This window comes from Erinaceus europaeus, chromosome 10, assembly GCF_950295315.1.
Source record: "Erinaceus europaeus chromosome 10, mEriEur2.1, whole genome shotgun sequence".
Lineage (NCBI taxonomy): Eukaryota > Metazoa > Chordata > Mammalia > Eulipotyphla > Erinaceidae > Erinaceus > Erinaceus europaeus.
In genome coordinates, this window is record NC_080171.1 from 109812030 (window position 1) to 110078379 (window position 266350).

General features: G+C 38.4%; 1 protein-coding gene across 1 annotated transcript; it reads right to left on the reverse strand.

Annotated features, from left to right (window-relative positions):
• Positions 1 to 19023: 19023 nt before the first annotated feature.
• LOC103128953 (contactin-associated protein-like 3) lies at positions 19024 to 199237 on the reverse strand. The gene is made up of 24 exons (XM_016184982.2): positions 199015 to 199237; positions 168515 to 168625; positions 157002 to 157195; positions 123609 to 123756; positions 112387 to 112590; positions 111289 to 111473; positions 107158 to 107301; positions 104300 to 104561; positions 94767 to 94913; positions 86717 to 86888; positions 80750 to 80856; positions 76713 to 76832; positions 58809 to 59006; positions 54412 to 54568; positions 46746 to 46873; positions 42374 to 42544; positions 40290 to 40508; positions 37584 to 37823; positions 35673 to 35903; positions 33123 to 33256; positions 31188 to 31275; positions 23046 to 23276; positions 22711 to 22782; positions 19024 to 19593 (listed from the first exon to the last, which is right to left on the reverse strand). Exons 1-24 carry the CDS (start codon positions 199097 to 199099, stop codon positions 19400 to 19402), a joined length of 3942 nt encoding a protein of 1313 aa, XP_016040468.2. The 5' UTR covers positions 199100 to 199237; the 3' UTR covers positions 19024 to 19399.
• Between the last annotated feature and the right edge of the window lie 67113 nt (positions 199238 to 266350).

Sequence of the window (266350 nt, forward strand, 5' to 3'; positions counted from 1 at the left end):
TCTAAGAGAGACTAGAATACTTTTCATTATATGGGGTTCTGGGGATCAAGTCAGGAACCCTGTGCTTGCACGTGTGCTATTTACCTAAGCCACCTCACCAATTTCAAATGGAGCTTATTTTAAACATGTTATTGTCTTTGTCTAACAATTAATGAATCAGGCAGGATCCCATCTACCAGGTAGAAAGGGATTTTTGAGGAGGTATATACAATGAAGACTTGTACAGCTACAAGGGGGAGAAAATGTGGATGCTAATCTAAGCCATAGAGAAGAATGGTTGTTACATGATTACTTTAGGGGATAGCAGGATCCTGGCCTACAAAGACTACCTAACTAACATCTACCAGATGGTTCCATTTCTCTGTAAGAGTTCATTTCTATAGGATCCCAAACTGTCATGAATCTAAATCTACACTTGGTGATAAGGAGCTTAGTATAGACAACATTGGGGTCTGTTTTCTTCTTTTCAGCAGAAACAAAAAATTGTTCTAGAAATAGGATGGATATAAGGGAGTATTCATATAACTGTGAATGTGTTAGTGAGACCATACATGAAGTGAGTCAAGGTTTTAGACATGGAAAATTAAGTTTTTTTGGGGGGGGGCTCCATAAAACAAACAGTAGAAAGTTAGGAATAGGTCCCAAGACCTTTCATATCTGAGACTATAAGGTCCCAGGTTCAATCCCCAACCTGTCTCAGAATCTGACAGTGCAATGATGGTTCCTAGAGGTTAAGGAGTGAGAATAGGAAGAACAGTATGATAAGTCAATCTTTGTTGTATGTACATTTGTCAAGGCATTCTGCTAAACACCTGAAACTTTCATAGTGTTATAAAGCAATGTTACCTCATAAAAAAAATTAAACAACTTGTTGCTACTTAATTTGAATCTTGCTTAAAATATCTGTGACAACATAGATTATAGTTCCATGAAGACGTGGTGAAAAACAACTTATTGAGCTCATCCTGATTCCTTTCAAGTTCTTTAGTTAGAAGCATTGATAAAAAAAAATAATAACAAGGTGACTTAACAGTAAAGAATATCTAGTTGGGATCAAAGAAGTGTTATTCAGAAGGCATGGTTTTTGATGGAATTTCAGTTAAAAACATCTTAAGTAGACATTTTTTTATGGAGCAAGAAGTAGGGATGAAGTGATTGAAAATCAAGTGATAGGGTCGTAGTGTAAAAGTTCACATTGAATAGGCCTTGCAAATTGAACATTAACTTTCTTATTGATTTATTGAAGTATTGACAGTTTCAATCCCAAAGGTAGTTACTTTGAAATGGCTGCTCCAGCTCTATTTCAAAATGACTCCACTTATGTCAACTTTTTATAATTAAGGTCCCATAACACTTAAAAAAAAAAAAAGCCTGATACTTTTAAAAAATGTTTTGCCAAGCAATATTTATAATTATCCTTGCATTATCTCAAGCAGAATATTAATTCATCTACAGCCTGGGGAGAAATATTAGAGTAGAAAATAAGACATTGGCATATTAAAGTAAGCTCTTGTAAATCCCAATTACCAACTTTTGATTGTTCTAGCTAGTCTTTCCATTGCTTCTGCACTATTTATAATGACAATTCCAGAGTTCAGATACATGTTTGTCACTGTCTTGGGAAATGTCTGTTGTTTTTCTTTGCATTTACTAGGTTGTTTAATTACTAAAATTTCTCATACAGAATTCTTAGTAATAATAAAGAGATGCAGGCACAGCAAGGGGACACAAGAAAGAGATAAATATTTTAAAATTTTTTATTTGTAAAAAGGAAACATTAATTAACTAGGTACACGACTGCCTGGCCCTGAGGTTGCAATTTTCTAGTATAGCACAAAATAGACATGGTGGCGAGCAGGGTTAAAACTGGCTATAGCCAAAACCTGGAAGCAAATCAAGTGTCCAACAACAGATGAGTGGCTGAGCAAGTTGTGGAATATATACACAATGGAATACTAGTCAGCTATAAAAAATGGTGACTTAACTGTTTTCAGCCTATCTCAGATGGACCTTGAAAAAAATCATGTTAAGTGAAATAAGTCAGAAACAGAAGGATGAATATGGGATGATCTCACTCTCAGGCAGAAGTTGAAAAACAAGATCAGAAGAGAAAACACAAGTAGAACCTGAACTGGAGTTGGCGTATTGCAAAGTAAAAGACTCTGGGCTGGGTGGAGGGGAGAATACAGGTCAAAAAAGGATGAGAGAGGATCTAGTGGGGGTTGTATTGTTATATAGAAAACTGGGAAATGTTATGTATGTACAAACTATTGTAGTTACTGTTGAATGCAAAACATTAATTCCCCAATAAATAAATTTTAAAAAATGGCTATGGGAAAATATAGTCAGGAGTAGGATGGTAGTGCACCGGGTTAAGCGCACATAGTACTGAGCGCAAGGACCTGTGAAAGGATCTGGGTTCCAGCCTCGGGCTTCCCCCCTGCAGGGCGGGTGCTGCTTCACAAGTAGTGAAGCAGGTCTGCAGGTATCTTATCTTTCGTTCTCTTCTATCTCCTGCTCCCCCTCTCAATTTCTCTGTGTCCTAACAAACAAAATGGGGGAAAAATGGCCACCTGAAGAGATGGATTCACAGTGCAAGCAATGAGTCCCATAACCCTGGAGGCAAAAACAAACAAACAACAACAAAAAAAGGTGGTTGAGGGAATTTAGTCCTCCAAGCTCCCTTACCAGAGTTGTTATTGAGAGTTTGTGAAGGGAATGGTTTAGGAATACATTTTCCCAGGAGTCAGGTGGTAGCGCAGCAGGTTAAGTGCACTTGGCACAAAGCGCAAGGACCGGTACAAAGGATCCCTGTTCGAGCCCGGCTCCCCATTTGTAAGGGAGTCGCTTCACAGGCAGTGAAGCAGGTCTGTAGGTGTCTCTCTCTCTCTCTTCCTCTCCTCTCTCCATTTCTCTCTGTCCTATCTAACAGTAATGACATCATCAACAACAACAATAACTCAAACAACAAGGGCAACAAGAGGGAAAATAAATAAATAAATAAATAAATAAATAAATATAAAGCCTTAAGTTTTACAACTGAAGTATCACCTCTTCAGAATTCTTACTCCTGAAAATCCAAACGTTGGGCTGGAGAAATAGTTCTCTTGTATGCTTTGTCATGTGCATGACCCAGGTTTGAGTTCAGCCCCTACTGTACTAAAGGAAACTCTGGTGCTGCTACAGTCCTTTTAATACATTCTCTCTCTGCTTGTCTCTCTCTAGTCTATATTAATATATTAATACTAGTTCACCATTCCATTCTCATCATCAACAAAGTTCCTGGACATTACCATAAAAAAAATAAAATTACAGTTAAGATTGTGGTTTTTTTTTTTTTTCCCAGAAGTTCTTGAATAATTCAGTGATGCTTTAAAACAAAGTGTCAGGGGCTGGTTGGTAGTGCACTGGGTTAAGTGCACATAGTATAAAGACTGGTTCAAGCATCCTGGTTGGAGCCCAGGGCTCCCCACCAGCAGGGGGGTGGCTTCATAAGTGGTGAAGCAGGTCTGCAGGTGTCAATCTTTCTCTCCCCCTCTCTGTCTTCCACTCCTCTTTCGATTTCTCTCTGTTCTATCCAAGAACAATAACAGTAGAAACAATAATAACAGCAACAAAAAGGACAGTGGAAAAAAAAGATGGCTGCCAGGAGCAGTGGATTCCTGGTGTTGTCACTGAGCCCCAGAGATAACCATGGAGGCAAAAAAAAAAAAAAAAGTATTATCTATATATCCTTGGTGTAAATTTTGGACAGAGAAGTCTCAGCTATGTCATATTCATCACTTCACTGCATAAGCCACCACTACTCATTCACTCTGAATCCTAGATACACAAACCAGCAAAATCGTTCACCTGGGAAGTCACCCGTTTTGTTATGAGCAGGACCTAGATTTGAGCCTTCCTCTCCTCACTGGAGGAAGTGTCAGCACTGTGGTGTCTCTCCCCTTGTCACTCTGCTTCTGCCTTTCCTTTTCTATTTGAAAAAGTCAGTTTGGAACAGTGAAGTCATAGACAATAAGAACAACAAATAAATTGTTTACTTGAACATAATGAAGGTATGTTCACTGGGAACCAGCTGGGTGATGTGTATAATTTATTTATTGGATAAATAGGGGGCTTTTTCTCAACACAACACCAACCAATATTCTGAATACCTTTATGGTTATTCAGCTGTAATGCACATTTAACTGTTAAGACTATTGCATTTTCTCTTATATAATAATACTGTGGTTCCTTGAATACCTTAACACTCAAATGGTCATTCACCATCTTCTGAAACAAAATGTATTGTTGCTGTCTTGTGATTTTATTTAGTTCATTGTTACAAAATTGACACACTCAAAATCTGGGATTCTGTACTGCCGAGTTGCCCCAAAAGTAGAGAAACATCACAGCACAGCACTGAATCTTTCTCCAGTTTGGTGAGGGGGATTGTAATTCCTGTGTATTACTCAAATCCCTTTTGTTAGCACTTATCTAGAGTTGTCATGAGAACATCCGTTATTGGATGACTGGTAATAATATTATTCAATATAATTAATGGTATTCATAAAATATCATTAATCCATATTGCATTTAGTGGGCACACTATAAATAATTTCGAAGAATGATTAATATTGGGGGACTTAACTAGAAATTGTGGTTATTTTAATACTTATTCTCCAAGAGTAGAGAAACTACTTAATTTGATAGAATGCAGATCATCCATGAAACAATGAAGTAGGTCAACTTGTAATTAAAATGGTGAATTGAATGCACACTACAATTCATGACCCAGTCTGAGTACTAACAAGGACAATCTTACTGTTTAGAAACACATGTGTTCTTTCTACTTCCAAATCTGAATTTATTATTTAGACACGGTTTCTCAACACCAGCAATGCAAATGTATATGAATAATCTGCTTGTTGGTTAACAAGTTCTAAGTTTCTTTTTGAAGTTTAGTTAGTGGTGGGACTTTAAATTATATTATAAAGAGTGAGTATACCAACAGAAATACATAAAGAGTGAGTATACCAACAGAAATAATATGCATTTAATCAAAGTTTATCATAATTCATCAAAAAATATAATCATGAAGTATCTGATATTTCAAAAGTTGTTTAGGACTATATATATACTTTTCTTTTTATCCAGAGTACTTCTCGACTCTAGTTTATAGAGATACCCAGGACTGAACTTAGGACCTTCAGCCTCAGGTATAAAAATCTGTTGCATAAGACACTGTGGTATGCACCAAACCCCCCCCAACATACATTTTTTAATTTTTAATTAATTGAAAGTGAATCTCATATTTTGAGTTTTGGAATGAAAATATAGATTAACCTTGAAATAATCAACTTCATATCTTTGGAGACAAACTTTGTATAATGTAGTAAGAAAAAGTTGCTCTTTATCCACTGAAAATAGGAAATGTAGCTTACCAAATCAAGTAATTTAAGGTGATATGTGACTTAATGACAAAGTTATATTATGTGACTATTAAGTAAATTGATAAAGAAGTTATTTGGGAGAATAATAAAATCTGTGCCACATCAAGCAATATATATCTCTTGAAGTATATTAATTGTAACTTTCCAAAAAGGAGAAAGTTGTGATACCCATAAAGATAACATAATCATGTGTTCAATGTTTTTTTAGTCATTAAATGAAAGCATCAGGGAGAATTTACAAAAGGCAAAACCATTATTATTATTGTTATTGTTATTGTTATTATTATTTTCCAGAACACTGCTCAGCTCTGGTTCATGGTGGTGCAGGGGATTGAACCTGGGAATTATTTGAGCCTCGATCATGAGAGTCTCTTTGCAAAAAAATATTTTTTAAAAAATTTTTTATTCCTTTTTGTTGCCCTTACTGTTTTATTGTTGTAGTTATTAATGTCATTGTTGTTGGATAGGACAGAGAGAAATGGAGAGAGAAGGGGAAGACAGAGAGGGGGAGAGAAAGATAAACACCTGCAGACCTGCTTCACCGCCTGTGAAGCAACTCCCCTGCAGGTGGGGAGCCGGGGGGTTCAAACCTGTATCCTTACGCCGGTCTTTGGGCTTTGCGCCACTTGTGCTTAACCCACTGCACTACCGCCTGACTCCCTCAAAACCATTATTTTTTTAATGTAGAGGCTTGTCTTTCCAGCTAGGAATTATTTCCACATCTCTAAGGAGGAACTACTTTTACTTTGCTTTTTGTACAGTATGTTTGATACTGTTAACTATGGGTTGCCCATATAGAGAGACAGACATCTTCCCTTCAAATTTCACACCACAGAATGTCTCCCAAAAGATCTTCACATGCCAGACATCAGACAAGAAACTAATCACCAAAATATATAAAGAGCTCAGCAAACTTAGCCGCAAAAAAGCAAATGACCCCATCCAAAAATGGGCAGAGGAAATGAACAAAACACTCACCACAGAGGAGATCCAAAAGGCTAACAAACATATGAAAAACTGCTCTAGGTCACTGATTGTCAGAGAAATGCAAATTAAGACAACACTAAGATACCACCTCACTCCTGTAAGAATGGCATACATCAAAAAGGACAGCAGCAACAAATGCTGGAGAGGATGTGGGGACAGAGGAACCCTTTTACATTGCTGGTGGGAATGTAAATTGGTACAGCCTCTGTGGAGAGCAGTCTGGAAAACTCTCAGAAGGCTAGACATGGACCTTCCATATGACCCAATAATTCCTCTCCTGGGGTTATACCCCAAGGACTCCATAACACCCAACCAAAAAGAGGTGTGTACTCCTATGTTCATAGCAGCACAATTCATAATAGCTAAAACCTGGAAGCAACCCAGGTGCCCAACAACAGATGAATGGCTGAGAAAGCTGTGGTATATATACACAATGGAATACTATGCAGCTATCAAGAACAATGAACCCACCTTCTCTGACCCATCTTGGACAGAGCTAGAAGGAATTATGTTAAGTGAACTGAGTCAGAAAGTTAAAGATGAGTATGGGATGATCCCACTCATCAACAGAAGCTGACTTAGAAGATCTGAAAGGGAAACTAAAAGCAGGACCTGATCAAATTGTAAGTAGGGCACCAAAGAAAAAACCCAGTGGTGAGGGGTAGACATGTAGCTTTCTGGGCCAGTGGGGGGTGGGAATGGGCGGGAGGGATGGGTCACGGTCCTTTGGTGATGGGAATGGTGTTTATGTACACTCCTAGCAAAATGTAGACATATAAATCAGTAGTTAATTAATATGAGAGGGGGAAATCAATTGTATGTCTCAAAGGTTCTCAGGAGACAAACTGAATCTTTTTAATAGATAGGCTACGTATTTGATATGCGGACTCTCTCAAAAGCCTAGACCAAGTAGATTGGAGGCTTCCAATAGCACAGCTATGTACAAGATACTGGGTACTGTACAGCAAACCATAACAAAGGGACTTTTCAAAGTTAACCCAATTAACAAATAATGTGATGATAATATTAACTATTGATTGTCTTTTTGAACCCTAAGACAGCAGGAACCTCACATCCTCACTATAGAGCCCCTACTTCCCCCAGTCCTGGCACCCATGGATAGGGCTCACTTTCCCGTATGCTTCTCCCAATCCATACCAAATAATATTGCATCCGCCGATCACAACCTAACCAAAGCAACGATTGCCATCTCAACATGCTTCACCTCAGAGTGTATCCAGAGACTTCACGTGTGGAATGACAACCCTTCAGCTTCATTGCTCGGGTGAGACCTTTCCTTTTATAGTACACTCTAATTTCATCTCGGGTGGTTCACTTTCTAACAAAGTCCCATAGCCTAGACGTACACCAGTTTCTGTGAGAGAGAGCGTATGCGCACACGTGTCCATAAACTACTGCAGAATATATACCTGAAAGCAGGATTACACTGGAGTTTGCAGTTCCAGATGCCACCAGGATGCTGGCTAGGCTTCCCTGGATTGAAGACCCCACCAATGTGTCCTGGAGCTCAGCTTCCCCAGAGACACACCTTACTAGGGAAAGAGAGAGGCAGACTGGGAGTATGGACCGACCAGTCAACGCCCATGTTCAGCGGGGAAGCAATTACAGAAGCCAGACCCTCTACCTTCTGCAACCCTCAACGACCCTGGGTCCATGCTCCCAGAGGGCTAGAGAATGGGAAGGCTATCATGGGAGAGGGTGGGTTATGGGGATTGGGTGGTGGGAATTGTGTGGAGTTGTACCCCTCCTACCTTATGCTTTTGTTCACTAATCCTTTCTTAAATTAAAAATTTAAATAAAAAAAAAAAAAAAAAAGAATGTCTCCCAAGTAAACCTTCTTAGAAACTATGTGGAATTCCTTCCCTCTGTCATGCTGATTATTTTACAGACCACATTTGAAATGTAAATTTCCCACCAATGATTCTGCGATAGTTGTAGGAAAGAAAGCAGTTTCCTATATGTAGACCAGTTTCTGTATGTATGTTCATGTGAAAAAAAAAGCAATTGATGTAATTTTGAAAACGTTGGACAGGAAATGTTCTTGTACTGTGAATGGACAGCTTTGTATTACAAAGTATCTGACCTATTCTGTCTTTCCTCCAGCCAGTACAGGACACAGAGAGACCTTAAGATACCCTCAACTGGTGGTGCCGGAAGATGGCAGACTGAGAAGCTGCTAGTGGCTTGAGCTCTGATCACATCTTCTGGAAACGGTTCCAGATGCCACCAGGATGCTGGCCAGGCTTCCCTGGATTGAAGACCCCACCAATGTGTCCTGGAGCTCCGCTTCCCCAGAGACACACCCTACTAGGGAAAGAGAGAGGCAGACTGGGAGTATGGACCGACCAGTCAACGCCCATGTTCAGTGGGGAAGCAATTACAGAAGACAGACCTTCTGCAACCCACAATGATCCTGGGTCCATGCTCCCAGAGGGATAGAGAATGGGAAAGCTATCAGGGGAGGGGGTGGGATATGGAGATTGGGTGGTGGGAATTGTGTGGAGTTGTACCCCTCCAACCTTATGGTTTTGTTAATTAATCCTTTCTTAAATAAAAATAAAAAATAAAAATTAAAAAAAAAGATACCCTCAACTTAGAAAGGGATATCATTTACATTTGGTGGAAGCACTTTCAGAATCATTAGCATAAGGATGTTGGAAAATCATTCAGAATGGAGCATGGTAAGAAAAAGATGTGAACTATTTTGAAAGTAGATGAATGAAGACAGAAATAATAATTGGAGGTTCTCAACTTCTTGATCTGCTTTCTTGTTTTTTCTCCATATTTCTATTCATCTTACCAGAATTCCTTTGCCTTTATATTTTGGCTGCAGTGTTTCTTTTATGTGGTTATAACCAATTTATGAGCAAAGGAAGTCCTCCAGGTCATGTCTAAGGTCCTTCACACTGGATACTCAAAGAATATTTTAGCCTCCTGGAGCTTTTAGTCATAATGGTAGGTCATGTATTTTTGAAAGAATGAGATTATTATTATTATTATTTTTAAACCACAGCTTCTGTGTTGCCTTGAATGCAAAGTTAAAGTTTTATATATTTTCATACTTTCTCAGATTATATGTATCTACTTATTACCCCTACTGCAATGAATTATAGTTGTCTTTTCCTGTTTCTAGTCACAGTTCCTCATGGATTGACTTCCACTAAATGCAGATGATTAAAATGTGTGCTGGAGGGTATAAATTAATGAATTCAATTGCACAAGGCTTGCTTTCCTGCTTCCAAAAAAATTTTGAAGAGTACATGACACACTGATAAAGTAAACCCGGAGAAACTCTAATATATAATTTGTGTTAGATCAGATAACAGATGATATTAAGTAACAGGTGCCAAAAGTATAATGGAATGAAACCTGACAGAAGAAATGTACTTTTCCTATTAATTAGGAAGATGTCACTCTTTTCAGTGTTAGTCCAGCTCATTTCATTTAAGACTACCAAATGTCAGAAACTAGGAGAATCATGGCAACTTCCCTAATAACCAAAAAAAAAAAAAAAGTAGAAGCAAGCTAAAATGTCCATTGACTGGCAAATGGAAAAATAAATGTGCTTGACATGTAATGACTTACTACCCAGCCCGTCCAGAGCTAGTGAGACTCAAGGTTTAAGCTATAGCTCTTGAGTGGTGAAGCAGAGCTGCAGGTGTCTCTCTCCCTCTCTGCTACCTCCATCCCTCTCTATTTTGTCATCTACCAAATTTAGAGTCCTTATTGACACCTGGGGTTTAGTTAACGCACTCGAGTAACACAGAACTCGGGAAAGTGCTGTATTTATAGTTTCATTATAATCGGATAAAAAGCGACACATCCAGACCAGCCAAAGACACATGAGATGTAATTAAGAGACGAGCATAAGGTGTCTGTGTCCTTATTGATGCATTATACTGAATACAAAGTCAACATCTGGTAACACACACATGGAATACCGATATGTTCCTATTTTGCTTTCATGGCCAGAAATTTTACTGGTGTTTTATACATAGGCATGATTGACTCACTGCTTATTTATTTGAAATCATTCTCTGGCCCACTTGCTTCCTGGTGTCAGACTGATATCACCTGGCTTGCTAGAGTGCTAGTCTCACTAGAAAAGCCAACACCTACTCTAAGACTGTCAATGTGTCTAGTTCTAACTGGAGTGATGAAAATCTGGCAGAGGTATTCTAGGGAATCCACAATGAAATTGACTCCTATCACTTAGGACATTCTAAAGATATGGAGGTTATCTTTAAAGAACTGGGAAATCCAGAACCCTGCCCCACTAGGGAAAGAGAGAGGCAGGCTGGAGTATGGATCGACCTGTCAATACCCATGTTCAGAGGGGAAGCAATTACAGAAGCCAGACCTTCCATCTTCTGCATCCCAAAATGACCTTGGGTCCACACTCACAGAGGTTTAAAGAATAGGAAAGCTATCAAGGGAGGGGATACGGTACGGAGTTCTGGTGGTGGGAATTCTGTGGACTTGTACCCCTCTTATCCTATGGTTTTGTCAGTGTTTCCTTTTTTATAAATAATAAAAACGAACTGGGATCTTAATAAAGATTAAATTCTTTATTACACAGGCATAAAAGGAAATGAAGTACTTATTCATGTTACAACATGGATACATCTTAACATGTGGCTTGGGGAGATAGCATAATGATTATGCAAAAAGGTTTACATGCTTGAGGCTCTGATATCCTAGGTTCTGTCCTGAGCACTACTGTAAGCCAGAATTTTAGCAGTACTCTGGTTAAATTGAGAAAGAACAAAAATAGAGAAAATAAGATCCAGAGGTAAGCTGGACTTTAATATTAAAGATGTACTTGGGACTGTGGAGACAGCATAATGTTTACACAAAAGACTTTTGTGCCTGGGACTCTGAGGTCCCAGGTTTAATTCCCAGCACCACCATAAGCCAGAGCTGAGCAGTGCTCTGATTTCTCTCCTCCCTCTCTGTATCTTTCTCTCTATACTTCTCTCTCTCTCTCTCTCTCATTAAAATACAGTGAACAAAACACTTAAAGTACATTAAAAATTTTTCAAAAATATGTTTGGAGGGGGCAATATGTTATGCACAAGAATCCAAGTTCAGGTTCAAGCTTCTGGTCCCCACCTGCAGTGAAGCTATGCTGCAGGTGTCTCTTTTCTTAATCTCTCTCTCTCTTTTTCCCTTTCCTCTAAATTTCATACACACACACACACACACACACACACACACACACACACACACACACACACACACGTTAGAGACAGAGAGAAATTGAGAGAGGAGGGAGAGATAGAGAAGGAAAGAGATAGAGAGACACCTGCAGCTCTGCTTCACCACTTGTGAGGCTTTCCCCCTGCAGGTGGGGACCACGGGCTTGAACTTGGGTCCTTGTGCACTGTAATGTGTGCGATGAACCAAGTGCACCACTGCCCAGTCCCTCCTCTAAATTTCTTTCTGTCTCTATAAATAAATAAAATATTTTTTAAAAGATGTACTCAGAGATTCAGCCCCATGGACAAGTGAAGATAAAAGAAAAAATAAATAAATAAACAGGACTTAAATTAAAAAGTTTCTACACATTGAAAGACAAGCGCTCAAGGATAAACAACTGACAGAAGATATTTACACATCACACATCTGACAAGTGACTATGAAGAACTTACATTGCTCAACAAAAAGAAAAGGAATCACCATAAAAAATGGGCAAAATAAAACACCTAGAATTGCCAAAACCATCTTGAGGAAAAGAAACAGAAATGGAGGCATCACACTCCCAGACCTTAAACTATATTATAAAGCCATCATCATCAAAACAGCATGGTACTGGAACAAAAATAGGCACACAGACCAGTGGAACAGAATTGAAAGCCCAGAAGTAAATCCCAACACCTATGGGCATCTAATCTTTGATAAGGGGGCCCAAAGGATTAAATGGAAGAAGGAGGCTCTCTTCAATAAATGGTGCTGGGAAAACTGGGTTGAAACATGCAGAAGAATGAAATTGAACTACTTTATCTCACCAGAAACAAAAATCAACTCCAAATGGATCAAAGACCTAGATGTCAGACCAGAAACAATCAAATACTTAGAGGAAAACATTGGTAAAACACTTTCCCATCTACACCTCAAGGATATCTTCGATGAATCAAACCCAATTGCAAGGAAGACCAAAGCAGAAACAAACCAATGGGACTACATCAAATTGAAAAGCTTCTGCACATCCAAAGAAACTATTAAACAAACAGAGAGACCCCTCACAGAATGGGAGAAGATCTTTACATGCCAGACATCAGACAAGAAACTAATCACCAAAATATATAAAGAGCTCAGCAAACTTAGCCACAAAAAAGCAAATGACCCCATCCAAAAATGGGCAGAGGAAATGAACAAAACACTCACCACAGAGGAGATCCAAAAGGCTAACAAACATATGAAAAACTGCTCTAGGTCACTGATTGTCAGAGAAATGCAAATTAAGACAACACTAAGATACCACCTCACTCCTGTAAGAATGGCATACATCAAAAAGGACAGCAGCAACAAATGCTGGAGAGGATGTGGGGACAGAGGAACCCTTTTACATTGCTGGTGGGAATGTAAATTGGTACAGCCTCTGTGGAGAGCAGTCTGGAAAACCCTCAGAAGGCTAGACATGGACCTTCCATATGACCCAATAATTCCTCTCCTGGGGTTATACCCCAAGGACTCCATAACACCCAACCAAAAAGAGGTGTGTACTCCTATGTTCATAGCAGCACAATTCATAATAGCTAAAACCTGGAAGCAACCCAGGTGCCCAACAACAGATGAATGGCTGAGAAAGCTGTGGTATATATACACAATGGAATACTATGCAGCTATCAAGAACAATGAACTCACCTTCTCTGACCCATCTTGGACAGAGCTAGAAGGAATTATGTTAAGTGGACTAAGTCAGAAAGTGAAAGATGAGTATGGGATGATCCCACTCATCAACAGAAGCTGACTTAGAAGATTTGAAAGGGAAACTAAAAGCAGGACCTGATCAAATTGTAAGTAGGGCACCAAAGTAAAAACCCAGTGGTGAGGAGTAGACATGTAGCTTCCTGGGCCAGTGGGGGGTGGGAATGGGCGGGAGGGATGGGTCACGGTCCTTTGGTGATGGGAATGGTGTTTATGTACACTCCTAGCAAAATGTAGTCATATAAATCAGTAGTTAATTAATATGAGAGGGGGAAATCAATTGTATGTCTCAAAGGTTCTCAAAAGACAAACTGAATCTTTTTAATAGATAGGCTACGTATTTGATATGCGGACTCTCTCAAAAGCCTAGACCAAGTAGATTAGAAGCTTCCAATAGCACAGCTATATACAAGATACTGGGTACTGTACAGCAAACCATAACAAAGGGACTTTTCAAAGTTAACCCAATTAACAAATAATGTGTGGGTAATATTAACTATTGATTGTCTTTTTGAACCCTAAGACAGCAGGAACCTCACATCTTCACTATAGAGCCCCTACTTCCCCCAGTCCTGGCACCCTTGGATAGGGCTCACTTTCCCGTATGCTTCTCCCATTCCATACCAAATAATATTGCATCCGCCGATCACAACCTAACCAAAGCAACGATTGCCATCTCAACATGCTTCACCTCAGAGTGTATCCAGAGACTTCACGTGTGGAGTGACAACCCTTCAGCTTCATTACTCGGGTGAGACCTTTCCTTTTATAGTACACTCTAATTTCATCTCAGGTAGTTCACTTTCTAACAAAGTCCCATAACCTAGACATATACCAGTTTCTGTGAGAGAGAGCGTATGTGCACACGTATCCATAAACTACTGCAAAATATATACCTGAAAGCAGCATTACACTAGAGTTTGCAGTGAGTACCTCCCCAACACTTCCTCTCCACTATTCCAATCTTGGGATCCATGTTTGCTCAACAAATTGATTGGCTTTGTATGTTAACTCTCTTTTCAATCACCAGGTTCCAGATGCCACCAGGATGCTGGCTAGGCTTCCCTGGATTGAGGACCCCACCAATGTGTCCTGGAGCTCAGCTTCCCCAGAGACACACCTGACTAGGGAAAGAGAGAGGCAGACTGGGAGTATGGACCGACCAGTCAACACCCATGTTCAGCAGGGAAGCAATTACAGAAGCCAGACCTTCTACCTTCTGCAACCCTCAACGACCCTGGGTCCATGCTCCCAGAGGGCTAGAGAATGGGAAGGCTATCATGGGAGAGGGTGGGTTATGGGGATTGGGTGGTGGGAATTGTGTGGAGTTGTACCCCTCCTACCTTATGCCTTTGTTCACTAATCCTTTCTTAAATTAAAAATTTAAATAAATAAAAAAAAAAAAAAAAAAAAAAAAAAAAAAACAAAGGAAAACAAAATTAAAAAAAAAAAAAAAAAAAAAATGGGCAAAATATGTGAGTAGATAGTTTTCTGAAGAGATACCCATGACCCACAGACCTATGAGGAAATGCTACATTTCAGGTATCTTTAGAGACATGCACATTAAAATTACGTTGAGATTCTACCTCATGAAAATGGCCTATGTCAACAAAATAGAAAATGGCTAAGTGTTGACCACAATATGGAGAAAAAGGAATTCTACTACACTGTTTGTTGGGAATGCTAACTGGAGAACAGTATGAAGAATCTTTAAACACATAAAAATTAAACTACCTTATGATCCAGCAATACCATTCTTGGGTATTTATTCAGAAGACATGAAAACACTGCATAGTTCACAACAGTCCAAACAAGGAAGCAACCTAACTGTCTATGGACAGATGACTGGATAAATAAGTAGGGGGCAGGGGTCTGGGCAGTGATGCACCTGGTTAAGCAAACACATCATCATGCACAAGGACTCAGGTTTGAGGCCCTGTTTCTTACCTGCAGAGGGGGAAGCTTCATGAGTAGTGAAGCTGTATTGCAGGTGTCTGTCACTCTTTATCCACCCCTACCCTCTTACTTTCTCTCTGTTTTAACAAATAAAAAAAAGAAAAGAAGTTATGGGACACATACTCAGTAAAGTGCTACTCAACAATTAAAAGTGATAATATTCAGGAAAGCAATGGATGGAACCAGAAGTGATTATGCTTTGTTAGTAAGTGAAACTGGATGTTTCACTCATATGTGGAGTATAGATATTTGAAGCACATGAACTTTCAACAAAAAATAGCAACCCATCTCTAAAACCTTGTGAGAATTATTACTCGGGTGAGACCTTTCCTTTCATAGTATAGTCTAATTTCATCTCAGGTGGTTCACTTTCTAACAAAGTCCCAAAACCTAGATATACACCAGTTTCTGTGAGAGAGAGCATATGTTCACACATATCTATAAACTACTGCAAAATATATACCTGAAAGCAGAAGGACATTAGAGTTTGCAGTCAGTACCCCCCTAACACTTCCTCTCCACTATTCCAAGCTTTGGGTCCATGATTGCTCAACAATTTGTTTGGCTTTGTATGTTAACTCTCTTTTCAGTCACCAGGTTCCAGATGCCATCAGGATGCCGGCCAGGCTTCCCTGGACTGAAGACCCCACCAATGTGTCCTGGAGCTCCGCTTCCCCAGAGACACACCCTACTAGGGAAAGAGAGAGGCAGACTGGGAGTATGGACCGACCAGTCAACGCCCATGTTCAGCGGGGAAGCAATTACAGAAGCCAGACCTTCTACCTTCTGCAACCCACAATGACCCTGGGTCCATGCTCCCAGAGGGATGCAGAGTGGGAAAGCTATCAGGGGAGGGTGTGGGATATGGAGATTGGGTGGTGGGAATTGTGTGGAGTTGTACCCCTCCTACCCTATAGTTTTGTTAATTTATCCTTTCTTAAATAAAAAAAATAAAATAATAAGAATTAAATAAAAATTAAAAACATGATGCTAAGGAAAACAATATAGTTATCAAAAGGCAGCTATTATAGAATTCAATTTGTCTGATTTCATAAAATGAAAATCCATAAGGAACAATAGTCAGTTAGGAACTGCCAAGGGTGAAGAAAGGAATGAATGGGGAGAGTCACTGATGTGCTTATTGTTTCCTTGAGGGATTCATGGAAGGTTCTAGATTAGATAATGGTAATGTTTACACAACTCTGTACACACTAAAACGGTACTCTTTTCTTTGATGGCACAGGGACTTTTGTGATGAGTTGGTAAGATATGTACACACACATCTGAAACAATATTCCTAAACTCTTGTAATGTTGTAAATGAATGCTAAATTAATTAAATTTGGGGGAAATGGAATTGTATTCTTTTTAAATAAATATTTATTTATTCCCTTTTGTTGCCCCTGTTATTTTATTGTTGTAGTTATTATTATTGTTGTTGTTATTGATGTCATTGTTGGATAGGACAGAGAGAAATGGAGAGAGGAGAGGAAGACAGAGAGGAGGAGAGAAAGACAGACACCTGCAGACCTGCTTCACCGCCTGTGAAGCGACTCCCCTGCAGGTGGGGAGCCAGGGGCTCGAACTGGTACCCTTACTCTGGTCCTTGCGCTTTGTGCCACGTGCGCTTAACCCGCTGCGCTACCGCCCGACCCCCCGGAATTGTATTCTTTACACAGGTACATTTCCACATCACTTATACTATTTACTTAATGGGGAAATATGTCTTGGGGAAAAGAAAAACAAAATGTTTGTTATACAGTAGTGTGTTGCTTTAAAAAAGCAAGAAGTATTTAAAAATGAATACTGTCAATAAGTAAGTCTGGAACAACAATGGAGTCAAATTATAAAAATTTGAGCAACCAAAAGAGACTACTAACTTGCATAGCATACTACTTGGAACAAGCAGTAATTGTAAAGAACCATAAAGTAGAACCTTGATGCAAAGGGTATTTACAGGGCAAAAAAACAAACAAACAAACAAAAAACACAAACCACTAGAGAATGTATATATTTTCACCTTTTAAAATATTTTACAGAAAAAACAAAGTAATTTCATAGTCTAAGTTTATTCAACTTCTCTTAAAATATTCTCCTAATTTCATTCAAAAAAGTTGTATTTAGTAAGCAAGTAAAGTTTACAAACCAGTATGATAAAACAGTGGGTGATGCAGCACTGCAGTTTGGCTCAGATATTTTGCTTTCTCTATAGAGCACAGAGCAAGCAAAGTACAGTGAATTTAATTATGTATAAATATGTGAATTTCCAGCAACTAAGGCGATGAATTCCTTTGCGATGTAAGATAATTATTGATTCAAGCTGCAGTATACTTTTTTTGTTTATACTCAGCTATGCATTAAGTATATTCTTTCCTTTTCTTTGAAGTCTTACCAGTTTGCATAATTTTTGTAGGGAAATATGTGTATCACTCATCAAGGTAAGATCTTTATATTTATTTATTTATTTATTTATTTATTTATTTTTAAACAGAGCATTGCACAGCTCTGGCTTCCAGTGGTGCTAAGGTTTGAACCTGGAAACTTGAAAGTCATTTGCATAATAATTATACTATCTCCTTTGCCCTATTAACACCTGTTTTCAGCCTGAAGTTATCAGGAATCCTATCTATGTCCAGCTCCTGACTCAATATGTTAGGTAACTAATATGCATTCTCTTAAGTTATTAAATTTGTGACAGTTTGTTACAACTCATAGAAAACTAGAATGAAACCACAAGGGAAAAAAAAAGATTTTTAAAGATATTTAGTACAGAGGCTATCTTAATTCTATACAAAAATAACACAGGAAAAGAAGTGCACATTCAAAGGTCTACAGTGACAAATGGCCCTGTGTGTTCAAAACACATAAATCAAATCAGTACCAGACAGGCATGTGGAAGATGGGATGGAAGGCGTGGCTTCTTCTTCTTTTTTTAAACAATTAGTTATGGAGTATACATTATGAGACAATACAATTATCTAGTGACCGCCGTAATCATTAACTGCAATGATACTTGTAATGGATATTATTTTCTCTCTTACTATGAAATCATTGAAACATTTTTCTATTTCATAAATTTTATAAAATTTTCTATTTTATAAATTTTCTATTCCATAACTGATCTCAATACTAGAATTCCATAGCCAATACTTATTTTCATCACTAAGATGTATCCACCCTGAATATATATATATATATATATATATATATATATATATAGAGAGAGAGAGAGAGAGAGAGAGAGAGAGAGAGGAAGTAAAAACAACCAGCCATTGGGAGTATAGATCAACCTGTCAACACCCATGTTCAGCAGGGAAGCAATTACAGAAGTCAGACCTTCCACCTTCTGCACCCCATAATGACCTTGGGTCCATACTCCCAGAGAGATAAAGAATAGGAAAGCTATCAGGGGAGGGGATGGGATATGGAGTTCTGATGGTAGGAACTGTGTGGAGTTGTACCCCTCTTATCCTATGGTTTTGTCAATGTTTCCTTTTTATAAATAAAACATTAAAAAAATAAAAACTTCAGCCAAAAAAATGTCTTCACCAGGTCTCTGATATCATTTTCAACATTGGACTGGTTCACAGGAGGATGGAAACCCAGTTGCAGGTCATCTCAGAAGCACTTTCTGATGTATAAATGTCAGCAGAAGGGTAACATTTGATAGTCTTACACATTTTTAAAAACACAAAACATTTAGAAATCAACTTAGATGTTTATAAACTTCGGTGTTGAATTTTTTTTTTTTAAAGAGAGGTGAGTCACAGCTCAAATCCTTGCTCTTGTCTCATATAAAACCCAAAGCTATTATGCAAAATACATTTCAATTTGGGAAAGATTAGGTCAGAACTGTGAGAAAGTGCCATTGTGATTAATGACATACTGCAGTCCCTGTGTCATGGATCATGAAGAAGCACAGAGCAGAGCCTCCCAGGATGGCACCTGAGGCTGGGTATGATGTGTTCCAGTTCTCAGCATTGCACACCCATTGCCTGTCCCAGGAGAAGAGAGAGTCCTTGCTGAACAAGGAAGTCAGTCATCATAGCAATGGCAGTAAATGACTGCTGCTTATCAGAAGAAATACTCTTTCTGGCTTTCACTGACTCCACTTTGCATGTTGAGTTCACTTTTCAGAGCGGTCTCAGCATTGTCTTCATTTGGGGGGGTATCCGAGTTATTTTTTTTGTATAGCCATCGCTGTTGATAAATGCGTATCGCTATGGCAGTGATGCAAAGCAAGATAAATATCACAACTGCTATCACACCTAGAGAGAGCAGGGAAAATATAAGAATCAGAATCTGAACTGTAGAAGTCAGCCTCGCTAGAATGTCCTCTAGTGTTGCTGATATCATATACGTGCATGTCCATCTCTAACTATAGATGACCATATATAAGATATCATACGTTAAATATACGCAGTGATCAGACATTTTGAAAGCAATGGCTATTATAACATTAAGTTTATTTATAAGTCCACATAGCCTTCAGATACAGCATTTCTTGCCTTCATATTAAACACATCTCATGAGTAAATTGCAGTTAATGCCTTATTATTTTTGACATATTTCGTGTCTCATTTAGGGGTAAATGATAGAGCTGTTTTATTTTTTTTCTATTTAATGAAAGAAATTTGTTTTAATAGGAGCTATCATAGCCAGTTTCAGTGTCAGGGATTATAGTGTAGCTCTCCATAACAAAGATAAGGACACTTGATTATACAATCACTGTCACCGTTATGCTGAGATGCCCAGGATCTTATGTATGTGGTGGATCACATTAATCTAGTTTTCTGTGTGTTTTCTGCCATTTGATAGGTGCCGAGATCATTTCTCTCTTCACCTACGAGCTGAAAAGACTGAGGTAGTTTGAATAAAGTATCAGATACCTTCCAAAACCTTCCTACCAACAACTCCAGTGTAACTATATTTTTGATAAATGTCTACATCTACCTGCCTCTGCTAACCACCCATTTGCCCATCTATCTGTTCATCTGCAGTGCAGATCCTTAGTAAGAAATTCTATGATCTATGGTTTGTCAGGCTTAATTTTTTTTTTTGATGGGGGAGAGGGATGGGTGAAGTTCTTTCTACACTTTCCCTTTGCTTGCAAGAGAAGGAAATAATAACACAAAGTGCAGAATATAAAGAAATCTGCCCGTTAAGATCACCCTTAGCATGAGTGCAGTCTGTGAGCAATTAGGCAAAGAGATGAGCAAGTCTGCCATGAACAATACACTGAAGATCAATATGCTTAGTAGCTAATAAATCACACAGCAGACTGTCACTACACAGACTGAAGGCAGATTACAAGTCACCTGCAACAGCGAAAATAAACTGTTACATCTCTGAGACCTCCTGCACTCTTGATTCTCCACCACATCTGGCAAGAGACAAGTAGAGTTTCTCAAGGGAAACTGAGGGACTGGGTGGTGGCTCCCCCTGTACCATGCACACAAGCTGTTGGTGGCCCTGCCCTACAGGGGAGATTAATCATGAGTAGGCAGTGGTGCAAATTACAGAGTGCAAGGATCCCAATTCAATCTCCTGGTCCCTACCTGCAGCGAGAAAGCTTCATCAGTAGTGTATCTCCTTCTCTCTATCTCTCACTTCTACACACATACAAAAAAAAATATCAAAAGGGAAAAATGGCTTTTGAGAGTGGTACAGTTGCTGTGTGGGTACTGAACCCCAGCTGTAACCCTGATGGAATAATAATGACAATTTTAATAAATAAGTATTCCTTTCTAGGTTTGTATTCTAAGTGACTTTTAAGGGTTTTAGTTGATCTTAAGTTTTTTTTATTAAAAAAAGGACTGTATGCTGTACTTATACAGAGCAAAAATACACAATGAAACAGGAATGCAAATATTAACAACCTTACATAGAATTGATGAGCACTTTAATATTTTAAATATTTTATTTATTAATTTAATTTTGGAAACAGAAAGAAGTTTAGTGGGAAAGGGGAGATAGAGAGGGAGATAGAAGCTACTGAAACTTCTTCACTCTTCTCCACCTCCCAGCCCTGCCGCAGATTGGGAACAGGGGCTTGAACTTGGGTCCTTGCACACTGTAATGGAAACACTCCATCAGGTGCTCCACCACTTGGCCCCCTTAGTCAGCACTTTAAAACGCATGAGTGCTTTTCTAATTGTCTGGAAAAAATTGGTGGCTCAGTGAAAGCAGGCAAAATGAAGAAATTCAATCAGACAAAATGTGCACAGTGCCTGATCAATGTATCCCAGTCAAAAAATCCAGTTTGAGACTCACTCAAATTTGGGACCCTCGTTGGGGGGCAGCAATAAAGGAGTGGGGGCATCTTACTTCCTTCTTACCCATCAGTTTGCAATATACTCATATTTCAAAAATGTAATTTAAGGAGTAATAATGATCTCTGATTAAGCAGAAAGAAAATATGTTTTGCCAGACCTGGAAAATAATTGCTAGAGAATATATTAGTTTATTGGAAGATATTTAAGAAGCATTGACTTTTACTTCTTCACATATATGTACACACACATATCCTAAAATAAGATTGTCAGAGAATTATGTTTTTGTATCTCATATTCATGAAAATGGCAATTAAACTAGTTTATGCTTCTTTCAATAGATATTGTGGGTTATTTTTGGCAACACTGGGACCTCTAGCTTGGGAGACTCCAACTTTGTTCATTCTTTTTATTGCATGTGTGTGTGTGTACATATATGAAGAGAGAGATGGGGTGAAAGAGAGAGAAAGAGAAAAAGGGAGAGTGAGGGAGAGGGAAAGAAAAACACAGAACTAAAGTTTCAACTGTTTCAATGGTGCTGCTTCCATTTGGTGTGAAATTCCAACAAGAGGAGGCTTGAACATGGTAAAATATAGCATGTTTGTTTGTTTATTTTATTTTACCAGCGCATTGCTCAGCTCTGGTTTATGGTAGTGGTTTATGGGGAATTGAACCTGGGACCTTAGAGCCTCAGGCAAGAGAATCTGTTAGCATAACTATTATGTATTTTCCCCACCCAAGATATAACTCTTCTAGTTCTTTGACCCTAATGTTATTTTTATATGTTTTGGCCTAAAGGATTAAGAAAAATTAAATTAAGTTTTAATTAATTAAAAATACAGTTCTTTTTCCTATAAGTAAAAGCAAGTGCAATATATCAATATCCTGGGGGAAAAAACGAAACACGAATGACTATTTTCAAATGAGAACATTAAAACCACGTTTCAGTGAAACCAAGAATTCCTTCGGAGGAAGTGAGTTCGGTAAAGAAGAGGAAACCACCAGCAAATCTCTATGGCAGGCTATTGCCTTCCCAAATCAGCGCGGATTCTCACAGCTATTTTATTTATGCTGATACATAAGCAAGAATGGGGTCATCTTCGGTCTGGTTACCTCCTATGACCGCGGAGTCACTTCTGTCCGCATTAACTAAAGGCTCTCCCTCATCTGCGTGTCCAGAACGACCTACAGCAGAGAAAGGGAGAATGACAGAGGCAAGTGGAAAAGAAGACTTTTGAGGAAAAGCACAAACATTTGAGAGTGTAAGCAGACAATTGCAATGGCAGAACCGAACCGGTAACAAAACCAGAGAACCAGCAGGTGAAAGATCAAAGGAAATTGAAGCCACCACGGGACTAGAGAGTGGGTTCCGACCTCACCGCCCTCCACCCAGCCCCCCATCCCACCTCCCCAGGCCAGGGGCTTGGCTGAAGCAGAGCTACACACACCTGCCCCACCCGCGAGTGGGCGGGTCGCCTCAGGTGTAGGGACTCCGCGCCCCGCCCGCTCCATGCAGCCGGAGACAGCGGCCACGTGTCCGCGGACAGTGACCTGGGCGGAGCCCCTGGGGCGCAGAGCCGCCTTGAGCGGAGCCACTGGGCCAAAGCGCACCGCCGAGAGGCAACCGGTGAAGCCACGCGCCCCAGCCCTCAACGTGTCTGCATCTGCGCCACGAGACTCTAGAAAAGAAAAAAAAAGCAAACAAACAGGACATTCCATGAGGATACAGGCACACAGAGCTAGGGAACAGCTGTAACCCATGCAATGAAGCTCTATCCCAATTACTTGTTTTTTTTTCCTAAGACAGTCAAACCCAGCACCTGTCGACCTGATTAATGACCAGCAGGAGCTAATCTGCATAGGAACAAAATGTAGCTGCTTAGATGGTCATGGCGACTTCATCATTATTATTTTTAATGACCATTAAAATATTTTATTTCTTAATTTTTTTAACCAGAGCACTGCTCAGCTCTGGCTTATGGTGGTGTGGGGGAATTGAACCTGGGACTTAGGAGCCTCAGACATGAGAAGTCTCTTTGTATAACCATTATGTTATCTATCCCCGCCCTAAAATTTTACTTTTTTATTTTTCTACCAGAACACTGCTCAACTCTGATCATTAAAATATTTTAAAAGGTGTATGATAATCTAGGTAGCTGCAGTGAAATGTCTCCTAGATCAGGGGACAACACTGCTCTCTGGCCCCATCCCCAGTTGACTTTCTTTGCTCTTTAATCTGTTGTCAGACTAATCACAGAGGCCTTTCCCAAACTGAGTCACCAGAACTTGAGCCCTGAGAACACCTTCCTTCCCTCCCTACCACAGAAGCAACCTCAGTCCTCGTATTACTTTGTGTTTTGCATTTCTTGTTACGTTCCACCTATTCTTGAGATCATCCAGTATTCATCCTTCTTTCTCTCTCTCTGTGTAGCTTATCTCACTTAATATGATTTCTTCAAACTCAGTCCAAGATGAGACAAGAGGTGACTCCATCATTCTTTTTTAAGATTTTATTTATTAATTAATTAATGAGAAAAAATAGGAAAAGAGAGAAAGAACCAGACATCTCTCTGGTACATGTGCTGCTGGGGATTGAACTCTGGGCCTCATGCTTGAGAGTCCAATGCTTAATCCACTGCACCGCCTCTGGGACCACAATGACTCCAACATTCTTTTTTTTTTTTTTTTGACAGTATGTTAGCATCTTTATTTTTAAATGTTTAAAAAATATTTAATTTCCCTTTTGTTGCCCTTGTTGTTCAATTGTTGTAGTTATTATTGTTGTTATTGATGTCGTTGTAGTTGGATAGGACAGAAAGAAATGGAGAGAGGAGGGGAAGACAGAGGGGGAGAGAAAGATAGACACCTGCAGACCTGATTCACTATCTGTAAAGCGACTCCCTTGCAGGTGGGGAGCCGGGGCTCCAAGCAGGATCCTTACGCCTCCTTGAGCTTTGCGCCACGTGCACTTAACCCACTGAGCTACCGCCCGACTTCCATGTTAGCATTTTTTAACATTCTTTTTTTTTTAAAAAAAGATTCTATTTATTTATTAATGAGAAAGACAGGAGGAGAGAGAAAGAAACAGACATCACTCTGGCACATGTGCTGCCAGGGATCAAACTCAGGACCTCATGCTTGAGAGCCCAAAGCCATATCACTGTGCCACATCCTGGACCACGACTCCATCATTCTTAACAGCTGAGTAGTTCCATATATATATATATATATATATATATATATATATATATATATATATATATATATTAACTTCCTTAGCCACTCATTACTGTTGGATACCTGGGTTGCTTCCAGGTTTGGTCTGTTTAATGCAACCCCCACCAATTAAATTATTTTTAAAAGGTGACCTCAATCCCCTTTCAATAAATGGATGCTTGCTTCCCTCCAGTGTCCTACCCCCTGCTTTCACAAGCTGACACAGTTTGATTATTATTACAAGACTAAAGAACTAAGATTGACATAGGAAAGCAGGACATCAGTTCATTCATTTCAGTCACTATGTGGCACATTGCGCTGGCATGGTGGACCACATCTGTATCAGAAGATTTGGAACCTGGCAGAGTATATTTAGATAGGCTTGTTGACTCTTCTTTTTTTCTAATAACAACAAAACAGTTACTGAGAAGTTACAGATGGCTTCCACAAGCAAGGCATTTAGTTAAGCAATTTATATCCATTATTTTAAAATTCTCACAATATAACTAAATGAATGTTTTTATTCCTACTTAAAATGAGAATTATAAGACTTTGCTGAACTGGGGCTAGCTGGTGGCTCACCAGGTAAAACACACATTATCATGCTCAAGGACCTAGAGTAAAGCTCTGGTTCCCACCTTCGGGGGAAAAGTTCCACCAGTGTTGGGACACTGCTGCCAGGTACCTTTTCTTTTATCTCCCTCTCTCTCTGTCTCTGTCCTCTGCCCCTCATTCTATTAAAACAAACAAACAAAAAAACAAACAAACAAAACTATCATAAATGTACCAGCACCAAGTTCCAGTGATTACCTTAGTCGCAAAATAAATAAAACTAAACTAAAGTAACATACTAGTGAACAGAAATCACTCAAATTGCAATGATCTAGACTGATTGTCTCAGGATTTTATTCCACTTACTCTACAACATCTGCTTAATTTACTCTGAGAAGTACACTGAGTGGTAGGTAGATGGGCGTTATTATACTATTCTACTTTAATGAAAGAATATATAATCCATAGACTATGCACATATTCTTTCTTAGTTATGTAATAGTTTTTAAGCAGCCTTGTTAATCTTAGCTCAAATATTCTGTTTCCATGGTGTAATTTAACTCTCAATTTTCATTTTGTTGAATCTGAGTATTTGAGGGCACTTTTTTTTTTTGTCTTCCAGTCCTAGCAGTGTAGATAATAATAGATCATTTGGATTGAATATGTGTTGTCCAGTGCTTGAGTCTAGCAATTAGGTATTGAATTATACATAAGATAAAGTACTTGGTTGTATGTTGGATAGCACATAATATATCATAAAATGAAGGGCTCTTATTCACATAAAGGAGAGTGAGGACTTAGAGCAGTAGCTAATATCTTGCATCTTGCCACATAACTAGAAGACAGTTGGGGTGGTCATTTTGAATGATGATAAATGAACTGAGTCCAGGTTGCTTCCACGCTGTCAGCCAGTCTCCTTTGATGCACTGTGATAGAAGGTCTTTGGATTCTCCTATAACAGGTGGGAAGTTCTTAATGGGAAGTTCTTGCATGATTTACTCTTGTTTCTCTTTAGCACTTGGTCAGTGTCTGTTACAGGGGGTGCATGCAATATATGTCTTGTAATCAAGACACAGACTTAGTCCTATTACCACCCTTTTCAAAGTAGTTTGGCTGAAACCATTTTTTAAAATGTGTTAATATCAAGGTATAGCCCAAATATAGTAGACCAATCAGGTCATAAAAATTATTTGTATTGACTTAAGCCAAAGTTGCACTTCCATATTGAAAAGTGCACAATGCATTTTCCAAGGTGGGAAAAAGAATGCATATGCATCTTATGCCACTGAATTCAGCAAGATTTTACCATATGACTAGGTATTTATACATGGAGGTATAACCAAGATAACTGAAAATATATGTTCACTCACAGACCATGTACACAAATTGTTATAGCAGTATTACTACTACTAATAAAAAAGTAATCAAACTTCAAAAAGAAACTTAGAATTTGTTAATAAACAAGCAGATTATTCATATAACCAAAAAGTGGGGACAACCCCAACATGTCAAGTAAGGAAAAGATAAACAAAAAGCACTGTAAAATGAAATACTAGTCAGAATATGTATTAAAGTACTGATATATATGTTATGACATGGGTGAGCTTTGACAATCTGATGCTAAATGAAAGAAGACAAATACAAAAGACCATGTATGTGATGCCTTTCATGTTTAATTCTCAGAATAAGTAAGTATATAGAAACAGAAAGTAGTTTGACAAGAGGCTCTAGAGTGGTAAGAACAGAAGTAAGCACTAATGTGTTCAAAGTTTCCTTTGTATGATAAAAAAGATTCTGCAGTTAGATTTTGGAAATGGTTTTCCATCTCCCTAACATTATAAAATGCCACTCAATTCTACACTTTGTATTTTTTTATTATTGTATACTTTAAAAGTGAAAATTATAGTATCTGACCTCTGTCTTTGTAATAGTAATAGTCCTTTCTTTATCTGCTGGTCTGCTTTACTGTAAGTTAATGAAAGGAAATGTGACTTATACTCTACAAATCTGAAGACAAAACTACTATCTTCTAGCACTTAGTGAGTAATCTGAAAGAGTAGTAGAATTAAAACAGATATTATCCTAAAATAAAGTCATACAAAACATGGAAACTTTTATTAGCACTTGATAAATATGTATACCTTTAGGCACAGATGAAATAAATATTTATAATTTTATTATATTCTATTGCTTCAGGCTATAGACTTTATTGCTGAATTTTTACTTTAACTTTTATGACCTAAGGAAAATACTATTGGATACATCACTCTTGTCTAAAAATTAACATCTTCAATTCCATGATATTGTCCTTTATACATTACCTTATAAAAAAGAAAAATTTAATAAAATATATTATTCTATGTTTTATTAAAGTAACTCCCTTCATATAGTGAAATTTACTTATTACCCCAATTTCCAGAGTCCACTGTGTATTTCCTTATAAATAATCAACTTTAAGTTAAGCTGTCTTTGAAAAATATTCCATTATCTTTTTCACACATGCTGATGAAAACTTTCTACCTTGTGTCAAACAAACATTTCGGAACTTGACCTACTTGATGGAAGGATACTGTGTGTATGCCTGTTCTTTTATTAACTGACTATATCTTGCATTAAGGTTGGGTAAAGTACACACAAACATCTGTTCTGCCACTGAAAGAGAGATCAGCAGGAGCTCACAGATTTGAAATACAACTCCAGAGTATCTATCTGATCAATACTTGAGATGATCAATTAATTATTCTGTTTCAACAAAGAAATCGATAGTGAGTTCAACCAGCTGAGCTGGCATTTTATCCCATATTTTTTTAAAGGTGATTTTTAAAATATTTATTTATTCCCTTTAGTTGCCCTTGTTGTTTTTGTTGTTGTAGTTATTATTGTTGTTGTTATTGATGTCATTTGTTTTTGGATAGGACAGAGAGAAATGGAGAGAGGAGGGGAAGACAGAGGGGGAGAGAAAGATACCTGAAGACCTGCTTCACCGCCTGTGAAGGGACACCCCTGCAGGTGGGGAGCCTAGAGCTTGAACCGGGATCCTTATGCTGGTTCTTGCCCTTTGTGCTACCTGCGCTTAACCCTCTGCGCTACCACCCGACTCCCCCATATTTTTTTTTCTAAAGCCCAATGTAATCTAGGAATTTCATAACCTCCTGTTTATAAATGTATACTCTTAAAGTTGGGAGGACGAGTTTATTTCTTTCAATTTTTCCCCAGCTCTTTGTAGAAGTAAATCCCTTTGCTTTAAATAGATTATAAAATATACTATACCATGAATATGTATTAATAAGAGACACATCTGTGTTAAAGGTGTTAATTAGAGGTGTTATATTAGAGACTAATATACTCATCTCTACAATAAGCTGCTCTCTAGAAATATGCCCTTACACTCAACAAGAATCAACTGTTTTCCTTTTAGTCTCTGTTTCTAAACATGGGGAGTGGAACTAGAACACTGACCACAGACAGGGACTTCAGTACATTCTGGTTAACTTATCAGATGCTCAGCAAACAGGAGACACTCCAAACTGTGAACAATTTTGATGGTAAAAGAATGAAAAGGCAGGGTTTTTGATGATAAAAAAAGATAATCAATAAACAAAATGACAAACATCATAAAAAACAAGACATGTTAACATTCTCAGAAAGAATAAAAAGATACCACTTTAAGGGAGTTGGGCAGTAGTGCAGTGGGTTAAGTGCTCATGGCGCAAAGCGCAAGGACCTGTTGGGATCCTGTGTCAAGCCCCTGGCTCCCCACCTGCAGGGGAGTCACTTCTCAGGTGGTGAAACAGGTCTTCAGATGTCTCTCTGTCTCTCTATCTCCCCTTCTCTCTCAATTTCTCTCTGTCTCTATCCAATAAATAAATAAATAAATAAAAATTTTTAAAAACTGAAAAAAAAAGATACCATTTTAGACAACTTCTAGTTGTATTCCACACACTGTCTATCCGCATTGCATTTTTTTCATGGTTTAAGTGTAAAAAAGTGACGTGATCCATTAAAAAAAAAACGTGATAAGTTATCTTAAACCTTAAGGTTGTTACTTATTTCAGAAAGAAGTCTGTAGAACTAACAGAAAAAAATTACTTATACAAATTGACTACCTTAAGGGTTTTCTTCAGAATCTTGTGACAATGTATACTATGAATCTGCAAATGGGTTATCAAGGTCGGGCTCTTTACACTGCAGAAACACCACTTCAACCTCCAGTGTTATACACTACACTATTTAAACTAGATTTTGACAGCAAAGACTTCATCTGTACCTCACTCAATGGACTTAATGTGCATCTTTAATGGATGCAATTTAGAGTTTTCAGTTAGGCTGCATGATCTAAAGGTTATGCATTTGATTTTACCAGTCACAAGAGTAACTTGAGACAACACTAAGGTTTGTAACATTTCTTTTGTTTGAAAAATAAGAAGCCGGGGCCAGAAGGTAGCTCACAAGGTAGAGTACACACTTTTCCAAACCAGAGAGACCTCAGGCACCACATAGGAGCACTGTGCAAAGGAAAAGCTTCATGGGTGGTGTGTGGTATCCTCTCTCTCTTCTCTCTCTCCTCTCTCTCTCTCTCTCTCTCTCTCTCTCTTCATCTCACTCTCTCTCTCCCCCCCTCTATATGGGAAAGAAAAAAAAGAGAGAGTTGTCAGAAATTGTGAAATAACACAGGTGCAAAGCCCCAGTGATTGCCCTGGGGGCATAATCTCATTACATACCAAATTTTTGAGAGACATAGTACAGTTAATAGTTACTGGGCTCCTTGATATATTTTTAACATTCACTTATGCATCTTCTCTAGCATTATCAAGTTTAATATATATATATATATATATATATATATATATATATATATATATATATATATAATTTGTGCATGTATATATTCAAAAGTGACCAAAAGTAACAATGCATATATGGCTGAAAAGGTAATAAAATTCTATCAGTTATTTAGGAAAAAATAGGCAGGTGAGCATCAAGTATCTGGTTAGGAATAATAACCAACTATAAGAACAAATACTCCAATAACATTTAAATATTGATAAAATGTACAGCTCATACGCAATAAAACGTAAGAAAATATTCTTTTCAATTTTAATTCAAATGACAAAGGGAAAAATAAAAGATTTAAGAATTAAAGCCTAAAGAGCAGAATATGCTTTCACTTTTGTGCTTCTGTGGAGAGTAACTGGCAGCCATAAAGATTATCTGTGGTATATTTAGACTAATTTTTCAAGAGACCTAGGACATGTCACCTCAACCTCCAGGTATACATGGGTCCTGTCACAGGATACATGGGCCCTGTCACATGACAAGATGAATATATTCACTTGCTAAGAGAAAATAAATTTTCTTTGCTTTTATTTAATATTTTATTGGGGAAAATGTTGATTTACAAGATGGCTGTCACAGGTGTACAATTTCCTATCTCCCTGGGGTAGGAGGCAGGCATGCAAACACAGATTTATCATTAAATCATCGACGCTTTTGACCCCTGACTAATATTTAATTTGTGAGCTTTGGTATCTATTTTATTTCATTTCTCCTGAGGGGTTGGAAAAATAGCAACTTTGATTATGCTTGATTACCAAGTGAGAGGGTAAGCCTGGAGGGTGTTCTCAAGGACTGTCCTCATCTGGCAGAGGTACACTTTCATGATTACACATACTCTCAGACAGGAGCACAGATTCTATTGATTGTCACTCAGCAGGAAGTCGTGAATATGACAAGGAGATTCTCCCACCATGACAAATGCTTCTGGTGTTTGTAATCAAACACTTCTGATCTCAGTCACGGGATGTAAACACCATTCCACTCACCTAAAATTGTCCCCAGTGTAAGGGATTTGACAGCATTGAATTCTGTTCCTGAAGACAAGATGACTTGTGTCCTTGCATTCTGGTTAACCTATTAGATGTTCAACAAGGAGAAAATATTCAAAATGCTGGGCAGTTTTGATGGCAAGGAAACGAAAATCAAAGGGAAGCCAGGAAAAATGATAAAAAAAAAAAAAAGCCAAATGTCTGTTCTAGTAGTAGAGACTTTTATGAATTCTTTTTACAAAACATTGTTATTCCACCTCTACTGTTGGTCAAATTTTCCTCTCTTTCTTCATGGTTGAAGTATCTATAATTGGTGCAATCCACAAAGGAATGTAACACACTATTTCAATCCTCAAGGCTTCTACTTATTTCAAAGAAAAGTTTGTAACATCAACAGAAGAAAATATTATTCATACAGACTGAATATATACAGGTTCTTCTTCAAAACTCTCTGATGATGCATAATTTAAACACTCTGATGTTTTAAAAAAATGTATTCACATTTTAAGCAAGATCTACTTTCTTCCTTGTGTTTACATTTCTGCAGCATTTGTTCTTTGGCAGCACAATTGGAGAGGGAAGGGTTCCCTTTGGACTATCACCACTAATTATTATGATAAGCTACACAGCATTTCCCTACCAAGGATAATGATGACAGCTTGGTATTTTAAATGTTCAAATGTTAATAATAACTTTGATAGTCCTTTGTTAACTAAGCAAGCATTGGTGGACCACATGAAACACCTTAACTATATTCTCTATCCTAGCAAGACTTATGGAAGCACTGTGCTGAATGTGTTTTCCTTAGATGAGGACGGATTATTAAATGTTGCATAGGCTCATATAGTCTGTGAGTCAATTTGTATTACTATTGTTATGACATCTGCTGTGCAACTCAGGCATCCAAGTTCGACATCCTCGAGGAAACACTCACGAAAGACATGTCTCTGATATCTGATTACTGTAAAAAATGGCGACTAATCCCTAGCACTGCAAAAACGGTATCATCTGTTTTCCATCTACACCATGCCTCGGCCTCGCGTGAGCTTAATGTGCAGCTTGGCGATACGAGAATCCTGCATGAAGCCCAGCCAGTCTATCTTGGCGTTACTCTCGATCGCACTCTGTCATTTCACAAACATCTCATAAAAACTGCAGCAAAGGTGGGCGCGAGGAATAACATCATTGCAAGACTGGCCAGCTCCTCATGGGGTGCGAGCGCTTCCACACTATGATCATCATCTCTGGCATTATGCTATTCCACTGCAGAATACTGTGCCCCAGTATGGTTCCGTAGCCCCCATGTCCACTTGGTCGATTCCAAATTATATTCCTCCATGAGGATAATTTCTGGAACCATCCCTTCCACCCCGGTTCCATGGCTGCCAGTTCTTAGCAACATCGCCCCGGCAGATATTCGTCGGGATGCGGCATCATCTAAGTTCATTTCCCACGTCTACGCTCGACCGGACCTGCCAATATACGCGGATATCTTCGCCCACCCTGTCCAACGCTTGACGTCTCGTCACCCAATCTGGTCCTCTATGCCTACACTGAACTTCTCTGTTCCAGACTCTTGGAAACAGAGTTGACAGTCAGCTGAGGTAAAGAACAAACACCTCATCACAGACCCCTGCAAGCGTCAACCCGGCTTTGACCTAGCACGTTATGATTGGGCCCTCCTCAATCGCTATCGAACAGGCCATGGCCGGTGCGCCGCTATGTTCCATCGCTGGGGAGCCAGAGACGACCCGAACTGCCCCTGCGGCTCCAGACAGACTATGACTCACATAGTCAATGACTGCCACCTCTCCAGATTCAAAGGAGGTCTCGAAACTTTACATCAGGCTCAACCTGACGCTGTTGACTGGCTACGGAAGAAGGGCAAACGCTAGAAGAAGACTATTGTTACTGCTGAATTTACTACCTTACCTCTATAAAGACCACGGCCGCTTCTCTGATAATCGTCACCTGGTGAAATTGACCATCAGCCATGTTTTTAAAACCAAGATTAAAGACATCCGGCTCCTGGTGTCTATCTAATTTATATCTGAGCTGCAAACTTCCTAAAGAATGGAAAAATGGCATTTTAACCTAAGTATAATTTTATAATAACCATCAGTGTAACTTTTAAAGCACATTTTCCCTTTGTTCATTCCATATAATTTATACCCATTGAGTATTTACTTGGCTAGCCCTAATAGAAATAATAACAGAAAAAAAGAAAAAAAAAAACTGAAAGTTGGAAATTCTTGCATTTGAGTAAGAATCACAACAACCAAGCTACTGAGATTTGGCTCCCAGGCACAAGTAGACTGACGCCCTCCATAACAAAGCCAAACCAACCAACCAAACAAACAAACAAAAATAGGCAGGGAAGACAAAAACTTAAAATATAGGGCTTAAAATATAACCAATTACTATTTGACAAATTTCCACCAATCAGAACTTAGTGATTGAAAACCTAATTTGCATCAAGTGAACCTGAATGTGACCTAACGTTCTTCTGTGTGTATGTTTTCCTCCCTCCAGATTGCAGGCCTCAAGCTCAGAATAACCATGTTCTTTCTACATTTGCTGTCAGACCAATCTGTAACACTAGAACTATAACATGTGAGCTAGAACTCAGTCAGATTTCAATTTCTGGTTTTTGTGCCAAAATCATATAATGTGTACCGTTCTTGAATTTAGACTCCAATTACACTTTATTTTGGTCATCATCAGGCCCTCACTACTTCACAGCTCTTGGCTGACTTTTTTCAGACAGAGGGAAAAAGGAAAGGAAAGGAAAGGAGAGGAGAGGAGAGGAGAGGAGAGGAGAGGAGAGGAGAGGAGAGGAGGAGGGGGAGGGGGAGGGGAGGGGAGGGGGAGGGGAAGGGGAGAGAGGGAGGGGAGGGGGAAGGGAAAGGGGGAGGGGGAAGGGAAAGGGGGAGGGGAGGGGAGGGGAAAGGGAAAGGGGAGGGAAGGGGAGGGGAAGGGGAGGGGAGAGGAGGGGAGGGGAGAGGAGAGGAGGGGAGGGGAGGGGAGGGGAGAGGAGGGGAGGGGAGGGGAGAGGAGGGGAGGGGAGGGGAGGGGAGGGGAGGGGAAGGGAGGGGAGGAGAGGGGAGGGGAGGGGAGAGGAGAGGAGGGGAGGGGAGGGGAGGGGAAGGGAGGGGAGGAGAGGGGAAGGGAGGGGAGGAGAGGAGAGGAAAGGAGGGAAGGGGAGGGGAGGGGAGAGGGAAAAAGATCACAGCACTGAAGCTTCCTCCAGTATGGTGAGGCCCAGGTTACAACCTGGGTTATACAGCCCATGACAAAGCAGGTATGCAATCCAGATGAGCTCTTTTGAAGGCCTGCCAATTAAACTTTTAAAGTAAAGACCAGATTATCTTTCTCAGTTTTTCCATTTTCCTTAACTAAAGGAAAACCTCTCAGTTAAACATATGAAAACTTGTAAGTCAGCTATAAATTATTTGATATTCATCTTACTAAACAGTGAAATTACAAGTAATCTGTTAAAGTTCAGTTTCTATCATGCTTTTCAATGTGGCTTCTTTTAATGCATTTTCTGTATTACTGACAATGCATGATTTTTGTACCACCAGGTTATTCTTTTATAATTTTTCTGCTATAATCAAGAAACAGAAGAATTGAATCACTGAATACAATATGCCCACTAGCATCCTTCACCCCTCAGCTCTTCTACCACTTGTAAAAGACCCTGTATGTCAGAGATTGTAGAAAGCATCCTAGACTTTTATTTTCTACCCCATGTTCCGAGAAACAAAGCTTGGTGGCTCTCCAGCTTGGAGTGCTGGAAAGTTCTCAAGGCCAGAGGTTAGCTAACCTTCACATTTTTTTTAATATATAGATACAACAATATCTCTATAAATTGATGGGTAAAATAAAAAGAATAACCATATTCATATGATGTTAATGGGTATTTTCCTTTATGTTATTTAATGTACTTCTTTGCTTAGAGGGAGGATGAAATGGTTTGTTTTTTTTTTTTATCATATACAAGAAATATCTAAAAAAAAAAGAGAGAAAAGAAAAAAAAGAAATATCTTAGGTTATTTATGCATAAAAGAATGGCCTGGTGCTACAGAGATCTCAAAGATGTAGTGCCCAAGCCTTTAATGCCTGAGGCACCAGAAGTTACAGATTCAATACCTGGTCCCACCATATGACTCTGGTCTTTGTTATGAAAATAAATAACTAAAATAAATCTTTAAAACAAAAGAAGGCCTCCTAGCAACAACAAGAATAATTTCCTATCAAATACATAAATTTTATGGAAGAAGGCCCTCTCAATCTAATAATTAAGTGTTCACTTCAGTGATAAACATCTGAGGCTATAATGAAAAATAAAACCACTAAACAAAGAGTTGCAGGGTACACACCTGTGTTTCCTCGTTTTCAGCTAAACACTGTAAAAGTACAGTTCATTTTGGTGCTAATTTTCTAATTCAATATATTCATTCTCACAAAAGAGACACTTACCATTTGGGGCTAGAATAACAGAAAGGTATTCCTCAGAGAGAGAGTTCACATAGAGCAGTAAACTGGGAGTCCCTGTGGTCCGAAAGCTCACTGTGGCCATCTCTCTGGTCAATGTTAGATCCTCACTGAGTAATGCTGCAAAGGAGCTGAAGTTCTTAGTGAAACTGTGATTGTAATACTCTTGAAAACTGTAGATAATCGATGAGCCAGTTGCAAAGTATGCAGAAATTTCTAGAATGACACACGGTTGTGTAGTGTTTGTTATGTATAAATGCAAAAATCTTGTGCTTTTTGTATGTTTAAAGAATATCTTTAATAGTTCAATCTTGCAAGCAAGAAAATAATAATGACACACTTTTCTGGTCCCTCCCCTTTTTTTTTTTTTTACTTAAAATTTTTCAACATTTTTTGGGGAAAAAAAAGATACAGGCTTTATGGAAAAAATTGGAGTTATCTCAGAAGTTTAAGATCAGAATTAATATATTACTGGGGGCCAGGCGGTGGCACACCCTGGTTAAGCACACACATTACAGTGCACAAGGACTCAGGATCAAGCCCCTGGTCCCCACTTGCAGGAGGGAAGCTTCATGAATGGTAAAAAACAAACTTTTAGATTTCATGTGTCTCTCTGTGTATTTCCCTATCTCCCCACCCCTCTCAATTTCTCTCTGTTTCTATCCAATAATAAATAAAAAATATTTAAAAAATTAATATATGATTCAGAAATCCCATGGTTAGGTATTAATCTGAAGAATATAAAAACACAGATGCAATAGTATGTATGCATCCAATATTCATTGCACCATCATTACAATAGCTAAGAGCTGGAAATAACTATGTTCTACATACAGCTGGGTGGCTAAAGGATATATATATATATATTGCGAGGGGGGGAGGAGGATGTAATGCCACTTGTCTGTTAAAAATCTGAGTTCCTATTATTTATAACAACAGAACCTTGAGAATATTTTACTAAGGGGACTAAGTCAAATGGACGAAGAGAAATACTATGTGATTTTTCCCATATGTGGTTAAGAAAGCAAAATAAATTAACCAAGAAAAAACAAACTTTTAGATTGCAAGAACAAAATAGTGGTTGTCAGAGGGAGGGGGGAAGTGGGTGAATAAATTGGACAAATGGAATCAACTATAAGGTTGGTACAGTGGGAAACAGAATTCTGGTGGCAAATCTAACACAGTATATACAGATGTTGGTTTATTAATTTGTACCCTTGAAGTCTACATAATGTTGCAAACCAGTGTAACTTCAGTAAAGACAACACCATTAAAAACATACAAAATACAGAGACTGGGGTGGTGGTTTCTCAGGTAGAAGGGTCTGTGTGCATTTGATCCTCAGAACGGCATACCAGAGTAGTATTCTGTTTTCTCACTCTCAACAATACCAAACAAAGGTGTACAATGTAGATAAAAAGGTAACTAATCCCTCATATCAACCTGAATTTAGCAATCATTAACAGTTTATTATTATACCCCAAATGCTTCATCTTTGAATCTCACACAAAGATCTGTCTCAATGTATGGTCTGAAAATAGTGTTCTCTTCAGATGCTGCACTGAGCAGCTTCTGATATATCCTTTGAGGACTGGTACCAGACAGGATAGTCAGGGGAAACAGGGTAAGGTAGGGCAGGGTAGGGTAGGGTAGGGTAGGGTAGGGTAGGGTAGGGTAGGGTAGGGTAGGGTAGGGTAGGGTAGGGTAGAGCCAGGTGGGGTGGGCTAGGACAGAATTATGTCTCCTCCCAAGTTAAACAGAGGAATGTAAGGACAGAACAATTCTATTTCAAACCACCACAGAGATTGTGTATCCTTCCCTGCACTATCATATATCAGAAGTGTTCTTATTATAGTGTGTATCCTTTCTGGGAACCCATTCCCAGGTCACACTCACCATCCAAGCAGAAAGGCCCATCATAGGCCGAGGAGGCACAGTCGCATGTGATCCCTCTGTGCTTCTCTCTGCATTGCCCTCCATTGTGGCACAGTTGCCCATAGCTGCTGCAGTGCCCTGGGCACCCTGGGTCTACTCCTGGCGTCATCATGGCTCTTTCTTCCAGGTCCAGGGCCAGTCCATTCAACCGCAGGGACCGAATGCACCCCAGGAAACCTCTTTGTCTAGTCGCTGTTCCACCTACAAGCGAAAGACCACAAATGCCCAGGCATGCCCAGAGACTTAATGCACTTTCGTTTCCATGGTAAAAATGAGGTAATCTGTCAAACTTTTATTAACAAATCTGATTTTAAAAACATGGTCTATAATCAAATGTTAGGAAGTGAGTAATGATGTCAATGACAAAATTTACAAACTAAAAATGTAAATACCTACTCTGAAATACTTCTTCAAATTATATCTTTGCACTCATATCTTCATAAAGAACAAAAGAGAAACCATCAATATTTTGAATATTTTAAACTTATATATAATCACATCCATAATAAAAGCTACATAATTGAAAAAATCTTTGCAATATGAACTTTACAAATGTATTTATTGATATACATAACAATTACTACATTGTTGAAAAGTTTTGTAACATATATGAAAAAATATAACATAAATTTGTTCTTTAACATACAAGTTTGTAATAAATACCTGTTAATATTAAATATGTTCTTGTATAATTATTTTTAAATATGCATTTAAAAATTTGCATACACATAAAACAAACTTTTACTTGAAACCTCTCCAAAAAATAAAATTTATAAAAAGAATTACAGAAAGGCAAAGAAAGTAAGGAAAGAAGGGGTGAAATAGAAATTGACCCTGCCTTCCCCTATTCTGACAACTCTGGGGTAACATAGCCGAACAACATATATCTCTAATTTCATCGTGTCATGTATGACTCTCAGAAAATGGTTCTCACATAGGGGAACAGGAGTCACCTGGAGAATTTCCTGAAAACAAGAGATTCCGGTTATTATTCTTTGGGTGCTGACTTAAGGGGCCTACGGGGTGCTCCTCCAATCTAAATTTTCAACTCCTTTCTTAGATTTCAGAAACAAAGTGGGGCTATAAAGTCTAGATAGATTTTTTTTTTTTTTAGGAAAGCTTTGCTTCTAAAGATGTCAGAATAAGTACCTAGAATTACATATTGGAAAATAAAGTTGTCTAATTTGATCTGCAGTGGTGATTTGAAGCAAGGCTTTCGCGTCAATAAGAAATAACTGCCTAGGGGTCAGGAGGTGGCTCAGCAAGTGCAGTGTGTACAGATTACCATGTGTGAGGATCCAGATTCAAGCCCCTGGTCACCACATGGGAAGGTCTGGAGGGGGAGAGCTTCCTGTACAGTGGAACACTGTTGTGGTTTCTCTCCTTCTCTCACTGTCTTTCTCTGTCTCTCATCCTCTAAAAGAAAAAGAAAAGAAAAAAAAATGGTCAAGGGCAGTGATAAAGTTGAGGAAGCACTAAGCCCCAGTGACAATCCTGGTGTTAAAAAACAAAACAAAACAAAACAAAACAAAACAAAACAAAAAAAACAGGGTAGGGAGAGAAAAAGAACAGCTTGAAGAGTTTTATGATGCTAAAGTGTTGTACACAACACACACCTCCACTCAGACACACTAGATTGCCCTAAGTGCTGCGAGTATCCTGCAGCAAAGAGACTGTGTGCTAATTTGTGATTTATATCTGTTTCAACTGAACTATATCCTTACTTGCTATAAAAACACCAAGAAACAACCAAGGGAGAGATAGTTCATTAATCTGCTTAGTTTCAAAATCAAAATAGAATTCTCGGAAAAGGATTGCAGTCAAAATAATTTCCCCTTTAAGGAAAACTAACAATAATAAAACAATGAACAAGAAAAGTAGAGGAAAGATGTCCACTTCCAATAGTTTAAATCTTTAAACAGAATGGACAGCAAGAGTGAAGGAGTCAGTCTAGGTAATAAATATGAAACCAGGTGCCTGACTAGTGAAAGTCAAGCAGTTGTGTCTGGTGAAATAGTGCCCTGTGGTCTGTTTTTGAGGGAACATTGTGAGTGAGGTTCTGTCTCAATTACAAAGCAGGTTTCCTAACTCCACAAAAAAACTGAAATGGCGTCAATTATTTTATAAAGAAGATAGGTAGGAACTAACTAAAATAAAAAACAAACAAACAAAAAAGCTTCTACGTGCAAGCTTTGGAATTAGTTCAAGAATTCAGATTTCTGTTTTAGCTGGATTTGTGGCCGAACAATTCGATCTCTGTATCTTTTCATGATTTCACTTGCAATCAGGGTACAACAGTCTGTGCTAAAAGATACCACACACAAAATGGAGGTATGGGCACACATAAGGTGTCTTAAGTAGTAGAAGCAGTTCACAACTGTTATTATTACTGCTTGTAGTTTTTTTATCTTTATTTATTTATTGGATAGAGACAGCCTGAAATCAAGAGGAAGGGGGGGGAGGGAGGAGAGACAGAGAGACACCCGCAGTACTGCTTCACCACTCGTAAAGCTTTCCCCTTGCAGGTGAGGACCAGGGGCTTGAACCTGGGTCCTTGTGCACCGCAACACGCATGCTTAACCAGGTGTGCCACCACCCGACCCCTACGACTTGTAGTTTTGACTTTCTCTTGGTCCAGCACAGATCTTTCAGTCTGCCAGCACTCACCCACAAATAGCTGACTGTTGAGCTGTAAACGGGCATGCCCATCAGCAGGGGCTGACTGCGTCTCCAGAGGAAGTTGATCCACTTGAAGAGATGCTTCTTTAATGTTCCTCTCTGCCCTCACATGGTGCCACTGATTGTCATTAAAGGGAGTAGGGGACTTCACCGTGACCTCACAAGGTCCATTTCCCACATCAAAAGAAAAGGTCACTTCTCTAGGAGCTGGGAATGTCAGATAAGAGAGTTGTGTAAAGGCCTTGGATATATTTGAGAGAAGCAGCGTGACATGCTCATTATGAGAGGCGACCTTGACACTCTTGAGTTGCCAAAAAGACCAAAATAAATCTGTATCCCAGATGAAAAGGGACAAAGTTCTTCTCATGAGACATATTTCTCATCATCTGGCTACTCATTTTGTTAAGTAAGCCCTAAAGAGCAGAGAAATTTACCTCTAGAAATAAAATTAGCAGCTTGCCAGGCAATTAATGTGGTTATTTAAAAGTGGTTCTAAATCTCTTTTCTTTAAGCTTCATATAGTATTAAAAACCATGTGCAAATTATGATGATGAGGCTTTCATCTTTGCATACAGAAATATGAATAGTAAGTTAAATCTATAGTTGTATAGTGTACTAAGTAGTTATTTGACCAGTTTGGTCTACTGGCCTGATTATCCTCAGAGTTAAAGCAATATAGAATCGTCATGTGTTGTGGTGTTTCCTGAATCCTTCTTTTCTATTAAAAGTGATTATTTGGGAGCCGGTGGTAGCGCAGTGGGTTAAGCATACATGGCGCAAAGCACAAGGGCTGGCATAAGGATCCTGGTTCGAGCCCCTGGCTCTCCACCCGAAGGAGGTCGCCTCGCAAGCAGAAAAGCAGGTCAGCAGGTGTCTATCTTTCTCTCCTCCTCTCTGTCTTCCCCTCCTCTTTCCATTTCTCTCTGTCCTATCCAACAACAACAGAAACGATAACAATAACAACTACAACAAGGGCAACAAAATGGGAAAAAAATAGCTTCCAGGAGCAGTGGATTCATAGTATATGCACTGAACCCCAGCAATAACCCTGGAGGCAAAAATAAAAATAAATAAATAAATAAATAAAAGTGTTTATTTAAAAATCATAGAATTCCAGCAAGCATGGAAGGGTATCTACTTTGTCATGTGCATGACCCAGGTTTGAGCCTGGTCCCCTCTGCACTGGGGGAAGTTTTATTGCTATGATGTATATCTTTTTTTTTTTTGTCTCCAGGGTTATTGCTGGGGCTCACTGCCTGCACTATGAATCCACTGATCCTGGAGGCCATCATTTCTCCATTGTTGTTGTTGCTGTTATTGCTATGATATTTATCCCTCTGTCTCTATTTTTTTCTTTCTGTCTGTCTTTTTCTTCATCCCAAGTCTATTTTCTATTTTCTTTTTTTAAAAAAAATATTTATTTTATTTATTTATTCCCTTTTGTTGCCCTTGTTGTTTTATTGTTGTAGTTCTTGTTGGATAGGACAGAGAGAAATGGAGAGAGGAGGGGAAGACAGAGAGGAGGAGAGAAAGATAGACACCTGCAGACCTGCCTCACCGCCTGTGAAGCGACTCCCCTGCAGGTGGGGAGCCGGGGTTCAAACCGGGATCCTTATGCCGGTCCTTGTGCTTTGCGCCACCTGCGCTTAACTCGCTGCGCTACAGCCCGACTCCCTTTCTATTTTCTAAGATATAAAAAAATAAGAGTTAGGGAGAGAGAGGGAAGAAACCACAGCATAAAAATTTCCTCCAGTGCGGTGGGGCTAGGCTGGAACCTGATCACATGTTTGACAAAGCATGTGTGTCACTGAGGTGAGCTATCTTGCTGCCCCTTTGTTTCTCACATTCAATGAGAAAAAGTTGGCTCAGAGCCATGAAATGAAGCCTCGGTGATAACAAAATAAGTAAACATACTAAAATAACATCATAGAATTTTAGTATTTAATAAAGAAATATAGCTAACAAAAGAAGTATGGTAGTACATCAAGAATGAAGTCCTAAAGGTTTTATTGCTAAATTACTAAGCAGTCATCAACTCTCCCCTGATGGTTCTGTCCAGAGTAGGCACTCACCACGGAGCTCCAGCCTGATAAAGTCTGTGATTCCCAGGTTCTCTACAAATACCCCAGAAGGAGCTATTGTCTTGAAAAAGAAAGACACATCAGCACTAAGCTCTCCACGAAATGTTGGGAAATGAAGGTAAGATGTTTCAGTATTGAAGGAAGCTAAATTCCAGAATGAACCTATTTACAAAAAGGTAGAGAGAAAACACAGTGAACACAATAATGAAGCAAAACCAAAATTCCATTTGATATTTCTAGCGCTGTTGTCATTAAACGTACTGTACAGTTTTCACTGTGAGCTTCATTTGAACACAAAGTCAAAGTAAGACTGAGCAATGATATTTTAAAAAAAGATTCTTGCCTTTCAATTTTACGTTATTATTATTTTATTTTTATAGAAGAACTGATGTTTTACAAGACTGTTCTGGATATGGATGCAACTGAAGGGGAGAAGAATCACGATGGAAATTATCTGTTTTTCCAAAAAAAATAAATTTATTTTAAAGTTATCATGGAGCAAAATTGACTTCTGGAGAATATATAGCCACATGAATTTTAACACACGTTAAAATCAGGAAGAAGGTCAGTTTCATCATCCAAAACCTCCCTGGTTTCAGATTCCTCCTCTGAGGAATCTGAAATCCCTGGCAAATCATAAGCCAGTGTCTGTTCTTAAAGTGTGGATTTTTCTAAATACCATACAAATGGATTCAAACAGTCTGTAACTGCTGACTGGTTCCTTGAGACTGACTGGATACTGACTTCTTTGGCACAAAGCTTTTAAAATTCACTCTAGTTGCTGCAAGCACTGGTGCTGTTCTTTTTATTGACCTGTAGTATTCCTTTATAAAGGTGTGCTGTAGCTTACTTGTTCACATATAATAAACCCATTGTCATTTTTCTAGCCAACAACAACAAATAAAGTTTCTATAATCATTTATATACACAGGGTTTCAGTTCTCTAATGCAAAACTCTGAGGTCCTATTCAACTCTTGTGTTTTACCTTAAGTGAAACAGGGTCAGCAAAATAGCTCATCTTGAAGTACTCTTGTTTTGCAATACATATGGCCCAGATTCAAGTGTAGCCTTGACTGCCCTGAGAAAAGGTTTATAGCTTTGGGGGTTTCTCCCTCTGTCTCTGTCTCTCTATATCTGAAAATGTGATCCCGGAGCAGTGAAGTCCCAGCCACAGTAACAGCAAAAAAATGAAACAGTTAAGATAGTTTTTCAGAGTGGTTGGACATTTTATATTCCCAACTATAATGTATGAAGAATCTAGTTGTTATTAATATTATTAATACATGTTTTTATCTGACTGTCAGGGACTTGCTCAGGCTTCCCATCTTGACACCTCCTCCACACCCGCAAACTTCATTTATTGTTTTTCTTCCAGATAGCAGGTGAGAGACCAAGTGAAAGAGAGACAGGCAGTCAGAGACACCACAGCACCTCTCTTGAAGCTACTCTCTTGCACAGTATTTCCATGTGGCCCCAAAGAGTAGTACTGGCTTTAGTAATGCAACTTGATGTGCACAAGTATATCACGGTGACTTTAATTTGCTTTCCCTAACACATGGTATTAACATGATTTCATATCCTTTTTTTTTTTTTTACATGCTTTATGGTGAAGTTTCTGTTCAATTTGGAAAAAGATGATACCTTTCCTATGCTGGTCTTACAGTCCATCCATGGACACAGTACATCTCTCTCTATATAGACAGATGACAGATGATAGGTATCAATAGATAGATCTGATAGGACAGAAATAAATAGAGTTCGGGAAGGAGACAGATTCCTGCAGACCTGTTTCACAACTCTACAGGTAGGGACCAGGGGGCTTGAACCTGGGTCCTTCTGCACAGTAATGTGTATGTTCAACCAGGAGCATACACCACCTGAGCCCCTCAATTTATTTATTTATTTTCATTGTTAAGGGCTTAGTAAGTCTTTTAAATCATATCTTCTGGCAATGACTGCTTTTAGTTTTCCTTCATCAGCAAATCTATTTTACCTTGAATCCTGAAAGGTATTTTTGAGAAGTATAGTGTTCCAGATTGACAATTGCTTTCAGCACTTGTAATGAAGTTTGCCATTTATTCTGACCCTCATGCTTCTGATGAACTATTCATTTTCAACTGAATTGGTATTCTCCCACAGAAATTTTTTTTTTCTTGCTGTAGTGTGTAGTAATTCTACTGTGGTATATTTGGAACTGAATTTTTTTTTAGTGTATCATGATTAAGCATTGTTCAAATTCAGTTACTGCCCGACTCCCTTAATCATTATTTAAAAAATAATTAAACCATAGACTTTGCTGGAAATTCAATTATAGGAGTGCTATATTTATTGTTATTGACTCGTAAGTCATTCACGTTCAGTTTTACTCATATGTTTCTTTCATTAACTTTGGATAATGACTGCATTTACTCTGCTGATACTTCTTAGATTTGTCAATTCATCAATCCACTGAGTTGTTTACTACATCTATCTACATCTATCCTACTTTACTTTTCAGTTCAACAGCTTGCATTTAGTTTTTGTTCATTAATTCCATTTCTTAGCTGACAATTTCTTTCCACTTGTTTCAGAAGTGTCTGATTGATTAGTTTATGTGCAACTGCTGCTTTAAATTCTTGCTTTAAAAAAAAAAACTTATGGGAGTCAGGCGGTAGCACAGCAGGTTAAGTGCAGGTAGCACAAAGCACAAGGACCAGTGTAAGGATCCCAGTTCAAGCCCCTGGCTCCCCACCTGCAAGGGAGTCACTTCACAGGCGGTGAAGCAGATCTGTAGGTGTCTTTCTCTCCCCCTCTCTGTCTTCCCCTCCTCTCTCCATTTCTCTCTGTCCTATCCAACAACGATGACATCTGTGACAACAACAATAACTACAAAAATAAAAAACAAGGGCAACAAAAGGGAAAATAAATAAATAAAATATTTTTAAAAAGCTTTAAAAAATCTGTAAAAAAAAAAAACAACTTATATTTCAAACTGCTTATAAACAATTTATGCCCAAGGTCTGAATTCAATCAGTTTACAAATTTGATACATTAAGTACTTAGGCTAAAGAGATATATACTCAGATTAAAATATAGGAAGTTACAGAACTTGGAATAGTCAATATATTTTCCCCTGTTATTGAATTAACAGTGACTTATAAGACCACAAGGTAATAAGAGTACTATTTCACACCTCTCCCACTACCCGAGGACTATTCCCCACCCCAATGCTCATATGGTGAACCTGAAGCCCATATGGTGAACCTGAAAGCCCCCTCCTACCCAGAGCCCTTTACTTAGTTCTAATTCAACAAACTCAGTCGAAGTACTGCATTGCTTCCTCTTTCTGTTCTTATTTCTCAACTTCTGTCTATAAGTGAGATCATCCTATATTCATCCTTCACTTTCAGTCATCTCTTTTCCTTCAAGCTCCATCCAAGATAAGGTGAAGAAGGTGTATTCATTATTCTTAATAGCTAAGTAGTATTCCATTGTGCATATATGCCACAATTTTCTAAGCCAATCATCTGTTGTTTAAATTCTTTTTTTTTTTTTTGCTTCCAGGGTTATTGCTGGGGCTCAGTGCCTGCACTACGAATCCACTACTCCTGGAGGTTATCTTTCCCATTTTGTTGCCCTCATTGTTGTTATTTTTATTGTTGACATTGTTGTTCTTGTTGCTAGATAGGACAGAGAGAAATTGAGAGAGGAGGGGAAGGCAGAGAGAGGGAGAGAAAGATAGACACCTGCAGACCTGCTTCACTGCTTGTGAAGACCCCCCCCCCCGGCAGGTGGGGAGCCGGGGGATCGAACTGGGATCCTTATGCTGGTCCTTATTCTTGGCACCATGTATGTTTAACCTGCTGCACTACCACTGTCCCTCCAATTTTTATTATTTTTATAATAGCCAGAAACTGAGAGGAAGGGGGAACTAGAGAGAGACAGACAGACAGACAGACAGCTGAAACGTTGCTTTACCACTTGTGAAGCTTTCCCCATGCAGGTAAGGACCAGGGACTTGAACCCAGTTTCTTGGTCATTGTATTGTAACATGTGTGCTCAACCAGGTGTGTCACTTTCCAGTCTCTGTTATTTAAATTCTTTACCTGTCTTTAGTTGTGTCATACTGGGATATAATATTTCAGATGATTCCATGAGTTTTTAAAATAGTAGCTTGATTTAAACATCGCATAAGAGACACATTCCAAAGAAAATAGTATTTTTTTAGTTCCAATTAAGGTTTACATTTATTGTATAAGAGAATACATTTTAAATAAATAAAATAATCAGGTTAGACAATGTCTTTAAAACACATGTGGTTACATTCCTCACAGACGACTGGCATGCATTCTCCTCAGGACAGTTTCTTAGACGGTTACTTACTGTCTCCCTGGCAGAGCAGAGGACCCAGGGAATATGCTGCTTGAGAATGTGGTCGGTCTGCGTCTGTCGTCACAATCTGAGTCACTGGAAGATGCTCTTTATGGGAAAGAATAATCGTGTCCCTGGCCCTAGAAATCAGGTAAAACCACTGAACATTACTCAGACCATAGACAAGTGATAATCTTTTGTTGTAGTTCAAGAAGGATGGAGCTAAATTTATAAATATGTTACAGCAGGGAAATCAAATAGACCATCTGAGCACTTACAAAGGTAATAAAGTATTTAAAAATGTTATCAGAGGATCAGAGATCAGGTTCATTGATGTGACCACAGAAGAAAGTGAGCAGGTCTTGAGCTACGGTTATGGGTGTTAGTGTGGGATTCCATTTTTAATGCATTTAAGCATCTCACTGTTCTCCCCAAATTTGCCACTGCTGTAATAATTAAATGCAGAAATTACACATTCAAGCAAAAGTACTGTTATCCTCATAAAACAAATAAAGACACTTGACTGACAGGAGGATTTAGGTTTCCAATTTTAGGATTCTCTTTCTAAAGTTTCAGAAATTCCTATTGTGACTGATAAACATTTATTTACTTGTTGATGCCATAAATTTAAGAACAACAGGAAAAAAAATAGTGCTGACTCAAAATCAAGATAGTATGAAATGAGGGCCAGGTGGTGGTGCACCTGGTTCAGTGCACATACTACAGTGTGCAAGGGCCCAGGTTCAAGCCCCTGGTCCCCACCTGCAGGGGGAGAGCTTCACAAGTGGTGAAGCAGGGCTACAGGTGTCTCTGTCTCTCTCCATCTCTATCTTCCCTTCCCCTCTCAATTTCTGGCTATCTCTATCCAATAATAAATAAATAATTTTTTTTAAAAAGATAGTATGATACGAAGGTGGGTGGTGGTCCACCTAGTAAAGTGCACACATTATAGTTCACAAGAATCCCTGCTCCAAGTCTCTCTCTCTCTCTCTCTCCCCCTTCCCTCTTAGTTTCTCTCTGACTTCATTTAAAAGAAATAAATTGATAGAGTGATAGTTTGACCTCGTAAAATTAATAAGGGCCGGATGGTGGTCTACCTGGTTGAGTTCACACATCTCAGTGCACAGACTCAGGTTCAAGTCTCCAATCCCCACCAGCAGGGGGAAAGTTTCATGAATGGTGAAGCAGTGCTGCACCTCTCTCTCTCTCTCTCTCTCTCTCTCTCTCTCTCTCTCTCTCTCCCTCTCCCTCTCCCTCTCCCTCTCCCTCTCCCTTCATTTTCCTTCCCTTTCAATTTCTTTCGGTCTCTAGTCAAAAGGAACAAATTAATTAAAAAATAATATGAAATGAAAAAATTTAAGGTCTGTGAAAGTACTTTGTCAAAGATTGTTACAATGCATTGGTTACAATGCACTGATTCAATAAACATTTATTTCACATTTTCTATATTTCAAGCCTGTGTGTTGTTCAGTGGAGAAGCAATTACAGAAGCCAGACCTCCCCCCTTCTGCACTCCATAAAAATCTGTGTTCCATACTCCCAGAGGGATAAAGAATAGGGAACCTTCCAATGGAAGGAGGGGAGGGTATATGAAACTCTGGTGGTGGGAATTGTATGGAATTGTACCCCTCCTATCCTGTAGTCTTGCCAATCATTATTAAATTGCTAATAAAAGAAAAGAAGTAAACATGGCTTTATCTGGTAAAAATCTTTGCAACTCTTGTTAGTGGAAGCACAAGAGATGATCACAAGCACTTGAATTTATTGGGACAGAGTAGTGAGCATGTTAACAGGTGCTACTGGACTATAGAAAGAGTCAGTCTAGAAATTACTTTTGCTGTAAATGTGGGAATAATGCATGGAATAAATTCCTATTGTTAAATATTAATAAATTATACAAATAAGTACTTTAATATTCATAGTTGCTACTTTGGTAAAATACCCTGGAGGAAAAAGTTTAGGACATTATTAATTCATTAAGGATTCTTGATTTTAAAGAAACATTTAAACATCTACACTTTTTAATGTAGTACAAAGCTATATTTTAGCTCTTATCACTGAGAATGCACAATATCTGAAAAAATTAAGAAAAATCATAATGCATGTTTTGGCTACTAAAGAATTGATAAAGTCTTTTTTCATTTCCTTGCTTGCAAATTCCCTTCCTGAAACTAAGGGAACTTCAAACACTTATTTAACAGCTGTTTACTAGCATAGATGACTCCCAACTGCCCACATTCTATTCAGGAAATTAAGCATTGCTTTGGTTACCTCACTCACTCAAACTGTTTACCTTATAAATATATCTTAGGTTTCTACTTGCTTCTATTTTTTTCAAAAATGGAAAACATGGGGGTATTTTATTTAACTCCTCGATCATTTCGATGATTCAATAAGAGAACATATAAATATCTTTCGTTTTCAGTTAGTTTCTAATATTCTAGAAATTATTTCTCATTATTTGTGGCTTTTCAGTAGGCCTTACCTACTTTGAACTTTTGGAAAAACTGCAAGGGAAAATATTAGTCATTTTCCCATTTAAAAATTCTTTAGAAGAGAAAGGAACTGGTCACGTTGCAGTTCTCCAGAATGACAGATTTTGAAAACTCTCAGGCTATTTGCTTTTGCTATTGTGTCTACTCATCCCTTTAACAAGTCCAGGTTGCATTAATTACCAGGCACTGTAACACATCTTCATACAAAGAAGGACTCCTCTCCCACCTAATTTCTATCTTCGATTTATTTGAGCAACTCACACTCCATTACTTTTCTATATAAACTTTAGAACCAGCTTGTCACCATTCAAAAGAATAAGCAAATGTTTTACATTTGCTGGGACTTGAAAGGGATCAAAATTATTTGAGGGAAGATATTTAATGTTCCTATTTATTGCTATGGTGTGATGTATTTATTTAGGTCTCCTTATAATCTTATAGTAAACTTCTATGATGTCTTTGTCATAAAAGTCTTGCATTATTTTTGTTATCTTTATTCTAAGGTATTATATTCTTTATAAAAAAATTTTAAGCAAAGTTTTTTTTTAATTATCTTTATTTATTTACTGGCTAAAGACAGTCAGAAATCAAGAGGGGAGGGGAGATAGAGACGGAGAGAGACAGAGAGACACCTGCAGCCCTGCTTCACCACTCGTAAAGCTTTCCCCCCCTGCAGGTGGGGACAGGGGGCTCGAACCTGGGTCCTTGTGCACTGTAACATGTGCACTCAACCAGGTGCACCACCTCCTGGCCCCTATACTCTTTTTTGATGATTTTGCAAGTGGATTCTACAGTACTTTCTTATAATATAGGTTCTTCATAGGGAAAAGTTATTCTAAGCTACAGTACCTGTACTAACCTTCTCATTAATGTAAAATTATTTTTCATACACTTGTGGGTTTTCTTTGTGGATACACACATTACCCATGTATAATGTAATGTTTATTCCCTTGTTTCCAACCTCCAGTTTTAAATTGCTTCATAATTTTTGCTTTTATTATTCATTTTTAACGTAAATAAATTTTAATTAGAGAAACTTCTCTTCATATGATAATTATTGTAAAATTTTTCATTTTGCTTTATGGGCTGTTAGGAAAGCATGCTTACAAACTAATATGCCTAACAAATTAATATGTTGATCTTATTTAAAGATACTCTATATCCTTATTTATTTGTGTCTGCTTGACATTCTAAGTACAACAGATGATTGAAGTTCTTCCTCTCATGACAGATTTGTGAATTTCTTTACTCTAACAATTTCTTTATATATACATATTTTTAAATTTGTTTATTTTGGGTAGAGGCAGAGAGAAATTGAGAGAGAAGGGGGAGATGGAGGTGGAAAGAGAGAGAGAGAGAGGAGGAGAGACAAAGAGAGAGAGAGAAAGAGAGACCTGCAATACTGCTTGACCTTTCTTGAAGCTTTCCCTCTGCAGCAGGGCCTGAAGGCTTGAACCTGGGTCCTAGCACCCTGTGTACATTGCATACGTTGGACCATGTGCGCTACCACCTGGCCCCTGCCAATTTCTTTCGATATACATTTTGTGGGGCTTTTTTACCCCTGCAGTTTTTCTGGGACTTGATACCTGTAAGATTCCATTGTTCCTGACAGATTTCTTAGATCGATGTGAAAAATAGAATGGAGAGAGACAAAGAGAAAATAGGAGACACCACAGCACTGCTCTACCTCTTGTGAAGATTTCTCTTTGCACAGTTCTCCCTATTAGTAGCCAGGGGCTTTAATCTGGGTTTTCACATATGGTAAGACAGATAAGCTACCTCCCAACCCCAAATTCTAATATTTTTTATTAAAACCATACAAGTTCAGGTGAAATTAATATAATTTACAACATAATTAATATAATTTTATTCTTGTAGTAATCTTTTCATAGTAAGACTAAAACTTCCTTCACGCATCTATGCCTGGTAAAAAGAAATTAGCATTTTGTATTTATTTATTTATTATTTATTTAAATATTTTCCAGAGCACTGCTCAACTCTGACTGATGGTGGTGTGGGGGACTGAACGTGGGACTTTGGAGCCAGACCTGAGCGTCTGTTTGCATAACCATTATGCTATCTACCCCCACCAAAATATTTAGTTATTTAGCATTTTGTGTCTAGTATTCTTGGATGCACAGAGAGATACATTTATTTTTAATTATATACATCATATCTGGCTTAATGTGTTAACTTTACCACATTAATTGTACATGATTGGTCAAACATGCATTTCCTATTTGTTCCTTTCTTTTTAAATATTACGTTTCCTACTTTCTTTAGGATTAACTGAGGTGTTTTTTTTTTTTATTGTCACACTCTATTTCTAATTGTTTTGAGATTTCATTTGAAATTTTAATGTGTGCACTCTAAGAAATTTAATGGTAAGAAATATTTACAAGATATGTCACAAGTTTTATCCTCTGATTTCTCTTCTGATCATAACTCAGTTTCTAAAATAAAATATTTTAATTGTTAATCTTTGTTTTAGCTCCTTTAAAAATTATAATATAATCATTCTTTGTCACTCGAATCCTTTTTTTTTTTTTCATTTCAGTTCCACTCACATGTATTAGCGTATGTTATTTATCTGTGCTTTTCTGTGGAATGACAGACTAAATCCAGAATGGCACATATCAGACATATGCACTCTACCTATATCTTGGTCATATCCTTGCCCCAATTTATTATTATTATTTTATGAAAGAGAGAGACATACCTAAGCACCACTCCATTATCTATGCAATTCGACTTAGTTTGTCTTCACTACTCTCTTAAAGGGTACTCAGAGGAACCAGACGGGCGATAGCACACCGGGTTAAGCATACATAGTGCAAAGCAGAGGGACTGGTGCAAGAATTCCAGTTCAAGCCTCCGGCTCCCCAGATGCAGGAGGGTCGTTTCATAAGCGGTGAAGTAGGTCTGCAGGTGTCTATCTTTCTTTCCCCCTCTCTGCCTTCCACTTCTTTCTTGACTTCTCTCTGTCCTATCCAACAACAACAGTAGCAGCAACAACAATGAGGAAAAGATGGTCTCCAGGAGCAGTGGATTTATTGTGCAGGCACTGAGCCCCAGCAATAACCCTGGGGGCAAAAAAAAAGCACTCCGAATCTCAATATTTGTACGGTACATATTCCATATATTCTGCAATGAAAACTCCGACTGGGCTCTTTACATTTTTTTTCTTTTATTGCCAGGACTTCATTTCCCTCTCTCTTTAAATTTTTTTAATTAACTTTATTTATTCATTGGATAGAGACAGTCAGAAATTGAGAGGAAGGAGGCGATAGTGAGGAAGAGAGACAGTGAGACACCTGTAACACTACCACTTAGGAAACTTTGCCCCTGCAGGTGGAGATTGGGGGCTTAAACCTGGGTCCTTGAACACTGTAACATGTGCTCAACCAGGTGTGCCACCACTCAGCAACCCAGGACTTCATTTCTCTGGGTCAACTTTTTCAGATAGAAGGAAAGAGACAGGGACAGAAAGACAGGACAGGGTAAAGTCACCATAGCACCAAAGCTTCCCCCAGTGCTGTGAAGGCCAGACTCAAGCCTGAGTTGTATCTGTGTCCGAGCAGGAACCCTTCCAGGTAAGTTATCTCAATGGTCTTCTCACCTAACTTTAACTTGGACTTTTCCAAATTTCTTTTCTCAATATTTCTTTTTGGGTCCAAAAATCTTCCTTGTGAAAGTTTTTTTTTTTTTTTAATTTTGAAAACTATTCTTTAGATTCATTTTGTAGAATTTTCTGACAATAAATTTCTTCAGTGTCTATCTGTCTGGATTTTCATTTTATCTCACATTTGAAAATGCCAGCTTGGAATTTGACACTTGCTTTATTTCCATACTGTGAGGCAAGTCTCCCACTGTCTGTAGCTTTGTTTTCCATGCTGTTGAGGGAAGGTCAGATAGCTAGCTAATTATATTTGGTTTTAAGAGTATACCTTTTATCCTAATTCTTTACTAGTCTCCTTAGTATTCTTTGATTTCCCCAGGATATCTAGATATAAATTTTTATTTGTCTTTCCGGTATACTAGTATTTTCTCAGATTTGGAAAATTTGCAGCTATTCAAATATTGTCTCTTCAGTCTTTGAAGATAGCTGTGTTCACCACTGTACCATTAGTGTGGTTTCACTCTTCTCTTGAAAATCCATACATCTGTTCACCTTCTCCCCACCACTCCCTGCCACTGCTTTCCTAGCTTCCATTTTGTTCCTTCAACATTCTTCCTTCGCACTCATTTTTTCAATTCACCAGTTTTCTGATGATTTGTTTGACTTTTCAATCTGCACTTTGTTCTGCTATGTCACAGTCATCTCTGTTAATGGCATCTGCGTGCTTTCTCATGTATCAGTTCTTCAAACTGTTCAAAGTTAACTTTGTTGTATGTCTTTAATGTATCCATTATCTGAATTGTTTTGGCAACTAATCTATTTGTGGTTTCTTTCCTTCCTTCTGTCATTTTCCTCCAGTGTGGAGCACTGGATTGTGAGCTCATGTTTGGTGACAGTTTATCTGTGGGGATCAGGTAGGTTATGCAAAGGGGGAAGAATATGTAATTTCAAAGAGCCATTAGTTTTGCCAGTCTATGGACATGTTACCTTAACTCAAGGACCGTCGAGGTAACCTAGGTTTTGCAACTTCAGACTAGTCATCATGTGAAGCATGTGTTTTCATGGATCTGCTATTTTTTCACTAAAGTACAAACAGGAAGACGCGTCCTCATTCTCCTTTCTCTGGGTTTATGGTGTTTTGAGGCCTCCAGTTCTATGGAGTGTTGTGCTTCATATATTCCTTTTTATGAAATCAAGACGATTTGTTTCCTTTCTCTCTATGTGGTTACTGAAAAACCCAAGTAGAAGTTAGAGAACAACTCTGAGTCATCCAGGCCACAGGAAGAGGTCTGACATGTTAATCTCAGTGACTCAAAAACATTCAGTAGTTCTCTTTTGTCTTATCAGCAAATTAAAATGGACAACATTAATCATTCACAAGTAAACAGGAATTTTAGGCTTCAAATGAATTACATTATACATATCAATGCTTATATTTTTAACTTGACGAGGGGTATGTTAATCTATTCTCCTTTGTACTGTCCTTGTAATGTCTGCCTAAGGCACATATCTTGAGCAATAAAAAGAAATTACAGTTTGTATAGGGAAATTATATGGAAATCACCATTCATTCCGGTCAGCATCACAGTTGCAGTAATATTGAGAATCAATGCAGTTTCCCTCTAATCCACAAGTGCATTTTTGAGCATCAGGCAAAGAGCCTCCCCAGTAAGTGTGTGTTTCATTGGTTCTTCCAACCCACCAGCTCACTGGGGTCCCATCTGAAAGACAAGAAGGAGAAAGGTGACATCTACTTTGCCCCCTACCACCTGCCTCCCACCAAAGTTCCTTTAATTCTCCTCTAGTGAAAACAAAGACTATTTGAGAACTGAATATATGATATGTAATATATTTCAAAAAGAATTCCCACTGCTTAAAATATATTTTAATAGCAAGAATTACATTACCATCATACTGTTTTCTTCTATTAGAAAATATGCAAGTAGTCCCTAATCCATTTAGACATAATATTTACATATTTCTCTTAAGGACTCCTATTACATATTTTTATCTGGAAAGGATATGCAAAAAGGGGATCTGTAAACAAAATAAAAAACAAGATAATTTACACACTGATCTAAATTATTTCTGTGATCCTAAAGAAAGATTATAAAGACATAATGTTAAGGGGGCCCGGTGGTAGCTCAGCGGGTTAAGGGCATATGGCACAAAGCCCAAGGACCCGCGTAAGGTTCCCCTTTCCAGCCCCCAGCCCCACCTGCAGGGAGGTCACTTCACAGGCGGTGAAGCAGGTCTGTAGGAGTCTATCTTTCTCTCCACTTCTCTGTCTTCCCCTCCTCTCTCGATTTCTCTGTCCTATCCAACAACAATGACAGCAATAACAACAACAATAATAATAACAACAACGATAAAACAACAAGGGCAACAAAAGGGAAAAAATAGCCTCCAAGAGCAGTGGATTTGTAGTGCAGGCACCAAGCCCCAGCAATAACCCTGGAGGCAAAAACAAAACAAAACAAACAAACAAACAAACAAAGATACAATGTTAATGCAAAATGTGGATAGCTTAATATTTATTAATCATCTGGAAACACAGTTATTTCTGATCACCTCTAAAACTTTCCTTAAATATTTATCTTTTTGCTTATACAAAATGGGTTGGCTCTGTATTTGGAAACTAATGAACAGGCACGGATCTGCCTTTTCTAAGCCTGAGGTGACTCAAGCCCAGATCATTTCTGATACAACTAAAGCTTAGCTCTTAAACACAACCTCTTCCTCAATGAAGCCCACAGTTAATTGACAGAACCAGAGGTTGGTTCAGCTCTGCAGAAGTACATGTTTCAGCCAAAAACACTGTTGAGTCCCCTGTAGGGAATCACAGCACACCTGGGAGAGTCTGATTAGAAAAGACAGGGAGCATGCAGGTAGGTAGAGGGCAAACACTCCACAATAAAAAGATCATCAGGGCAGGAGAGGAAATAGAAGTGTCATCAAATGCACTGCCCCGCAAAGATGTCTGTCTGTTTTAGTGTGTACTTTCAAGCCTTTAGGTTGCCTCCAACAGGCCCCCACTGTGAAGCTGGAACACATCCCAGCTTCTCCCTAACTTATAGCCTCTGCTGCTCATTATGGCTCCCTGTTGGATGATACTTCTGCTTCTGCTGACAAGCTCTCAGCTTGTAAACACATAGACTACATTCAATACCACCCACTGAAGGCCTAGTGGGTGAGATATGTGCCCAGGAATCAATATCAATGGTCTCTCTTTTAAATGTGCAAAACTTATCTCTAGGGGGCAGATGATTTTTTTAGCTTAACAGATATTTAGCAGGCATTTTTCAAATTACCATTAAAAAAATGTGATTACTCAACACTCAGTCTCTCAGAGACTGAACATCAAGGGAATCATTATACCCAAATGCACATTTGTATGTTTACATTAGAAATGTTTATTTTGTTCTATAAAAATAAGAACTCCCAAGTGTTTTTAAAGGTATAGAACACATTTGGCTGGAGTCAATATTGATTAGACTAATCTAAAACAGTTACATAAGAAATCATTAAGAATAGCACGGTGAAGAATTAGAGTTTTTATTTTTTTTAAAAAAAGGAAAAATCACTAATGATTATGGGTCATGACTACATTTATTCAGTTCTTTTAGTTCATGGTTCATAGTCCTATGGAGTCACAACAAAACCCTCCATGACCTTGGAATTCACAAACTGAATATTGTTTTTTAGAGAATGTTAATGCTTATTGTCACAAATTCCCTCTTGAGTTATCCACAATCATAACTGTAACACACACACACACACACACACACACACAAAACTTGAAGATACTGAAAGAAAATGCTAGCTGACACCAGTAAAATACTTGTTCTAACCTTCTCCAATCACCTTGCAAAACCCAAACTCATGGCTGTAACACTGAGGTTCTGAACTTTCTTCTGATCAACATAACTATAGTCCTCTAATAATTATGGTGAATTTAAGCAGTGAGAACTTATTGAGACAAAACAAAATATCAACTGTAATCTTCTAATCTACTCTCTCTCTCTCTCTCTCTCTCTCTCTCTATATATATATATATATATATATATATTAATTGACTTCCCACACTGCAGTCATCTTGCATTATTGCAACTTTGTAAGCACTATTTTTTTTTAAATTCCTTTCCCACAAGGTTAACATCCTTATCCTGAATGCTCATTCATAATGAAAAAAAAATCAATGTAAAAATGTTCATGTGTAGTAGGCTCTGCTACTAGCATAGCTCCACTCTATAGCAAGTATATAAAGAGTGCCTGTAACTTATACACAGCTATTGAATCCTTTATTTTGGTGCACTTAGCATGCTTAAAAATCATTTTCTATCTTCCTCTCTTTACCCTCAGTCCCAATTAAATACTTGTTTTCATTGGTCTTGTGGATCTTTTATATGTTAGTATATTTTTATATCTAAATATATTGTTATATTTAAAGGAGGTCAATTGAGTAATCAGTAGGTAAGCATTGGTTCAAATGTAGGAATTCTTTTTTTTTCTTTTATCTGGATAGAGTTGGGTTCAGTATTAGAGCATATACTAGTATTTATTAATTGACTTTCTTACTCAATGGTGGTTTGGCTTCATGCCTCTGTTGATGGTTGGTTCCAACCTAATGTTTTTTAAGTGCACGAACTCATTCTTCTGGAGAAAGATTACTTATTCTTCTGGGAATATACAACTTTAGTTCACTGATCTATTTGACAGCAATCAACTAACAATAGTCACCAGACTATCTAGTACTAACCATAAATTCAATAACCTGGATAAATATAAATATATATATACACATATATACATATATATATGTATATATGTGTATATATATATGTATGTATGTATATATATATATATATATGCTGTTAAGCCCCAGTGAGGTCACTGTCTTATCTCTAAAGAGTTAGAAATGCAAAATTACTTTCCAAATCCTACAGCTGCTGAGTCACAGACAGGGAACTGGAACCCTTAGAACTCTGCCTTTAGTCTCTTTGGTTTCTCCTTTCCTGGAATGTCTGATATGAAGAGGAACTGGCCAACTTCTAGAAAAACAAGGAGTTTCATGAAGGATTGGACATTCTGAACAAATGAGATAGTTCAACGGAAGAAAAATGAAAACAAAAGCACAATTTTCAAAACTAGACTAAATATGAAAAAAAATAAATTACTAACAATTGTGTTGTGTTCTGTCCTGATGAGGTGTACAGTTCCCAAACTGTTTTCTACCTTATAATTACCTAAGACAAGTTGGATTTGATTTGTGAGAAAAAAACAAAACTTTTTCCAGTTAATCACCTCCAGATAACTATAGCATGCTATTGCTAGCAATATTTTCTAAGACAAAACCTAATTTATGTGTCGCTGTTTTACATAGTGAATAAACAGCGTCCCAAGAATCTCATAAGAAGTGTTGACTGGGGAGTCGGGCTGTAGCGCAGCGGGTTAAGCGCAGGTGGCGCAAAGCACAAGGACCGGCATAAGGATCCTGGTTCGAACCCCGGCTCCCCACCTGCAGGGGAGTCACTTCACAGGCGGTGAAGCAGGTCTGCAGGTGTCTTTCTCTCCCCCTCTGTCTTCCCCTCCTCTCTCCGTTTCTCTCTGTCCTATCCAACAACGATGACAACAACAATAATAACTACAACAATAAGACAACAAGGGCAACAAAAGGGAATAAATAAATTAAATTAAATATAAAAAAAATTAAAAAAAAAAAAAGAAGTGTTGAGTGCTCAGTTACCCAATGAATTTTGCAAAGAAAATTCTGATCATTCAGAGCTTTGAGCAAAGAGCAAAAGAGATTGACTTTGCTCCTAACTCCAGGAAAAAGCATAGCAGTAAATTACCAGATTTTGACCCAGAAGTTATGGACACAAAGCTCCCATACATATGTGGTGGTCCCTACTTCTTCAAGGGAACCATAGTTTATAATGCTTGATAACTCTGACCACTCACCTTGGCGTGTTGAGAACCGTGATTTCTTGCAGTGAAAAGACAACTCCTGTTGACAATGTTCTGCATGGTCAATTATGGCTTGGAGTTGGTCCATGTTGGCTGTGTACTTAAAAAACACAGGGTGGGGAATTTGTCCCCTGAAGCTTTTAACTTTAGTGACACGAGAGCCATCATGCTGCACAGAGGTCCATGTGGTATCTTGTGGATAGAAATGATATTGGAAGGGAGGAAGGAGATCGTGACTGAATTGGAATTATTTAAATAAGTATTAAAGTCAGAGGCATCTTGTATCTGAATTAAAGATTTTTTTTTTTTAAAAAATTTTTATTTACTTATTGGATAACGATAGCCAGAAATTGAAGGAATGGGGAAGAGTGAAAGGGAGAGAAACAGAAAGACATCTGCAGCACTGCTTCAACACTTGTGAAGATTTCCAACTGCAGGTGGGGACCAGAGGCTTGAACCTGGGTCCATGAGCATTGTAACATGTGCACTCAGTCAGGTGCGTGTACCACCATCTGGCCTCTGAATTAAAGATTTCTATAACTATCATATCATTTTGAGATTGAAATCAACATGAAATTCTTAAAGTTTTAATATTAGAGATTCTCTATACCAAGATTTGCATTTACATGAGTTCATAGTATTTTTTTTTTTTTGGTGAAATGTATTTGACTGTATTGCCCACAATGTCAAAGGGAAAATTTTATCTCATGGGCAGAGAAGATAGCATAATGATTATGCAAACAGACTATCATGTCTGAAGCTCTAAGGTTCAATCCCTCACACCACCATAAGCTAAAACTTACCAGTGCTCTGGTAAAATAAATAAAATTCTATGTTAAATATTCAAACATGCAACACTTAGGCTGTAAAATTTATTTTTCCCTCTATTAGTACAAGAACAATGGCAAACTTTAAATCTGAGTATCCTCATCTTTTGAGAGAATCTATTTTCATCTGATTGAATTTTTTCTCTGACAAACTATGTTCAAAGAATATACTTGTAGACCAAGAATCTCATATTATCATTAAAAATAACAGCAAAGCATTTTTTTTTTTACAAGACTTGAAACCTCTATATAGCTACTCTTGACAATAACTGTCTGCTGGCAAATTCTGGCCTTTAACTGTTAGATTGACAACCTACATATCTGTAAGAATATTTACCATACATTTTATTTTGACTGTCCTTTTCATTTATTTTTAGACCTCACTATGACTTTGTTGAGGAAATGTTGGTTTATGGTATTATTGTCACAAGGGTGCATTTTTTATATTTTACCTAGACAGGTGTCAGGACATCTTATCCCATACCAAGCCATCAGTTTGCTCTATCAGGGAACCCCTTAGTCCCCAAATGCTCCTCCTTTCCTCTATCTGAGTCTTGGGAACTACAGTCCCACAATTAACTGAAACTCCATTATGTTTGTAACAGAAGAAAACATCTTGACTTTCTTACATTCTCTTTTTTAAAAATTTCTTTATTACCTTTATTGGATAAAGACAGTCAGAAATCAAGAGGGAAGGGAGAGATGGAGGGGAAGAGACAGTGAGACACTTGCAGAACTGCTTCAACACTTGCAAAGCTTTCTCTCTGCAGGTGGGGGGCTTGAACCTGGGTCCTTGTGCACTGTAGCATGTGCACTTAACCAAGTGTGCCACCACCTGGCCCCCTTTTACCTTCTCTAAAATACAGCTTATACCATGCAGGTATGGAATCTCACATAGTATAAATGGCCCAGGACCTAGGGAATAGAACTCTTACCAGAAATTGCTGAAACTCAACTCTAACACCAAGTCACAAACTTTCTAAATTATGGAGCTGAGAAATAGTCAGGTAGAATTCAATTTTATTGTTTTAATAATTTATACATGAATAAGAATTAAAGATCAAAAGGTTATAAGGAAAACATTGAGGAGTTCCCACTGGTTGTTACTTTATTTTGTCATAAGAGTTAGGGCCTAAGAAAAATTTACTGGACCCACTGGGGTTCACAGACCCAAAGTTTATCCAATAAACCTAGAAATCAGGAGTTCTAAAGGGTCCTGGAGAGACCCTTTACTGAGGCCGGGACATGCTGCACCTGGTTAAGTGCACGTTACACTGCTTAAAGACCTGGTTTCAAGCCCCCAATCCCCACCTGCAGGAGGAAAAGCTTTAAAGGTGATGATGCAGTGTTGTGGGTGTCTCTCCTTCTCTTTCCCTCTCTTTCTCAATTTCTGGCTGTCTCTATCCAATAGATAAATAGATAATTAAAAATTTTAAAAAAGTAAAAAAAAGAAAGACACTTTCTATCTCTTCTATAGACTCAAAGTCTATAGAAAGCACCATCAGAAAATATGCAAAAACTGACGAGTAACATGCTGTGAATCAGCATGACTAGCGCTGTTTTACATTCCATCAGGAAAAGAGACTTTTAATAAATCACATCTGTCTCTGCTCACCAAACAGGGTTGTGAGGGTTTACACAGCACCTCAAATTCCATAGCTCCCCTTTCCTCCTGCCGTAGTCACATTTTCACTAGACCATTTTTGTGGAACATTACAGAGATGGGCTTGGAATTATTTTTTTGTAATTACCTAGTTTCATTTACTCTCTAGTTTCTTCCACCAACAAAACAAAACAAGCAGACAAACAAAAACAGGGATAAAAGAAATCACATAGATGGGGCAGGCTTGGGAGTTCATCAATTATAATGTCATTTTGTCATTTATTTTCATGCTTTATGGCACAAAGAAATATGACTTGCCTGAATAGTTCATATAGGCTAGTGGTCAGTGTGATAGATTTATGGTCTCGCCTGGTTAAAATGTAATAGAAATCTTTTTCAAGTGAAAAGAAGGAAAAAGGTTGAAAAGCATCTCTAAAACTGACCTTGTGGGGGGGAAAAAAAAAAAAGCAAAAGCTCTTTAGAAGATTACAACTAATGAAGATATTATGCTTATCAATATTCCACAATATATTATTTTCATAGATTTTTTTAAATGACTAGCTGGAAGGGACCTCTGAGGTCATTCATGATAGCCTTCATTTTCAAGGATGAAGAGATTGATGGAGGAATTGAAGTGATGCGTGTGCTAAAAAAAAAATAAAATAAAAAGCACAGTTAACTACTGTAATTTAAAGCATGAATCGGATCTGAGGAAATTAATTGTATTCACGGGGAAATTTAAACAGGGTGTTAGAACTATTTTAAATTTGATCACACCAAAATGTGTTTGTCTGGCTCAGTGAAGCTTTCATCTGCACACAAGATGTTCCAAGTGCATCTTTTGTTCAGGCAAACGAACTTATAGTCAAGTTAAGTGGATGGTTTACTTCTGTAAAACAGGACGGAAATAATAACACTGACTCACCATCTCACATGACATTACCAAGTGTCCATATATTTTCCAAATATATCCACTTTGCAATTTGTGTTACTACACTTTCTAGTACATTTCTCTGAACTATGCAGGGGAATCTTTAATTGCAAAATAGGTGATTGCACGGAAAAAGTAGCAATTTTTAAAAAAATTTTATACAGCAAAACTTTAAATCCAAAGCATATCTACTCTACTAATTTTCATCTGCCTGGAGAAAAAAAGAAGGAAAAAAGGATTTCATTGAGAGAAATATAATACTTTTATAGTTGGTAGGCCCTTTATTGGGATTTGGAAATTGGTCTCAAGGAAGATGAAGGCACAAATCCTTTTTCTCACAAATGCCTAAAATGAAGTGCAGTTCATTTCTAAAGACTACTTTTTTGGAAACAAAGCCAGTCCCCAGCATTTATTTTGGTGAAAGGAATCTCAGACCCATACAAAAGATATCTAGGAATGTATCTAGAAGTATCAACATGGTGTGTTTTTTGTTTGTTTGTTTGCTTGCTTGCCTGCTTGCTTACTTGCTTAGTTTTGTTTTTGTCATGGGGCTTCACCACTCTGATACCACAGCATTGAAAACTGTGGGGGGCTGGGTTCAAATCCCGGTTCGAGCCCCGGCTCCCCACCTGCAGGGGACTGGCTTCACAGGTGGTGAAGCAAGTCTGCAGGTGTCTATCTTTCTTTCCCCTTCTCTGTCTTCTCCTCCTCTCTCCATTCTCTCTGTCCTATGCATCAACAATGACATCAATAACAATAACAATAACCACAATGATAAAACAACAAGGGCAACAAAAGGGGAAAAAAAGAGCCTCCAGGAGCAGTGGATTCATAGCACAGGCACCGAGCCCCAGCAATAAGCCTGGATCCAAAAAAAAAAAAAAAAGATAAAGAGCTGTCACTATGAGATACAAGGATGTATTCCTATAAGAATGTTTCAGTAGGGGGCCAGGCAGTTGGTTCACCTGCTTGAGAGCACACGTCATAGTGTACAAGGACCCAGGTTCAAGCCCCAAGTCCCCACCCACATGGGGAAAGCTCCACAGTGGTGAAGCAGTGTTGCAGGAGTGCCTTTCTCTCCCCCTCCAATTTTTATCTGTCCTACCAAAGATACAAATAAATAAGAATTTTTAAATGAATACATCAGTAAAACACTACAGTACCTTATTATCAAGGATATATTTAGATACTCAACTCCATGGGCATATAAAATGAAAACAAGGGCAAATAAAGGGAATTACATCAAACTAGAATGATTTTACACGTTGAAAGCATGCCACATAAGGATAAACGAGCAGCCCAGTAAATGGGAGGAAATATTTGCATGTCACATATCTGACAAGCAGTTGATATCAGACATTTACAATGAAATCATACAGCTCAACAAAGGGAGAAAAACATGCAGAGTGGGCCAAAGAATTAGACATTTTTCTCAAGAAGAGATAACAGATGGCCCATACACATCTGAAGAAATGTTCCACATCACTTATCATTAGAGAAATGCAAATCAAAACTACACTGAGATTCCACCTCAAACCTGTGAACGTGGCCGAGATCAGTAAGACAGGAAAAGAGGGGGTGCAAGAGAGGCTGTGGTGAAAAGGGGACTTTGCTACCCTGTTGGTGCAGCCCCGCTGGAAAAATTGTACGGAGAGTCCTTAAACAAATAACAATGGATGGGGGCAGTGTGGTGCTGCACCTGGTTAAGTGCTCGTGTTACCATGCTCAAGGACTCCTGTTCAAGCCCCTGGTCCTCACCTTCAAAGGGAAAGCTTCTTAAGTGGTGAAGTAGGGTTACAGGTGTCTTTCTGGCTCTCTCTCCCTCTTGATCCCTTTTCCCTCTCATTTTCTCTCTGTTATAGCAAATAAATAAATATAAATAAAATGGATCCAAAATATCACTATTAGGCATTTATCCAAAGGATATGCAAGCATTAATTTAATGGGATATATACACCACTATGTTCATAGCTGTAATTTTCACAATAGCCAGAGTGGAAGCAACCTAAATGCCAATTGACGGATGACTGGATCAAGAAGTTATGGGATATATACTCCATGGAATACTACTCTGCTATCAAAAAAGATGGCAGTGTGGGAGAAAGTGGACAGAACTGGAGGTGATTATGCTTAGTTAAATAAGAGGTGAAAGACATCTGTCATATGGGTTCACTCTTACATAGAATACAGAAAATTGAAACACATCATGAACCTGGGAAAAAATAATAATTAAAATTTGAAAACCCATAGCAAAACAAATTGTCTCTACAAGCTTGTGAGAACGATGGTGATTATCTCTGGGAGGTTGGGGACATAGAAGCTGTGCAGTAAAATCTTACAAATTGATAAACCAGTATACATCAGAAATTTAAACACTGGATTAAGAGAGGGAACGAGTGAGAGAAGGGGAGGGGAGGGGAGAGAGAGAGAGCAGCTCTTTACAACTTTTCCATTCTGTATAGGCTTCTTTCCTTGAAAATTCACAAGGTGGTTTCTCCACATAAGTGGCCACATTGAATGCAGTTTTGTTTTTTGTATTTTAGCCTTAAGAATATAGACATCTGATATTTGACATGGAAATACACTCAACACAATTTATAGTCTTTTCAGGTAATGCATTTGTGAGTGTGCCCGGCACAGCCCAAGTGTACATTTTCATGACATCATCCATTATATCTTATACAAGATATAAACAATTTCCTCAGAAAGAACATTAAGAATATGCTTAAGAAATTACCTGTAAGTATAACACAGTTCCTAGTCGGTAGTGTTATCAATTATAATCTATAGTCTTAGAAAAAGAAAAAAATATCTGAGCCTATACTTCTACATTTTGGAGATAAAAACCCCAGACTAGGTAGCATTCAATGACTGAAATCTACTGTTTCAGCCATTTTCCAAAGCTAACGCAGTACACTTTCCAGGCTTGGCCACTGTGTGAGTGTTTATCTTCATTATTCATTCACCTTGACCAGTAGCAGGGCTGGCAAGCTGCATGACTGATGAAAGATCAAGGAAATGGACTTTCCCAGAGCATTTTTTTTTCTTTCCCAGTTGGACTTAGTGACAGCATTAGCTATGCCAGTTTAGAAACTATCTTTAGAAGTTACAGGAGACCAATCAGAATATTTTCCCTCAGAGAGCATAGGTGGGATTCTTTCCAAACAAAAACCTGGAGTAAAAAGGATACAGAATCCCAGGGTCATTGTATTTGACAATCATCAAAGAGAAGCTCTTCTTTCTTCTTTTTTTAATCCTAACATTTCAACGTGTTATAGAATTTTCCTTATGAAATGCTATCTTCAAACAAAACTTGCCACACATGAAGAGTATGCAGCAGTGCCGTTCTTACAGCCAGTCTGTTTTCAAGTGCAAAGCACAGCATCCACACAATGAAAATCTATGTGGCAGCAGCCAGGATTTTCTTGTGAGATAAATTGCCCAACCCATACTTGATTTTTTTTTTAATCACAAACATTCAAAGAGCTTTGTTATCTACTTGAAACAGCAAATGTGAGATTTATAATACTGGTAATATGTGCAGACAGTTAAATTAACATCTGTCTCTCTCCTGAGTCTAAAGGTCTGTGAGAGCAATTCGTTTCTCTTATGTTCCTCAAATAGAGGCTTTTATTTCTTTTCCATAGTGTAGTGCCTGGGAATTTGTGGTTTCAAGTGAGCAAAACAATTGAATGCACTCATGAATTAAGTGAATGAATGAAAAAGTTGCTGTTTGGTTAAACAGACAGACAAGAATTCTTAGAAAGGAAAAGAGAGGTCAAAGAAATAGAAAACCTATCCCAATATGCAAATATAAAAACAGAACAGTATGGCTCTATTAGCACTTATTCCATTGGGGAGTATTTTTATCTTACTTTTTATGTGGCATAAGGAAATGATGCCAGTGTGTTGATACTAGCGCTGAGCAGGCTTTCTGGAGGGAAAGAGTGTGGCAGAATAAAAACAGAGACACAGAAAGAAGGGAAACATCACAAAACCGTTGTACCATATAGATCTTGGGCTTGAACCCACAACCTTAAGTAAGGCAAAACAAATTATGTGCTGTACTGAATGAGCCATTTTCTGATCTTGAGGATTATTTCTTTTCTTTCTTTCTTTCTTCTTCTTCTTTTTTTTTTTTTTTGTCTCCAGGGGTATCGCTGGGGCTCAGTGGTTGCACTACAAATCCATTGCTCTTGGAGGCCATTTTTCCCATTTCTCTGCCCTTGTTGTTGCCTTTGTTGTAGTTGTTATTGTTATTGTTGTTATAGCTGTTGTTGTTGTTGGATAGGACAGAGAGAAATCGAGAGGAGGGAAAGACAGAGAGGAAAGAAAGACACTGCAGACTTGCTTCACCGCTCGTGAAGCAATTTCCCTGCCATGTGGGGAGCCAGGGGCTGGAACCGGGGTCCTTGAGCTAAGCGCCATGTGTGCTTAATCCGCTGCGCTGCCGCCCAGCCCCCTGGAATATTTCATAAATAATGTGAGCTGTATATAAAGAAATCAAGACGTCTTCTTTTTGTTACATCATGATGCTGGAGGTCTGACAATTTCAGACAAGAAGTTAAGTTCCCTTGAGGTACAGTAGCAGAGTGTAGAGCTTACAAACAAGAAGTCCTGAATTCAGTCTGGTTACCGCATATGCCAGGGTAATACTCTTTTGCTCTCTCTCATAAATAAATGAATAAATAAATAAATATTCTAAAAATAAATACAGTTATGGAGTTAGGTGGTGGCACACCTGGCTAAGCGCACACATTACAGTGTGCAAGGACCCAGGTTCAAGCCCCTGGTCCCCACCTGCAGGGGGAAAGCTTCATGAGTGATACATCAGGGCTGCAAGTGTCTCTCTTCCTCTCTATCTCCCCCTCCTCTCAATTTCTGTCTGTCTCTATCCAATAATGAATAAATAAATTTTTAAAAAATTAATAAAATAGTTACTCTGTACATGTTATGCATCCTGGCTTCTGCTTTTCTCTCTTATATGAAACACTACCTCATATGAAGTAATAAAATAAGCCTTTTAGAAATAAAAAATTAATATTATTTATTATTTTAAAATATATTTATTTATTTGTTCCATTTCATTGCCCTTGTTGTTTTATTGTTGTAGTCATTATTATTATTGATGCCATCATCATTGTTGGATAGGACAGAGAGAAATAGAGGAGGGGAAGACAGAGAGGAGGAGAGAAAGTCACCTGCAGACCTGTTTCACCACTTGTGAAACGATTCCCTTGCAGGTAGGGTGTGGCGGGGGGGGGGGGGGGTGTGGGGGGGAGGAGGTTGCACTTTGCACCATGTGCTCTTAACTCACTGCGCTACTGCCTGACTCCCCAGTATTCTTTATTATTAAAAAAACAAGTACTCAAGAACAATGGACCCATCTTCTCTGACCCATCTTGGACAGAGCTAGAAGGAATTATGTTAAGTGAACTAAGTCAGAAAGATAAAGATGAGTATGGGATGATCCCACTCATCAACAGAAGTTGAGTAAGAAGATCAGAAAGGGAAACTAAAAGCAGAACCTGACCAAATTGTAAGTAGGGCACCAAAGTAAAAACCCAGTGGTGAGGAGTAGACATGCAGCTTCCTGGGACAGTGGGGGGTGGGAGTGGGTGGGAGGGATGGGTCACAGTCTTTTGGTGGTGGGAATGGTGTTTATGTACACTCCTAGCAAAATGTAGACATATAAATCACTAGTTAATTAATATGAGAGGAGGAAAATCAGTTGTATGTCTCAAAGTTTCTCAAAACACAAACTGAATCTTTTTAATATATAGGCTGTGTATTTGATATGCGGACTCTCTCAAAAGCCTAGACCAAGTAGATTAGAAGCATCCAATAGCACAGCTATATACAAGATACTGGATACTGTACAGCAAACCATAACAAAAGGACTTTTCAAAGTTAACCCAATTAACAAATAATGTGATGATAACATTAACTATCGATTGTCTTTTTGAACCCTAAGACAGCAGGAACCTCACATCTCCACTATAGAGCCCCTACTTCCCCCAGTCCTGGAACCCTTGGATAGGGCCCACTTTCCCGTATGCCTCTCCCAATCCATACCAAATAATATTGCATCTGCCGATCACAACCTAACCAACGCAACGATTGCCACCTCAACATGCTGCACCTCAGACTGTGTCCAGAGACTTCACGTGTGGAATGACAACCCTTCAGCTTCATTACTCGGGTGAGACCTTTCCTTTTATAGTACACTCTAATTTCATCTCAGGTAGTTCACTTTCTAACAAAGTCCCATAACCTAGATATACACCAGTTTCTGTGAGAGAGAGCTTATGTGCACACGTATCCATAAACTACTGCAAAATATGTACCTGAAAACAGAAGTACACTAGAGTTTGCAGTGAGTACCTCCCTAACACTTCCTCTCCACTATTCCAAGCTTGGGATCCATGATTGCTCAACAAATTGTTTGGCTTCGTATGTTAACTTTCTTTTCAATCACCAGGTTCCAGATGCCACCAGGATGCTGGCCAGGCTTCCGTGGATTGAAGATCCCACCAATGTGTCCTGGAGCTCAGCTTCCCCAGAGACACACCTTACTAGGGAAAGAGAGAGGCAGACTGGGAGTATGGACCGACCAGTCAACGCCCAGGTTCAGCGGGGAAGCAATTACAGAAGCCAGACCTTCTACCTTCTGCAACCCTCAATGACCCTGGGTCCATGCTCCCAGAGGGCTAGAGAATGGGAAAGCTATCATGGGAGGGGGTGGGTTATGGAGATTGGGTGGTGGGAATTGTGTGGAGTTGTACCCCTCCTACCTTATGTTTTTGTTCATTAATCCTTTCTTAAATAAAAAATTTTAAAAAAAAGTTAAAAAAAAGAAAAAAAAAACAAGTACTAACACTTGGGGGGAAAAGTCTCTCCCAAAATTAAATAATAACTTTGATAACAGTCTTCAAAAATAACTTACTGTTATCAACTAAGATGAAATTGTATTGTATTATTTGGAACGAAATGGATGGAATTGGATGTGCTTATCCTAGGTGAAATGAGTATGAAAGGACAATTGCCAGATGTTTTTGCTCATATGTGCACTACAGATGACTAAACCAAATAAACTTAAATTTTCTCTCAGAGTCTGTGAGAACTATGTTGGTTGGTGGAGGGGAGGAGGGCGTAGAGGTGCATGACCTTGGTGGAGTGTGAGGCTGAAGCAGGCTAGCTCCTAGGGAAATAGAGGAAAAAGAACCTTATTACTATTAAAAACAGAGAAGATTGTCATAAAGGAATAGAAGGACAGAGAGGAGATCAATTGCTTTACTTGAGTTTGGGTCTTTCACAAAGCTTTTTTTTTTTTTTTGACTTCAGGGTTATTGCTGGGGTTTGCTGCCAGCACTAGTAGTCCACTGCTCATAGGGGACATTTCCCCTACCCCCAATTTTATTGGATAGGGCAGAGAGAAATTGAGAGAGAAGGGGAGGTAGAGAGGGAGAAAGAAAGACACTTGCAGACCTGCTTCACTGCCTGGGTAGCGTCCCTCCTGCATGTGGTGAGCCAGAGGCTCGAACCTGGATCCTTCAGGGTCCTGTACTTAGTACTATGTGTGCTTAAATGGGTGTGACACAGCTCAGTACCATTCCACTTCTTCCTCCTTCTCCTCCTACTCCTCCTTGTTATCTTCCTCCACCTCCTTTTCCTCCTCCTTCTGCTCCTCTTCCTCCTATTCTTCTTTTTTAAAAAATAACTGGACTGGGCATTGTTAAATTAAAGATGTTTATAAAAATGCATAGCTCTGGGGCATGTAGAAGCAGATTACTTCCTCACCTGCATTAAGAACTACAAACAAGGGAGTCAGGCGGTAGCATAGCGGTTTAAGCGCATGTGGTACAAAGCACAAGGACCAGCCTAAGGATCCTGGTTTGAGCCCCCAGCTCCCCACCTGGAGGGGAGTCGCTTCACAGGTGGTGAAGCAGGTCTGCAGGTGTCTATCTTTCTCTCCCCCTCTCTGTCTTCCCCTCCTCTCTCCATTTCTCTCTGTCCTATCCAACAACCACGACATCAATAACAACAACAATAAAACAACAGGACAATAAAAGGGAATAAATATTTTTAAAAAGGACTATAAACAAAAAGGTAATCACTTCTCTTTTCTATTTCATATCATCCATGCCCACAGGCACTAGTATTATTCATTTCTTTTTTTTAAATATTTATTTATTTATTCCCTTTTGTTGCCATTGTTGTTGTAGCCTTGTTGTGGTCATTGTTGTTGTTGATGTCGTTCGTTGTTGGATAGGACAGAGAGAAATGGAGACAGTAGGGGAAGACAGAGATGGGGAGAGAAAGATAGACACACTTGCAGACCTGCTTCACCACTTGTGAAGTGACTCCCCTGCAGGTGGGGAGCGGGGGGCTTGAACCGGGATCCTTACGCCAGTCCTTGAACTTGGCGCCATGTGCGCTTAACCCTCTGCGCTACCACGCGACTCCCGTGTTATTCATTTCTAATTTGCATCCATTGTCTATCTGTTTTCCCATAACACTCATGATAGAGACTATGAGTTAACATAAAAAGACAAGTATGAAGAGACAAGAAGGCTGACTTAGAACTGCCTCATATACTTTCACCTGTGCCTGTATACCTTCACCTGTGCAAATCACAAAGACAGAGCTGAATCTGTGCAAATAAGACAGGCCGACACTGGATGGGGTGGAGAAGGTTTGAATAAGGACTTTAATAAACCCAGAAGCCTTTTAGCTCAAGGCAGACTTACTTTCTGCCCATCCTTTCTGTGTTATCTCCTTAAGTATTCTACTGAAGCCCCTTTTCTGTAGCCCTTCCCCTTCCCTGTCCTCCCCACTTCCTTTCCAAACTAAACACATTTTCTATTTTTTTTTTCCTCCTCCAGGGTTATTGCTGGGCTCGGTGCCTGCACCATGAATCCACTGCTCCTGGAGGCCATTTTTTCCCCCTTTTGTTGCCCTTGTTGTAGCTTCGTTGTGGTTATTATTATTGCCCTTGTTGATGCAATTCGTTGTTGGATAGGACAGAGAGAAATGGAGAGAGGAGGGGAAGACAGAGAGGGGGAGAGAAAGATAGAAACCTGCAGACCTGCTTCACCACCTGTGAAGTGACTCCCCTGCAGGTGGGGAGCTGGGGGCTCGAACTGGGGGCTCGAACCGGGATCCTTACGCCGGTCCCTGCGCTTTGCGCCACATGTGCTTAACCCACTGCGCCACCGCCCGACCCCCACATTTTCTATTTCTTATGAAGATTTGGCTCAGACTTTTTCTCAATTTCCAAGACCAAGTCCACACCCTGCCTTTATTTCTTGCTAAAACTTGGAGTTCTCTGGGACTTCATTCTCAGGATGTTGAAATTACACTCCTAAAGTTTTATAATATTGTAAAACACTGCTAAGCCACTAATAAAAATTTTATTGTGCTTTTAAGAACATGGGGCTGGATGGTGGCACACTCAGCTGAGCACATATGTTAACATATAGAAAGACTTGAGTTCAAGTCCTTAATCTCTACCTGCAGGGGCAGGGGAAACTTCATGACCAATGGAGTACTGCTATAGCTATCTCTTTTCACTCTTCCTCTTTATCTCCCCTTCCCCTCTCAATTTGTCTTTGTCCTATCAAATAAAAGAAAAGAGAGAAAGAGAGGGAGAGAGACAGTGGCTTCTAGGAGTGGTGGATTGGTCATGCAGACATTGAGCCCCACAGATAGCCCTGGTGTCAATAAAATAAAATTAACTAATTAACTTAAAATGATACACTTTACATATATTTTCACCCTCTCAAAATTTTATTTATATAAGTCAACACTGAGGGGAAAGTGTGAGAGGCCCCAAAGATGCCCTAAGCTACTGTGGGTTCTGGGCAGAATAGATTTCTCAGGAGCCCACTGGTTGGGATTAAATAGGTTTTTTTTTTTTTTTTTTCTATTTTTTACCAGAGCACTGTTCAGCTCTCGCTTATGATGGTGCAGAGGATTGAACCTGTGACCTCAGGACCTCACACTTAAGAGTCTGTTTGCATGACCATTATGCTATCTCCCTTGCTTGGTTTAAATAGTTTTAAATCACAACCCAAAATATATCTGTTAAACACTTATATTGTGGAGGATGAAATAACATAATTTTTACTAGGCTTAACAATAATAGATTTCTTTTGTTTATATTGCCAACATGTTCTTCATATTCTAGTAAGTGATCAGTACATAGGCTGCCAAGTTTTACACTTCACTGCTGGGACTCCAGGAATCCTTTTCACCATCTCAAGAATCTTCCATCTCCATTAATAACATCTATATCCTTATTTTCAGGGCTCAGAATGAAAGAAAAAGGGTCCTTTTAAATGGCTCTCCTCATTTATATTCAATTGGTTTTTAACCCAATATATCCTCCTCCACTCCAATCTTGTTCTAAGTTGCCACTGTCCATATTTCACTTAATGATACAACTTCCTATTTTTATTGTTTGCCAAAGGGTCCAGTATGTGATTAGAGACCTAGCCCACATTGCAGTTGTAAATCCTAGACCTGCCCCTTCCCTAATCTATGACCTAATAGAAGACCAATCCCCTCATTCCTCCACCTACGTCTGTCCAACACACCAAGCAACTATGGTCTCAGGTCTCTCTGCTTGGAGGCTATTCCTGAGGGCAGATTTTTTTCATGTCATTAACCTAAATAAACACAGCACTTAAAGTGAGCTCTTTCCTGATCTCCTGGTCTAATTTTGTGATCCAGCATCCTCTGAGAGGGGCCCTATTGACTTGTTTTCATCTGCTTCACCATACCAACCAAACTAAAGTTTGCAGTTGATTAGAAACCCTACAGGTAACATAAATAATTGATTAATTTATATGTCATATGTATTGTATAATCCAGTATGACAAGAAAAATAAAGGCAAATGTTATTAAGAAAAATGTAAGGAAAAGAAGCTACATTTACAGTACTGTGTTTAACACAGGCTTTTAAACTGAGTACAAGAAAATCTTCTTAAAGAAGAGTATGAATCTACCATTGAAATTCAAATATGTTGTTCAAGTGTCAACTATGTATCAAGTTTCATCACTAGTTAACTGATATAAAAAAAGCTGAGTCTCAACTTTCTTTTTAAAAGTTTTTTTTATTATCTTTATTTATTGGATAGAGACAGCCAGAAATCAAAAGGGAGAGAGAAAGAGATACCTGCAGCACTGCTTCACCACTCGCAAAGCTTTCCCCCTGCAGGTAAGGACTAGAGGCTTGACCCTGAACCCAGGTCCTTGTGCATTGTAATATGTGCACTCAATCAGGTAAGCTACCATCAGTCCCTTTTTAATTTTGTTTTTAAACCAGAGCACTGCTCAGTTCTGGTTTATGGTGGTACAGGGGGTTCGTACTTTGAAGCATCAGGCATGAGAGTCTCTTTACATAACCATTATGCTATCTCCCCTACCCAAGTTTTAACTTTCTATTTGCATTCTGATGAATACTTTCTTATCACTTGGTAGTGTCAAGATCCTCTCAATCTGATTAACAGCGATGAGAATGAATCAAAATACATTCATTGTTGTATTAAATTAGTATCCCTCTATATGATTAAGCAGTACAGCAAAATATTTTTAAACCATTTAAGATTTCAATGTGTGTGTGGCGGGGGGAGCTTTATAAATATGCACAATTAAAGTTTTATGGAGAAACCTGAACCACACATTCAATTTTGATGATTAAAATGCTCTTGTTTTATTATAACCACAAACTGCATATAGTCAGGCAGTTAGCAGGAAATGTATTTCTTTATAAACTTGGCCTCAACCATCCAAACTTGCCAAGAGTTAAGTATCAACAAAACCAGCTCCAGTCACTGAAACCTTAACCATCTTGGACAATTTCATTTGAGATCACTCCCGTCTTTCTATGGATCTTGGACTTTTTTCAATGTACAGGAAACTTTGCTCAAAACGAAAAATTATGATAGTCTTTAATATGCCTTAGACTTCTAAGGTAAGTACACAACCAATTGATAAAAGGGAGATGTGTTATCAGAATACCGGCATCTTTGTTTCTTTGTTTTGGGCATTTGTTTGAGATATGGTGTTAAAAGATGCAAATAAAATTAAATAATTTAAAGGCTAAACTTCACCACTAGAGAACAGAGCAGTTAAAGATCCTCTTAGATATTTCACATTTTCTTTCTTTTTCATATTTTTTTTCTTTTTCTTTTGCCACAAGGGTTATTACTGGGGCTTTGTGCTGGCACTATGAATCCACTGCTTCCAGTGGTCATCCCCACCCTTTTTTTCCCTATTGTTCTTTTGTATTTTTTTGGATAGGCCAGAGAGAGGCGGGGAGGGGGAAGATGAGGAGGGTGAGGAAGAGATAGATACCTACAGAACTGCTTCATTACTCATGAATAATTGTCCTTGCAGATAGGGAGTGGGTGCTCGAACCCTGGTCCTTGTACATGGTACTATGTGCGTTTAACCAGGTGTGTCACTGCAGGGCCCCATCACATATTTTCTTACTACATCTTTCAGTGAAAATAAGACTCTTTACTTATTATCACACTGCAAACTTTTGTTAGTATTTTTGATAAAATTATTTCCAGAAATTTTACATCCAGTCTAATCTCCTGAGAGCTCTCATTCTCTCTGTCCATATTAGTAGCTTTTGAGCAGGAGACCTATTTGACCAATTTCAGAGGAAAGCAATTATTGGTCATTGCCAGAATGTTCAGATATAATGTGATAGGAGGTTTAAAACCTGCATCAAGATTTTTTTTAAAAGTTTTTATTTATAAAAAGGAAACACTGACAAAAACCATAGGATCAGGATTTTAAAGCTACGTACTAACCATGTTAACCATAAACATTTCCTTTCCTTTTTTTTTTTTTTTTTGCCTCCAGGGTTATTGCTAGGACTCGGTGATGGCACTGCGAAACCACTGCTCCTGGAGGCTATTTTTCCCCCCATGTTTTGTTGCCCTTGTTGTTATTAATGCCATTGTTGTTGGATAGGACAGAGAGAAATGGAGAGAGGAAGGGAAGACAGAGAAGGGGAGAGAAAGACAGACACCTACAGACCTGCTTCACCATTTGTGCTGGCACTATGAATCCACTGCTTCCAGTGGCCATCCCCACCCTTTTTTTCCCTATTGTTCTTTTGCAGGTGCCAAAGGCTCCAACTGGGATCCTTCCGTTGGTCCTTGTGTCTTGCGCCACCTGCACTTAATCCACTGCGCTATCGCCCGGCCCCCAACATCTCCTTTCTTATAGATATTGAAATCTCATAAAGCTGCACAGAAATTTAATACCAGAAAGGATGTAATATAAACTATAGTTACCTGAGGACCACCTACAGTTGATTTTATCTGAATCTATTCTCAGAATTTACAGTCAGATTTTCTAGTGCTGAAAAATACACGTTACATCTACACTGACACAGTGATAACAAAGTTTCATGAAGGTGGTCCCCTTCCTGTTAGAAAAGTTTAACTGAGAAAATAGGGGAAGTTAGGGCTACTGACACTTACATGGATATAGAAGAGGAATAATAAATAAATAAATATCCATTCCATCAGAACCACTGTGACTATAGTGGTGTTTTAGTCTTCTTAGATCTTGTATACTTGCAAACAGATATTAAAAGTTTCAAATAATTAAATGACTTTTTATGACATACATTTTATCTATGATATGCATTCAGGTATTTTTATGGAATATAAACTATTATTTATATTTACTTTCACATAATCATTATTGTTAAAAAGTATGTATGCTTTAGAAACATTGATTCTCACCTAGATAAATTCATGTGATTACAGATCTCTAAAAATACAAATGAACACTTTCATAAATTTAAGAAATCAATACTGTAAGTCTTGACATTTACTGACATGGCCTTAGAAATAACACTTCTCCTTTTTTCTTTTTTTTTTCTTTTTGGTTTCAGATGAATAAGCAAAATTTATAATTAATTTTCTACAAAGAGAGAACAGTTCCCCCAAATACTGACATAAATTAAATTATACCTTCTTCTCACCAACCCCCATCCAATTCTTCTACCTTTCTCCCTCTCTCTCTCTCTCTCTCTCTCTTTTCCAACCAGACCACTGCTCAGCTCTATCTTATGGGGCACCCAGGACCTTGGAGCCTCAGGTATGAAAGTTTTTAGATAACCACTAGGCAATCACTTCACTCCCCTCAATTATTTTTTTAAAGAGTTTATTTATTTTATTTTTGAGAGAGATGCAGAAAGAGAAAGACACAGAGACAAACACCAGAGCACTGCACAGCTCTGGCTTATTGCGGTGCGGGGGATTGAACCTGGGACTCTGGAGCCGCAGGCATGAGAGTCTCTTTGCATAACCATTATGCTATCTACCCCCGCCCTCCCTTCAATTATTTGATGGCATTCTGTTTAATGCTCTGAGTAATAATATTGTAACCACAACCCTACAATGTGTAAATATAGAGACGCTGCTAGAGGAATTCTCCTCTCTCCATCTTGGCTCTTAACTTTGGTTATAAGAATTTTAATGTCTTGAAAAAGCTTATGAACATACCTGTCATGTTGCAATATACAAGAGATGGATCCAGAGGTCCACTGCCATCGGAATCAATATAGTAGAGGCCTGAAGAGTTTCCTCTGTGCTTGTAGGCTTCACAAGACTGTTCATAGAGTGCTGCAAAGAGGAGGAGTTTAAGAGAGGGGCTGTTACACTGTTGTTGATTACATGACACTTCTCCTCAGTAACACTTATTCTACATCTCTGCTGCACCATCTCTAGGAGTATATTCCCTTTTACACTCAGCATGGATGTTTGGGAGCTCAGAACAAAACATTTTAAGAGTTATCTCTGTGGGATGTATGGACCTGAGTCTTGGATGTAGTTGAAAGACAATATTCATTTCACTACTTTTGTCCAGGGCTTCATCACTCCAGGTAAGAGAGAACCAGAGCAGGGGAAGAGATGTCACAGCACTGAAACTTCCTGCAATGCCTAGTAAGTACTAACATATGGTGTTCTGGGGGTTTGACCCTGGGTCATGCCCATGACAAAGTGTGTGCTCTCCTCATTGAGGTATCTTGGTGCCCCCTGGAAAGATATTTTTCATAACTGTGTTAAGTTGACTAGCCTAGTTCTAGTTTCCCCTTGTCATATCTAAGCATATGAAGTCTATCGGATAAATGTGCCTAAATGAGCTCTTAATTTCTAATAATCATGTTGATTTTAAAATTACTCTGTAATTGTAACCGTCCTTTATTTAATAGTTTACATTTGAAATTTATTTTAACAAGATGCATTTTATATATCAGCAACTCTTCTTCGTTTATTTCTTAAAAGATTGTTTTAGAAATAAACTTCCTTAAGTGATTTCTGAATGACAATTTAATAAATTGAAATTCAAAGTAATATATATATATATATATATATATATATATATATATATATATGTCTTGCCTTGTAACTTTAATTTATCCTCATCCATAATTGAACTTTTATCTGCAAACTAAATTTTCTGTGTACAAGTAATTAACATCTACAGATCATGAATTTAATTAATAATCAGAGCAACTTGATGAGAAATCAACTGCAAAACAACTCCCATGTGAATTACCTTTTGCCTTATTAGAAAAAACTCTTCAAAAACTTGAAAAATCAGCTGATGGCTGCCAAGAAAGACATGCAGAATGTATTCTGACAAAGGGCTGGTTTGGATTTTTTTTTCTGCCAGGGTTATCACTGGGGCTGGGTGCCAGCACTACGAATCCACTGCTACTGGTGGCCATTTTTCTGTTTTATTGAATAGGACAGAGAGAAATGGAGAGAGGAGGGTAGGCTAGAGAGGGAGAGAGAAAGACAGACACCTGCAGACCTGCTTCACCGCTTGCAAAGCATCCTCCCTGCAGGTGAGGAGCCGGGGTTTTGAACCGGGATCCTCACGCGGATCCTTGAGTTTAGTTCCAAGTGCACTTAACCAGGTGCACCACCACTTGGCCCCAGGTTTGGATCTTTAATCTAACCCTAACAATTAGATTTGCACCCATACCAAGACTCAAATGGGAGGAAAGTATAAGACTGTATATAAAGTGTAGTGATCCAAAAGTGGGGCACAGGGATATGAGGATGCCTGGCATTCTTCATTCTGCACTGGCTCTCAACATTACTATCTTCAGTAACTAGGAACAACCTTGGGAGGATTAGAAGAATTATTTTTCCATTCTAACAGACTAAGACAATTTAGGGAATGTTTGATGGTCCAGGGATTTATAAAATAAAACACTCTTCTATTAAGTATGGTCATGCATTCGTGTGTCAAATCAGACTCTCCTAAGTCAGTAGCATAGATATCTTCATCTACACATATGTGCATATCAACAACATAGATTGCTTTCCCACCAAGCTTATATTTTAGCCAGTACTGTTCACCCTTTTGAATACATTAACATGTTCATAACTGCCTAGACCAGTATCCAGAGGGATGTTGACAATAGTAATACAAATAAGACTGGCAACTTGATCATTATGTTTGTATTGAGGTTGGAATTACCCAGGGAACAATGCAGAGGAAGAGTTCATGAATCTGAGCAAATGTGGTTGACATGTGAGTGAGTGCACACTAGCATTGACTGTGTCGTCAGACTTCAGTATATGTTCTGTCAAAAGATAATGACCCCACGACCACGTATGGTTGACTTGGTAATATCTCATTTTAATTTTCTTTGGTTACATTATCACAATATAGTCAATTTAATTACTAGGTCAACTTGTTGACTCCCAAGTGAAAGACGTTTTATCGATAACCTATCTATATTACTCTGTTAGTTTTATAACTTACTTGGGATGATGTTTAGATCACAGCTACTGACAGAAAATGAACAATAACCCCTTCATCATCAACATTCAGCGAGTGTCTAAGTATAAGACACAGTGCTAGGTGTGAAGAGGATGCTGTAAGAGACCACCCTTCATGTTATGCCTGTGGTCCATCTTGTAGCCTCTGGTCTTCAAACAAATACCTGTCCTGCAAATTCTGAACTGTGTCCATAACAGAGAATAGAGATTGAAATATTAAGGCTGCTATGTGTTCACCCGATAGAAGGAACTTGCTAATTTTTTTGTTTTGTTTTGTTTTGTTTTTACCAGGGCTCTGGCTTATGGTGATGTGGGGGCTTGAACCTGGCACATTGGAGTCTCAAGCATGAGAGTCTGTTTGCACAACCATTATGCTATCTACCTTCTGCAGAAGGAACTGTGAATGATGGGATAGGTGGGTTTGAATGTCATTCTATTTCTCTAAAGACTCAAAGGATCCAGGCTCAAACCCCTATTTTCCCACCTTCAGGGTGGGGAGGAAGCTTCATGAGCAGTGAAGTAGGTCTGCAGGTATCTATCTTTTCTCACCCTTTCTATCTCCCCCACCCCTTTCAACTTTTCCCTGTCCTATCAAAACAAATTAGAAAGAAAATAATAATGGAAAAAATAAAGAAAGAGAGAGAGAGAAAAGAAGGAAGGAAAAAAGGAAGGGGGGAGGGAGGAAGGAAGGAAGAAAAAAGGAAAGAAAGAGCTATTTGGAGCAGTGGATTCTTAGTGCTAGCACCCAGACCCAGCAATACCCCTGAGAGAAAGAGAGAGAGAGAGAGAGAAAAAAAAAAGAGAGAGAGACAGAAAAAGAGGGAGGGAGTGAGGGAGGGAGAAAGAGAGAGAGAATATTGCAGACAGAATTCAAAAATGTCAGTAGTGATACCAAAAACCCAGGAAAAAATGTAACAAAAAAGTCAGTGATTAGAAAGTCATGAGTTTGAATAGCAACACTGAAAGTCTTGGCCTAAAGCTACCTAAACTTTGATTAACCTTCTTTCTTCAAGAGTAAAATGCAAATGATAATACTTACCTCCTAGTACTGTTTTCAAGATGAAAGGGATTAAAACATGCAGAGAGTTAAGAGTAGTGCAGGAAAACAGTAAATGCCAGTATACTAGCCTTCTTCATCAAAGGAACATTAAGCTTGCAAGGAACCCAAACATCATTTACTCGGCTCTCCTATTTTTATTTTATAAATGTTGGCGTTGTGGTAGTTCATCCTCTGCATTGGCAAACAAAACTTGAAAAATAAAACTGGGTCTGGTTTAACAAAACAAAATAATATATAATATAATGCATTCTAGATTACACTATATTTTCTTCTATACAGACTGTCTTTTAAATGCTGTCATCCTATGTGATATTCTATACTCTGTACACTTCCATATCACCAATAGGAATTACAACTGATTACAAACAAAAATAAGTTGTAAAACTATAAAAATAATCGGTCTGTAAGGTACTTTATGGTTTCTGTTGATGCTTTCAAGCATATGGTTACACAGACACAAAATCAAGAGAAGGAGCAGACAGGGAGGTGACCCAGTGGTCAAGTGTAGGACTTACATTGTGAGAATTCAAGTTCATTTCCCAGCCCAATATATGCCAGAATGCTGCTCTGATTCTCAACTTCTCACTTAAGTAGATAAATAAACACTTAAAAAGAAATAAGGGGAAAGAGAGCTACATAGAAATCAGAACACAGAGGAGAATACATGAAGTGTAAGGCTTACAGGAATGACAGGTTGCACCTGTGTAGCCAGTGTGTGAGCAGTCACAGGAGAAGGTGTCCCACGACTGGGAACATTCACCTCCATGTTCACAATAGCTGGGCAAGCACCTAAAAGAAAACAAACACACTGCTACTTCCACCATTTGATCATGGTCAGTGTCTGTCAATATTACCATGTTTCTGTGAAGACAGTGACAGTAATAAGAACAGAGATCATAAAAATCAAAGATTTAAATATGAACAAAGTTTTTAGAACTGTTCTCAAGATTCCTTTTCCTCCTCTTTCTCTTTTAATAGTGACAGAGATGGAGAGAATAAGGGAAAGAGAGAGAGACAGAGACAGAAATAGATCATAGCATCAAAATTTCCTTCAACATGGTGTGGGGGTCAGACTCCAAGCCTGGATCACATACAAGGCAAAGCAGCCACTATCCAAGTGAGCTATTTCCTGGGATCCTCTCAAGATTTCTTAATAGCATACCAACTGTAAGTCTGATAAATCCATTAAAATGCTTACCCATTCTCATATTTTTAGAACAGATACATTTCATACATTCCATTATATCTGAAAATAAGTTTGCTTCATTACAAACTCAGCAAGATTAACTTCATATATAGCCAGAGACATAATTTGCAGTGGTCACACCCAGAATATATACCCATTTCACAACCATGTGCTTATAGTGTGACATGTAATCCTCCCATCAAGAGGCATAGCCTGCCTCTCCACCTTGAACCTGGGTAGGTCTGAGTGGCTTGTTTAGATCAATGGGACACTAGCAAAGTTATCAACAGAGACTAGACAAGCCCTTCAGCAGCAAGCTTCCTCTTCTTGCTAATATTGAATAATAATACAGGGACTACTTCCTAAGAGTAAGTCATTCCTACCAGTTTAGCCAGTAGCTGGCAAACCCAGAAAAAAGTGAAAAGACTGAAACAGGAGTGTCTAGCTCTCCATGTAGATACCACTATGGGAGAGTTCAGTGGCAACTGTAAAACAGTAAGATAAATAACATGTTGAACCACTAAATTTTGGAGTAGCTTATTAAAAAGCCAGAGTTAATTGATATATGTATCTAACATTACAATATGGTGCCTTCTTGACTGACTATACAAATGGGAATTTTAAAACATAAGGATGACAAGAAAAATGAGAAAATCTGTATCTAAAAAAATCTGTATCTATGTACTGTCACAGGATTAGAGATTTTGACAACCATCTAGATTAGACTGATGAAGACTTTCAACATTAAACTACGAGATCACTAGAACTGAAGAGTTAAAGTTTTCTAATTAATTGAATAAACCACAAAACCACTGAGGTAAACCAAAGCAGCTCGTATGCAGCACAGAGATTGTGACATTTCACTTATTTAAACTCAATATGAGATTTAAATGTTTGCTTATGAGATTAAAAATTTACCCTTCAACTAATTTTGCTATCTAATTATATGTAACAATATTTGGATGTTAATGAATATTCCTGATTATCACAGTGCTCACTTTAAGAAGATATTAACAAATGAAATTCAATAAAATAAGAAAAGGAAATAGAAGTTCATATACCTGGATGGAAGAAATAAGATTGCCTTATGTTTATATATTTTCTTACAGATAACATGATCTAGGTAGAAGTTCCCAGACGTCTGACAGAAATCTGAAACTCATAAAAGATTATAGAGAAACTGTAGGGGTACTTTTTTTGTATATGAGTAGTAAACAGTTGGAACTAAAACTGAAAAGCACAGTATTATTTACACTAATATCAAAAGATATACAGGTACAAATCTAAAATAATGGACAAGCTCTCTATGATGAAAACAATAGAAACCAGACAGTGGCACAGCTGGTTAAGTGTTCATATCACAGTGCAAAAAGACTCAGATTCAAGTTTCTGGTCCCCACCTGCAGGGGGAAAGCTTCAGGAGTGTTGAAGCAGGGCTGCAGGTATCTCTTTGTCTTTGACCCTCTCTACCTTCCCCTCCACTCTCAATTTCTCCCTGTCTCTACCCAATAATGAATAAAGAAAAATATTTTTAAATGAAAACTATAAAATGCTAATCAACTATATCAAAGAAGATCTAGATAAGTGATATTCTAGGTTGATGGATAGAGATATTCAATATTAAGGTGCCAATCCTTCTCAAGTTGCTCCACAGATTCATGGTAACTACAATGAAAATACCACACATTTATTTTGCGGATATGGCAAAGATTAATCCAAAATTATGTCAAAACACAAAATATTCAGGACAGCCAAAAAAAAAAAAAAACTCTCAAGGATAAAAAAGTAAGAGGGCACTACCCACTTCAAGACTTAAAGTCACAGAGATCCTGTGTGATGTTAGCAAAATAACACACAAGCCATTGCCCTAGAATAGGGAGTTCAGAAATAATCAGCTATCTTTGGCAAAGGGGCAAAGACAATTTGCTAGAGAAATGACAGTATTTTATTTTTTATTAATTTTTATTTCTAAAATGGAAATATTGATAAGACTATAGGATAAGAGGGGTACATTTCCACACAATTTCCACCCCCAGAACTCTATATCCAATACCCTCCCTTTTAGGACAGTCTTTTCAATTAATACTGCTAGAACGATCTAATGTCCATGTGAAAACATTAACAATAACAATAATGGCATAAACTTTACATTTACATCTTAACAAAAACTAAATCAGACCTAAATATAAAATGAAAAACTTGTAGAGCCAGCGAAATGGGATAATGGTCATGCAAAATGCTTTTATGCCAGAGGCTCTGCAGTCCCAGGTTCAATTCCAGTACCACCATAAGCCAGAACTGAGTAGCCCTTTATCTGCCTATTCCTCCCCCCCAGTAAATATTTTTAAATACAAAACACTTAAGCTCATTCTTGTCCAAATACACAAAGACATATACTGTAAGAGTCCACAAGAAAGTCTAAACTAAGCGAGAAGCTGACAAAATTTTAAAACTAGTATAAGCAAGAGGTTCATATGAATTAGATTATTCCTCAGAAGATAGTGTAATGAAGATACTAGAAGTGGTCTCCCCAGTGTGCTGATTTTCATATCAGAAAGGGTAAAACAAATGCTATCATGTGCACAGTGAGAAAAATAAAACATGAAAGATAAAATACCTGACGTTTGTTATCACCTTCTGTTCTAATGCTGCACAAATCAGGCTCCCAGATACCTAGGATTCTGTAACCATCACCAAAAAACTATGATGACTTTCTTTTAAAAAAAAAAAGGTGAAATATAAGCACCCATAAGATTTGAAAGCAGACCAATCTATTTTTGTTAAAATTAGGATATATTTATGCATTAAAATTCTTCCTGGGTATCCTTGTTTTTTTTTTAATTTCTTCCAAAATGTCAGAATAGTTTTTCAATCACAAGGTTATACATTTTGAAAGGGTACTAGGACTCAGTTTGTGCTGATGAGCTCATATATAGAATAAACTGTTGCACTGCTATTTCTAGATAGGCTTCCAAAATGAATGGGCAGGAAGGAGTGTATTTTACCTTGTTTGACCATCACAACAGTAAATGTAATATACAGGATAAGATGCTAAAGAGATAAATGAAAAGTCATACATTTAGTTCCAGAAAAACTCCAAAAACTCCTTTTTTTTTCTTCCTCTTTCCTTCTTCCCTCCCTTCCTTCCTCCTGCTCCTCCTTCTTTTCCTCCACCCCCTCCTCTCCTCCTCCTTCTCCTCCTTTTTTAAGTAGAGGTCACAGAGATAGACCACAGCAGCACTCAAGCTTCTTTCAGTGTGGTGGGTGCTGGGGCTTGAATTTGGATAGTGTGTGTGGCAAAGCAGCACAACACGAAGTGAGCTGTTCTGTCAGCCCTCCTTTGATTTCTTCTTTTACCTGTTAGTTCTACTCTATTTAAATTGCTCTCTATAATTATACTGAACCTTCTAAATTTGTCTATGATCCCTTAGCCAAAGGTGTTATCAAAGTCACATTCGGGAACTTAAATATACAACAAAGAGCTAGGGTTGAAGCAATAATCTGAGCTACCACCCCTGCACACGCTCAGTTCACTCCAGCACATATCACTGTGACTGTGACTGTGACTGTGACCGCTCTGGAACTGTCAGGTTTGCTATGAAGCTCAGTTGTTATTTCCGCTTCCCCAGAGACCCACCCTACTAGGGAAAGGGAGAGGCAGACTGGGAGTATGGACCGACCAGTCAACGCCCATGTTCAGCGGGGAAGCAATTACAGAAGCCAGACCTTCCACCTTCTACAACCCACAATGACCCTGGGTCCATGCTCCCAGAGGGATGCAGAGTGGGAAAGCTATCAGGGGAGGGGGTGGGATATGGAGATTGGGTGGTGGGAATTGTGTGGAGTTGTACCCCTCCTACCCTATGGTTTTGTTAATTTATCCTAAAAAAAAAAGGTAAATATATATATATAACTTTTGCATTTGTATTCATTTATTTTTACCAGAACACTGCTCAACTCTGACTTAATGGTGGTACTGGTGGTTGAATGTGGACTTCAGAACCCCAGGCATGAAAGCCTTTTACATAACTACTTTGCTATTTTTCTGGTCCCAAAAGATAACTCAATATCCTAAATGTCTCCATATATTCGTATATAGTTCTGATAATCTTTCTATGAAAAAAATATTTTTAAACTGTATTTGTTTTGTTTGATGGAACAGAGAGAAATTGAGAGGAAGGGGGAAATAGGGAGGGAGAGACAGAAAGACACACCTACAGTCCTGACTCACCATTCATGAGCATTCCCCCTGCAGGTGGGAATCAGGGGCTTGAACCTGTGTCCTTATGCATGGTCATACATGCACTTAACCAGGTGTGCCACCACCTGAACCTAAACAATTTTTTCTATATAATATCTTTATATGTATATACATATAATAAATTTTAAAAGACTTACACAAAGGGACAGCAAAATTCCTAATGTGAGATAAATACTGTGTACATCACACCATACGTGAAATTTTCTGTGACTTTTTTTTTCAATCTTTATTTATTTGATAGAGACAGAAATTGAGAGGAAGGGGGAGATAGAGAGAGAAGGAGACAGAGAGCCACCTGCAGCCCTGCTTCACCGCTTGTGAAGCTTTCCCCCTGCAGGGGGCACTAGGGACTTGAACTCAGGTCCTTGCCCACTGTAACATGTGCACTCAACCAGGTGCACCACCACCCAGCCCCTCTGTGACTTTTTGGACAGACATTTCCATACTTATGCTTATCAAAATTAATGCTGATAATCAATAGTAGCAGTAGCATTTTTTTTATGAATTAAGTAGCTTGGAGGCAAACAAAAGGAAAATTCATGAGTGTGTCCTCTAAGAAACTATTAACAATAGGAAGTGAGAGATAGCTCACTTTCAGAGCACCTTTCTAAGTTCATAAACCTTACTGTGCACAAGACCCTAGTTTGGGACCTTGGCACCACACAGGACTGTGGGTGGCACTAGGGGAACTCCACGAATAATGAGCAGTGCTGTGGTGGCTCCTCCCCCTCCTCCTCCTCCCCCTCCTCTTCCTCCTTCTTCTTCCTTCTCCCCCTCCTCCTCCTCCCCTTCTCCTCCTCCTCCTTCTCCTTCTTCTCTCTCTCTCTCTCATCTCTATATCTTCTACCCTAAAATGAAGAATGAAAACATTACTACCAACAACTTTTTACTACCAGCCATTCACACTTACACACACCCTGAAATTTGCTGCTCAGCACTGCAACAAGAAAGAAAATATTATTATTGAGATAGTCATTGTATTATTTTCAGTGTAAATATAATTTTCCCCATGGAATGGATATCAGGAATAGAGAAGGATCAAAGAGAATGTACATTTTTTTCCAACTGTTCATTTAGTTTCATCTGCTATCAAAAATTTGAAGGATGACAGAAATAGCAAGGAGGTTTATGCAACCAACCTTGATGCCTGAGTCTCAGAAGGCCATGTTCAATTCCCAGAATCACCACAAGCCAGAGCTTACCTGTCTGTGAGGCCACAGGTATCTATCTGGAGGTCACGGAAACTCCCCAGCACCCCCTGCTGTACTGCAATGAGGTCCACGACCTTGTCACCAATGGAGATGAGCCTCAGGCAACCCTGAAATCCCTCCTGGAAACCTTCACATCCAAAGTCAGAACTGATGTCAGGACAGCCTGAAGGAAACACAGACACATGCAGGAGCAAACAAAGTTAGGACAAAAGTATTGCAAAATAGTTTTCAAAGGAGAAGTGGCTCCCTCTCTTGTTTGCAGACATCTGGAGATTGTACTTCTATCTTGTTTGAAGGTCTGTATTCGCAGATGAATAAAAGTTGTTGGTAGTAATAAAGTACAAAAACAAAATGGGAACTATGCTTATGGAAAGATAAAATGTGAAATTTGACAAATCAGTAGACTTCACATTTAATATAAACAAAGCTTGATTTTTTAAAGCACACGTGAGAGATCACTTTATAAATTTTATCTTTGTATTATTTATTTTTTATTAGTGCTTTAATATTGATTTACAAAACTGTAAGGTAATAGGGCTATAGTTCCATATGGTTCCCACCACTAGAGTTCTGCTTTCTATCCCCTCCAGTGGAAACTGCAGTAGTTCTCTCAAGGTCACCAATATGGGCTGATTCTGTAAGTGTGTGTGTGTCCACTTTTTCAATGGTCCTGCCTTTATTTCTATTCTAAGTGAGCCCTCCCCCTATTACTACTTCTGGGTCTTTGTCAGGGCTCCTTGAGGGGGACCGAGGCAGGAGCGAGTTTGCTAAAGGGTCTTCCAGCATATCGTGACAGCAGACTATACACAAACCTCTTTAAGGTCACATTGTGGGGAATGGGACATCTTTATTGACACAGTTACAAGTTTATAAAGGGGAGGCTGTGCCAGGGAAGTAGCTGGCTGGCCAATGAAGTCAATATCCCCTTATAAGGTGATGCAGGAATAGGAACAGGGAAAAAGAAATATAAGGAAGGCGAAGCCCACCAGAAGGGAGGAACGGTGGGTGATGTGGCGAGACTGATAGGAAGGTTGTTACCCCAAGTACTCTTGCCACATCTCGCTCGACCACAAGGATGGCATACCAAGGAGAGACTGAGACGAGCTTCTGGGGGGGGTCATCTACCCATGCTCAAACACACATCAGACCCGCAGGTCTCTCCCCCCCCCCTTTTCTCAATCAGATAAGAGAAACAGTGCCTCCTTTCTTCTGGAGTTTTCCCTTTCAGTGATAGTATAAAAACAAGATTTCTGGAGGCAAATGCTTTGGGTCTTGATGGAATAGGGGGACAGAGCTCTCTGGTTTACTTCCCCTAACATTTACCTCTCTTATTATAATAACTTAGTTATTTATAACTTAATTTAAAGTGAAAATGGACCTGAAGAAAACTCCAGGACACATTGGTGGGGTTGTCTGTCCAGGGAAGTCTGGCATCATGCTAGCATCTGAAACCTGGTGGCTGAAAAGAGTACTAACATATAAAGCCAAACAAATTGTTGACTAAACATGAACCTAAAGGCTGGAATACTGCAGATGAAGAGTTGGGAGGGGGGCTCTGTTTTATAGATAAATAGCTAGTAGGCATATTTTAGTTATATTTCAAAGGGCCTGTGGCTATACTAGGTTTTTTTGTTTGTTTGTTTTTTCCCTGAGCCTGAAATCTGATATGCAGGTGGATCCAAGTTATTGTCTGGAGAGATGATGTCATGGATGGAAAAAGGACCAGAAAGCTGGATCAGGGAAGAGAGTAGCTCCCAAATATGGGAAAGGTGCATAAATATTGTTGATCGTAAACCCCATCGATTTGATGTGATCTGGGGCCCATATTCAGCTAAGGAGCCTATGTGACCTCTGCATCCCTGTAGATCTGAGCTCACGTTCTGTGGTCTTGAGTAGGAACGTTCCAAGCTGCCCCAATATCAGGACCCATCTTCCTAAGGTGTAGCATAGAATATGTTGTCCAGCCTCCCTCCGGATATCTTTTCTTTTATCAGTGTTGTAGTTTCCAGCATACATTTCAAGACATTTCCAGATTTTTATCATCTTGGTTAAACCTACTCCTAGGTTTATTCTTTTATCTGCAACTGTGTGTGGAATTGTGTTCTTAATTTCTCTTTCTGATAGCTCATTATTAGTGTGTAGGAATGAATTAGGTGTTTTTCTCTATATTGATTTTGTATCCTATAATCTTACTGAATTTGATTATTAGATCTAACAGTTTATTTGATGGTTCAGGATCATTAGAGTTTTCTATAAGCAGTTTCATGTAATATACAAATAGTGACACTTTTATTTCTTCCTTTCCAATTTGATGCATTTTATTATGTCTTCTTGCTTAATTACTCTGGCTAGGAGTTTTAATATTAAGTTGAATAAAATCAACAAAGCATCCTAGTCTTATTCTGACCTTGGAGAAATAACTTACATTTACATCAATTCCAAAAAAAAAAAAAAAAACCTTAGCTTGCTAGATAAACTATTTTATTCTTGTCATTTTGTACTTAATAATTACTTAAATATTGTCAAATTCTAATATTTATAGCCTTGGGTTTGAGTTTGCTATTGAATAGTTCTGATTTTAAAGATAATAATTTTATTTATTAAAACCAATCTTAAAAATCAAATTGAAGAAGTAATTTTATAGCGTAGATTTTACTCATTATAGTTGTGAGGAGTTTTGTGCATCTCTCTTTGCACTTTTTGTCATCAAATCACTGATACACTTCCAAAGGCCAGAAGCTAAGGATTCAGCTTCTTTTCATTCCTGAGTAACAACGCATTTTTTTAAAAGGGAACTAACTGAATAGTCTGCTTTAGCATACGCTTCTTTAGTAAAAAAGGATAACATTGAATAGATTATTTTTAAAAAATGCATCGGGGTGGGGATGGGTGATGGGGATGGGACACATTCTTTTGGTGGTGGGAGTGGTGTTTGTATACAATCCTATTAAAGTGTAAACATATAAACCACTATTTAATTAATATGAGAGGCAAAAAATTGATGATACGTCTAGAACTTCTTAAAACACAGACTGAGTCTTTTTAATACATAGGCTGTCTTTGATATGTTGTCTCTCCCAAAAGCCTAGACCAGGGAGAACAGAAGCAACTGGTAGCACAGATATATAAGATGCTGGGTATTATACCCCAAACCCTATCAAAGGGACTTTCCAAAGTTAACCCTATCACCAAATAATGTGACGATAACAATAACTATCCATTGTCTTCTTGAACCCTAAGACAACAGGAACCTCACATTTCCACTATAGAGCCTATATTTCCCCCAGTCCTGGAACCTTAGGGTGGGGCCCACTTTTCTGCATGCTGCTCTCAATTCAAATCAAATAATATTGCATCCGCAGACCACAACCTAATCAAAGCAAAGAGTGCCACCCCAGCATGCTTCACTTCAGACTGTGACCAGAGACTTCAGGTGTGGAATGACAACCCTTCAGCTTCATCACTCGGGTGAGACCTTTCCTTTCATAGTACTCTCTAATTCCATTCCAGGTGTTCCACTCCCCAATAAAGTCCCCAAACCTAGATATAGTCCAGGTCCCCTGAGATAGAGCATAGGTTCACCCGTGCCCATAAACTAGGGGAAAAAATATATATCTGATTTGTTTGGCTTTGTATATTAACTCTCTTTTCAGCCACCAGGTTCTGGTTGCCAGCAAGATGCTGACCAGACTTCCCTGGACAGACGACCCCATCAATGTGTACTGGAGCTCCACTTCCTCAGAGCCCCACCCTACTAGGGAAAGGGAGAGGCAGACTGGGAGTATGGATTGACCAGTCAAAGCCCATGTTCAGCGGGGAAGCAATTACAGAAGCCAGACCTTCCACCCTCTGCAACCCACAACGACCCTCGATCCATACTCCCAGAGAGATAGAGAATGGGAAGGCTATCAGGGGAGGGGGTGGGATATGGAGACTGGGTGGTGGGAATTGTGTGGAACAGTACTCCTCTTATCCTATGGTTTTGTTAATGTCTCCTTTCTTAAATAAAAAAGAAGAAGAAGAAGAAGGAGAAGGAGAAGGGGAAGGGGAAGGGGAAGGGGAAGGGGAAGGGGAAGGGGAAGGGGAAGGGGAAGGAATGAAATAGAAAGCACTGGATTCACTGTGAAGGCACTGAGCCCCAACAATAACCCTGTAGAAAACAACAACAACAACAAAACGAAAACACAACTTCGTAAGTACAAGTCTGTTGAAAACCAATTCCATTTCCACTGATGCAAAATCTGCTTTTCTTTGAATGCAAGGAATATATAGCCTTTAGTAACATCAGCTACTTTATGGGCTTTTTGTTTATTTAGCCTGGTGAAAGTATAACATGAACTTGATTTTGTTATTACTTTGTCCTCTTTATTTTTACTTATTTTGTAGAAGCAAGATCTTGTGTATGCAATCTCAACACTCTTGGGTCATTTTTTCATATTTTTATGACATTATATAGAAGCAGAGAGACGAGGAGGGGAGAGACAGAGACAGAGACTACAGTACAGGCACTCCCCTCTCCCCATACTGTGTTACTCCCATGAGGAATTTTAGCTAGAACCTGGGCCACATGTGTGGCTAATCATATGTTCTACTGGGTGAATAATTCCTTGGCCTTTGCATACATTTTTGTAAATAGTATATATTCTTTTTCAAAGACAAAAAAAGATTTCATCATGGAAAAATATACCATTGGCTTAGTTTGAATTAGGAAATCAAATGGGTATTTACAGCTATGCATAGAAAAAGTACTCTAAATTATACATTTAGAAAAAAAGAGAAAAAAATAGTACTGTGATTGCAAGTGTTCCAACTATTTTTTTGCCACTGTGCACTAACATACAATTACAACAGGAAAAATGAAAGCTTTAATGAAGAAAATTCATTACTTATGAGATGTTGAGCTTTGTTATTCCACTGATCTGAGGATCAATATTTTTCACTGGAAACTATATTAACAAGTCTGTTTCTCTGTACATTAATATGGTTTTATAAAAAATAGATAAAATGGATGTGTGGCTTCCAGAGACAGGGCTACAGAGCAGCAGCAGCTGTGTTTCTCTCCTCTCCTCTCCCAGCTCAACTAGGAATACCAAAGGAGACCACCTGGGACCACAACAAGACAGGACTAGAACAACTTCAGGAACCCAACAAATCATGGGTGAATGCAAACATATGTGGCTCGTGGACAGAGAGAAGCCTAGGGAGAGATTAAGTGGCTGGTAACAGTCTGGCAGTTTACCAGTTGGGATACCACCTCCATTTTGTTTCACCAACAGAAAGACACCTAAAGGGAGGAAATCAAGGAAGAAACCAAAATGTTTTGAGAGTTCAATAAAATGAAGACACAAGTCATCAAAATATTTGGGACACAGCTAAGGCAGTACTGAGAGGGAAGTTCATAGCCATACAAGCACACATTAGGAAACAAGAAAAAGCACAAATACACAGCCTGACTGCACATCTTAAAGACCTAGAAGAAGAAGAACAAAGGAACCCTAAAGCAACCAGAAGGACAGAAATAACGAAAGTTAGGGCAGAAATAAATAACACTGAAAAGAAAAAGACCATACAAAAGATCAATGAAAGTAAATGTTGGTTCTTTGAAAGAGTGAACAAAACCGACAAACCTTTAACCAGATTAACAAAACAAAAAAGGCAGAAGAACCAAATAAATCAGATCATAAATGAAAGAGGAGATATCACAACAGACACTGCAGAAATTCAGAAAATCATGCCAGACTTCTATGAACAACTATATGCCACCAAGCTAGAGAACCTTGAGGAAATGGGCGTTTTCTTAGATACCTACAAACTTCCAAAACTAAGTAAAGAGGAACTAGATAACATGAACAGGCCCATCACAGCTAATGAAATTGAAACAGTTATCAAAAACCTTCCCCAAAATAAAAGTCTTGGACCAGATGGTTTTACAAATGAATTCTACAAAAACCTTCAAAGAAGAACAATTACTTCTGCTTTTAAAAGTCTTTCAGAAGATTGAAGACACTGGAATACTCCCTTCTAGCTTCTATGAAGCTAACATCACTTTGGTACCAAAAGCAGACAGGGACACAACTGAAAAAGAGAACTACAGACCAATGTCTCTGATGAACATAGATGCTAAAATACTGAACAAAATTCCAGCCAACCAGATATAAACATCAGTATATTAAAAAGATTGTTCACTATGACCAAGTGAGGTTTATCCCAGGCAAGCAATGTTGGTTTAATATATGTAAATCAATTAACATGATCCACCACATCAATAAAAGTAAGACCAGAACCACATGGTCATATCAACAGATACACAGAAAGCTTTTGACAAAATACAACATCCCTTTATGATCAAAACACTATAAAAATGGGAATAGATGGAAAATTCCTCAAGATAGTTGAGTCTATATATAGCAAACCTTCAGCCAACATCATACTCAATGGTGAAAAACTGGAAGTATTTCTCCTCAGATCAGATACTAGATAAGGCTGCCCACTATCACCATTATTGTTCAACATAGTGTTGGAAGTTCTTGCCATAGCAATCAGGCAGGAGTAAGGGATTAAAGGGATACAGAAGAAGAAGAAGTAAAACTCTCCCTATTTGCAGATGACATGATAGTATACATAGAAAATCCTACAGAATACAGCAAGAAGCTTTTGGAAATCATCAGGCAATACAGTAAGGTGTCAGGCTACAAAGTTAACATTCGAAAATCAATGGCATTCCTGTATGCAAACACTAAGTTAGAAGAAGTTAAAATCCAGAAATCAATCCTTTTACTATAGCAACAAAACAATAAAATATCTAGGAGTAAACCTAACCAAAGAAGTGAAAGACTTGTACTGAAAATTATAAGTCACTATTCAAGGAAATTGAAAAAGACACAAAGAAGTGGAAAGATATTCCATGTTCATGGATTGGAAGAATTAACATCATCAAAATGAATATACTACTCAGAGCTATATACAAATTTAATGCTATCCCTATCAAGATCCCAACCACATTTTTAGGAGAATAGAAAAAATGCTACAAATGTTTATCTGGAACCAGAAAAAGACCTAGAATTTCCAAAACTATCTTGAGAAGAAAGAACAGAACTGGAGGGTCCCAGATCTCAAATTGTAATATAGGGATATTGTCATCAAAACTGCTTGGTACTGGAACACAAATAGATACACTGACCAGTGGAATAGACTTGAGAGCCTAGAAGTAAACCCTCACACCTATGGACATCTAATCTTTCACAAAGGTGCCCAGACTATTAAATGGGAAAAGCAGAGTCTCTTCAATAAATGGTGTTGGAAAAAATGGGTTGAAACATACAGAAGAATGAAACTGAACCACTATATATTTCACAAAATACAAAAGTAAATTCCAAGTGGATCAAGAACTTGGATGTTAGACCAGAAACTATCAGATACTTAGAGGGAAATATTGGCAGAACTCTTTTCCGCATAAATTCTAAAGACATCTTCAGTGAAACGAATCCAACTACAAAGAAGACTAAGGCAAGCATAAACCTATGGAACTATATCAAAATAAAAAGCTTCTGCAAAGCAAAAGAAACCACTAACCAAACCAAGTGACCCCTCACAGAATAGGAAAAGATCTTTACATGCCATACATCAGACAAGAGGCTAATAACCAAAATAAATTAAGTGCTGCCAAACTCAACAACAAGAAAACAAACAAAAAAAAAACATTCAAAAATGGGGAGAGGACATGGACAGAATATTCACCACAAAAGGCATCTTTATGGGTACACTTAGTCTCTAACATTTTGGAAGATTCCTAGGTGACTTCAACAGGTAGCTGTAGTGAAGAATGAGTGTCAAAATTAAGCCTGATTACATGCATGCTTTAAAAAGGTCACTTAGTAGAGAACACTCTAGGTCATGCATGATCTTTTGTCTACTCAGTGACGAAAACAGAATGAGAACAAAAACTTAATACGGTCATTTTAAATTGTCACCTCCATTTGAATAGAAGTTGAAAACATATACATGATTTAATTGTCATAACAGCCTTGTTCCCTTTACTTACCCCCCAAATAATAGGTGTCAATAGAACGAATCTGTCCATGAAGGGAATGAGTCATAGAGGCTGTATCACTGTCTACCATCACGTTCAGGTGAATCCCTTTGACTGATACAGATACAGAATGCCACTGCCCATCATTCAGTGCAGCACCTAGAGGCAAACAAACAGGTTAAAATAGTTTCCCAAACCCTACAAATGCCTCTAAACAGTGCAGTGTTTGAGTACAATATGATATATATCTGCCACCTGCCAAAGACACCAGGAGCCCACTTGACCTTGAACTACCTGCCACAGTCATTTGACTGACTTTCACCAAGATTGACTGGCTGGCTGAGTTCTGAAAGAAAAAAAAAAAAAAAAGGCTTCCAGGTCTGATAGATTCATAGTGCAGGCACCTAAGTTTCAGCAAAAGCCCTCTTGACAATATAGAAGAAGAATTTTCTTGTGCTTTCTATAAAGATAAGTGTGGCTTTTGGTTATTTATACCAAAAAGCTATTATGTTCAGCAGGCACTATTCTAGACTGTACATAGCTTCCCATGGTTGTATTTCACTTCTTCATAATTCAAGTGAGTTAGAAAGGTAAAGACTGAGGAGAAGTGGTTTTCAGCCACTAAGTTTCAGGTGCTACTATGATTCTATCTTGACCTCTTCAGGTGATCTCATCAATATGTCATCTCTCCAGAGCCCTACCCTGTCAGGGAAAGAAGATAGAAACAGGCTGGGGGTTTGGATTGACCTGCCAACATCACTGTTCAATGGAGAAGCAACTACAGAAACCAGAACTCCTTCCTTTTGCACCCCAAAACTAACTTTGGCCAATGAACCCAGAGAGGAAATTTTTTTTTAAATAACAGTGATTTAATATTGACTTATAAAATTATCAGATAACGGGTATAATTCTGTACCATTCCTACCACCAGTGTTCTGTTTCCCCTTTCCCTCCACTGGAATCTGTAGTAGTTCTCCCAAGGTCACAGATATGGATTCATTATTATTCTATAACTTTCTATCTTTATATATATATATATTTGCCCTTTTTTCTATGGTCCTGCCTTCTCTTCATTTCTAAGTCACACTTACACCCGTTACTACTTCTGAATGCCCCTCTTTTATTCTTCTTCTCTTTCTAGGTTTTGATGGAATTAAGAGTTTAGAGTCCTTTGATCAACTTCCTGTAACATTTTTCCCCTTCTGAGAGTATGGACAAAATTATTTATGGGGTGCAGAAGGTGGGGGTTCTGGCTTCTGTAATTGTTTCTTCACTGGACATGGGCATCGGCAGGTCTCTTTTTCTTTCTTTAGTGAGGTAGAGCTCTGGAGAGGTGAGGTCCTGGGGCACAATGGTGAGGTCTTCTGTCCAGGGAAGTCAGATGCTATTTCTTTTATCAGAGAGGGAGGAAGAAAAAAAGGAAGGACACATGGAAACAGTAATAGGTGTAGGTGTGACTTAGAAAGAAAGTGAAGGCAGGAATGTAGAATAAAAATGGGCAAAATAAAATTATACATACACATATAGTCAGCCAATATCTATGGCCTTAGGAGATCTATGGCAGTTTCCACTAACAAAGGAATGAGAATACAGAACTTTGGTGGTGGGAATGATGTGGAATCATATTCCTATTATCTTATAATTAGATAAATGACTATTAAATCACTAATAATAACAGTAAATAATTTCAGTTAATGAAAGCATTACAGGGCAGTGCAATGGTGCACCTGGTTGAGCACCCATGTTACTATCTGTGCTCAAGGACCAAAGTTCAAGTCCCTGGTCCCCTTCTACAAGAGGGATGTTGATGTTGGTGTTGATGTGGTGAAGCAGTGCTGTATCTCTTTCTTTTTCTCCCTCTCTCTGTCCGTCTGTCTCTCTCTTCCTCTCTACCTCCTCCTTCCCTCTGAATTTCTATCCTAAATTAAAAAAAAAATAAAACAAGGGCATTATACTAAAGTGTATGTGCTCATAGATAAGTGCTGCATACAGTAGTGAATAATTTTAAGAAATAATTTTAAAAGTTAACTTTCTAGATGAAGGAAACATGCTAGTTTTAATTTTATATTATTTTTACATTTCTGTATATTTCAAATGTAATATGTATACTTCAATTGTATGCTTAAAATTAGCATTACTCCCTTCAAAAGCAGTCACTGTGATTATAATTCATGATAAGTATCTATTTCTTTCTTTAAATTAATTGGAAATGGTCATAAGGTTGTATCTTTGACTGCCAATTGTCTGCAACTAGTCTTCCCTATAGACGTACCAGGTGAGACTGACACAATAAAAATTCCACTCTGTGATACAAGAGACAAATCAGTGAAGGGGTAGGTTTGAAAATCATTATAGATCTCTGTCATGTGCTATTTATTTTATGTATAGTACAACAAAAATGATAGTCTCCCTTCTGGTTTCCTGTTTGTAAAAATATCTTGGTCAGTGATTCATGAAAGACAATGAGAAAAGTTGAGCACTGGATTATGAAGAACTTAGACTAGACACTTTAAACACTAGACCCTGAGAATTGTGAAAGAATTTCTACAGTTTAAAATTAGAAGCAACAACTACCAAAGTAAAATCTCAGGATGCTTCTTCTAGCCTTGTCATCAAGTATTTCTCATAAAGATTACATAGCACATCCATCGTATAATGTTTAATATCAATAGCTACCTCCAACTAAAATTGCACATCAAAGCCAATGTTCACTTTGATGATTTAAATATCCTGTCTCTTTCTCACCTCCTTGTTTCTCATTCTCCCTTACCCTTTTGTTCTCACTCTCTTCTCTCAGCTCCCCTCTGCCCTTCCCTGCTTATTTAGCTTACAGCTCTGTCATGGGAGAATATGCAGAAAGTACACAAGAATAGCTCCTAAGATTTGCACTAGATGTCATTTGTCTATATGAATTTCAGTAAAATTCATCATTCCAATTAAAAATAAAATGCTTCATTTATGCTCATTTTCTGTGTCTATCCATTATAATTCTAATCTTTTTTTTTCTTTGCTGTGGTTTCAGTTTTTCACACTTCTGATGAAAGGATGGCCTGTTTCCCAGGCAACACTACTGTCAAAGAATGGCTAGAGAATGGAGAGTAGACTTTATGTTTTTATTGTGCTATTATTAGGATAATGCTAATTTTCCCACAACCTTCCAGATCCCTGAAAAATTGCCTCACTTTGGGATAGGACAAATGGCTGTGTGAGTAATTGTGGATCCATAAAAAGAGTTAGTCAGTTAGTTATTAATGATTAACAGCATTGGAAAAACAACTTATATGCCCAATATCATCAGACTCTCAACTTAAACTTGTCACACTTTACAAATAAAGAATAGGTTTTGCAGAAGAATAAGGAGAGGTTTATCAAAACCATCAGCTGGCACAGGGCAGAAGTACTATCTTGTAACAAAAGTCCTCCTGTAGGCTTATATCTAATAATTTAATAGTCTAAAGCCAGAAAATGATAACCATAGTAGCACAAACAGATTATAAAAGAGTGGGACTGGGTCTTTTCAGACATAAAATATACCTTACAGATAGACAGACACTCCATTCTCCTTCTTGTACCTTTCTTTCTGTTTTTGTGACCCCTCCTCCCTTGGCTCAGCCCCTCAAATATATCCACTGGACTCTACATTTTGGTATATTTCTTAGTCTTTACAGAAATATACTCAACTAGCTATTAGAAAAAGTTACCTAAAGCCTAGGAATAGTTCAAAAGTCTTCCTATCTTTTAAAAACCAGAATTGCGCACAGTTTAACACTCTCTTAAGGATTAGAATTACAACCAAAATATGACTGAAGTTTAACTTAAGCTGTACAATTTTGTGTAGTTTAAGTACATAGTTTGATACCTGATACAAGGTTTAAAATGAACAGAGTAATGTCTAATATGCCATGTTGCAAACAAATGTGCTGTTATTCAGAGTTTGTTGCTCCACTTAGAGCACAGGCAAAGTACAATTAATATAATTCCTAAAGGCTTTTGGAATAGTAAATAAGCTCTGATTACAACTAATCCAACAAGACAGTGAGCAGGTCTTTTGTAGTTTTGTGACCAAGCACTGACTTCTTTCTTGATATGCAAGCTAACATAGTACAAAATACTCAAATTTACTAAAAACAAGGTACAGATTAAGTGCAGTAACTATTAAAAGCTTACTGTCGAGAGTGTGGATGGTAGCACAGTGGGTTAAGTGCACATGTCGCAAAGGGCAAGGGCCAGCGTAAGGATCCTGGTTCGAGCCCTCAGCTCCCCACCTGCAGGGGAGTTGCTTCACAGATGGTGAAGCAGGTCTGCAGGTATCTATCTTTCTCTTCCCCTCTGTCTTCCCCTCCTCTCAACGACGACATCATCAACAACAACAACAATAACAACAACAAGGGCAACAAAAGGGAAAATTAAAAAAAAGTTTACTGTCATTTTCAAGGAAACAGAACAAAAATGCCAAGATTTATACAGAATCATAAAAAGACCCTAGATAGCAGAAGCAATCACAAGAAGAAAAGAGAGAGAGAGAGAGAGAAATGGGGGCATTAAATTAGCTAATTTCAAACTATTATTACAAAATTATTCAAATTATTATTACAAAATAATAATAATTAAAACTGTATGGCAATGAAATAAAAGACATATGGATAAAAGAAACAGGATTAAGATCCCAAAAGAAGCCCACACATATATTGACACAATTGATGATATGGTAACCATGACCATACAGTAGTTAAAGGAAAAACTCTTTAACAAGTGATGGTTGAAAGACTGTACTGAACTGTACTTACTGTTGAATGTAAAACATTAATTCCCCAATTAAAAAATATTACTAAAAAAAAAAGCTATTATGAATAGACAAGCAAGGTAAACTTGCTATGTCAATTCTACTCATTGGTAAACAAAAACACCCTTTTCAAATTAAACACGCACACATATATAAGGCATACATGATTTTTAAAAAAAGTTAAGTCTTGTGGTCTGGGAGGTGGCACAGTGGATAAAGCATTGGACTCTCAAGCATGAGGTCCTATGTTCAGTCCCCGGCAGCATATGTACAGAGTGATGTCTGGTTCCTTCTCTCCTCCTCTCTTTCTCATAAATAAATAAATAAAAATCTTTAAAAAAAAAGAAAGAAAGAAAGACTGTACTGCTACATACAAAAATTGAAACTGAATTGCTCTCTAACCCCATACATGAAGCAAAATTCAAACTGGATCAAGAATCAGTATGTAAGACCTGCAAACATAAAGCATACAGTAGATAGCAAAGGTGAAACATCTCATGGCATAGGCACTACACATATCCTTGGGGAGTCAACCCAAGGCAAGGGAAATAAAGACAAAAAATAATAACTGTGACTACACGAGATCAAAAAGCCTTGATACCTAAAGGCTGGAATATTGCAGATGAAGATTTGGGATCTCTTTTTTGAATAGCTAGTAGGCCTATTTTAGCTATATTCCAAAGGGCCCATGACTATACTAGTTTTTTTCCTGAGCCTGACCTCTGATATGTAGGTAGACACAAGTTATTGTCTGAGGAGATGATGCCATGGCTGGAAAAAGGGCTAGAAAGCTGGATCAAGAAAGAGAGTAGCTCCCAAATATGGGAAAGGTGTATAAATATTGTTGGTTGTCCTAAGACAGCAGGAACCTCACATCTTCACTATAGAGCCCCTACTTCCCCCAGTCCTGGAACCCTTGGATAGGGCCCACTTTCCCATATGCATCTCCCAATCCAAACCAAATAATATTGCATCCGCCAATCACAACCTAACCAAAGCAATGATTGCCACCTCAACATGCTTCACCTCAGGCTGTATCCAGAGACTTCACGTGTGGAATGACAACCCTTCAGCTTCATTACTCGGGTGAGAACTTTCCTTTTATAGTACACTCTAACTTCATCTCAGGTAGTTCACTTTCTAACAAAGTCCCATAACCTAGATATACACCAGTTTCTGTGAGAGAGAGCTTATGTGCACACGTATCCATAAACTACTGCAAAACATATACCTGAAAGCAGAAGTACACTAGAGTTTGCAGTGAGTACCTCCCTAACACTTCCTCTCCACTATTCCAAGCTTGAGATCCATGATTGCTCAACAAATTGTTCGGCTTCATATGTTAACTCTCTTTTCAATCACCAGGTTCCAGATGCCACCAGGATGCTGGCCAGGCTTCCCTGGATTGAAGACCCCACCAATGTGTCCTGGAGCTCAGCTTCCCCAGAGACACACCTTACTAGGGAAAGAGAGAGGCAGACTGGGAGTATGGACTGACCAGTCAACGCCCATGTTCAGCGGGGAAGCAATTACAGAAGCCAGACCTTCTACCTTCTGCAACCCTCAACGACCCTGGGTCCATGCTCCCAGAGGGCTAGAGAATGGGAAAGTTATCATGGGAGGGGGTGGGTTATGGGAATTGGGTGGTGGGAATTGTGTGGAGTTGTACCCCTCCTACCTTATGTTTTTGTTCATTAATCCTTTCTTAAATAAAAAATTTAAAAAATATATTGTTGGTTGTAACCATATTAATCCCTGCTTCCCCAGAGCCCTGCCCCACTAAGGAAAGAAAAAGACAAGTTGGGAGTATGGATCGACCTGCCAACACACGTGTTCAATAGAGAAGCAATTACAGAAGTCAAACCTTGCACCTTCTGCACCCCATAATGACCCTGGATCCATACTCCCAGAGGGATAAAGAATAGGAAAGCGATCAGGGGTAGGGGATGGGATATGGAGTTCTGGTGGTGGGAACTGTGTGGAGTTGTACCCCTCTTATCCTATGGTTTTTGTCAGTGTTTCCTCCAATAAATCCCTCTCTCCATTGTTACTGGTCATCTCTATCAGGAACAACACAATAGACCCCTTTGTGGGCTCCTATAGGACCTTGCCCTCAGTGTAGATCAACAACAGCAGAGAATGTTCCATCCTCTGAAGGGAGACTGGGCAAGGTACTCTGTGATCCACCCGAGGAAGACGGGTCTTGAAAATGGGGGAGCTTGGAACGTCCCTACCCATGACCACAGAATGAGCTTAGATATACAGGGATGCAGAGGTTACATAGGCTCCTAAGCTGAATATGGGCTCCAGATCACATCAAATCGATGGGGTTACAGTCAACAATACATTTCCCATATTTGAGAGCTACTCTCTTTCCTGATCCAGCTTTCTGGTCCTTTTTCCAGCCATGACAGCATTTCCCCAGAAAATAACTTGTATCCACCTGCATATCAGATTTCAAGCTCAGAAAAAAAAAAAAAAACTAGTATAGTAATGGGCCCTTTGGAATATACCTAGAATATGCCTAGTATCTACAAAACAGAGATGCCCCAACTCCTCATCTGAACTATTCTAGCCTGAAAGTCCATGATTAGTCAACAATTTGTTTGGCTTTATATGTTAACTCTTTTTCAGCCACCAGGTTCCAGATGCTAGCATGATGCCAACCAGACTTCCCTGGACAGACAACCCTACCAATGTGTCCTAGAGCCCTGCTTCCCCAAAGCCAAACCCACTATGGAAAGAGAGAGGCAGGCTGGGAGTATGGATCAACCTGTTCAGCAGGGAAGCAGTTACAGAAGCCAGACCTTCCACCTTCTGCATCCCAAAATGACCTTGGGTCCATACTCCCAGAGGGATAAAGAATAGGAAAGCTATCAGAAGGGGTTGGGGTATGGAGATATGGTAGTGGGGATTGTGTGGAGTTTTACTACTCTTATGGTTTTTGTCCCTGTTTCCTTTTTATAAATAAAATTTAAATTTTTTTTTAAAAATGCAAAAACTTTTTTAAAGCCTTGCTACATCAAAAATTAGACCAAAAGATAGCTTACTGAGTAGGGGAATACATCACCTATATCTAAGGGCTTAACATCAGAAGTATATCAAGAAGTTATGAAACTCAACAATAAAACAAATAACCCAGTTTAAACAGTGGGTAGAAGACTTGAAGAAATACTTCTTCCTCAAAAGAAAAAGCATAGATATAGCCAAAGGGCACGTGTAATGATGCTAAACACTATTCATTATTACAGAAATGCAAAGTGCAAACAAAATTCCATGCCACATCGTATCTGTGAAAATGATCTCCATCAAAATAATAATAAAAAATAAAATAACAAATGCCATCTTTTCATGATTTAAAAGAACCAAAATAAGCAATAATGAAAAATGTTGTCAAAGACAGAGAAATAGGAACTCTCATTCACTGTTGGTGGGAATATAAACTAATGCAACCATTTAGTAAAATAATAAGGAGTTTCTTCTAGAAGTTAAAAATAGTGCTACTATATAGTTCATTAACCCCCACATCTGATAATTATCTTCAGAATATAAAAGCATTAATTAAAAAATTATATCAATTTTAATATTTATAGCAGCACTACTCATAATAGCTAAGGTGTGGGAACAACTAAAGCAGCCACTACCAGGTAAGTTGATAAAGTAGATTTGACATATAAATCAGAATATATATCAGATATTGATCAGATATTAAAAGATCACATTTTGTCAATTGCAGGAAAATGGAAAAAACTTGAGTATACTCTGCAAAGCAAGTCAGGAAGAGACAAATACTATACAATATTATCTGCATGTGCCATATAAGGAAATAAAATTAATGAAAGGACAAAATAAGAAAAAAAGTGAACTAGTGACAACAAAGAGATTACCCAAGAAGATGCAGGTAATATGTTGAATCTGAATGGACATCAGAGGTCAACAAGAAAACTCTGCATACTGGAGGCCAGGATATCTATCTATCTATCTATCTATCTATCTATCTATCTATCTATCTATCTATCTCTCTATCTACTATCTATCTACCTACCTACCTACCTATCATTTAGTTTTACCAGAGTCCTGCTCAGTTTTAATTTATGGTAGTGCTGGGGATTAAATCTGTGACCTTGTATATTTCAGACACAAAACTCTTTTGACATGATGACTCTCCCCAGCCTCAACCAAAGCAGAGGTTACATAGGCTCCTATGCTGAATACGGGCCCCAGATCAAATCTATGGGGTTTACAGTCAACAATATTTATAGACTTTTCCTATATTTGGGAGCTACTCTCTTCCCTGATCCAGCTTTCTAGCCCTTTTTCCAGCTATGACATCTCCCCAGACAATAATTTGGGTCCACCTGCATATCAGATGTCAAGCTCAGGCGAAAACTAGTATAGTCATGGCCCTTTGGAATATAACTAAATAGGCCTACTAGTAGCTATCTTCAAAACAGAGACCCCAAATCTTCATCTGCAATATTCCAGCCTTTAGGTTCATGATTAGTCAACAATTTGTTTGGCTCTGTATGTTAACTCCTTTTCAGCCATCAGGTTCAAGATGTTATCATGATGCCAACCAGATCTCCCTGGGCAGATGACCCCACCAATGTGTCCTAGAGCCCCACTTCCCCACTCTCATTAAAATAAATAAAATTAAATTTTAAAAAAGAAACTACCAATTTTAGGTATACAGATAAGGGTGGTACTGTCATGACAAATGCCTAATATTGCCTCTCCCCCCTGCCCCGAGCACTTTACCTACCTGCTGTGATGTCTTTCATGGGTTGTCCAGGTTGAGAGAGACTCAGCTTGAGTTTTCCATCACTTAGAGCCAGGCTGATAGTGCCTGACCCACGTTCAAAATGCCTGGTCACCAAGAGCCCTACTCTGTTCCATGTTCGAAACTGAAAAGTGATAGACACTAAACTCTTTTCAGAAGTGCCTGGTAGAGCCAAGTAACTCTTGGGACTCAGAAAAGTTACAGGGACAGGTTCAGGGTGTGAACAAGAGAAGGTGACATTTCCCTGTGGATACAATGAAAGAGACTATTAGGAAGACTCACAGTGGACATTGGACATTTCATTAGCAGCAGATTTTCCAGGACTTATGTAGTTGCTTATCAATTTTCTGGCAACTAGGCTTTTACAATTACACTTCCTCATCAAATGTAAATTAATATTTACCTTTTATTTCCCTCAAACCAAAGCTCTGATAAAGCCAGTCAATCACATGTCTGCACCTTTTAGTAAATCTCCATCATTATTTCTCAGCATTAGCACAGGTATTTCTAGCCAGTCCTTTTCTGAAACATGAACTAGGCATGGGAAACAATAATTCCCTCCCTTCACAATAACAGGTGATTTTATCCAACTAAATTTAGCGCCAATGATCACTTTCTCCAGGGACATGTCTGTACTTGATTTTATTAAGCAAACATGCTTCTAAGTTAGTCACTTAGGTGACACCTACATCTTAACTCTTCATAGGAGGAGTGTTTCTGTGTCTCAAAGATGGGCTAACCACCTCTCAGAAGTTCCTGCAGACTGTATGACCCAGGGAGGGCGGGTCTCTGCTTTAAGTTTCTTACCAAGATAGCAGGCATTTTTAATTTTTACTTAATTTTATTTTGAAAACATTTTTATAACACTAGATTCTCTCTACTGCTCCAAGAGCAAGCTTATCTTAATCACATGAGAAGAATTTAATATAATTGCAGTTTTCCCCCTGGGATTTCATTTTTCATAAATTTCATATGGAAGAATACACACCCCTGAATTACCCTAGAATTTGAAAAAGCATAAAATTACTTAAAATATATTTCTGTTTATTTATTTTGGATAGAGACACAGACATTGGGATGAAAGGGAGAGAGACAGAGAGAGAGATACAAGCGATACTGCTTCACTGCTAGTGAAGCTTCCCCTCTGCTGGTAGAGCAAAAGATTTGAACCTGAGTCTTTGTGCACTGCAAAGTATGCACTCTGTCCAGTGTGCCATTGCTCAGACTCCGGTATAAGATTTCTATCAAGATATTCTAGTGTGAGGACCTGGTGGTGGCACACCTGGTTGCACACACGTGTTATAATGTGCAAGGGCCCAGGTTCAAGACCCCGGTCCCCGCCTGCAAGGGGAAAGCTTCATGAGTAGTGAAGCAGTGCTGTCGGCATCTCTCTGTCTATCTCTCTGTCTGTCTCTCTCTCTCTCTCTCTCTAGCTCCCCATTACTCTCAATTTCTGGCTGCCTCTATCCAATAAATAAATAAAGATAATAAAAAATAATAAAAACGACATTCTAGTACTGGAACTTTATCCCATGAAAATAAAATATCTGACTATTTTAATAATAAAGTAGCTGAAAAAATAAGTATCATAAGAAAATAAAGTATCTGAATACACATCTATAGTGCTCTGCGGTAGTTTTTATTTTGTTTTTGTTGTTGTTTAGACTGAATTTTTATTTATTTTTCACATAATTATTTAATATTGATTTACAAAGTGATCAGGCAATAGGGGTATAATTCCACACTGTTCCTACCACCAGAGTCTGTGTCCCCTTTCCCTCAATTAGAACCTGCAATAGTTCTCCCAAGGTCACAGATATGGATTCACTATTATTTCTATAACTATCTATATTTATATATATTTGCCCTCTTTTCTACAATCCTGCCTTCTCTTCCTTTCTAAGTCACAGCTACACCCTTTACTATTTCTGAATATTCTTCTATTTCCCCTCTTCTCTCTCTGGGTCCTGATGGAATTGGGGTTCAGAGTCCTCTGGTCATCTTCCCCTAATATTTCTCCCCTCTGGTAGTATGGACCAGAATTCTTTATGGGTTACAGAAAATGGGAGCTTTGGCTTCTGTAATTGCTTCTCCGATGGACATGGGCATTGGCAGGTCAACCCATATCCCCAGCCTACTGGGGTAGAGCTCTCTGGAGGGGTGAGGTTCCAGGACAATTTGTAATGGAAAATTATAAAATTTTTCTGATACAAGACTGTATACAGCAACTGAAAAAAAAAGTTTCACAAGACATTTCCGAGTCAGAAAATGCAAAGAGAGAAAAGCTTATATTAAATGATTCTAATTTTGCAAATGGATGCCAAATCTGGATGTGTAGGGACTAATCAACAGTGTGTCTCTGATGGGCGAGTTGCTAGTGATCTGCACACAGTTCTATTATCACAGACCAGATAAAGAAGAGCACATACTAGCTTAGTAACACAATGGTTTGGTGGCAGGGGTGCATCCATGCAGACAGAAGATGGAAAGAAGAGAAGACCGATAAAATAATAAAGACATGGCATTAAGAAGTACAAATGTTGCATTTGTTAAAAGGGTTGGGAGTACAATATGTTCTATCCTAGAAATAAATGCTTAAAACTTAAAAAGAAAAATAGAGAATAATAAAGATGTAAGTCATTGAAACAAAATGAACACCTTTTCAAACTTGAACACCTTTGCAATAGGCATGTCTCTGTCTATACATAAAAATTAAGTCAAGCATAAACTAAAACGTGTGTGTTTTGCGAATGCTACATTTCCAGAAGAGGTATGTTAATAACTGTGCTAGTCAAATTATAGTCCTCTATTCTTCCACACTTGCATATGGACTTACTTACCATTCTGAGGATCTGTGGCTTGTTTTTCTTGGACAAGTCAATGATATCCACTCCATTATAGTAGAGATTTTCTAAACAACCATGAAAGTTTTTATGTGGGAGCACCACTGATTTTTTATGCCCAGAAATTCCTCCAAAACTGATCTTAGAAAGAAAAAAAAATGACAGAAATTATATTGTCTAATGGTTTTCTGATTACTTTGCTCAAATATTTGTGATTAGTAGATACAGTGAAAATTGTCTCGAATTTATTTGATATTAACATATTAAATTTCAATTGATATTTTACGTGCGGATTTATATACCTCTTTATTGACTTTGAATAACTGAGTTAAATACTCCTTTTTTAATTTGTTTCTCCTGTGGTTGTATCATTTCTGTTGATGTAGAATATTGTACCTTGGAGGCCGGGTGGTAGTGCACCAGGGTAAGTGCACATAGCATGAAGTGTAGGGACCCGCACGAGGATCCCAGTTCGAGCCCCAGGCTCGTCACCTGCAGGGAGGGGTCACTTTACAAGCAGTGAAGTAGATCTGCAAGTGTCTCTCTTCCTTTCTCCCTCCCTATCAGAAAAATTTTTTAAAAACATGGCCACAAGAGCAGTGGATTCATAGTGTCAGCATCAAGCCCCAGTGATAACCCTGGAGGCAAAAATATAAGTAAAACTTTAAAAAACTAGGATATTGTATCTTTATTTACGTGAAAAATCTTGATCAGTAGGACATTATAGCCTGCTGTGATGACATTCTACTTAGTGATTTTTTCTAGTGCTCATATTTTATTTTATTTTATTTTATTTTTATATTACAGAATTACATGTCAACAGGGGTTTGAGTCCACATCATTCCCACCACCAGAGTTCTGAATCTTTAGTCTCCCCACTGCAATCTACCACAGTTCCCCTACGGTTATAGACATGGGCCAACCATCTTCTCTACAACTATCTGTCCACGTTTATACATAGTTGCCCCTTCTTTTTCTGATTCAATCCTCTCTTCCCCGCTAAGCCACTCATGACATCATAACTACCTCCATATGTCCCTTCTCTCTATCTGGGTGGATTTTTATAGTACTGTTTTTGGTCAAGATTCTGATGAGTTAGAGTAACATAAACATTGATGAACTCATTCAAGACCAGGATCGTCAGCTGGTCTCTGCTAATGCCATTTGTAGCAAATGAATATGGAGATGTTCTAGATTTTTCAATCAATGTTCTGACTAAATACTGTATTTCAGAATACGATAGATAGATATATATCAGTAGCATGTTGCAACTAACCTGAGGTCATTAAAAATTCCAAGAAACTGTATTTTGAGTTGTGTGAGCCATATGTCTCTTGTCACTTAACAATTCAGACTGCATTATATAAATGACTTCTCCATGCTATCCCAGCTCACTATACCTGTTTAGAATTTCCATAAAACAAATATAAATCTCCAGTTGGTAGTCAAGTACTAAATTTATAGCAGAACTGTTCAAATGATAAAATCTTAAAAACACTGCTGCTATGTTGAGAGCTCTTCACCTACAGATTTTTCCAAATTTATTTTATTTATTTATTTATTTGCTTTGCCCCCGGGATTACTGCTGGGACTCAGTGCAAGCACTATATAAACTCACTGCTTTTGGAGGCTATTTTTTCTATTTTATTGGGTAGGACAGAGACAAATTGAGAGAGGAGAGGAAGAGAGAGAGGGAAAGAGAGACACCTGCAGACCTGCTTCACCACTCGTGAAAGTGCCAGAGTATGCCAGAGTATGCCTGTAGTGCCAGAGCTCAGGCTGGGAGTATGGACCGACCTGCCAACTCCCATGTTCAGCTGGGAAGCAATTACAGAAGCCAGACCTTCCACCTTCTGCATCCCACAATGACCCTGGGTCCATACTCCCAGAGGGATCAAGAATAGGAAAGCTATCAGGGGAGGGGATGGGATACGGAGGTCTGGTGGTGGGAACTGTGTGGAACTGTATCCCTCTTATCCTATGGTTTTGTCAGTGTTTCCTTTTTATAAGTAAAAGCAAAAAGGAGTCCGGCGGTAACCCAGCTGGGTAAGTGCACTTGGTGCAAAGCGCAAGACTGGCATAAAGATTCCGGTTTGAGCCCTCGGCTCCCTACCTGCAGGGGAGTTGCTTCACAAGCGGTGAAGTATGTCTGCAGGTGTCTTTCTCTCCCCCTCTTTGTCTTCCCCCCCTCTCCATTTCTCTCTATCCTATCTAACAACAATGACATTAATAACAGCAACAACAATAACTACAACAATAAAAAACAACAAGGGCAGCCTAAGACAGCAGGAACCTCACATCTTCACTATAGAGCCCCTACTTCCCCCAGTCCTGGCACCCATGGATAGGGCTCACTTTCCCGTATGCTTCTCCCAATCCATACCAAATAATATTGCATCCGTCGATCACAACCTAACCAAAGCAACGATTGCCATCTCAACATGCTTCACCTCAGAGTGTATCCAGAGACTTCACGTGTGGAATGACAACCCTTCAGCTTCATTACTCGGGTGAGACCTTTCCTTTTATAGTACACTCTAATTTCATCTCAGGTAGTTCACTTTCTAACAAAGTCCCATAACCTAGACATACACCAGTTTCTGTGAGAGAGAGCTTATGTGCACACGTATCCATAAACTACTGCAAAATATATACCTGAAAGCAGGATTACACTAGAGTTTGCAGTGAGTACCTCCCCAACACTTCCTCTCCACTATTCCAATCTTGGGATCCATGTTTGCTCAACAAATTGTTTGGCTTTGTATGTTAACTCTCTTTTCAATCACCAGGTTCCAGATGCCACCAGGATGCTGGCTAGGCTTCCCTGGATTGAAGACCCCACCAATGTGTCCTGGAGCTCAGCTTCCCCAGAGACACACCTTACTAGGGAAAGAGAGAGGCAGACTGGGAGTATGGACCGACCAGTCAACGCCCATGTTCAGCGGGGAAGCAATTACAGAAGCCAGACCCTCTACCTTCTGCAACCCTCAACGACCCTGGGTCCATGCTCCCAGAGGGCTAGAGAATGGGAAGGCTATCATGGGAGAGGGTGGGTTATGGGGATTGGGTGGTGGGAATTGTGTGGAGTTGTACCCCTCCTACCTTATGCTTTTGTTCACTAATCCTTTCTTAAATTAAAAATTTTAATAAAAAAAAATAAAAAAAAAAAAAAAAAAAAAAAAAAACAACAAGGGCAGCAAAAGGGAGTAAATAAATAAATAAATATTAAAGAAAATAAAGTGCCATAGCTGCAGGTGGGGACAGAGGCTCAAACCCACATCCTAGCATGAGTCCTTGCGCTTAGTACTGTGTGTGCGTAACTGGGTGCACCATTGCCCAGATTTTCCAAATTTAATGACAACTTACTCTCATGTACAGATTAACATCTGTAAAGGATGAAGTATCTCAATAGAATGTGCCTATATTAAACCTCTGCACAACTACTGTACACAAGAAATGCATGGCCATAATTCTGAGTTGCTAGGAAATGATATTTTTATATACAGCAGTTTTTTTTTCTTCTCTAGATGGTTGTATTGTATTTTTCACTTAATGTAGAACTAATATATAACATCAAATTAGTTTCAGGTGATCAACATAACAATTCTATATATATATGGAATAATAAAATGATCACAGCAAGTGTTACAGCAACCCAACACCACACATAGTAAAAACTTTATATGTATGTGATGAATACTTTTTAAAAAATATTTATTTATTTATTCCCCTTTTGTTGCCCTTGTTTTTTTATTGTTGTAGTTATTATTGTTGTCGTTGTTGGATAGGACAGAGAGAAATGGAGAGAGGAGGGGAAGACAGATGGGGAGAGAAAGATAGACACCTGCAGACCTGCTTCACCGCCTGTGAAGCGGCTTCCCTGCAGGTGGGGAGCCAAGGCTTGAACCCCCATCCTTACACCAGTCCTGGAGCTTTGCTCCACCTGCGCTTAACCCACTGCGCTACAGCCCGACTCCCGTGATGAATACTTTTAAGTAACGTTTGAATACTCTTTTTAAAAAAAGAAGGGGTGGGGTGGTATTATTTCCATGTAGTAATATTTTATTTACAAGGTTAACTCGCATCTAGAAAACTGGTTCTGGAATAGTTTTAAAGTAATTTTCACACCTCGTAAGCAAGATCCAAAAATCTAGGCGTGTCCATTGTCTGGAAATGATGTGTGTGCCTGTCGACGGTGAAGTTGACTTGGGAGCTGAGGAGCTCAATAAGGACAGAGTGCCAGTGCTGGTCATCCAGCAGGCTACCCAGGCTCAGGGTCCCTTGGGCACCAGAGGAGGACAGGTTAGCACTGCCTAAGAAGGGAGCAAAGACAAACAAAACATTCCATCCAGCTCAACACCACAATATCTGTTATTATTATCTGAAATCTAGTATTTTTAACAATTATGCTTTTCTTCTATCTTAAAAACTGGCTAGTTGATTTTAATCTTGAACACAATTTTCATTAGAAATTAAGTAATGTCTTCTATCATATTTGTCTTTGCTATTATTATTATTCATTGTATTTTCAATTATCTTGAGGATATTTATTCCTAGGGCTTCACTCATGATGCTATTTTTTTAAAAATGCACATATCCACACTTGTTTTTAAAATATTACCTGGTAATTTATTGATATCTAATAATAATTCTACAATAATTAGGCTATAAAACTTTTTTTAGATAAAAGTTTATTTAAGATATAAATATGTTGCTTGTGCATAAGTTCAATTATATGGTGACCATGTATCAATTCAACTGGATAGTTCTGGGTTACAACCATTGCTCCAGAGTAATTGATTTTTTAATATCTTTATTGGGGGATTAATATTTTACAAAATTCGACAGTAAATACAATAGTTTGTACATGCATAACATTTCTCAGTTTTCCACAAAACAATACAACACCCAGTAGGTTCCAGAGTAATTATTATAGGATCTTCTTTCTTTCTCTTAAGTGTTCTAGCTTCAGGATAAACTAGCTACTTATCTGGAAAAAATTAAACATAAAGGACACATTGATCTAAATAATCATATTTTCTTTTTTAATATTTTATATATTAATGAGAAACATAGGGGAGAGAGAGAGAGAACCAGACATCACTCTGGTACATGTGTAGGGGATTGAACTTGGGACTTCATGCTTCAGAGTCCAATGTTTTATCCACCGTGCCACTTCCCAGACCACAATAATCACATTTTTAATATAACACATTACAGCTTTACCTGAATTAAGATGTAAGATGAGTCTTCCATTAACTAACTCCAAGGTGATGCTTTTGCCATTTTGTCCTTCTCTGTAGAGTAGAATCCCATCAGCCTGCCTGGTTTTAAATTTCAAAGAAATGACATCTTTTGAGGAGTTCATGGATTTCTCATTAAATGTGTATAGCAAGGAACTTTTTCCATCAAAATTAACCATCTTAGATCCTACAATAAAAGATATTAAAATGACCTAAATATAACATATATTTATTAGTTAAATGAAATGGCTAAGTTGGCAAACACATATGCATACATAGTATATCTCTGATTTGCTTAGTGTGAGAAAATACAGTACTGTTAATTTCCTCCAGAGATATTGGAAGGTAATACATGAGTGCAACAGTTTGGCTTCTCTGACATTTTCCCCAAAATGCATGAGATAAAGTATCAGTGTCACCCCACATAAATGTCTTAATTGTGAGCAAGTAATTTGAGTTTTAACAACTTTCAAAAAGCAGTCACTTTATTATATTTTTCTCTAATTCTAAGTCTCATATACAAATGTACATATAATTTACCAAATGTTATTGTATCCTCATAAAAGAGGGTCTTTACTAAGCAGAAGAGGAACAGTAATTCTATGCTGTGCCTATAGACTACTCTGAAGGTCATTTGACAGGCATACAGGCCAACTGTAATGCTACCCTTTCTCTCAACTTTCTTTTTGTGTTTTATTAGTGATTTAATAATGATCCACAAGATTGTAGGACAAAAGGGATACAATTCCACACAATTCCTACTACCTGAGTTTCACATCCCATCTCCATTGGAAGCTTCCCTATTTTTATCCCTCTGGGAGTATGGAGCAAAGATCTCTATGAGGTGCAGAAGATGGGAGGTCTGGTTTCTGTAATTGCTTCTTCTCTGGACATGTGCTACATTTGATGAACAATCCATACCCCCGTCTCTTAACTTTCTAATAGTGCCTTCTCTTTCCAACACAAGTTCATTTGCATTCAGTTAAAAAAGATCTTGAAAAAGCAATTTTAGCATTAATGTAAAAAGTCATTCAAAAGCAACTGAAGATAGAGTAGTAACCAAATCAATTTATATTATCCAGAAGAAAAGCTTATATTTTTTCACATTTCAGTAGTAAAATGCAAAGATGTAATTGTTTTTGGAAAATATTTGTGTAATAAACATAAGTGTACAAAAAGTCTGAAATTATGGAACTTAAGTCTTTCAAGCTAACAATATTATAGTGCTTACTTTGCCTAAATTTTGGCTCCTCAAATTAAAAAAAAATTGTATCTCAGGTCTCTGAGAGTTGGCACAGTGGCAGAGTATAAGATTTGTAACTATAATGCCTCAAGTTCAATCCCCAGTACCATATATACCAGAGTGATGTTCTGTTTTTCTCTCTCAAAAATAAATAATTCTCAAAAAATTAGTTAATTTATACTTGCTTTAATTTTTATTTAGTTCAGTTAAACTGTCTATACTTGAATGTTTACGTTCTCAACTCAAAATATTATTTATCATTCCTCTTATGGTTATTTTTTTAATTTGTATATTGATTCATGTGTGTAGTAGAAAATATGTAAGTAATTCTGTCTCCAAATTGTGTAAGTGAAATATTATCCTTCATTGAATAATTAATATGCATAATTAAAAACAATTCTGTCAAACGCAAAATAAGTCCTTAGCCTGGCTGACTGTCTATAAATTCCATGATAGTAGCAAACTAAAGCCCAGACATTTTGCCACCCTTTTTTGATTTAAAATAGGTGGGAATTGTGTGGAGTTGTACTCCTCCTACCCTATGGTTTTGTTAATTTATCCTTTCTTAAATAAAAAATAAATTAAAAAAAAGAAAGTCCTATCTTCCACAGGAAATAGCAAATTTAATTATTTTGTTGACCTGTCTATGGCACAATTTAATATGCTTCACTTCAGGTGACTTTGGTCTTTGTTTTTAAAGTGTTATTTATTTATTAGTGAGAGAGAGAGAGAGAGAGAAAGAGAGAGAGAACCAGAGTAATGCAATGCCAGAACTTAAATTCAGGGCGTCATGCTGGAGAGAATTCAACAATTCATCCACTGTGTGATCTACCAGACCACTATGCATACCCGTGAAAATTTATTTCATAGGTAAGAATCTATCAATGGTTTTATTCCTGGTTATGCGGTTCTTTATATAAAATAAGGGGTAAGTTTTAATATAGTTTCACATTGGTTCAAATTCTGCTTTGATAAGATTTTGTTTTGACAGGAGTCGAAGGTAGCACAGCGGGTTAAGCGCGTGTGGTGCAAAGCACAAGGACCAGCGCTAAGGATCCCAGTTTGAGCCCCTGACTCCCCACCTGCAGGGGAGCCACTTCACAGGCCATGAAGCAGGTCTGCAGGTGTCTTTCTCTCCTCCTCTCTGTCTTCCCCTTCTCTTTCTCTTTCCATTTCTCTCTGTCCTATCCAACAATGACATCAATGACAATAATAAAAATAACTATAACAGCAATAAAAAACAAGGGCAGCAAAAGGGAAAATAAGGACATCTTTCAAAAATTTTTTGTTTTGACTTGATTAAGATTCATTATCAAAAGATTATTTCCCCGTATCATCTTCTTGAACTAATGCCCTGCACTCCATGGGTACATATCCATTTTTAGTTAACACTGAAGCAGCACCTACTATATGTCACACACAGTGCTAGGTGCAGGCATAGAACAGGGACTGGGACAGATACACTTCAGCCTTTCCTGATCTGACAAGTGCTCTCAGAATTTCTCACTTGTATGAGGAAAGAACTCATTTCAACTTAGCATCCTCAAGTCACAATAAGGGTTGCTAAGGAAACTAGGATGCTCAGGAAAGAGCAGAGTAGTTGGAATAGGAATGAAATATGTTCTCCTGCTAAGTTATCAGCCTGGTCCATGGAGAGGGGGAGGGCAGAAAAATAAGCAAAGTCCAATAAGGACCTAACAGAACTCAAGTCAACAAAGCAGTGAAGGAGGGGCAGCAGGTGGAAAAATGACCCATTGGAATTTGTTGGAGAGATGTAGAAGTGTCTGTGGTGAGGGAGAGATGCAATGCTTTTTATGGAGGTGAAAATTCTACTTCAAAACACTTACAGATTTGTCAGTCAATGTAACCCCAAAGAAGAAATCAAAACTAATTTTTTTAAATAATTAAAAAGAAGGTCTCTTGCTTGATGAAAGTGTTTTGAAAGCAAGAATGCAAAAAACAAGATACTCTAGATCGCACCAATTATACAATACCCTTCACATAAGATTTGTAAATAGGCATTAGGAAGTAGTCAATCATGGTTAGAAAAATGAGCTGCATTGTTAATCCAGAAACCTTTCAGCTAAACCCATGTGATAAATAAAAATACACATTATGATAAAAGATTATTACAGCAGGAAAATTTAGATTGAAAACTCAATTATAGGTCTCATTAAAGAGAATCAATTTTCTAAAATATCACACAAATGTTAATGTACCAACTCAAATGTTTAAAAACAAAATTGGCAGGTTCATAAATATGATTTTTAAAAGACTTAGTGCTAAATTCTTAAACATTATTTGCAAAGGCAGCAGATTTTTCAAAAAAAAAAAATAGGATTGGCAGACCAGGTGATGGTGCACCTGGTTGAGAGTACATGCTACAATACACAAGGACCCAGGTTCAAGCCCCGGGCCCCCACCTACAGGGAGAAAGTTTCATGAATGGTGAAGCAGTGTTGAAGGTGTCTCTCTGTCTCTCTATTCCTCTCTACCTCTCCATTCCTCTCAATTTCTGGCTGTCTCTACCCAATAAATAAATAAAGAGAGAAAATTTTAAAAAGATTTAAAAAGTATGATTAGACATAAATATCATATTCTAGACAAAAGAGACAAACATCTGAGTCCCCCAATTTCCTGAATCAGTCTTAGAGGTTTTTCAGTTTCCAAGCCAAGGAGAAAGTGAGGTAAAATTTAGGAAACAGAGTTCAGTCTCATATCCACAAAGAAGTATGGAGAGAAGAAAGATGGACAGAAAAAAAGAATAGTAATTTGCAACACACGCTTCTTGAGCATTCAGCAAAGTATTGATCAGTAAATGCAAGCCCATTGAAGCTTGTCAAAAATATTACAAGAAAATGTTAGCTGGAACCAGCACCCACACATATACAACAATTGCAGGTGCGCCCGTCCAACCAGCAATCCAGCACTCATTAGCACTAGACAGAGTTTCAGAAGCATTCTATTTCAGTGGCAGGAAATAACTAAATAGTGCTACTGGAATGGCAAATGAAACAGTGCAGAAGAGACTAGAAAAGTTGAAGGTGCTGAAATTAGAATATTCTAAGATTAGGTACAAATAACCTAAAAAATAAATAAGACATCAATTAGGTGTATGACAAATAAATAAATAGTCTGAAATATGTTATTGATTTCTTATTTATTTTTTAGAGTCCTTTGAGGACATTAAAAAGAGAAGTTAAAAAAATCATAGAAAGGATGGCTTAAACTTTCTAAATCTGTACACTGTGATCCTAAAGATCTAAATAACCCATAAACAAATGAACAAATAAATAAACAAAGAAAAGGAATTAAAAAGAAATAAAACCAAATCACATCAGAAGTAAATTAAGGGGAGTGAAAGGGGGGCAGGGAGAGGTTTTACAAGCAGAAGAGCACAGATACTGATGAGTGAAGACTTCTTTCCTGGAAAATATACAAATGAGAAAATAAAAGATATATATGTTAAAAGTATTCCAAGCTCTGGTGGAGGGATCTGTGTGGTATGCCTCTTATCCTATGGTCTTGTCAATATTTCCATTTTATAAATAATTTTTTTTAAATATTCCAATCTAGATTTCATACTTTCAAAAATGAAGGCAAAATATGGATGTTTTCTTCAGCTCTACAAAAGCTGAAAAAAATTACCAGAAAATGCACAACGTAAGAAATACTAAAGAAAGTATTTGAGGCAAAAAAGAAAGTAATCCATGGAGATCTTAATCAATACAAATGAGTTAAAAAACACCAGAATTTACATATTTATATCTATATATCTAATGTGCATTTTTTAAATAATTGTACCATAACTGAAGATTAATAATAAACTGGGAAAATGAGGAGCTTGGAAAATCCTATCTACCAAAGCAACTATGATACTGAAAAAAAATTTTGTCAAAAGCAACCATTTTGGTAGTCTACAAACTGATCAAAGACATAACAGAAATCTAGAAACATTTATTCAAAAAACATCAACTGGACTTCAGTAGAGAGAGTGGGGAATCTATGTTGCTTTAGTCAGGGTTGCTCTAGCCTTACCAGCTTACTCTGAGCTCCTTGGCATTGACCTTCTGCCCGTGCTAGAGGGCAAAGTACATGGAAATTCTATCCCAAATGGCACTGACAACTACAGCTATCTCAGCGACAAGAAATTAGCAAATTCCAACATAGGGGTCAGTCTGAGATTTCAGTACTAATTAAACCAAACCTCTGATGCAATGAGATTAGTGATAAACACTGGTTTCTCTGAATAAGAGACATTTAAGTAGTGACTCAGGTGGCAAGATGCATATAGACAGGCAAAAAAAAAAAAAGTTTTCGAAGCAGGTAAACCACATGTGAAAAGCAGAAGAGGGGTTGTTGACCCAAGAAACCAATTAAAAAAAATAGGCAAGTGGATTGTAGGACAGGGATTGGCAGAGTGTGAGATAAATATCAGTCATGGGAAGAGAGAGAGAGCGTCATGGTGATGCAAAAAGACTCCGATGCCTGAGGCTACAAAGCCCCAGGTTCAATCCCCTGTACCAACATAAGCCAGAACGGAGCAGTGCTCAGGTTAAAATAAAATAAGAGACTATCAATCATATAGTGCTTGACAAACCTATGAAAATTATGTTGGAAGCAAAGGAATGCTACTAAAGCTTATAAACAGGCAAACGATTATACTAAAGATGCATTTTTCCCAAGTAATTTAGCTGCAGTGTGGAAACTATAGTGTACTAATGAGTATAAACATGGAGGTCTAAATTAAGAAAGTGATTGCTATAAACCAAGTGAGTCTAGATTTGCATTGTGTGGGTGAACTGAGCTAGAAAGAATTCAAATGATTTTGGATAGGATTTGGAAATGGAGTATTTAAAATGTGGTATTCCTTGGAGGGACAGGAACACAGATGTGTCAAGGGTGACTCTTATGCTCCTTAGATAAAGTTCTTGATGAATAACTGAATCATGAACTGAGACAAGGGATACTGGAAAAAGAATGGGTGATGGTGGTGATGGGTAGTAAGCCTGCTCAGGAAGCAATCTGGGACTTGAGGAATTATATGTATTTGTCTGAGAACAATGTCACTGAGAGAGACCATCTCTCTCTCTCTCTCTTTTTATGGGTTCTATTGTCCAATTCTGTGATTCTTTAGATACCACAGGTCATTACGAGCTTCACATTCTGATAACAAATGATAAGAAACCCACCAAATTTATTATTATATGTCTAAATTAACTTAGTTGCAATAACTCAACCCAATGTTGCTTGTCCTGCTATACTTTATTAGATATGCACTTACATGTTTCTCAAGTGAAATCCTGTGTAAGTACCGTGTGCTAACCGACTGTGTCACTGGGGCTCCATCTCAAGTGAAATTCTTAACTGCACTCCTTTAGGTGAAATTACTTGCTAATATCTTTAACTTGGGAAGTGGTTAAAATAAATCAGTGAGCACTTGTGTAACAAATTCAGTGCAAATTAAATGAAATAGGATAAAATTAAAGTCCACTTGATGCAAAGTTATGACATTGTCCTACTTCATATGCTAAAGTTGATAATTATGGGATATATACTCATGAAAATACTGCTCAGCTACAAGAAACAATGAAATTTTCTACTTGATACCAGCTGGGTAGAACTTGAATAAATCATGTTAAATGAAATAAGACAGAACAAGTAAGTCAAATACTGGTGATGGCACTCATATGTGGGACTTAGTAAACAAAGAAAAGGAAATCATAGAGTAAGACTTTATGACTATGGTCTATTGCAAAAGATCCAAGAACCTTCAAGGGAGGCCCTTATAAACAGGTTGAGGACATCTATGATAGAGGAAGTTGTCAATTTATGGAGGGTGAGCTGTGCTGTCATCTGAAATGAGAAGATAAGAAACTGCACCCCTGTGACAGTCTCATAAATCAACATTTCCCCAAATTAAAAAAAAAAGGCAACTTAACAACAATGAAGAGCTAAGTGAAGGATGAAATTGGGAGAATTTTCCAGTGTCCAGAAGAGGAGACCTGCATCATGTCATTAATTTGGAATTGATAAGACAGTTAATAAAAGTTGGCAAAAAAAAAAAAAATGGGGCTAGAGAGATAGTACAATGGTTATGTAGAAGAAGTGTCATGCCTGAGACTCTGAGGCCCCAGGTTCAACCATGAGCTCTCGCGTCTCTCTCTCTCCCTCTCCCTTTGCCCCTCTCATTAAAATAAAATAAAATAATGTTTAAGAAATAAAATAAATTTTAAAAAGTTCACAAAAGTGAATAAACATCCAAAGAGAAATATTATTAGAGTAAAACACAAATCTTCGAAAGAGTGTGTGGGGGGGGTATAGAATGTAGATGGATGAGATTATAGGAGACAGGAGAGAAACTATAAAACATGGTGGAGCAATGGAGAGATTCACAGGAGATTCTGATGATCTATCTCTACTCTGTCCCAATCCTAGAAATAGGAAAAGGATCTTCAGGTACAGGAAATACACATGCCAAGCCAAGAAGTCATGAACATGCATGTTTATAGGAGTAGTGGATATCAATGAAAATGAAACAAACAAACAAAAAAACTGAAAAGATAATTTGCCTCTAAGAGACATTACATACTAAGATAATCAAGCTGGGCATTTTCTCAACTTAAACAGATCACTGAAAATAAATATGAAAAAGAAAGGTAATAATGATCCCTCTGGCTAGAATCCATAGCACATTAAATAGCTATGAAAAAGAACACAAACTGCTATCCTTTGCAGATTGCTCCTATTAGTAACAGAAATAAAGATGATCAGAGCCACTATCATTATAGGACATTCTTTATGCTATGTTACTAGTAGTGGTAATTATTGTCTTTCTACATTTTTATCTAAGATCCCCTTGTGATCAACAACTTATGTTTACTGAATTTAAAATGCACATAGGTTCCAACTGCACAATCAACTGTCTTTTTCTGGGGACCAGACATGAAGCTTTAATCTTTCTTGTACTGATCCCAAGGAACTGGAGTAATAAGTCCTCACAAAGAACATCAAGCTAATGGCAAATCCCCATCAAAGAGCTTGCTAAGCTTTGAAGTCACTGAACCTGAAGCTGTTTCCAGAGTAATGGGAGAAAGAGACGCTAATTTCATGGGATCAAAGAGTAACTATTAGGCATCCCGGCTGTGGCAGCCATGAGCACATTCAATATTCAGAGACTCAAGAAACAGAAAGACAGAAAGAAAGGGAGAAAGGTAAGGAGAAGAGAAGAAAGAGAAAGATAGAAAGAGAGAAGAGGAAAAAAAATTACCAATGGCGGAGTCAGGTGGTAGCGCAGTGGGTTAAGGGCACATGGTGCAAAGCACAAGGACTGGCGTAAGGATCCCAGTTTGAGCCCCCGGCTCCCCACCTGCAGGGAAGTCGCTTCACAAGCGGTGAAGCAGGTCTGCAGGTGTCTGTCTTTCTCTCCCCCTCTCTGTTTTCCCCTCCTCTCTCCATTTCTCTCTGTCCTATCTAACAACGACGACATCAATAACAACAACAACAATAAAAAAAACAAGGGCAACAAAATGGAAAACAAATAAATATTAAAAAAAGAAAAAGAAAATTACTAATGGGGAGGGGAGTTGATAGCAAAGTAGCACTATCTCTTCAAAACGTTTCAGTAAACCATAAATTCTAGAAAGCAGAGACAGGTTAGAAAACTAAGATAATTGCTGCACTAGAAGGAAGATGAAGCTGAGGCTGAATGTGAACCTTGATTCTAGAATGAGGTTGCATGAGTAAGCTTCACATTCACAAACCACTCATAGTCGATGGGATTACCAAAATGGAGGTGATAATGCTGCTCTTCAAAAACTCGCTACACCGCCCATTACCCATGACTATCCCTCCCCATCCCCAAACCAACAGAACTCCAAATTCTACTCTAGGTAGCCTACATATCTCCTACTTTTCACTACTCCTGACATTCATTTTGAAAACTTAGTGTTCTAAGCTTTTCTTTTCTTTTTTTTAGAATTTTTTTTATTTAATTAATTTATTATTGGATAGAGACACAGAGAAAATGAGAGGCAAGGGAGAGATAGAAAGGGAGACAGAGACACCTGCAGCCCTGCTTCACCACTCATGAAGCTTTCCCCCTGCAGGTGGGGACCAGGGGCTTGAACTTGGGTCCTTGCCCACTGTGATGTGTGTGCTCAACCAGCCTGGCCCTTAAACTTTCTTTTTCAGTCCAAATAACTGATCACTTGATTCCCCATGCCCCAACAATCATGTTACAATATTATTCAGCTGTTTGCAAATTTGTCACTTCTCATAATTTTTTTTCTTTCTCCTCCTCCTCCTCCACTTCTTCCTCCCCCTCTCGCTCCCCCTCCTCTTTCTCCTTCTTCTTTTCCAAAGCACTGCTCAGTTCTGGCTTACGGTGGTATGGGGGAATTGAAACTGAGACCTCTGGTGCCTCAGGTATGAAAGCCGTTGCATATCCATTATGCTGTATCCCCACCCCTTCTTAGAAAATATTAACAAAGAAAGTCAATGATTTCAAAATTCTTAATTGAAAAGTGAGGGACTAAAGAAGCAGATGTCTAAATAGTATAGTAGTGATGAATGCCAAATTAAAAAAAAGATTTTAAATACTAAAGCTGACATGTAGTCGCTCTTGAAAACACCCTAATTTCTTTTTTAAATTATTATTACTTATTAATGAGAAAGGAGAGAGAAAGAACCAGACATCACTCTGATACATGTGCTGCTAGGGATTGAACTCAGGACCTCATGCTTGAGAATCTAGTGACTTAGCCATTGTGCCACCTTCCAGACCACAACACCTTAATTTCTTTAAGTTTCAGTTTCTTCTTCCTTAGAAGAAGTGAAGTTACTACTATGCTAACTTCTTCCAGCTGGTAAAGGCGTGAAATGAGGAAATGCAGGAAGAAGAATATGGTACATTAGACATTCTGCATGTAGCAAATATAAGAATTTCACTTTCCTACAAAACTAATGCTTGTAAGTCTGAAGGAACAATCCTGAACAAATCTCAGCCTCATAAGCTGTCTCTATGTGATATATTATTTTGGTTTTTTTCCAGTATTCCAGAAGATTATTTTAATTAGTTTTCCTTTCATTTTAGTTTAAGGAATGCCAACCAGTATATTGCAGATTTTCAAAACGGCAACTATAGAATTGATTCCTCATACTTTTCTTTATAACTTTATTTTATTTGGTAGAAGAGAGATAAGTTGAGAGGGAGAGATAGAGAGAGAAAGAGAGACAGAGAGACACCTGCAGCACTGTGTCACTATTCATGAAGCTTTCCCCCTGCAGGTGGAGGCTGGGGGCTTGAACCTAGGTTGTTGTGCGTGGTACTTCCTGTACTTAACCAGGTGCACCCCCACTTGCCTTCCCCCATACTTTTCTTTGAATACTCTTACCCTTATGTGTTTGCTCACATTGGTTGCCCGCTTTGCTATGTTAATTATCAGTGGAGGTAAAAAAAAAAAAAAAGAGAGAGAAGCCATTTTATGTAAATGATGTTTCACACATGAAAGCAAAAATGAAGTGAAAATACACTGTGCAAAGAAAAGTTCCATGGGGATGTAAGTAGAGAAAAGTATAGGGGGAATAAAATCATCATGAACTCTATGGAAGACCAGGACATCTGCACCCGAGCCATCTGTGTCCCAACGAAGGTCATCTCAATGTCAGGAAAGAGTACCACCAGTCAGAGTAAATTACGGCTGCTGTTTGAACCCTGTTGATGTTATGAAGCAATTAGTGTAAAGCACCCACTCTGCTAAACTCTAGGAATCTAAAATTGTATGACTTAGTTCAGAAACGCTTCTGAATTTAACCATAAAATCAATAAAGACAGAAAATCAAAACTTTCCATTGTAAAAAAACAGGTTTCACATAAACAAGTATTTCGTTAGGTTTTCCGTTTGCTTTTTCTAACATGACTTGTGAACATTGATTTCACTTTGGAAATAAACACCACTCACTGTATATGCATCCATACACTTCAATTCTCATCCCAATCCTGCCCTTGGGGTTCCAGGCTAAAGGCAGGAAGCGAAGGAACCTGGCTTCCAAGGGAGGCTGGAGTCTGCAGTGCACCACGCTGTCTGCATTTGAGTTTCCTGGAAAGCCCTGAGAGAAGACAGAGGAAGGGTTCAGGGAGTGCAAAATATCAGCTTCATGTCATTATCTGATATGCCTATGTGCAACAGACATTCCACTTTGTTAATATGCAGATGACTGCCAGCTTTAAAGATGCTTTGGTAGGGGGTTGGGGGTAGCACACCTGTTAATCGAACATAGCGCAAAGCACAAGCATGAGCTCAAGAATTCCAGTTCGAGCTCCTGGTTTCCCACCGGTAGGGGCGTTGCTTCACAATCAGTGAAGCAGGTCTTTAGGTGTCTTTCACTCTCCCTCTCTGTCTTCCCCTCCTCTTGCAATTTCTCTGTGTCTGATCCAGCAGCAACAACAACAATAATAGCAACAATAACAGCAATGGTGAAGAAACAAAAAAAGATGTCCTCCAGGAGCAGTGGATATGAATCGAGCCCCAGCGATAACCCTGGGGGCAAAGAAGAAGGAAGAGGAGGAGGGGTTGGGGGAGGGGAGAGGGAGGGGGAGGGGAGAGGGAGAGGAGGAGGAGGAAGAGAAAAAGAAGAGGAGGAGGAGGAGGAAGAAGGAAGAGAAGAAGAGGAGGAGGAGGAAGGAGGAAGAGAAGGAGGAGGAGGAGAAGAAGAAGGAGGAGGAGGAGGAGGAGAAGGAGGAGAAGGAGAAGAAGAAGGAGAAGAAGAAGAAGAAGAAGAAGAAGAAGAAGAAGAAGAAGAAGAAGAAGAAGAAGAAGAAGAAGAAGAAGAAGAAGAAGAAGAAGAAGGACTGATAATATTTAAACAGGAATATGCCAGCCTCTCCTCTGTGTCTGAGTTACTCACCCTGGTCTAAGTTATTCTTATTTGCAGGGTAGTTTAAATTTCAATGGCACTATTAAACAGAACATCAACCACCTACCCTCAATGACTTGCTATCAGAAAGTTGCTCATCCTCTAAACCTTTGCTCTAATCTCCAAGCAGCCAAGGTATTCACAGGAACCGTCTCTGTCCTGGATAATAAATCACAATGATAACTCACAGGATGGACAGTAAGAACCCTCCATCCTAGAATTTGATGGCTACAAGGAATCCGGATAGTGTTGTAGCTCAAAACTCAACCTGAGAGCTTATTCGGAGGTTTTATGAGGGGAGCTCAGCCATGCATACACCCTCGACCAAAGACCCCGATCTATCTCTATTCACCAAGGCTGCAGCTTCTGGAGGGACACACATGGAGTGGTGAGGGAGGAAGGGGACACCTAGCCAGACAGATCAGTCGAATCAACCCTACCAGTCAATAGGGTGACAGATTACCCTCACATGCTCAAAACTCAGATCAGATCACTGGGGGTTACAGTTAATGGTATTTATATGCTTTTCTCATATATGGGAGCTACTCTTTGCCCTGATGCAGTTTTCTAGTCTTATGTCCAACTCTGACACCATCTCCCCAGACAATACCTTCAGCCCACCTGCACATTAGCTGTCAGGCTCAAGTAAAAATTGGTAAAGTCATGGGGCCTTAAAATATACCTAAAATAAACCTACTAGCCTTTTCTAAAAGGGAGACCACAAGTTTCATCTGCCATATTCTTACCTTTAAGTTCCTGATTATTAAACTTTTTTTTATATATATCTTAATGCTTTTCAGTCACCAAATTGCAGCTGCTACTATGATGCCAACCTGATTTCCCTGGGCAGATGACCTCACCAATGTGTCCTGGAATCTCACTTCTCCAGAGCCCTGCCCCACTAGGGAAAGACAGAAAGAGTATAATCAAGCTGCCAATGCCCATGTCCAGTGGGGAAGCAATTACACAAGCCAGACCTTCCACCTTTTTCACCCCATAATGATCCTAGGTCCATACTCTCAGAGGGATAAAGAATAGGAAAGCTTCCAATGGATGGGATGGGATGCAGAGCTCTGGTGGTGGGAATTGTGTGGAATAGTGCCCCTCTTATCCAACAGATTTGTTGACAATTATTAAATTAAAAAATGGCTTATAAAAACTCAATTTACAAAAGCAAAGTTAAAGTATAGGTAAATAAGAAGGATCCTTGAAGGTAGGAGAACCACTATTCAGCATGTACATACACCTGAGAAAATTTAGAAAACATCGCAGAAACTTTAACACTCAAAGCATGCTTCAGATAGGTATCTTCTCTACTCCTTCCTGTCAAGCCTCTCATTAACTAAGTTTACTGAAGTGCTCTGTCTGTACTTTTATGTGAAAATAAGATGGATGGACTTCAGTGGGAATGGTTTTAGTTACTCCCTGCTAGTGAAGCATGTCCCCCAAATTTCTACTAAGTATTTGCACTTGCACATCAATCGTGTTTGAAGTTAGGCTGGAAGATCACAACTCTAAGTAATCCCTGTTATCTCTGCCTCCAAAATGCACTCATGCCACTCATACTCCTCCTGGCTTCTCTCCCTTCCAGCGCAGCAGCAATCCATAAGAGTCTAGAACAAGTCCTACAACAGCTGACCATAAACCAGGATTTCACTCAGCCCATTCTGTTCTCAGCCATTTTAGTGTCACAGATCAAGTTGTGTCCTTGAAGCTTTACAGTGCCTTTTTTGCCTCCAGGGCTATCGCTGGGGCTCAGTACCTGTACTACCAATTCACTGCTCCTGGAGCCATTTTTCTCATTTTGTTACCTTGTTGTTGTTATTGTTATTGTTGCCATTGCCACTGTTGTTGTTGGATAGGACAGAGATCAAGAGAGGAGGGAAGACAGAGGGGGGGAGAGAAAGATAGACACCTGCAGACCTGCTTCACTGCCTGTGAAGTGACCCCCCAGCAGGTGGGGAGCCAGGGGCTCAAATCGAGATCATTACCCAGTCCCTGTGATTTGTGCAGTGTGCGCTTAAACTGCTGCGTTACTGCTCAACCCTTTACAATGCCTTTTTAAAAAAATTTGCTATCAGTGTGTGTGTGTGTGTGTGTGTGTGTGTGTGTGTGTGAACATGCATGATTTTAACACTGTTAGGTTTTTTTCATTCAGTTAGATAATGAGAAAGAGAGGGGAATACAGCACCAGAGCATTCCCAGGTGCCGTGGTGCTGGAACTCAAATTTGGGCTGCACGTCTGACAATCCATAACCCTACCAGGTAAACTCTCTTCAGTTCTAATAACATTGACTCTTCATCAAATTCTTAACATATTTTCTCAGATGAGTAATGTTTTCATGATCTATAACAACCTGAGTTATTCTCAGCGATGGCACAGCATCCCAGAAAATCTCACCCCACTCAATGACCTGTTTGATTCATATTCTAAAGGCAAAAAAAAAAAAAAAAATGAGAATCCACAGATGTAGTTTGTCCATTCTGAATCTTCTGTCAAGACTTAACAATAGTCCACCAGGTTGAGTGTCAGCCTTACCATGAGCAAGGCCCCATGTTTAAACCCCAGAATCACATGAGATCACCACTAAATGAGAAAAATTTTACGGATATTTAAAGTGTGTGTGTGTGTGTGTGTGTGTGTGTGTGTTTGTGTGTGTATGTGTGTATGTGTGTACATGCATATCTGAAAATAAAGGATGAAAAATTAGGTCCTGATAGTAGTGGAATCACACATTCTTGATTTTAGTGCTGTGTGGACTCACAGATACACATATATATACAGAAATTATGAAATATTCTATTAAATGTTAAAACTATGTAAATTCTACCAATTTTGTGGAACCTATAGTCAAAACATAAAATATAGGGTTATTTTGAAATGTTTTATATTTATGTTCTACTCCAGAATGCAAGGATGTTTATCTAATAATCCTTCATTTAACAGTAATAAAATTAGGGAGCAAAATGATTTGGTTCTTCCTATGCCAATTTATATTAGAAGCACAAGTTCATCTACTTATCATTCAGTAAATACAAGCAGTCTGGTACAGTGCTGAAACACTTATCCTTGAGTGGAATAAGTTTGACGCAGGAGAGATATCTATCAGCATGACATCATCTCAGCACTGGACTTATTACTGAAATGACTCCATAGATGCTTACTAAGCTAATGTTTGTCTCTTTTTTAATGTGATGTAATTGATTATTTGACTATATGGTACTTTGGTATTTTCCAAACAGATATGAATGCATAGACTGAGGACAGAATATTAGAACCAAAGGTCCATTTATTCTTTTGCTAATAATTGAAAGGATAAGTATCCCATGAAAGAGGAAGGAAAGTCCTCCATGAAACAACAGTGACTGTAGAATAAGTTCAGAACTGACACAGATTATTATTATTAATTAATAATAATATTATTAATTATTATTAATAAGTCAGTCTTATTCAGAGTAGATGTAAGAGAACTGATTCTGGCCAAATCTTGTTACCTTTCTTGTTATGTATCTGACCTCAGGGAAATTATTATTTTCACATGTCAAGTAGAAATAAAAATAGTCATCCTCAACTCTGATGAGTTAGTGCGAGGAAGTATATGACCTTAATATAACCGATCCATTTCTTTACTCTGGGGTGGGCAGAATTATTTTACTATGACAAATATCTGTAACAAAAATGTATCATTTTAGCATTTTTGAGTACTAGGTTCAGTATAGTCACATTGTTCATCACCACATCCACCTCCAGAATTTCTTATCAGCTCAAACAGAAAACTAACCCCATGAAACACTAACTCCTCATTTGCTATATTTCAGTCCTTAGCCACCACCATTCTACTTAATGTTTCTCTGAATTTGATTAATTTAAATATTTGAGTGGAATCCTAAAATAACTTTTGATTTTTTTTTTTTAATTTTAACCTTTTAAAAAAAAAAACAAAACTTTATTTTTATTTAATAGAGATAGCCAGAAGGGGCGTATAGAGAAAGAGAAAGACAGAGAGACACCTGCAGCCCTGCTTTACCACTCCTGAAGCTTTCTCCCTGCAGGTGGGGACTGGGGAATTGAACCTGGGTCATTGCACAATGTAATGTGTGCATTTAACCAGATGGGCCACCACGCGGCAAAATTACTGTTTTGAAATAATCTCAGATTTAGAGATGAGTTTCTAAGAAGTACAGTTCAAAAATTCCCTCTCTGCTTCTCCAATAGTAACATCTTAATTACAGTTATACATATGTCAAAATAAGGGAAATAACACCTTAATATTGGTATAATATTACTAACAAAAATTCAGGTTTCATTTAGAATTTTCTAACCATTTCTCTACTAGTTGTTACAGAGCCTAAAATAAAAAGTCTCTCCCTATTATTGCATATCTGGATCACTCTACTTTGACATAAGCTCAATAATCATTAATGTTAAGGCATCAGAATTGAATGTTTTATGCAATACTAAGAAAAAGTATCTAATAATTTTTATTTTTATTTAACTATATTCTATCTATGTGTGAAAATTTTACTGGAATCTGTGATTCTAGAACCTTTCACATGCTATAAATGTATTTCCAAAAAAATTTTTTTCACATGTCAAGTAGAAATAAAAATAATCATCTTTAATTTTGATGAGTTACTGAGAGGAATTATATGACCTTATAATATAATGTAACCATTTTTTTACTCTGGGGTGGGCAGAATTATTTTACTATAACAAATATCTGTAACAAAAATATATCATTTTAGGCAGTCCGGTGGTGGCGCAGCGGATAAAGCGCACAAGGTGCAGAGCGTAAGGACCCACAGAAGGATCCCGGTTCAAGCCCCCAGCTACCCACCTGTAGGGTAATTGATTCACAGGTGGTGAAGCAGGTCTGCAGGTGTCTATCTTTCTCTCCCCCTCTCTGTCTTCCCCTCCTCTCTCCATTTCTCTCTGTCCTATCCAACAATGATGACATTAACAACAACAAGAACTACAACAATAAAACAACAAGAAAAGGGAATAAATAAATATTTAAACATTTAAAAATAAAAAAATAATAAAATTGAAATCCCTCTAAAAAAAAAGTATCATTTTAGCTCTGGGAACCTGCCAATTCCCCGTTCATTTTGCTTATCAATACCATTAGTAGGTTCTAAAGTGATAAGAAAGAATTGGTAATAAGGATCATGTGGGCTCATGGTCTCTGGTGCCATCACAAATTCATGTTAGCATCAAGATGTGACCTTCAATATGCCTTTTAGCTATTTGTGATTTTAGGTTTGAAATAATCTGTCTTAAGATGTATTCTAACATAAATTCTTCATTTCAAAATATGACTAACACTGCTTACAAAAAGGAGTTTTGATATTTTAAAAGACAAATGTTAAATCTCTACTGTGCATCCCTGTGAGGTCAGAGGTTTATAATTTTATTTTAAGATCTCTGAGATAAGAGATAAGATGTCATTGAAAAAAAAGGAATTCACAAAGGATCACTGGACTTCTAATTTGCATACTTTTAATTACTGGATATAATTATCTTAGAGAAAAAAAGTTAATCTCTTCAAATCCCAATTTCCTGATGAGTAATGTGGAAATAATGGTAGTTATGACTATTGAAAATATTATTTTGTCTCTATTATTACTGGAAACTAAACCATGAAAAGTACACTAAAAGTATTTTACATAATTAAATCACTTTAAAATTGAGGCTAGTTTGGTGCATATTCCAAGAGAGGTAAATGTTAGGGGAAGATCACCAGAGGGCTCTGAACTCCAATTCCATCAGGAGAGAGAGAGAAGGAAAAAAAATCTACCTGTGAAAAAGCTGATAAATTAGAAAACTATTACCTTGATATTAATAAAAGTAGACTTATCTACAAATTAAAAAACTTTTAAAAATAGATCAAATAACTTATTAAGCAAAAAAAAAAACTGGTCCGTTGCTTTCAAGTAAATGTTCTTGCTATAAATTTTATACTGCTATACTGAACTGCAAACATTCATGTATAGTATTTATAAATAAATAAAATGGGAAAATAGCTTCCTCTTACTTTTAGTTTCATTGAGTGACCTGGAAATTGAGTGACATGGATAGAGATGCCAACTCTGTGTCCAGAAGCAAGCACTTCACCTTGAGATTTATCTATCCAGACCAAGGTGCTGTATCTACCTAGTGAACTCTAAAATTTTCACTTCTGTACATAAGTTTAGTTCAAGGTTCTAGAAAAATTAATGGAAAAAAATCTCTCCTTTTGTTAGATTCAAAATATCAAATATTACCTGAAATGCATTAACAGTTTCCTTTCCAGGCATTTACGTCACATATTCTGATACGAACATCTCAAACTCTAGCTAATGTCTTGAAAAAAGTATTCACCTGTGAAGTATTTCTTGATTAGTGCCTCTGAGTAGAAGCAGAGTCAAACCAGTAACTAAGCAGAGGCAGCTATCATTTTTTAAAAAAATATTTATTTATTCCCTTTTGTTGCCCTTCTTGTTGTTATTGTAGTTATTATTGTTGTTGTTGCTGGATAGGACAGAGAGAAATGAAGAGAGGAGGGGAAGAGGGGGAGAGAAAGACACCTGCAGACCTGCTTCACCGCCTGTGAAGCGATGCCCCTGCAGGTGGGGAGCTGGGGGCTCGAACTGGAATTCTTATGCCCGTCCTTGCACTTGGCACCACATGCGCTTAACCCACTGTGCTACCGCCTGACTCCCAGCAACTATCATTTTAAGCCCCATGGTCTTCTCCTCTAGCAGATGAAAATCTGTCCTTCTGGCTATTCATGCAACAACCCCTGGAACCCACAGTGTCTGGTCCCAGAATAATACAAAACCTAGAGTCAATGCAGATATAGGACACACGGTCACAAATGCTCCTTTTCACCCACAATCTTCTGTCAACTGCTTTTATATAAAGACTACAATGTTGGCTCCCCACCTGCATAGGGGTTACTTCACCAGCGGTGAAGCAGGTCTGCAGGTGTCTTTCTCTCTCCCTCTCTGTCTTCCCTCCTCTCTAAATTTCTCTCTGTCCTATCTAATAACATGGAAAGAATGGCTACCAGGAGCAGTGGATTTGTAGTTCAGTACCCTGGATGCAAAAAAAATAATAATAATAAAAGAGAGAGAGACAACAATATAAGTATTATTAAAATACTATTGAAATAAAGATTTGACGATACATGCTCCTAAATTTTAGCTTTTTTGTTTCTTCATTTTGCTTCCTTGAAATATTAACACAGGTAAGAAGACAGCTTCCTTTATTATACAGGAAAGGTCCAGCTCAGTTTCTCAATACTCTTTTCATGAGTCTTCCTAAACAACCAAGAATTTTTTTATAATACATCTAGAAACCTAACTTTGCTGGCAAAGAGGTTGAAAATAAAATTTTTAAAAATTAGGAAAGAAATATTGCCAATGGCATCAAGATTATATTTTAAAATCAATGTATAGTTATGGGAACAACACTAGAATATTATAAAAACAATGTATAATTTGGTAAAAAAACATTTTTGAAAAATAAATTAGCTGTCAACATTTGCGGAGTAGCAAAAGGGGTTAAAATGAATTCTTATTTTCCCGGAAAACCTTAAATAAGTGCTTGATCTATATGTAATTTCAAGGCATTAAACTGCTTAAATTGATAAAATTAAAGAAGCTACACAAAAAGCACTAAGTTTTCAATCTCGACAAAGTTTTCAGGACCTTCTTTAGCAATTCAAACTGTCAGAAAAATAGCGCCATTCTATTAGTCTCCAGAAAATAGTGAAACGAGTAATAGATAAAATAGGTTATTTGAACAAATTTTAGGAAGATTTTTTTCACTGAGAAATTCCATTGACTGGAAACAATACTAGGACATGTTTAGTTAGACATTATTATTATTATTTTAATTATAGGAAATGAACTAACCTTGCTGTTATGGACAGAATGAGTTGCCCCCAATTCACATGCTGAAGCCTTAACCCAGTTTCTCAAAATAGGACTGTATCTGGAAATAGTGTCTTTGAAGTAGTAACAAAGGTAATGTGGTCCTTCTCTCAAAATACATTTGATGTTTTAGGAGGGAGTTTGCTAGGTAGAGTGAAAACATGTCTTGTCATGTATGAGAACCTAGGCTCAAGCCCTGGCCACTATATAGGGACACCATGGACGCAAGCCAACAAGATCCATGGTTGGTGAAGCTGTACTGTGATGTCCCTCTTCTCTTTGTCCATCTTTCCCTATCTCTCCCTTCTTTAAAAAAATAGAAAATTGGTCTGGAGAGGTAGCTAATTGGTATTGCATATGCACAACACCTCAGGTCCATTCCTCAGTACAGTGTAAAATGCATTTATATATATATCTACATATGTAGCCTTTGGTTCTCTCTTTAGTGTTGGAGGGACCACCATGGCATTCAAATATTTATTTATTGTTAAGTCTCTAAAGCTTTTTACTCACAGATCTATCGTGCTGTGGCATTCTTTCCGGTCAGAGTCTGGCCTGGCTATCTATTCAACACTATTTATTAGAGCACTGTTGCAGGGAAAGTGCTGTGTAAGAATGCAGAGGATAATGACAGAAGCAATTAGAGGCTTTCCTAGAGAGCTAACATTTCAGGCTCCTTTATTTTTCACCTGAGTGCAAGCAGCATCCATGAAGAAGGCAAAATGCTAATCTCTGAGCAGTAAGAGACACTTGACAGAACATTTTTGGTCATTTCACCTCAGCTGCTTCTGTGGACCAAGCATAAAACACATAGCAATCCTGTGTCAGGGCAAATGGTTTCTACACAGACTATTTCTAAGATAGTGTTATGGGCTTACAATTTCTCACTTTTATTGTACAACTGTTTCTGCTCTGAGGACATTTCAGAGAAAAATCTTAAGGAAGCATTCAAGTAATGCAATAAAAATGTACTCTAGTGTGATCAAGTGGGTATTTTAGCGATTTATAATTACACTTCTAACGTATAAAATGCTCTGTATTTTACAAGTTGGGCTTGTTAGGAGTCAGATAAATTTATGAATCTGTTCAATCTCTATTATTTCTGTCCTGTAGTATTTTTCTGACAATTATTATAGCTGCCTAAGAAGACATTTTAAGGAAAACACTTTATGCATTTTAAATACCCACATCAAATATTGTCGAAACATTGAAGAGAATGATTCTGTGCATGCTTCAAGACACAAATGCGGGGTTGTACTTTTGGACGTGCAAAGTATTGAAAATGACCTGAGTGCCCTAAGACAAGACTGACCTTTTTGGTTCAAAGTCTGTTTCTCAAAGGTTCAATTACACAGGGAGAAGTAGTTGATAACCCTCACTATCTCTGTGCAAGTTGTGCCTCTGCTATCACTGAACTTACTGCTCTATGCCAGCAGCAATTACAGGTCTCCAGGGGTCTGTTCTCTAATCCCAGTCTTCTAAATTAGCCCAATTAAGAGAGCCTTGGGGAGTATATAAACTTCCCAGAGTCTTACCACTACTCAGATTCACAGGAAGATCAAGTGCAGGGGACACACTTACTGGGAAACCCAGCCCAATTAAAAGTCCCTACAAGAGGGTGAAACTTTGAGTGAGGTATATTGTAGCAAAGTAGAAGACTGGAAAAGAGGGAGGAGGGGCCCCTTGGGAAAGATAGAAATAGGCTGAGGGTATGGCTCCAACTGCCAATGCCCAAATCCAGTGGAAAAGCAGTTACAGAAGCCAGAACTCTTCCCCTCTGCACTCCACAAGCAACTTTGACCCATAGTCCCAGTGGGGGAGAAGTTATAGGAGGAAGAGGATAAGAGGGCCCTGAACTCCAGCTCCATCAGGTCCCAGAGAGAGAAGGCAAAAAGGGGAGAGATATTTGGATGTAGTAAGAGGCTTATTTGTGGCTTAGAAGGGAAGACAGGAATGGATCTGGAAGGAAAAGGGGACAATTATGTATAAATATAGGCAGACAGCTGTAGACATGATAGTTAACCCATGCCGGCAAACTTGGGAGAACTGTAATGGAGGGATCTGGGATTCAGAACTCTGGTGATGGGAACAATATGGAATTATACCCCTGTTGACATGTAATTTTTGTAAATCAGTCGTGAATCGGTAATAAAAAATTAGAAAATAAAATAAAGTCTAAAAAAGAGGGAGGTGGGGTTGGGGAAAGGGGGATCAGCTCCTCAGGACATGGTGGTAAGGAGAGACTTGAGCTGGTGGTGAAGTGGTGTGTAGACACCAATGATAGGGATATAGGAAACTGTACTCATGCATCAATGACTATCCTATGAACCATCATTTCCCAAATAAATGTTTTTTTTCCTTTGGGGGGAGGGCTGGGGGAAGGGGTGAGTCAGTAAAGGAAGGGAAGGAAAGGAAGAAAGCAACTTTTCAGAGAATTATAGAAGCTAGACCTTCCACCTTCTGCACTACATAAAGAATTTTGGTCCATACTCCCAGAGGAATAAAGAACAGGGAAGCTTCCAATGAAGGGGATGGGACACAGAACTCTGGTGGTGGGAAATGTATGGAATCATATCCCTGTTATCTTACAATCATGTTAATCATTATTATATCACTAATAAAAAAATAAGAAAAATAAACTGATTTTGTCACAGGTTGTTTTTCAGTTAAATCATAAATTCCTTCATTTGCCTTATCAATCAATGTTCAACAAAGGTTGCAACCCCAGGACCAGTGTGAACCAGATAGCATTTTCATAGACCCAACCTTGATGGAGAAGACTGAGAGCTCATTATTATAGTCAATTCACTGCCCCTGGATGGCATTTAGATATTTTCTGTGGGCCAGGTGGTTGTATGCCTGGTTGAGGGCACATGTTACAATGTGTAAGGACCCTGGGCCAAGCTTTCAGTTCCTAACTGCAGAGGGAAAACTTCAGTTCATGAATAGTGAAGCAGTCCTACAAGTGTGTCTCTTTCTCTCTCACCCTATCTCCCCCTTCCCTCACAGTGTCTCTCTGACTCTATCCAATAGATAATACACACACACACACACACACACACACACACACACACATATATGAAAAATAAGATATTTTCTGAACATGAGATGTACATGCTCTACTTTGGCCAATCTGTCCTCTATACCAAGAAATGTGTGGCCCTGAAAACAAAAACAAAAAAACATGTTACTTTTACTATTGTTGTTGTTTCTCAAAGATACATTTTCTTTCTGGTTAGGAGTCTCTCTTCTCCTAGTTTTGATTCACAGCTAAGATCTTCCTTGTCTGGAAAGTATCTTGGTTCCTTTTTGAAATATGGGGATTATTTAACATAGGCAAGAACCCCAGGGCCTAGGAATTTTGGCACAGATATGCTCCTCTCCAGCTCCTGAAACCACACACAGGAGGTAGTGAGCAAAGCCCAGAAATAGTTCAAAGGACTGTCTGCCCACTTTTGAGATATGTATAAGTTTAATGAGGTCATGGTAAGTTTATGGAGAAAATAACAATACTTTTTAAATCAAATGGTATAATTCCAGCTCCTGACCTGTGGTGATTCCCACTATGTGTCAATCTCTTAATCTCCTTGAATTTCCATGCTGTTCTGTGCAAAAGAGAGGTGACAGTGATTGCAGGATCTACCCCCCACCAGGGAGAAAATATGTGTAGTGTTTTAGATATTAAAAAATGTCCCAGGAGTTCCATGACCAATAATTTGTAGAATTAGGTAAGGTAGAAGAGAAAGAATGAAAGAAAGAAAAGCAGAGATAGTGTTCTATTTTTTTGAGACAATAACAAATACATTGAAGTATTTGAAAAGTACATGGAGATTGGCAAGAAGCTGACAAGAAGACACTTTGGAAAACTCAACAGAATAGCCACTAGCCATTAGGAAACCCATGTCGTCTTCCATTCCTAGGATTTCAAGAATTAGGGTTGTCTATGTTATAGCTATAATGAGCAATATCAGTTCAAGTCTTATTTTTAGCACTCTAAGGAAGGAAAACAATTTGGAAATAAGAATAAGGAGTAAATATTATTGGCCTTGAATTTCTTTTAAAAAATAAATCAATATGTTAGCTTTCAGATTCAGGCAAAAACTAGTAAAGTTATGGGCTCTTTGGAATATACCTAAAATAGAACTATTACCTTTTTCCATAATGGAAATCTCCAAGTCTTTATCTGCAATACTCCTGCCTTTCAGTTCATGATTAGTCAAGAATTTGCTCTGCTTTATATCTTAACTCTTTTTCAGCCACCAGGTTCCAGATGCTAACATGATGCTCACCAATGAATCCACCAGTCAGTCCTAGAGCTCTACCTCCCCAGAGCCCTACCCCACTATGGAAAGAGAGAGACAGGCTGAAAGTGTGGATTGACCTGCCAATGCCCATGTTCAGCAGAGAAGCAATTACAGAAGCCAGACCTTCCACCTTCTGCACCCCATAATGATCCTGGGTCCATACTCCCAGAAGGATAAAAAATAGGAAAAGCTGTCAAGGGAGGGGGTGGAATACGGAGTTATGGTGGTGGGAATTGTACCCCTCTTAACCTATGGTCTTGTCAAGATTTCCATTTTACAAATAAAAATTTAAAAATAAATAAATAAGCAAATAAAACTTTGTTATTTTCCTGATGTCCACAAGGCAGGTTATAAACTCAATACTCAAATAACCAAGTTCAACTGTGTGGTAGAGACAGTCACTCACTGTTGATTTCTCCTACTTGTCCTGTCCTGTGACCTTCATTCAAATACACCAATAAAATCTCTTCAGTATTTTACTAGTGTCCACCTTGACCTCCAATAAGTATCCACAACCTAGGATTCTCACTTTCTCTTGGGTTCTCTTAGCTCTTGTCTACCAAATAGGGCAGTTCCCATGTGGACACCTTCATGTGTGGCATGCTCTTCCACTCTCCCTAAACCTGTGACCATAACATATGCTTTCATTTTTTAATATTTTTATTATATTTATTTATTTGATGGAGACCATCAGAAATCAAGAGGGAATGGAGTGATAAAGAGGGAGAGAGACATCTGCAACATGGCTTCACCACTTGCAAAGCTTGTATAGTCACCTGTACATGCTTGACTATGCCTGGCATATCTTAATTCAAACTTTTAGAACCTGCAAGTGGGGACAGGGGGCTCAAACCCGGGTCCTTGAGCATCATAACATGGGCGCTCAACCAGGTGCACCACCACCCGGCCCCACAAATACTTTCAGTTCATGTGTTTTTTCCTGTGTAATTTCTGACACCATGTTGGAAAGATCACTAAAGACTTTATAAGGGAGACTTACTCTCCACTTTGCCACACAACGCTATGAGCAGAAAATGGGGTTTTGAATTTGAAATATATGCAGTGTGGGGAAGCTAGATGGTTTCTGACAGGCTTCCTGGAAAGTTTTGCTGGCTCCTCAACATGTAATAAGCTATTATAGACAGCCCTCATTTCCTATAGAGTGTCTCACAATAGCTCACTTTTCACATTTACTTGGTGCTGATGAACACTTAAAAAAAATTACTGGGTACAATGCACTGGAATGAGTAACTTTCATATGACACTTATTTTAAAATATTGGAAAGTTTTTAAAGTATGAATCAAGATATGCCAGCGATGTTCAACCATGTGCAGGTGGTTATACAACTAAACTCTGCAGGTGCGCCCCTCAGATGTTTTAGTACTGATGGTTTACTGAGAAGAGGTTTTTTAAATTTATTTATTTATTTATAAAAAGGAAAAATTGACTAAACCATAGGCTAAGAGGGGTACAAGCACACACAATTCCCACCACCAGAACTCCGTATCCCATCCCCTCCCCTGATAACTTTCCTATTCTTTAACCCACTGGGAGTATGGACCCATGGTCATTGTGGGATGCAGAAGGTAGAAGGTCTGGCTTCTGTAATTCTTCCCTGCTGAACATGGGCATCGACAGGTCAATCCATACTCCCAGCCTGCCTCTCTCTTTCCCTAGTAGAGTGGGGCTCTGGGGAAGCAGAGCTCTAGGACACATTAGTGGGGTTGTCTGTCTAAGGAAGTCTGGTCGGCATCATGGAATCATCTGGAATCTGGTGGCTGAAAAGAGAATCAACATAAAAAGGCAAATAAATTGTTGATCAATCATGAATTTAAAGGCTGGGATAGTGCAGATGAAGAGAAGGGGGTTACTCTTCTAGAATAGTGAAGATGAAGAGTAGGAACATTCCAAGCTGCCCCAATATCGACCCAGCTTCCTCAGGTGTAGCAGTGAGCTAAGTCAGGAAGATAAAGATAAATATGGGATGATCCACTCATAAACAGAAATTGAGAAAGAAGAACAGAAAGGGAAACTAAAAGTAGGATTTCACTGAATTTGGAGTAGGGCACCAAAGCAAAAACCCTGGGATGAGGGTGAGGGTGGATGTTTGGCTTCCTGGGGTGTCGGGGGAGGGAGGGTGCTGGATGGGATGGGACACAGTCTTTTGGTGGTGGGAATGGTGTTTATATACACTCCTATTAATTTGTAGTCATATAAATCACTATCTAATTAACATGAGAGGGTAAAAATTGATTGTCTCGAACTTTTTAAAGCACAGACTGAGACTTTTTAATACATAGGATGAGTCTTTGATATATTGACTCTCTCAAAAGCTTAGACCAGGGAGAACAGAAGCAACTGGTGGCACAGCTATATACAAATAATGTCAAAGGACATAAATTATGGTGATGTTGTGTATGATACAGCAAATACTAACAAAGGAATTTTTCAAAGTTAACCCAATTGCCAAATAATGTGATTATAACAATAACTATCTATTGTCTTCTTAACCCTAAGACAGCAGGAACCTCCCACTTCCTCTACAGAACCTATATTTCCCACAGTCCTGGAACCTCTAGGTTGGGGCTCACTTTCCTGCGTAGTTCTCTCATTTCATACCAAATGATATTGCATCCACTGATCCCAGCCTAATCAATGCAACGAGTACCACCTCAGCATGTTTCACCTCAGACTATGTCCAGAGACTCAAGTATGGAATGTCAACCCTTCAGCCTCATTACTCGGGTGAGACCTTTCCTTTCATAGTATTCTCTAATTCCATTCCAGGTGGTTCACTTCCTAACAAAGTCCCAAAACCTAGATATAGACCAGGTCCCGTGAAATAGAGCATATGTTCACAAGTATCCATAAATTAGGGCAAAATATATACCTGAAAGCAAAAGTACACAATAGTCTGCAGTGAGTCAGTATCAAGTTCCTAATGAAATAGTATCTAATTAGACTTAGATACCCTCCTCACCTACTTCCTATTACAATTCTCTCTCTCACTCCAAAGCTAACCTTAGCAAAACAAGGACTACTATTGTTTTCGCCAGGCTGGCTTCATGGGCGGGTAACAGACGACCCAGAACTCATGGCTGGGTTGTACGCAGTATCTCTTTATTCATGCAGGACGCAGCGCAATCTATACCAAGCTAAGCTAAACTAAAAACTACAAACAATCTTGTCCTTATAAATATACTAACCCAGTAGGGTGGGAACAGGATGCGAAGCAGAGAGGGTGGAGAGAAAAGTGACTGGTGAAAATCAGGATATGACCAGGAGAGGGGGCGGAGCAGGCAAGAATTCTACCACTGAACCACCAATGCCCTGGAGGGAGGGTGGTGCTTGTTAACAGCGGTTATGTAAATAGAATGAAGTGGTTATGTAAATAGAATAGTGTTAAGCAGGGGGGATTAAACCAAATGAAACAGAAGAGGTTTTTAGAAGCATACCAACAGACTACAAAAGCTGAATAAGGGCAAGAGACTGGCATACTTTAATGATGACTCTTCAGTCACTATCAAGCCACCCCATCAGCTGGGGCCCTAGTCAAGGAGTCCTGAGATTACCGAACAGACATGATGGGCCTAGACCTCAAATAAATCCCTCTCTCCATTGTTACTGGTCATCTCTATCAGGAACAACAAAATAGACCCCTTTATGGGCCCCCCCCCATAGGACCTTGCCCTCAACTTGGATCAATAACAGTAGAGAATGTTCCATCCTCCAAAGGGAGGATGGACAACATACTCTATGCTACATCTGAGGGAGAAGAGGCATTTAACATGCATAACTTGGGCATGATTTGCAAAAGGGACAAACTTCCCGCTATTATTTTTTCCTAATATGAAAAGTGTTAACTTGACCTTTGCTCAATATTTACTTGACTATGATTTTTAAGTTTCATTTTACTAAATTAGATGAACTATAGAGTTATAGCATATCATCAGCAATTTAGAAGTCATCAAAGCAGTTTAAATGCCAACCTGCTCAAAGAGGATTTAAATGCATCATAGTGCCCTGGGGGCTGTGAAAATGAACTCAAGGATATATTAACCATATGCTAATCTCACCAACTTTCAGTTGAAAATTTTGCTGTGGTCGTTTTATGAATTAAAATTTATTCTTGCCAGAGTCAGAGCTAGTGCAGTGGGCTAAGCACACATGGCGCAAAGCGCAAGGACCAGTGTTAGGATCCCAGTTCGAGCCCCCGGCTCCCCACCTGCAGGGGAGTCCCTTCACAGGCAGTAAAGCAGGTGTGCAGGTGTCTCTTTCTCTCCCTCTCTGTCTTCCCCTCCTCTCTCCATTTCTCTCTGTCCTATCCAATAAGTACAAAAATAAAACAACAAGGGCAACAAAAGGGAATAAATAATAATAAAAAAAGTTATTCTGTAAAAATTGGCACAGTTGAGGGTGGGGCAGTAGTGCCGTGGGTTAAGTGCACATGGTGCAAAGCGCAAGGATCCCTATTCGAGCCCCCGGCTCCCCACCTGCAAGGAGGTTGCTTTATAATCAGTGAAGCAGGCCTGCAGGCTTCTATCTTTCTATTTTTCTCTCCTCCCTCTGTCTTTCCCTCCTCTCTTCATTTCTCTGTCCCATCCAGCAACATTACGACATCAATAACAACAATAATAATAACCACAACAATAAAAACAAGGGCAACAAAAAAGAAAATAAATAAAATATTTTTTAAAAATGACACAGTGTTCCTTCCCTTTAAATAATATCACTGATGATTCTGTATTAGCATTGATGAGAAATATATTGTACCACTTCCTACCCTCCAGTGGTTAAACTACAAACTGACAACTATTTCTTTTACGTATGCTAAAGATGACAATTGTGATGTGTCAGGCTAGCTTCACAGGCAGGAGAAAGACACGACCAGGGACTCATGGCTGCATGGTACACAGTTCAGTCTTTATTCATGGGGTACGCAGCGCAATCTAATCTATCTCTAATCACAATCCTGTCCTTATATATCCTGCGGCAGAAGAGTCAGGTCCGAAGAGGATGTATGTAGGATAGGGGGTGGGGAGAAGGAAAAAGCGTGCAAAACAGTGAGGATTAAACCAATGCCCTGGAGGCAGGGCAGTGCTTAGTTAACAGTGGTTATGTAAATAGAATACAGTGTTAAGCAGGGGGGATTAAACCAGTGAAACAGAAGGGGTCTTAGAAGCAGAATTTAGAAGCAGACCAATAGTGATGTCTGGAGATGCAGCACATATAACAACAATTTCTTTTTATTGAGGAGGGTCAATGCTTTACAGTACAATCACATATATATAAATAACTGCATTATGCACACAACCCCACAGTTCTCTTTCTCCTCTCCCTACTCCTCTTCCCCCAGAGTTCCTTGCTGTGATGCAGCACACCATATGCCCAGTTGATGTTTCACTTTGTTTTCTCCATCCTACCCCTAATTATTGGGTCTCATTTATAAAGTGAGATCATTCGGTATTTATCCTTCTCTTTTTGGCTTATCTCACTTAGCATGATGTCTTCCAGCTTCATCCAAGGTGGCGCAAAGGAAACAACCTTATCACTTTTAATAGTTGAATAGTATTCTGTCCTGTGTACACCACATTGTTTTTAGTCACTCACCTGTTCTTGGACATCTGGCAATTAGTTTTGGCAATTAAAAAAGTTTTGGCAATTAGAAACTGTACTATATGAATATAGGTAAACATAGATATCTTCTGAGAGGTGTTTCCCTTGGATAAATCCCCAGGAGAGAAATTGCTAAGACATGTGGTAGGTCTATTAGTGTTCACATAGAGGAACACCACTGATTTTTGTATGTTGATTTTGTAGCCTGCTACTTTACTGTACTGTTCAATAATTTCCAGGTTTTTTTTTTTAATGGGAGCTTTAGGGTTTTCTATATGAACTGTCCTAACATCTGCAAGTAGTGACAGTTTATCTTTTCCAGTCTGGATGTCTTTAACTCTTTCTCTTGCCTAATTGTTTTGGCTAGGACTCCAACACTATGTTGAATAGTAATGGTGACAATGGGCAGCCTTTCCTTTTACCTAATAGAGAGGAAAGGCTATGAGTTTTTCACAATTGTATATGATGTTGACTGTTGGTTTGCTGCATACAGACTCAAATGAGCTTGAGGAATTTCCCATCTATTCCTATTTGTTTTGATGTTTTGATCAGAAATGGGTGTTGGATCTTGTCAAAGGAGTTTTCCGCATTTATTGAAATAATCATATTTTGGTTTTCCTTTTGTTGATATGGTGAATCACATTTATTGATTTATATAAGCTGAACCAGTGTTGCATCCTTGGGATAAAGCCTACTTGGTAATGGTATACAATCTTCTTAATATAAAAAGGCAACACTGACAAAACCATAGGACAAGAGGGGTACAACTCCACACAATTCCCACCACCAGAACTCCGTATCCCATCCCCTCCCCTGATAGCTTTCCTATTCTTTAACCCTCTGGGAGTATGGACCCAAGGTCATTGTGGGATGCAGACGGAAGGTCTGGCTTCTGTAATTGCTTCCCCGCTGAACATGGGCATTGACAGATTGATCCATACTCCCAGCCTGCTTTTATTGTCAAATGTACATTTCTGTTGCTTCTCTTTCTGATAAACTGATGATTCTAATTTTGTCTGCTTTAAGTCATCACACATCTCTGGTATTATTTTTATTGTCTCTTAGCCCCTTCTTTAGGTCTGACACTTTTTTGTTTATTGTTCCTGCTTAATTTTCACTGTTACAGATTCTTTCTTTAGTCTCTGTTGTTCTGCTTGAAAGACCCTTACCTCTATTTGCTAATCTATTTATTTTGGCCTTCTGCTCAGCTATTAAAGCTCTTAGTTCACTTATTGTGTAACTTTACTTTGCTGCTGTGTCTTCTGGCTCTGCTGTTGTGCTATTTTGCTGGGCTGCTGTGGCATTCATTTTGGCTAATGCTGCAATTAATTCACCCATTTTGGCACTTGGTTCTTTTTTTTTTTTTCTTCTGTTTTGACTCCTATTCCTTTTCCATAGGGGTTTTCTTCCATGGGTTTTAGCGCTTCAATGGCAAACATATGGACTACTTTTTCAGGTTCCACTTCAAAGTTTTTTATTGTATCAAGTTTCTTAGAGGTTTTATTCTTGATGAGCTGGTTCTGGTGGGCTGAATTTTCTCAGACTCCCCATTCTGTCTATTGGAAACACATTCCAAGTTACCCTGTGGTCTGAAGGGAGCGTTGACTAGTGGTGTCATGTGTGTGCCACACTGAGAAGAGATCACTTGGGGTACACACAAAGTGGTCCCTGGGGTGGTCAGTGTGCTTGAAGTTTTTTCAGTAAGACAGAGTGGGCCGCTGACCTGAGGAGGTTTCAGTGGTGTCCTTGGGATGGTCAGTGGCAGAGTCCTTTCCTAGATGGAGGGCCACCTGACTGTCACTGGGTGGGACACCTGATGTCTGGAAGGTGCACAGGGGGCTCAGTAGTTCCCCTCTATGCAGAAGGGGTGTAACCCTGTTGTCTCTGGGCCTGGTATGCAAAGTCTTGTGGTGCAAGAGGGGATTCAACTGGTGGGGCCCAGTGTGGGCCAACAGTGAGTTAGTGGTGTTCCTACTCTGGCTCTGTGTGACACACACCTGGAAGCTGGGATCCACACCAACAATAACACAGTAAAACATGGGGGCTTAGGAGTCGCTCTGGGTCCAGTGGATTCGCATGCAGGTGTTGGGATATGCACTCCCCAGAACACAGTAGAGCCTGGGAGGAAAGACCACTGTAGCACCCTTGAATGCATAGGCTATAACTGCAGTCAGCACTCACCCACCCTAACACAGTGAGGTCTGGGGAGAGAGCTACTGTGGCCACCCTGGATACCTAGGAGCTGGGGCCCACACTCAGCAACCTGACCAGTGGAGACTGGAGGGGAGAGGCCAGTCTGGTTAGCCTAGGCAAGCAAGCATGAGTTGGGGACTGCACTTGTCAGCGCAAACACAGTGAAATCAAGGAATTGGGGGTTGAACTCACCTAACCTAATACTGTGAACTCTGTGTGTGTTGGGGGGGGGGGGAAGCTGGTCTGCTTCCCCTAAGCACAATTGTGGGCCACTCACATTTATTGGAAACACGCTGAGTGCAGAAACTAATTAGATAGGAACAGTGCTTTCAGGGAAAAATATATAAGAACAGGCAACTTGGAGCACCAGAACTGGGTGGTGGAGGCATGGGATGGTAAAGAGAAATTTAACAGATGCTTTTTTTCTGGGAATTCAAGCAAATTTCAGTGGAAAAGGAAAATGTAGATTTGGGAATTTGTCAAATCCCAACAGTGGTTATGTGAAGAGGACATTTCAGGTGGAGTAACTCTCCACATAAAGGCCCTGAGGTTCTTCTAGCGTTTGCCCTTCTTCCGTAGCCAGTCAACAGCGTCAGGTTGAGCCTGATGTAAAGTTTCGAGACCTCCTTTGAATCTGGAGAGGTGGCAGTCGTTGACTATGTGGGTCATAGTCTGTCTGGAGCCGCAGGGGCAGTTCGGGTCTGGCTCCCCAGCAATGGAACATAGTGGCGCACCAGCCATGGCCTGTTCGATAGCGATTGAGGAGGGCCCAATCATAACGTGCTAGGTCAAAGCTGGGTTGACGCTTGCAGGGGTCTGTGATGAGGTGTTTGTTCTTTACCTCAGCTGACTGCCAACTCTGTTTCCAAGAGTCTGGAACAGAGAAGTTCAGTGTAGGCGTAGGGGACCAGATTGGGTGACGAGACGTCAAGCGTTGGACAGGGTGGGCGAAGATATCCACGTATCTTGGCAGGTCCGGTGGAGCGTAGACGTGGGAAATGAACTTAGATGATGCCGCATCCCGACGAATATCTGGCGAGGCGATGTTGCTAAGAACTGGCAGCCATGGAACCGGGGTGGAAGGGATGGTTCCAGAAATTATCCTCATGGAGGAATATAATTTGGAATCGACCAAGTGGACATGGGGGCTACGGAACCATCCTGGGGCACAGTATTCTGCAGAGGAATAGCATCATGCCAGAGATGATGATCGTAGTGTGGAAGCGCTCGCGCCCCATGAGGAGCTGGCCAGTCTTGCAATGATGTTATTCCTCGCGCCCACCTTTGCTGCAGTTTTTATGAGATGTTCGTGAAATGACAGGGTGCGATCGAGAGTAACACCAAGATAGACTGGCTGGGCTTCATGCCGGCCCTGAGGTGGAAAGGCAGAGCACATTACTGGGACAAACAAGATGCTGGATGGGATTCAGTTGAAATTCAGGTAATAAATGGTGAGAAAAGAGGAGTCTGGGGACCAGGTATGAGCCACACAGGAGTGTGGAGGGGCCCTGAGTTTCAACAGAAGGAGGTCATGGAACCAAGCGGGAGATGCTTATCAAGTCCCTTGGGCAGGGGACATACAAGAACCTACTCTATCGGAAGATGGTTCCCTAGGACCTGGAGGTGAAACGAGTGATTGGAATTGCTTCAGAACCCAGACTAGAGGCTCTAACATTACATGCTGTAGCTGAGAAGATGATTTACAATCAGGAATGACTTAAAAGAGAGCCACCTGATTTTGAGCTAGACCAGTGCTTAAAGGTACACCAGTTCAACAGTTCCAAGCATATACTACATAATTCTATAAAGTTATAACTATATTCATGATCCCTATACCATCTTCACTTTGGCTGATACTGTAATTAATTCATCCATTTTGGTATTTGGTTCTTTTTTTTTTTCTTCTACATTTTGAATCCCATTCATTTTCAATGGAGGTTTTCTTCCATGGGTTTTATCACTTCAATGGCAAACATGTGGACTAGTTTTCACTGATCTTTATTAATATGCTAATAGTTATAATGTCGATATTAATTAAACAGCTAGATTTTTAGCTCTGCACTATGTATTCTTACATTTGAGAACAACTCTTTTTTTTCTCCAACTGCTGTGACTATTCCTGCATGCAAACACTTCAAGATGAAATTGTGAAAGATCTCATTTTATTTCAGGGTTCATTTAGGATAAGTATACATCATTTCATTATCAAAACTAGTACTAGTTATATAGTGATAGGAATTAATTCAATTTCCTTTATGTCCCTTAGTGGTATTTTAAATATTTTTGGACAGTTTCTTGTTAATTTTATTGTTTGTGATTCTATTATAACTGAGATCCAGGTTTTCTACATTTTTAGCTAATTAGTTACAGGTGAAAAGAAAACTTAATTGATTTAGAGAATTGCTTTCATAAAAAAGCACATTGCTCTTATTTTACTTTTTATTGTTCCCAGAAAATATTCTTGCATTTTAAAGAGAAAATAATGAAAATCTGTCTTAATTTCAAATTATTATGTTCTTGCATTTCCTTCTCTAGCTAAATGTGCCTAATAATTAGGGAACACTTTGGTTAGACTGTTAGGAAGACCTAGAATATTCATCCTTTACAATTATGTGAAGTTTTTCTTAAGATTTTTCTTTAATTAATTAATTAGTTAATTAATTTTGCCTCCAGGGTTATTGCTGGGGCTTGGTGCCTACACTACAAATCCACTATTCCTGGCAGCCATTTTTTTCATTATGTTGTTGTTATTCTTGTTGTTTTATTGTTGGATAGGACAGAGAGAAATCAAGAGAGGAGGAGAAGCCAGAGAGGGGGAGAGAAAGATAGACACCTGCAGACCTGCTTCACCACTTGTGAAGCGACTCCCCTGCAGGTGGGGAGCTGGGGGCTCAAACTGGGATCCTTAATCCATTGTGCTTCATACTATATGTATTTAACCTGATATGCCAATGCCCAGCTCCCTAAAAGCTCTTTTTCTTAATAGAAATGCAAACTTCAGGAAGTCAGGCGGTAGGAAGTCGGGCAGTAGCCCAGCGGGTTTAGCGCACGTGGTACAGAGCCTAAGGCCCAGCTTAAGGATCCAGCTTTGAGCCCCAGGCTCCCCACCTGTTGGAGAGTCACTTCACAAGCAGTGAAGCAGGTCTGTAGGTGTCTTTCTCTCCCCCTCTGCCTTCCCCATCTCTCTCCATTTCTCTCTGTCCTATCCAACAACAATGACATCAAAAACAACAATAATAACTACAGCAATAAAAAACAAGGGCAACAAAAGGGAATAAATAAATTTAAAAAAAGAATGCTAACTTCAAAGTGATTCTAGGGCCATGGTAAGAAATAATGCTTTGAGATTTGCTATTTCCCCATATTCAAAATTCTACTTGACTATCATTGACCTCCCTATCCTCATGACACATGACAATCTAAATAAACCAAAACATTACTTTTGCAGAAATATGGAGTAGAGGGACCTGGTGGTAGCGCACCTGGTTGAGTGCACATATTACAATGCGCAAAGACCGGGGTTCAAGCCCACCCACTCCCCACCTGCAGGAGGAAAGCTTCGCTTAGTGGTGAAGCAGTGCTGCAAGTGTCTGTTGCTATCTGTCTCCTCTCTTCCTTTCAGTTTCTGGATGTCTTTATCAATAAATAAAGATATTAAAATAAAGTTTTTTACAATAAAAAAAAAAAACATGAAGTGGGTACAAAGGATACAAAACAAGCAGGCCAAAGTCTGATTCCAGAATTGATGTGAAATTGACATGAGATGAATATATACATCAAAAATGAAGAAATGAAAAATGAAAAGTCCCAGCAATACAGAAGATTAGGAGTGTCTAAGCAGTTTCATTGTAAAGTAAAGCTTTTCTGGTCGGAGGGACTGTAATTGACAAAGATGGAAGAAATAATTTAATGTTCAGTACAGAAAAGCAGGGAGCCCTGAAAGAAGCAATCATTATAGCATTCAAAGCCTCTGGGGAGCCATCTGCTACTGTACCATTACAATTCAGAAGGCCTATTCTATACACTTCTCTGCTTCAACCCTTTCAGATGCCCTGAGAATTTTCTACAGATTAAACCTAATTAAGAACAAATGAGACTTCTCTCCTACGTTCAACAGGACTTCATCCTGTACAACTTCATAGGGGAAGGAATGTTACACCTCTTATTACATTTACAAGTCTGCACAATCACAAGCCTCCCATCACACAGACAAGCCATTACATGGCTAGTGGAACTATCCTACCTAGCATATCAACCCATCTATTTTGAAGTGTATCTGAGAACAGTAACTTTGCCTTAACTCATTCCAGCAACCCTTTATTGAGAAATTGTAACAGATTTGGCCTTCTGGGCAGATCAATTTCTGACCTAATGACTCCCAGAGTCCAAGTGGGAGAGAAACAAAGAAAAAAAAAATCCAATTGCGGTTCATAATGGTAAGTGCAATCAACAAGGCTGTCCAGGGGACAAAGTCACTGATGCAGCGATCAATGTGTGATAAGGTGGATGGTTAGAAGAGAGTCAACCATGTCCCTGACAAGGTCAAGTACATAGAAATAATCAATAGAGAGCCACTGAAGTGCTACTCCCATTCCACTGAAAAAAATAATAATCTATCACACAGTCAAACTTGGAATCAGTGAGCTTGGAGATGGCAAATGCCTCAAACTACCAAAGACAGACCTTCTTTATAACTTCCTACATAATCTGTGAATTAGTTCTGTTGAGTCATCAATTTATTTTCAAAATATCTCTGAAAGAGGCCTCAAATAAAACAATATATTTGAGTGATTGAATTAACACAAACCTACTTCCAACAGAGCGTTCTAATTAGCAAATGTCTCTATCTTACACACACTCATTCTTTGATTCAAGGTTTTGTTTTGTTTTGGGTTGTGATTTGATACTACTTTGAAAGCATACATGGATCATATGATACTTTCATTAATAGTTAATAATCATGTAGTCATTTAAACACTGAATTAAATATTACTTATTACGTTTTAATTATGCAACATTTCAAATACTTCCCCCCCAACAACACTAGTGTACCTACAGCCTTAATTTAAGAAGGTGAATATTTTGTGTTATCTCTCTCTCTCTTTTTTCTCTTTTCCTTTTCTGCTTCCAGGGTCATTGCTGGGGCACTATGAATGCACTGCTCCTGGGAGTCATTTGTTCCACTCTATTGGATGGGACAGAGAGAAATTAAGAGGGGGAGGGAAGATAAAGAGATGGGGGGCTGGGCAATAGTGCAGCAGATTAAATGCACATGACATGAAGCGCAAAGACTTGCGAAATGATCCAGGTTCAAGCCCCAGGCTCCCTGCCTGTAGGGGAGGTCGCTTCACAGGCGGTGAAGCAAGTCTGCAGGTGTCTATCTTTTTCTCCTCCCCCTCCTCTCTCGATTTCTCTCTGTATTATCCAACAACAACAGCATCAATGGCAACAATAACATTAATGACAACAACAAGGGCAACAAAATGGGGGGAAAAATGGCCTCCAGGAGAAGTGGATTCATAGTGCAGGCACCGAGCCTCAGCAATAAACTTGGAGGCAAGAAAAAAAAAAAGAGGGAGAGAGAGAGAGAGAGAGAAAGATAAAACACCTGTAGGGCTGCTTCTCCACTCACGGAATCCCTGCAGGTGGGGAGCAGAGCAGGGGCTCTCACCCAGATCCTTGCATGGGTGCTTACATTTAACCAGTGCTCTTGACCAGATCTGCTCCCATGTCTCTTTCCTTGAATGTACTCTAGAATCTCCAGAATCTCCATCACACCCACCACACATTAAATATTTTCCTGTCATTTTGCATCTAAATAGTATCTGGATGCTTTGTTTTATTTGTTGTTGCTACCAAGGCTTGGTATCTGCATAACTTCACTGCTCCCAATGACCTTTTTTTTGTTTTCATTCTGATAGAAGAAAAGAAACCAAAAAAAAAAAAGGGGGGGAAGAAAAAAATAAAACACGCATGATAATTTATGCACTCTACCCAGAGCCCTGTTCTGTCCTTATCCTTTGAGTCATTTTGCCGCCCCTAGCTAACTATGAATTTGTATACTTTTTAAATATCTCATTAATAATAAAAAAAATAAAAATAAATATCTCATTAATTTGCCTCATCAATTAGTATACACTTCCTACCTGGTTTTCTAAGTTGGAAGTTATCCAAAGAATACAGTTGCAATGATCTGTCTTTCATATATTATTTTTACCTATAGACATAATGGTACATATTTCTTTTCAAGGTTAAAGAAATCCATTAAACAGAATTTTCATACTATAAGTTTTGTTTATTTCATATAATTTCTCTCACATGTTCCACACTAGTTTTGTTGTTGTTGTTTGTTTATTTTGTCTTTTTCACATCAAGACTCTATAGAAGGGGAAAAAAATCCAGTTAAGTTCTAGGTTGTTAGTGCCAACAAATAATAAGACCCATCTTTAAATTTTTTAAGTATGAAACCTTAAATTAGTGTTTTGATAAAATTCTTGTGGATAAAAATTAATACAGAGTATAGTGATTCAGGAAATATTCCTGTTTTCAAAGACAAGAATAACAGTAAGCACTTAGCTATTATTTATTGATGTCAATGAGTAAACATTCTAGACTTTGTTCCACTATTTTGATGACTTTCAAGGAAAAAAAAATGAGTATAACCTGTAATCAGAGTTGCCCTGGAGCAAGGTTACTAAGGTCCTGTCACAGAGAGGATCAAATCATCAACTATGAAAAAGGAGATATTTAGGTACTTTATAAGACTCTTGAAATTATCTTAAAATACAGGAAGGAAGCTGTGTTTAGAAGGAAGGAATACCAAATGCAAAGAAAAGAAAATGTGTCAGCACAGTATGATAGGCAGGATGATCCCGAAGATGTCTGTAACCTGTGTATATATTTCTTTGTTTACTTATTTTAATTTTTTGGTATTATCTTTATTTATTGGATAGAGACAGCCAGACATTGAGAGGGATGGGGGAAACAGAGAGGGAGAGAGACAGAGAGACACTTGCAGCCCTGCTTTACCACTTATGAAGCTTTCCCCCTGCAGATGGGAACTGGGGGCTTGAACCTGGGTCCTTGTGCACTCTAATGTGAGTGCTTAACCAAGTGCACACCACCTGGCCCCCTATATTACTTTGAATGACAAAAGGGACTTTGAAGATCTGATTTAAAGTTAGGAATACTACCCCTGAAACTCCCAGATTGATCCAGCCTAAACCAGCAAACTCTTAACAATTGAGAATTATCTCCAGTTGGAAGCAGTAGAAGAAAAGAGAGACATGGCAGGAAAAGGCATAGAAGGCAGAGAGAGTGAAAGTTGAGTGGGGTTTGATTCATAATTACTAGAGGTGATGCATTTGGGAAAACCTCCAGGAGCAAAGACAGGCCCCCCAGCTGATGACGCACATGGAATGGGTATCTTAATTTTATACTCACAAAGATGTGCTGTTGTCCATTCCCTGAGTGAACACACTCATGCAGGTCAGCCCATGCCCAGACCATTGGAGACAGGTGGCTGGCTCACTGTGTCTCACCTGTTTGTCTAAATAGCATAGTGTATGCTTAACACCTGGTTACCTTCCAGATTTCTGGTCCACGGTGGCTACTTAATTAATCCCAAGCAAGAACCATGGGTGGGAATTCCTGATGAGCCCCTCTGCCTGACAACATTTCACGAAGATGGTTATAACTCACTGCTGCAGAATTAAGCACACCCTATGTGACTCCTCAAGAAAGAACTCTGGGCAGACTGTACTTGGTATCCTTGGGGTTTCAACTCTTGGGTCCCTCTCTTTTGTTCATTTTACTCTGGATCTTTGTAAAATTAATACATGTTGGTTTTGTGAGTCCTCTCAGGGAATTGTCAAAATAGAGGAGGGTCACAGCATGAAGAAGACTTCTCCAGAATCTCCAGGGAAAAAACACAAAGCTGCAACAAGGTAAGGTGAGCAGAGGACCTGCCAGTTCCATCTGACTTCACATCTGTTAAAAGTATCAATAAGCTGCCATTCTGCAATAAGCCACTAAATGCATGATCACTTGTTCTAGCAGCAATAAGAAGCTAATTTTCAAGGGGAAAACAAATTTTCTTTATTAAAAAAATCATAATCAGTATGCCAATATTAAGTGAAAACCTATAAAAGCAAGATATTTTATGTATAATTATATCATACACTATAGTACAAATATTCAATAATTAGACTATACTATATAAAATGAGGTTAAATGTGACAAATAAATAATATATAAAAGAGAGTAAAGGAAATTCAAAGTGGGAATTCGAAAAGGCTTTGTGTAAGAAGTAGGAATTGTTTGTTTTATAAAATTAGTTAGGATATGAAAAAATTGGGTTAAAGCAACACCCAAATTCTTTTTTATTAGTATTTTTAAATGTTTATTTATTTATTTATCTATTTATAAGAGGGATAGAAGGAGAAAGAGAAAGAACTAGATAACAGTCTGGTACATGTGCTACCAGGGATCAAACTCAAAACCTCATGCTTGTGAGTCCAATACCTATCTGCTGGACCACACAACACCCAAATTCTTTCAAAGCAACAACAGCAAGATGAAGGATATTGATCAAGGGATAATGAAAGGAATACAAGTTGCTACTTTTTAAACATCTAACTAAATTCAAATTTCCATAAAAAATTCTGAATTGTTGTCCATACTTAATCTTTATTCTTCTACCTCCCTCAAAAAATGTCAAAGCTGGAGTTATTAATAAAACTAAACATAGGTCAAATAAGAGAAAAGACAATAAACTGAGTTTTCCTATAGTGTTTTTTCTTCTTTTTCCTTGCATAGTCACATAATGATATTACATGTCCAAGACACTGCTTTAAGTACTTATAAAATGCAAAATTAAATAATTTCATATTACCTTCACTAATAAAGAGTACATCTATCACAATGTTTTTTTTAAACTTATGTTCACTCAAGCTAATGTCTGTAGTTCCAACCTAAACAACCACCTCAAAGTGGGCAGAACCTCAGATAAGGTGTGTGGTTCACTTTAACAACAGTTGACTCTCTGTGAAAGGGATAGAGACACTCTTAACAAGATCCTTATACTTATCAACTAATGAAATTTACTGCTGTCGAAGTTAATTGTGAAGCTAATCAGAAAAGAAGATTAAGTCACTTTAGCTGGGGGTATGAGTGCTGAAGGTGCAAGGATGAAGTCCCTTTCTGAGAGAAGCACAGGACAGAAGAGAAGAGAAATACATTTCCACACTCGATCTTCTAGCACATCTGGGCTGAAAGGAGACAGAGGTGAGAAGGGCAGAGAATTAAGAAAAGCATTCTACAGCTGGTAAGCGCCACTCATTCTTTAGCCCCACGGGCATTTACTGACTTTCCACTCAGTGCCAGGCAGGATGAAGTGCCGAAGGTGTAGTGAAGGGTTTCTATCTACTTCAGCAAGCTAAATGAAAATGGAAGTCAGGACATACTAGACTTCACTGCATGACCATTGATAAGACAGAGGGGTCCACAGATATCTTCATCTGAATGGTTCAGAACTCCCATCATTGTTCTGAAGATCTTTTCCCCCAGTGCCTGCACTATAAATAGACTGGTAGATGTCAATGCTGACTCATCTAGCTTTTAAAAACATATAGATTTCCATTTCTCAATTATTTATTGTAGTGAGGAGGCAACAATATATAAAAGGGGGTAAAGCATGTGTTCACTGTTACATAATTTTAAAAGTCAACCAGGCAAGGACTGACTGCACTTAGGGAGACGCAGTCAGTGAACTCATTGCTCAGTGAGGCAGCACACACTGTCAAGGAACTACAGGGACAAATAGTAAGTCATGGCTAACACGCCTCCTTTTCCGAGTTGCCATTCTGAATTGCTTTGCCAAGGAAAGGGCGTATAATATACAATCGATGACATTCTCACAACAAAATCACTTGATGACACATTTCTTCGCATGTATCCCCATAATTAAGTGACACATGCCGGCGTGCCGTTTTGAATGAAAAGTTCTTTATGTAGGTAGACACGTTCATGAAGCTATAGCTATGATTCAGTCTCAGTTAATGCTACTCTTAGCCCTGGTGTGAACCTTGTGTTCTTATGATCAGCCTGTCAACGGCTATTTTGGATCATACACATGACAGCTGCTCATTAAGCTAGCCAGTCTTGAAAACATACACACCCATTTTGTTCTTCTTTCTAATAGTACACAAATAGTTCTTGATTCAATTCACATCAACATTTACTAAGAAACTAATACATTAGAGATTACAAAAAAATCAAATAGAATACAACCTATTAAATTATAATGAGAGACAATGTTCCAAGGAAATTCAAATGAGGGCCATTTGTTACCTGATGAATAGTATCAGCCTGCTGCCTGTAAGGCTTACAGATAAGCTGAAAAAAAAAAACAACTTTCTAGCATACACTCTCCTCCTTACCACATTAATTAAGAAAAAAAGAAGAAGGTGCACAAGCTTACTCAAAGTTAAATGAAAGCTAAACAGTATGTTTCTTATTGTGGTAAAATAAATATAGCATTTATTGCTTTAGCTACTGTTATATGTATGATTCTGCAGCATGAACATTCTCATGGTTGTATGACAGTCACCACTGTACATCTTTAGAACTTCCTTTTCTCCATCTAAAATATAGCCCTCACTCTCCACCGTCCCATCCCCCCAATCTCCGGCAATCATCTAAACTCAATTTTTAACAATAAGGAAACACTGATTGGGGCTGACCAATGACACGTATTACCGTGTACAAGGACCCCCTTCCCTTCTCAATATCTCTCATCTCAACAAATAAAAATAAGGAAGGGGAGTGGGGAGAAAGGAAAAACATGGCCCACAGGAACTATGGATTCTTCAAGCAGGCGCTGCGCCTCAGTGATAATCCTGGTGAGAATAAAGAGAAAGGGCTGGGGAGACAGCACAGTGTTCCTACAGAAGACTTTCATGCCTAATGCTAGTGGTCTCAGGTTCAATCCCCAATACCACCAGAAACCAGCTGAACAGTGTTCAATTTTCTCTGTATGTATGTATGTATCCTAATCTGTGTCTCTCATTAAAATAAAATAAACTTTAAAAAATTTAAAAGAAGAAAGAAATTAAGGAGGGAAGGAAGGGGAGTGCAAATAAGTATAAGGCTTTTACAACACTATTTTCTGAGTCTCTCATTCAAAATGGACTATGATTTAAAGATATGAAATATTACACATGTGCTATAATAATATATATTAAACATGTGACGAAAGATAGATAGATAGATAGATAGATATATAAACAGCCACCAGAGTAGGGTGGGTGCCTACATGATGAATCCACTTCTTCTGGTGGCCATGTTACCCCCATTCTTTTCCTTTTCCTTTCTTTTAAAAACAGAAACACAGAGAACTTGAAAGGGAATGGAGGACAGAGAAGGAGAGAGAAAGAGATATACCTGAAACACTGCTACACTGCTTGTGAAACTTTCCCCTGCATGGGGGTGTGGGGTTTGCACCTGTCAGCTATACTTTAATATTTGAAAAGTTAAAAAACAAAATTCACAGCTGGGCATTGGCACACCTGGCTGAGTGGATATGGTACAGGAAAACAAAATTTAATTCCCAAAGAAGAGTGGATATGCAGTCAGATGGAGAAGCAATGTCACTAATGCAAAATAATTTAAGATTGTTGTAACTCCAAAGAGCTATGGGATACCTTGCATAGTGTCCAAGTTCCTATGAAGGCAAGACTTGTGTCTCTCAACATAGCCTCCAGAGACACTCGCCATTACTTGTATTTTTAAATGTTTAGCTCTTCCCAAAATTTCACTTAGTCAAAAGACATAAAAGGATGGGTTTACTTCACTAAGTAATGACAAAGAAAAAACAAACTACTGTGTATTAAACAAAACAAAGTAGGTCATATGTGACTTATTCTTTAGACTTCCTGCTACTAAAAGGAATAATGGGGTGATACTTCTAATATTTCACTCCTTTTTTTCTATTTTATTTGGTAGGACAGAGAGAAATCGAGAGGAGAGGGAAAGAAAGAGGGGGGTAGAGAAAGATAGTCATTTGTAGACCTGAATAACTGCTTGTAAAGCATCCTAGCTGCACATGGTGACCAGGGACTCAAACCCAGATCCTTGTGCATAGTACTATGTGCTCTTAACTGGGTACACCACTGCCCAGCCCTATATATTTCACTCAATAAAAGTGTTTGACTTCTACTTATTTCATAAATGATGCATGGGTAGAATATTTTAAAGTTCCACATGATTTTTTGAATTACTTGAAAATATTTTTTAAATAATTTACAAGTCTCATTCTGCATTCCAGTGGATATATTTTATTATTAAATCAGTAGTAGCTGACTTAATTTACACAATGACAGACCAAGTTTTTGAATACAGAAACATACCCAGATGCTTTCTTCTCTTCGATATTGCTTCCAATTCCTCCCACTGTCACTGAACATCAGGAGGTATCTGGTCACCCAGTCAGAACTCCCATATCCTCCCTGGGTGGCCACAGCTGTGACCTCCATTCTGTCTCCAAGATCAATCTGCAGCCATTGGTATTTGTCTGACACATGGGGAGTCCAACCACCAGCTCCTTATTGTGCAAATAGAAACAAGAAAATGATATAGAAAGACATATTTAAAATACACATTACCCTGTAAGAATGTGAACACAAATAACATTTGCAAAGACTTATGGTTTCAAAATTCTGGAATATAAGAACCCTCATAAGTAGACACACAGGTCCTTACACCCACATACTAAGACCACAGGTTAGTGTAATGGGTAAAGTCTACACTAATTGCATTAATTTTTAACTCAGAAGTCCTGATTCTCTGGCAGTTTATCATATACACACTCAAAACATAAGTCATGTTATAATGCGATATTATTTCAATAACAAAATTACTTAAAAATTTTCCCACTTAACGAGCTCTGGTAAGAATGTCTTACACTTTAGACTTTTATTATCTCTCATTGGTAGCTGTTATTAATAATCAAAATGCTTTTACTTAAGCAATTAGAACAATCCCAAAAAGAAAGTATATGTCAGGAGAGGAGATGTAATTATGGAAAACTGAGAGGAAAGTGTACCTGGGGCTTGGACCTTGTAATATGGAGGTATCACCACAGCGTGGAGCCCATCTGTTTCTTTACCATACCCTCCGTCAACAGAACCAGAGGGACAAATTTTGGTAAAATCTAAGGCCTACACCTACAAGTTCTTTAGAACATGGTTTCTTCCTAAGAGTTCCTCATTTACAGTAATGAGTCTTTGTTCAATTATTAGTAATTTACCTTTCAAGGTACAATGAGCACAGTGTCTTTCCTTATGATCAAAAGTTCTAAATGTGCTGCAATTTTGATAGTTTTATAATGAATTTTAAAACTTTCTATGTTGAAATCATTTTTGAGGCATGGGTAAGTTTCATAAATGATATAGTGAATCTCTGACAATGTTTTACCAAGATTAACCCTAATGATAAGATTTCATACCATCACAGTACTTTCATCAAAATGAAGATGTTCCCAGACCTAAACAACAGAAAGGACATTAAGATTCAAGAGGCTCAGAAAGTCCCAAACAGAATCAACCCGGACCTGAAGACACCAAGACACATCATAGTTACAATGAAAAGAAGGATAAAGAAAGGATCCTAAAGGCTGCAAGAGAAAAACAAAAATTCACATACAGGGGAAAATCCATAAGATTATCAGCAGACTTCTCTACTCAAACTCTAAAAGCCAGAAGAGAATGGCAAGATAGCTATCGAGCCCTGAATGAAAAAGGGTTTCAACCAAGGATAATATATCGTGCTAGACTTTCATTCAGACTAGATGGAGGGATCAAAACCTTCTCAGACGAGGCAACCTTCACCAAGACTGCCCTGAAAGAGGTTCTAAAAGACCTCTTACAAACAAGAACATCACCATAATGCTTGCCATATATCAGAACAAATAAAAATTGTAGAATAATGGCACTACAATACATTAAATCCATAATATCAGTAAATGTCAATGGCTTAAGCTCACCCATTAAAAGGCACAGAGCGGGCGGATGGATCAGAAAACACAACACAACCATATGCTGCTTGAAAGAATCCCATCTGACCCAACAAGACAAACACAGACTTAAAGTGAAAAGATGGAAAACTATCCTAAAGACTAATGGACCACAAAAAAGGGCATAAACAGCCATTCTCATCTCTGACACAATAGACTTTAAATCAAATAAAGTAATAAAAGATAGGCAAGGCCATTACATAATGATTAGAGGACCAGTCAACCAAGAAGATTTAACAATTATTAACAATGTTTGTACCCAGTGAGGGCCCATCTAAATACATCAAAATGAAGATGTTGACATTGCCATCATATTGATGAAATACAGAACTTTGAGTTCCCCAGTTTTTCTGCTAAACCCCCACCCTTTTTCCGTTCCAGGATTCACTTAACAATTAGTCATGGTCTCAATTATTTTTCTCCAACCTGCAAGTTTCTTAGTCTCTCTGTGTCTTTAATGAGAAGATTAGTTTTCACTGAACACCTCCTTGCCTATGGTTTTACTGTTTTGTCTGAGGGTATCACCTTGGATTTAAATGGGGAACCCTTTAGTTGACTCTAGCTAAGAGATAAGGTAATATTTCTGATTAACATTACAGACTGTAATTTTACAATTACTGTGGGAGGGACTAAAAATTAAATACTGACATTTTGCTGATGTGACCCTTGTAACTTGAAGGGGTTGTTGTTGTTGTTCCTTTTTATCCATTTGATTGGGGGAATAATGGTTTACAGGCCAGTTGTTGGTACATGAGTAGTCTCCTGTCTCTCTGTTGAGTGTCTGCATACCTTTCCCACCATCAACCCAAGTCTTTCTTCACTATCATGTCCTTAGTACATAATGCTCCCTCTCCGTCTCCCTCAGCCCAGAATCTTTTGCTTTATTGCAGTACACCTCAACCAGTCCAAATTTCTATGAGCTCCTTTTCTTCCTGTCTTGATTCTCTGTTATCATTTTATGGGGGGGGGGGTAATTGTTTACAGTGCAGTTGTTGACACCTGGGTACAAACTCTCATCTCCCTGTGAAAGTTCCTTGAAGAACACTCTCATCCACAATTAGGCTCCAAGGTTCTCTTCAACCTCTCCCACCCCATCCTTATCCCAGAGTCCTTTGATTTCGAGCAACATAATACACCTAATTCAAATTTTGCTTTGCGTTTTCTCTCTTTGTCCTTCTTTCTTAAGTTCTATGTATAAGCCAAAAAGAGCAGGACAACTAGCAGGTGATCTCACTTATAACTTGAAGGTCCTACATTTGAAATTTTACACAAATGAGTTTAAGTCTTTGAAAAATTCCTAAATGATCTGCATTCTAGCTGACATTAATCAGAATTTAAGTTCTAAAGACCTATACTCATAATGCACTCATAGTACAAAATTGTGTAGTTCACAATCTTTCTGCCTTTTTTTATGTCCCTTGAAGTCAAGAAATACCATTAACACAATACCACTTATGCAAAGAGGTAAACAAAAAGCAGATAAAAAAAATCTATCCATGTGTTTCTTGCATGTTTCCTTGAGAGCTACCTCTCCCAAGGGTGCCTCTTCAACTCTGCCAACCAGCCTTCAACATCTGCAGGTAACTGATATTGAACATTTCACATTCTTTAACATTTAATGAGGAGGTGTCACTGGCATATAAATTATATTACTTGATTAGCCAGATACACTGATAAGGTAATGAAACTTCAGAAACTCCTCTGCCATGCAGAGAAATCTTTCATCAGGATAATTGGGATGCACTGGATCGACCTTCTCGTGGTGCATCCCATGAGTACCCATTCATTGGGGAAACTGACGATCCTTCCTAGCCGACTGAATCCACATGGATCCCAGTCACTTTCAAAGCGAGCAACAAGCAGCTCCTGACAGCTTTCAATCTGACGCTGTTGACTGGCTACAGAAGAAGGGCAAACGCTAGAAGAAGAATCAGGATAATACTGCCACAGGTAACCCCCACATCCCTGCTAGGTGATAATATTAGCATTCACTCAAGCGTGTTGTCACCTGGGTAGATGCCTCTTTTCTACAGAATCAAACATTGAATGGAGTTATTGGGAAATGTACAAACACCCACTTGAGGAGTTTAAGAAAACAAGTAGCAGTTTTACTGATAGCAAAAGGAATTCACCACTGTAAAGTGAACAACAAAACAAGATACAATAATGTAGAGTCTGGGGGCTGCATTGTGAGCACTGTATCTTACAAGCCATCGGTGGTGTTCAAACTGGTCACCTGCAGTATCAAAGATACAAATCTGACAGAAATGCCACATGGAAATAGAGTCCAGAAGTTCACAATTACTGTTCTGGGTCACTAATGCTTAATCCACAAGAAAGTCGAATGCCTCTCCACTGCTTCCTCCCCTACAACCACAAACTGTCTTAATCTGATGCTTCCTCCCACTGCTCCCTCCTCTCATGATCTCAGTCCCTCTGCTGAACAAGGCAACATGATTTATGTAAGAATTTGAAGAGTGTAAGATGCTAGAGCCTAGACGTCATTCACCACAAAACATCCCACTCCTAAGGAAAGTATGATAGGTAGGGGTTAGTGCTGCCGTGATGACTCAACAAGACAGCCCATATGCTGTCAGAGTATGGAAGACAGTCATGTCACAATGGTGGACATACCAAAAGGGATGACAGAGGACCTAGTGGGGGTTGTATTGTTATATGGAAAACTGGGAAATGTTATGCATGCACAAACTACTGTATTTACTGCCCAATGTAAAACATTAATTCCCCAATAAAGAAATTTTTTTTAAATGGTGGACATAATGCTATTGCTTCTAGAGAAGAAAAAAAAAAGGACACATCCAGTTTGCTGAGCTTTCAGTCACCTCATTGAGCCATGTTGTGATATGTTATACTAGATAAAGATGATAAAATAAAATAAAAAATACCACACTTGTCATATGCATGTGATGTACTAAGAAGCCCCAAACCCCTGGAGTTCTGTGTATTATTTAGTAATTATTACCCTACTATTTCTCTGCCCATCCAACAAGGAGGACAGGATGTGTAGTCTCTGCTTTGAAGATGAAGGAAAAAAATAATCATTTAAGGTTCATAGAGGGATATGCTAGTTTAGCTCCCTTTTCATACTCAACTCCTTCTAAGAACAGAATACTGTGGCTTATCACTCATTTACTATTGTTTGCTTATGACTAGCCTACTGTCCTACATTTATATATCGGAAGGTTTCTAGCTCTAGTGTGATTGCTTCCCAAAGTTCAATTGGGTTAGACGTGGGCAGTGAAAAGTCCTCGGGGAGAGTAAAAAGGAACTAGAAAGCTCTCAGCTGAGGCTTTATCCCTCTGGCCACTGGTGGCCACTGTAATGTATGTGCTGTCAAAATCTACAGTGCAAATTTTGTACACAGAAGGAAACTACTCAGAATGAGAAGTAAAGGTTCAAACTTCCTTCAAGTTTCAGCAAGTACCAGGACAGAGAGATATCCAAGGGGATAAAAATCAAGTGGGTTAATCTGAAGTGAACAAACCCACCCACCTCCACCGTATCTATATGCCAAACCAATAAATGACTACATTGAAATGGCTACCAAGAGATATTTCCCTTCAATATCATTTCAACAATGTCACTTATGAAATCCCATCCAGCAACTTGTGTTTCTTTCCTTGTTGATATACATTCTAATTCACAAAAGATTCATAGTAGACTCTTTCCAAGTTCTAGGGCAGGCCCAAGTAATGGGAACTTGGTTCTCTCACTCTTTCCTCTTGGGTGATGATACATATTCCCAGGAAAGAGGGCCAGGAAGCAGGCAGGTCTTTAGATGCTTGTTTTTTAATCCATTTTATTAGAAGGATAATGGTACAGCACAATTGTATACACTTGGGCTCCATTTCCCAGCTCATTCTGTAAAACACATTTACCCTCAATCAAGGGCCTCAGTCCCTCCTCCAACCCTCCCTGCCTTCTGTTCTTTCTCCAGAGTTCCTTGCTTTGGTATAGTACCCCACCCCCCCAGTCCAAGTTTCTCCATGTGTTCTCCCTTTCTGACTTTGACTTCTGAGTTTCACCGATTTGTGAGGTCAATCAACATTCCCCCTCTCTCCCCGATTCATCCCACCCAATACTTTCCCTTCAGGTTCCAACTATGATGAGGCAAAGACTAGGATATTACAGTTTCTGGTTTAGCATTTGGGCTTTGGTTCACGAACATGGGTCATATCACTCAGCTCATTTTGTCATCACTTCTCTGATGACTTTACTTTTCTGTTGCTATTGTTTGTGTTTCCAATTCTATTCTACCACTGATGAACTCACTTAAGAGTTGCTTGTTTACTTCTTTTCATGCAGGTCTCCTTTCAATAATTCTTGCAAAACAGGATTTACTGTGATGAACTTACTTCGTTTTTATATGTTTGGGTAGGTTTTGTTTGTTAATTTTTTATTGGGGAATTAATGATTTACTGTAAACAGTAAATACAGTTGTTGGTGCATGTGTAAAATTTCTCAGTTTTCTGCATAGCACTCTAATCCTCTTCCTAGGTCCTCCTCCACCATCAAATACCTGAAAGCCCCCTCCCCAATACACCAAACCCAGTCCAAGTTGTGCTTTGTGTTTACCCTTATGTTCTTATATCTCAATTTCTGTCCACAAGGGAGATCATCCATATTCATCTCTCTCTTTCTGGCTTATCTCACTTAACATGATTCCTTTAAGCTCCATCCAAGATGAGGAGGAAAAAGTGAATTTGTTATTCTTGATAGCTGAGTAGTATTCTATTGTGTATATATTCCACAGATTTCTCAGTCATTTATCTGTTATTGGATGCCTGGTTTGCTTCCAGCATGCTTCCCTATCTTCCTAACTCATCCCACCCAATACTTTCCCTTCAGTTTCCAACTATGGTGAGGCAAAGACTAGGATTTCAGAGTTTCTGGTCTAGTATTTTGGCTTTGGTTCACCAACATTGTTAATGAAGACTTCAAAAAGTCTTAATTTCTCCTCCATACTTGAAAGGTAACTTGAAGATACTTCTTGACCAGCCTTCTCAGACCTGTGAGTTTTACTTGTTGAATAAAATACCTGCCTATGTTGATCAGATGAACTTACACATTTGCCTCCACTCTAATTTCCTAGGAAACAATTGCAACTAGTTATAAAGCATTCCTGGCTATTGGGTTGTGAGAAATTCATAAACCCTTCTCTGGACCCACCTAGGTGTGGTCTGATTTGCCTTCCACAATGCTACCTGCATTCTGTTAATAGTCTAGACAGTGGAGAATGGGCAGTTTTCCAAAAAAGTGCATCAAAAATGAAAAAAAAATCATGTTCATCTGCCTAACTGTAAACCAGGTACCTCTACAAAATGCAGACAAACCATATAATGACTTCATCAATGACACTTTGACAATAAATTAAAAAATAAGTATCTACCAGTCAGTTGGAGACTTGTATCAAATGGCAGCAATAAAGAAAAAGAGGCAGCAAATTATGATCGTTCATGTATGAGCTATCAACACCATATGCAGCATACCTAGAGACAAGTTTTAATTCCTCTGTCATATTTAAGTGTTTTTTTTTTCCTAGAGAGAGAGAGAGAGAGAGAAAGAGAGAGAACCAGAGCATCACTCTAGCATATACAGTACTGGAGATCAAACTTTGTAACCTTATACATGCAAGCTCTGTACTCTACTACTGAGTCACGCGCTTTGGCATTCAACGTTTACTACTGCTGCTTGTTCTTCATTAATTAAATTTGATTGCTAGCCTATTTTTTGCTTTGTCTTTCTCATATGCATCCAGTGAGATTTTAAACAAAAATAAGAGTAGGGAGGTATCCAGGTCTGAGTTTATCTGGGCTTTTCAAATTTTTACTTGCTTTTGAAGATCTGCACTGACAAAGTGTAAAATGATTTTGCTAATTTCTGAGTTTAGAAGTACAAGAACTGCCTAGGAAGTCCACAAAGAATCTAAACATGTGGTAAATAATTCTTTTTGACAGAATAAAATGTGTGACTGAGTTGATTTTGTTTATAAGCTGTGAAATCTTCATGTTTACCAGAGGTGAAGCTTTAGGATCTAGTTCAATTCTATAAAAGCTTTATTGTACATCAGTCAGAAATCCCTTGGGTTATCAGAACAGATGTGATTTCATATTTTCTTTGAAGCCAGCCTGAACAACAGCATTTACCTCTGATGTGTAGGAAACTGTTGTAGGTATAGGATCATGTCAGGATTTACAGTGATAGGATACTTGGAAATAAAACTATGAGAACTAAATTATCTACATGACTAGTCTCCCAGCCAAAAGTTTCTGGAAAAAAAAAATCACCAAAAAATTTTTTTTCATCAAAGCTACAAGTCACATTTTTTTTAAGGATGTTATATAGCTTAACTCATTTCTGTAGTGAGTGTTCTCAGAACCCTGGATGAAAAAGAGGCATGTTCACATTACCTCTTATATAAAATGAGGTATTACCCAGTTAATTGCAAAAAAAAAAAAAAAAAAAAGATGAGATCTAAACACTATTAACTATAAATGTTACTGGCAAAGAAGTATGTTTGGTGGGAGAATGTTCATCTGAAGCAAAGTATGGTACCAGATATGTAAGACTAAAACTCACTTCACTTGATTTCAGTGGAGAAAACATGGCAACTATAGAATAGTTCAACCACAAAAATTATAGCAAGGAGATAATAGAAGCAACTAGATACTATCTCTTTGTCAGACTCTAGTTCAGGAACTCTCCATTCATGTAAACAAAGGCAGAGCAAAAGGAAACTCAAAAAAAGAAGAAGGCCAAGGAGGCCAAGGAGGCAGGAGAGAGAGAGAGAGAGAGAAGGAGAGTGGGAAGGAGGAAAGAAGGGGGAAGGGAAGGGAAGGGAAGGGAAGGGAAGGGAAGGGAAGGGAAGGGAAGGGAAGGGAAGGGAAGGGAAGGGAAGGGAAGGGAAGGGAAGGGAAGGGAAGGGAAGGGAAGGGAAGGGAAGGGAAGGGAAGGGAAGGGAAGGGAAGGGAGATGGAGAGGGGAAAAAGGGAGAGGGGACAGGGAAGAGGGAGAGGGGAGAGAGGAAGAGAGGGAGGGAGGCAGAGAGAGGGGGAGGGGCAGGGAGAGGGAAAAGTTTGTTAATTGGATCTCTCCCAGTATTCTAAAATGAAATGTTTGGTGAAGTTAAATGTAAAGCAATCCTATCATTTCTATCTTCAGTGAAATGAGTCGATGCATTAGCGTTCATACATACATCTATTTTAATATCTAGGTCACAAATAGAGTGGATCTTCTGTCTGGGAATGACCATTTATGATGATAAAAAAAAAAAAGCTAAAATGTATATATTTGTCTCCCTAGTTAATTTCAAATCTGTCAAGACGAGGCATCTCACTACTAAAGTTTAGCAAAATGAACATTATATGCAATCACTTAAAATGGTTATGAATTCAAGGGGTAATATCAAGGAATACATGGTGAAATGTACATTGTATGCAATCAGAAGTGCACCAAACATTAAAAAAAAAAAATCTCACTAACAGTCTCTTAAAATAATTATTTAAATTTGTCAAGAAAATGATTAGAATATAGAAAGCAAGCTTTATTATATATCATATTATGACTGCTTATATCTGAGCTGTTAATTAGTTGGATTAAATTTAATTTAAATAACTAATCTTCACCTTGAGGTTTTTCCTCATGATGTTTATAAATTTCCCAGAACCACATTGTTAACAGCACTGGGATTGAGAATCAGAAGGAAATTCTGTCCCTGCAAATCCCAAACACAGCACACAATCCCCTGGGGCTCTACTAATTAAATATAGTGTTTGTTTAGTTTTTACAACCTTCTGGCAACCACTGGAAACATTTAGACGGGAAGCTGATATTAGGGTGGCCATCAGACCAAAACTGTAGAATTTGATAAATTAATTATTACTTGAAATTTTGTTTTCAAAGACAAAGTATTTTCACTAAGATGGCAGGAATGATTATAAATGATAGTGAGAAGAGCAAGTGTATGACCACAAATGTCTCTTCACGTCCAAAGATCAGGAGGGTGTACATGAATGCTCTCCTCCACTAACTATCTGTTCCGCCTCTTCTGTACTGATTTATTTGATCATTTGCTCAGACGCCACATGGGATTAAAGATAAATCTAAGCTTGACTTTTATCAATAGCAAAGAAGGTACAGAAAACACTCAACTCCCTAATAATATCTCCAGGATTTATAATAATGTCTTTAGATTGGACACAGCTAATTTAAAGTTCTATTTTTTGAATAATCTTCTACATAAACAGAACTAATTTATCCCTCTTAAAGGTAATAAAAAGATATTGAATTTTAAACGCATAAAAATTACTTACTGTTGAGCTACTATTTGTGCAACAGCAAAAGTAATTGGGTCAATTATCCTCCCCAAACTAATTCACTACCCCCTAGCCCACTAAGAGGAAGGTCACATTCTGGAATGGAGTCTTCCTCTCTCATAGAGTATTCACATTTCATGGAGGTGACCAGACGTACTTAGTCTTCCCTTGGTGATTATAACATCAGTTCATTTGATTGCTGTTTATTCATGATAAATGCAAGTAACTTAGTCACTCTCTATAGCACTGTTCAAAAGTAAAAGGGACAGTAAATTTGGAAAAAAAAACTGAAGTCTCTATAATCCCCTTCTAGTTTGAATCTCATTTATGACACTTGTTAGTAATCCAAGGGGACAGAAAGAATAAAAACATTCAAAACTGTACAGTAAAACATATATATATATATACATATATATATATATATATATATTAAAGAGCTTCCAGACTCAACAACAAGACAACAAATAAAAAATGGGGGGAGGACTTGGACAGAATATTCACCACAGAAGAGATCCAAAAGGCTGAGAAACACATGAAAAAATGCTCCAAGTCTCTGATTGTCAGAGAAATGCAAATAAAGACAACAATGAGATATCACTTCACTCCTGTGAGAATGTCATACATCAGAAAAGGGAACAGCAGCAAATGCTGGAGAGGGTGTGGGGTCAAAGGAACCCTCCTACACTGCTGGTGGGAATGTCAATTGGTCCAACCTCTGTGGAGAACAGGCTGGAGAACTCGCTTAAGGCTAGAAATGGACCTACCCTATGACCCTGCAATTCCTTTCCTGGGGATATATCCTAAGGAACTCAACACATCCATCCAAAAAGATCTGTGTACACATATGTTCTTGGCAGCACAATTTGTAATAGCCAAAACCTGGAAGCAACCCAGGTGTCCAACAACAGATGAGTGGCTGAGCAAGTTGTGGTCTATATACACAATGGAATACTACTCAGCTGTAAAAAACGGTGACTTCACCGTTTTCAGCCAATCTTGGATGGACCTTGAAAAAATCATGTCGAGTGAAATAAGTCAGAAACAGAAGAATGAATATGGGATGATCTCACTTTCAGGCAGAAGTTGAAAAACAAGACCAGAAAAGAAAACACAAGTAGAACCTGAAATGGAATTGGCATATTGCACCCAAGTAAAAGACTCTGAGGTAGATGGGTGGGGAGAATACAGATCCATGAAGGATGATAAATGGCATAGTGGGGGTTATATTGTTAAATGGGAAACTGGGGAATGTTATGCATGTACAAACTATTGTATTTACTGTTGAATGTAAAACATTAATTCCCCAATAAAGAAATAAATTAAATATATATAGATACATATATATATATATATATTAGCAGAAGATAAGAGCATAAACCTGCTTACTTGAATTTCATTCTATTGCAACATCATTAGGATTTGACCCTCAAGAATGAATGATAGCAAATAATGGAATCAATTCTCTCTGAGAGAGAATTATGGTAGAGTAATAAGAAGACAGTATTGGACTCACCGTCTCTGCGATTAAGACTTGCAAACCCCGGCCCATGGCTGGGGGACAGCTGTGAGGAGCTGCTGAAGGACTCCCGGGGCAGGGCAGATGCCAGTGGTGCATCACAGCTATCTGCAAGGAAACACCACATTCAGATTAGCACGCTGAAGAAAGCGTTCTAGACTTTATTTCTCCCACGCACACTGTTTTTTTTGGTTTTTTGTTTTGTTTTGTTTTTTGTTCTTGTTGTTTTGTTTTTAATTAGCAGGCTAGGAAATTTTCAGAACCTGTAGCAAACATCAGCCTTAATTAGAGACATGCTAATCAACGTTGAACAACAGGGTTCTCTTTTTTTCCTAATTTTATTTATTTTAATGGTTTTCTCTTTTTATTATTTCTTTAATAATTGCTTACAAGACTCTAAGTTTAAAGAGGAATAGTTTCATACTGTACCCACAACCAAAGTCCTGTGCCATTCCCGGGTACCTGCAAAGACACACATATACCCAACACCATAGTTCACAAAGTCTGAGAGTGTAAGAGCAGCAGTTTGGTTAATTTTTTTTTTCTTTTTGCAAGTCCATGAATTTCGATTCTCTATATCTTATATATAAGCAAAATCATCTGGAAGAATAACAGGTTCTTTTTTTATTAGTAGTGATTTAATAATGACCAACAAGATAACAAGATTGTGGGATAAGAGGGGTACAGTCCCATACAATTCCCGCCACCAGAGTTCCCGTACCCCATTCCCACCATTGGAAATGTCTCTATTCTTTATCCCTCTGGGCGTAAGGATCAGAGGTCTTTATGGGGTGCAGAAGTTAGGAGGTCTGGCTTCTGTAATTGCTTCTCTGCTAGACATGGGTGTTGACAGGTCGATCCATACCCTCAGTCTGGAATAACAAATTCTTAAGGGAAACTGCTTGACAACATATGACATTTTCTTTTTTTTCTTTTTTAAAAATTTTTCACTATTACTTTTTAATTTATTGTATAAAAACAGCCAGAAATCGAGAGGGAAGTGGGGAAAAGAGGGGGAGGAAACCAGAGACAACTGCAGTCCTGCTTCACTACTCTAAAAATCTAAAAATAACTGACTAGTTTAATATATAAATCAACTGAACTCCAAACTCTATACTGCCAGAAAATGAACCCAACAGATAGCAAATATTAGCATAATACATAAAGAGTGTAACATTTTACCTTATGGAAAGCACTATTACAAAGGTAAATTGAAAGCATTAAGAAAACTACATAAATAAAGACTACAAATGATCACAAAAAGGAAGTCGGTATTTTTTTTTTATTGCCACCAGGGTTATTACTGGGGCTTGGTGTCTTGTCACAACAAATCTACCACTCCCGGTGATCATTTTTCCTCCCCCCCCCCCCCATTTTATATGATGGGATAGAAATTGAAAGTGGAGAAGATAGAGATGGAGAGAGAAATAGAGAAATCTGTAGCCCTGCTTGCTGCACTACTCACAAAACTTACTACTGGCTGGTGGGGACTGAGATTAAACCCAGGTTCTTGAATACTGTAACATGTACACTCAGCCCAGTGTACCACCATGCAACCCCAAATTCAGTATTTTTAAGGTGTCAGTTTTTCCTAGTGGGTTATGAAGATTCATTAGCAACCTTAAGAAAAAGTCCAAGAAGGATTTTATAAAATTTGAAGCACTGAATCACATGGCTATGCCTGATTGCTATGACAAGAGCTTTCAACACTATGTTGAATAGTAATGGTGATAAAGTCTAGTACCTGACCTAGTGGGAATGCTTTCAGTTTCTCACCACTAAGTATAATATTGCCTGTATGTTTGTTGTATAAGTCTGCTTTCCTAGCCTGGGCACCTGTGTGGCCTTTATAAGCCACTCAACTTTTCCCTTTGAGTTCCTTACTATACTTGAAGCTTAATAAGGGCCAAGTATAGATGATGATGATGATGATGATGATGATGATGATGATGATGATGATGATGATTTTATTGGATAGAACCAGCCAGAAATCGAAATGGTAGGGCGAGACAGAGAGGGAGAAAGAGACCTGTAGCATTGCTTCACCACTGACAAAGCTTTTCCCTTGCATGTGAGAACAATAGGTTCAAACCCAAGTCCTTGTGCATTGTAACATGTGCACTCAACCAGGTGTGCTACCATCCAGACTCCAAGTATAGATTCTTGAGGTAGACAAAATAAAGTATAAACTAATTATTCCATAAGAACATTTTCTCTTTAAAGTATAACAAAAATGCAGCGAAGTTAAACTCATATTGCCATAGTAATAACAATGAAATGGTACAGGGATTAAAATAGACACTTAGATCAATGGAGTAGAATCAAAAGCCACATGTAGAAAAGTGAAATTAGACTACCACCTAACAACATACACCAAGGTCAAATCAAAACAGATTAAAGATCTAGAAAATCTAAAATTTACAGAAGAAAATGTTGATACAATCTTGCAAGACCCTCACATCAAAGATCATAAGGAATTACCTTATGTGATACCACTCTTAGGTATCCAAAGGACGCTGAAACACTTCTTCTTCTTCTAGCGTTTGCCCTTACTGAAACACTAATTTAAAGGGACAAATGCACCCTATGTTCATAGCTGCATTAATCACAGTAGCCAAGAAGCAGAAGCAGCCTAAGTGTCTATCAACAGATGACTGGCTAAAGAAGTTATGAGATATATTCCATGGAAAACCATTATACAATTTTTAAAAAAGTAATTATTGTGTTCTTTGGGACAAAATGGATGGAATTAAAAGTTATTATGCTTAGCAAAGCAAGTAGAGAGGTAAAGGTCAACTACCAGATGGTTTCACTCATAAGTGGAATCCAGAGAGCTAATATATATGAAGTTGGAAAAATGAACAGAAGCAAGGAAACTGTTTGTACGACTTGTGAGGACTATTCTGTTATCTTTGAGATGGGAGAAGGTGGGGACACAGAATTACGCTGTAATCTTACAATCTTGTAAGCCACTATTAATCACAAATTTTTTAAAAATATTTTTTATCTATTTATGAGAAAGATAGGAGGAGAAAGAACCAGACATCACTCTGGCACATGTGCTGCCGGGGATCGGACTCAGGACATCATGCTTGAGAGTCCAAAGATTTACCACTGCGCCACCTCCCGGACCACAATCACAAAAATTTTTAAATAATGTTGTCATTCTTTATCCTTTCCTCAGTTGAAGGCATAAGAGACTTAGTCTATATTTTAATGTTGCTAACTTTCGTGATGTAATCTCTCTTTTTAAGAAGGTTGATTTAAAAACTGAAGTTATGATTTTACTTATAGCCCTTAGGTTTTAAAGTCATTTGCTTCAATTTACTTCAGAGAAGTCAAATTTGAGAATGTTTCTGAAAAACCATTGGCCACATCCCATAAGTCCCTGGGAAGAGAACACCTCTACACAAAGAAGGCATTTTCCCTTGCACTTGATGCATTTGCTGTTTTCTACCTAAACTGCATCGCTGTGATATAAACTCAGATGCCCATCAAAATCTCACTAACGGAAATGTCTATATTGTATACTAAGATTTATGAGTCAAAAATTATTAAGATCCTGTTCCAGAAACTGTTAAGACCCAATTTAATTTTCTTTGTCTAGCATCATTATAAAATATTTGAATTTCATCAAATGATTATGCTTCTTGTCAATGATTTGATAAATATAATTTCTATACCCCCAAGATAATGAAACCTGAAATGTTGCAAATCTATAAGAATTATTCACAGGTAATTGTTTTTAACAAGTGAGATGGCAAAACAATTTTACAGAACAACTATCACTTAGGAGAAAAGCAAGCTGAGTACAAATAATAAGCTTATGAGAATTAACATGAAAATAGAGAATGTTACAGTTAGATAATCTAAAGCAATTTTATTTTTCTTCATAATAACCTCTCATAGTAGTAAGAAAAGATTCTAAGAATACCAATTTAGAAATGCACTCATTCTTTCAAAAATTCAAATGTACTCAAGGCTAGTTTCTCAGAAGCTTAAGGACTTTAAAGGAAAAGTGATGATCTAGTATAATGTTTTAGAGACAAAAAATAACTGGAAGGTTCAAGACTTATGTATGATATAGATCCAACTTTGAGAAAGCCTGTGTACATATTTAGATAGTGAAATCACATTTATAAAATTCTAAAATATTGTTTCAGAATTTGCTCCTATTGCTAGTCTTGCAAACAAAACAGCTTTATAATGAGATCAGAAAATGGTATTCCAGTTTCTGACTTTTGAACTGTTTGTTTATTATTTGATATAGACAGAGAGAAATTGAGAGGGAAGAGGGAAAGAGACAGACAGACACCCGCACCCCTGCTTCACCACTCGTGAAGCTTTCCCTCGGCAGGTGGGGACCAGGGGCTTGAGCCCCAGTCTTTGGTCACTAATGTGTGCACTCAACAAGGTGCATCACCACGTGGTCCCAAAGTCATATATTTTGCACCTAGGTGAAATGGTAGAAATTTGAAACTTTCCACATTTTTTCAACCCAAGTGAGGCAATCAGTATTTTCCAGGTTCTTGAGCTCCTTCTATAACTACTTAAATCTATCCCTGCCCCCAAATAAAATAATAATAATAATTCCAGATTTCCATGGTGCTCTAGTAATGTATTTTTCTTAGTTTTCTCAGCACTGTCAAGTTCAGTTTACATAGAATAAAAGGTTTCCTTTTAGTGTGCATAATCTTTTGAACTAGATTAAAAATTCCTAAATGCCAAAGATACATGTTTATTTGCTGCTTGTTTTTCACCTCCTAACAAGCCATAATGGTCTCTAGTATATGAAATGGGCAATCAGTGTGAGATTAATGCCCCTGGAACTGAACTTCTAGCCTTATTCAGTCCTCCCAAGGCAGCAATTTGATTGCCAATAGCTATTGATGCTTAAGGCCCTCAGTCTCTGGATCAGCAAAACTCAAAAAAACACCTCACAACTTCTAGGAATCCTTTCTCTATCAGAGGCAAGGTCTGAAATCAGTCTGTGGTTTGGATAGACACTATCCTGATGGTCCATCAAAGTCTCTGAGAATATATAAATATATATTATTTATTTATAAAAAGGCAACACTGACAAAAACCAAAGGATAAGAGGAGTACAACTCCACACAATTCCCACCACCAGAACTCCGTATCCAATCCCTTCCCCTGATAGCTTTCCTATTCTTTAACCCTCTGGGAATATGGACCCAAGGTCACTATGGGACACAGAAGGTGGAAGGTCTGGCTTCTGTAATTGCTTCCCTGCTGAACATGGGTGTTGACAGGTCAATTCATACTGCTGGCCTGTCTCTCTCTTTCCCTAGTGGGGTGGGGTTCTGGGGAAGCAGAGCTCCAGGACATATTGGTGGGGTTGTCTGTCTAGGAAGTCTGGTTGGCATCATGCTAGCATCTGGAACCTGGTGGCTGAAAAAAGAGTTAATTATATAAAGCCAAAAAAGTTGTTGACTTATCATAAATCTAAAGGCTGGAGTAGTGCAGAGAAAGAGTTGGGGAGAACTCCATTTCGTAGATAGCTAGCAGGCATATTTTATTTATATTCCAATGGGCCTGTGGCTAGCAAAGCTAGTCCGACAATACTAGATTGTTTTTTCCCTGACCCTGAACTCTGATGGATCCTAGATATTGTCTGGGGAGATGATGTCATGGCTGGAAAAAGGACCAGAAAGCTGGATCAGGGAAAAGAGTAGCTCACAAATATGGGAAAGGGGTATTAAATATTGTTGACTGTAAACCCCATCTATTTGATCTGATCTGGGACCCATATTCAGCTTAGGAGTCTATGTGACCTCTGCATCCCTAAAGATCCGACCTCACATTCTGTGGTTATCAGTAGGAACATTCCAAGCTGCCCCAATATCAGGACTCATCTTCCTCAGGTGTATCACAGAGTATGTTGTCCATTCTCCCTTCGGAGGATGGAACATTCTCTACCATTGCTGATCCAAGTTGAAGGCAAGGTCCTGTTGGGTCCATAAAGAGGTCTGTTTTGTTGTTCCTGGTAGAGATGACTGTTGACAGTGGAGAGAGGGATTTATTTGAGATCTAGGCCCATCATGTCTGTTTGGGAATCTCAGGACTCCTTGACTAGGGCCACAGCTGATGGGGTGGGCTGATAGTGACTAAAGAGTCATCATTAAAGTCTGCCAGTCTTTTGCCCTTATTCAGTTTTTGCAGTCCTTGCGCTTTGATAAGGATAGCTTGGGAGTGAGTGAGGCAAGTATAATGGGAAGTAGGTGAGGAGGGTATCTAAGTCTAAGTAGACACTATTTCATTATAAACTTCATATTGACTCACTGTAGACTATCATGTACTACAGCCATAGCACCCTGAACATGCCTGATCTTGTCTCTGAAAATTCTTTAAATATCAGGAGTCACCTTGCCCTTCTCACTATATGTGCTCATTTCACATAACTGATACTCCATCTTCATTTAGATTCCCAATTCAAGTTCTCATTAACTATGGACCCCAGTTCTGAATGTGGTCAAGTATTTTAGGGGTACTGACCAGTTGTCAATTCCCAGATACACAGTATAGAAGATGTAACATTCCCTTTAAAACCACATGATATCCCAAACTTACAACAAAGACATGAAGAAGATATGTCTAATTCTCCAGCTCCATCTCATGTGTCCCTGCTCTCTTTTGGCTCCTGGAAATATGTGCTGCAGAAGGGTCCAACAGTGTTTGTATCTATAACTAAGTCCACATGGGTTTAACTTGGCAGCAATGTGTGTGCCAGATGATGAACTTGAGCAACTGCACCAGACTTGCTGATTTAATTTCATGATTCTCAGGGTCTAGCTTGGTAGGACATGAAGAGAGGGGAGCAGAGCTAATTTCTGATTTCTGGCCTTTTCCAATAACTAGTTCATTCCAATAATAAGGCACAGTAATAGTTGTGCCACAATAAAGTCAAAAAGAGAACACTAGTTCTTGGCTAGTTCATTTATTTGACATATGCAAAGAGTTTATGCTTAGCTATTACCAGAGTCCACAATTAACCAATTTTATTTCTACTTCTAAACTCCTTTCTGTGGGGAAGATAGCACAATGGTTATGCAAACAGACTCTAATGCCTGAGGCTCTGAGATCCCAGGCTCAATACTCCACACCACCATAAGCTAGAGCTGAGCCATACTCTGGTTAAAAAAAAAAAAATCCTTTCTTATTGTAAGATATAAGTTACAGTAAATGTTTAATTTAAATTTATTATATCAACAGAGATTTTTTTGAGAGAGAGATGCAGAGAGAGAGAAACACCAATGCACTGCTCAGTTCTGGCTTATGGTGGTGCAAGGGATGGAACCTGGGACTTTGGAGCCTCAGCCAAGAGAGTCTGTTTGCATAGCCATTATACAATCTCCCCCACACCTCAACAGAGATTTTTAGTAGATAGTTCTAGAACTTGATGATGTCAGTAATTTGAATGATTTGGTTTTTATTGCAAATTAAATAACAATACAAGAATAGTTTACCATGAATTTATTACTACAGTACAGCAAAATAAAGCATATTCAATAAAACTATTAAGGTGATTTTGGTTTAAAATTAAAACAATCATAGTTCTTGAGTTTAAATTTAATGTTCCTTGCTGCTAAAAGATTTTTACCAGCAATGTTTCTTTTTATAGATTACAACATTTGTAAAATGTCTTACATATTCTTGAGGAAAAAAGGTTATTCGGTAAAATAGTATATTCCAAATGCTGAAATCCAAATGGCACAGAATGTTTAGTTGGTAAAGTATTTGTTAGTAAAATGAGCTTTCTGCCTAATGATGTGGTTTTAAATTTCAGAAAACCTGTGACCCAAATACAGAAATCAGTTTGTGCAAATGTCTTCCTCTTTAGTGGAGAAATCAGTGAATTTGAAAACTGAAATTCAATGGGGAAAAAAAAAATCACTGGAATCAAAACTGGCTCAAAGGAAAGATCAATAAAATTGATAAGCTTCTAGCCAACTTAACATAGAAAAATAGAACATAAAATGACTATTATGATAAATTACTAATATAAAAGTTAGATGAGAAGACATCACTACAAAATGCAAGGATAGTTAAAGAATAATGAATGAATAAAATAAAATATGACAATTTTATACCCACAAATCTGATGATTTAGACCAGAGTTAGGAAATGCCCAAAGACCATGTAGAGTCCACCAAAGTATTTGGTTTGGCCCTGACCAGGCAACTTCAGGCAGAACTTGAAATTCAACAAATATAGGAACTTATTCCAAAGCAATATTAAATGCTAATTTTCAGAAATATATTTTATTTTATGAGAGAAATGGAGTTAGAGAGGGTAGGTGGTAACATAATGGTTATGCATAGAGACTCTTTGCAGTGCTCTGGAAAAAAAAAAAAGCAGTGCTCTGGTTTAAAAAAAAAAGAGAGAGAGAGAGAGAAACTGAGACAGACAAGGGGGAGTGGTACCAGAGCACTGCTTAGAACTGGTTTATGGTCATACAGGGAATTGAACCTGGGACTTTGAGACCTCAGGCATGAAAGTGTGTTTGAATAACCATTATGCTATTTCCCCACTCCTAATTGCTCACTTTTAAGTCAATAATTTTCTGTGGTCCAAGAATAATATCATGAATACCCAAATGGCTCTGGGAAGACAAGGTTTCCCACCCCTGATTTAGATGGCATGAATTAAATTGGTGAAAGATAATCTGCCAAATTTACACAAGAATAAGAGGAATCAGAAAAGCCCTACACAAATTAAGCAATTTGAATCAGTACTTCACAATGTTTCAAAATAGAAAAGGTTTCAATACAGCTGGCTTCACTGGTAAATTCTACCTAACATTTAAGGAAGAAATTATGTAAATTCTTTATGATCTCTTTCAGAAGACAGAGGCAAAAGAAATATTCCTAACTCTATGCAGTCAGCATTGCCCTAATACAAAACCCAAAGATATTACAAAAATAAAGGCTTATTAACCAATATCTCTCATGATCCTCAACCAAATATAAGTAAGTTTAATCCTATATAATACAGAAAAAATCTACACAACACACAAGTGAGATCTATCCCAGGTACACAAGATTTATCCAGTACATAAAAATCAATTAATGTAATACAACATAACAAGCTACAAAAGAAAAACCACATAATCATATTACAGGGCAAAGAAAAAGCATCTGATAAAATCCAGAGCTCATTCATAGTAAAACATTTAATGAACTAGAAACAGAAGCAAATTTCCGCAACTTGATGTATACAACATCTACAATAAATATACAGTCTCATGTTTAATAGTAAGAAATTTGAAGTATTCCTCCTAGGAATAGTAATAGAACAAGGACTTATTTTTATTTTATTTTTTTAAGAAGTTCTAGACATATAACCAATTTTTCCCCTCTCATATTAATTAAATAGTGGTTTATATGTTTACACTTTAATAGGAATGTACATAAACACCATTCCCACCACCAAAAGACTGTGTCCCATCCCCACCACCCACCCCCAACCCCCCACCCCCACCCCCACTGTGCCGGGAAGCCCAATGGCCTTTTTTTATTTATTTAATAATGACCAACAAGACCGTAGGATAATAGAGGTACAATTCCATACAACTTCCACCATCGGAGTTCTGTATCCCATCCCCTCCTTGGAAGCTTCCCTATTCTTTATCCCTCTAGAAGTATGGACCCAGGATCACTATGGGGTGCAGAAGGTGGGAGTTCTGGCTTCTGCAATTGCTTCTCCACTGGACAAGGACATTAGCAGGTCTACCCATACTCCCAGACTGTCCCTATCTTTCCCTAGTGGGGCATTCTCTTGAAATGTGGGGTTCCAGTACACATTGGTGAGGTCCTCTGCCAAGGGAAATCAGGTTGGCATCATGGTAGCATCTGCAACTTGGTGTCTGAAAAGAAGTATGATTTAAAGCACAGCAAATTGTTAAATTGTTATAATCAGGAACCTAAAGGTAAGAATATAGCAGATGAGATTTGGGGTCTCCATTTTGGAAAAAACTAGTAGATCTATTTTAGGTATATTCCAAGGGGCCCATGATTTTACTAGTTTTTGCCTGAGCCCCACAGCTAACATGCAGGTGGGCTAAAAGTATTGTCTGGGGAGACAGTGTCAGAGTGGGAAATAGGACTAGAAATCTGCATCAGAGAAGAAAGTAGCTTCCAAATATGGGGACAGTATATAAATACCATTAACTGTAAACCCCATCAATCTGATCTGGGGCCCATATTCAGCACAGGAGCCTGTGTAACCTCTGCGTTCTTGTTGGTCTGAGCTCACATTCTGTGGTCATAGCTAGGAACATTCTAGGCTGCACTCACTTCAGGACCTGTCTTCCTCAAGTGGCAGAGTATGTTGACTCAGCCTTCCTTCAGAAAGTGGAGCAGTCCCCACCATTATAGTTCCACATTGAGGGCAAAAGGACAAGGATTCCTTTCTAATCATTTTAAACATCCTGCTAAAAGTCTTGGTTCAACTATACAAGAAAAGGAAATAAAGGGTGTTGGTCTGCTTCTAAATTCTGCTTCCAAGATCCCTTCTGTTTCACTGGTTTGATCCCCCCTGCTTAACACTGTATTCTATTTACATAACCACTGTTAACTAAGCACCGCCCTGCCTCCAGGGCATTGGTTTAATCCTCACTGTTTTGCACGCTTTCTCCTTCTCCCCACCCCCTATCCTACATACATCCTCTGCGGACCTGACTCTTCCACCTCAGGATATATAAGGACAGGGTTGTGATTAGAGACAGCTTAGATTGCGAGACTTGCTAGAATCTCTGGATGTAGTTATATCCTCAGACACCTCTGCAGGGTACCACACACACTCCTGTGAGACTACTAGACCTACTACTGACCAGCACCCCCAATACTAACTGCCGCTGTTCATAACAGAACTCCCCGCTTAAGGAGAAGCTAGAAATTTTACAAGAGCTCCTCCGAGAGCAGTTGACTTTGGGACACATTCGTCATTCCTGGAGCCCATGGAATACTCCCGTCTTTGTGATTAAAAAGTGCTTGGGAAAATGGCACCTTGAACAGGGACTGGCAAAAGGGGGTGCAGATTGAGAAGGAATAAATCTCTTTGTTCAAAGACAGCAATGTCATCTATGTAGAAAAATGCCACACAATAGAACAAATACAGAGATAAGAGAAGATGTAGATGTCCGTGTGTGTGTGTGTGTGTGTGTGTGTGTGTGTGTGTGTGTGTGTGTGTGTGTGTGTCAATAATTCTTGATCAACATTTGAAGCATAAAAGAAAGAATGGACAGACTAGAGTTCAATAAAATTAAAAATATCTACTCTGTGAAATACTATGTCAAGATAAAGAAAACGCAAGCCACAGACTGGGAGAAAATATTTGCAGATAAAACATCTTATATAAGAATGTTATCCAAGAGCCAGCCAGAGAGCTCACATAGGAAGCTCACTTGCCATGCATGTGACCCAGATTTGATGCCAACCTTCACCACACAAGGGGGAGCATCAATGCTACGGTGTCCTTCCACCCTCTTTGTCTCTCTGTTTCTCTGTCTCTGTCTCTTTATTTCTTTCTGAAAAAGCTGACATAGGACAAAGCCTGAGTGATTGGGAAAAAAATGAAGAGAAGACTATTATTCAAATTCTTATAAAGAACTCTTAAAATACTTCACCAAAGGATAAAACCATATAAAAAGATATTTCATACCACATACCATCACAGAAATACAAATTAAAACAATAATGAGATACCAACACATACTAATTAAAATGATCAAAATATGGAGCAATGACACCTCCAAGTACCGGTGAGAATGTGTAGTGACCAGAGCTCTCACTCATTGCTGAAGGGATGCAAAATGGTAGTCATTTGAGTGCAGTGGATTCCTACAAAACTAAGCATACTTCTACTATGCAATGCTTCAATCATGTTTTTTGGTATTTACCCAAAGAAGGAAAAACATGTGTACACAAGTGTGCATGTGTGTACACACACACACACACACACAATGACAGATATTTACAGAAGCTACATTCATAACTGTCAAAATATAGAAGTAATCAAGATGCTCTTTTGTAGGTGAGTATGTAAATATTATTCCTTTAGCTTGATGCCTGGCACATAGTACATATCTGATAAATGATAACTGAATTAGATTGACCACAAGTTGGAAAGTCTTTTGAACAACTTTCTTAAATCTCCGTATCTAAGTATATTTCAACATTGACAGAGACTGAGCTTAAAGCACTGAAACAGTCAAATTCACTTTAGTAGAAAAAGCATAGGGCTGTACTTTCAAGACCAAGAATGGGATAGACACGTAAGAGAAAGCAACAAAGTAAATGATGATTATGAAGATGATAGGAGCATAAGTTGGCAGATCAACTGATATAAGAAGAGAAGTAACAGGTGATGATAGATAAGATTACAGATGACTGACAGATGGTAGATGTACTTAAGTGTTAGATGATAGATAGGCATATAGACACAGCAATATACACATGAATAATGTATATGCAAAGCAACAGATCATGCAGGGTTCCCACTAAGAGGAAGGGATCATTCCTGAATCCATTTTGAATTCAGATGATAGCAAAAGTTTTAATACAGCTAATTCACTGCTAAGCATTTTCTGGTGTAATCCACTAAGTTGCTATTTTATTATAGCTTTGGTATCTAATTCAATGTTTATCGCAAATTACATAAATTTAAATAGCAACAGTTCACTGAAAACTTGGGTCTCTGCCCAAAAAGTTTCCATAAAACAATCATTTTGTTTAATTATACATGTTTATTCAAAAGTATAGGCCATCACGTTAGGAAGGATAGTTGTGTGTATGTGTGAGTGAGTGAGTGAGTGAGAGAGAGAGTGTGTGTGTGTGTGTGTGTGTGTGTGTGTGTGTGTGTGTTAAGTAAAATCAAAGTTATATTACAGTGGACTAAATCAGGACTATCTCATTAAGTAATTTTATAAAGATGGATTTCTTATTATTTTCATAGTGCATCATTAAATAATTTTTAGGAAAAGCATATTTTGTACTAATCCTTTCCTATTCTTCCAAACTACACTATTTATTCTACAATCCTCATGTCAAAAAAAAAGGTAGTGTTTTAATTCAACATCAAATATAAATTAAAAAGCCAAAATATGTCAAATTATACCACCCATGTTGAATTATACCAAATACATCACAGATGTATATTTTCTTTTGTAAAACTCACCATGTATGTATGCCATATACAAATGATACAGACCACAGAACTTAAAATACATTTTGGAAAACTCTATACCTCTATAGAAAAAAATGCATGAAATTTCCAATATTTTATTCTGTTTAAAATTATGGCTAACAACTAAATATTTGATTAATCACAGAAAAATATTCATTTCAGTAATCTGTTGGCCACAGTAATCGTTGTGCCTCGCAAGCATACGAATAAGATCTTAAAAACATAATTTAAGCTGTATAGCCCAAACCAGTCTTAGAGATGTGTGTGCAGACTGCATAGCAATCGCTAGAGAAACAAAAGCAAAAGTAAACAAATGAGACTGCATCAAACTAAAAAGCTTCTCACAGAAAAATCTGAATCATTACAAAAGACATCCTATTAACAGGAGATAATTCTTAAATCAGACATCTGACAAAGGATAAAAATCCAAAATGTACAAGGGACTTGTAAAACTCAAGAAATAAAGAAAAAAATCCAAATAACCATATTTAAAAAATGAACACCAAAAAATAAAAATAAAAATAAATGAACTCCAGACTAGAAAAGACACTTCTCAAAAAAAGAAATACAGATCACAAACAGGCACACAAGAAGACATTTGTCTTCTTTTATTGTCAGTAAAATGCAAATTAATGCAACATTGAGTTATCATCTCATGCCTTGAGAATGACTATTATCCAAGGGATAAGAAACTGCAAGTGATGAATAGGATGTGAAGAGAAAGGAATCTGTAGACATTGTTAGTAGGAATGTACACTGGTGCAGTCATTAAAGAAAGCATAAATTCCATATAGATTCCACTCATCCCATTTTTGTTTTCAGGAAGTTTAAAATCTAACATAGAAGGCAGGTAAGTAATCAATCATCTGTTACATGAAGTAGATGATAATCTTAAAGCTATTAGCTTTTTATTAGATATTAAACTAATTACCTAAATGGTTGTTAAATTTTAATTTCTTGACAGGATGATGAAAACCAAATACCTCTTCAAGGATAGAATTGCAATGATATCCTGGCTCCATCTCTGATCCATCCAATGTTCACTCTCTCCTGTCACAGCCACAGTGGTAAGAACCATTATGCAACAAGACTAAAATGTTAACGGCAGTCCTATTCTCAGCTCTGAAACCATCTTCCCAGACAATACTTTTAGTTCACCTGAATGTTACCTATCAAGCTCAGGCAAAAATTACTAAAGTCAAGGGCCTTGTGGTACATAACTAACATAGACTTCCTAGCTTCTTCCAACATAAAGACTCCTAATTTTATCTGCTCTATTCTTACCTTTGGGTTCCTGATTATTAAACAATTTGTCCTGCTTTATATATTTATACTTTCAGCCATCAATTTGCAGGTGCTACCATGACACCAAATTGACTTCCCTGGGCAGATGACTGCACCAATGTTTCCTAGAACCTCACCTCTAGAGAAAGAAAGAAACAGACTGAGCGTATGGATCAACCTGCTAACACCCATGTCCATGGGAGAAACAATTACATAAGCCAGACCTTCCACCTTCTACACCCCATAAAGAACTCTGGTCCCTATACCCAGAGGGATAAAGAACAGGGAAGCTTCCAATGGAGGGGATAGGGCATGAAACTTTGGTGGTGGGAACTGTATGGAATTGTACCCTGTTTAATCATTATTAAATCACTAATAAATTTTTTAAAATGTTGGAGAGTGTGGCATGGTGACACCTATCATGGAAAGATGCAAAAAGAAACTTGCTTGCTTATTTATTTACTTATTTATTTTAACCAGAGCACTGTTCAGCTCTAGCTTATGGTGGTGAGGGGGACTGAACTTGGGACTTTGGAACCTCAGGCATGAAAGTCTGTTTGCGTAACCATTATGCTATCTACCCTCCACCCCAAAAAGAATTTTTTATTTGGTCATCCCTGGAGTTTCATCATTCAGGCCAACTTTTCAGAAAGAAACAGAGAGAAAGACATCAAAGCATTGATGTCTCCATCATGCAGTGAGAACCAGGCTTGAACCTAGGTCATGTCTGTGGTGAGCCAAGATCACCAGCCAAGTGAACTATTTAGCTGGCCAAGGAAATGCAAAAGTATACTTTTCCACCTGCAGGGGGAAAGCTTCACAAGTGGTGAAGCAGGGCTGCAGGGGTCTTTCTGTTTCTTTCCCTATCTCCCCCTTCCTCTCAATTTCTGGCTGTCTCTATCCGATAAATAAATAAATATAATAAAATATTTAAAAAAGGAAAGAGGGTAGGGGGTGAGAGGTCAAGCAGGAGAGGGAAAATAAATCTAAGGATTTTTCTGGATATTTTAGGAAATGGAATAGTTCACTATTTTGCATACTGAACAATATATATTGAGCACCCAGTGTCTCCTAAGACCTGAAATCAAAATCTTCAAAGGATGGGGTTTTGAGTTGTCTCAGATAATCATGTGGGAAGAGAGGAGTTAGGTTCTTCTGGTGGAAAGAGAGCAAAAACAAAAATCTCTGACAGTTGGAAAATCTGGGTCTTCAATTTACAGTCCTCCTCTCCAGCCCAAAGATTATAAAAGCAGGTCAGTCTGAGGGACAAAGAATTACTCCAGTGACATATTATAGGAAATAATGCTTCTCCTCTTTGCACAAAAGGCTGGTGTGCAGTTTTGGTTTTATTTTTTTCTGCAGCACTGGGGCAGAAACAGAAAAGGCTTTTGACTGCTTCAGATTGAACCTGTGCACTAGGGTTTAGGAAGGGAGAAGAGTAACAACAGTGGAAAGCAAAAAAGTCCCTGCTCTTGGAATTTAGAGTAAGGAAATAAATTAGTAAGTGTAAAATCCTTCAAAGTTTAAATAGAAATTATCCTTTCTCCACCTTCTGCACCCCATAATGATCCTGGGTCCATACTCTCAGAGGAATAAAGAACAGGAAAACTTCCAATGGAGGGGATGGGATATGGAACTCTGGTGGTGGGAATTGTGTGGAAAGTGTACCCCTCTTACCCTATGGTCTTGTTAAATCAATAAAAAAAATTATTCTTTCTGTTAGTATTTTTGTTGGGCATCTGCCTATTGCTGAGCAACAGTCCAAGACTGGGGAGGCAAAACTAAAAGGTGAAGAGAGGTTGACCCTAATGGCAAAACTTTGTCACTCAGAGTCACCTTTAAGTGCAAAGAAATGGACTGTGAACCTACAATTCTGTCTCTGACTTAAGTGCATTTGATTGGGGTCCTCTGCCCTTGTAACTGAAAGACCCCTTCCAATACCACAAGCTTTGCTACTCTCATTTCTTCCTACTCCTAAATAATCCTAAATCCTATAAAATATTGTACAGGGCAGCTTTTTCATACCTGCTGTCATTCTCTAGTTCCAGTCTCTTTATAGACCTGAAATCCTCTAACAAGGGAAGAGTTGAGAAGAGATAGATCTCAACATAAAGAGTGAAGAGAAAGGAAATCCATTTGGTCTACCAACTTTTTTCAAAGTAGCCTAGGCAATCAATGGGCCAAGTCATCCTCAGTCAAAGAAAGTGGAAGTAGAAGAGTCCTATAAAGGCACTAGGGTACGGTGGAAATAAGTGGCAGAGGACACTACATAGTCTCATCTCTGGAAAACGAAGACATAATAAACACAACAGGCGCCCTTCTATGTTAAAATGCATGATAGCCTACAGGTTATACTGTCCTACTCCCTCTTGTTTCAACTTTAAAAAAGAAAGTATGGGGCCAGGTGGTGGCGCACCTGGTTAAGCACACCCATTACAGTGCACAAGACACTTGTAAGCCCCCGGCCCCCACCTGCAGGGGAAAAGCTTCACAGTGGTAAAGCAGAGCTGCGGGTGTCTCTCTGCCTCCTTCCTTTTCTATCTCCCTCTCCCCTCTCAATTTCTCTCTGCTTCTGTCCAATAACAAATAAATAACTATATACATTTACAAAAACAAAGGATCTCTTTCTGGATAAACGTCCATTTTCAGCAAATGAATCCTATCATTTGTAAGAATTATGAATAATATCAATTATTAATAAGAATGTATAACTTCTCAAAAATCTGGTTTTGGGGTTTACAAAAGAAGATTACTTCATCATGACAGGGGATAGTAAATTATCAGGACCCAAATTTTATTATTTTAAAACTTTGGTGTTTATTTCTTTTATATGAGAGAAGACTGCATGTGAAAAAGAGAAAATAGAGCACTGTTCTAGTATTGGGAATTTTAGGCACATGCGTCCCATGCTCTGCCAGTTGAGCTATTGCTCCAGTTACCAAAACTTTTTTTTTAAGATTCAAAAATTAGGGGCCAGGTGGTGGCTCACCTGGTCGACCGCACATGTTGCCGTACACAAGGACCTGGGTTCGAGCCCCCGGTCCCCACCTGCAGAAAGTGAGCTTTACAAATGGTGAAGCAGGGCTGTAGGTGTCTCTCTGTCTCTCTCCCTCTCTATCTCCCCTACCCTCTCGATTTCTGACTGTCTCTATCCAATAAATAAAGACAATAAAAAAAATTTTTTTTAAAGAAGCCACACCAACAGTGGTGGTTAAAAAAAAATTAAAAATTAAAAATTGTGTTTTCTCATCTTGCACCATAGTTTAAACAGAATCATTTGGTTTTACCTAAGAAGTAACTGATCTGAACTTTTTTTTTAACGACAGTGTGTTATATATCTGATTTTCTTGCAGGAAAACTCCTTGTGCTTTTAAGAAAGTTGTCTATTCCTTTAAATGCTCTTAAATATACCTGAAACTCTATTTACACTATCTTACTTTAACCTCTCAGTTTTTTTGTTCGGCTCTTCCTAGCTAAAGGCACATGTCACACTGTAGAAGAGGGTATAGTTTAAAATGCCAAGGGTCACAAAATTCGTTACTGAAGCATCTATGGGTACCGCATGTCAAAGAAGTCTGAGAGTCACAGATGCAATGCTCCTATCAAGGTTACAGCTGGTTATTTGTTCTTTTATATGTTTTACTGCTTTTAGAGAAGCAATTTTCTCATTCTAAAATTTCTAAATATCAAAGACAGACAAAAAAATTAAAGCTATGTAACAAATCCTTAATTTTAGCAAACGCCATGTGAACAACTGTCCATAGACATATGTTAGTTTTCTCTAATCACTCAAATGTAATAGATAAAAATAACTGAAAATTATTAAGATATTTTTTTCCATAATGGATGTGTTGAGAAAATGAAGCTCTCTGACCTAAATGATATTACTGAATTATTTTAATGTTAAGTGGATTCCTTTTATAATACTACCGGCCTTTAAAGCAAAGTTCTACCAGTCTTTCCTTATCTTAAAACTGTATTCACAGAAATTATATATAGTATATTTGCATATGTTATATATAATATATTATGTATACCACATTTACATACACAGTCTTCTATGTCTTTTTAAATGCTGTCATTTTCTTCTCACACTTTTGAATCTTTCTTACATCGGTGTGTGTGTGTGTGTGTTTCCATCCTTCTATGATATGTAATACTAGAAGGTTCTTTAACTTGTTGTTTGTGTTCATGGACTCTAGTTGCTATAGTTTATATCTGTTACCAAATGAACCAGCATTTCTCTGAAAGACAACTACCAGATGGTTTCATTCATATGGACAATATAATAACTATGGTGGTAGGTACAGTGTGAAACTATGCCCCTATAGTCTCATGATCTTGTAAACCAAAATATTTTCTACAACCCCCACCAACACCAACAATAACAACAACAACAGACAGCTGTTTTTACAGAGACCAGACTCCAGACAAACCTCAGAAGCAAATTAAGTGTTGCCTGTCCTAATACCCTAAAATACAAAGCACCTAAGGCATGTGAAGACAATGGTTTCAACTGGGTCGTACCCTTGTGTTCGTTAATCATTCAAATGATCAGAAGTCCAGCTGGAGAATATCCATTCTAGACTGTACCAAACAAGGAATAACTCAATCCCATATAACTGGGTTGTCACCTAATCTAATCTGTGTTTCTTATATAACTATTGACAGTTGTTTTTAATTCCTTCAGCAGCTCTCTCCCTATGCACTTCCTCCAAGATACTCAAGAACCCAAATGCACATACCAGGAGACATCATTCTGGCATTTCTCCCATCAATTTACCACTTTTAGAAACAGTGTATTTAGCTTCTGTCTAGCTCCCTGGTTGCCTAAGGATGTTGACACAAAAATGAGTAACAACTTTGATTAATATCTCAAGGCAACACACTATCCATTCTTCCAAACAACAATTTTATTGTTTATGCACAAGCTCCAGAGAAATTTGTTGGGTTTTGAATACTCCGTGTAATGAAATGATAGTGAAAGGAATGTGTAGGACAGTAGGTATAAGTTTCATCATTTAGGAGGTATGGAAGGGAGTCCGGCGCTAGCACAGCAGGGTAAACACGTGTGGCACAAAGTTCAAGGACCAGAGTGAGGGTCCGGGTTCGAGCCCCCGGCTCCCCACCTGCATGGGAGTCGCTTCACAGGTGGTGAAGCAGGTCTGCGGGTGTCTATCTTCCTCTCCCCCTCTCTGTCTTCCCCTCCTCTCTCCATTTTTCTCTGTCCTATCCAACAACAAGGACATCAATAACAACAGTAACTATAACAATGAAAATAACAAGGGTAACAAAAGGGAATAAATAAATATTAATTTTTTTAATCAATTTTTATATATATTTATTTATTCATTTTCCCTTTGTTTTTGCCTTTGTTGTTTTATTGTTGTAGTTATTATTGTTGTTGTTATTGATGTCTTCGTTGTAGGATAGGACAGAGAGAAATGGAGAGAGGAGGGGGAGATAGAGAGGGAAGAGAAAGATAAGACACCTGCAGATCTGCTTCACTGCTTGTGAAACGACTCCCCTGCAGGTAGGGAGCCGGGGCTTGAACTGGGATCCTCTCGCCGGTCATTGTGCTTTGCGCCACCTGCGCTTAACCGTTGTGCTACCGTCCGACTCCCTAAAAAAAATTTTTAAAAAGAGGTATGTTAGTTTACAGAATTACCACCACTAGTAATAAAACTCTTATCTTATTCATTATCTGCCTTCATCCCACAGTGGCCCAATGAATATATACCACTGAAATTCCTTCTCCAAAGGGACAATCACTAAAGCAGCACACCGTTTAGCATATCCCTCAGAAGAACACACCCAAAGCTGTTATAGTAGCCAACCAAATAGCAAACTTTTTTCTATTCTTTCCATGAGTTAGATATAACTTAACACACCCTCTGCCAGAATTTAATCCAAAGTGATAGCAAGCACAAACTTAATGATCCATACAAACCAGATAATATATATTACACCTTTCACTCATCTGTGATTTACACCCATTTGGGTGAATTGTTTTTTAAGAGGACATAAATGTGGGACACATTTAAATTAGAATTACATAGCTTCTAATTTTTTATTTATTTTCCCTTTTTGTTGCCCTTGTCTTTTTTTATTGTAGTAGTTATTATTGTTGTAGTTACTGATGTCATCCTTGTTGGATAGGACAGAGAGAAATGGAGAGAGGAGGGGAAGACAGAGAGGGGAGAGAAAGATAGACACCTGCAGACCTGCTTCACCGCCTGTGAAGCGACTTCCCTCTAGGTGGGGAGCCGGGGGCTCGAACCGGGATCCTTATGCCGGTCCTTGCGCTTTGTGTCACGTGGGCTTAACCCGCTGTGCTACCGCTAGACTCCCTATAGTTTCTAATGTTAAACTACTTAAAAATGTCAAATTTTTTATGTTCCCATTGTATTTCAAATCAGTGCATTGAAAATATCAATTACCTGGAGCCTAAGGAGGATAATTATATCTTCTCTTACAAAACAGACTCCCTCTTTTATTATAGAAGAGTAAAGTTTCCAGTGAAGCAGGAAGGATATTTATTGTAAAGAAACAACCAATCTAAGTGTGTTTATTACCAAACAATATTATAAGCACAATTGGCAGACATATGCACTCTCTGTGTCAAAGCAATACACTTGTCATAAAATATAAAACAAAAGCCTCCTGAAATTCATAGTCATTAGTAGTTGATCCAGTACAACGTTTTGAGAAACTTGGCATTTATATGCATTTATAAAATAACCTTAGATTTTACTAGGTTATATAAAAACTGATTAATTCCTACAAGGAAATAAAGTCCTTTTTGTTATTATTTGTAAAAAAAAAAAAAAAAGAAAAAGAAAAAGTCAGATTTATCATCTCAGGTATAGGTACATTCTTCTAAATAATTATCAGTTGTGAGAGTCTATTAAGTAATACCCCTAAATAATATCAAAAGGGGCATGAGAGATAGAATAATGGCTGTTCTGAGGTTCTGAGGTTCCAAAGTCCCAGGTTCAACTCTCCACACCACTTTGAGCCAGAGTTGAGCAGTGCCTCTTTGGCAGAGGGAAGTAAAAAGTAATATTATCATGCCTTTCTTTTTCCATTTTTACTGGCTATGCATAATCTTTCTTAGAATTTGATGTAAAGTATTTAGGGATCAGAAGATAGCTCAACAGGCCATGCAAATGCCTTACTTGGTTTTGATGCCAGACACAACATGGTAGCTCCAGGGCCAGCACCAAGAAAACTCCACCAGATGGTGAAGTGATGTTTCAAATCTCTCCCACTCTCTCCCCCTTTCCTCCCCTCCCTCTCTCTTTCTGTACCTCTTTTTCTCCACTCCCCACCTCTGTAAATGTCAATATAAAGAATAACTGGGGCATGGTGGTGGTGCACTGGGTTAAGCATACATTGCAATGCACAAGGAGCCAGGATCGAGCCCCTGGCCCCAACCTGAGGGCAAAAGCTTGATGAATAGTGGAGAAGTGCCAATGCCTTTCTGTTCCTTTCTATATAATTCCCCTTTTCCTCTCAATATCTCTCTGTCTCCATTCAATAAATAAATGATTTTTTAAAGAATTTTATTAAAATAAGCAAAAGACATTTAAAGCCCACAATCCTATCCTGGAATCTAAGCCAAGAAAAATAAATACATATATTTTGAAAAAACATATTACATTTAGGCAAGTGTCATTCAGAAATAAGAAGACATAAATAAAACATTTTTAAATCTATTCAATATGAAGTAGCAGACATTTAAAGAGGCCAGGTGGCAGGTGGGGACATCTCAGAAGTTATTCTGAAGAATTTTGTACAGAAAAGCCAAGTATTCAAAGGTACTAAAATATAAATAGGGGAAAAGATCCAATAGTTGATTCCATTTTACTTAGAAACTTACAGTGACAGATTGGCTGCTATTACTTCCAATCTTTGCACTATTTTGCACTTTGATATTCAAACTCTAGTTTTTACTGAGTGAAAAAAATCATCTAAGGTTTATTCAATTATTTGAGATTATATCTTAGTATTTATTAAGTATTTTTGAATGACCTTGTTTTTGTTTTTCAAATCAACACAAATAAGTAGTCTTTTTAATGCATTTTATTAATTTTTATTTTAACGAGAAAGAGAGATACAGAGAAAGACTATAGCAATGCTCAGTTCTAGCATTGGATCTGGAGATTGAAACTGGAGCCTCTGAAGTGGCGGCATGAAAGTCTTTTGCATAACCATTATGATGTCTCCCAGCCCCCACAAAATTTCCCGAGGAAGTCTTCTCCCAGGACATTCCTCCACTCCTGGGGAAATTACTAATAACGGTTCTCAAATGCTATTTTGTTAATTATTAGCTTAGTTTTCACAAGATTCAGGTTCTGTTTATCCTTACCCATCACTATATTGACGTCACATAGATTTTCTTAAGCTTTTTGCAAGTAAAATGTTTCTCAAAACATCCTGATCTCAGAATTTCCGATAAGTGTGTTCAAATACTAGATATGTGTCTGTTTATTTATTTTTTTCTCTGCCTCTAGAGTTACCCCTGGAGCTTTGTGCCAGCATTATGAATCCACTGCACCTGGGGGGGGGGGGCATTCTTTTTTCCATTTTATTGGACAGAACAGAGAGAAATTGAGAGAGGAGGGGAAAACAGCAAGGAGCAATGAAAGAGAGACACCGGAAGACCTGCCTCACCGCTTGTGAAGCAGCCCCGCCCCTGCAGGTGGGTCTTTGAGCACTCAGATCTATGTGCGCTTAACTGGGTGCGCCAACGCCCAGCCTCCTCCATTCATTATTTGATGAAGCCTCCTGGCGGGGGGGGGGGCGGGGGGGACACGACTCCACAGGTTCTACTGGCACACTGTCCCGCTCTGTGGTCCGGGAGGTGACGCAGTGGATAAAACATCCGACTCTCAAGCTTGAGGTCCTAAGTTCAATGCCCAGCAGCACATGTACCAGAGTTATGTCAAGTTCTCCCTCTCTCCTCCTATATTTCTCATTAATAAATAAAATGAAAACAAATTCCCTGCTTTATGTTCATTTTACCAGCACAGTTCACTGGATCAGTGAAGGAGTTTCCCTCTCCAGTTCCACAGCCATGACCTATCCTTTGACAGGCTCCATTCCTGCACCAGCTGATTAACATGGAAAACCCTTTTCATTGAGACAACAGTAAGCATGCTATTGAGACAAAGTCTGAACCAGTTCCTATATAAGCAGCATTTTAGTCTATATAGCAAGATTTTCTTATAGATTATATCGAACCTCAGAGCACTCATGACCCTTCTTAAGATTCAATGTGCCCACTTAGCAATAAAAAATGTTGCTGTTGGAACCCGGTGGTGGTGCACCTGGTTGAGCGCATACTTTACAACGCACAAGGACACATGTTCGAGCCCTTGGTCCCCACCTGCAGGGGGGAAGCTTTGCAAGTGGTGAAGCAGAGTTGCAGGTGTCTCTCTGTCTCCCTTTTTTTTTTAAGTTTTTTTTTATTCCCTTTTGTTGCCCTTGTTGTTTTATTGTTGTAGTTATTATTGATGTCGTTGTTGTTGGATAGGACAGAGAGAAATGGAGAGAGGAGGGGAAGACAGAGAGGGGAGGGAGAGAAAGACAGACACCTGCAGACCTGCTTCACCGCCTGTGAAGGGACCTGCCTGCAGGTGGGGAGCCGGGGGCTCGAACCGGGATCCTGACGGCGGTCCTTGAGCTTAGCTCCACCTGCGCTTAACCCGCTGCACTACAGCCCGACTCCCTGTCTCTCTCCCTTTCTATCGCCCCCTTCCCTCTTGATTTCTGGCTGTCTCTATGAAATAAAATAAAGATAATAAAACAAGTTTTAAATGTTGCTGCCAGCAAAGAATTGCAAATAATCTATGTACCTTGAAATGACAAGATTTCTGGGGGGGGGGGGGGAATCCTCAAGAGGTGACATGTAATAAATGCATGATCAGCCATTGATTCCTTACCAATCACGTGATTATCTTCAGTCCATTCATTTTGTATACAAGTATTTTCATGCCAAACCATTAAGGCTGATCATGTTACTGAGTTAAGACAATCTACCTATTACTGTCACATTCTACTGTGCATGTTATTCGAATGTATTTTCAAAGGAAAGTACTGCTTGTTGCTTGTTACTTTCTGTTAAAGGGTCGTATTTCTACACCTTCATTTCAGTACATTAGGAAGCCAGTAAAAGAGTTAAAATTTGATACAAAACTTCAAATTAAGGTGCTCAATACATATGACTTAGATCAAGCACTAGGCAGTACATGAAGATTACTGGTTTAGCACCCATGTTGAACAGCAAAATGGGGTTGATATGCACCCTCAGTCATGGGCAGTGACCTCTCATCTGTATGCAGAATTTAAAGGGAAATAGGAAATACTGACTGATAAAAACAAATCCAGATGACCACTCTTGGAAGAGTGAGTGAAATTTTGGCATTTCTTCTTGTCTTTCTCTATCTCTGACTATCTTTTGTTCTCCACCTCTCTCTTCCTTTCTCCCACCATCTAAAGAAACTAGGAGTGTAGAAACCCAATAACCCAGCAAAGAAAGAGGAAGAGAGAGTGAGTGAGCAAGAGAGTGAATGAGAGAGTGTTGCTTTCGCCGGGACTCATGGCTGGGTTGTATGCAGTATCTCTTTATTCATGCAGGACGCAGCGCAATCTATACCAAACTAAGCTAAACTAAAACTACAAACAATCTTGTCCTTATAAATATACTAGCCCAGTAGGGTGGGAACAGGATGCTACGCAGAGAGGGTGGAGAGAAAAGTGACTGGTGAAAATCAGGGTATGACAAGAAGAGGGGGCGGAGAAGGCAAGAATTCTACCACTAAACCACCAATGCCCTGGAGGGAGGGTGGTGCTTGTTAACAGCGGTTATGTAAATAGAATGAAGTGGTTATGTAAATAGAATAGTGTTAAGCAGGGGGGATTGAACTAATGAAACAGAAGGGGTTTTTAGAAGCATACCAACAAGAGAGAGAGAGGAAGAGAGAGAGAGAGGGCGCGCGAGCAAGAGAGAGAGAGAGAGAATAGTGTATACCCCACACAATGTGGACCAGAAATATATCCTTTTTCTTGCAATGAAAAAAGCACTCTGGCTAGAGAAAGAAACAAAAGAAAACTTGCAAGTATTTAAATTTAGCAAGGTGAGATGGCATCATTCATAATTCTATAAACTGATCCAATTCATAAATTGAATTCTGGGATCCACAAATGTCACTGTTTACATTAAATAATCACCATCAATACCTGAAATTTACAATATAGGTTTCCACATTTTCTTTCCATTTCAGAGGGGAGGGAATTAGAGTAGAGCAGCTATCAACAAAACCTGTGTTATATGGAAAAAATAATTTAGCTGAAAATTCTAGATGTGTTCTTCCTAATTGGGGAGAGGTGAACATAGCCCTTCAAAGTGAGGTGATCCACAGTTTTTTTAAATGCTAAATATGAATGTTGACACTAAATAGTAAGTCTCCCCAAAATAGCATGTCACTTTGGTATACAGATTATTCAGAACTGAAGTCAATTGAGATTTTGAAGACTCATGAGAAATGTTTACCGTGTCCTAATCCACCTAGAAAAATAAAAATTGGGGTTATTTATGAGTTTTGTGTTATCTACAAAAAAATAACCTTTCTATGGGAAAAAAACTGTCTATGTGTCAGGGAAAATGTGTAATTGACTAGAGAAAGAAACAAAAGGAAACTCTTCAGTTTTGAGAATTTGGTCACCATACGACGCTTCACCCCCTTTTTTTTTATGTGAGTCCTTCTCCTCTCTCCTAAGTCCTATGGCCCTATTCATTTTTATGATCAGAGTAAGTATCTTCATTTCCCTCATTTACTTTAGAATCTCTAATCGTGTGAATTCTCTATGTGCATGTAATGAAGTTTGTTTTTCCCCTTTTACTAATTTATGTAATGTTAATTTGCTTGTTCAACGAGCCTGAGAAGAATCAGATGAATGGAGGGGAGGGTGGGGTTTCTCTCTGCTGCTACAACAATTTCTTCATCCTTTTGGTTTTGAAATTATAAAGAAAGATCATTTTAAAGCAGAAATCTAGTGCCTTCTTCCCATGGTTACTGCTGATAGAGAGTGAAGTAACACATTCTTATCTATACAATAACTTCTAGAAGACAGGAGTCTATACTTAGAACCTATATTCACACTTTCCTCCTGAATTTCATTCAAGAGGACAGTTCCATACAGTAACACTCATATGAATAATAAAAAGGACAAAGTTTTGAAAGGCAGACCAAGTAGGTGTTCACACTTTGAATATATCAGGCCACTGATGTAGCTTCTTCAATGTGTTCTATCTTCAAAAGACAGATAAGGTGAATTTTTTTTTTTAAAGTCCTTATTCTTGATCATTGAAAACATACTCCTCCCTGTACAGAATTCTCTTGATATTAAAATTCCTCACTGATTAAAGAAAATTTCACTATTGACTGAAATGTCAATTATTGTGAATGCTGCCCATTCCTTGAGAAGAAGCCTGATGACAATACCTCACCTAAGATGATCCTCTAGTTGACAGATAGAACATTGTCATCTATTATAGAGAGCAAAACTGGGTCCACTGGAAAAGAATCATTATCCCATTTAAAGCATATACTTTTAAAGTTTCTTATTAGTATTCAAAAATTATTTGTCTTAGGCTTGCCATCTCATCTGAAAGGATTATTTTAATTCTTAAAGCACTTCTTGGGCAGGGGAGATAGAGTAATGATTAAGCAAATAGTCTTTCATGTTTGAGGCTCTGAGGCCTCAAGTTCAATCCCCAGCACCACCGTAAGCCAGAAAGAACTCAGTAGTGCTCCAGAAAATAAAATAAAAATAATTAAGAACAACAATTAAAGTACTTCATGGGTGTTGGGAGGAGCATGAATAATGCTGCTGCTGATTTCCTATTCTAGTCTAAAAACCAACTTATTGGCAAAGCCCAAGAGCAATTTCTCAACTGGTGGAGTAAGACAGAAAAAGACGCCTGTCTCCTGACTCAGTCATGACAGATTTCAAATACACGGATTATCTTTTATTTGTATATATACACAGAAATTCTTCCTAGAAGAGAAAAATCAAGTTGGTCAAATAAGTGAATCCAGATATTTATCTTTTATTTATTTATTTATTTATTTATTTATTTATTTTTATTGCCACAAGGGGTATTGCTGGGGCTTGGTTCAGTGCCCACAGGAGAGAAGTCCACTATTCCAGGTAGTCATTTTTCCTTTCCTTTCCTTTTTTTCCTCTCCTTTTTTTATAATTACTATTATTATTTATTTGGTAGGACAGATAGAAATGGAGAAAGGAGGGAGAGATAGATGCAGAGAAAGAAAGAGATTCCTGCAGGCCCGCTTTGTCGCTCTGAAGCTTTCCTCCTACAGGTGGGGGGGGCAGGGTCCTCAAGAATGGTAATGAGTGCGCTTACAGGGCTGCACCACGGTGGTCCGCCCCTCCTGAATCTAGATCCTAATGAAACTAGTTCTGCTTCAATGATACTTTAAAAATGAGAGCACTAAGAAATGATCAGATGCAATTTGTGCAAACACTATGGATCTTTCAATCTACTGAATCACTGAAATGTATACTGGATGCATGAAGAATTATAGATAGTCATCTTTGTGGTAACAGAGAACTCTAGCTTTAGGACCTAAGCCGTTTTGTTTGTTTATTCTTCCTAATGTGTTAACAAATGATGGGATGGGGCTACAGTGTATATAGCATTGAGATCTCAAGCATGAGGTCCCCAAGCTTTATTCTCAGCATGGCATGCACCAGAATGATGCTGTGGTTCTTTTTATCTCTCATTAATAAAACCTTTACTAAATGCAATTGGGGGGAGGGTGTGCCAGGCAGTGGCCCACCTGGTTTAGCACACATGTCACTATGCTCAAGGACGGGCTTGAGACCCTGCGCCCAACCTGCAGGGGGAGACAATTCACAAGTGGTGAAGCAGATCTGCATGTTTCTCCTCCCCTGTCTCTCCCTCCCCTCTTAATTTCTTCCTGTACTATCCAATAAAATAGAGAGGGAAAAAAATGTCAACCAGGAATGGTGGATTCATAGTGCTGGCACTGAGCCCCAGCAATAACCCCAGGGGTAAAAGAAACAAGGAAAGAGAGAAAGGAAGAAAGAAACAAAAAAAGAAAGAAAGAAATTTTACAAAAGTACTTAATTTAACTTTTAATAAGAGACCAAATAATCTAAATAAATAGAGGTTAAAGAGTGAAAACCAACATAGACTTTTGAAGAATCAGTCATAGTCCCAGAGGGACTGAGTGTAGAAATTATCCCTTTCAGATTTGAATGGTACTCTCCAGAGTAGTACCTCAGTCAGAACATGTCAAACTTTAAAGCTGTTCAGTATAAAATACCAAGTTACCTCCTTGATTTCAGGAAATAAAACACAAACAGAAACCAGTGAAATACCAAAACTCATTATACTAATATTCTATAAGCCTACCAGGAAACAAGAAGCCTGCCACTGTGTTCCTCTTGAGGGAAAACGTTTTTGAAACCACATTTCCTTTAACTAAGAGTGACCTCCAGTGACTTTTTAATGGTGCTTCAGTGTAGTAAGTGAAATTATTCTACAGTTTTCACAAGCAAATCATTTAGCCTTAGTCGTTTTTTAATCTCTTAGCAAAGTGAAAATGCTCTGTTGCAGGACCAGAGGATTAGATCTTATGTAAAGATCCCATTTTAATTAGTCCATGGACATAATCTCACAAAATGCAATCAAATTGTGTCTGAAACACAGGTAGACTGTGTTCAAAGGAGACAGGCTGATTTTTAGGAGCTACTCACATAATATGGAGTTAAATGAGTTAATAAAAAATGAAGCACCACAAAATCATCATAGATCAAGGCTCACATGGCAGAATAGACGAAAGGCCATTTTATTAGAATGTTTTTCACTTAAAGGAAGTCTTCTTGGAAAAGACAGAATTGAGCCCCCAAAAGCTTTATCGGGATAGCAGACAGCAAGATGAGTTCTGAACATACCTACTAGCATTTTCTTTAAAAGCACATTAGCTAATCGTAGCTCCTCTCCCCACAACCAGACTAAAGATAATAATAAATGTTACAGTGAAAGGAAGGGGGTGGGGTGGTTAGACAGGACCAGAGAGAGTCTCTTAAAATTCCTCAAGGAAAGAAAAAGCCCTGTGATAGAGAATTCAATCTGAATAAAACTTTTAAAACTTTTTAAATTTTATTTGTAGGTTCAAATGAGTTGGGGTCATTTAAATCAACTTAACTAAACTAACCAAAAAGGGAGAGCAAAATCAGAAACAGAACAAATCGCCACATGCAAGATTGGACATTTGTAAAAAAAAAAAAAAAAAAAAAAAAGAAAGAAAGAAAGAAAGAAGGAAAGCCCTAAATAGCAGCTTGTGTGTGTTCTTGAGCAGAAACCATCTACCTTTTGCGGACTCTGCACTACCTCAAATAGCCAGGTAGCCAGGTGGGCTTTACTGCGGAGCCAGCACCAGCAGCTGAGTTCTGGTCTGCGGATTCCGCAGAGCGCCAACTGCAAACAGCCACGCTAATGCAGGACCCAGCCTGGTCCACCAGCAATTTCCCTTCCTGATAGCATCCTCCAAAATGCAATTATACTGGGGGCGGGGGAATAAATGACCACACTGGCGTGCCTCAGGCAATTTTCTAGCCGTTCCCTCTCTGCATTTCTTTTCTCATGTTAATTTTAGGTATTACTATAACTTGAGGTTTCTCAGTGAATATTTAAAGCAAGGGCAGAGGGCTCAGTTTGCAGACAAAAAGTCAAAGCATGCCTTCTAAGCATTTTAGACTTGACAAGAAAAGAGAACACCATAAACACCATCTCTTTTTAGCACTGGCACTTCGCGGTGCTTTTAAATACCCAATTTCCAGAAACTTGACAATGACCCCATCTGTACATATCAATTAGTAAAAATAATAGTACTAATAAAACCCACAAACTCTTAAGTTGTCGTCATAAGTTTTGCAAGATTTGTACTCACAAGTATCCCCCGCTACTACTGTGCTCCAGGACTGAGCAGACAAAAGAAAGAGCATCTTGAGAAGGGCTCCGCCAACAGGGTCCATGTTCACATTTACCAGGGTGCTCCCCCACACACACCCCGAAAGCCAAGGCTCTCAAGCGCTGGGGGCTTCGCGTTTCCTCCCTCTCACTGTGGCCAAAGCTCCCAACTCGCGCGCTACACGGACCCGCGCCTCGCTCGGCTCGCTCCCACCTGCGGCCACACCCACCCTCGCCCCCCGCTCCCGCCCCGGGTGTGGACGCCGAGCGAGCCCCGGGCGCCCCTGGCGGCCGCGCGTGGAAGTTCAAGTCAGAGCGCAGATAACCTGAAACCCCTCTCTCTGGAAGATGGTGGTGAGGTCATTTGGGATCCACAACTCTGTTCTTTTCCCTTGCGGGGTTTTTTTCCCTCTCAGTAACAGAGCAGATCAAAGAACAAGTTTGAGGAGGCAGACTTTCAGAGCCTAATGATGTCTTAGTATTCACCATTGAATTGAGTATTCACCATTCATATGAATTAAAAATCTTTTTTTTTAATTGTAAAGGAGAAACGAAGGGAAAAGTTATCAGGTTGAAGAAAATATTTATTGAAAACTGTTGCAAAGAAGATTATTTGTGTTTTCTCCATTGTCATTAGAAACACTCTAATGAACCTTACCGGGGTGACCATTCTGCAACAAACATGTGTGTGGATTAATCACACTGTGTACTTCAAGCTTGCGCAATGCTATGTATCAAATTATACCCAATTAAATTAGAAAAAAATTAGAACGGCCCTATATCAGCTAGTGTCAGCATTTTATTATGCATGCTCCTAATACATTTGAAAATTTTGATCAGCAGGTATAGAAAATCATAAACAGGCATCCTGGCACTAGATATTTTACTTAAAGCATTATCACAGAAGCAACCTTATACTAAGTAGGTGAATTGAATAGATTTGATTGATGAATTAAGTGAATTGATGAAACGATTTTTTTCTCCAGTAGGTATGGTTAAAAAAAATTATATCAATGGAGCAGTGAAACAGGTCTGCAGTTGTCTATCTTTATCTCCCTCACTCTTCTCCCCATCTCCTCTCAATTTCTGTCTTATCTAATTTTAAAAAAAGGAAAAAAATGGCCACTGGGAACAGTGGACAATGGATTCATAGCGCTGATAGCCATAACCTTGGGGGGCAAAGAAAAAAAAGTTTTCATTTTGTATATCATTTCTGAGTTCTCTTTTACTTGCTAGGTGGGATGCTCTCTGATTCCTGAATCATTTAATAAAGCCAATTAGGTAAAATTAACTATTCAATAGTCAAATGTTTGCTATTTAACAATATAAAGGAAAACAGTTACCCAAAGATAGAATCGGGAGACCCTTGGAGAGAGAAGTATTTCAATATTAATGATTTAGAAGCCAAATGCCTATTAAGTGGTTTTCTCTACATCCTATACAAGATACCAGCAAATGGAAATGCAGATATGAAAACGGTACCACAAGTATCAATACTTTCCTAACACTGAGACCAAACAGAAGGCAAATGTGCTGAGACTTTGAAAATAGTCTCCAGGCATCTTTGTGCTACCCAAAGGGATGGAGAATATGAAAGAAAAGTTGTCTAAAAGCAAAGAAGAAAAGGTATTTTTTCTTACAACTCCTTTCTTTCTTTTTCTTTTACTTTTTTTGCAATGAGTATAGAAACAAACAGGGACAAAAAATTGTTTGAAAAACAATAGTTTGTGGATAGAGGGTAGATAGCATAATGGTTATGCAAAGAGACTCTCATGCCTGAGGCTCCAAAGTCCTAAATTCAATTCCCCGCACTACCATAAACCAGAGATGAACAAAACCAAACAAAACAAAAAAAAAGGAAGAAGAAGAAGGAGGAGGAGGAGGATGAGGAGGAGAGAAGAAGAAGGAGGAGGAGGAGGGGGAGGGGAGGGGAAGGGGAGGGAAAGGGGAAAGAGGAGAAGGAGAAAGAGAAGGAGAAGGAGAAGGAGAAGGAGAAGGAAAGAAATAAAGAGAAAACAGAAAAACAATAGTTTGCTGTGCCCACCAAGTAGAAGTACTGGGAAGCTAAGAAGCTGATGAAAGTACACAGTCTCAATCCCAACTGTATAGTTCTCTCCACCTCTGTAAATATCAGGATACCCCCTATACACCCCCCAATCAGTATTCTCTGCTAATTGAGGGTCATGTTGACTCAGAACATTTGGAAACTTGAAAAAAAAAGTCACAGGCAGTAAGTACAGTGGCCTTTATTCACTGGTCAGACACTTTTCTGGTGTCCACTACATTTCGTGCATCTTAATATTTTATATCTAATTTTTAGTTTTCTTCACATTTGATTTTATGAGAGATGAAGAAGAAGCTAGAGAATTGTTCAGTCTTGGTGTATTTGATGTCAGCCACTGAACCAAGGACTTCATGCAATTTTAGCATATAGTGCTACTGGGGATTGATCCTGGAATCTCTGAGGCTTCAAGCATGCAAGTGTAATGCACTGTCTCTCCACTTTCTGCCTCGTCCTAGTAAGCTTTTGAGCATCACAAAATTGCCTTCAGTATAAAGCCAGATACCTGTTCCTTTCTCTTCCAAAAGTTATAGGTGAGTGGGCATCAGTTGAGCCATACGTGTTCCTTTTGAGACTCATTTCACACAGCACAGGTCTAATCCTTTTTAAACTGCCTATATACCAGGCACAAAGCCCTACGTTCAATAAACAAATAGGCAGACTGGACCTCAAAGAGGTTAATGAATTGGTTCAGAGTCACACATTAATCCAGCATAGTTGCCAAACAGTCTGATCTCGAACCCCCTTTCCACAGGGCCTCGGGCCTGCTGTAGGAGGAAAAGTTGTCTCCCCATGGAAACCCAACTGTCAAAGTGAATCCATTTAAAACAGATAAGCCGACACCTGAATAATTGATACCAACAAAACTGAAAACAACGGTGTCAGTAAATTACTTGTGCAGGCATTAAGAATAGGTCAGAGATAAGCCCCAGTGTGGAAAAGATTAGGACTCTGGAGAAATGTTTCCTGCAGTACAAAATACTAAACACTACAGTCTACTACAGAAGGTTCAGAGCAAGTGGGGGTCCCCCTCCCCACCAACCCACCGGTAGCCATGAGGAGAGGTAAAGAGACAAAAAGGAATGCCCAAAGCTGAGCACTGGCAGATGGTAAATATGACTCCAGCTTTCACCAGTCTCCAGCTGGCTCCTTGAATAGTAGTTTCCTTGTTTGTAAAATAGGATCATAGCCAGTCAGAGAGTGATTATGAAATTATAGGTTTGAAACCCCTACAGAGGGCAGAAACTTGCTGAGTACACAAGACTGTGCTGACTACAGACTTGCCTTGTAAGCTGGTCTCCATATGGAGACCCCCGTCAGCTGCTTAGCACATGCACGCCTCAGTGTCCTCATGTTTGACCATAGTTCAGAGTCAGTACTTGGGCATAATCTCAAAGCTAAATAAGAAAACATATGTCAAGATGACAGTCAAGATGGCACTGGATCAAGTAAATGTGTTGCTGGAGTTCTGAACTCAGCCCAGATGACGGTTGCACTGTAACACATGGCACACTTTCATAGCTACGACTCAAACCCAACAATTGAATGTGTGTGTGTGTGTGTGTGTGTGTGTGTGTGTGTGTGTGTATCAGAGTTTACACAAAACACTGTAGAGATAGAGAGGAACCCCCTCCCCCAATCTCCTAAAGTTCTTCTTGGAAGTACAAGTAATCAAACTAAACAAACTAGTAGAAGAAAAAGAAAAAAGAATTCTTTACTACCTATTATGTGGAATATATATAGATACGAGGATTCTGAAATTTCTGAGGTCAAACACAAATGTATATACTGATCTGAGAAGTGAAAATCCTGGAGTTTCCAGGAGAAAGGAGGGTGACTTCTATGACAAAGACAAGAAGGCCTGCAATCATAGTTTTTCTCCAGTGGAAAGACTATTTCTAACAAGAAACCCCAAATAGGGCTTAGACATTTTAATTCTCATTCTTCTCTGTAATGAAGGGAATGGAAAAAGTTTCTTATGTGGCTGCAGGATCCAAGTTGATCTCAGTTTAAATAAGCCACATGCCAAAGTGATGCATCTTGGAAAAGTCTCCCTGTATCTTGGGAAGACCTTAGAACTTGAAGTTAACACAAACAAGTTACAACTTAAAAGCAAGAAATCAAATGTCAATTTTCATAAAGGTATTACTACTTGTATATGTAACAGCAGACAAACTACCCAAGTATCTAAGTGAAACTGTACCTCAGTATTTCCTGGCCAGTGTCTTTTGCAGGTCTAGGTCTGGGCTGCTCTCAGAGGCTCCAGCCCCTGGAGGAAGGAACAATTCCCCCCTCCCTGAAAAAAGTCCTTTCTCAAGACACCCCACCACCACCACCACCACTACACACACACACACACACACACACACACACAGATTAAAACATTAAAACATGACTACATTATTTTCTTCTTCATTCAACAACTTATCCCTATACATTACATTCTTCTTTTTTTTTTAATGTTTTATTTAAATCCCAGTACATACTCAACTTTCCTCTCATAATGGAAACAGATTTGTCATTAAATCCCCTGAAAGTTAGAATACTGTGAATAAAATATAATTGTATTTCTATTAACGAAAATCTTCCCATAAGTCCTCAGGCAACAAATTCTGAAGAACAATTATCGGGAGACAGATTCCAAAGAGAATAAATGTCACATTGGTGATATAGAACACACACTACACAGCATCTTCTCACGTTCTCTCTCTGATGAGCTGTGTTCCCTATAATTAGTCCTTGGAAGCTGGAGTTTTAACAACCAAAGGATTATGCATCTGATTACATAAATCTTAAGCTATGAGAATAGTCAGCCATGTCTGTCTTTCCAATTCAGTCCTACTTCAACCAACTAGAAGTTTAGGGGAATAATTATTCTGGTATTTAAAACAGCTTAAAATAAAGCCCAATAAAGTACTTGAAGTATAAAAACAATATTGCATGATATTCCCAAACATGTTCAAGGGCACATTTGATAAAAATCACACACACATTTCTAGGCATTTTTGTCATGGATAGATTCAAAGAAGTCTAAAACAAAAATGGAGCATTAGTGGTCAGTATACCCCTAAGTGAAAGAGTATTTTTGTTGTTGTTTACTTGCTTTCCAGAGCATAGTTTATGCTATTTTGGTTAATGGTGGTGATGTGGATTGAATCTGGGCTCTTGGCCCCATTAAGATCCCAACCACATTTTTTTTAGGAGACTAGAACAAATGCTACAAATGTTTATCTGGAACCAGAAAAGACCTAGAATTGCCAAAATAATCTTGAGAAGAAAGAACAGAACTGGAGGCATCATACTACCAGTCTCAAATTGTATTATAGGGCCACTGTCATCAAAACTGATTGGTACTGGAATATAAATAGACACACTGGCCAGTGCAATAGAATTGAGAGCCCAGAAGTAAGCTCCCCACACATATGGACATCTAATCTTTGACAAAGTTGCCTAGACTATTCAATGGGGAAAGCAGAGTCTCTTCAACAAATGGTGTTGGAAAAAATGGGTTGAAACATGCAGAGGAATGAAACTGGACCACTATATTTCACCAAATACAAGAGTAAATTCCAAGTGATCAAGGACTTGGATGTTAGACCAGAAACTATTAGATACTTAGAGGAAAATATTGGCAGAACTCTTTTCCGCATATATTTTAAAGACATCTTCCATGAATCTGGGCTCTTGGAGTCTCAAGTTGAAAATCTTATACAATTGTTATGCTTCCTTTGACCCCAGTGTACCCCCCCCCCATTTAAACAAAGCAATCTCCAGTGTTGCCTGCACATAATCCCATCAGTCAAAAATTAATACATATCCAGGAGGAAAGAAGAGACTTGCTTAAACTTCAATGTAAAGACAAAACTCACAGATTCACTGGAGCAACTACATAATTTTCCCACAATAAATGAGTCTGCTTTCACTGTGGCTAGGCAGGTAGCACATCAGTTTGAGCACAGAACATACATGCATGAGGCCACAAGTTGCCCTCAAATGGGTTTTTTTCTTCTCTCATGAATCAATAAATATTTTGTTGAGATAAATTTGCATATTTTAATGAACATTACTAATTTTATGGAAGACATAAAAGTTAACTGAACTTTTCTTCACTTCTTTGGCTAATCAAAAGAAAGAAGCAGAGGTGAATTTTAATTAAAATTAAGTAATTATTTGTTCTTGATATAAGAATTAAAAAAATCATAGCATAAGGGTACTTACAAGTATGATTTTATATATTCAAATTTTAATTGTGTTTCTTTTAATATAGGAATTAAAAATAGGGAATCAAATGGTTGTGCAGTGGGTTAAGCTCAAAGTGGCACAAAGCACAAGGACTGGCGTAAGGACCCCGGTTTGAGACCCTGGCTCCCCATCTGCAGGGGAGTCGCTTCACAGGTGGTAAAGCAGGTCTGCAGGTGTCTGTCTTTCTCTCCCTCTCTCTGTCTTCCCCTCCTCTCTCCATTTCTCTCTGTCCTATCCAACAACAATGACATCAATAACAGTAATAATAACTACAAAAATAAAACAAGGGCAACAAAAGGGAATAAATAAATAAAATATTTTTAAAAGAAATTAAAAAATATACAGATATATATTTGCAGTGAGAGATTTCAGATAACAAATGGAGCATTTACCTAAGAATCTTCTGTACAGAAGTAGAGATATAGAAACTTTAAGTGTTGATCTCAAGAAAGTTGACAAAGAGAAAGAAAATCTGAAATATGAAGTCTTGACTCTGTTATAAGATACAAGTAATAATGTCTGCTTAAACATGCTATCCCAGATAGAATTTCTCTAAGTTTTTTTAAACTCAACTAAAAGCACTCACATATACAGAATAAATGCTATATTTTGTGAGCTCTAATCAGGAAGCATAAAGTTATTTCCTCAGGGGGACAGGAATCATAAAAATTTGATGTTGATTTTTTTCCTCTGGATAAGATTATAATTGAATATTAAGTTATATTGATACTAATTTTAGTTGCGATTTTTTTCATTAAGGGCTTAAAATTCTTAGCATAATTGATGCATAAGAATGGATTTTAATCTATTTTTTTATCTAATGGTGAAAGAAAAAGGAAAAGAGATAAATTAAGCCAGAGCTTCCCTCACTCTGGCATATGCAATGCTCCTCTGAGTGGGTCACTGCCTGCTGCTCACCCCAAACAGACATCTAATCAGTTACGGGCAGAAAGAAGCTTCCCTCTTTCTTTCTGTGTCCTTCTAAGGATGGTTAAATAGTCAAATTAATATCAGAAAGGAGGGAGGTTTAAGAGGGAGGAGGAGAAGAAATTTAATTACATATTTACAGAATATCTATCTGGATGTAAATTTTAAAGTAAAAGGAGTTAAAACTATGGGTGGTTTTTTTTGTTTGTTTGCTTGTTTTGTTTTGTTTTGTTTTTGTGAACTAAAAAGTAGGGTGGAGATTGAGAAACAATGAAGGGAGTCTCACATCGTGAAAGAACTAGAACTAGATATTCTGTAATGTTTAGCCTGCCATCGATGAGATAAGTGTCTCCTTCATTTTTGGAGATAATCCTAATCTCCAAATCCTAACCCTAAATCCAAATTTTACTCACACTGAAACAATCTGCATCCAAAGCGACACATCTCAAGGAGATAGATCCTTGCTAACAAATAAGAAAGCCATGAACTGAGGTCTCAATTATTTACTATCATAAGAAAGCCATGAGAGGAGCCAAACCTCAGTATCAAGACACTCCTGTGTTGAGCTCACAAATATCAGAGTTGTAGATTTGGCTCAGCAGGACTTCTGGTTTCTGGTTCACCTGACAGGGGGGAAGCTGCATCAGAGCGGCCCCATTTGGGATGGCCTGGTGCCTGTCACGTCATATCACAAATGAAGTCAGTAACTTTTCACAATGGTGGCCCAGATAAAAGAGTAGCAGAGAACTTGTTCTGAGCCTTTGTCTGTGTCTCAGGGTTGTACTTTATCCACCAGAGCAAGTCTGCTGGTTTACCTCAGAATTAAAGATCAAGAAAATAGATCTGCTGCTTCAATATAAGGAATGGACAAATGGGGGTGCACCTGGTTGAGCTCACATGTTACAATGCACAAGGACCCAGGTTTGAGTCCCCAATCCCCACCTGCAGGGGGAAAGCTTTGCGAGTGGTGAAGCAGTAGTGCAGGTGTCACTCTGCCTCCCTTCCTCTCTGTCCCGCCCCCTTCCCTCTCGATTTCTGGCTATCTCTATCCAATAAATAAACAAAGGTAATAAAAAAATTTTAAATAATGGACAAATCACATGACAAAAAAGTGAATCCATGGAGGGTAAGATGGAAACTATTATTATCACCATCTTCTTTTTTTTAAGATTTTTATTTATGATAAAGATAGGAGGAGAGAGAAAGAACCAGACATCACTCTGGCACATGTGCTGGCAGGGATTGAACTCAGGACCTCATGCTTGAGAGTCCAAAGCTTTACACTGCACCACCTCCTGGACCACCATCTTCTTCTTCTTTTTTTTATTAATTGTTTTATTTTGTTATGGTTTTTAAATTTATTGAAACGCTGACAAAAACCATAGGGTAAGAGGGATACAATTCCCACCACCAGAAAGCCATATCCCATCCCCTCCCCTGATAGCTTTCCTATTCTTTAATCCCATGGGAGTATGGACCCAAGGTCATTGTGGGGTGCAGAAGGTAGAAGGTCTGGCTTCTGTAATTGCTTCCCAGATGAACATGGGCATTGACAGGTCAATCCATACTCCTAGCCTGTCTCTCTCTCTTTCCCTAGTGGGGCAGGGCTCTGGGAAATCGGGGCTCCAGGACACATTGATGGGGTCATATACCCAGGGAAGGTCAGTTCACATCATGATAGCATTTGGAACCTGGTGGCCGAAAAAGAGTTAAGATCTAAAGCCAAACAAATTGTTGATTAATCATGAAACTAAAGGCTAAAATATTGCAGATGAAGGTTTGGGGTCTCCACTTTGGAAAGAGCTCATAGTTCTATTTAAGGTATATTCCAAAATGCCAATGACTTTATTAGTTTTGCCTGAGCCTGACATCTGATGTTCAGGTGGACCCACGTTATTGTCTGTGGAGATGATGTCATGGCTGGAAAAAGACCTAGAAAGCTGGATGAGGGAAGAGTCGCTCCCAAATATGGAAATAGTGTATAAATATTGTGGACTCTAGACCCCATTAATCTGATCTCCATCTTCTATCCAGTATTAGATGTTCACTAGGGAAAAATTTTTGTTTACTTATTTATTTGTTTGTTTACTGTATAGAGACAGAGAGAAACCAAGAGATAAGTGGGAAACCAGGATGGAGAGAGAGAAATAGTTGCAGCACTGCTTCACCACTAGTAAAGCTTTCCCCCCTGCAAGTGGGGACTGGGGGTTTGAACCCAGATCCTTGTGCATTGTTATATGTATGCTCAACTGGATGCATCATTCCCTCAAGCCCTAGGGGAAAATATTAAGTAAAACAGAAGTTAAAATATCTTACCTTGAAATTTGACTTTTCCGTATATGCACTTAAAATTTTATCAGAAACTTTGAAACATTTTGGGGTTTTTTTTTTTAGTTTGATCTTGATTTCCATAATAGAAAAATTTAACATTTTTGTGTTTTCCTTTAGATAATGGCTGCATAAAGCATATTTAGAAGCACATAGAATCTAACTTGCAATAGCAAATTCTGGATGATGTTGTGAGCTAGTGGTATGAGCTTGATGACTTGATTCTTAATTATAGCAGTTCTTATCCTTTTCAAAAAAAATTTTTTTTTTCGGGATTCAGGAGGTAGTGCAGCAGGTTAAGCGCACAAGGCGCAAAGCAAAAGGGCCAGCGTGAGGATTCCGGTTCAAGCCCCCCGCTCCCCACCTGCAGGGGAGTTGCTTCGCTGTCTGTCATCCCCTCCTCTCTCCATTTCTCTCTGTCCTATCCAACAACAACGACAACAAGAATAACTACAACGACAACAAGAATAACTACAACAACAACAAGAATAACTACAACAATGAAATAAGGGCAACAAAAGGGAATAAATAAACATTAAAAAATTGTTTTTTTCTTAATAGTCTTGTCATATATGCTTGTATGTTCAATATACCAGGCATAAAGAAATAGTAATAACTCCTTACACACACACGCACACATTACTCAAGAACATGTATATAAACACAAACCAGTCTCTCACTTACATACACACTTCCATTGTTCTGTTGTTATGGCAGTTGACATAACTGCTTTATTTCATGTTCATACACACATTTATAGCACTGAACTCATTTTCTCTCTAACGCTGTAATAATACAATATTATTTTGCAATTTGTACTAGGTTAAATTTTAGGATTTGCATTTTTCACTCCTAGAGAATGGTTTCACATTTGGAAAATAAATTCGTACTTCTGCATGTCAATCAAAAACCACTCTGAATCCTAAATGGGCCTAGTTGGAAGCTTTTAAGACCCCCCCTTTGTTGTTGTAATATTTTCTACCTGATGTATTCTGAGTACTAATTACACTAACTAAATAACCAATGCCTGCCTTATCATGTTAGGTACTCTTTTCATTCAACACATAAAGAAACACATGGGGAGTCAGGCAGTAGCACAGCGGGTTAAGTGCATGGGGCGCAAAGCATAAGGATCCAGGTTTGAGTCCGCGGCTCCCCACCTGCAGGGGAGTTGCTTCACAAGCGGTGAAGCAGGTCTGTAGGTGTCTGTCTTTCTCTCCCCCTCTCTGTCTTCCCCTCCTCTCTCCATTTCTCACTCTCCTATCCAACAACAATGACAATAACAATAACTATAACAATAAAACAACAAGGGCAATCAAAGGGAATAAATAAATAAATAGTTTAAAAAATCTTAAAGAAACAAATTATTACATAATTAAAGGTAAATATTCATATATATGCACATGTGTGTCTTTGCTTTTTTTTTTTTTTTATGAGTCACTTAAAAGTGGTGGATTGAAGAAGAAATCTAAAGTAGAGGTTTAAGTCATTGTACCTGCTGGGAAACAGACCAGAGCTTTGCCTCTCACATACTTCTCCTTCCATGGGTTTCAATTACTGGGAAGGTTAATGGTGCTGAACAGAGGTATGAAGGCATCTTTCATTATCTTCAGCATGAAGTCCCCCGAGTCCATTCGCCTTCTCTCAGTGTTTACAGGGAAAGACACAGTGTTCTCTCACACACCAGAAAACATGAGAACGACTTCTCACAGCTCAACACACCTCTGCCAACATTTTCTAAAAAACATTTCTACCCTTTCCAGATCCAGCCCAGATATAATTCTAACTCCAGTACAAAATACTTCACTTGATAGTGCACCTGCTTTTCATTCAATCCCACTCCTCACCACACTGGTGGAATTTTCAGTGCTATCTTTTTCTGTTTCTGTTTCTATACAAGTCAACTTAGAGTGATAAAGTCCCAATCAGTATAGAAAAAAAAAAAAAAAGGAAAATTCTTTGAGTCATATAATGTTTTAATTTTTAATTTTTTTATTTATAAAAAGGAAACATTGACTAAACCATAAGATAAGAGAGGTACAACTTCACACAATTCCCACCACTAGATCTCCATATCCCATCCCCTCCCCTAACAGCTTTCCTATTCTTTAACCCTATGGAAGTATGGACCCAAGATCATTGTAGGATGCAGAAGGTCAAAGGTCTGGCTTCTGTAATTGTTTCCCCACTGAACATGGGCGTTGGCAGGTAGATCCATACTCCCAGCCTGTCTCTCTCTTTCCCTAGTGGGGGAGGGCTCTGGGTAAGCAGAGCTCCAAGGCACATTGGTGGGGTTGTCTGTCCAGGGAAGTCTGGTCGCATCCTGCTAGCATCTGGAACCTGGTGGCTGAAAAGAGAGTTAACATACAAAGCCAAACAAATTGTTGACTAATCATGGACCTATAGGCTGGAATAGTGCAGATGAAGAGTTGGGGCGTCCTCCATTTTATAGATAGCTAGTAGGCATATTTTAGTTATATTTCAAAGGACCTGTAGCTATACTAGTATTTGTTGTTGTTGTTGTTGTTGTTGTTTTTTGCCTGAGCCTGACATCTGATATGCAGGTGGATCCAAGTTATTGTCTGGGGAGATGATGTCATGGCTGGAAAAGGACCAGAAAGCTGGATCAGGGAAGAGAGTAGCTCTCTAATATGGGAAAGGGGTATAAATATTGTTGACTGTAAACCCCATCGATTTTATGTGATCTGGGGCCCATAATTAGCTTAGGAGCCTGTGTGACCTCTGCATCCCTCTAGATCTGAGCTCACATTCTGTGATCATGAGTAGGAACATTCCATGCTGCCCAATGTCAACCCATCTTCCTCAGGTGTAGGATAGAGTATGTTGTCTATCATCCCTTCGGTGGATGGAATATTCTCTACCATTGTTGATCCAAGTTGAGGGCAAGGTTCTATGGGGGCCCACAAAGGGGTCTATTGTGTTGTTCCTGATAGAAATGACTGGTAACAATGGAGAGAAGGATTTATTTGAGTTCTAGGCCCATCAAGTCTGTTTGGGAATCTCAGGATTCCCAGATTAGGGCCCCAGCTGGTGGAATGGCCTGATAGTGACTAAAGAGTCATTGTTAAAGTATGCCAGTCTCTTGCCCTTATTCAGCTTTTGTAGTCCTTGCTTTGATAAGGTTAGCTTTGGAGTGAGGGAGAGAACTGTAATAGGAAGTAGGTGAGGAGAGTATCTAAGTCTAAGTAGACACTATTTTCTTATGAACTTGATACTGACTCACTACAGACTATTGTGTATTTTTGCTTTCAGGTATATATTTTGCTCTAATTTATGGATACATGTGAACATATGCTCTATCTTATGGGACCTGGCCTATATCTAGGTTTTGGGACTTTGTTAGGAAGTGAACCTCCTGGAATGGAATTAGAGAATACCATCTTCTTCTTCTAGCGTTTGTCAGAGAATACCATGAAAGAAAAGATTTCATCTGAGTGATGAGGGTGAAGGGTTGGCATTCCATGCCTGACGTCTCTGTACACAGTCTGAGGTGAAGCATGCTGAGACTGAAATACCACCTCACTCCTGTGAGAATGGTATACATCAAAAAGGACAGCAGTAACAAATGCTGGAGAGGCTATGGGGACAGAGGAACCCTTCTGTACTGCTGGTGGGAATGTAAATTGGTCCAGCCTCTGTGGAGAGCAATCTGGAGAACTCTGACAAGGCTAGACATAGACCTTCCATATGACCCAGTAATTCCTCTCCTGGGTATCTACCCCAAGGACTCCATAGCACCCAACCAAAAGGATATGTGTACACCTATGTTCATAGCAGCATAATTCCTAATAGCTAAAACCTGGAAATAACCAGATGAGTGGCTTAAAACACTGTGGTATATATATATATATATATACAATGGAATACTATGCAGCTATTAAGAACAATGAACCCACCTTCTCTGACTCATCTTGGATGGAGCTAGAAGGAGTTAAGTGAGCTACGTCAGAAAGATAAGTATGGGATGATTCCACTCATAAACAGAAGTTGAGAAAGAATAACAGAAAGGAAAACTAAAAGCAGGATCTGACTAAATTTGTAGTAGGGCACCAAAGTAAAAATCCTGGGTGGAGGGTGAGGGTGGATGTTCAGCTTCATGGGATGGGAGGGGGATGGGATGGGACACAGTCTTTTGGTGGTGGGAATGGTGTTTATGTACACTCCTATTAATTTGTAGTCATATAAATCACTGTTTAAGTAGCATGAGAAGGGAAAAACTGAATATCTCAAACTTTTTAAAGCACAGACTGAGTCTTTTTAATACATAGACTGAGTCTTTGATGTGTTGCCTCTCTTAAAAACTTAGTCCAGGGAGAACAAAAGCAACTGGTGGCATAGCTATATGCAAATAATGTCAAAGAACATAAAATATGCTGATGATGTGTATGATACAGCAAATCCTAACAAAGGGATTTTTCGAAGTTAACCCAATTTCCAAACAATGTGATTACTGAAATAACTATCTATTGTCTTCTTAAACCCTAAGACAACAGGAATTTCCCACTTCCTCTATAGAGCCTATGTTTCTCCCAATCCTGGAACCTCTGGGGTGGGGGTCACTTCCCTGCATGCTTCTCTCAAGTCATACCAAGTGATGTTGCATCCGCCGATTCCAACCTAATCAATGCAACAGGTATAATGTTTTAATTTTGCAGAAGCAGAAAACTATTATATGCAGTCACATTATTCTAGACTATATTGCTAACATTAATTTGTTGTTCAGGTAAGTACAGAATAATTAAGAAGAATTTTACTAAATTAAGTATTAGATGATTAAAGGACTAATATAATAATGGACACACATGCACAAAAGAATTTACCTTGACACTGTTATTCTTCCCATATACCAGTGTTAAGATTAAACTGTCAAACTCTAATGTTTAAAAGATTCTGTAGGTGTCTTTGTAACCTTTCTTACTGAAGTCCTGTCTTTGATGCAGAATTTATCAGCACTATCTACCTAGAAACAAGTACATTTGGCCTTCACTACCCAAGATTCTATATCCAACTATTCAACTAATCACAGGTCAAAATTGTGTACTATGTAGTTATGCCTATAGCAATTGCATTCATACTGGGCATGTACAGACTTTCTTGTCATTCCCTCCTAAACAATATGGTATAAGCAACTGTTCACATAGCATTGACATTATATTAGATATAACATGTAATCTGGAGATGATTTTAACTATGGTGGAGAATGTGAGTAGGTGACATGCAAATACATGATTTTATATAATGAACTTGAGCATACACAGATATCGTATCTGTAGGGGTCTTGCTGAATCTTCAGATACTGAGGGGAAATAACCCTCTGAGCAGGGCAGGTTTTCAGGGAATGGAAATAAACATGCTTCACCAAATTGCTCACCTCAAAGAATAGACTTGCTGATAATTAACATAAAACAAAAACGCTGCTCCTTTTCCCTCATTATTGCTGACAATATGCAACAGCAACAATTATATATTTTTTAAAAGGTGATATCACTTTTAATTCTCCTAATCTGACCCGTAAGGGAGCTCATACATTTTTTTAAAGTAGCTTTTGATCTGAGAAGGACAAGAAACATTGATAGGATAGAATATGTGGAGTAAGGTTCCTGGAAGACAGATTCCATGGGGGGGAAAGGTGAAAGAAAAGAGACACAGAGAGAAAGGGGAAAAAGAAGGAAGGGAGGGAGGGAGGGAGGGAGGAAGGAAGGAAGGAAGGGAGAAAGAAAGGAAGGAAGGAAGGAAGGAAGGAAGGGAAGGAGAGAGGAGAGAGACTAGATAAATTTGAGTTTCAGTAAGTATGTAATTAGGGGAACTTCTTATTCTTAGCAAATAAAATTTTTGCAACTTTGTGTGTGAGTTCATTGTGAAGATAGAAAAGGATTTTAAAAAGGGGGTTACAAAAAGGATTTCAAAAATGAATGTGAAAACCCACAGCTTTGTCTAAGGTAGGGATCAACAAGCTCTAGTCTGAGGGCCACATATGTTTTGCTCCCAGTTTAGAAACTATTTTATTAGTATTCCACCAAAATTAAAAACTCTGGGGGAAGAGGAGGGTAGATTTTCAGCTCCACTATAGAGGATGGAGTAGGGACACAGACTTTTAGTGGCAGGAATGGTGTGAATATGCACTCCTATTAATTTATAGACTTATAAAGCACTATTTAATCAATAAGGGGAGACAGGTTAAATGTCTCAAACCTTTTAGTGCATAGACCTCAGTTCTGAGTATATATTTCTTCATTCTTCATTCACTTAAGGTTTCAAATTGGCAACCTGACCGAATTTTAACACTAGGCTTAAATTCTTAATACATTTCTAATAATGACTTTTTATTCTAAAATACTAATTCACCTATAATCTTATACCAGAAGTAACTGGCCTTGTCATTATATAAGATTTAGTTATTTGTAAATAGTATTAAATGACATAAGTCATGGTGAAGTCTTATATGGTACAGCAAATCCTAACCATGGGATTTTCAAAGTAAAACAAATTCCCAAATAACTTGGTTACAATAAACTATTGTGGGAGTCGGGTGGTAACACAGCAGATTTGTTGGTATGCATGAGACCCCTTCTGTTTCATTTGGTTTAAATCCCCCCTGCTTTACACTATTCTATTTACATAACCACTTCATTCTATTTACATAACCACTGTTAACAAGTTCCACCCTCCCTCCAGGGCATTTGTGGTTCAGTGATAGGATTCTCGCCTAATCTGCCCCTTCTTTGTCACACTCTGATTTTCACCAGTCACTTTTCTCTCCACCCTCTCTATGTCACATCCTGTTTCCACCCTACTTGGGAAGTATATATAAAGACAGCATTGTGAGTTTTAGAGTACTTTACCTTGAGTTTAGCTTAGCTCGGCTTAGATTGTGCTGCGTCCTGCATGAATAAAGAGATACTGCCTACAGCTCAACCATGAGTCCCTGATCGTCTGTTACCCACTTGTGACGCCAGCCCGGTGAAAACAACATAACCCATCGAAAACAACACAGATTAACCGCAGGTGGCACAAAGTGCAAGGACCGGCGTTAAGGATCCCAGTTTGAGCCCCTGCAAGGGAGTCTCTTCACAGGTGGTGAAGCAGGTCTGCAGGTGTCTATCTTTCTCTCCCCTCTCTGTCTTCCTCTCCTCTCTCCATTTATCTCTGTCCTATCCAATAATGATGACTTCATTAAAAACCAATAATTACAACAACAACAATAATAATAATAACAACTATTTGTTGCCTTCTTAGACTCTAAGACAGAAAGGAAGCTTCCTCATTCTCTATAAAATCCATATTTCTCCCAGTCCTGGAACCTCTGGGGCTTGGCTCATTTTCCTTCATGCTTCTCTTGATCCAGACCATTTCATACTGCATCTGCTGATCTCAACCAAATCCATGCAACCAGTACCACCTCAACATGTTTCACTTTGGTCCTGTGATGTCAGTCCTTCACCTCCAGTGCTCTGTGAGACCTCTCCTAGCTCATAGGACTCCTTAATTCCATTTCATGTGGTGAACTTCCTAAAAAAGCTACAGAACCTAGATATAGACCAGGGCCCATGAGATAGGGCACATGTGCACATGTATCCATAAGTTATGGGAAATATACACCTTAAAGCAAAAGTGCACAATAATTTGCAGTGACTCAATAACTTCAGCAAGCAAGTAGAAAGACCTAAGAAACATACCATAAAGTAGATAATCAAATAGTTTCTGGTAGATTTAGATACCCACCTCACCTACTTCCTATTTCACTTCCCTCAATCACTATAAGTTTAACTATGTAGATAAAGTAAGGATAAAGTAAGCTGGATAAGGGCAAGAGACCAGCACACTCTCATGATGGCCTTTTTGGTCACTACCAGGCCCTAGTCAGGGAATCATAGGATTCCTACACAGATATGATGGACCTAGACCTCTATCAGACCTCTGTCCACCATCACTGGTCATCTCCAGCAGGAACAACATCATAAACCTTCTTGTGGACTTCTACAGGATCTTGCCCTCAATGTGGAGCAACAATGATAGGACTGCCCCACTCTCTGTAGGGAGGCTAGGTCAATATACTCTGCCACTCGAGGAAGATGGGTCCTGGGATGAGTACAGCCTAGAATGTTCCTGGCTGTTACCATGGAATTTGAGCTCAGACTGACCGGGATACAGAGGTTACACAGGCTCCTGTGCTGAAAATGAAGACACATGGGCCATATCAGATCATTGGGGTCTACAGTTAATGGTATTTATTTATTTTATTCATTTATTTTTTTCCTCCAGGGTTATTGCTGGGCTCAGTGCCTGCACCATGAATCCACCGCTCCTGGAGGCCATTTTTCCCCTTTTGTTGCCCTAGTTGCTGCAGCCTCGTTACGGTTATTATTGCCATTGTTGACGTTGCTTTTGTTGTTGGATAGGACAGAGAGAAATGGAGAGAGGAGGGGAAGACAGAGAGAGAGGGGAGAGAAAGATAGACACCTGCAGACCTGCTTCACCGCACGTGAAGCGACTCCCCTGCAGGTGGGGAGCCGGGGGCTCAAACCGGGATCCTTACGACGGCCCCTGCGCTTTGCGCCACATGCGCTTAACCCACTGCGCCACCGCCCGACTCCCACAATTAATGGTATTTATATATTTTCCCATAGTTGGGAGCTATTCTCTTCCTTGATCCAGTTTTTTAGTCCTATTTCCCACTCTGACACCATCTCCTCAGATAATACCTTGGCTGCACCTGCATGTTAGCTGTGTGGCTGAGGCAAAAAATTAGTAAAATCATGGGCCCCTTAGAATATACCTAAAATAAGCTTCCTATCTTTTTCCAAAAGGGAGACCCATAATCTCATCTACTATATTCTTACCTTTAAGTTCCTGATTATTAAACAGTTTGCTTTGCTTTATATCTTATTAATTTTCAGCCACCAGGTTGTAAATACTACCATAATGCCAATCTGACCTCCCTGGGAAAAGGACTTCACCAGTGCTCCTAGAACCTCACCTCTCCAGAGCCCTACCTGACTAGGCAATGACAGAAGCAGTCTGGAGGTGTGGATTTACTTGTCAATGCCCATGTCCAGCAGAGAAGCAATTATAGAAGCCACACCTCCCACCTTCTGCACCTCATGGTGATCCTGGGTCCTTGGAGAGATAAAGAATAGAGAACCTTCCAATGGAGGGGGTGGGATGTGGAACTGTGTGGTGGGAATTGTATGGAATTGTACCCCTCTTATCCTACAATCTTGTCAATCATTATTAAATCAATTTAAAAAATAAAATTTTTTATTTAAACACAGCCATGCTGTTCATATAGGTACAGCCTAAAGTTGTTTTCATGGGACTATGAAAGAGTCATCAAAATAAAGATTACACAATACAGGGTGGGGAGATAACCTAGTGGTTACACCAGTCATGTCTGAGGCTCTAGGCCCCAAGTTCAATCCTCCATACACCATAAGCCAGAACTAAGCAGTGCTCTGGTAAAAATAAATAAGTTATATATTCATATATATGCGTATATATATACTGAAATATTTACTATCTGGTCCTCTATAAATAGTATTTACTAACCTGCTGTCCAAGTAAACTCCTGAAATGACAATTGCCCTCCTCATTACTTATTATTCCTCATCCCTGATAAAATGCTTCTTTTTTCAGGTATACTTGATATTAGAAAACCAAAAATACATAGGATACTAAATATGTGATATTACGTTACCCAGTGGATTCAAACATAAAGAACTAATATTAGGAAAAATAAGCACAGTTTTAAGTAATTATTATGTGAACATTTATATTTCAGAGCTCAGAGCAGCCTCATGGCAAACTTTAATTTCTCAGCACCACATAGCAGAGCATATTATGAAAGATTCAGGGAAATGATATTCCTCATCAACTACATCAATCTTCAGTACAGTGTTTCCTACCATTTATGACTCAAAGTGGTTTAAGGAAGCAATTGTTTAATTCCCGTGTGGATAACTATAGTTTGAGAATAGTAAGAGAACTATAGAATTGATCTCCAGGTAGTTAGAAATGCTGGATTTATACAAGCTATAAGTGCTGAGTAGTTGGAAGTTGGCATCTGGTTTCAAAGGATGTTTTCTCAGAGACTGAAACACTTGTGGGCCCTGGTTTGAAGCTATTTTGGAAGGTGGATAACTTGAGGCAGATCTGGGACCAAAGTCATCCCATGCTGTTGATGCAGACAGCTTGCAGAGACAAGATAAAAGTTCACAGAGCAACTCAAGGTTTCAAAAGTTTGTCTGCAAATAAAAGGTACAGAGAAGATAGGCCTATTTCTGATCTACCTGTAAAATGTATGCATTTAATTTTGAGATTAGCAAATATCAAAGTAGGAGAAAGGCTCTGTTCTGCCACCACCAACAGTATACTTATCAGTTACCAGAACTCTTCAAGGCAGTTGCTAAGAGTAACAATGTACAAATGAGAACAGACTCCTGCCAATGCCACAGGCAAAAAAAAAAAAAAAACACAAATTATATGGTTTTCCTAACCATGTGTGCAAAAATGACACCACATAAAATCCTCTAAGTCATGACCTCAATTGTGTGTTATAACAAGAAATTTAGAAATATACATACATAAGCTGACTGCTATTGAGAAGAGATAACTATATTTGTGAATGATTTGTCTCATACTCAAAGCTATTATGTCTTATATTTTCCCAGATTCATCCGGAACCCTACCTTGAAAAATCTACCTTCAACTATTTGAGTTCAAATTCAAAATCCTATAAATATGCTCAGAACACCTGGTTCTGCCTGCTATTAAAAGTCTGTTATAGTGGTATTCTAGCTTCTGTGAGAAATTTAATGAAGTTCACTATGATTCATTAATTACCAGCTAATAAATTCTAATTTCAATTGATAATATTTTTTAAAAGACAGAGGGAGTTGGGTGGTAGCTCAGCCGGTTAAGCACATGTGGCGCGAAGCGCAAGGAGCAGCGTAAGGATCCCGATTTGAGCTCCTGGTTCCCCACCTGCAGGAGAGTCGCTTCACAGGTGCTGAAGCAGGTCTGCAGGTATCTATCTTTGTCTCCCCCTCTCTGTCTTCCCCTCCTCTCTCCATTTCTCTCTGTCCTATGCAACAACGACGACACCAATAGCAACAGCAATAATAACTAAAACAACAATTAAAAAAAAACAAGGGCAACAAAAGGTAAAATAAATAAATATTAAAATTTTTTTTAAGAAGACAAGAAGATAGCACATAGCAGACTCTCATGGTTGAAGCTTGAAGGTAACTAAGTTCAATCCCCCACACCACCATAAACCAAAGCTGGGCAATGCTCTTCTCTGAAATAAACAAATAAAATTATTATTTAGAAAACTTTCAGATGGGATAATAAACTTATTTAGAGATAACTTGTCAGTGGTGTGTTTTCACAAGGAATTTTTGCATCACAAACTAAAATTTTACCACTGTAAAAAAGAGCTGATATAAATTTTTGAAAAGTACAATTAATTGTAACTCTTGTGTGTTTAAACTAAAATTGTGGGAGCAAATTAAGCCTCAAATAAAAACAAACTCTGACTCATACTTCACACTAAACTTAGCTCAAAATAGATTATAGATCTAAACTATCTAAAAATCTGTAACTGTGAGTTCTAAAAGAAAATACATAAGAAATACTTTGTGTCCTTGGATTAAACACCTGTTTTATAGAATGAACAAAATCATAATTCATAATACATAATATAGTTAGTGGAATAGATCACTTGGATAGTGCACTGCTTTGTTACGAGTGACCCAGGTTTGAGTGCTTTTGGTGCTGTGATCTTTTTCACCTTCTCCTTCTCTCCCTTTCTTTCTCCCTTTCTCTTTCCCTCTCCACCCGTATCGAAAAAAGTGGGGAAAATACTTTCAGGTAACATTTGATAAAGAATATACATATATATATGTATATATATATATGTATATATATATAAAATATTTAAAAGACTCAACACTCAATAATAAAAAAAACAACTCACATTTTGAAAGAGGGTAAAAGCCTTTAAAAGACAACTCACCAAAGATATATGAAATGCAAATTAATATATAAAAAATGTCTAGCTGACTCTGGTGGGAGTAGATAAATAAATCCTCAGTCAAATTTCAATTCTCTATCTCTCTCTCTCTCTCTCTCTCTCTCTCTATATATATATATATATATAGAGAGAGAGAGAGAGAATGAGAAATTGAGAAGAAAGGGGGGTAAAGAGAGGGAAAAAGAGGAGAGGGACACCTGCAGTACTGTTTCACTGCTTGTGAAGCTTTCCCCTCTGAAGATGCAGACTAGGGACTTGGATCTGGGTTCTTGTGCCCTGTATGGTGTGCTTTCAACCAGGTGTGTCACTTCCTGTTTCCGATTACATTTAAAAAGACCAGAAAACACTAGTCTTTGTATCATGCACTATCATATATTAAAAACATGCATACAAAATAAAAATATTTTAAAGAGACCTGTAATTTTAAAAACTGCTTATTTGCTCTTCCCCACATCCTATTAATAGTTTAAGTTCACCAAAATATAAATTGTGTTGAGGACTTGTTATTTTCTAAGCATGTCACATTGAAGCGTTTATGCTGTAACAATAATTACATAATGTACACTATAAAAAGGAATAGTCAGGGGATGGGGAGTAAGCATAATGGTCATGCAAAAAAATTTTTCCTGCCTGAGGCAACAAAGGTCCAAGGTTCAATCCTTGGTACCACCATAAGCCAGAGCTGACTAGTACTATGGCAAAGAGAAAGAAAGAGAGAGAGAGAGAGAGATAAAGGGATAAAGGAAGGGAAGAGGAGAAAGAGAAGAAAGAAAGTAGAAAAGATAGGAAGGAAGGGAGGAAGGGAGGAAAAAGGAAGCCAGGGAGGGAGGAAGGAATCTCCCCAATACCATGACCAATCCAGGCTAGTGCAAAGATATAAAACTGCTATGAAAAGTGAGTCTTACAGAAAAATGAACCACCATTATACTAAGGACAAAGGTTATAGAATTGCATCAGTGAAATGAAAATGAAAAGCTCCTGGAAATAACCAAATACCTATTGAGAAAGCAATATCATACCTATGAAGCATTCCTCTTTGTTTTTTTTTTTTCAGGGAAGCATTAGAATTATAAGTATGATTTAACTTCACTGATAGACAAAGCCCCCTGAAGACAGAACAAAATTGATCTTTCCTCTCATATGGTAGATTCATTAGCATGTGCCTAAACCTAAAAAGAAATAGCTGAGATTAGTAAAACATATGAAAGATATACGAAATCCCCAAATCTGTTGCTTTTGCATAAAGATTACATTGAGCTGAAAGGCAATTAAGAGACAACCGTACAAGTTGAATTTTCTATCCACCTCCTGCTTCAATACCCACAAACAGGACATAGAAGACCCCTTGCAAATTTTCTCTTATACCATGAAGAAAAGAATGACTCTTATCACCTGAGACAGAGGACAGTGAAATGAATCTATGAAAATAAGCACTAAGAAAATAACGCTTACCTCATACTAGTTTCCCATGCAGTTTCTTTTCTTTTTTCTTTTTTCTTTTTTTTTATTTAAGAAAGGATTAATTAACAAAATCATAGGGTAGGAGGGGTACAACTCCACACAATTCCCACCACCCAATCTCCATAACCCACCCCCTCCCCTGATAGCTTTCCCATTCTCTATCCCTCTGGGAGCATGGACCCAGGGTCGTTGAGGGTTGCAGAAGGTAGAAGGTCTGGCTTCTGTAATTGCTTCCCCACTGAACATGGGCGTTGACTGGTCGGTCCATACTCCCAGTCTGCCTCTCTCTTTCCCTAGTAGGGTGGGTCTCTGAGGAAGCTGAGCTCCAGGACACATTGGTGGGGTCTTCAATCCAGGGAAGCCTGGCCAGCATCCTGGTGGCATCTGGAACCTGGTGATTGAAAAGAGAGTTAACATACAAAGCCAAACAAATTGTTGAGCAATCATGGACCCAAAGCTTGGAATAGTGGAGAGGAAGTGTTAGGGAGGTACTCACTACAAACTCTAGTGTACTTCTGCTTTCAGGTATATATTTTGCAGTAGTTTAAGGATATGTGTGAACATAAGCTCTCTCTCACAGAAACTGGTGTATATTTAGGTTATGGGACTTTGTTAGAAAGTGAACCACCTGAGATGGAATTAGAGTGTACTATAAAAGGAAAAGTCTCACCCGAGTAATGAAGCTGAAGGGTTGTCATTCCACACATGAAGTCTCTGGACACAGTCTGAGGTGAAGCATGTTGAGGTGGAAATCGTTGTGTTGGTTAGGTTGTGATCGGCAGATGCAATATTATTTGGTATGGATTGGGAGAGGCATACGGGAAAGTGGGCCCTATCCAATGGTTCCAGGACTGGGGGAAGTAGGGGCTCTATAGTGGAGATGTGAGGTTCCTGGGGTCTTAGGGTTCAAAAAGACAATCGATAGTTAATGTTATCATCACATTATTTGTTAATTGGGTTAACTTTGAAAAGTCCTTTTGTTATGGTTTGTTGTACAGTATCCAGTATCTTGTATATAGCTGTTGGATGCTTCTAATCTACTTGGTCTAGGCTTTTGAGAGAGTCCGCATATCAAATACACAGCCTATATATTTAAAAGATTCAGTTTGTGTTTTGAAAAACTTTGAGACATACAATTGATTTTCCCCCTCTCATATTAATTAACTACTGATTTACATGTCTACATTTTGCTAGGAGTGTACATAAACACCATTCCCACCACCAAAAGACTGTGACCCATCCCTCCCACCCACTCCCACCCCCCACTGGCCCAGGAAGCTGCATGTCTACCCCTCACCACAGGGCTTTTACTTTGGTGCCCTACTTACAATTTGATCAGGTCCTGCTTTTAGTTTCCCTTTCTGATCTTCTTACTCAACTTCTGTTGATGAGTGGGATCATCCCATACTCATCTTTATCTTTCTGACTTAGCTCACTTAACATAATTCCTTCTAGCTCTGTCCAAGATGGGTCAGAGAAGGTGGGTTCATTGTTCTTGATAGCTGTATAGTATTCCATTGTGTATATATACCACAACTTTCTCAGCCACTCATCTGTTGTTGGGCACCTGGGTTGCTTCCAGGTTTTAGCTATTATGAATTGTGCTGCTATGAACATAGGAGTACACACCTCTTTTTGGTTGGGTGTTATGGAGTCCTTGGGGTATAACCCCAGGAGAGGAATTACTGGATTATATGGAAGGTCCATGTCTAGCCTTCTGAGAGTTTTCCAGACTGCTCTCCACAGAGGCTGGACCAATTTACATTCCCACCAGCAATGTAAATGGGTTCCTCTGTCCCCACAACCTCTCCAGCATTTGTTGCTGCTGTCCTTTTTGATGTATGCCATTCTTACAGGAGTGAGGTGGTATCTTAGTGGTGTCTTAATTTGCATTTCTCTGACAGTCAGTGACCTAGAGCAGTTTCTCATATGTTTGTTAGCCTTTTGGATCTCCTGTGTAGTGAATGTTCTGTTCATATCCTCTGCCCATTTTTGGATTGGGTCATTTGCTTTTTTGGTGCTCAGTTTGCTGAGCTCTTTATATATTTTGGTGATTAGTTTCTTGTCTGATGTATGGCATGTGAAGATCTTCTCGCATTCTGTGAGGGGTCTCTTTGTTTGTGTGATAGTTTCTTTGGATGTGCGGAAGCTTTTCAATTTGATGTAGTCCCATTGGTTTGTTTCTGCTTTAGTCTTCCTTGCAATTGGGTTTGAATCATCAAAGGTGTCCTTGAGGTGTAGGTGGGAAAGTGTTTTACCAATATTTTCCTCTAAGTATTTGATTGTTTCTGGTCTGACATCTAGGTCTTTGATCCATTTGGAGTTGATTTTTGTTTCTGGTGAGATAAAGTGGTTCAATTTCATTCTTCTGCATGTTACAACCCAGTTTTCCCAGCACCATTTATTGAAGAGAGCCTCCTTTTTCCATTTAATCCTTTGGGCCCCCTTATCAAAGATTAGATGTCCATAGGTGTGGGGATTTATTTCTGGGCTTTCAATTCTTTCCACTGGTCTGTGTGCCTATTTTTGTTCCAGTACCATGCTGTTTTGATGGTGATGGCTTTATAATATAGTTTAAGGTCTGGGAGTGTGATGCCTCCATTTTTGTTTCTTTTCCTCAAGATGGTTTTGGAAATTCTAGGTGTTTTTAGGTTCCAGATAAATGATTGTAGTGTTTGTTCTATTCTCTTAAAGAAGCTTAGTGGAACTTTGATGGGTATTGCATTAAATTTGTATATGGCTCTGGGGAGAATATTCATTTTGATGATATTTATTCTTCCAATCCATGACCATGCAGTTTATTTTCCTAGAATTTATCATCTCTCAAACTTCAAACTCTTTCTTTTATTGAAAATAAAATGTAAGTCCCCGAATCTAACTGATTTTTTTGAGTTCCATTTCCTTTCTATGGGTTCTCACGCATGTGAAATACTAAGGAAAATTCTGGGGTTTGTTTTTTTTTCTCCATTAATCTGCCTTTTGTTAGTTTAATCTGAAGACTCTCAGGGCCTAAACTTAAACCAATAAAAGAAAATATTTTCCTTTCAGACATTAAAATAGAGGGGGAAGTCTTACTGCTGAGATGAGAATAAAATAGAGTTGATCCAATTATTACAATGGCCACCATTGGTCCTCTACCCCAGAGTAATCCTCCTTCCCTGTATAATTTTCTCCCCCCCCCATCACTCTTCTTTCTCTTTCTGAGTATGTGCATGGGTGTGTGTATCTGGGAAAGCTATTGTGCTAAGATAAAATAATGTGCTCTCTGTACAGCAAACCCTAACAAAAGGACCTTTCAAAGTTAACCCAATTACCAAATAATGTGATGATAACATTAACTATCCATTGTCTTTTTGAACCCTAAGACAGCAGGAACCTCACATCTCCACTATAGAGCCTCTACTTCCCCCAGTCCTGGAACCATTGGATAGGGCCCACTTTCCCGTATGCGTCTCCCAATCCATACCAAATAATATTGCATCTGCCGATCACAACCTAACCAACACAACGATTTCCACCTCAACATGCTTCACCTCAGACTGTGTCCAGAGACTTCATGTGTGGAATGACAACCCTTCAGCTTCATTACTCACGTGAGACCTTTTATAGTATACACTAATTCCATCTCAGGTGGTTCACTTTCTAACAAAGACCCAAAACCTAGATATACACCAGTTTCTGTGAGAGAGAGCATATGTTCACACGTATCCTTAAACTACTGCAAAATATATACCTGAAAGCAGAAGTACACTAGAGTTTGCAGTGAGTATCCCCCTAACACTTCCTCTCCACTATTCCAAGCTTTGGGTCCATGATTGCTCAACAACTTGTTTAGCTTCGTATGTTAACTCTCTTTTCAGTCACCAGGTTCCAGATGTCATCAGGATGCTGGCCAGGCTTCCCTGGACTGAAGACCCCACCAATGTGTCCTGGAGCTCAGCTTCCCCAGAGACACACCCTACTAGGGAAAGAGAGGCAGACTGGGAGTATGGACCAACCAGTCAACGCCCATGTCCAGCGGGGAAGCAATTACAGAAGCCAGACCTTCTACCTTCTGCAACCCACAATGACCCTGGGTCCATGCTCCCAGAGGGATAGAGAATGGGAAAGCTATCAGGGGAAGGGGTGGGATATGGAGAATGGGTGGTGGGAATTGTGTGGAATTGTACCCCTCCTACCCTATGGTTTTGTTAATTAATACTTTCTTAAAAAAAACAAACAATAAATTGTAGCGTAAGTAGGAGTTTATGAAGTAAAAAAAAAAAAAATGTGCTCTAAGGGGCCAGGTGGCAGTGCACCTAGTTGATTGAACATACATGGTACACTGCATAAGGACCCAGGTTCAAGCCCTTGTTCCCCACCTGCAAGGGAAAATCTTCACACGTGGCGAAGCAGTGCTGCAGGTGTCTATCTCTTTCTTCCTCTCAATTTCTGACTATCTCTATTCAATAAATAAAGATAATAAAATTATTTTTAAAAATAATGTGTTCTCTGCACAGTTTTTATTTTTAAAATGTTTCTATATTTTCCTTTAAGCATATTCATGGTAAAAATCAATACATTCATGTTCAAGGCAAGAAAGCAACTCAGAATACATTCCAGCCCTTGAGAAAGACCAACCTACCATGGATTTCAGATGTGCTGTCAGTATCAACCTCTGTGCAGTGTCAGAAAGCAATACTGTACTCGCTTCTATTTGTCAGGTATGGGCAGAATAGCTCTGCTGGTGTTTCTTTCTCTTCAAGTGATGAAGAAACGTAAGGGCCTAATATTTTACATATAGTTTTCTAAGAGAATTTTTCTTGCACTCAAAATTTTAAAACTGCATAGCAGTTTTCTTTAACTATGTGAACAGTTTCAAGACCAGGTATTTTATTCTAATGGAATAGCTTTATAACTCAGGAATAACTTTTAGTAATCCAGTAGAATTGGTGCACCAAAATCTACCTTAAAAAAAAAATAGAGAGAGAGAGAGAGAGAGAGAGCGATGGGGAGAAGGAGAAAATCATTCTAGTACATAAGATGCCAAATTTGGCACCCTAAGCACTGTATTACTTCCTGAACCATGAATAGAGAAAAAAAAAATCTTGGTGGGAAATCCCTGTACAAGAGCTGAGAGCCTTTTTTATTTTTCTATGCCCCCAAGAATGTACCTTCCATGCCAGTCTTTACTTAATGGCATTATATAAAAGACTTATTTTTTTACTAAAGAAAATGTTCAGAATAAACCGAGGTTATATTTTAAATTAGATTAGCTCCAAAGTGGCATTGTTTTTATTTTGATGAAAAGAATCACTTCCAAATGTGAGCCTTTTTAAAGACATACAATAATATCCCCAATGACAAAGCAACTTTACTGTTATTGGATTGTCAGGCAGAGTGACAAGACACAGGGAGGCTTTGATGTAGGAAGCAGTGTTGATTGAATGTGGGTGGCCCAGTGGACTCATCCAAAAAGGGAACTGAGCCCTGAGAGCAATAGCACACTTGCCCTTTCATACAGTTACCAACATTTCCATAGTAACTCATAGTAACAAGCTTAACTGGCTTTGTTGTTTTGTTTTGTTTTGTTTTGTTTTTGTTTGTTTTCTAGACCAGACTAGTTTCAGTTATCAGTAGACTCTTGGGCAAAAGTAGCATATTCTAAGGCCACTGACCAAAGCCATTTTTGGTTACAACAGTAGAAAGCCCTGTTTATGCTAAGAAGAGGGGGGAGACTGTTGCCAATTGTATTCTTCTTATTCTGCATGAGCAGTTAACCCTTAGTTGACTCTTAAGATTAACCTTTGCTTGCCTCACTATTTCCCCTCCTCATCCTCTGTCCATTCCACACAGAAATGTCCACCAACAGCAACCCAGGCCTCAACTGTGAGGTAAATCTGAGTCTTGACAGTGCTCCTACGGAAGGTCAAGGAATTTATGTGGCCCTCCCGCTTCCCTGCCCCTTTCAAAGCTGTATATATGATTTGGTGTTACATAGGCAGGTGCACATCTGGATTCAGAACTCTGGGCAGATATTAGAACTGGGGGAGTAAAACGGGGAGATATAAGAGAATACATAATTGCAGGAAACCAACTTACTGGATGCCATGTGAAGATGCAGGATTCCAGATCAACAAGAAAAGAATGCAAAAAGAAAAAGAGAATAGAACTCAAAACACAAGACCATAAAAGGCAACCTACTGTAAGGCCAACTTATAAATAATGCAGGAAACTAAAGAATAACTTCTACACCACTATGCCCCCCAAATGACCAGGACCTGCAGTTTTCCTAATTGTTTGTTCAACTTCCAATTTAGGACCAAGTAGAGAAGTCAATTATGCATCTCTAACCAAAAACACAGGGCATGCTATTGCTAGCAAGGTGCCTGAGTTTCCTCAGGCCAAAAGCTTACATTCAAGTTACACCTGAAATGCCCCTTTTTTGATTCACTGTCAAGTTTTCCTACATTCTTTCTACCTTTAAGTCATGGTCAAATGCAAACCATAATGGTAGATGCCCCTATTTTAAGCAGCTCTGAATAAATGAACTGTTCTCTGAGTGTTTAGTCTTTGTTTCCGTGGAATGATACACAAATGTTTTCAGAAAGCAAGTGTACTTACCAATGATTTTGTAAGAATTTAACTCACAACCTGGCACAAGAGCTCACGTAGAGAATGCACAGCTTTGACCCAAGTTGGAGCCCAGGCACCACTACATTAAAGGATGTGCTGTGGTCTCCTTCACTTTCTATGTCTTTTGGCCTTCACTGTCTCTATCTAAAATCAAATCAAAACAAAACAACAATAAAAGCTAATTAAGAGGGCCAGGAGGCAGCGCACTGGGTTAATCACTCAGTGCAAAGCACAAGCTTCAACCCCCAACCCTCCTACTCCTCACCTGCATGGGGTTTGACTCAAAAGTGGTGAAGCAGGTCTGTAGGTGTCTATTGTTCTCTCCACCTATGTGTCTTCCCCTCCTCTCTTAATTTCTCTCTGTCCTATCCAACAACAAGAACAGCAGCAGTGACAGCAACAACAATGGAAAAAGTATGGCTGCCAGGAGCAGTGGATTCATAGTGCGGGTATTGAGCCCCAGAGATAGCCCCCTGGGGGCAAAAAAAAAAAGCTAATCAAAAAAAGAGATTAACCTGGGGCCCTAGTCGGGGAGTCCTGACTAGGTCTAGACATGATGGGTCTAGACCTCGAATAAATCATTCTCCCCAATATTACCAGTCATCTCTATCAGGAACAAAACAATTGACCACTTTGTGGGCCTCCATAAGACCTTGCTTTCAATGTGGATCAACAACAGCAAAGAATGTTCCATCCTCTGAAGGGAGGATGGACAACATACTCTATGCTACACCTGAGGAAGATGGGTCCTGAAATTGGGGCAGCTTGGAATGTTCCTACTCATGACTACAGAATGTGAGCTCAGATCTGCAGAGATGCAGATGTCACATAGGTTCCTAAGGTGAATATAGGCCCCAGATCAGATCAAATCGATGGGGTTTACAGTCAATAATATTTATACCCCTTTCCCATATTAGAGAGCTACTCTCTTCCCTGATACAGCTTTCTGGTCCTTTTTCCCAACCATGATGTCATCTCCCCAGACAGTAACTTGGATCCACCTGCATATCAGATGTCAGGTTCAGGAAAAAAATAGTATAGTCATGGGCCCTTTGGAATATAACTAAAATAGAAATACTAACTATCTATAAAACGGAGACCCCTCCAAATCCTCATCTGAACTATTCTAGCATTTAGGTTCATGCTTAGTCAACAATGTGTTTAGCTTTATATGTTAACTCTTTTTCAGCCACCAGGTTCCAGATGCTAAGATGGTGCCAGCCTGACTTCCCTGGACAGACAACCCCACCAATATGTCCTGGAGCCCCATCTCCCCAGAGCCCAGCCCCACTAGGGAAAGAGAGAGACAGGCTGGGAGTATGGATTGACCTGTCAATGCCCATGTTCAGCAGGGAAGCAATTACAGAAGCCAGACCTTCCACCTTCTGCACCCCATAATGACCCCATACTCCCAGAAGGATAAAGAATAGGAAAGCTATCAGGGGAGGGGATGGGATACGGAGTTTTGGTGGTGGGAACTGTGTGGAGTTGCACGCCTCGTATCCTGTGTTTTTTGTTGGTGTTTCCTTTTGATAATGGAGCCCCTGGGGGGGAAAAAAAAAAAGAGAGTATAACTCAGAAGGAGAATGAAAATCTGGACAGTAAAGCAGTATCAATATGTGCTTTTTAAACAGTCTTTCTTAACCTTCAAGATGGAAAACATAAAGAATATGTCTAAGTTGTTATGGTAATAATGCAGTTTAGAAAGGATCATTGGTGAGACTAAAAAGAGCACAAATAATTTAAGGGACCATGTTGTTATGTGGGCAAGAGGCCCAGAGCAAAAGTGGGAAACTTTGCCTTTAATAAGAGAGGACAATTTACCCTTTAAGGAGAAGGACTAAGACTTGTAGAGATGAGAAAATTCTTCCAAATCCTTCTTTTTTTTTTATTGTTGTTGTTGTGATTGTGATTGTTGTCATTGCTGTCATTGTTGATGGATAGGACAGAGAGAATCTGAGAGAGAAATGGAAGACAGGGGGGAGAGAAAGATAGACAACTGCAGACCTGCTTCACCATTTGTGAGGAGACCCCCTTGCAGGTGGGAACCTGGGCCTCAAACCTTGTGATTTGTGCCATGTGCCTTTAATCCACTGTGCCACCGCCCAACCCCCTAAGTCACTATGAAGCAATGTCATTCTCCGAGAGTGAAAAGGAGGTTGACTGGTAGAAAAATCGGACACGAGAGCCGGGCGGTAGCGCAGCGGGTTAAGCGCAGGTGGCGCTAAGCGCAAGGACCGGCATGAGGATTCCGGTTCGAGCCCCCGGCTCCCCACCTGCAGGGGAGTCGCTTCACAGGCGGTGAAGCAGGTCTGCAGGTGTCTATCTTTCCTCCTCTCTGTCTTCCCCTCCTCTCTCCATTTCCCTCTGTCCTATCCAACAACGACAACATCAACTACAACAACAATAAAAAGACAACAAGGGCAACAAAAGGGAAGATAAATAAATAAAAATTACCAAAAAAAAAAAAAAAAAAGAAAGAAAAAGAAAAATCGGACATGTGGGGCAGGGCAGTAGCACATCGGGTTAAGCGCATATGGCTCAAAGCCAAGAACTGGCTCAAGAACCTCGATTCTGGGGGGGGGGGGGGAGAATCTCCCAGCAAGTGGTGAAGTAGGTCTGCAGGTGTCTATCTTTCTCTCCCCCCGCCTGTCTTCCCATCCTCTCCCAATTTCTCTCTGTCCTATCCAACTACAACAATAATAACCACAACGATAAACAACAAGGGCAACAAAAGGAGCCTCTAGGAGCAGTGGATTTGTAGTGCAGGCTCCGAGCGCCAGCAATAACCCTAGGGACAATGAAAAGAAAAAGAAAAAAAAATCAAACGTGTAGGAAGTAACTTGCTAGGAAGTGTATTTGGGCCACACAGCATAAAAAGTAGTAATTTCTTATTAATGACCACAAACTTAAAGTGAGGTCAGTTAGTGCTGTGACGAGACTCACTCTTATTGTTTTGTTCAAACACCGGAAGATTTCTACCAGTGTGAGTTTAGGCTGAGCCTCAGAGGTGGCAGATAGATCGAGGCTGAAAGGATTTAAAGAGCTGAGAGCATATGGCAGGAGCAGATCATAATGTTACCTTATGCGGTTTCACTCGAACAACCAAACACAAAGATAAAGACTGTTGACCGGAGTCGGGCGGTAGCGTGGATTAAACGCACTTGGCGCAAAGCACAAGGACCTGCATTCTTGGTGCAAGTATCCTGGTTTGAGCCCTGGGCTCCTCACCTGCGGGGGAGTCTCTTCACAAGCAGTGAAGCAGGTCTGCAGGTGTCTATCTCTCTCTCCCCCTCTCTGTCTTCCCCTCCCCTCTCCATTTCTTTCTGTTCTACCCAACAACAATGACATCAATAATAAATACAACAATAAAACAAGGGCAACAAAAAAGGGAATAAATAAATATAAAAAATAATTTTTAAAAAAAGACTGTTGACAACAATCACATAGAGCTGGCTTCCTCGTCCCAGGAAGATGGAAAAGGTTGGAGTAGAGATTCTCTGAAACAATCAGAATATATGGAGAGAAAAACGTATTTGAAGTTTAGCATATTTTAAAAAGATATTAGAGAAAACATACTAATTCTGAGTGATAGCAATTTTCAGGATGTGGCACGTAAAATGGGTAGAGGAAAAGAAATTAAAAGGACATGGAAGTAGGGTAGCCATGAATGTTTGAAACCATACCTCTTCTGCATTTTCAAATTCTTTAGAAAGCCTATTGGGCCTGTGAGATATCTAACCTCAGAGTCCCTGCTTTGTCATACACATGATTTAGGGTTGAACCTAGCCCCACTGGGTATAGCTACCTCTATTGCTATCTGAAAAAATTCCCTGGAATAGGTGAAATCCAGAGCAACAACAAATAAATAAATAAATAGGTAAATGTTGTTTTATTATTGTGTCACAGCATTGTATAAGCTTCAGATATATATCATTGTAAATCAGGATATATATATATATATATATATATATATATATATATATTTCAGAAAGCTCACCACTAAAAGTTCAATTCTATCTTTCCCTATATAATTGGCCTTCCTTTCCCCGAGTACTTACCTTAGTTCTATTTAGCTCATTCATTTCTTGTGTTTCTCTGTGTAGATGTTATGAGTAGAATCACACCATGGTACTTTTCTTTCTCTATCAGATTTATTCCAGAATTCATAATTTAATGGGTTATGGATTGCAGAACAGAACTTGATTCCACAATTCAAGATGGGAGGCAACATGTGACAAATCATATGTTTTAAATTTTCCATGTATCCAGGCCCCAGGCTCCATCCAGTGGTCGTCAATTCTTGCAAAGGGTCTTGCAGTCTTACCACTGTTGACTGAAATAAAATTTCTGAAAAAGCCAGATCACTTAAGATATAATCCAGAGAGAAAAACTACTGTGGTTGAGAATTTGACACTTAACAAAAATGAAAAGAGTAAATTGAGAATATGACAAATGATTAACAAATTGAGAGAAAGGTGCTGAGAGAGAGAAGATAGAACCTTTTCCTATTGTCCCTCCCTTACTAGAGTCAGACCAAAGTCCCAGTTGGCCTTTGGATGATATCTAAAGAGTTCCCTCCCTGGCACACAATGCAGGTATATTCCACTCTTTAGGAGATGGTGTTATTTCTTCAGTAGCTATGGTCCTCTGTCCATCTCCTCATTTTTTTCCTTTTCCATTTGACACACTCAATTTTCTCCACAAACTAGCTTCAAATTTAATCTTGCATTAAAGCAGTAGAAAGCCTAGACAGGTAATTGCAAAGCTTGGTTCCTTGCACAAAATGAAGGGGAGTGAAACACAGCAAGAATAAATAAAACTTAATGTTTCAGTAACTTACTCTGATGAAATTAATGTACTCTTGGCATTTGTGACTATATATGCCATATCCTGAATATAGTAAGCATACTCCAAAATGTAAATTGACATCTGTTGAAATAAATGCGTAAGAATAGTTGAAGTCTCATTATAGCTCTTCAGGTGCCTGTACAAGAATGTAAGCATACAATGGCTGCATAATCAGACATCATCATTTATTTTATTCATTTGCTATTTTCAATCCCAAAGTCATTAAAGAATAATTTTCTTTTCTACTGACAAGTTAACAGAAGAAAAAAAAGTGTTATTTACCTTAAGCTTGTATTCCACTTTAGAATTCAGAGATGATTACAATACATATACTCAATCAAAGGAAGTTCCCCCACCAAGTGAGGAGGCAGAAGTTATAATTACAAAAACAAAAGTTATTCTCCTGTGTTGTTTTTACTGGGCCAGATTAAAAGCCCATAAAACTTAGAAATTGAAAGGAAATTTCTTTCTCAGAGGTGTCCAATTCCCTTGTTTATTCCTGGGGTTAAATAACTCTCATCTGTCTTTTTTTTTTTTTTTTTTTTTGCTTCTAGTGTTATCACTAGGGCTCAGTGCCTGCACTATAAATCCATTACTCCTGGAGGCTATTTTTTTCTTCCATTTTGTTGCCCTTGTTGTTGCTGTTTTTGTTGCCATTGATGTTGTCAGATAGGACACAGAGAAATTGAGAGAGGAGGGGAAACAGGTAGATACCTGCAGACCTGCTTCATTGCTTGTGAAGTGGCACCCCCCACACCTGCAGGTGGGGAGCTGGGGACTGGAACCAGGGTCCTTATGCTGGTCCTTTGTGCTTTGAGCCATGTGTGCTGCCGACTGAACCCCCATCTGTCCTTTCTAAAGAACTAGACTAAAAATGTAAATAAAAGCCATATTGTCCAGACTTTATCACTGATTTCACATCTTTAAGTATTTTCCTCTACTGGGTCAATCTGAGAGGTGTTCCTGTCTCATAAGTGGATGCATAGTTCTGACACAACATTTGCTTTCCTTTGGAAGATAGCAAGTACATTCCAAGGACACCTGGACAATCTTTGATACATCACAGTACCAAGTTTAGCTAAGTTATCCCAGACTTTGTTATCCTATCCTTTTATTAAATGTTGCCAGTATGGATGTAGTGAGGAAACTTAAAAAGTCTCTACAGAGGATCCCACAAAACCCAACAGGTATCTGAAGCAGTGAGTAGTCATATAGTCAGCTTTAGAGCTGAAATTTAGCACAATTCAGTCTCTGCTACTTGTAAGTATTAACTAATAGATAGGTATTTTCAGGCTACATTAAAAAATTATTAGTTATTTAATAATGATTCATAATACTGTAAGATAACAGGGGTATTATTCCACACAGTTCCCACCACCAGAGTTTTATAAACTTCCCTATTCTTCATCCCTCTGGGATTATGGACCAAAATTCGTTATGGAGTATAGAAGATAGAAGGTCTGTCTTCTGTAATTGCTTCTCCACAGGACATAGACTTGACAGGTGGATCCATAACCCCAACTTTTTTCTATCTTTCTTCTATGGGGTAGAGCTCTGGAGAGATGACTCTTTGGTACACATTGGTAAAGTTTTCTGCCCAGGGAAGTCAGATTGGAATTGTAGTAGCATTTGAAACTTGGTGACTGAAAGGTGGTAAGATATAAAGCAGGAAAAAATGTTTAAAACAAAAACCAAAAAGGAGGAAATAGAGCAGATGAAATTAGGGGTCTGAAGACCAATGTTTAAGTGATCATGTATCTGTTGAGGGAGATGTTACTTCCCAGAAATAGGAGTGGGTACAGGTGTAGGCAGGGCTTTGGCTAAAGGGGTGAAACTGCAGGAGGGCTTGCTCTCTTTTCCGGGACTATCACGTGAGCAAAGTGTGAGTCAGTCTCTTCAGAATGGATTAATTTGCTACAGGACTCACAGCATTCAGGGAATCTGTTTACGGACTAGAGCACAGATTTATTACAAAGAGTAATGAGATGGAAGAGAGTCATAAGTCAATTGAAAAGTTCTATAACCACAAAAATGAGTATTTATAGAAACTTATAATTGGCAAAAATTGGAAGTAATTGAGATGTCTTCCTGGCCAATAAAGTGATAAATCAATGTGTGACTAAGAAATCAACAGTTTAAAAAGTAAAAAACTCAAAAGTAGCATCAAATTTTTATAGACATCAGTAAAGATTAGAAACACCATACATGTAAGGGCAAAGAGTCATTAAAATGTTTTATTTCCAGATCACTGACTAATAAACAAAAAAATATCAATACTGATATCATGGAGATAGTAAGCATTGTTAATTAGAAGAGCAATTTTGAGTATTGAGTATTTTTTTATTTTATTTTTTTAAATTTTTTATTTAAGAAAGGATTAGTGAACAAAAGCATAAGGTAGGAGGGGTACAACTCCACACAATTCCCACCACCCAATCCCCATAACCCACTCCCTCCCATGGTAGCTTTCCCATTCTCTATCCCTCTGGGAGCATGGACCCAGGGTCGTTGAGTATTTTTTTAAATAAAACCGGAGCACATCGAAAATATCCGTATTAACACTGGAACAATAACAAGCAGAAGCTCTGTCATTGGAAATAAGAGAAACTTGGGGAAAAAGAAAAAGAAAGGAAAGAAGAAAGAAATAAAGACAGGAAGAAAGAAAGAAAATACAAAAGAAAGGAAGAAAGAAAGAAAGAAAGGAAGGAAGAAAGGAAGGAAGGAAGAGGCTGAGCAATTGGATTATGGGGCCCACAAGATAAACACATTCCTATGTAGAATACTTGTCCTTAACAGCATTATTGCACCAAAGCAAAGGACTCTAGGAAAGGAGGAAAGGAGAGCACTGAGGGAGGGGGCTTTCAGGTCCTGATTACATGGTAATTGAAAACAACCTAAGCTGGAGTTGAAAGTATTTTGCAGACACTAATCATGGTGTGATGGGAAATTATAACCATGTGCCAACAACAGTACTGTAAAACATTAACTTCCAATTAAAAAAAAAAGCATTACTAAGAAGAAATATGTGCTGGGGAAGCTTCATAGCTTATTAGGGTATCAACTTGCACTCTGAAAGCCTCAAAGACAGTGGTTCAAGCCCCAGTATACCTTATGCTAAAGCTAAACAGTGTTCATAAGTCTCATCTGTCTACCCCACTAGGGAAAGATAGAAACAGGCTGGGGGTATGAATCAAACTACCAATGTCCATTTCCAGTGGAGAAGCAATCACAGAAGCCAGACCTTCCTCCTTCTGCACCCCATAATGACCCTGGGTCCATACTCCCAGAGGGATAAAGAATAGGGAAGCTTCCAATGGAGAGGATGGGATACTGAACTCTGGTGGTAAGAACTGTGTACCCATCTTATCCTAAAATCTTATTGATCATTATTAAATCACTAGTATAAATAAATAAATAATAGAAAATAGAGCAAAATTATGTTCATATAAACTAGCATCCATACATAGAGTAAGAAATATATATATATACATATATACATATATATTACACACTAACTAGCATTTACATGTGATTTTTCGTCTTGACTGGAGTTTCACCACTTTAAGCAAAAGGGTGAGACAGAGAAGGAGAACCGGGCCAGGAAGGGTAAAGTTTCTGAAGCTTCACAGAAAGCAGTGGAGACTGGGTGTTCTTTTTTAAAAAAAAATTTTAGTATCTTTATTTTATTGGAGACAGCCAGAAATCAAGAGGGGAAGGGGTGATAGAGAGGGAGAGAGACAAAGAGACACCTGCAGCCCTGCTTCGCCACTTGAGAAGCTCTCCCCCTGCATGTGGACTGAGTGCTCCATTTTTAATTCTTCTTTCTGTTCACTAGACTCAGTACTCCCTTCCAAAATACATACATAATCAATGAAGTGAAGATCTTTTAAAATGTACATGTGTGCATTTGAAAGAAATAAAAATTATTACAAATGATATTCAATTATTTTTAAAGACTATTGTTTTATTAAAGAAAGGACAAAGAGCATCATCCTGGCTCATATGGATCCAAGGATCAAATCCAGCATTTTATACTTGCAAGTTACATGCTGGTCTGCTGCTCTGCCTCCCAGACTACTAAACAACCAAAAAAACTTTTATTTTTTTTAATTTTTTAGCCACAGGTTTATCACTGGGGCTAAGTGCCTGGACTATGAATTCACTGCTCCTAGAGGCTATTTTTCCCCCATTTCTTGAACCAAGATCTTTACCCTGGTCCTTGTTATTTGCACCACGTGCACTTAACCCAACCAAACAACCAAAATTTTATGCTTAAGCAAGGACTGCAAGAGCTGAATAAGGGGAAGAGACTGGCATACTTTAATGATGACTCTTTAGTCACCATCAGGCCAACCCATCATCTGGGGCCCTAGTCAAGGAGTCCTGAGATTTCCAAACAGACATGATGGGCCTAGACCTCAAATAAATCCCTCTCTCCATTGTTACTGGTCATCTCTATCAGGAACAAAACAATAGACCCCATTGTGGACCCCATAGGACCTTGCCCTCAACTTGAATCAACAATGGTAGAGAATGTTCCATCCTCTAAAGGGAGGATGGACAACATACTCTATGCTACACATGAGGAAGATGGATCCTGAAATTGGGGCAGCTTGAAATGTTCCTACTCATGACCACAGAATGTGAGCTCAGATCTACAGGGATGCAGAGGTCACATAGGCTCCTAAGCTGAATAGGGGTCCCAGATCACATCAAATCGATGAGGTTTACAGTCAACAATATTTATACACCTTTCCCATATTAGGGAGCTACTCTCTTCCCTGATCCAGCTTTCTGTCCATTTTCCAACCATGACATCATCTCCCCAGATAGTAACTTGGATCCACTTGCTTATCAGATTTCAGGCTCAGGGAAAAAAAAATAAAAACTAGTATAGCCACAGGCCCTTTGGAATATAACTAAAATATGCCTACTAGCTATCTACAAAATGGAGGACACCCCCCCAACACTTCATCTGCACTATTCCAGCCTTTAGGTCCATGATTAGTCAACAATTTGTTTGGCTTTGTATGTTAACTCTCTTTTCAGCCACCAGGTTCCAGATGCTTGCATGATTCCAACCAGAATTCCCTGGACAGACAACCCCACCAATATGTCCTGGAGCTCTGCTTCCCCAGAGTCCTCACCGTACTAGGGAAAGAGAGGGCAGGCAGGGAGTATGGATCGACCAGTCAACACCCATGTTCAGTGGGGAAACAATTACAGAAGTCAAACCTTCAACCTTCTGCATCCCACGATGACTTTGGGTCCATACTCCCAGAGGGATAAAGAATAGAAAAGCTATCAGGGGAGAGGATGGGATATGGAGAGCTGGTGGTGGGAATTATGTGGAGTTGTACCCCTCTTATCCTATGGTTTTGTTAATGTCTCCTTTTTATAAATAAATAATAAAAAATATGCTTAAAACTATAAATGGGCTATAGTCCCTTATACAGTACCCACTTATGTAAAAATTACTAAAGAAGCAGTGTAAATAGAAAATAGTATTTATTAAGATCAGACTAGTAGCTCAAAACAGTGACCCAAATTATTATATTCACAAAAGAAGGATTATTAATAAAATCATTTCCATCTAAAATTCAATTCCTTATAATATAGAATTTTATCAAATAAGGACATAGTTCTGATTTCCTTAGGAGGAATAAGTATGAGACCATTCCAAGAAAACAAATGCAAATTATAGGGGGCAGGTTAATCTAGTTTATGTTGGTCCTTGTTTTACTAGCTCTTACTTAATTTAGAATCAATTTGAAATCCATTGTAATACGTACATTTAATTAAGTAGGAGCTATTAGACAAATAGTGTTTTAAGTACAGACATGAACAACCGTTCTTGTAATTAGCTTTAAAGATGCATTGAAATAATGAGTTGAGATTTCTAAACAGAATTTAGTTGAAGGAGGATTGGCAAATTAAAAGGTCATTTCTGAAAGTTTGCACATAAGTTCATAAAGGACAATTTTAAAAGTTGCATCGCAAGTCTTGCAAGCATTGTATGGAAACTTTACCAGTACCTAATATTTAGAAGTAAATGTCCTAGAAAAGAGTAATGAAATCAAGTGGATTTTTATTCAATTCAAATTTTTAAATTTTAGTCACAAAAATAATACACATAGCTTAAAAAAATAAAATAGTGTAGCTGCTTTAACACCCTATGTACAAAATTGAAACAATTGGGGCTGAATGGTGGTGAACCTACTTGAGCGCACATGTCACAATGCACAAGGACCCAGGTTCGAGCTCCAGTCCCCACCTGCAGGAGGAAAGCTTTTTGAGTGGTGAAGCAGTGTTGCAGGTGTCTCTCTGTCTCTCTCCTTGCCTATCTCTCCCTACCCTCTCAAATTCTGGCTGTCTCTATCTAATAAATTAAAGTTAATAAAAAGATTAAAACACAAAATTGAAATAATAAAAAATTAAATAAATAAATATGATCCTTCCACAAGGATGTTATGCAAATCTATAGCACCATATTTAAAATAAAAATTCAAATAGTGAGGGTGGAGTCAAGATGGTGACTTGAAGGCAGCAACTAGACAGATTCTTCACAAAAAAAGAAAGAAAGAAAAAAAAATGATTGTTTCAAATCTTAGAAATTCCAAGTGTGAGCAGGACTTCCAGGCCAGTAGGAGGTAAACTATAGAGGAGGGAAACAAAGAGAAACCACAGTGGAATACTGCAGTGCATCTATAACTTGGCAAAAAGAAGCAGAAAAGGACAAAGGAAAAGTAAACTCTACCAAGTTGTAGATGCTGCTGTGATGCCAACCTGACTTCCTTGGGCAGACAACCTCACCAATGTGTCTTGGAACCCCACCTGTCCAGAGCCCTGCCCCACTAGGAGACGACAGAAACAGGCTGGGAGTACGGAGTACAGATCATCCTGTCAATGCCTATGTCCACTGGAAAAGCCATTACAGGGTGCTGGGTGGTGGTGCATCTGGTTGAGCACATGTATTACAATGTGCAAGGACCTAGGTTCGAGCCCCCAGTCCCCACCTGCAGGGGGAAAGCTTTGCATGTGGTGAAACAGTGCTGCAGGTGTCTCTCTGTCTCTCTCCCTCTCTATCACCCCCTTCCGTCTTGATTTCTGGCTGTCTCTATCCAAAATTAAAAAATTAAAAAGAAAAAAGAAAAGCTATTACAAAAGCCAGACCTCTAACCTTCTACACCATATAAAGATCTTTGATCCATACTTCTAGAGGGATAAAGAACAGAGAACCTTCCAATGGAGGGGATGGGATACAGAACTCTGGTGGTGGAAATTGCATGGAATTATACCAGTCTTATCCTACAATCTTGTCAATCATTATTAAGTCATTAATAAAAAAAATACATAGGAAAAAAGCAAGAAAAAAATCAAATAGTATTAAAATATTTATCATGAAATTTAACTTTTCCTAGTAACTGTGTGACTTTGGGAAAATCATTTAATTTCACTGTATTTTAGTTTCTGAGCTATAATATGGAAACAGCAACATGAAGATATCAGGAAGAGTAAATGGATTAATGTAAAAGACTTGGTGCAACAATTACTCACAATAGACATTTACACACTCAACCATTACTGTCCCCACCTGAATCAGTTACCATGTTCAATCTTCTAATTATTTATTCCATCTTATTGAAAATAAATGTGATCTCTTTGAGGGGAATATGGTGATATGCACTTGCACTTAGTGTCCAACAACAGATGAGTGGCTAAGAAAGTATTGGCATAAACAATGCAATATTACCCTGCTATTAAGAATAATGAAACCACCTTCTTCATCTCATCTTGGGTGGAGTTTAAAAGAATCATGTTTAGGGCAATAAGTCAGAAAGAGAAAGACGAATGTGGGATGATCTCCCTCATGGGCAGAAGTTGATAAATAAGAGCAGAAAGGGAAAACACAAAGTAGAACTTGGACTGGGTTTGGAGTATTACACCAAAGTAAAAGGCACTGGTGTGTGTGTGTGTGTGTGTGTGTGTGTGTGTGTGTGTGTGTGTGTGTGTGTGTGTGTGTAAAAGGGCCTTCAGGTCCTAGTGTATGATGGTGGAAGAAAACTAGGCTGGGGTTGAGAATGTTTTGTAGAAAACTGAGAAATTCTATAAATGTACCAACAACTGTATCTACTGTTTATTAATCTCCCAATAAAGTAATGAAAATAAATAAAAGAAAAATTGAAAAGAAATTCTTTATATTTTATTTTTATAAAAAACACTGGCATTCCACATTTCTCGATTTAGTATAGAAATAACATGTATAAAATATTCTTAGAATCTAGCTGAAATTCTTTGAATCACTTTGACCTTTCTAAATTTATTCCAATATTTAAATTTCTTTTTTAAAGATTTTATTTATTTGTTAATGAGAAACATAGAAGGAGAGAGAAAGAACCAGTCATCACCCTGGTACATGTGCTGCCGGGGATTGAACTCAGGACCTCATGCTTGAGAGTCTGATGATGCTTTATCCACTGCACCACCTCCCAGACCACTGTTATTTAAATTTCTTAAAGTATTTATCAAAGTTTCATTGTAATAAAACTCCTCTATGTTGCCTATAACTACTTGATTCAGCTTCTATTTTAGGTCACAAATTTTGAAGGACTTAAACCATGACTTTTTCAGTAATGAAACCACAAGGCATCATAACTTTTTTTTTAGGAGGACAACACAGTTAACTTTTATTTTGGTCAAATCACACTTTTTCTTTTTCCAACTGCTGCAAAGTGCATCTACAATTTTCTATTACAGATCTACTTTCAAAAGGTTTCCTGTGACATTACAGCAAACCCCATTGACCAAACAGAAAAACATTCCCAAATTCTCCCAAGTAAAAATGCAAACTCCATTCTCGTCAAGGGCAATACATGAAGTTACCAGACACTTAAAAGAACAGCCAAGAAATCTTCCAACAGTTTATTAGAAAGAATGTAGACATAAAAAAAATTCCACTGTCATGAACATAAGTTGAGGTTTTCAGCCCAAGTACAAGCTGAATCAGAAAGAAATAAAAATCCAATAGTGTATTAACATTTTTTTCAATCATTTGCCATAGTGACAGTGCAAATACAAATTTGGTCTAAATGTACAGACTCTTAAGCAATGTGCAGCCTCTCCATCCTCCGTGCAAAGAGATGTAAAAGTTTAAGGGTCAAACAATACCAAATGTACAGGCTTCACAAACCATCTAAGTTAGAGCACTCACTAGTTTTAGCTAAGATACATCTGGAACACTGACAAGTGATCACTTACATACAATAACGTGAAGTAAATTTTTTTTAAAAAAAGTAAAACTTTAGTAGTGGAACAATCCTGAAGGATATACCAGCAGAACAGGGGGTTACCAGATTATGGTATCAACCATGTTGTTTCAGCCACTCTGAATTCATGTTCTAAATTCTAAAATTTAGTTATCTTTCCCTAAGTTTCCTATTGTGTCAGTTATCTATCTATGTTATAAAGTAAAGGAGACTTAGGTGAAATGTTTTATTATTATTATTTATTATTATTATTATTATTATTATTATTATTATTATTATTATCACAACCATAGTATCAATTGCCTAGGACCTCAACAGTATCATGGAAATCTGGGAAATGTTCATGCATAAGGTTATTGCCTTAGGTGACTTAAAATTGCCCCATACAATGGTGCATTATCAACGCTTAGTGAAGCCTTTAACTTCAGTAAGGCCTGTATTATAATACTAAATACTAAAATTCCTCTTGATAGTAAGTGTTCTTGATTGTGAACAACATAATTTGGCAATTTTCTTTAAAAAAAAAAAAAGAAAACTTTATCAGACTGTTATGGACTTTAGTAATAGTGTATAGTTGAAAACTGGGTTTAGAATTCAGTAGAGATTAAGTAACTCTAGTTATATGAGTAGCCCATGTCTTCCTTAAAATAGAACAACCCTGTTGCCTTCTGCCTGTTTGCCTGGTGATCCTCAACCAGAAGATAACTCTTTGTCATTAATCTTTTGTAAGGAACCTCTTTTACTTCTGTGTATATATCCAAGGAAATGATATAGGGTTATTGTAAATACACCTGCATTTATATTTTTCTTGTAGCACTATTCACAATAACCAAGACATGTAAACAAATTAAGTGTCTGTCTATAGAAGCCAGACCTTCCACCTTCTGCACCCCACAATGATCCTGGGTTCATACTCCCAGAGGGATAAAGAATAGAAAGGGATGGGATACAGAGCTCTGGTGGTGGGAATTGTGTGGAATTGTACTCCTCTTATCTTATGGTCTTGTTAATATTTTCATTTTATAAATAAAAATTTAAAATAAAATAAATAAAGAGAGTCAGGAGGTAGTGCAGTGGGTTAAGCGCATGTGGCATGAAGCACAAGGACCGGCTTAAGGATCCCAGTTTGAGCCCTGGATCCTTACCTGCAGGAGAGTCGCTTCACAGGCAGTGAAGGAGATCTGCAGGTGTGTCTATATTTATCTCCCCCCTCTATCCTCCCCTGCTCTCTCCATTTCTCTCTGTCCTATCCAAAAACAATGACGTCAATAACAACAACAATAACTACAACAAGAAAACAACAAAGGCAAAAAAAGGAATAAATAAATAAATATTAACAAAGAAGAGGAATTAATATAAAGAGGATGGATAAGGTACAAGAACAAGAAAAAGATAGAAATAGAGAGGGGCCTTAAAAAAAAAGAAAAGACTGATATTTATCACAATGTGGGTGAATTTGAAAGATATTAAACTAAGTGAAATAAGCCAAATATAAGAGGAAAAGTTATTTCATGATGCTATATGAGGTCCCTGAAAGAGTCAAATTCATAGAATCAGAAAGTAGAATAGTGATTGTCAGATGCTGGAAAAAGAGGTGAGATAGGAAATGCTAGCTAAAGGGGACAAGGTTTCAGTTATTCCAGATGACTTAGTCCTAGACATTTGCTCTGTGGTGTGAAGTCTACACTTAGAAATTATACTCATATATCAACAACTACACTATAAACCATTAAGGGCCCAATGAAATGATTTATATAAAAAAATACTGTTGTATATACTCAAAACTTTGCTAAAAGAGTCCAAATGGTGGCATGTCGGCTTTCACGTGGGCTGACACCAGCAGGAAGGCAACCGACTGGCTCTCTCTCGCTTGCTCAAGAGACAAAATGAAGCAGAGACACCGGGGATCCTGAAGCGTGCTCAGATCTCATTTATTAGCAGGTGGGCAAGAGTTTAAATAGGAAAACAAACAAAGAACATATTTCAAACATGTCAGGAATTACAGGTTTCTTAAAGGTCAGCTTGCCCCTATGGTAGGGGGCTGGTATGACAGGAATTGATGAGATACATAAAGGTCAAGACAATTATTCTCCATGATAATTGCAAGCAACTTAATTACCCAAAGGTATTTGAGAGAAACATAGGGGTTATGTCAGCAGAGTGAGATAGGGTAAAGATAGCAGAGCATGGTAGATATCAAAGCTATAAGGAAATAAGGTTTGGTGCTTCACTGACTGTTGTCAGAGAGGTGTGTGATGGAGTGTGCTTTCTCTAGTGATCAGAAGTGGGGTGGTTGTGTGAACTCTGGGTGACTATGTGAACTTTGAATGAACCATAAGGTAGGCAGCCATGTGGCCTGTAGTTAATGGAGAAGGGTATTGAGTTTTCTGTGTGCTTGAGAGTCAAGAAGGGAAGAACTTAGTCTGAGAGATGGTTTCTCCCCTTTGCTCACCTGGGTTGAGAGAGACTAACAAGAGGATATCTTCTCAGACCTCCATCCAAGGATGGGGAGAGTTCTCCCTAAGCTCTATCAAGCTTACACAGAGCCCCAACAGTGGCATACCTGGTTAAATGCTCACATTAAAGTGAAGAAGGACCCAGGTTCAAGCCCCTGGATCCCAACTACAGGGGGAAAACTTCATGAATGGTGAATCAGGGCTCTCTCTCTCTCTCTCTATCTATCTATCTATCTATCTATCTCTGTGTATGTCTCTCTCTCCTTCCCCTCTCAATTTCTTTCTGTCTCTATCCAATTAAAAAAAATATATATATATTTTAAAACTTTGCTAAGAAAATACACTTTACCTTGAATTTTTACTATAATGTAGTAAAATAATGTTGATTATAATAATAGCACTAATAGAACAGAAAAAAATAAACATCCCACTTAGCATGAGACACAGGTCACATCTGCCAGGGACAGTAAAGTGATTTACATTGTAGGAGGAAGAACATGTCATCTCAACAGAAAATTACATCTGGAGCAATTCCCCAGAGCCAAGAGGTGGGTAGGTGTTAAACATTCAAATATTAATAGGCATAAGATTTCCCAAATGCACATAGGTTCTTATGCAAACTTAGAATTCCATAAATTGTAATTATTTTGGATTAGCACAAAATAATTCTTTCAAGTTATTTTTTTAAAGGTGTACCATCCACTCACTAAATGTAGAATTCTACTTGAGGGGGTGGGATGGGGGAGAGATGGCATATCCAGTAAAGTACACAGTGTTATACTGTCTCTGTCTCTCTCTCATTCAAACTCTAAAAAAAGATTCTTCAGGGAGTAGAGAATTTGTGCAAATACAGAACCCCAATGATAACCTAGGTGGCAATAAAATATTAAAATAAAATAGATCATTGGCTATGGGAATAACCCAGATTTCTAAAATGGCTATGGGCATATCTACATCATCTAAAATCCACAGAATAATGGGGAATTCTACCATCACTAAAGTGATCTGCACACGATGATTCTGTAAGCTGAGCAGAACTATGGCTGTTACTGCTGGGGAGTGAGGAGGACACAGTACTTTGGTGATGGCAGTGCTGTGGAACTATGTCCCTGTTATCTTATAATTTTGTAAACCACTAATAAAAAATAAAAAAAGAACACATAGGGAGACTCATGACTCATATAATATGTAAGCTAAAAAGACTCTGACCAACCCCTAATGAAATAGATGTAGATGAATGTGTACCCCTCTTATCCTATGGTCTTGTCTATACTTCCACTTCATAAATAAAAAGGGGGGGGAGAAAGAAACAGATGAACGGAATGATTTTAAACATCAAGATCCCAGCTAGCTCTCCTACCCGAGGCTCATCTTAGATTCTCTTCCCCACACAGCCAGAGTCTATATTGAGTTTCTTCAGTTGGCCATATTATACCTGATTTTAAAGAGAAATAACAGTCAGTTTGACCCTTGTGTGGCAAAGATTTTGACAGTAAGAATGCACTAAAACAGCCTTATGAGTTTTTCCAAATGTAAATACGAGTGTGTGAATTTTGGGTTGAATACATTCCATAATATGAGCCTATGATGACTAGAGAAGTATAATTAAGGTAGGAAACAAAAGCCGCTTCTCTCTGCATAAAAATACATCCTGGAATAATTTAGCCTCACAAAAGCTTTGAATTACAAAAGTGGCTGATGAAAAATATGTGATTGAGATAATACCAATTAGGTACTTTCCCCTAAAATATTTTTCCTTCTTCTTTCTAAAGCATTTTTCTGCTGAAGAGAAGCTCGTTAACTGATTGAGGTTTGAGTCTTACAAGATGAGCACGGAGCCCAGATTGCCATCAAGCGTTCATATGGGATCGATGATTCCAGTTCCTGGCAGCAACGGAAGTCTGTCTAGAAATTCAGTGTTAGGAAAGCAATGTGGAAGGAGAGAGAAGGACTTATGAAGAAAGTGATAGAGTAGCTTATTAGGAAAGAAACAAGCAGTTTAGGGTTGGCCTGGCTCCCAATACTGGGAGAAACTTGGAGAAATACTTCCCAAAACTTGGGGAAATACTTCGCAAAACTTGGAGAAATTCTTCAGAATCTCTCAGAAAAAATGAGTCTCAGTGTTCTCTGTCAGTTCTATCTCTTTTTCCAACATCTAATCAGTTTCCCTTAATTTACTATGTCAACTTTTCGTAATCACTGTTAGATTTCAGTGGACTTGTGATTTACAGAAATACTTAGATTAATGAAGAAATCTTTGGGGGCTGGGTGGTGGCACACCAACTTTAATGTAAATGTTACAGTGCACAAGGACCCAGGTTTGAGCACCCAGTCCCCACCTTCAGGAGGAAAACTTCATAAGTGGCGAAATAGTGTTGCAGGTGTCTCTCTGTCCCTCTCCCTCTCTACTACCCCCTTCCTTCTCAATTTCTGGCTATCTCTATCCAATAAATAAATAAATATGATTAAAAACAAATCTTTGTAGCATAGTATCATGTACCCTAATATCTGGCTCCCTGCTCTAATGTTATTCACTAGTTACTAGATGTATCCACCTGTGTTTAACTTATCTCAAAAACTTTCAAGTATTATTCAGCAAGAATAATGTTTCTAATACAATGTGTCCAAAATTATATTACATTTTCCCTAAGCTATAACCCTTCACAAAATGTCTGCTTCTCTATTATATTACAAATGATAAAATGATTGTCTCAGAAGTTGAAGTTGTCTTGGACAATTGAACACTTTCAAAAATACTTCCATATAAAATTTCTTCTTGTAAGACAAGACTTTTATTTATCTTCTTAAAAGAGTCTGGGCCTTACATGTGCACATTTTCACCAGGCACAAGCTGTTTTACAGTCAGATGGTGAGACAGACAAAGTGATGGCAAACGGAGAGATGGCACAGAATCAGAGTGTATGCTAGTACTGTGTTATTCCCATGTAGTGCTGTAACTCAAACAAGACACTTCTCCAGCCCACCTTTTAAAATATATCTTATTTGAAAATAATTACAAAACAATGGAAAGTAGCAAAAATAAGACAGGGAGATACAAAGTAATTTTCATTTGATTTTCTTAATTGGTTTCATCTTACATAATAATGAAATATCATCAAAAGCAAGAATTTGACATTGGTACAGAGCTACGTGTGTGTGTGTGTGTGTGTGTGTGTGTGTGTGTGTGTGTGTGTGTGTTTACTACCACCATTTCAGTCGGGATACAAAATTGTTGTATTGCCTCTAAGATCTTTCAGTTGATGCTCATTTTGCGCTCACCTGTGGCTTAGTGGGTTGTTGGAGTGATCCTAGTCTTATCTTGTTGCATTCTTGGGTGATCCTCTTTGCTACTCCTAGTTGAGTCCACTGATACTCATTTTAATCTTACACTCCCTCCTTGCCATACTCACCCATTCACACACCATTCCTAAAACTGGCAACTACTTGCCTGTTTTCTCTTTTGTCATTCTAAAAATGCTATATAAATGCATTTATACAATATATGGCCTTCAAAAGTCAATTTAAGTTCAACTTTTTTATTCACTCAATATAATTTTCCAGTATATATTCAAGTATTTCCATATAGCATTAGTGCATTTACTATTGTTTGTGATATATCTTTTATTTTCTTTATTTTATTGATACACACAAAGATACAGAGAAAAAAACTAGGGTACTGATCAGCTCTGGCCTAAGGTGGAGTGGGGAAATGAACCCGGGAATTTGGAGCCTCAGGCATTCTTCTTCTTCTAGCGTTTGCCCTTCTTCCGTAGCCAGTCAACAGCGTCAGGTTGAGCCTGATGTAAAGTTTCAAGACCTCCTTTGAATCTGGAGAGGTGGCAGTCGTTGACTATGTGGGTCATAGTCTGTCTGTAGCCGCAGGGGCAGTTCAGGTCGTCTCTGGCTCCCCAGTGATGGAACATAGCGGTGCACCGGCCATGGCCTGTTCGATAGCGATTGAGGAGGCATGAAAGCCTTTTTGCAAAACCACTATACCATCACTCCCCACCCCCTTTTGTTGTTTAATAGTTCATTGTAGTGAAAGTGCTACAGAAATTTAACTATTCAGACATTCTAGAGCATTCTGGTTATTCCCAGTTTTTGTCTGTCACTAATAGTTACTAAGAGCAATCATGTACAGAAGTTTACAGGGACTTAAATCTTAGTTTCACTGAGGTGACTGACTAGGAATGTAGTCATTTGGAACAGACTCCTCTTGGGATATGGAGTATAATTCTTTGAATATATTGCTGAATTTACTTTTTGAAGTTTTGTTAAGGATAGTATGGCTATCTTCATTAGAATTATTGCTGTAGTTTCTTTGATGTGTGCTATCTTTGTAGTGTCAGACCAAGACTTTAGAATTATTCTTGCTTTCTTCTATTTTTTTTTTGAAGAGACCTTTCAAATAGCTGCTAATTCTTCAAATACTTCATAAAATTGTGTAGGACAGCAACCTGGGTCTGAAGAGATTTTTTAATGGTGAAATTAAATGTGTTTATATAATTAGAGCTATTTATAATCTATTCTATATTGAATGAGTTGTGATATTTTGTTTTATTATAAAATTGATTCATTTTTCTCTACAACTTATGTAAGTAGAGTTGTTCTTAATATCCCTTGTTAGTACTTTAACATCTTCAGGTTTTGTAGTGATAGCCCTATTTCATCACTCTGATCTTTTTCTTTGTTGAAATTGGTAGAAAATTACAAATTTAACTCATCTTCTTTTAAGGACTACACTTTTTCATTGATTTCTTTCTATTCTTTAATTTCTAAACTTATCATTACTAGTTTCTTCTTTATGCTTTATTATAAACTATTCTAATTTCTTGATATGGTTGTTTGCGTTTTTGATTAAGATTTATGCTTTCCTTTCTAGTTTATAATAAAATTAATTTCAATTCCAGCTATGGCTTTTCCTATGCTCCACAAAGTTTATTATATTACTTTTCATTTTTGTATAGCTTAAAATGTCTTATATACCTTAAAGATTACTTCTAAGACTTGTGTTGTTGATTTCCATATTTGTATATCTTCTTGTTGTCTGTCTTCTTTGATTTCTAGTTTAATCTACTTCAAATGAAGAATACAACTGGGGGGATGGATAGAGAGAGGACTTTTCACTATTAAAAGTTTCCAAGTTTTACTTATCTATTTTGGTTTCTGTTGATGGTCAACAGGTAGTACTAGATTCTGCTTTGTATGTGAGTTTTGGGGTAAAGGAGCTTTAAAGAAGTGCCATAATATTGTGGCATCTGATTTCCCTTAAATAAAGTCCTAATTTTGGGGGTAGTGACATCAAAGACCTCCTTCTTCTCTTCCCAGACTATTTTCCTAATAGCGGGAAGCCTACTGTGAGGTCAATGTCATTTTTCTTCCCTGTAGAGTAGTCTAATCCTGCTCACCAGGGTCTCTATGCTAGCTGCAACATCTTAGAATTTGACTAACTTCCCTGCTGCCACAAGGGTACATGTTCAGTATCCTGGTTCCCCCAGATGGCCTGCTGGGGTTTACCTAAAAGCCTGTGGCTTCTCGATCTCTAAACAGCAGTTCTGAGTTTCTATTCCTGAAGAGTGCTCTCTAAATTTGCTGCATGGATTTGAAACAACTGAAGATGTGATATGGGGGCCGTGTGGTTGCGTACCTGGTTGAGCGCATCACAAGCAATAAAGTAGGTCTGCAGGTGTCTATCTTTCTCTCCCCCTCTCTGTCTTCCCATCCTCTCTCGATTTCTCTCTGTCTATCCAACAGCAACAACATTAACAACAATAATAATAACAACAATGATAAACAACAAGGGCAACAAAAGGGAAAAATAGCCTCCAGGAGCAGTGGATTCGTAGTGCAGGCGAGCCCCAGCAATAACACCGGAGACAAAAAAAAAAAAAATACTTATCAAGACATACACTTGACTACAGTTTTAATTCCAAAAGGAGAGATTATAGAGGAAGTTTAGTTGGGTTAATTATCTTCTCAAAGGTTAAAATAACATGTTAATTTCAAGCGTTTATAAGAACAAGTAAACAAACACCTCTCAGTTTTATGAAATTAAACTAGCTGTTTTTCGTATGCTCGTGTTCTGAAATTTAAAAGGTGATATTGTGATATTTTAGGATCTTTGACCTAAATACTCTCTTTTCAAAGAAATCTTTTTAGGAAGCTGGATATTATGCCAAATATGCTGCCATATTCCAGAATCTTTTTTCTATATGTTGACAACAAACTGTAATGCCTCACATTGGTATAATTAGTATTTAACGTCATGTGAATTTTTCTTCCAAGTTTATTTAACATTTTCAGAATTTAACCTGTTTCCTTTAAAAAGAGCCACTCTTAAAAGGAGCTTCTGTCAGTAAGTCTTTGAGTGACTCTTTGAAACTCATTAAAACATATTTTTCTGAACACATTCTTGGTTAAACAAACAAAATCACTACAAACCCACCATTCTTATCCTGATGAGGTCTGAATTAATAGTTTACGCTAAGTGCCTGGTGGACACTCAATAAATGGATTCAAAGGGACATGTGCACCCCTATGTTCATTCTGTGAAAGTGTTCCCTTGCACACCAGTGAACTGTGATAGAGATTTTTAAGTGTTGTCTTATTGGTGTGTGGGGCACGTAGGATATAAATTAATTCATTCTCTATAGAAAGCAATGGAGAATCTTCAAAACTTAAAGTATGTATCTCCCATATAACCCAGTAATCCTATTCCTGGATATCTATCCAAAGAAAACAAAAACACTAATCCAAAAGTAATCCAAAAAAAAAAAAAAAAAGATACACGTACGTCTATGTTCCTTGCAGTTCTATTTACAGTAGCCAAGATTTTAAAACAGTCCAGTATCCAACAATAGGCGGTGAAGATAAACTCTCAACTTCTACTACAATGTGGGTGGAACTAGTGGGAGTTTTCTAAGTAGAATAAGTCAAAACTTGAAAGACAAATACCAGACTAACTCACTCAAAGGTATGATTTGAGAAAGCAAGGGAACAGACAACAAAACTTAAATACATCCCTAGTTGATGTCTGTAGAGATGATGTGGCTAAGAATGGAAGGGTGACATAAAGGGGAGATAGAGGATCAATGGGATGCATTGGATCGACCTTCCCGTGGTGCATCCCATTCATTGGGGAAACTGACGATCCTTCTTAGCCGACTGAATCCACAAGGATCCCAGTCACTTTCAAAGCCAGCAACAAGCAGCTTTACATCAGGCTCAACCTGACTCTGCTGACTGGCTACGGAAGAAGGGCAAACGTTAGAAGAAGAAGAGGCTCAATATCCTGTGGTGGAAGAAAATGAGTGCTTTGGTGCTAGGCAAGGTGGACTAATGACAGTGTGAAAGGTATGAATATGTAATCCTGAAACAGTAGTCTCTCTGTGGTCTTTATCTCCAGGGATTCGTTTCTCTAAAGTAACTTCTTCAGATACAGAGAGACAGAGAGAGGGAGAGATGCCATAAATGCTGAAACTTTCTCTGTGTCCTGTGAGCTAGGGGTTCAGATTCAAGTCACCTGCAAGGCAAGACGTGTGTTTCCCAGGTAAGTTATCTCACCAACCCTGATCCTGAAACAGTAGTCTTTCACAAATTTGTTTTTAATGAAAATAACAATACTAATAAAGTTTAATTGCTATCTTGACCTCGTATTAATGCTTGACTAGGACGCCGGTTTTGAAAAGCTGAATTAAGTCTACACTCCAACCACTTCCTGTATTGAACTCTGACATTCCAGTTCACTATTCACTATTCACTCTTCCCCTGCACCAGAAAACTAGGACACTGCCTCCCTTGCATCAAAGTCCTCCATGGTTACTGAAACTAATCAAGCCTATGCCTACTTACCTTGTCTCAACTAATTCTTTCACATGAAAAACACAATAAAAGTTCTCCAGTTCTCCTCACTCTACCTCTTGACATAATTCTTTTTTTTTAATTTCTTTATTGGGGAACTAATGGTTTACAGTCAACATTAAAATACAATAGTTTGTACGTACATAACATTTCTCAGTTTTCCACTTGACAGTTCAACCTCCACTAAGTCCTCTTCTGCTATTATGTTCCGGGACCTAAACCCTCCCTAAACCCTTCCGGAGTCTTTTATTGTGGTGCAATACATCAAGACCTAATTCCTATGTGGCTCCTTTATTTTGCCTTTGTTTGCCTCTTGCCATCATTGAGGATAGTATGTTAATTTTAAATGACGGTTGTCTCTCAGTCTTTACTTTAGCACACCTAATTAGTTATACACATGTGTCTCTACAACAAATACTCATTGGAATAATGGAATTGATTCAACTCTTCACCGTTTAAATTGCCTGTTGAAATCATAGTTACATGTGAGACCATGAATGTAGCATTCCCTGTGTAAACGTCCACAAATTTTGCAACTGGGTTTGTAAATGGAAATATTGAAAGCAAATATGAATATTAAGTCATTTGGAGTGCATATGATGGCAAAGCATCAATGAGTGAGATTGCTTTATAAGTCATCATGTTAAGTAGAAGATAAGTACTCACTGAAAAATGATTACATATAAGACACTTTATAATGACAATCTAATTTAATCCTTCCCACAGACAGCTAAATTGAGAATTACCACTGTTTCACAGATTTAGAAGCTGAGGCTGAAGTAATGTAAATTACTGTCCAGAATCACATATTAAGTGAGATATGTAGTCATCTTTGTGATTTTCCCAAATGAACAATCATACATCTATGTTTCCTCAAAGACTTTTGAAAAATAATCTAGGAATTTAGGGATTAAAGCTGTTCCCCAGTAACAAGTTGAGCATGATTCAAAAATTTAAAAGTTATCAAAGGAACAAAAAATTATAAAGTCTAATGGATTTGGTAGAAAAAATAAATAATCATGATAACCATATTTTCAGAAACAAATCAAAGGTTCAAAAGTTAGTATCCTGTCCCTGTCTCTTTTGAAGTTTGCCTACATTATCAGAGAAAGATGAAAGTCTACATAATACAAAGCAAAGGGTAAGAAAACCTGCTGTTACCAGCTGCCTTAATTTCACTTTTAGCCCTACCATTTTCATCTAACTCAAGTTATTGTTATCCTGAGGATATTACAAAGACAATGTTCAACTTTAATTTTATCAACTGGCTATCCTCCATTAAATATTATTCAGTCTATTAATTCTTCAATCAATGTATCTGTGCCACTAAGATATTTTGAACTTTTTATACAATTTTTATTCTTCTCAAAGTGCTTTCACTAATTTCAGTTCTTTCCTGCCTTTCTATTAAGTGGCAGACTGTTGAGTCTTCCATAGAAATCAATACCATGTAATATTTTACTAAGTCTAGATTTTGTCACTGTGCCTTTTTTGGTGTGTGGTCCTTATTTTTTATCAATCACTTGCAACTATTCAAGATCTTATAGATCTAAAATTTATAAGTTTTTACCCTGTAAAATATTTTACCATGTGTATTTTTATGTCTTACCTATACAATTTTATATTAATTTTTGCTCATTGTTGCCATGTTGACATTCCCAAATATGAATCAGTAGTATTTCACTCCCTGTCATATATATTGTCAATGTTAATATTTTAATCTTCTAATAAAAATTACTATATACAGGGAGTCGGGCTGTAGCTCAGCGGGTTAAGCGCAGGTGGCGCAAAGCACAAGGACCGGCGTAAGGATCCCGGTTCGAACCCCGGTTCCCCACCTGCAGGGGAGTCGCTTCACAGGCGGTGAAGCAGGTCTGCAGGTGTCTATCTTTCTCTCCTACTCTCTGTCTTTCCCTCCTCTCTCCATTTCTCTCTGTCCTATCCAACAACGACAACAACAATAATAACTACAACAATAAAACAACAAGGGCAACAAAAGGGAATAAATAAATAAAATAAAATAAAATATTTTTAAAAATTACTATATACTAAAATTAGATGTGAAAGCCTTTATGTTTTTGTGATATAGACTTCAAATTATTTTTAAATGGCTAGTTGGATTGGGAAAATAAAAGGATTATCTCACATATTACTCTCTTCAAAAATACTTATAGGTCTAAAAATAACAAAATAGATGGGAAAGGGATATAACATAATGATTATGCAAAGAGACTCTCATGCCTGAGGTTCTAAGTCTCAGGTTCAATCTCCCATACCACCAAAAGCCTGAGCAGTGCACTCTGGTAAATAAGGAGGAGGAGGGGGAGGCGGAGGAGGAGGAGGAGGAGGAAGAGGAGGAGGAGGAGAAGAAGAGTTAATGCAAATGAAATTGCTTTTTAAGAATAGTAATTGTTGGGGGAGATGGCTATGAGCAATCTGTCAACATTTGCGAGGTCAGATAGAGTGACCTTGCATCTAGGACCATACCTTTCCTATAGAAAAGGAATCCTCACAACCCTGTTGGGTTGATCCATTACCTTGGTTGAGAACACCTCCCCTGTTCCAGATTTGCCTAGTAGTTCTTCTCTATTTAGTCTTCTACATCATATACTCCAAGCTACCCTTCATTCTATATCTGCTGCCATAAGGAACTTAGGGGCTTTGCCTAAGACAAAGAGGGAGAAGGCCAACTATCAGTATGCCTGACTGTGGTGTGGGCCTCACAAGCCAAAGAAGACAAGAACTCACTAGGAAGCTGATCTTGTACTCTCATCCAAAGCCTGTGTGAGTGGTGTCTATGTTGTTCAACCTGACCTCAAGCTCCGTGATGGACTTCTGCCTTTGAGGTGAACAGGTATAATTTATAGGTGACAGTATGGAAACAATCGCTTTATTTGACAAAAATTTCTACTTTTCCTACAGAATCTGAGAAATATCTACAAGTTGATGGTCAGGCAGTGGCACATCTGATTAAGCGCACAGGTTACCATGTGCAAGGACCCAGATTTGAGCAAGACACAAATGGCTGCCAGGAGCAGTGGATTCATCATGCTGGCATTCAGCACCAGCAATGTCCCTGGTGGCAATTAAAATTAAAATATAATAAGAAATAAATCTGTAATAAATATAAATAAATATCTACAAGTTGAAGATCATTAAGTAAAACAATTCTAACCCCTTCCCTATTGCTTTCTTCCCTTTCTTTCTCTCTTTCATTTCCTTCCTTCTAATGAAAGTATTTCCATGATTACAAATAATTAATAAGCCTGATATTTGTATATTTGTGTACATTATTAGGCACTACAATATAATAAAAATACAAGTTTGGAGATGAAATAACACAAGGTCAGGGATCAATTCAGGTTTGACATTAATTAGGTAACTCGAACACATTTACCTAATCATACTAGGACTCTGTTGCCTTGTCTATAAAATCATATCTGTTTTGTAGAATTGTGTGAAGCTAAAAAAATCTCACAAGTACACATTTAAATGCATAACAATCAGGACATACTAAATGATCAACAACATTGTAACCATTAATTAACATTTGTTTTCAGTAAGGCAAGCCAAAATTTTACTATGAGAGTTCCCCTCTGCATTTCTTTTTGTCTCTCTTTAATTACTTATATATTTATTTATTTATTTATTTTCATAGGTGAGAGAGAAACTAAAGCAACACTCTGATTATATCGTTGATCCATATTCCCAGCCTGCCTCTCTCTTTCCCTAGTGGGGCGGGGTTCTTGAGAAGCGGAGCTCCAGGACATATTGATGGGTCATCCGTCCAGGGAAGTCTGATTGGCATCATGCTGGCATCTGGAACCTGGTGGCTGAAAACAGAGTTAACATATAAAGCCAAACAAATTGTTGACTAACCATGAACCTAAAGGCTGGAACAGTGTAGATGAAGAGTTGGGGGTCTCTGTATTATAGATAGCTATTAGGCATATTTTAGTTATGTATTTATATATGGGTCCTGGAGCAGGTGGATGGAGGTAAATAGTTAATTTTAGCCATAGAAATTTTTTTCAAGAACAGGAGCTACTCTCTGCCCTAATGCAACTTTCTAGCCATTTTTCTCTACTCTGACACTATTCTCTCAGACTATATTGTTATGCAATTTCAAGCTAGCTACCAAACTCAAGCAAAACTACCATAGTTGTGTGCCCCCAGGAACATGCCTAAAATGAATTTCCTATCTTTCTTCTACCCTAAAATCCCTAATCTCATCTGCTCTCATCCTACTTTTTTATTCCTATTCATTAGCCATTTTGTCTCAATTTAGGTCATGCCACCTTCCAGACACCAAGTTACAGATGCCGCCATGACTCCATCCCGACTCCTCTGGGCAGACAACCTCACCAATGAGTCCTGGACCCTCACATCACCAGACCTGTGGTCCACTAGGGAAAGATAGAAACAGGCTAGTAGTATGGATTGACCTGTCAACACCCAGGTTCAACAGAGAAGGAATTGCAGAAACCAGAACTCCTACCTTCTGCTCCCCAAATAAAACAACCTTGATCCATACTCCCAACGGGGGAGAAATGGTAGGATAAAAATAAGAGGACTCTGCACTCCAGCTCCATCAGCACCCAGAGAGAGAGAAGGCAAAGGAGAGGGACATATGGAGACAGTTATGCCGTCATGAATGGAGTGGAAGGGAAGAGAGGATTGAATCAGAAAAAAGGGGGGGTAGCTATGTGTTCAGATAGTTGTAGAGATGATGGTCGGCCCATGTCTACAACCTTAGGGGAGCTGTGATGGATTGCAGTGGGGAGAGTGAAGATTCAGAATTCTGGTGGTGGGAATGGTGTGGATTCAATACCCTGCCAATATGTAATTCTGTATATATAAAAATAAATAAATATCAAAAAAGAGAGAGGAAGAGAGAATATGTGGGCCAGGTGGTGGCTAAACATGAATGCATACAGTAAACATGAATGCATACAGTAAACATGAATGCAGGTTCAAGCTCCTAGTCCCCACATGCAGGGGGAAAGCTTCATGAGTGGTGAAGTTGTGCTACAAGTGTCTCTTTCTCTCTCTATCTGTTCTCCCCTCTCAATTTCTCTATGTCTCTATCCAATAGTGAATAAATAAAAAAGGTTTTTTTTTAAGTTTTTGAAAATCTTCTGAGTCTCTGGTGACTTTATTGTCCTTTCTCCATAGGATTCATTTTAGAAATTCCCAGGTTTTTCCTTTTGTTTAGCAATCCTCTACCAACTACACTTAAACTCAAGCATTGTTGTCTTAATTTCAGTTACTACATACATATTTTCAATTCTAGAATGGCCATTTAAATTTTTAGAGATTTCAACTTTCTGATAAAAAAGTATTTTCCCTTTATTAATTACTTAAATACACTGATCGATTGTTTTATATTTTTATGTACTTATTTATTTATTTTTAGACTAGAGCACTTCTCAGCTCTGGATTACGGTGGTGCTGGGGATTGAACCTGGACTTCAGAACCTCAGGCATAAATGTCTTTTGCAGAACCATTATACTATCTCCCTAGCCCTGCTCACAGCTTCGGGAGGGATGCACATGGAGTGATGAGGGAGGAAGGGGACACCCGCCTAGCCAGCCAGATCAGCCGAATCAACCCTGGAGATCAATGGGGTGGCAGATGTCGCAGCCAGATCGCCCTCACATCCGAGCTAGATCATCTTTGAATCTCTCTCTATTATCACTTTTTCTTCTTCATCGTTGTCCATATCATCTTTCCTTTTTGCATGTCTGTTAACTTGATATTTTAACATCCTTAGAAGGGTTAGATGACATCTTCCACTGTTGAGAGCTTTTCCCCATCAGCATAGGAGCATACTTACTATGTAGGAAAGAAATATTTAAAAATAAAAATCCTGTCAACCTAGAAAATATCTCCACAGAAGTAAGAAAGCAAGAACAAGTTTTCTTATGGAGTAAGCATTAAACTAGATTATAAAATACATCACAGGCAATTCACTAGAGAAATTGCAAAGGTAGAATGGGGTATTTTTATATCATCAGACCAGTACAACTTGACTACTCACATGTGAATTCCCCTTTATTTGTTAAGAACAGAACTCCATGTGTCTTTTCAGCAAGCAGGGAGTAGGGTCCTGGAGTTGTATGCCTAACTATAAACATGTAGAGACAATAAGACGGGATGTCACCTTACTTGCTGCTGGCAGTTTTAGGATATTAAAGAAAGACATTTTCATAATACATAGATGGCAAAGGTTTAGCGCGTGCGTGCGTGCGTGCGTGTGTGCGTGTGTGTGTGTGTGTGTGTGTGTGTGTGTGTGTGTGTGTTTCAGATAGACATGGAGAAACAGAGAAAAGCAAAGACACCAAAGTACCAAAGCTTCTTCCAGTACAGCGGGAGTCAAGCATGCATACCTAGGTGACTTCATGACAGAGCAGGTGTGTGGCCCAGGTGAGCTGTTTTGCAGGTCCTGAATCTCGATTACACAAGCAGAAATCACTCAGAATCAATTTTTCTAAAGAAAGGTGGAGGGAACAAGGAAGAATTTATTTTCTTTTTTCAGATTGCTATATACTCTTATATCAGTCACACTTATGCTTAGTCAGGGTGAGGTGGTACCTTTAGCTCTTTTTTTTTTTTTTAATTTTTTATTTAAGAAAGGATTAGTGAACAAAAGCATAAGGTAGGAGGGGTACAACTCCACACAATTCCCAACACCCAATCCCCATAACCCACCCCCTCCCATGGTAGCTTTCCCATTCTCTATCCCTCTGGGAGCATGGACCCAGGGTCGTTGAGGGTTGCAGAAGGTAGAAGGTCTGGCTTCTGTAATTGCTTCCCCGCTGAACATGGGCGTTGACTGGTCGGTCCATACCCCCAGTCTGCCTCTCTCTTTCCCTAGTAGGGTGTGACTCTGGGGAAGCTGAGCTCCAGGACACATTGGTGGGGTCTTCAATCCAGGGAAGCCTAGCCAGCATCCTGGTGGCATCTGGAACCTGGTGATTGAAAAGAGAGTTAACATATGAAGCCAAACAATTTGCTGAGCAATCATGGATCCCAAGCTTGGAATAGTGGAGAGGAAGTGTTAGGGAGGTACTCACTGCAAACTCTAGTGTAGTCCTGCTTTCAGGTATATATTTTATAGTTTATGGATACGTGTGCACATAAGCTCTCTCTCACAGAAACTGGTGTATATCTAGGTTATGGGACTTTGTTAGAAAGTGAACTACCTGAGATGAAATTAGAGTGTACTATTAAAGAAAAGGTCTCACCCGAGTAATGAAGCTGAAGGGTTGTCATTCCACACGTGAAGTCTCTGGATACATTCTGAGGTAAAGCATGTTGAGGTAGCAATCGTTGCTTTGGTTAGGTTGTAATCGGCAGATGCAATGTTATTTGGTTTGGATTGGGAGATGCATACGGGAAAGTGGGCCCTATCCAAGGGTTCCAGGACTGGGGGAAGTAGGGGCTCTATAGTGAAGATGTGAGGTTCCTGCTGTCTTAGGGTTCAAAAAGACAATCAATAGTTAATATTATCATCACATTATTTGTTAATTGGGTTAACTTTGAAAAGTCCCTTTGTTATGGTTTGCTGGACAGTACCCAGTATCTTGTATATAGCTGTGCTATTGGAAGCTTCTAATCTACTTGGTCTAGGCTTTTGAGAGAGTCCGCATATCAAATACATAACCTATATATTAAAAAGATTCAGTTTGTCTTTTGAGAAACTTTGAGACATACAATTGATTTCCCCCTCTCATATTAATTAGCTACTGATTTATATGTCTACAATTTGCTAGGAGTGTACATAAACACCATATGACCCAATAATTCCTCTCCTGAGGTTATACCCCAAGGACTCCATAACACCCAACCAAAAAGAGGTGTGTACTCCTATGTTCATAGCAGCACAATTCATAATAGCTAAAACCTGGAAGCAACCCAGGTGCCCAACACCAGATGAGTGACTGAGAAAGCTGTGGTATATATACACAGTGGAATACTATGCAGCTATCAAGAACAATGAACCCACCTTCTCTGACCCATCTTGGACAGAGCTAGAAGGAATTATGTTAAGTGAGCTAAGTCAGAAAGATAAAGATGAGTATGGGATGATCCCACTCATCAACAGAAGCTGACTAAGAAGATCTGAAAGGGAAACTAAAAGCAGGACCTGATCAAATTATAAGTAGGGCACCAAAGTAAAAACCCAGTGGTGAGGGGTAGGCATGTAGCTTCCTGGGCCAGTGGGGGGTGGGAGTGGGCGGGAGGGATGGGTCACAGTCCTTTGGTGGTGGGAATGGTGTTTATGTACACTCCTTTAGCTCTTTTTAAAGAGATTCAGTCGAATGCCAATTCCCTACTGTTTCTTTCTATGGGAACTCTAGCAGTTGCAGAAAATTCCTTCTGGGGATGGGCAGAGGTGCACCTGGTTGAGCACATATGTTACAAGGCAACTAATTAATAGCTTCAAACCTTACAAATGTTTTGAGATAAGAAAAGAAGAAAGAATGAGAGAGAGAAAGGAAGAGAGAAAAAAGAGAGGAAGAAAGCAGGAAAGAAAGGTCTCACTCTACTTTTTCTTAAAAGGAATCATTTTAAAAAATACAGTTTCCAATGGAGGGAATGAGGATACAGAACTCTGGCGAAATTATACCCCTATTATCTGACAATTTTGTAAATCAACATTAAATCACTAATAAAATTTTTAAGAAAGGAGTCATTTTCTGTTTTGCATCATTTTTTTGATCTCTTGTATTTCTCAAATTAAAGTACTTCCATCCTAGGCACAACAACATCATTTCAAAATATTACCCAAGTAGCTATGTTATCTCTCTCATAGCTTATTTGTTTGCTTTTCTAAATTTAAGGAGAAACTAGCTACAATGTTCCTTATGAGGGGTGTTCATCAAGACAGAGGGATGTTTTCATATGAATAACAAAACTAATTTATCTGGCTTGCTATGTTTGTAATACTACTTTACAGTAAAAAGCAGGTTAGTTTGTCGAATATAATATAATGGCTTAGAAAATTCAGTGACAGGCTGGGGAGACAGTATATTGGTTATGCAAACGACTATCATGCCTGAGGCTCCTGTGGCTCCAGGTTGAATCCCCAACACCACCTTAAGCCAGAACTGAGCAGTGCTCTAGTCTCTCTCTCTCTCTCTCTCTCTCTATCTCTCTCTCTCTCTCATTAAAAACAAATTAAATATATTTTAATAAAGAAATTTTGATGACAACTTGAAGTCACATTCATATGCACAGAGTAAATGAAGAACAGATTGTGAAAATGCACAGATAAATATAAAGAATGAAATTTAATTATACTGAAATCAGAAAACATTCTGAAGTTAAGCAATGTCCTCAATTACTAATTTATTCATCAATTGATACAACAAATATTGATCAAGTGTTTTAAGAGCTTCAATGTCCATTCACTGGTGAGTGTGCAGAATTACAATTGGTGGAGAGAATAATTATAAATGAATTTGGATGATGACAAGCTTTGTCTATAACACTAGAGAAAAAGAAAAAAGTTTATCCAAGGGCAAGAAAGCAAGACTTTGAACAGCAAAATGTGAGATGCTCACTGCTCAAACTCACTATTAAAGTGCTAATAAAAATAAGGCCACAAATATTTTATCTACTTCGTGTGTCACAGACATTGTACAGAAGTATTACTACTCCTTGGGTGAAAAGTAAATGCTTTATAGAACAGAAATGGGATACTGAAAGCTATCTACGCTACAGTGGTATACTTTTTGGCTGTGACTTATGAACAATTGATGTCTTTATATTTACTGTAAGAAAGATCACAAACTCTCAAAGGAGAAGATGAAACCATTTGTGTATTCATTATTTAAAACTGCATCAGGGGAGAGAGCTGCTTGTGCAATGCTTGAATTGTTCCCTGGTTAGAACAAATCTAACAAGCAGCAGGTTACTAATGAACTACAGTCTTATTTCAGCAACAGCAAACATGAATGAGATTTGATGCAGAGCGCCAGGCTGTGTCTCCCCAGGCTGCAATCAATACAGAGTAATTTCCTTACACCTTTATATTCTTCATATAACATCAGCATGGCCAGGATTTCTGTTATTTCTGACTCAGTCGTGCCTGTGGTCAGAGATACCTGCATGTTGCTAGGAAACAAAGTCCCATCATCAGCATCAGTTCTAATAAGCTTACTCCTTCAGTTGAATAAAAATACTTGAGTCAGGACACAAACTCTGACTCAGGAGACCTTTGAACATAGAGACTGAGGTAGGTTGAGAGTCAGAAGGTCTAGGAGTTCTTTCTCAAGCCCACTCTTCACCTCTGAGACTTGACAACATGCTTTTGGGGAATTACTGATCAAGGGCATCTGAGAATGTGCATCTAAGATAGCAGAGTCACACAGCAGAAATGTGCTGGGCTCACAGAACGTGCATCTAATTCTGTTCTGAATAGGAGTCTGGTCCCATAGATGTAACGTAGCAGACCTTCTCTGCGCTGGAAAGCCAGGATTTTGCACACCTCCCCATCAATGAACAATGAATACAGACAAAAAGATAGTCAAAGAGCCTGAAGAGACATCTCTCCAAAGAGGATATACAGATTGCAAACAGCTACATGAAGAAGTGTATTTCACTAATTGGGGAAATGCAAATTAAGCTCAGAATGAGACAGTGTCTCATACATGTTACAGTGGATATTATCAAAAAGACAAAAGATAACAAGGACCAGCAAAAAAGAGCTCACCAAGACAGTGCACTGGCTTTGTCAAATGCACGATTCAGGTTTAAGCCCAATCCCCACTACAGTGGAAGAAACCTCAGTGCTCTGTGTGGTGCCTTTCCCTCTCTGTCTCTTTTCAACGGACAAAGCCAGCCTGGAGCAATGAAGCTCCAGTGATATAAATAAAATAACACATGTTGATGAGGACAGGGAGGGAAAAAAAACTATTGGGAATGTGAATCGGTGTCACAATTAAAAGGAATACTAGGAAAGTGTTTGGTGCTGTGGTATCTCTTCTCTCTGAATGAATTTCTCTTTGGGTTTAAAAAAGTCATCCAAGAAAGAAGTTTCCAGGGAGCATATCCTCTCCTCTCTCCTCTCTGTCTCCATCTCTATTTCTCTATATCTGAAAAAAGTAAGCCCCAAATGACAAAACCTGGGCAATAACCAAAAAATAATTTAAAAAAAAATAGAAAAGCTTTTATGATATATGTATGTGTGCTTGAGGAGGACACTGAGATTCATCACCTAAGTAAAGGGAGTCAGGGGGAAGTTTCCAAAATTAATGGAGATGTGACATGATTTCAGAAGCATATTATCTCCCATTCAAGCAAGAAGTGACTTGTATGCTAATGAATGGAAACTAGACTTGTGGTAATTCCAGTGTCAAGTAAACAGACATAAAATCAAAGTTGTCCATTAGAAACTTAGATAATGTTATGAAACAACTCTGCTTTGATAATAATTGATTTAAAGTTAGAATAACCACCCATCTAACTACTATGTGCAATAATCACTGATATGTTATGGATACCTTATAGATGTGAGGGATGAAAGACATAAGATAAAGGTCATAGATGATGCTGGGTATTAAATACCAGCCACCATTTGTGACAGAGGAGAAGAAAATTCTTGGAGAAAATTTAATCTAGGCTCCTAAGAGTTCACTGAACAGGTACCACATCAGTGACATAGAATATATATACTCTTTAGACAAAGTGTCTGTGGTAAGTAAGAAACAGTCTTTTAATTTTCAAAATCAAAAAATCCATTTTTAAGATTTATTCATTTAATGTAAAATACCCTGTTGATATATATTGGATAAATGTGGTAACATTTCCAATTTATATTTAATTTTCAGTATCTCATTCCACTATAACTTTCTGAAGAGTTCTCAGTCCTTTTTTAAATTACATCAGAATAATGAGTTAAGAACTTAGGTTACTTCCTACTTCAATGCCCTATCTGTAATTATCCTCTATTGTCTTACATTATTGCTTTTTTTTTTTTTTACTGTGGGTTACTTCTTAACTTTGACATTTTATTTCTCATTACTCTACATCCACACTTAACTAAAGAAAATCTCACCAGACAAACTTTGGAGTAGACTGTATCATTTTTTTAGGACATGAGAAAGACCTAGAATTATAATTACTTTAAGAGGGAGAAACAGAAGGAATTGCTAAAATGTTTCTCCTATCCAGCTGAGTCAATCTCCTCTATCTCTTTGCTATATTAAGCAGTCTTTCTGACCTCTTACAGGGGTGAATGAGTGACCTTGAGAGCACCTCATATTTCTCTTTCTGTCTCTCAGGTTTTCCAGAGCTAGTTGCTCTTTTCCTTCACAGAAAAAAATCATGTAGGAATGTCACATTCCTCTTTAGCTTCCTTCAGAAATTTTAGGGGACTAGAGTGGATTAGCTGTGGAAGAGAGATATAGGGGTAAATTAGATTCTTTTGTCAATTTCATTTAGAGAATTAATAAAATCTACCAAACTATAGGGATATAAATTAATTTTTTCATAATCACAAAAAGTAGTAACACTTCAGCTGTTCCCCGATAAGTATTGTAAAAAACTGATGGTCCATCTGTATAGGGAATTCTGCTAATTAATAAAAAGGAAAGGCTGCTGGTTTATGTAACATGGAAGAGAGAAGTCATCGTGTGGGGTGTTGCCTTGCTATGACTGTGGCCCAGGTTCTAGCCCTGCTATGGGTTTGGTGCCGTACTGAAGGACACTTGGATCCTGTGGTCTCTCTTCCTCCATCTGTGAGTGTGTACCTCTTAGCTTCTCTCTGCATTTCTCACCTATCCCTCTCAGAAAAGTTAGCCCAAGAATAGTGAAAGCACCAAAGTGCAAGACCCTGGGTTTACAAGAAGAGAGAGAGAGAAATAGAAAGAGAGAGAGAGAGACAGACAGAGAGAGAGAGAGAATCTCAATTCTCTTCTTACATGCAACAGTACTAAAACTGAGAAAATTCAAATAATTTTTGTATTTAAATAATTGATACCTATTAGATGGATTTTCTAATATATATTTAGCCAGACCTAAACTTTTTGCTTAGACTAGGCAACTTTCCATTTCTTCTATAAAACAAAGATGGTTGAGACCGTCTTTATTCTAGCTTGTGCAAGAGCTGTAAAGGGGGCTTGTTCTTGGTTCCTGAGCTGAGGTCAGTTTTGTCAGAGGGAAAATGAAGCTATCATTTATACTGAAA

Bases quoted from the DNA above. Each gene is read 5' to 3' on its own strand.
- LOC103128953 (XM_016184982.2), bottom strand. From the start codon at position 199,099: ATGGACCCTGTTGGCGGAGCCCTTCTCAAGATGCTCTTTCTTTTGTCT. The intron at 46,874-54,411 runs GTGATTTCCATA...CCTGATTTCTAG, and splicing joins GATGCTGACCGGAATGAATG to GGCCAGGGACACGATTATTC. The intron at 42,545-46,745 runs GTAAGTAACCGT...TTTTGTAAATAG, and splicing joins TCTGCTCTGCCAGGGAGACA to GTTCATTCTGGAATTTAGCT.